Source organism: Pavona decussata, unplaced genomic scaffold (genome assembly GCF_977016875.1).
Source record: "Pavona decussata unplaced genomic scaffold, jaPavDecu1.1 SCAFFOLD_166, whole genome shotgun sequence".
Taxonomy (NCBI): Eukaryota; Metazoa; Cnidaria; class Anthozoa; order Scleractinia; family Agariciidae; genus Pavona; species Pavona decussata.
The window spans coordinates 198,684-487,041 of record NW_028145577.1 but is presented as its reverse complement, the minus strand read 5'-3'; the positions used below and the strand labels follow the sequence as shown (position 1 = coordinate 487,041).

Sequence of the window (288,358 nt, the reverse complement as noted above, 5' to 3'; positions counted from 1 at the left end):
AACTAATTTTCAAATGAAAAGTTTTGCACTTAGCCTCGCTTTCATAGTGAGGTTCACAGCAACTCGGAAATGGCCTATTATATTCCCGTAAGCTGACGCGAACCGCGTGCGGCAAGAAATTTTTCAATTATTCCGTCTTCAAGGAGCGTAGCGGAATTATTCGTAAATATCTTTTGTATTTGCCTGCAGTAAAAGAAAATTCCGGATAATTCAACAATACATGAAAGGTCACAAACTCCCATATGACATGCGTGGAGAGGGCGGGGGGAGGGGAATTCAGGATTTGGGCCCTCCAGGCTAAAAAGCCAGTATTTGTGCTCGTAAAGATCTTGTTTATGATTGCCCGCGATCAAATGTAAAATATATGTTTTAAAAGATTTAGAAATGGTATCAAAACAGCCACTCACAGCTGGTTTAGGCGTTTCATTTATAATTTCAGAAAAGCGTTCCCAAGGTGATTTAATGGCGAAGACCGGTCCATCAGTTTTATTTAATGTCTTTTCGCACGCATGAATCCCATATAGGTAGATAAGCTCCCGGTAAAGTAATAGTAATTCAGTATAAATTTATGGCCTGAAAAATGTCATCGTGCGTCTGAAGTGGAATCGAGGATCGTCACTTCAAGGCACTCAAATTTCAAATGCAATATTTTGGAGATGATAAAACTTATCGCAAATCCCAGTAATCATTTGTTTTTTTTTAACTTCTTTTATTCTAAAATTATTCAGTAGTACGTATGGTACAGAATTAACTGATGGAAGTAAGTCTAATCTGAGATGCGTTCCAGCATTTAGCTACTAAATAGCTAAACGATCTAGTGAAGGCCATAAGTTATTGTCGATACTTTGGGAACGGATACAACTGGATATCAAATAAATGAGTACTAATAAATTTTAAGGTGAAATCCTGGGTTAAATATTGGATTACTAAAAAAATCCGGACTTTTAAGTTTTAGGTCACTGTTACCCGCCATATGCGTCTCCGCAGGGAGCATAAATTTATACACTGTTATTTACACCATTACATATTAGGGGAATCCCCGAATACTTATTTTTTATTGTGATTGGTGGGTTATTTTTGACATATTATAGGTGTTTGGTTATCCGTGACATACTATTGAAAAAGCAGACATTCGAATGTAAACAAACATAGAGGGTATTACACGCAAAGCGAAGATATGAATTTTATTTCCGAGTGGTAAAAACAATATTTTACGAACAAGCAGAGCCAGTAAGTAAAATGTTACTTTTAAAACGAGAAAATAAAATTCATATCTTCATGTCACCGTGTTATTTTCTTTTTATTATAAAGACAAGTCTATCGCTCCCGATTTTTCACTGACTGTTTTCATAAAAAAAAAAAATGAAAAAAGGAAAATAACGTCATCAAAAGAATTTTTCCTTTGGTTCTATTCTCAGAGCCGACTTAGTACTGCCCCGGAGCTGTTACACCCGAAACTTTCTTCTGTAGTGCAGTTTTCTCGATTCGCTAATAACACAAAACGAGTAGCTTACATTATAAAGCACCGTTTGTGCACGCACTACCTGTTGTATTGTATTATATTGTATTGCACTATGTTATTAAAAGTTGCGGCTGCACACTTGTTTCCGGCGTCTGGGTTCAACTGATCTCTTCCAATAAAGGAATGTAAGCTGCATTCCGTTGAAATTTCTTTCCACAATATTAATCCAGTGGTTTTCAGTGCTGTCAGGTTTGGGACAAAGTGAATAAGTGAAGCCCTCGTATTAATCGCTTTTAATATATGTTGACAATGAAGCATAACCATTCGACTTCCGTTTGCGATGGTCGGTTCACATTTTACGTCAGAGTTCCCCAATTCAACTCGACGCTGGAGTATCGAGATGCAACATGACATGGTATTTTCACTATGCGCCATTGACACTTTCACAATACGACATCTATTATTCACAGGTTAAGTGAGTTAAGATAATCGCAAAGTAGCACAAATAAGTGAAGTTATATTTTCAAGTAACGTTTTCGCTGGTGTCGCCGTTGTTATTGCGTATTATTATTCAACACATTGTGACACTGCCCAAATATGGTCATTGCGAGCTCAATATATGTCGTCCGCACACAACAGATATCCTGCGATATACGTAGTTTTCGTTTGCGTCCGGGAGAAAAATGGCAGAGCGCTTTCAAAAAGTAACGACCTCGCAAGAACACTTAACTATAAGTGACGCTGTTTTATTCTGAACGCAACAAAGACAACCAAGCTTGCTGTTAAGAATTGTAATGGTTAGTACAAAATCTTTTACTGCTTACCTTTCTATTTAATTTATGAACTGGCAAATTACAGTTCAGCAAAAACGTTTAAGTATAGTTTTCGCTACACTTTTGGCTTGTTCCGTATTCTAGGGCTCAGAAATTACAAACAGTAGATGTATTTCCTTAGATTGGTTCTCGCAACCGTTAAACAGAGATCTCGACTCGTCTTGAAGAGATTGAGAAAACCACAAGGGAAAATCCCAGCTCGCACTGAAGGGCCTCGAGAAATTTTGGCTTTCCGGCAGACAAAAAGATAGACGGAGTACAATTCAAAGTAATTATTCTCAGAAACATCAGATCTAGAGCCGCTTGAAAAACCGTTTAGTTTCATAAAAGATCCAGAGTTCTTGCAAGCAACAAGGCACTAGATGCGTTTGTCAAAACAAAAAGAAAGATCGTGAAATTGCTTGCGCAGTAAACAAAGAAACACTCACCCGAGAAATCGTTGAAAAGCTTTTCCAGTCTTTCAGCTCGGCCCAGCTGACACAACAAATCCTTCACAGCTTCAAAATACTGTTTGGTTTTAGCTTTTCAGGCTAGAAAATTGTAGAAAACTTTGCCGGAGCGATTGGCGCACAAGACGAGTACTAAATTTTTTAACTTTGTTGCAAAACGCTCTCAATTTCAATCAAACTTAAACGAAGCTGCCGCTTTCATACGTGCCGGTCTGCGCGCGGGAAAATGTTACAAATTTCTTTCTTTCTTTCTTTCTTTTTTTTTTTTAATAAAGACCGCCTTCGCTTTTCTGCTATAAACCTGTGCTTTATTATCAATGTGTTGAATAATAAACAAAATTATCCTGCTCAATCTTGCGGAATATCGCCTGATTTTAGCCAACTCGGCCTACGGCCTTCGTCGGCTAAGTATCGGGCGATATTCCGCGCGATTTCGCAGGATAATTGTTAATTAGTTCCCTATTCAGACCTTGCAACAGGGACAACGTTTTTCCAATCGCGTGTACATCAATACCCTCTGCAGAAGACCAAAGCTGGGTATGATCTTACTTATTGACCAAGGACGAACACTGAACGTAAACATTTTCTGTAGAAAAACATTCACACAAGCCTTTTGTGCCATTTCAAGGTCCAGTCAAAAAAAGCAAGCACTTCAAATTTCCAGAAAGCCTTATTTTATTTGCTATTTATTGGGGCGTTGTTTCAGCGCAAAACACATGGATGCGTAAAACCTTTCATTCGTTGCACTGGAAATCAAAATTAACGAGAACACAGAACTAAAACCAAACGAAATGTCGATCAGCCCTTTTTTCTCTGGTTACTATTAAGGAACCACTGACATATAATTGATAGCTTTCACCAACTGAACGAGGTAAGGCATAAAAAAGGTGTACGAAAGATAATGATGGTCAGAAGGATGCTCAGTTTAGTGGTCTGTACACCTTGATCGCAAGAAACAACCCTTTAATGGCGTAAACCATTTTAGTGGAAGACGGTGAAGGACGGCTACTAAATTCAACAGCATGTGAACACAGATTGGGAGTTTTGATCACCGGAATTGGTTTTGATCAAAAGAGTTTTGTGGAGTATACTAACATAAAGGGCAGAAATGTTAACAGCCTTTTCGACTGAGAATAGCCTCTTAATATTACTTTGAATGAAAGAGCGAGAGACGCTCGTGAGAGTTTGTTAAAATCGCGCAATTGCGCGAAAAGCGAGCGACACACGTCTTTTCTGTAGAGGAGCAATTTTCTCGTCGCATGTTTGTTTCACTCACCTTACGTTTCGGCCCTAAGAGACATGGCGGACTTTTCTCGTAGTCTATTACTAGTATGCTTATATATTTTCTTGCTCACTGAATGACTTTGACTGTCTGAATGAAATTACCGAAAACTGATTGGCAGCCGTAGTCGTTGACTAGCCACGTTTGGTAAAAAAGGTCACGTATTTTGGTTATGATAATATTTGTATTGAGCACAATCACTACTAGATATGTATTTGTGTTTTACTGTTGACTATATTCACAACGTCATCTTAAAACTAAAAGTGGATACAGAAATAGGCTTTAACCAGACAACAGCTATTGAATATGATAGAGCCTTATCAAGTACTGTATGATTTATTTTGCCAGGATTGCGTGACGAGTCTTCTTCGTTAATTATTCAACTGAAGGCTGTTCTGGACTAAGCACGTGGCAGAGATGAAATTGCAACTTGGTTAGGGTTATGCGATGTAGTCGACAAATTCTGGTATGCAGTAATTCTAAATAAATTAACTAAAATAAATAACTAAAAAAAATAACAAAAAATAATAACAATAGTAATGAAACAGGAACGAGCCGCCTGAAGACGCACGTAACAGGCTCACTACAGATATACAGGTGGTGGCTTCTATCCATCATCTTGTTAGAAATGAAAGCAACCTGAAAAGGAGGCAGATATTGTCTTTTCTTCAACCTCCGCTCGCCACCGATGCAATGATTCTTTAGCATATCCGTTTATCGTTCACCTTTATGGTTAACTTATTCATGCGAGGTCAATAAATCTCATTGGTCAAGGCGCGGTTGGCTTGAAACAACTTTCACACAACTTAAAAAAAAAAAAAAAAAACCAAACCAAAAAAAAAAAAAAAAAAAAAAAAAAACAATCTTTAATATTAAACTTAGTGTTAACAAAAGCTTATATCAAGTTCCGGCGATCACGCCCCCACCAATGTCGGACTCAAGAACATCTAAGATTTGTGACAACTCAAAAACATTTTGACGGCGATCAGTTTTACCAACGAATTAAAAAAAAATAAATATTAAAGCCATTGTATAACACGTTTTGAAAAGCCAAAGTCTTAAGATTTAAGGGGTCAAAATCCAAGTTTACAAATCAAGTTTGCGCAATATTTAAAGACGATCAAAGGTCATTTCACGCCAGTGTGAAAACAATGAATCAGTACTCTTCTACGCATGCTCGGATCTCGATTGTACCGACAAATTCGGATAGATCGAAAAATTTCCTTTATTTTGGTATATAATTCGGCTTGTTTTCGACTATTTTGGTTGGGTCAAATCGCTGTTAAAGTTGGAGGACTTCTGCTGTTCCTATTATTTTCGTTCTGCGGATCCGGGAATACTGTGGGAGATGGATCGGACGATCAAAATAATGGATTTGCGAGCCATCCGCCACCTTTCTTTACATGCAGTATCAACAAGTAAGCTATTTATAAGAACTTAAATAACTCAACTGTCTCGATTTTTTTCGGACACGAAATAATGAATTAAATTTTCATTGCTAATTTTTTTTTTTTTTTTTTTTTTTTTTATTGTTTGCAAAATCACATTACTTACATTACTTACAGTACGGGCTAAATATATCACTAGACAATACAGTATTCTACCTACAATACATGCTTACTGGTTACTTACGCTACTGAACAAAACAGGACTCTACTTACAATTTAATACAGATAGCCTTAAACATAACAGTAACTAGATTACTTACAAACTGCGGGTTACACGCTACTAAAAAAAAAAAAAAAAAAAATTGCGCATTTTCGTTAATTTAAATTAATTTTAAATTTCCCATTTTTCAACTTTCCATTGTAAGATTAGCGCTGACTTCAATTCTAGAATATTTGGAGGTTTTTCTAACATTTTACATGAGTAGTAATATTTCTGAGTTTGTACAGTAAGGATCTGGAATTTCCGCATTAATTTTGAGTTAGTACTCGGGGGTGGATCATAGTCTTTAAATAGGTACCGTTGTTTAGATGGAGTAAAATTTACTTTGTGCTTATTATTAAACCATGTTAAGGCTTCTTGAAAGAGTTTTTGGCCTGCAGGGCACTCCAGAAATGCATGTTCCAAGGAATCAGCTGAATTACAGAAAAAACACTCCTCATTATCTACTATTTTAAATCGTTTGAGCTCTTTTTTGGTCACTAAAATACGGTGTAACATTTTAAAGGAGAATTGTCTCAGTTTGTTGTTAGTAGAGAGGCGAGGTATATTTTGGAATAATTTTTGCCATTTACATTCTATATCGGGGTATTGTCTGGCCCAAGTTTTTATGGCTGTTGGTGTAACTTCTGCTTTTTCTTGAAAGAGATGATAATAGTCTTTACATTTCATTTTTGAAAGTTTAATCGATTTGTCCCTAGATAAGTCAAATGTATCACAATCATCGAGAATAAAGTTCATAGGTCTGGGTGTAGAAGCTGCCTTTGATTTGAGGTCCAAACTTTTCAAGGTCCAAACTTTTATAATTCGCTAACTTCTGACATAACTAGTTCTCCCTCCTCCGCTTCTTTTAAAAGAAAGCTTAAAGAATTTCTTCTTTCTAGGTATTAACTTCTGTAAGGCTGTAATTCTTAACTAACTTACTTAACATGTGTGTGTGTACGTGTGCGCGGTCAAAGGTAATTTACCATAAGTCCATATTGTAATTCTAATATAAGATTAGTTAAGTGAGGAAGCCTGACTTGTTATAAGCTTCGTGGTTTCTTTCAGGTTTCCTCGCCATTTATTTTCTTTCTTCAATTTTTTTCTTCATTTTTTCTTCCCATCTGTAAATGTTGTGTATATGGCGAAATAAATATTGTATTGTATTGTATTGTATTGAGGTTTGCTGGAATTGATGCCAGGATTTGAAAATAGTTTAGAAAATTAATTTTTATTTTGTACTTGCGATTAAATTCTTCATAAGTTAGGAATTTTCCATTTTCATTCAGAATGTCTTGAATGTAGTAAATTCCATTTTCGGTCCAACTTTTCCAGAACAGCGATTTACCTTCAATAGTTATGTCTTGATTGTTCCATAAAACAAGGTCACTTTTGTATTTATCTTGGCGATTTAGACGTAATTCCTTAAAGTACTCTAGCATTTCTAAGTAGAAAGACGGTAAATTTTTGTCTAGTTTCTTTATATGATAATTACACTTGAGCAAGAAGTTAAGACCTCCATATTTTTCAAAAAAAGCATTTGGAATAGCTGTCCATGCATCGGTAGTTGGACTGTTAAGCAGTCTACCAATCCAACTCAAGCGGAGTGCTTTAACTGTCGTTGCAAAATTTGGAAAGTTCAGGCCACCTTTACTTGTTTCTTGAAAAAGAACTTCCCTTTTTATTTTATCTTTTTTGTTTTTCCATAAAAAATTAAAGAGCTTGGTTTGGACTCTTTTAATAACTTCTTGAGGAACAGTCAACATCGAGGCTGCATACACCAATTTAGAGACTCCTAGAGTTTTAGCAAGCAGGGTTCTTCCCATAAGTGTAAGGTCGCGAGACAACCAGATATTTAATTTAGTTTCCATCCTTTGAATTTTTAGATAAAAATTCAAATTGTTATTTTTGTCTCTATCGTTTGAAAGATAGGTTCCTAAGGTTTTCATTGCTAATAGTCTCGCATATATCTTATCCCGGTTGTCTTTATCCAACTTTCATCTATCTCCTCTACACAATTGCCAAAATTGAATGAAGAGGGTAGTGGCGAGTCTGCCTTTGCTGCAATCGCGGGAAAAATCTTTCAAGAAACGGGCATTCGCAGTGTTATTGTGAACAACCGAATCATAACTGATGCCTTTCGAAAAAAAGATTGGGTGTCTGTTTGCCGAGCTCAAAAGAGTCAAGAAGAAAAGTGGGGGTTTCGGTGTCAAAAGGATCATAAACAAATGGCGTGACCAAACTTTAATATGAGGTGAAAACATGTTATCAAGAGCTTGACAAATACATTATTGAAAAGGAAAATTAGGATTTACGAGGGAAGAAACGAACACGAAGTTCCATCCGCTGGAAAAGATTGTTGTTTTCAGATTCACACGCCCGCCACTCGTCGTAGCGTTCACTGTAGCCAACGCAACTTCGCTTCCCGACATTGTCCACGTCTGTTACAACCACAGGATAAAGTATTAGTTTACGGTCGGTTGTTTTTACTCGTCTTTTTTCGGTAAAGCTCTGATGAAAAGACTTATTCCGCGTATCGTTTTGGTGCTATGATCTCCCTCTTAACTCTCCCTGCCGTCATCGGTGCCATGTTATTTGTCGTCATCTAACCTCTTGCGCTTGCGCAATACTGAAAAATTTTGGCCGCGCTAGACTGGACGCAAATTTAAGCAAATGTTCACGTTCGTGGGAGATAAGTTTGAATCACACGTCATGATTTGTATTTGGATTCAGTGTAGTTTTGCTAGGAAACACTCGATCAACTTGGCAACGAAGTAGGTGTTTTGACTGAAGTTACCTTTTTATTAATTCATGACTAGCGGGAAGAACAGGTGTTTTCGCCTTTTTTTTGCCCGAAAGCCGAAAGGTTTTGCTAAAAGCGAAAAAAAAAAAAAAAAAAAAAAAAAAAATGCCTAAGCTTTTCATTGGTTCGGCGCTACCAAGAATTCCTCAACTAAATGTATGCACGTTCATGACAAATAATGTTGTCTAGACGAAACGATGGATCTTTATCGTTTCACAGTATAGCTGTTGTTTTACTGATTCTTGTGATACAGCATAACAAGTAATATTATTTCTCTCAAATAAACCGCAGCTTATTAAGACCTTAATCATGCTAATTGCCAAAAAAGCGAAGGGAAGTGTTCAAAATCGGGATTATGCGCAAATCAAAATCTCGGATGATTCTTATCGTCGAGCTAGAGCCCACTGGTGGTGAACGAAACCGGAACTCACTTATTTTTAGCTGCTTTGCTTATGATGAATATGCCTTAAAACGTCGGCTAGATCACTGAATCGAACAGAACCGCTAAGTTGAGTTGAATCAATATCTTCTTGGTGAAAAAAAATGTTGCGACGAGTGAATGAAGGTTTCAAATTAGCCAGACTTTTTTTTTCTTCCTTTCAGTCCTTTATTTAAGCACCACATATGATTTACAACACTAACATTGCTTACCATACTAACATTATTTACAAAAATAATATTTCCTCCGATAGCGTAACACTGCTAACTTTTAACACACTTCTTATGTTAATCAGTCAGACTTGCGAGGGAGTGTTCGCCGCTTCAAACAAGTAAGTGAGCATTTGTTTTGTTTCAAAATTTGCACTGTCGTCAAGACGATAGGTTGTCTTAAAATCTGAAATCTCTCCACGCTCACAAACGTAAACGATTGCAATTGTTGTTTGTTATTGAACGAGTAGGATCAAACGATTTTGACAAGCAATTTGTTATTGAGTTATAACATTTCATGAGACTCACAATGAGTACAGTTTAATCGACCCTAAAGGCATTTATACACCCGTGTTTTACATACTGTACGTGGTTGCTTAATTAAACTGATAATTATAATTTCACCTACTCCTTACTGGTTTTACTATTTATTTATTTATTTATTTTTTTTTTATTATAACATTTTCACAGTATATATTCAGATTAATTGCAGACTAATACGGCTTTATGCAAAATTTGACATGGAGTTATGGTTAACATTTGCATTCCATATTTTCTGCAGCTGTCAATTGTTTAATTTTTCGCCCAACGTCATTTTTATTTATTTATTTATTTATTTATTTATTGTTTTCAAAGGAATTGCTTTATTAGGCATGCTGCAAATGCTCTTTCTTTTTATTATTTTGTTACAGCCATAATCCATGCACAAAAAAAATCACGAAGAGTGTGCCTTGAGCATATGAATAAATTGTCTAACTGTTTATATTCATTTTGAAGCTGTGCGGGAATTCTTATGCTATCCAGAGTAACTTCGATGCATGCCTTACAATTGAGCTGAGTGTTAGTCAGTAATATAACAACTTGTAGGCGTTCTAATAAAATTCACGTTACATTAATCTAGGTGTGTATAAATCGTCAATTACTTTTGGCTATGAAAGAAATTACCGAAAAGAGATTAACAGTCTGCGCGGACTAGCCGCGTTTGGTAAATAGGTCATGTGTTTGGGTTATGACTATTGTATTGAACACCATCACCACTAGATATAGTGGTCTAAAGAAAATTAATCTACATTGCTTCCAACTGTGTAGTTATTCTCTTGGAAGAAAAAAAAAGAAATAATAGGATTATGCAGTAAAGAGTAAACGCAAAGTATAATTCGTTGTCTCAAAACTTTCTAATTGTATTTATTTTTCAGGAGTAATACTTTGTATTTCTTCTGTCCTAAAACTAAAGGTGGGTATAGCAGTATAGCAACTTCACCAGACGACAGCCATTAAATCAGTATGATGGAGCCTTCTCAAGTATGATTTACTTTGCCAGAATTGCGTCACGATTTTCGCAGACTGGCTGATGAGTTCAGTCGAAACAACCTATTTACAGCCGTTAAAGGCTAAAGTTTTTCGATGTCGCATACCTGCGTTTTTGCAGATGTTAGCGGAAAATTATATAAAAAAAAAAAAGCGTAAAACAAAAACTGCGTACCTTTCATCTCCCTCTGGAGTGCCTTTAAAGTTCTCACTGAAGGTTCATTTCAGGCTGCGATATAATATTTTTATCTGTTCGCTTATTCTATGGGAACTCGAGTCTGTTCGAAATTACTAGGGTTCGAAAACCTTAGGTCTTATTTCCTTTCAGAAAATCATAGCTGACCGTTCCTCGGTACCCGAAACCAATTTTTTTAAAACTTTTAGAAAAGTGTAGGGGATTAAGGGCATTCCGAACAGATAATTTACCAAAACGATTCGTTGGGTGCCCCTGATGTTACACGCAACGCGAAGATATGAATTTTATTTTCGAGTGGTAAAAACAATATTTTACGAAGAACTTGAGCAAGTAAGTAAAATATTATTTTTAACACGAGAGAATAAAATTCATATCTTCATGCAACCGTGTAATTTTCTTTCTATAATATAGACAAATCTAAAGCACCCCATTTTTACTGACTGAAAAACCGTGAAAAAGAGGACAATAACGTCACCAAAAGAATTTTTCGTTTGGTTCTATACTCAGAGCCGACTTAGTACTGCCCCGGAGCTGTTACACCCGAGACTTTCTTCTGTGATGCATTTTTCTCGATTGGCCAATAACACAAAACGAGCAGCTTAATTTATAAGGCACCGGTTGTGCACTACCTGTTGTATTGTATTATATTGTATTGTATTTTACTGTGTTATTAAAAATTGTGGTTGCACACTTGTTTCCGGCGTCTGGGCTCAACTGATCTCTTTCAAAGCTACATTCCATTGAAGTTTCTTTCACAATATTGATCCAGTGGTTTTCAGTGCGTTCAGGTTTGAGACAAAGTGAATAAGTGAAGCCCCCGTATCGCTCTGTGCGCGTATTATTTTGCCCGCGTACCTTTCTTGGCCGTCCTCTGCAAAACAACAACAAAATGACCAAAGTCAAGGTTTTGTGGAGCATACGACGGTAAATTTTTCTTTCTCTTTGTTAATTTGAACGCCACTCCCACCAATTTAGTTTTTGGTTTGTTCGCCGTTTTTTCTCAGGTTGCGTGCGTGAAAATAATCGCAAAGTAGCACAAATAAGTGAAGTTATATTTTCAAGTGACGTTTTCGTTGCTGTCGCCGTTGTTATTGCGTAAGTTCCCTATTCAAACCATGCAACGGGAACAACGTTTTTCCAATCGAGTGTACATCAATACCCTCTGTAGAAGACCAAAGGTATGATCTTACTCGTAGACGGAGGAGAACACTGAACTTAGGCATTTTCTGTAGAAAAGCATTCACACAAGCCTTGTATGTAATTTCAAGGCGCAGGCAAAAAAAGCAAGCACTTCAAATTTCCAAAAAGCCTTGAATTATTTGCTATCAGAGCGTTGTATCAGCGCAAAGCATATTGATGTGTAAAACATTTCATTTGTTGCGTTGGAAATCAAATTTAACGAGAACACAGAACTAAAACCAAAGGAAATGTCGATCATGCCTTTGTTTTTCTCTGCTTGCTATTCGGGAACCACTGTTATATGACTGATAGCTTTCACCAACTGAACGAGGTAAAGCTTAGAAAAGGTGTATGAAGAATAGTGAAGGTCAAAAGGTTGCCCAGTTTAGTAGTCTGTACATCTTGATCACAAGAAACAACCCTTTAATAGCCTAAACCAGTTTAGTGGAAGATGGTCAAGGAAGTGTTAAATTCAACAGCGTGTGAACACAGATTGCAAGTTTTGATCACCGAAAATGGTTTTGATTAAAAGAGTTTTGTTGAGGATACTAACATTAAGGGCAGAAATGTTAACAGCCTTTTCGACTGAGAATAGTCTCTTAATATTACTTTGAAGAATAGATCTTGAGCGAGAGACGCTCGTGAGTGCTCGTGAAAATCGCGCAATTGCGCGAAATGCGAGCGACACACGTTGTTTCTGTCGAGAGAAGCAATTTTCTCACACATTTGTTTCACTCACTTTACGTCCCCTCACTGAGTTAGATGGCGAACTTTTTATAATCTATTAATAGTATACTTATATACATTCGCTTGATTCTACACTTATGTCCAGAAATGCACCTAGCCCCGAATCTGTGTACTTCAAATAAGACAGGCCTTGTCGTTATTTTCATATGACTTTATGTTTGAAAGAACTATTTGTTTTAGTAAGAATTAAGAGTATGGGACACCTTGTGATGCCTATCATACAGTTCAGTAATCTTCTTCAGCATGCATTTCTGGACATATCATTCAAACGAGAAAACAAGATGAGGACACAAATGGGTTTCTAGTGACAAGGAACGTTTTTGATATCGTTTATGTATTTTTCGAGCTGTTTGATTGAGGACATACCGATATAGTTTACATAATATAGCAAGCCCACGAACGGAAAAATCAGCAATGGAATAAAATGACTGGTTATTCTCAAAAGAGGCAAGTATATTCATGCAATTTTGTTAACAAAAGTTTGCTAGTTTGCTGTTTTGCAAGACTGATTGTTTTCTTGCAGTTTTGACACGCCGTTTAACTTAAGCTTATTAAAGCTAAACACTGCTAACTTCAGAGCAGTCCTTTGAACTCATTTTTTTTCGGTCCATGTTTATCATTTCTCTTGGAGTTTTATTTTCTAATCTCGTCCCATTTTTTTAATGATTCTTAGCTAAAATAGTCAGTCAAACAAACGTCTCGCAACACTGTAGCTGGTAAAAAAAAAAAAAAAAAAAAAAAAGGAAAAGGAAAAGAATGAAGGTACTAACCATTAGGCCATTAAAGTCATTGTCACCGTGAAACAAACATTTGGGTATAGGTGGATCGCATTGCCGCCATGGTCGTGGACAAAACAAAAGACGATTTGCTCACATGGTTTGCCTGAAAATGGCAGTTAACTCCCAGCGAAGAAAAATCTTATTGTTCCTATCCACGAACACGGCCACATGCAATCCTTCAGTATGTGTATGGACTACAAACAGTATTTGAGTTGATCGTTTTATTATTTTTTTTCTTTGCTTTATACCACTGTAAACAAGCAACAATTATCATTAAAACTATGAAATAAGGTGTAAAAATTACACTTTCTTGTTAATAGATATGTACCATTCTGAATCCCTTAGATAAATTGACAAGCTTTCGGTAAAGGAAAACAAGTAAATAATACAAAGAAGCTTATATATACAGGCACAATTCCGCCTTCACCCACTATGTGGTGATACAATGCGGCAGACTCCGATTACAATCCTAAAGGTTTATGCATTAATGACAAGTTACAACTAAATGTCTCTAACATCATAGTAGCTCTAACTTTTTTACCTAACGAAGGCAAAGCAATGCATCCAGCGTTCTTGGAAAATAACTAATTAATCCTAATGTATACGTACGTACCGACGGCTAATAACAATACAACAAACAAAACAATAACAATATAGACTTATATAGCGCCAAATCAATAATTATTCATGGCGCTTTACAATAAAAAATGCAAAAAAGAAGGAAAGAAAAAAAGTCAAAAACTAAGTTATCAAAAAACAGGTTATTTACTTTTAAAAGAAGAAATACAAAAATCATTATTTAAAAGTTTTCAAACGGGTTTTGAACATATAACCCAAGAGTTATATGATCATTTTTCCTTGTAAACTTGATTATTCTAGCTGCAACATTTTTAAAAGATTGCAATCTGGACAGGAGATACATAGGAATTCCATACAACACAAATGACGGATAGATATTATGGATTGCTATAATACGTTTCTCCTGATATAATGTGCTGCTATACGTCTCAAGGATAATGGTTGTAAACATACTTTAAAATAGAATATGGCGAATCCCTTGACGTATGCTAGAAAGGTATAACGCTTTTTACGTCATCTAGAAAAAATAGGATCCCTTCATTCCATTGCAATCTCTATCACAACGAAATTTGTGCTTTTAGACCTCAATGATCTAAAGTTCAACCCAAGCCGGGGAGAAAACTCACGCAATCCAAGATAAACGCTATTAAAATAGTATGACCAAAATTGCACGAATGAAAATTTCTTCAGCTATTTTAAAACAAATCGCCTTTATTTTAGTCATATCGTGAATGGCCAAAAAATGAAGAACCTTTTTTTTTTATTTAAGGTGTCCAAATCGTTATACATTTTGTATGTTTATAACAAAGTAAAGGAATTAAGTTTACCGCATGAAAAACGAACAAGAAAAACTCTCCCATAAAAAAAATGTTCTAAGAATCATCCTTGTAAATTGTTAGCATTATTCAAAATTTGTTCTATCATACTGTCACACACCTTACCACAACTGAAGAAATGTAATAACTCTGACTGCCAGGGTAGGTCAGTAGGGACCTTGCAGTAAGCGCTCTTAGTTTCATCAAGACCAGGTTTTAAATCTCACACCAATAGAAAGCCGGATTCATTAATGGCTAAACTCCTACATTGCCATTTAAAATGTCTGCTCGTGTAATGTTAATCCTACTTTGAACAGTTATAAATGTTTTCTTAAAGCTCTTCCTTAATCGTTTTTATGCCGCTTTTTTATATCTAGGTGTTAACAAAATTTTATTAAGGGTAATTCAGTGGGATTCGATGATTTAACGCCTGATCTCAATCTTTACCATAACTGTACCATTATCCTTCATGTACTGCGGTGAGCAGACCAACTGAATCGGAGCAAAATTTTGATAGCCATACAAGTTGACGACGTCTGCGGCTCTGGGTTTCTGAAACGATGCCAGGTTTGGTTTTGCCAGAAAAGTGCCACTGATGTGATTACGGAATGCTGCATCCCTTGTGCTTACATCCAGAATCGAGAGGGAGATTCGTCCGGTAAAGGGCCAATCCAGGAGGTCATCATGCTCTCCCGGCATCAAGCGAACACACAACGCCAAGTATCTTCTAGTTCCCTCATTTATGCCGTTCGGGTAGATACGCATGCAGAACTTGTATCCGTCCAGCTGGGTGTGAATGGGAGGACTCTCTAATGATGCTATCTTCCTATCGCATGCATCCTGAAGGAGGCGGGGGAAGTCTAAGATACGCCAAGTGTAGGTCCCATTACACACACGCCCTTCAGTTAAAGGAGGCTCGGGTGGACTTGACCTGAAAGTTAAGTGGGTCATCAATCACCTGAACCAAAAAATGTAGCGAGAAGCTTCAAATCACAGAGCCTCTTTTCTTTCTCGTAAAAATAGCTTTCATTACTCACGTGTGTATTAACTTGTTTAACACTTAAGAGTTAGATTTTCGTATTTTCACGTATTCGGTGGCACAAGTTTAAACAATAAATATGATCGTTTGCATGCCGTCGGGTAAGGTATTTGTTCGTTTCATTTTCCAGACTGTCTGATTAAATGAAAAGTTACCTTAATAAATGATTACACTACTTCTTTATTTTTGCCAAATAATTCGCTTGTGGAACAATTAGAGATATTTTTGCACATGTGGTGTTCATTGCAAAGTGTGTAAGGATGTAAAATTCTGTGTACGTTCTTGGAGAAGGAGCTTGTTTGAAGAGAGCTTCTCATCGGAGAGCATTGCCAGGGAGAATAAAAGCAACAGCTGATGATTGCTTGCACGACCAAGCTAACGGTCTGAAACAGGTTAACTGAGTCGAAAGTCCATTACTTTACACCATTGGAGGGCGGTCGGATGTCTGTGCTTAGATTTTGGAGATTGACCGTCATCATTAATATCTCCTCATCATCATCATCACCATCATATAATGTCGATCATTATTTTGGTGGCTTGAGGCGAAAATAGTAACAAGGGAAAACCTTTACTTATAAAAATACCAATCCCCTGCTATTATGAAAGTAAACAAAAAGCACGCATAGCCCAAATTCCCGTAGTGGTTGAACAGGGCTGTCGCGTTAGCTACGTAGCACCTACCTATTTATAGGGTGCTGTTGGGCTGCACTACACGTGAAGGTATACCCAACTGGCCCAGTAGTGTTTGTTTCCTGGATTGGGTACCTTTCTCCACCTATCTCGAGATTTGACCCACGATACATATCCCGAGCCAATGGTTCATCGTCTCCTGCAGACCCGAAGCCCCCTCTTGGGTGCACACCATTCAGATACTGGGCTCTTCGCTCTGCGTCTTGCCTGCTCTCTCTAGCAAGCTGCCGGTGGTACAAGGGGATCTCCTGCATTGGCCCCAAGCTCATCCCCATCAACATCCTTGGAGCGATAATAACTCCCCCACGTGCTTGCCTCATCCCTGCTGTATAGAGCCTATGTCCCACTGACTGCTGTGGCAGCTCCTGCACTTCACCTTGAGACATTCCAGCTTCCATCAGTTCCATCAACCCATTTGGATACTGTGGAACGCCATTGACATGACCTCCGAAGCCCTGTTCTGTGGTTTGCTCTTCCAACAGTTGTTCGCGTACGTTAATTGGATGAGTCGCATGGTCTCTTACTTCACCTCCTACTGCCTGCTGACCAAAAAAGGTACTAGCTTTAAACAAAAATTTCTAGAAACAAATGGTTTTAATAGGAAACGTACCTCTCGAAGATTTGTAACCGGGAACAATAGCTCATTTAACAGTTGTATTGGAAGTGAGGCGGGGGTGACCTTTGTTTGACACAAACCTTATTGCTTATCATATGAAGATCATGCTGTTCTTATGCTAACTAGTTTGCATTTACATATGAAAAGCAATGAAGTTTGTGTCAAAACAAGGTCACCCCCGGCCTCGCTTCCAATACGTGGCCAACCATAAAATGGCCTATTGGGGGTATAAGAGAGTACACAAGCAATTGAGTAAAAATTCAAGCTGGCACCAACTACTAGCTTGGAAAAGCTCTAATTAGTTAAGCACGGTGCCTACTTTTGTTACTGCGCATACGCTCTGTGCATCTCGAGATGATCGGGTTTCCATTGGGTGCTGCCTACTAATACAGGGTTATTTTTGCGCGGTTTAAAACTATGTAGAGAAAGCAGAACTTGGCAAGTGCTCTTGGTATCCAAAAAGAAAATTGGGGGTGGCCATGCATTTCTCAGTGATAATAAATTTTCAATTTGGGGAAAAAGTGCCATATACTGCTTTGTATTTTGGCACTTTTTAAAAATCATTGCTGCTTAACTATCTCTTTAAAAAAATGCATGGTTACCCCAATTTTCTTTTTGGATTCCACTAGCCCTTGCTTAGCTTGGGTTTTCCCGCCTAGTCATAAACTGCCCCAAAATACTTCTTAATTAGTAGGCACCGTCCTTAACACCTGTTTGATGCGCCATCGGGCTCTACTGGCAGCGAAACAATCAACTGGCTTTAGACCGTTTAGAATCGATCCTGCGCAAAATTCATGCAGGTGACGATGAACGACGTCTCTAGTATGTCACCGGTCTACATCAGACGAAAGAAAGAATTATTAGATTCTATCCGGTCAATTCGCCTGCACAAAATATTATTTCCATTTAACTTGCATTGTCAAAAAGGAGCATTTTTACTCAAATCATGACAGGCTGGGAAGATTCAAATTTCACAGAAATTATTCATCTCTTCAACCTTAGTTTACTGTTAGTACTACAGGCCTAGCTTTCGGCTTCCACGGTCATTGATGTTTGGGGTTTTTATATTAAGGATAGAAAATTCACCGGACGCGTAGGAAGAGAGCAAGGTCACATTGTTCATCTTTTTTTTTTAATCAGCGAGTACTAACTTGTACAGTCAATTTAGCTTAAATTTATGGTACAAAGATGTGCCTTTTGTTCAGGCAAGTTGGTAGAAAATGGTATAAAATGTTTAAATTTTCTTACCCCAACTTCTGACTCTGGATCGTTGTTGATAGGAGATCTTTCAACTGGATCACTTTCCCTGTTTAAAGTAAGTAGAACATACTTCATTTACACTTGTGAATAACAAAACAAGTGTCTTGTTTAACATAAAATTGATACAAAGGGAATTAGTTGTTGGCAATTAGTTACTTCTTAAAGTGCCCCTAACCCTTCAATTTGTTTTCTTTTGGTAGATTTCCATATCTTTCAAGAACTCATTTTCAAAAAAAAAAAAAAAAAAAAAAATGAGAAATATTGAATCCCTTTTTTTTGCGAGCGCTAGAAGTGAAGACAGTCTTGTCGATATTTTCACCTATCGTTCACATTAGTCCCCCACTCGGCCAAATAAGGACATTGTGCAAAAATATCCGAAGATTCGCGGTAATGCTTCAATTGTAAACAGAGAAAACGGTTGAAAAATGTGTGGTTTTTGGATGCAGCAACTCTCGAAATGTAGAGAAAGAAATTAGCATGCATAAGAATCCTTCTGAATCCTTCTGGTGTCCTTTTTCTTACGTCACAGCTAAGAAAGTGTCAAATATCGGACGCTTCTCATTGGCTCGTTCCTAATGAGCCCACGAGACAAAAATTTGTCCAGCGGGGCTTAAAACTATTAGCGCTCGTAAAATAAAAAGGATTCAATATTTCTAAAAAAAAATTTTCGAAAATGAGTTCCTCACAAATATGGAAATCTACCAAAAGAAAACAAATTAAAGGGTTAGGGGCACTTTAACGGAAACGTTTCATAAAAATTGAATACGCTCATGACTCTGCAGGCTGCTATAGGCGCCGACAGTTCGGGGTCCCATTCACCCCTCTTGCCTCTTTAACTAGCTGACGTTATTGTAACATGCCAACCAAGGACAACCAAGTTCAACTCCTAGGTTCCTCGCGCGCTGTAACTGAATAGTCGACCTGGCTCCTGTTGGTTGGGTTTTAAGACATGTTATTTCCAATTTGACGTGTTTGTTTGTTTGTTTGTTTGTTCCTTGAATGCTCGACCTCACATGCAGGCTGTATATATTTAACCCTTTGAGCCCTTGGAGTGATCAGCATCAACTTTCTCCTTGTAATATCAACGCTCATGGTATCTCTGAGGTCATGAGAATTAAGGATATGGTCTCCCAAGTGAATTTTCTTCATATTTTAATATCTTCTCCCCAGTATGGGGACAAGACGGGATAATTTGTTTTTTTGATATAAGGAGTTAAAGGATTAAACTCCTTGTGTAAACAAAAAAAAAATGTTTTGCTTTTAGTCGACAGAAAACAAGAATTATCATTGGTCTTTGACACATAGTGAAGCTTTGTTGGTGTCTGGAAAAACACGACAAAATTTCAATATATGACTGAGATTTTGGACAAATTGAGACTTTTTTCCTGGAGGAACAAAGCACGCGATATGGGACCTGGATGGTTGAAACAGGAAATTGCGAATCTCATCTAAAGGGAAAAAGGGCTGAAACAAATCGCCGGTACTGATTCGAAAAGGAACCCCTTGTCATGGCGTTGCTGCTTAGCTAGCCATCGTCCTATCACAAAATCGGTATGTTTGAAAGCTGCAAGAAAATTTCTCTAAACCAGCTTTTGCTCATTCTCCTTGTTACTTCGTTGCTCGTCGTTCCCCCGGCTTTCACCTTCGGCCCACATCCAGCCAACTACGTGTTGAAAAGGCGACATTTTCTGACTAGATATTTATGCTCAGTTAAATGATGATGATGGTGATGATGATGATGATGATGATGATGATGATGATGATGATGATGATGATGATGATGTTTATTTCCCATGGCTTAAGATACGTAAATTGAGCAATAGTTAATAAAGTTGACATTGGGAAATAGGGAGGGGAGCTAAATAAATAACTCATGCGGGCAGTGTATCAAATGTTAAAAAAAGAAAAACACTCTTAAAATTGCAACAAATTATAAAATGGCAAATGTTCGTGTCAAGATCGGTGAAAGTCGGTTTAGTATGCACGATTTCTGGGGATAGGAGAAATTTTATTATATCTCTGTTAAAGGCAAATACAGAACCCTCAATGGATGAAGAAATGATGTTGCAATTACCGATTTTCTTTTTTTCTTGTGGAACAAATTCCATAATTTATTATGTTAAAATTTTGCGCTGTTTATTTGAATTCCTTGTATTAAGGAAACCAGTGTTGCTATTTTTAATACAGAGGTCATTGAATTAGGGAGCAAGAGTCTTGTCATTTAGGCTATAACTGAGAGTGCCTATTAAAAGATCATTTATTTCTTGCGTGTTTTGCAATCACAAATCCTTTAACAGAGAGAAAGATGGCGCGGTGTGCGCTGAAAACTTATAATTCTTGATATTTTCTTTTGTAGTTTGAATAATTATTCGGGCCTTGTTGTACTAAATTGAATAATAACCGTAATAAAACACTTCCTGTCGCACGCATTGTAAAGTTAATTGCGGGGAATCCCCGAATATTATTTCTCATTCTAATTGGCTGGTTATTTTGAATTGTGTCAGTTAAGATGCTTGGCTTACGCGTCATCTGCTGTTTGTAAAAGCAGCGTTTTCATTGGATAAAATTGAGACAATTTGACAAACCGTGACCATCAATTTCGTGTATCACATGCCAGGTCCGTGCATCGCGGTATTACAGTACAAGCCTTTAATGCATTTTATAGGGAACGAAATTATATCAGACGCTCTCGACAAAAAGGTTGTATTCTTCCACATTCTGCAACATAGCTTTCTATTCAGTCGGTTTGCATCAACAGTTGAGGATCAATGCTTAAAAACGAAAAGAAAGCAACAGTTCAAATGTTGGGTTTATATGCGAAATGTATCGCCTCGGCTAGTTTGGATTCTCCATATAAAATTGCAAGGTAGAGGCATTTCTTGGAAAGGAAATTCAACAGGTTTGAGCGACAAGATGGGACTCACTTAATGGACATATTACGAAATTCACTACGTGGTGTCTCGCTGGATGTCATGCATTGAACTGTGATGTTTCCCTACATCTTAAAGCTTATCGCTGGATCAATGAATCGTGCGTTATGCTTCATCAATAAGCTTCCCTGTTTTAAGGAAATATTATAGTACCGATTCCTTTTAATTCAAGTTGAACATCAGTTGAGTAATATGGACGGTTCAAAGGGACAAATCTTCAAGGGAACAATTTCCTTAAACAAGTATGTGAATATTCATTTATTTACAACTTATTTTTTCTTACTTCAACTGCAACAAATTAGCATTGCTGTTGAGGTTAAGCCTACACTAGTCTGTTATCAATGACTCAGTAGCGTAATCAGTCATTATTTCTAAATGAATTTGCAGGATCAAAAGTTTTGGTTGGCAATTTTTTATTAAATGCAAATGTACGTTCTTTGTTGAAGCCATAAAGCAACGTACTTAATCTGCTACTGCATGCTGCACCTTTAATTTCAATAATTTGACATCCTTACACCTGAACAACCGAACGGTCGAATTGCGCCGCGAGGTTTGAGATCATTTTCCAATTTTTCAAACGATTACCTACAACTACAACTACAAGTTTTTACTCCATACATTTATAAGCATATAAAACCAAGATTATTTGCATTTCACTACCTTGCTGAGTTTTTCTTTCCATGACGATAATCTGCGATAATATGCTTTGAATGTTTGGCTTCAATGCTCAGTTCAAAGGTCGATCTTAGATAAACGTAGTTCACCAAGGCGACTTCGTTCTGGTAATAATGACACGAAGGCTAGGTAAGCGACCAAAAATCGTATACTTCGATTGCTTCAACTGACAACTAAACTTTTCTACTTAATTATCTGTGTCATGAATTTCTACGAATTTCTATTACTAGCTCAATCGGCCAGCGAAAAGCATGTTTAATGTTCCAATGAAGAAGTGTAACAGTTGAGGTAGTTTGTTTTTTATTTATTTTATTTTTATTTTTTTGAATATTTCTGCTTTAAGGGTTGTTATCATATTCAATCTCAAGTTTCAAGTTTATTCAAAAATGTTTTACATCAAATTCAAAGACAGCACTAACCCGCAACTAGCAAGAGCTAATCTAGGCGGGTATATCCAACACTGGTTTGTGTTGTTCAATAGCTAGCTTCCTTGGTAGAAATTTCCCTAATGGTCAGAATGGTTACGGCAAAATTATGTGTCGCAATATGCTTGTGCAGGAAAAGTACAACAAATCATAAGCAAAATTGTTTGTGAGGTCTACAGAAGATCCGTGTCACAACTACTGCAACGTTTAATATTTGAATTCAGTATCTAGTGGCTAATCATCGAAGAAATGATTATTAATACGTTTACAACGAATAACCTTTTACTCAGCTGTGTTAGTTTTTGTATGTCAAAGGTTTGAAAAGTTATTCAATACTCTCTAGTTTGAATAAATAAATAAATAAATAAATAAATAAATAAATAAATAAATAAATAAATAAATAAATAAATAAATAAATAAACCACAATCGTTGCCACTGGTCGCCGATTAAACTAATGCCCTGTGATAAGACCCGTCACGGATCATTCAACGTTAACCTGAGCTGCTTTACATCACACTATCAAATATTTTCTAGAAAATGTGGGACAGATGAACAGTATCCGGTTCAAAGTTATAGGGAAAGGTTTGCCAATCAACATTGAATTTACCTCTGCTTTTTCAATCAGTGCTTTTCAATCAGTGCTGAGGTTTCTGTTCAGGACATATCATAAAGCTCCATATGGCCTTCGCGACATCTCCAATACACTGTATGATTTGGCGTTCTTATCGCTTTTGTTTACATTCCTTTACAATTCTGTGGTTTGTATTTGGTGTAAGACCCTGTTTTTTTTTTTTTTGTTTTTTTTTTTTTAATTTCGAAAAAAAAAAAAATATCACTACGATTTATGAAGTGAAAGGAAAAACCTGGCAGTAGTCTAAGTGTAAGAAGGACCTCAGAAATGATTGACACTTGTCTTTTACGGTTCAGGCTACCGCTAGACGTATTGTGTGACATTTTGTCAAATCAAGGAAATAAAATTGAGGAGGTGTATGTAAATATCGACTAGTCCGGCGTGCTGCTCGGTGTATTCATCCGTAGCGCGGATGATTTCCCTGAAAACTCCTGATTTTATTTGAGTCATATCCTAAAAAGGCAAAAATGAAGAACCTTTATTTTTTAATTTATGTTTCGGCTGGTGCAAAACAACCACAACAAGAAATAAGTATTCCGTACTTTGAGAGGCGAACTGTGTAAGCGTCGAAGATATGGAGCAGCAGCTTCATTATATTCGATGCGACCGAAATCGACGACTATCAAAATTTGACCTTACTGAGTAATACCTAACTGACTCATACCGACCGATACCGGAATATACAATTGAAACGAACTCGACAAAGTATTTAAACAACTTAACATAAATTTTCAATTTTGTGAACAATCGTGTCCCCAGTGCTTTAATCATTTACTTCCTAAATATTGCATCTGATATTTACAGCACTTGTACTTCAACTTCAACTTCAACTTCAACTGGCTTTTTTTAACTATCGGTTTCTTATCTTCCAGTAAGCAAAACTTTCGAATGTGTCAACAGTAACAAAAATATATGGTGTCAGCCGGGTATGTGCATGCCTTTTTTTTGGCGTCTACGTTTTTTGAGTTAACGTCTACTCTGGTAAAATCGTTCCCTTAGTTTAACTCCGTTAATTTTATTAACTATTAACCAATTAATGGCGCTGAAAAGTAAGATGCATCTTATTCACGACGAAAATGTAAAAACTAAAAATTCAATTGGATGACTTGAAAGTGTCCACTAACTGCAGAGCACCAGTTGATTATCACTAAACAAAGGTGAAATAGCGATTTCATACCTGAGCCTATACCACATGGTACATTCTCCACACGTCAAATGCTCAAAACTTGTTCCTGTCGCCTCCCGAATAGGCAGACAACAAATGAGGTATTTCTTGCGGTTGTTTGAGTTAGCTGAATCAACAAAAGACATTTTACTTTTGCTTTTGGAATCGCACACAGTACACCTTAGCGCGTTTCGCCGTGTTCCTCCGTCGTCTGAGTTATTTGTTGTTTTGGGGATTTTTATTGCCACTTATTGGCTAAACCAGTCATGCGTATTACAAATTTGTGACTGCCCCCTCAAGGATGTGCCATTCCGGGTTTCACATACTTAAAATAGCGGCGTACGCCTGACTGAGGGCGGGAAACTGACACGAAAAGAAAATAGTCCATTTTCATGATGGCGTCATTTTACTGCAACTACCAGAATTCATTTCGTTTTCCTTTTCAAATGTAAATTTTGTAATCTCAGTGGACAGCAAAGAACGATTGCTCTAATTAGCATTAGAAAAGAAAAAACAGAAGGATTCTGGTAGCTATAGTAAAATGACGCCATCATGAAAATGTCCTATTGGAAAGCTTTTGATGACACATTTCCATTACTCATGACTGGCTAAGACAATGTCATAAGTCATGCGTACGTATTATGTACTGTCACACTGGAATATTCCTTAATTTCCCTGTCAAGGAATAATTTTCCAATGAGCAGAGGCCTTCGTTGGGCGTGAATGATCCTGGGATTGCCAGGGTGCAAACATTGCAAGTTGCAAGAAACGTATAACGTAGGTTTTTTTTTTTTTTTTTCCGTAAAAAAAAGTGGTGGGGGGGGGGGGGGGGGGGAAGGACAGCAAACGTTCCATCCAAGCATTTTACTGCCTGCAAACGGCCCTGTAAAATCTGTTTAGGAGATTTCGTAGCGACTAACAGTTACTATTTCTTTAATAATACAGATGATATGAACTATTGAACTAATTATCAAGAGTTTATCTCACGTAGAGTGTATCTGTGTCAAATATGTGAATTTTAAAATCATGTAACGTCAAAAAAAAAAAAAAAAAACGAGGGGGGCTGGGGGAGAGAAAAAGAGGGAAAGAAGAGGAGCCTGTAATCATTTTCTGAAACAATATATTTCCAGAGAAATGTTCTACATTCCATTCAAATGCTGAGCTTACCAAGGAATTCGAACGCATGTTTATTTCATTCTCGGAAGTAATAGTCACGCGTGACATGGATTGACTGTAACAAACGAGCACGATCATGGAAGGCGGCGGGGGTGTTCATGATTTCATACACATTCTAGGTCAAGAATTTCTTAGTTCAAGGAAATATGTTGTCTCGTAGAGGAATAAAAGGTAGTCAATTCACGGAACCAATGTCCGCCAGAATACGGAACTGCATCGAGTGTTGTCACCGATGACCTATCCTAAGCTAGTAAGCTTCAGAGACTTTTTAAAACTTTTTTATATTGGCTTTAATCCTTATTTGACCCCCAAATAACCTGTGATGTTGAAAAAAAAAAAAAGAAAAAAAAAAAGAAAAATAAAGGAAAAAATAAAGAAAAAAAAAAAAAGGAAAAAAATAAAAAGAAAAAAAAAATGACCCCGACCCCGCGTTTTACTGACACCCGTGAGTGTTCGGCATTGGTTTGATTCAAAATTTACACAGTCGGGAAGACTAAACTTTCTTTAAACTTGTAGTCTGTAATCTCTGCTTGCAAATGTAAAAGTTGCAATTTTAGGTCGTTCATGAAAGAGCTTGATCGAAAGATTTTGTCTAGCAATTGGATATTGAGTTGTAACATTTTGTGAGGTTGACAATGAAATTAATCTGATAGCACCCTAAGTGCATTACGTTCGGGTTTTATTTACTGTACATGGTTGTTTAATTATTTAATTCCTTACACTACCTGTTGTACGAATTATTATGATTAGACGATAGATTCTCGATATTGATTTTGACATTTTCAGAGTATACGTACACATTCATATTGCAGATCATTGGGCTGATGATTGGCAGATATGATTTTGACGTGAAAATTATGCTTGACATTTCCACTTGACCTTTTTTTTTTCTTTTTAGTTTTCAAATTTGAATACGCTTGCCACAAATTTCAACTTGTTTTTGACAAATTTTGATTGGTTCATGTGTTGTCAGATGCGCGTTTTCATTGGCTAGTAGCAAATATGATTTTCCGGAGCGTGTACTGAGAACATCTACTTCAATCAAGAAATAAATAAACAAAATTTTCCTTCATTTGCCGAAGTATTGTTTTCTAGAAATATTTCATAAAAGCAATAGACGACCTTTTTTCCCCGTGTTTACATAGCTACATCTAAACAGTCGGGGAGTTGGGAGAATTCTGATATGCAGTAAGACTAAAGAAAAATTATTGATATCAATGAAATAGAGCGAGCGTACGCACGCATCAAGGATCCGGTTTCAAGGTTAAAAAATCATTTCCAAGTTAAAGCTTTCATGAATAGAAATTTCCTTACCTGAAGACGCACGTAGCAGACCCACTATAGGTAAAAAGGCGATGGCTTCTATTCGTCATCTTGTGAGGAAAGAAAGCAACCAGAAAGGAGGCAGATATTATTATTATTTTGTTTAGTTCGAGATAAAGTGCTGTGAGACAAGTTCCACTGCCCTTTCCAGTCGCCGCTAATTCGATAGGTTTTTAGTTTTATACGCCTACGGCCGCACTCACTATGATCGCACATACTATAATCCTATTGGTCAAGTGCACGTGTTTATGTCATTAAATATGCGCAACCGAAGCACAAATATTCCAGTCCATATATTTGTATAAATTACCGTGACTGTCACATGGAAAAGGGGTTTCGTGTCTGTTTTTCTTTTTTTAGGGCGAAGACTAGTAGATTCAACCACGAAATTTTAAGTTGTTATTCTGCCCGCTATCTTTATTGTTGCTGTTGGGACCTTTTCCTCGTTCTCGCTGCGGTGCACGAGATGTGTATTTGTTGTATAGGCTGATTATTCCGTTCGAGGAGTCGAAGAACGTGTAAATGAGCCGATGAATTAAAAAAAGTAGAAATAACAACTAGAAATCGCGCTGTTCTTACTTTATTTGGAACGGTTTTGGTTGTTGATTACGCCACAAATGGAGGCGGGTCATGTAAGGTTTTGTTGCAAGTTCCGCCGTTTAATAACGTTCGTAACTGTTACTTGGTTGAATGTAGCCGTAGCACATACTGTAATCCTATCGGTCAAGTGAACGTGTGTATGTCATTAAATATGCGCAACCGAAGCACAAATTCCAGTCCATATATAAGAATAAATTACCGTGACTGTCACATGGAAAAGGGTTTCGTGTCTGTTTTTCTTTTTTTAGGGCGAAGACTAGTAGATTCAGCCACGAAATTTTAAGTTGTTATTCTGCCCGCTATCTTTATTAATGCTGTTGGGACGTTTTCCTCGTTCTCGCTGCGGTGCACGAGATGTGTATTTGTTGTATAGGCTGATTATTCCGTTCGAGGAGTCGAAGAACGTGTAAATGAGCCGATGAATTAAATAGGTAGAAATAACAACTAGAAATCGCGCTGTTCTTAGTTTATTTGGAACGGTTTTGGTTGTTGATTACGCCACAAATGGAGGCGGGTCATGTAAGGTTTTGTTGCAAGTTCCGCCGTTTAATAACGTTCGTAACTGTTACTTGGTTGAACGTAGCCGTAGCACATACTGTAATCCTATCGGTCAAGTGCACGTGTGTATGTCATTGAATATGCGCAACCGAATCACAAATTCCAGTCCATATATAAGAATAAATTACCGTGGCTGTCACATGGAAAAGGTGTTTCGTGTCTGTTTTTCTTTTTTTAGGGCGAAGACTAGTAGATTCAGCCACGAAATTTTAAGTTGTTATTCTGCCCGCTATCTTTATTGTTGTTGTTGGGACGTTTTCCTCGTTCTCGCTGCGGTGCACGAGATGTGTATTTATTGTATAGGCTGATTATTCCGTTCGAGGAGTCGAAGAACGTGTAAATGAGCCGATGAATTAAAAAGGTAGAAATAACAACTAGAAATCGCGCTGTTCTTAGTTTATTTGGAACGGTTTTGGTTGTTGATTACGCCACAAATGGAGGCGGGTCATGTAAGGTTTTGTTGCAAGTTCCGCCGTTTAATAACGTTCGGGAACGCAGTATTAAGCATAATATGCGAAAGAATTCCTTCTAACATAATGTGATTTTTGAAGCTACTCGTGCGTTCCATTATTGTGGTCGTGGAAGCGAAATGTCCCGCTTCCACTGCTTATGGCGATAGAAGCGAAACGTCTCGCATCCACACTCACAATAAATAAACAGTTTTGTCAGGTGAAAGAAGCGAGTTGTTTCGCTTCCTACAACCAATGGGCGACAAGAAGCGAAACGTCTCGCATCCACTCTCACAATAAATAAACTGTTTTGCCAGGTGAAAGAAGCGAGTTGTTTCGCTTCCAACAACCAATGGGCGACAAGAAGCGAAACGTCCCGCATTCAATGACTCTTAAGGGCAAGAGCAATATTTTTCCAAGGTAAAACAAGACGAGGAATAGTTTTCGGCTTGGTTTCGTGAAAGACAGGAACTCGTTTTCGTCTTTAGGAGCTTTAATGGATGTTGACAACTGAACTCTCAAACGCTTTGCTTGTTAAACAATGCGGCGCGCACATCCACACAGAGCGCTGTGATTGGTTCATAATGCGCGTCATCTTCAAGTACATAGCGATGGCGGTTACCCAAAATTAAATCATGTTAAAACTTCACGGAGAAATGCGTATAAATCATTTGAATACCAATCACCGCGCTTGTTGTACGTTCATGTCCTTCATGGAACGTGATCTGTATTGACAGAGCTTTTGTGGGAGCTGACATGAAGAAAGATATTACCTTACTGAATACTCGTAAACACCTTAAGAGAAATAGCTTAGTGTTCTTGTTGGAACCCAAGGGATCCAAAGTTCTTGCTGGCTGTCCGATCAAAATAGGAACAGATGAAAGTTAGACAGACTTAAGTTCTAAATATTTGATTACGTGAATCAGGCTGATAGTTCTTTCACGTGTGGTACATATCACGTTGCGTTATTAAACTCCATAAAATGTTTTCTTTTTTTAAAACGTAATCACTCTTAATGACTCATAATCACTGAATGTAAAATGTTAAAGTACTCTAAAGCATGCAAAATATAAGGATGTTATTATAAAACTCGTAAATATAAATCAATATACTTAATGTGTCTCAACCAAAAGGTAAAAAGAGACGTGCGAGTGAGGAGATAATCTCTCTAAATTTTGTGTTCTCTTGAGTTAACCTCAGTGTATTGCTACTCAAATGTATTTCGAATATAACACCAAACATGCCATTAACTCAATTAAGCATGGTAAATATGTCTGTTAACCTAAATAGTTCCCAATTTACAAAAAAATCATCTAACTTTAAACATATCTATGTAATTAGATAGCAATCATAACAAGAAAAGGCTAATGCTTGTCCACTAAAACTATGTTTGCAAAGTCATATAAGGAAGGCTTATACTTCACGGTTCCGCAACTAGTATTTCGCCTAACTAGAGCCTTCCCAATTTGAACGGCCGCTTACACTTTGACGTTGTGACCTAGAAACAAATTATCCCGCGAAATAGAGTTGCCGATGGGTCGCCCAACCACCTTGTAAACATGCCCTGAACGGTCCAATCTGAACAACGGTGACCTAACGACTTCAATGCAATTGTAATCTAAATCGGAATGATATACTAAGCGAACATCCGCTTGAACCAGTCGATATAGGCTATTAACTCGAGTTAACTGGAGCACTTCATTTCACGATTGTGCAAAGCAAATTAAAAACTGAACTGTTTCAGTTCATATATATAGCCTATCGAATTTTCAACATAGTTTAAAGTTTAGCAGACATGTACGATTCTTAAACCATTCCAATTTAGGTTGTAGGTTTACACTGAAGTTGTTTAAAAATTACTGTTAGTTCCAGGGCTACCTCGTCAATGCGCGAGTTTACCGATATCATAGAGAGGACGACTACATTTCGATGAAAGAAAATACCAGTACAAATGCATACGATTAGAAGTAATCTTGTATTATCAAAAAATCTGGTATCATATTCAAAGACTCCAAACGTAGATCATTTTGAGTTGATGTTACTGGATATTTACCCGCATTGCAAAGCTTCAAGGAGGGGGGGAGACACTACTATCAGAAGCCATATAGGTATGTGCCGCCCCAAAGGGTATGGTTTTTGAGCCGTTTAGGTCTGAAAACGGGTATAGACTTTTACCATTATGGTCTGAAATCGTGTATGGTTTTCAAGGGAACTACGAGAGCGTATTCTCAAGTCAAAGTGAATAAGGGAGAAGGCAAAGTAACTGAAAGTATATCATTCGGGCTGAATTTTGCCCATTCTTTGGTTGCATGGTGTTCACCTCCGTTGATTTCGATGCCAAGCTTTGCACTCAGGTCTGAAAACGGGTGTGGAAAATGACCTGTTTTGATCTGAAATAGGATCAGGATTTGGAGAACAGAGCAGCAAACCCCAATCAAGAATTCCGAAGAGTACCCTCCCACACACACACACACACTTCTACACAGAGACACAACCCCCCGGTGCAAAGCTACGGTTATGTTCGTAGAATTCAGTATGCCTCTGAGTCCTCTGACTTTACAAGCATTTAGTTGTATGTGGTCTGCCGATCGTCGTTTGAAGATATAGCTTGTTTAACAATTTCGGTATCCAAATCGACAAAGTAGACAGCATATGCCCCCGTCAACTTTACGATTCAAAGGGCCTTTTTCAAGTCTATCTTGTCCGGCTTGAAGATATTAAAGAGGGAAAAAATAAGCTACCTTACCTGAATATATAAGAAAGGCTTTGCTCATTACAGTCGTGGTACAAATAGGGCGCATTAAGTCGGCATATATCTCCACGAACGGAACAGGATGAAACCACGTGCAATCTCGACTGGAAGAGTACCTTAGCATCTAGTGCCCAGGCTTCACCCAACCACTGCAAAACTAATGCGCGAATTTTTATCACCTGACAAAACTGTTTATTTATTGTGAGTGTGGATGCGAGACGTTTCGCTTCTTGTCGCCCATTGGTTGTAGGAAGCGAAACAACTCGCTTCTTTCACCTGACAAAACTGTTTATTTATTGTGAGTGTGGATGCGAGACGTTTCGCTTCTTGTCGTCCATTGGTTGTAGGAAGGGAAACAACTCGCTTCTTTCACCGGAAAAATGTTTATTTATTGTGGTCATAGAAGCTAGATGTTTCGCTTCTATCGCCATAAGCAGTGGAAGCGGGACATCTCGCTTCCACGACCACAATAATGGAACGCACGAGTCGCTTCAAAAATCACATTATGTTAGAAGGAATTCTTTCGCATATTATGCCAACCGTTAATTGCCCATAACGTTCGTAACTGTTACTTGGTTGAATGTAGCCGTTACTTTTTATTTATTTATTTATTTATTTTTTAATAGAAACGAAAGTATAATTTGTCGCTACTTGTTCCTTCGAAAATATTACCGTCGAAGGCCAAAAAATTCAACGACGATTACATTTTCTTCTATACACAAAAGATTGTGGTGATATTCTAAAGAAGAAATATTGTTGGTATAGATGAAACGATTTCACCTCTCAGCACCAGCAGTTTTCAGTGTTTATCTCCAAAAAAAAAAAAAAAGAAAAAGCGACCGGAAAGCGCAACCGATTTGAGCGAGGGAGAGAACCAATTAAAGTGAAACCTTCGCTTACCATGTAAATAGTTCGGCCAATTAACTACCAGGACAGGGATTGCAAGCAGTCTTGTCGCGATCTAACCGGAAGAGATATTAGCGGAAAATTTATTTACAGGACAGCGAAAAGCGTTAAGCTACGTACTAAGCGGATTTTGCTCACGATGTCTTTTAATAAATAGGGGTGCTTCACTGTCAATTTGACTCACGGCGTTTCTACGACCGCTCCCTCAGTTTTATTCAATGTCTTTTCACACGCATGAATCCCATTAACTTTATAATCTTCCGGTAAAGTAATAGTAATTCAGTATAAATTTATGGCCTGAAAAATCCCGTCGTGCGTCTGAAGTGGAATTGAGGAACGTCACTTCAAGCGGTCACTCAGATTCCAAATGCAATATTTCGGAAATGATAAAACCTTTCGCAAATCACAGAAACCATTTTTTTTTAAACTCAGTTCTTTTATTCTCAAATTATTCAGTAACACGTACGTATGGCACAGAATTAACTGATAGAAGTAATTCTGAGGTGGTTCTACAATTTTCAGGAAGTGCTTTCCAGCATTTAGCTGCTAAATAACTAAACGATCGAGTGAAGGCCATAAGTTGTTGTCGATACTTTGGGAACGGATACAACTGGATATCAAATAAATAAGTACTAATAAATTTTAAGGTGAAATCTTGGGTTAAATATTGGATTACTAAAAAAAACCCGGACTTTTTGGTTTTTAGTTCGCTGTTGCCCGCCATATGCGTCTCCGCAGGGAGCATAAATTTATACACTGTTATTAATTTTACACCATTACAAATCAGGGGAATCCCCGAATATTTATTTTTTATTGTGATTGGTGGGTTATTTTTGCCGCCTTATAGGTGTTTGGTTATCCGTGACATGCTATTGAAAACGCGAGCATTCCAATATAAACAAACATAGAGGATATTACAGGGACAGTTTTCTCTCAAATTATTGAAGCACAATTTTAGGCTATCTGAAGTGCCTTTAAAGCTCTGTAGGTTAAGGTTCATTTCAGGCCGCGATGTAATATTTTTATCTGTTCGCTCAGTCTAGGGGAACTTGAGTCTTTTCGAAATTACTGGGGCATTTTTGTCCATCCCTTGAAAATCTTAGGTCTTATTTCCTTTCCGAAAATCTTATCTGATCTTTCTTCGGTACCGGAAACCAAATTTTTGTCAATCCGAAAACACTAGGCCTTAAATTTCCTATATCACGAACGTTCGAGGTGAAAATTCAGTTTAGAACAGATAATTTACCGAAATGATCGTTGGGTCCTCCTGATTTAACAAGCAACGCGAAAATATCATTCTTTTTTACAAGAGGTAAAAACAATATTTTACGAACGAGCGGAGCCAGTAAGTAAAATACCCTTTTTAACATGAGAAAATAAAATTCACATCTTCATGCCACCGTGTAATTTACCTTTTATTATATAGACAAATCTATCGTTCCCCATTTTTCAATGACTGTCTGCATAAAAAACCGTGAAAAAGAGAGAAATATCTTCATCATCAGATCTTCCAACGGGACAACGTTTTTCCTGATAGATACATCAATACTCTCTGCAGGAGACCAAACGTATGATCTTGCTTGTTGACGAAGGACGAACACTGAACATAAACATTTTCTGTAGAAAAGCATTCACACAAGTCCTGTATGTAATTTTAAGGTCCAGGTGGAAAAAACAAAACAAAACGAAAACAAAAACAAAAACAAGAAATAATAATAATAATAATAATAATAATAATAATAATAATAATAATAATAATAATAATAATAATAATAAAAACAAGCACTTGAATTTCCAAAAGAGCCTTATTTTATTTGCTGTCAAAAGCTTTATTTCAGCACACAACACATAGATGCGTAAAAACCTTTCCTTCGTTGCACTGGAAATCAAAATTAAAACCAAACGAAATATGTCGATCAAGCTCGCCTTTTTTTATTTCCCTGCTTACTATTCAGGAACCACTGACATATGATTGACAGCTTTCACCAACTGAACAAGATCAAGTTTAGAAAAGGGGTAGAAAGGATAGTGATGGTCACAAGGTTGCTCAGTTTAGTACTCTGTACATCTTGATCGCAAGAAACAACCCTTTAAAGGCCTAAACCAGTTTAGTGGAAGACGGTCAAGGAGGTGCTTAATTCAACAACGTGTGAACACAGATTGCGAGCTTTGATCACCAAAATTGGTTTTGATCAAAAGAGTTTTGTGGGTGATACTAACATGAAGGGCAGTTTGTTAACATCCTTTTTTGACTGAGAATGGTCTCTTAATGTTACTTTGAGGAATGGATCTTAAGCGAAAGACGCTCGTGAGAGCTCGTGAAAATCGCGCAATTGCGCGAAAAGCGAGCGACACACGTCGTTTCTGTCGCGAGGAGCAATTTTCTCGTCGCACGTTTGTTTCACTCACTTTACGTTCCCTAAGAGACTTTGCGGACTTTTCTCGTAGTCTATTATTAGTCAGTGCTTATATATTTGCTTGATCCAACACTTATGTCCAGAAATGCACCTAGTTTCGAATCTGTGTACTTTATATAAGACAGGCCTTGTCGTTATTTTCATATGACTTTATGTTTGACAGAACTATTTGTTTTAGTAAGAATTTAAGGTAAGGGACACCTTGTGATGCCTATCATACAGACATTACATTCTTCATGTTACCGCGCCTTGCAAATTTCTTCAATTATTATCTCTTTTCTTTGTTCTATTATCTCTTTGTCACATGCGTTATGGAATCTAGCTCCTTTTTGTATAAAATAAAAATTACTTCTTTTCGGGGCTCATAGCGGAATGATGACGCAGTCAGTGGGTTACATATCGCAATGTAAGAAGATTGATATGCAGTAAAAAAAAAAAAAAAACGTCTAACTATTTGAAGGTCAGAGCATAACTTTGACATGTCATCGTCTAAAGAAATCTTCCACACGTAAATCTCGGATAATAGTTCAAATCTTATTGCCAAATACTTTACTCGTTTCAATGTTAACAATTTTGGGACGTTTATCACTCTTGAGACATGTCCGCCGAACATGTTGGCTGTTTGGATGCTTTTAAATTAATCAGTGTTTTGTGTTGCAACATTCCGCTTGCGCAGTACTGCTGCTGGGTAAAAGAGGAAAGAAAAAAAAAAAAAATGAAGGTACTTGCCATTAAACCATTAAAGTCATTATCACCACGAAACAAACATTTGGGTATAGGTGGGTTGCATTGCCGCCATGTTGGTGGAAAAAACAAAAGAAAATTTGCTCACATAATTTACATAATAATGGAAGTAAAAACCCAGAGGAGAAAAATCTTATTGTTTCTATCCACCAACATGGCCGCCATGACGTCACATGCAATCCTCCAGTATGTGCATGGACTACAAACGGAACTTGAGTTGATGGATTTATTATTTTTTTCTTTGTTTTATATTACTGTAAACAACGAGAAACAATTATCTGTAAAACTGAGGTGTAAAAATTACACTTTCTGGTTAATAGGTATGTACCATTCTGAATCCCTTAGATAAATTGACAAGCTTTCGGTAAAGGAAAACAAGTAAATAATAAAAACAAGCTTAAATATACAGGCTCATTTCCGCCTTCACCCGCCATGTGGTGATACAATGCGGCAGACTCCGATTACAATCCTAAAGGTTTATGCATTAATGACAAGTTACAATTAAATGTCTCTAACATCATAGTAGCTCTAACTTTTTTACCTAACGAAGGCCAAGCAATGTAAGACTAAGGCATAGCTAGCGTTCTTGGAAAATAACTAATTAATCCTAATGTATACGTACGTACCGACGGTTAATAACAATACAACAAACAAAACAATAACAATATAGACTTATATAGCGCCAAATCAATAATTATTCATGGCGCTTTACAATGAAAAATGCAAAAAAGAAGGAAAGAAAAAAAGGCAAAAACTGAGTTATCTAAAAACAGGTTATTTACTTTTAAAAGAAGAAATACAAAAATCATTATTTAAAAGTTTTCAAACGGGTTTTGAGCATATAACCCAAGAGTTATAAGATCATTTTTCCTTGTAAACTTGATTATTCTAGCTTCAACATTTTTAAAAGATTGCAATCTGACTAGGAGATACATAGGAATTCCATACAACACAAATGACGGATAGATATTATGGATTGCTATAATACGTTTCTCCTGATATAATGTGCTGCTATACATCTCAAGGATAACGGTTGTAAACAGACTTTAAAATAGAATATGGCGAATCCCTTGACGTATGCTTGAAAGGTATAACCCTTTTTACGTCATCTAGATCCCTTTATTCCATTGCAATCTCTATCACAACGAAATTTGTGCTTTTAGACCCAACCCAACCCAACCCGGGGAGAAAACTCCCTCAATCCAAGATCAACGCTATTAAAATGGTATGACTAAAATTGCATAAATGAATATTTCTTCAACTTTTTTTAAAACACATCGCTTTTATTTTAGTCATATCGTGAATGGCCAAGAATGAAGAACCCTTTTTTTTTATAATTCAACGTGTCCAAATCGTTATACACTTTGCATATTTATACCTAAGTAAGGGAATTATGTTTATGTTTTCAACAACGAACAAAAAAACCAAACCTGCCACAAAAATGTTCTAAGAATCGTCCTTGTAAATTGTTAGCATTAGTATTCAAACTTTGTTCTATCTTACTGTCACACACCTCACACAACTGAAGAAATATGATGACTCTGACTACCAGGGTATCACTGATTAACAGTAGGGACCTTAATGAGCAGGCTTAGTATCATGACGATCAGGTTTTAAATCACCCACTAATAGAAAGCCGGATACTTGCATACAGTAAACTCCTACAGTGCCATTTGAAATCCCTGCTTGTGCAATGTTAATCAAACTTTGAGCAGATGCATTTTTCTTTAAGCTTTTTCTTGATCGTTTTCATGATGCGTGTTGTATCTAGGTGTTCACAAAATTCTATTAAGGGTAATTCATTGGTATTTAAGGATTTAACGCCTGATCTCAATCTTTACCATAACTGTACCATTATCCTTCATGTACTGCGGTGAGCAGACCAACTGAATCGGAGCAAAATCTTGATAACCGTACAGGTCGACGACGTCTACGGCTCTGGGTTTCTGAAAAGATACCATGTTTGGTTTTGCCAGAAAAGTGCCACTAATGTGATTACGGAATGCTGCATCCCTGGTGCCTATATCCAGGACAGAGAGGGAGATTCGTCCGGTAAAGGGCCAAACAAGGATGTCATCAAACTCTCCCGGCATCAAGCAAACATACAAAGCCACAGATCTTCCAATTCCCTCGTTCATACCGTTCGGGTAGATGCGTATGCTGAACTTGTATCCATACAGCTGGGTGTAAATGGGAGGACTCTCAAATGAAGTTATCTTCCGATCCGTTGCGTCCTGAAGGAGCTTGGGGAAATCTAGGATACGCAAAATGTACGTCCCATTACAGACACGCCCTTCAGTTAAAGGAGGTTCTGGTGGACTTGACCTAAAATTTAAAGCGGCTCATCAATCACCTGACGGAAAAACTACAACTAGCAAAAAGCTTCAGATCTAAAATAGCTTTCAATACTCACGTGGTTGTTAAATAGTCTGAAATTATTTTCTTAACACTTAAGAGTAGGTTTTCGTAGTTTCACGCATTACGTGGCACAAGTTTAAACGATTGTTTTGCTTACGAAGAACCATTGCTAAAAAATGAAGCTTGTTGTTCAGATCGTTTACAATATACTAAGTCTTTTACTCGGAGAAAACGAGGAAATAGATTTTCGCGTTTGGGAGACCGGAAAGCTATTTCTTCGTTTGATTTTCTAGACTCTCTTAATAAATGAAAAGTTACCTTAATAAATGGCTACACTACTTCTATTTTGTTGCGGAAAAATTCACCTTTGGAACAACTGGAGAGATTTTGCGCATAAGGTGTTTAATATAGGCCGTAAAATTTGAAACACGTCTTTAGAGGAAGAGCTTGTTTGGAGACAGCTTATCATCGGAGAAGTTTCCATTTCATAATAGGCTAGGCAGAGCATTAAAACAACAGCTGACGATTGCTTGAACGACGAAGCTAACAGCCTGAAACGGGTTACCTGAATAGAAAGCCCGATCACTTAATACCAGTGGAGGGCGGTCGGGCCTCGCTGTGAGAATTATGTTTATGCCTAAGATATTGGGGATCAACCGTCATCATCACAATCTCATCATCATCACCATTATATTTACGATCATTATTTTGGGGGCTTGAGGCGAGAATCGTAAATAGGGAAAAACTTTACTTATCAAAATACCAATCCGCCGCTATTATGAAAATGGTAAGACGACAGCTGTGTTCACCCACTACGGTACAAGTACATCAGGATCTACCTTTGGTTGGGCTGTTACAATGTTCGTGTTAATCATAAAACCAACTAGTACAGTTTCGTATAACAACACGATATTTTGGTGGTCAATTCCACGTATTAGCTTTCAATTAAAGTTTACATCGCTCACAGGCCAATCAAGGATAGATCATAATGCACTTGTACCGCAGTCGCTTTACCTAATATCGTAGCACTTACCTATTTATTGGGTACTGTTGGGCTGCACTACACGTACAATTATGCTCAACTGGCCCAGCAATGTGTGTTTCCTGGATTGGGTACCTTTCTCCACTTATCTCCAGATTTGACCTTCGATACATATCCCGAGCCAATGGTTCATCGTCTCCTGCAGACCAGAAGCCCCCTCTTGGGTGCACACCATTCAAATGCTGGCTGTAGAGTGGAAGCTGGGCTCTTCGCTCTGCTTCTTGCCTGCTCTCTCTAGCCAGCTGCCCGTGGTACAAGGGGATCTCCTGCATTGGTCCCAAGCTCAACCCCATCAACATCCTTGGAGTGACAATAACTCCCCCACGTGCTTGTCTCATCTCTGATGTATAGGACCTTTGTCCCGCTGACTGCTGCGGCATCTCCTGCACTTCAGCTTGAGACATTCCACCTGCAGACAGTTCCATCAACCCATTTGGATACTCTGGAACGCCATTACTATGACCTCCCAAGCCCTGTTCTGTGGTTTGCTCTTCTAACAGCAAGTTTAAAATTGGATGAGTCGCGTGGTCTCTTACTTCACCTCCTACTGCCTGCTGATCAAAAATGGAACTAGCTTAAAACAAAAGCTTCAAGAAACAAATGCTTTTAGTAGGGAGCGTGCCTCTCGAAGATTTGGAACCGGGGAGAATTGTGATAAGATTTTTACCCGTGTATATAAAAAGAATAGACAAGAAATTGAGTACAAAACTCCAAGATGGCACCAATTGCAATTGCAAGAGAAGCTCATGTTAGTTAAATCCTGTTTGATGCGCCATCGAGCTCTAATGGAATCAACTAATGGAATCATATAATACAATCAACTGGCTTAAGACCGTTTAGAATCGATCCTGCAGAAAAATTCATAATTTTGCAGGTTACGACGAACTTCTTTCTCCAGTGCGTCACCGGTCCACGTCAAACGAAAGCAAGATTTATTAGATTTTACGGAGTCAATATCTCTCGAACAAAATATTTCCATTTAACTTGCATTGCCAAAAAAGAGCATTTTTACTCAAGTTATGACAAGCTGGGAACATTCAAAATTTCACCGAAATTTCTTAGGTTACTGTTAGTACTACAGGCTCTTGGCTTCCACAGTCATTGATGTTTGGGGTTTTATGTTGAGGATAAAAAATTCACCAGGCCCATAGAAAGAGAGCACGTCACAGTGTTTATATTTCTTTAATCAGCGCGTACCTACTTGTACAGTCAATTTATCTTAAAATTATGGTACAAAAATATGACTTTTGTTCAGGCAAGTTGGTATAAAATGGTGAAAAAATGTCTAAAATATATTTACCCCAACTTCTGACTCTGGCTCGAGCTCATTGTTGATAGGAGATCTTTCAACTGGAGCATTTTCCCTGTTTGAAAAAAAATAAAACATACTTTATTTGAACTGGTGGATAACACAAAAAGTGTCTTCTTTTACGTAAAATGTCTACAAAGGGAATTGGTTATTGCCAATTAGTTATTTCTTAACAGAAAGGGTTTCGTAAAAATTGAATACGCTCATGACTCTGCAGGCTGCTATAGGCGCCAAACTTTCGGGGTCCCATTCACCCCTCTAGCCTCTTTAACTGGCTGGCGTTTTGTAACATGCCAACCAAGTTCAACTCCTCGGTTTCTCGCGCGCTCTAACTAACTAGTCGACCTGGCTCCTGTTGGTTGAGTTTTGAGACATGTTATTTCCAATTTGAATTGTTTGTTTGTTTGTTTGTTTGTTCATTGAATGCTCGGCCTCACTCGCATACTGTATATTGTTAAACCCTTTAAGCCCTTAGAGTGATCAGTATCAACTTTCTCCTTGTGATATCAATGCTTATGGTACCTCTGAGGTCATGAAAATTGAGGATATGGTCTCCCAAGGTGAATTTTCTTGATATTTTAATATCTTCTCCCCAGTATGAGGACAAGACAGGATAATTTGTTCTTTGATACAAGGAGTTAAAGGATTAAACATCTTGGGTATACAAAAAAAGTTTTTTTTTTTGTCGACAGTACACCAGAATTATTATTGATCTTTGACGCATAGTGAAGCTATATTGCTTTCTGGATAAACACGACTCAAATGCCAATAAAGATTTTGGACGACTTTGGACCTTTTTTTCTGGATGAACAGAGCACGCGAGATGAGACCTTGATGGTTAAAAAACAGGAAATTGCCTGTACTGATACGAAAAGGAACCCCTTGTTATAGCGTTGCAGCTTTGCTGGTCATTTTCCTCTCACGAAATCGATATAAGTTTTAATAGCGGCAAGAACTTTTTAGTAAACCAGCTTTTTCGTATTCTGCTCGTAACTTCGCTGCTCGTCGTTCGCCCAGCTTTCACCTTTAACCAACACCCAGCCTACTACATGTAGCAAAAAGCGACTATTGTTACTAGATATTCATGCTCACAAAATGATGATGATGATGATAATGATGATGATGATGATGATGTTTGTTTCCCATGACTTAAGATATGTAAATTGAGCAATAGCTAATTAAGATAACATTGGGGAGGGGGCTAAATAAATAACTCATGCAGGCTTTTACAAAGTAGTCCTCCTTTAGATTAACTAATATTGTATATAATGGAGTAAATGTTAAAAAAAAAGGAAAACACTCCTAAAATTGCAACAAATTATAAAATGGCAAATGTTCGTGTAAACATCAGTGAAAGAAGTCGGTTTATTATGCACAATTTCTCTGGATAGGACAAATTTTATTATATCTCTGATCTATTAAAGGCAAATACGGAACCCTCAATGAGTGAAGAATTGATGTTGCAATCATTGATTTTCGTTTTTCTTGTGGAGCAAATTCTACAATTTATTATGTTAAAATTGTGTGCTGTTAATTTGAATTCCTAGTATTATGGAAATCAGTTTGGTTATTATTAATACAGAGGTTGTTGAATTAGGGAGGAAGAGCTTTGTCATTTAACCTATATATACGGGTGAGTGGCTATTAAAAGATCATGTATTTGATGCTTGTTAGCGATCACAAATACTTAAACAGAGGGCAAATTGCGCAGTGTGCGCTGAAAAGTTATAATTCTCAATATTGTTTTTTTGTATTTTGAATAATTATGCGAGCCTTGAATCATGCATTGTAAATTGTGGGGAATCCCCGAATATTATTTTTCATTCTAATTGGCTAGTTATTTTGAGTTGTGGTTTAAAATGCTTGGCCTTTGCGTCATCTAGTATTTGTAAAAGCAGCGTTTTCATTGGATGAAATTGAGACAATTTGACAAACCGTGACCATCGATTACGTGTATCACATGCCATGTCCGTGCAGCGCGGTATTACGAAAGAAGCCTTCAATCGGCAGTTTATAGAGGACGAAAATATATCAGACGCTAACGACGAAAAGGTTGTACTCCCCCACATTTTGCAACATAGCTTTCTTTTCAATCCGATTGCATCCAGAGTTGAGGATCGATGCATAAAAACGAAAAGAAAGCAACAGTTCAAATGTTGGATCTATATGTGAAATGTATCGTCTCTGCTAGTTCGGATTCTTCAAGTCAAGATTCAAGGTAGAGGCATTTCTTGGAAAGGAAATTCAACAGGTTTGAGCGACAAGATGTGTCTCACTTAATGGACATATTGCGAAATTGGATAATGTGGAGGTTTCAAAGGGACAAAGCTTCAAGGGAACAATTTCCTTAAACAAGTATTTGAATATTCGTTTAGTTACAAGTTATGGTTTCTTACTTCAACTGCAACATATTAGCATTGCCTTTGAGATTAAAACCTAAATTATTCTGTTATGAATTTAAATAGATTTGCAGGATCGAAAGTTTTGGAGAGCGATTTTATATTAAATGTAAATGTACGTTCTTTGTTGAATCCATAGAGCAACGTACTTGATCTGTTGCTGCACCTTTAATTTCAATAATTTCACATCCTAACACTTCAATGACCGGACGGTCGAATTGCGCGATGTTTGAGGCCATTTTCTAAATTTTCACACGACTATCGTGACTCCTACAAGTTTTTACACGTTTTTACTCCATACATTGATAAGCATACCAAGCCTGACCTTTTGCATTTCACTACCAGAGGTTTTCTTCCCATGATCATAATAGAGTTTGAATGTTTGCTTCAATGCTCAATTCAAAGATCGATCTTAGACAAATGTAGTTCCCCGAAGCGACTTCGTGCTCATAATGGTGATTACACGAAGGCTAATGGTAAGCGACCAAAAATCACGCGTATACTTCGATTGCTTCAACTGGCAACTAAACCGGTTTCTACTTTATTATCTCTGTCACGAATTGCTACGACTACCTTAACCGGCCAGCGAAAAGCGTGTTTAAAGGAGTTTGTTTATTTTGTTTATTATTTATTTTATTTTTACTTTTTTGAATATTTCTGCTATAAGTTGTTGTCATGTTCAACGCTGGTTTGTGTTGTTCAATAGCTAGCTTCCTTGGTAGAAGTTTCCCTATTGGTCAGAATGGTTACGGCAAAATTATGTGTCGCAATATGCTTGTGCAGGAAAAGCACAACAAATTATAAGCAAAATCATTCGTGGAGTCTACAGAAGATTTGTGTAACCAGTAATGCAACGTTTAATGTTTGAATTCAGCATCCAGTAGCTAATCATCGAAGAAGTGGTTATTAATACGTTTACAACTAATAACCTCTTGATCTTACTCAGTTGTGTTAGTTTTCGTATGTCAAAGGTTTGAAATTTATTCCATACTCTCTAGCTTGAATACATAGATAAATAAGCCGCAGTCGTAGCCATTGTTCGCCGATTAAACTACGCCTGTGATAAAATCCATCATTGTTCATTCAACGTTAAACTCTGCTTTACATACACACTGTATTTCATATGTTCCATTGAGTAGAATATATTCTACAATAACTGGAATAGATGAATTTAATCTACAGCCTCTTTAGTCTTATAGTCTCTGGTTCAAAAACGGCTGCGGGCTTATGATACTCCAATTCAAAGTTATTGAGAACAGTAAGCTAAATAACATTGAATTTACCTGTGCTTTTTCAGTAGATGCTGATCGACGTTTCTGTTTAGTACATATCATAAAGCTCCATATGGCCTTCGTGGCACTGTATAATTTTGCGTTTCTTATCGATTTTGTTTATGTTCTTTGAACAATTGTGTGGTTTGTGTTTGTTGTAAGATGTTGTTGTTTTAATTTCGGGGAATGAAAAGAAATATCATTGCGATTTATGAAGTGAAACTAGCAGTGGTCTCAGTGTAAGGAGGACCTCGGAAATAATTGACACCTGTCTTTTACGATTCAGGCCTTCGGTAGTCGTATTGTGTGACATTTTGTCCTATTAATCAAGTTAAGGAGGTGTGAATATCAACTAATCCGGCAATTGCATTGGTATGCTTTTATTCATCCGTAGCGCTTGGCATAAGATTGTCTAAGCTCTTGATTTGACACGTTATGTTCCAGCTAGTGCAAAACAACCACAACAAGAAATTAATATTCCGTACTTTAAGAGGTGAAATGTGATTATATATTCGATGCTACCGAAATTCGACGACTATTAAAATAAAGACTAACTGACTCAAGGAAGACCGAAACCGGAATATGCAATTGAAACTAGCTCGACAAAGTATTTCACACAACTTAACGTAAATTTTCAATTTTGTGAGCGGTTGTGTCTCCAGTGCTTTAATCATGCAACTATCCAAATGTAGATGGCAGCTGATATTTACAGCACTTGTACCTCAACTTCAACTACAACTGGCTGTTTATAACTGTCAATTTCTAATCTTCCAGTTAGCAAACTTTTTTTTACGTTTACGGCTGGTCTGTTAAACTGGCCATTGAAATTGTCCCCTTCGTTTAACTCCGATAGTTTTTATTGTTATGGTTCTACCATCAATCAAAATATGGCGCTGAAAAAAAGTAGCAGATGCAACTTGGTGGACGAAAAAAATTGAAAAAACCCTGAATTGGAAGACTTTAAAGTTTGCACTGACTCCAGGGGGGCAGAGCACCTTAACTATCGAATCTCAGTAAATGGCTGCAAAGCCTTCGAAACAGGGAGAGTAAAATAAGACCTCAACCCGCTATTAACTAGCTATGGGCCGTCATTTCCAAATTTGAGACTCAACTCCAGTTAGAACAAAGCTGAAATAGCGATTTCATACCTGAGCCTGTACCACACCGTACACTCTCCACACGTCCAATTTCTTGTTCCAGTCGCCTCTCCAAGAGGTAAACAACAAATTAGGCATTTCTTGCTATTTTCTGTATTAGCTGAATCAACAAAAGACATTTTACTCTTCCTTTTGGAGTCGCACACACTTTACCTTAGCGCCGTCCGCTGTTTTCCTCCTTCGTCTAAGTTATATGATTTCTATGTAATATTTATCAACTTTTGTTTCTAAAATCTATTGAGCCTTATTGGCTAGGCCAGGTAGCGTATTATGAGTGAAAAGGAACCGCGAAAGTACTAATCCTCACTGATATTTAAGGGTTTGCTGGCCATCTTTGGCGTTCTATTTTGATATTTGCCAATGGTGCCTCATCTGCATGATCCAGCAAGCGTATAAATATGTTAGGTCGAGCTCTTGGCCTTAGTAAATGTTTTTTTGAAGCTGAAAATCACTAACATATTGAAATCAGGTTGGAGGGGACTGGAAAAGAGTGAGTTGCCATGGTGACCAAATTTTTTTATAGCCGTCGAATCGCACGTTGACTTTGTTACAGATTTCTATGGACTGATGACATCACGCACCGCTATTGTGTTCGCCAACTAATTATAATCGAAGCCATGGCCACGCGCAGGGCACGCATAAAAGAGCTCAAGACAATCCCGTCCTTTCATATGAAGATTAAAGGCACAAAAACAAGCCATAGACCATTCAATGCCGTTTGTTTGTCTAAGATAACCGCCGGTGTCATTGTGTTAAATGTCTTCAGAGCCCCTCCCACACACCAAGTCTGCCCAACAATCAGGCGTGAAGTCCCTAAGGAACAAAACAAACCGCTTTATAGGCTCCGCCACGTGTCTCATGTAATATAGTATTTGCACGCACTTGTGAGAGTGACTGCGCCGCGCTGCCGTCAGCTTTTTACCGCCCTGCGCTACACTGATGAATTTTAACTTTGATCCTAGGGACATCACTTTCCCTCTGCCAAACTTGGACGATTTGGATTTATCAGAGCTCAGCTATGATTCATCGCCCTCCTCGTCAGACGGTTCGCCGTTTGACTCACCAGCCACCTCATTGTCCCCAGCATCTGGAAGTGACTACAGTTCTCCCAGCTCCAGCCCGAGGAGAAACAAGGAATGACCAAAACGAATTTCATTCCGTCTGAAACAAGTAATTCCCGTGTCCACTTTTATTGTTAAAATACAATTGAGTTAATCGACATCTTGCACAAATAACACCTATAGCACCTATACCGATAGATTAAAATAGAAATGAAAATAGGAATTAAATTCGATGAAAACAACTAAAATGTCTTACAATAGAAACGACAACAAGCCGGAGTTTGAGCTCGGAGTGTAATCACATGAAATAACCCCTACCTCAAAAAAAAATCTAATCTTGCACTCACTGCAGATCAAACTTGTCTCCGTCGCCTCTCGCAGGAGACGACAACAAACAGGGCATTCGTTGTCATTTTCAGTTGAAGTCCAAACAGTTAAAGGCATTTTAGCTCAAGACAATCCCGCCCTTGCATATGAAGATTAAAGGCACAAAAACAAGATATAACCGCCGGTGTCATCGTGCTAATTGCCCCGGGGCTAAATGTCTTCACAGTCCCTCCAACACACCAAGTCTGCCGCATGACAACCAAGCGTGAAGTCCCTAAGGAACAAAACAAACCGCTTTATAGGCTCCGCCACGCGTCTCATGTAATTCTTGGTTTTCACGTAACCTAACCAAATTCTAGAATTCAAAACCGGGAGGCCTACAAAATTTTTACCTTCAATTTAAGTTTGAGGAGAAAAATTTATCTTAACATTCGAAAATTCACAAGGGAAAACAAACCTCTTTTCTGGCAAAAGTAAACTCCAGATGTTTTTTCTTATTTCCGGCCGCCATGCTTGTGTCAACATGGCGTCTCCATACTAAGCTCTATAAATTTGTGTAAGACATTTTATATAATAACTCGAGTACAGAATACCGCACAGACCTTACACTTGGACAGATTTCTTCTTTCCTTATCATCTATAACATGTCAATTTGTTGACTTCATTCATGGAATGGTTTTAATTTGTTTTTCACGCACACGGCAATGACGTGACAGTGAAAACTGGCAATATAGTATTTACACTCAGTTGTGCAGCGTGGAGCGAGCGAGCGTGGGGGGGGAGGGAGGGGGGCGAGAGAGAGAGAGAGAGAGAGAGAGAGAGAGAGAGAGAGAGAGAGAGAGAGAGAGAGAGAGAGAGAGAGAGAGAGAGAGAGAGAGAGAGAGAGAGAGAGAGAGAGAGAGAGAGAGAGAGAGAGAGAGAGAGAGAGAGAGAGAGAGAGAGAGTAGAAAACAGAAAATGAGGTTTCGGCGTCGAGAAAACAATTTTCATCATGCACACTTACTAGAAGTGGCATAGATTCATATCTGTTTTAGTTGGGGTTTATAAGGAATAGATCTTAAGCGAGAGACGCTCGTGAGAGCTCGTGAAAATCGCGCAATTGCGCGAAAAGTGAGCGACACACGTCGTTTCGCTCGCGAGGAGCAATTTTTTCGTCGCACGTTTGTTTCACTCACTTTACGTTCCCTAAGAGATATGACGGACGTTTCTCGTAGTCTATTACTAGTATGCTTATGTATTTGCTTTATCCAACACTTATGTCCAGAAATGCACTTAGTCCCGAATCTGTGTACTTTATATAAGACAGACCTTGTCGTTATTTTCATATGACTTCATGTTTGACAGAACTATTTGTTTTGGTAAGAATTTGGTTCAGTAATCTTCTTCAGCGTGCATTTCTGGACATATCATCCAAACGAGAAAACAAGATGATGAGAGCAATGGGTTTCTGGCGACAAGTAACGCTTTTGGTATCGTTTATGTAGTTTTCGAGCTGTTAGAATAAGGACATACCGATATAGTTTACATAATATAGCAAGCCCACGAACGGAAAAATCTGCAAAGGAATAAAATGACTGGTTATTCTCAAAAGAGGCAAGTATATCCATGCAATTTTGTTGACAAAACTTTGCTAGTTTGCTGTTTTGCAATATATTGTTTTCTTGCAGTTTTGACACGCCGTTTAACTTAAGCTTATTAAAGCTAAACACTGCTAACTTCAGAGCAGTCCTTTGAACTCATTTTTTTTTTTGTCGGTCCATGTTTATTATTTCCCTTGGAGTTTTATTTTCTAATATCGTCCCATTTTTTTTTTAAATGATGCTTTTAATGATTCTTTCAAACGTCTCGCAACACTGTATCTGTAAAAAAAAAAAAAAAAAAGGGAAAAGGAAAAGAATGAAGGTACTAACCATTAATCCATTAAAGTCATTGGCACCGTGAAACAAACATTTGGGTATAGGTGAATCGCATTGCCGCCGTGTTCGTGGACAAAACAAAAGAAGATTTGCTCACATGGCTTGCCTGAAAATGGCAGTTAACTCCCAGCGGTGAAAAATCGTATTGTTCCTATCCACGAACACGGCCGCCATGACGTCACATGCAATCCTTCAGTATGTGTATGGACTACAAACAGTATTTGAGTTGATGGCTTTATTATTTTTTCTTTCCTTTATACCGCTGTAAACAAGCAACAATTATCTGTAAAACTGTGGAATAAGGTGTAAAAATTACACTTTCTGGTAAACAGATGTGTACCATTCTGAATCCCTTTGATAAATTGACAAGCTTTCGGTAAAGGAAAATAAGTAAATAATACAAACAAGCTTAAATATACAGGCGCAATTCCACCTTCACCCACTATGTGGTGATACAATGCGGCAGAAATAAGTGATACAAAAAATATTATTTAAAAGGCCAGTTTAAAAAATATGTTTTCAAATGGGATTCGAACATATCACCGGAGAGTTATATGATCATTTTCCTTGTAAAACTTGTTTATACCAGCTGAAGTATTTTTTTAAAAGATTGCAATCTAGATACATAGGAAGTCCATACAACACAAATGACGGATAAATATTACGGATTGCCATGACACGTTTCTTTTGACACAATGTGCTGCTACGTCTCAAGGACAATGGTTGTAAACAGACTTTAAAATAGAATATGGCGAATCCCTTGACGTATGCTAGAAAGGTATAACCCTTTTACGTCATCTAGATCCCTTTATTCTATTGCAATCTCTATCACAACAAAATTTGTGCTTTTAGACCTCAATGATCTAAAGTTCAACTCAAGCCGGGGAAAAACTCCCGCAATCCAAGATGAACGCTGTTAAAATGCAGCACTAAAATTGAATGAGTGAAAATTTCTTTAGCTATCTTAAAACACATCGCTTTTATTTTAGTCATATCCTGAATGGCCAAAAATGAAGAACCTATTTTTTTAATATCGTGTCGAAATGGTTATACAGTTTGCATGTTTAAACCAAACCAAAGGAATTAAGTTTACCATATCAACAACGAAAAAATAAAAAAACTGCCATGAGTGAAAATTTCTTCAGCTGTCTTAAATTCTAGTCATATCGTGAATAGCCAACAATGAAGAACCTTTAAAAAAAATTACGTTTACTATCAAAAACGAAAAAAAAAACAAAACCTGCCATGAAAATGTTATAAGAATCATCCTTGTAAAATGTTAGCATTATTGAATTTTCTTCTTTCCTGCTCGCATACACTTGGCACACAAGCACTGAAGAAATATGATCACTCTGACTGCCAGGGTATCACTGAGTAACAGTAGCGACCTTCATAAGCAGGCTTAGCTTAATCAAGATCAGGTTTTAAATCACACACAATAGAAAGCCGGATTTATTAATGTACTAAACTCCTGCACGGCCATTTAAAATCTCTGCACGTGTAATGTTAATCCAACTTTGAACGGTTATAATTTTTTTTCTTAAAGCTCTACTGTGATCGTTTTTAGGCCGCTTTTTGCATCTAGGTGTTTACAAAATTGCATTGAGGGTAATTCATTGGGATTTAAAGATTTAACGCCTGATCTCAATCTTTACCATAACTGTACCATTATCCTTCATGTACTGTGGTGAGCAGACCAACTGAATCGGAGCAAAATCTTGATAGCCGTACAGGTTGACGATGTCTGTGGCTCTGGGTTTCTGAAACGATGCCAGGTTTGGTTTTGCCAGAAAAGTGCCACTGAGGTGATTACGGAATGCTGCATCCCTTGTGCCTACATCCAGGATTGAGAGGGTGATTCGTCCGAAAAAGGGCCAATCCAAGACGTCATCACACTCTCCCGGCATCAAGCGAACATACAACGCCAAGTATCTTCCAGCTCCCTCATTTATGCCGTTCGGGTAGATACGCATGCAGAACTTGTATCCATCTAGCTGGGTGTGAATGGGAGGACTCTCTAATGATACTATGCTCCTATTGGATGCATCCTGAAGGAGGTGGGGGAAGTCTAGGATACGCCAAGTGTAGGTCCCATTACACACACGCCCTTCAGTTAAAGGAGGCTCGGGTGGGCTTGACCTGAAATTTAAGTGGGTCATCATTTACCTGACATAGACTAAATAATGTAGCGAGAAGCTTCAAATCACAAAGCCTCTTTTTTTTCTCTCTAACATAGCTTCCAACACTCACGTGTCTATTAAATAGTCCGGAATGAATTTTTTCTATTATTGTTTAACACATAAGAGTTAGATTTTCGTAGTTTCACGCATTCAGTGGCACACGTTTTAATCAATATATATGATCGTTTTGTTTACGAATAACCGATTGCTAAGAACCGAAACTTATTTTTCAGTTCGTTTCCACTACTAACGCTTTTACTCGGGAAAACGAAGAAATATATTTTTGTGTTTGCGAGCAAAACGGTCATAATATAACCTCGAGATATGGTAATGCAAAGAGCTTATGCTTTGCTAGCAATGCAAAGCATAAAACAAATTCAAAACTTTGAGCAACAAAATAAAAGAAATAGATTATAAAATTGCGCTGTGAAGATCAAAATTTTCGTTGTTCAACAAAAAACGGAGTTCTTAACTGAGTGTCAACGCTCACTGTTGCAAAAGGCCAGTCTCTGGATAGCATTTTCCAGACTGTCTGATTAAATGAAAAGTTACCCTAATACTGAATGATTACACTACTTCTTTTTTGTTGCCAAATAATTCGCTCGTGGAACAATTAGAGAGATTTTTGCGCATATGGTGTTTATAAAGGATGTAAATCTTGGAGGAAGAGCTTGTTAGGAGAGAGCTTCTCATCGGAGAGCATTGCCAGGGAGAATAAAAGCAACAGCTAATGATTGTTTGGACGACCAAGCTAACGGTCTGAAGTGGGTTTACTGAGTCGAAAGTCGATTACTTAACACCAGTTGAGGGCGGTCGAATGTTTATGCCCGATATTTTTGAGATAAACCGTCATCATCACCATCACGCCATCATACAATCACGATCACTATTTTGGTGGCTTGAAGCAAGAATCATAACAAAGGAAAACCTTCACTTATCAAAATACCAATCCGCTGCTATAATGAAAATAAACAAAAAGCACGCATAGCCCAAATTTCCGTAGTGGTTGGACAGGGCTGTCGCGTTAAATAATATCGTAGCGCTTACCTATTAATAGCGTACTGTTGGGCTGCACTACACGTGAAGGTATATTCAACTGGCCCAGCAGTATTTGTTTCCTGGATTGGGTACCTTTCTCCATCTATCTCTAGATTTGACCCACGATACATATCCCGAGCCAATGGTTCATCTTCTCCTGCAGACCTGAAACCCCCTCTTGGGTGCACACCATTCAGATGCTGGCTGTAAAGTAGATGCTGGGCCCTTCGCTCTGCATCTTGTCTGTTCTCTCTAGCCAGCTGCCCGTGGTACAAGGGGATCTCCCGCATTGGCCCCAAGCTCAACCCCATCAACATCCTTGGAGCTACAATAACTCCCCCACGTGCTTGCCTCATCTCTGATGTATAGGACCTTTGTCCCACTGACTGCTGTGGCAGTTCCTGCACTTCAATTTGAGATATTCCAGCCTCAGACAGTTCCATCAACCCATTTGGATACTCTGGTGGGCCATTGCTATGATCTCCAAAGCCCTGTTCCGTGGCTTGCTCGTCCAACAGTTGCTCGCGTACGTTGATTGGATGAGTCGAATGGTCTGTTACTTCACCTCCTTCTGCCTGCTGACCAAAAAAGGAACTAATTTTTAACAAAAATTTCTAGAGCCGAATTGTTTTAGTAGGAAACGTACCTCTCGAAGATTTGTGACCGGGAAAAATAGCCCATTTAACAGTTGTATTGGAAACGAGGCGGGGGTGACCTTGTTTTGATACAAACCTCATTGCTTATCATATGAAGATCATGCTGTTCTCATGCTAACTAGTTTGCATTTACATATGAAAAGCAGTGAGGTTTGTGTCAAAACAAGGTCACCCCCGGCCTCGCTTCCAATTCAAAGCCAAGCTGCTGAGGGCACAACCATAAAATGGCCTATTGTAATAAGCTGGCACCAACTACAAGTTTGGAAAAGCTATAATTAGTTAAGCATGGTGCTACTTTTGTTACTGCGCATACGTTCTGCGCATCTCGAGATAATCGGGTTTCCAATGGGTGGCACCTGCTAATACAGGAATATTTTTTTTGCGCGGTTTAAAACTATGTAGAGAAAGCAAAACTGCTCTTGTATCCAAAAAGAAAATTGGGGGTGACCTTGCATTTTTCAGAGATAATAAAGCTTCAATTATAGAAAAAAAAATGCCATATACTACTTTGTATTTTGGCACTCTTTAAAAAATTATTGTTGCTTAATTATCTCTAGAAAAAATGCATTTTTACCCCAATTTTCTTTTTAGATTCCACAAGATCGGGTTTTCCCGCCTAGTCATAAACTGCCCCAAAACACTTCTTAATTAGTAGGCACCGTCCTTAACACCTGTTTGATGCGCCATCGGGCTCTACTGGCAGCGAAGCAACCAACTGGCTTAAGCTCGTTTAGAATCGTTCTGCACAAAATTCATAATCATGCAGGTGACGACGAACTTCCGTCTCTAGTATGTCACCGGTCTACATCAAACGAAAGAAAGATTTATTAGATTTTATCGGGTCAATGTCGCTTGAACATAATATTATTCCCATTTAACTTGCATTGTCAAAAAGGAGCATTTTTACTCAAATTATGACAGGCTGCGAAGATTCAAATTTCACAGAAATTTATTCATCTCTTTAACCTTAGTTTACTGTTAGTATTACAGGCTTTCGGCTTCCACAGTCATTGATGTTTGAGGCTTTTATGTTAGGGATAGAAAATTCATCAGACGCGTAGGAAGAGAGCACGTCACATTGTTTATATATATATTTTTTTTAAACAGCGAGTACTGACTTGTACAGTCAATTTAGCTTAAAATTATGGTACAAAGATGTGCCTTTTGTTGAAGAAAGTTGGTATAAAATGGTATAAAATGTTTAAAATCTACTTACCCCAACTTCTGGCTCTGGTTCGTTGTTGATAGCAGAACTTTCAACTCGACCATTTTCCCTGTTTGAAGTGAGTATAACATACTTCATTTAAACTTGTGAAAAACACAACAAGTGTCTTGTTTTACATAAATTTGATACAAAGGGAATTAGTTATTGGCAATTAGTTATTTATTAACGGAGAGAGTTTCATAGAGATCGAATACGCTCATGACTCTGCAGGCTGCTATAGGCGTCGAAAGTTTGGGGTCGCATTCACCCCTCTAGCTTCTATAACTAGCTGGCGTTTTGTAACATGTCAACCAAGTTCAACTCCTCGGCTTCTAGCGCGCTGTAGCTAACTAGTCGACCTGGCTGCCGTTGGTTGGGTTTTGAGACATGTTATTTCCAATTTGACTTGTTTGTTTGTTTGTTTATTCCTTGAATGCTCGGCCTCACTCGCAGACTGTACATTGTTTAACCCTTTAAGCCCTTAGAGTGATCAGCATCAACTTTCTCCTTGTAATATCAATGTTTATGGTAACTCTGAGGTCATGAGAATTAAGGACATGGTCTCCCAAGGTAAATTTTCTTGATATTTTGATATCTTCTTCCCAGTATGGGGACAAGATAGGAGAATTTGTTCTTTGATATTAGGGGTTAAAGTATTAACTGCCACCTTGGGTAAACAAAAAATGTTTTGTTTTAAGTCACCAGTACTGATTCGAAAAGGAAACCGTTGACATAACGTTGCTGCTTAGCTAGCCATCGTCCTCTCACGAAATCGATATAAGTTTTGAAAGCTGCGAGAAAATTTTACTAAACCACCTTTTCCCCATTCTCTTCGCGAATTCGCTGCTCGTTGTTCGCCCAGCTTTCACCTTCGGCCAACATCCTTCCAACTACACGTTGCAAAAGCGACATGTTTTTGAGTAGATAGTTATGTTGAATTAAATAATGACGATGATGATGATGATGATGATGATGATGATGATGATGATGATGATGATGATAATGACGATGATGATGGTGATGATGATGTTTATTTCCCATGTCTTTAAGATACGTAAATTGAGCAATAGTTAATTAAGATGACATTCGGGAGGGGGACTAAAGAAATAACTCGCTCGTGCTTTTACAAAGTAGTCCCCGTTTAGATTAGCTAATATTATATATAGCGAAGTAATTTGTATGAAATGTTATAAAAGAAAAATGCTCTTAAAATTGCAGCAAATTATAAAATAGCAAATGCTCGTGAAAAGATTAGTGAAAGTCTGTTCAGTATGTACAATTTCTTGGGATAGGAGAAATTTAATTATATTTCTATTAAAGGCAAATACAGAACCCTCAATGGACGACGAAATGATGTTGCAATTATCGATTTTCTTTTTTCTTGTAGAGCAAATTCTATAATTTATTATGTTAAAATTGCGTGCTGTTTATTTGAATTCCTAATATTATGGAAATCAGTTTGGTTATTATTAATACAGAGGTTGTTGAATTAGGGAGGAAGAGCTTTGCCATTTAACCTATAACTGTGAATGACTATTAGAAGATCATTTATTTGATGCTTGTTTAGCAATTACAAATTCTAAGACAGAGGGGCAGATTGCGCAGCGTACGCTGAAACGTTATAATTCTCAATATTTTCTTTTGTAATTTGAATAATTATCAGTGCGAGCCTTGTAATCACTTCCTGTCGCGTGCATTGTAAATTGAATTGTGGGGAATCCCCGAATATTATTTCTCACTGGTTATTTTAGAGCCATGCATCTTAAAAGATGCTTGGCCTTTGTGTCATGTGCTATTTGTAAAAGCAGCCTTTTCATTAGATGAAATTGAGACGATTTGACAAACTTTGACCATCAATTACGTGTATCACATGCCAGATCCGTGCATCGCGGTATTACGAAAGAAGCCTTCAATGTAGTTTATAGAAAACGAAATTATATCAGACGCTTACGACGAAAAGGTTGTACTCTTCTACATTTTGCAACATAGCTTTCTTTTCAGTCGGATTGTATCAAGAAATGAGGATCGATGCTTGTCGGATTTATATGCGAAATTTGTCGGCTCGGCTAGTTCGGATTCTTCAAATAAAATTGGAAGGTTGAGGCAGTTCTTGAAAAGGAAATCATCAACAGCTTTGAACGACAGGATGGGACTCACGTAATGGACATATTACGAAATTCACTACGTGGTGTCTCGCTGGATGTCATGGGTTGAACTGTGACGTTTCACTACATCTTGAAGTTTATCGCTGGATCACTCAGAAATCATACGTTGTGTTTCATCAACAAGCTCCCCTGTTTGGAGCAAATATGATAATATCGATTCGTTGAAATTCTAGTTGATGATCAGTTGAATGATATGGAGGTTTCTAAGGGATAAAGCTTCAAGGGAACAATTCGCTTAAACAAGTACCGGTATGTGAATATTCACTTATTTACAAGTTACTTTTTCTTACTTCAACTGCAACTGACAAATTAGCATTGCCGTTGCATTGAGTTCACAGGCTACACTAGTCTGGTATCAATGCCAAAAACGTGCTCAGTTATTATTTCTAAATGAATTTGCAGCATTGAAAGTTTTGGTTGGCAATTTAATATTAAATGTAAATGTAAGTACTTTGTTGAAGGTACTGAGCAACGTGCTTGATCTGCACCTTTAATTTCAATCATTTGACATCCTTACACCTGAACGACCAGACGGTCGAATTACGCGATGTTTGAGGTCATTTTCCAAATTTTCAAACAATTATCTTGAGTGCTACAAGTTTTTACATGTTTTTCTCGGCTCCATACGTTTATAAGCATACCAGATTGACCTTTTTCATTTCACTACCTGGCTGTGTTTTTTTTTCCATGATGATAATAAAGTTTGAATTTTTGGCTTCAATGTTCAATTCAAAGATAGATCTTAGATAAATGTAGTTCACCAAGGCGACTTCGTGCTGACAATGGCAACGACACGAAGGCTTGGTAAGCGACAAAAAAATCGTATACTTCGATTGCCTCAACTGGCAACTAAACGTTTCTACTTGAGGGACCGGTCATTTATTAGAAGGGGGTGGGCCTCTTCTCGGTGTTTGATATGTGATGAAACACTGTGCCTCGTGTTTGATATATAACTTGAAGCATCACGGGCTTCGCATTACATCAAACAAGCCTGCAAAGCCCATGGAGGTGCAAAGGCACATTATTCAAAAACAGATACAGGGTTTACACAGGAAGGAAAGGGATGTTATTCACATCACAGTGACATCTACTACATCTGCGAGGAGGGCTACTTGCTAATGCTTTAAATAGTTCAGTGAATTTTATTTAATTTGTATTAAAACTGTTTCTGTAGTTGAGGGTGGGTCATCTTATTTCATGTGCAGACTCGAAGGGGCGCCACATTATGTTATGCAGTGGCAAAAACAGGCCTACAAAAAATTACGTGTAAGAAAATTAAATGCACCAGCACCCCCCCCCCCCCCATCTAATAAATGACCGCACCCTAATTATCAATTATCAATTACCATAATTATGCTACGACTAGTTTAATCGGCCAGCGAAAAGCGAGTTTAATGTTCTAATGAAGAAGTGTTGAAGTAATTTGTTTATTATTTATTTTATTTTTATTTTTTGAATGTTTCTGCCATAAGTTTTTATCATGTTCAACACTGGTTTGTGTTGTTCAATAGCTAGCTTCCTTGGTAGAAGCTTCCCTAATGGCAAAATTATGCGTCGCAATATGCTTGTCCAGGAAAAGTACAACAAATTATCAGCAAAGTTATTTGTGAAGTCTAGAGAAGGTCTGTGTCACCAGTAATGCAACCTTTAATATTTAAATTTAGTAACCAGTATTTATAATCATCGAAGAAATGCTGATTAATACGTTTACAACGAACAACTTCTTACTCAGCTGTGTTAATTTTATTCCACACTCTCAAGTTTGAATAAATAAATAAATAAATAAATAAATAAATAAATAAATAAATAAACCACAATCGTTGCCATTGATCGCCGCTTAAACTACCCCTGTGATGCCCAAAAATAAAAAAATCGGTCATATCGGTCATTTAAAACAGCTAAAATTACGACAATTAAGAAAAGAAAAGATAAAAAAAACCCTGAGAAATTCGTTCTCATCCTAAAATCTAGCCAGTTGTTTATCGATTTTAAAGTCGGTATCTGCAATCTTCAGCGGTGCTCTTGGCGTACAACGTGAGTCTCTCAAGCATAGCAGCGCAGATCTCAGGATGGCAAATGAAACTTTGGCGTGAGTCCATGACATGGTAATACCGTAATTCCCTCCCTTCTTGGTCGATAAAACTTCGACCAGTCTACTATGACATCTCATGCATTCACCTGTCATTCATCCGGTGGTAGTAAATACCAGTGGAGAGAAAGATCCTTGTTTGACTTCTAGCACCCTGCTGGCGTACATTCTCTTCTTCTCACTCTTATGCTGGCGGTAGATTTGTTTTGGGGTGAGGCCTTGATAAGACTCTGCGTTCGGGAAACAAACCCTTACATCAAAAAAGGCAGAGCCTTTCCGATCCCAGATGCCACGAGCGTGAATGTGGAGTCGGACATCCGCTGCTTTATTGATAATAATAATAATAATAATAATAATAATAATAATAATAATAATAATAATAATAATAATGATGATGATGATGATGATAATTACATTGCCATTTTCTTACAGGAACATTTTCTCTTCTTTATGGGGAATCTTTAACAAAGACACTACTTTCGACGACTTACCTGTTTGCAGTAATTTATGACTAAAATTGTGTTCATTCAGTACTTTTTGTTAAAATTATGGCCCGTCTCAAATCAACGATTGGTCAGCCTTCATCCAGTTAGATGCCTTTATTTACAATAGGTTTTTTCGTTAATTTTCTGGCAAAAGTAAGAACTAATATCATTATAGGTCCTGGAAATAAATATTGACTAATTGTAAAATACGTTGGATGTAAAATACGTTGGATACAACTAAATAATAATTGCAAAGCTGTGCTTAAATGAAATCAAAAAATTCAAGTTAAAACTACTCCGATCCGGTATACGAACATCATAGTTAAATGGCTTTCTCCGCGCATTCAAATAATTGTTATAAAGGGCAATCTGAGGTGAATACTTACTTGTCCTCCAAAAGAATGAAAGATGAGCCAATAAAACGTAATGCAAGCACGCTACTGGGGGCATTGCATATTGGCACTGTCGCGGTTGGAACCGAACACTCGGGCAGTTGAAAACCTTGCAAGATTGGATACATAAGTTTCTATACCCCAGTTCTCAGGGAAGGGTTTTGTTTTACTGAAACTGATAATAATAAATTTGGTAAAAAGAGAAAGGCAGAGAGGTTGCAAACTGATGTCACTGCGCTCACCAAAGAAAAGAAAGAAAAAGAGCGACAAAGACAGCAATTTTGGTACGGAAACAGAATCTACCGACTGTTCTGAGAATGAGGAATCTGAGTCAAAGAGTTCTGAAGACGACCCTGAATACGACCCTGCTCAGTAAGCGTTTTTCGAAAAGGGTCAAAAAGACGTAGACGACATGTCAACATTCGGCTCATATTCTGAGGGCGTTGAAGAAGTAGTAACCAGCCGAAAAAGCGACGCTAAATGGGAGGACTAGCTATTACCAACAAGCTAAAATGCACCACAGTCTTCGAGAGAAATCCCTTGGCCAGTTCGAATTCTATAGGTTCCAGCGTCATATTGCGGGTGGGGACACACCTGTTGCACAAGCACTTAACAACGCGAGGCACGTCCATATTATACTCCAAGAGTTAGACTCACATGGAACAGGTTTGGATTGTCTAGCGCGGGACAAGTCCTTTGACATTTGGGACAAATGAGCCAGACGAAGACTAAGAAAAAAAAAACCTCAAAGGAACTACCATCAGGCTCTACTTCCGTTCCTTGGAGAGCTTTTCGAAGTGGGTTAAGGAATGTAAGAATCCAATCGAAGACAAAAGACGAGCAAGAAGATAGCAAACTGACGGAGAATGGGCTACTTTTTTGTCGCTGGTCCCTTGGAAGGCCTAAAACATTCTCAGGGGACGTTTTCGAACACACCGATTCCATTGGAAGCTTTTAAAAGAATATTTTTCTTGCGTCCAAAAGGAATATTCCTATTGAGTCCAAAAATTGACTTTTTTCCAAGGGGTAGGTTCAGGGGTTTTTGGTAAAAAATGAGCCAACTTTGAAGTTTGATCATTTCTGTGAAGTTTGAACTTTGTGATATGAAAAAGCTTTTTTCCTGCAAATGTACTCTTACCCGTTAAATAGATGTCAGTTTCATTTAGATTTCATTTCTCCATCTTTAGGTCAAAGGGATTTTTTTATGTTTGTGTTATGTGTACACCATTGTTCTCATTAAAAGGCATTTTTGTTAAAACACATAGGGGCGAGCCTCAGTACTCAAAACTGGCATCCTACTGTGGTTTCTATTCTAGGCACCTGTTAACCCTTTCTAGACCGAGGGGGGGAGGGGGATTCTGCCCGCTTTGACTTTGAACCTCTATAACCTTTTTAACTTTTAATATGCAAGCAAACACCACCAAACTCAGTAACTATTTTTAAAACTTGCCTGGGAACAAATTAGTATGGTCGGTGAATGACCTTGACATTTGACGTTGCCATGGTAACCAAATTTTCACAATTTTTACAAAATTCTAGCTCCGCAATTGCTTGGAAGGATTTTTTTTCAGAGGAGCATGGTAATTACGTTTACATCATTCCAGTAAACATAAAAAAAACAGGACTTTTCAAAAAAAGTAAAATCTTCCTGCCCGTGATATTCTGAAAACTGTCATAGCCTTACCTAAATTGAGACCAATTTCTTTTGTAAAAAGACCAGAAATTAAAAAGAAGCCACGACATTGTGGCAAAGCTTGCGTCTCCTTCTGTGAATACTTATTATGGATGTCAACTCAAAGTTCTCTTTCACAGGGCAAAGATATCAACCCACACAGTAATTGTCATTTCCTTACAATTTTTACAGAAAACACAGTTACCTTTCCCTCGTTGTGAAGCCATTCATTTGTGACAAATGCTCGATTTCTTTGCATGGCCTTTAGTTGTGTATGTCTGGCTTTCAGCACCTACTATGGTGAATTTATATGATTTAAATCCAGCACGGTGGAGGGATTTGTACTTGTGAGTTATTTTTGGTTGAAAATTGAACACCTATAGTGCTTTGCAATGCGAGAGGATTGCACTAATGATAATTAAGTCTTATGTGTCAGCGAATGTAGTATTAATAGGCAAGAACAAGTCTTACATTTATAGGTAGGTCCGAGTAGTTGAGTGCTTAATAAAAAAAAGATACACGAATGTAAAGTTCCTTGAATTTAGAATAAAATTGTCATTTCCTTACCTTTAAAAACAAGAAAAAAAATGTCAAAAATTTGTAAAACGTTCGAAAGTGCTTATTTCTTAGCTGGCACTTTCATTCGTCCCAACCTTTCTAGAAAACAAGCGGGACTTGTTTATCATCCAATCTGCGGTTCATTTTGAAGAAGAAAACGATATTCTAGAAACTGTCATTTCCTTACCTATTGAACATTTTGTTTTAAAACTTTCATTACTTCTATAATACTCGTGCCATTTACATGATAACCTCACGAAATGTAGCATACAATGATAGCTATTATGTCACAAAAGACCAGGCATTATCATCTATTTTTAGCCCTTCTAGAGACATTTAACTCAAAAATGGCAATTCCGTCTTGAGATTGACTTTGAAACCTGTACTAGACATTATACTTGCACTAGATTTTTTTTTCGTCAAAAGGTCGCTTTTCTGAAACATGGATGATAACGTGGGGAATGCAAATGAAGCTGTGGGGAATGACTTTATCATCTGTTAAGCAAATTTGCAAAGTTCTAGCAATTTTTCTTCCTAGATTCCCCAATTTTCGTCATTTCCTTACCTTTTGGAAATTTCAATACGCCATTTCTCGGTGGCAGTTGAGGCAACATTGCTCTTCTTTTAACACAGATAACATTGGCACCAGAAGTTTGCTTTGTGAAAAAAACTAAGGGTTTCTCATGTAAAATGCACATTTTACAAGCGATTTTATGATTATCATGAGAAAGGTAAGGACATGACTTTTCATGATAATGATAATGATAATGATAATGATAATGATAATGATAATGATAATGATAATGATAATGATAATGATAATGATAATGATAATGATAATGATAATGATAATGATAATGATAATGATAATGATAATGATAATGATAATGATAATGATAATGATAATGATAATGATAATGATAATGATAATGATAATGATAATGATAATGATAATGATAATAATAATAATAATAATAATAATAATAATAATAATAATAATAATAATAATAATACACTCAATTGGACTACTGGACAGTTTCCACTGACTCCAGAGCACATTAACTATCACTGGTGATCTCAGTAATTAGCCGCAAAGCCTTCGAAACAGGGAGAGTATAATAAGACCTCAACCCGCTATTACCTAGCTATGGGCCGTCAATTCCAAAGTTGAGACCCAACTTCAGTTAGAACAAAGCTGAAATACCGATTTCATACCTGAGCCTGTACCACATCGTACACTCTTCACACGTCCAATGTCCAAAACCTGTTCCAGTCGCCTCTCGAAGAGGCAAACAACAAAATAGACAATTCTTACTTTTTTCTGCGTTAGCTGAATCAACAAAAGACATTTTACTTTTGCTTTTGGAGTCGCACACAGTACACCTTAGCACTGTTCGCTGTTTTCCTCCTTTGTCTAAATTGTATGATTTCTATGTGATATTTATCAACTTCTGTTTCTAAAATCCATTGAGCTTTATTGGCTAAGCCAGTCATGCGCATTATAAAGAAAACAAAAGGAAGATACTTCTTATCCGCAGGGGTTCACGTGTCGATAGTCATTTTACCGAAAGTCGATAGACGGGTTCTTTTTCGAGTGTCTCTTTCTCAATGGGCCTTATTTGCTAAACCAGTTAAGCGCATTATGAGAAAACAAATGGAAAAACAGTGAAAATGCTTGTAGTTCATTACAATACAAAAGCTTCTTAAATATCCGGAATGTGCTCGCTGTAGCATTGTCAATATTGGAAGATCCGGTCATGCGTATTATTAGCATGGATCCTCGTAATTTTGCTACAACTACTGGAAAACCCACGTTGGAAAACCCACGTGACGCGAACGTGTTCGCTGTTTGTTATGCCAGAGCATCAGCTTTAGTTTGCGTGGCCACTGTTTTTAATAAGTCAAACTGGATTAGTCCTTACTTGTGCACAATATTTTTTACCATGCAGAAGTTTTTGAGAACTCTGTCAGTTAGAACTATCTGTTGACATCGCCGTCACGTTTCACATTCTCTAAACTACCGATAAATGAAATGCAAGTTCGTATTTCATGAAAATTGAATACGCCCATGAATCTGCCTGCTCGTGTATAGGCGCCGAAAATTCGGAGTCCCATTCATCCCGTCTAGCCTCTAGCTAGCTGGTGTTTTTTTTAACATGTCAACCAAGTTCAACTCCTAGGTTTCTCGCGCGCTTTAACTAACTTGTCGACCTGGCTCCTGTTGATTGCATGGGTTTTAAGACATGTTATTTCCAATTTGACCTGTTTGTTTGTTTCCTCCTTAAATAGTCAGCCTCACTTGAAGGCTGCTGTGATACGATTAAACACCTTGGATAAACAAGAAACATGTTTCGCTACTATTTCTTGTAAGTCAACAATTCACTAATTCATCATTTCGGTTTGATGAAGTGAAAGAAAAAAAAAACTGCAAGTGGTCTAGGAGTATGAAGGACCTCGGAAATGATTAACACCTATCTTTTACGGTTTAGGCCTTCGGTAGTCGTATTGTGTGACATTTTGTCCTTTAATCAAATTAAGGAGGCGTGAATATCATGCAACTAGTCTTGCAATCAAATGATATTGGTATTGGAATTCATACTTAAGCCTGCATGTACCATATCGATGTCAAATTTGGGATTTTTTGCTATTTTATGTATTTGCTTAATAAACAAAAGACATTTTACTTTTCCTTTGGAGTCGCACACAGTGCCCTTCGCTGTTTTCCTCTGTTGTGTACTTTGTTATATGATTTCTATTTTTTCCATTGAAAAGTTTTTGAAAACTCGGTCATTCTCTAAACTACCGATAAATCAAATGCAAGTTCGTATTCCATTTAACATTACACTAAAATTTATTTCTTAGTTTTCATTAATAACTTTAACTTCTCAGTGCGACATAACATTCATTATCTTAATCCTCCAAGCAATATAATTGGTATGGGCTATATGATTTTGTGAAGAAAGGAAAGCGCTAAACATCGCTGCACAAGGGCCCTCTGTCCACGCACTCGCCACAAGATAATGTCGCCAAAAAAAAAAAAAAGCAATAACAGCAATAACAATAATTGGTCTATTCTAGATTTTTTACCTCCAAACGGCCCCGTAAAATCTGTCCGCCATTGCCGCTGAGAACGTCTGCTAATGAAATTGCCTAGCGACTACCAGGTAGAATTCCTTCAATGGCACAGATTTTGAGGTCGCGGAAAAACTGCTGAAGTAGCTATCAAGAGTTTATCTCACGTAGTGGGTATTCCCGCCTTCACGTGAATTAGTCATGTGAGATTTTTGCGTCAATTTTTTTACGCCGCTTTTACGTCAATCCTTTTACCCCGTCCGATCCTTTTACGTCGCAATACCTTTAGTCCGCGGACAAAGGTAACAAAATTCAATTTCCGGAACCAGCAACCGAGGCACCAAAGTTCAGATTAAAGTCGTAACGAGTTGGAATTTGGCATAGTAAACGAGAAACACGTATTGTATTACGAAATGTAAAAATATGGGATAAAAACAATTTGATCCCAGGGACTCTTTTTGCCCATCTATTAGCGGTTTGTGCTCAAAGACAAAACACAAATATACCAAACTGACGAATTGTACGATATATTACAATGGCTTCAAATATATATAGCTTTACTATGATAGCCTGCTTGGGTAAGCGGAGCAACAAACCTCGATGAAAAAAGAAAAAAATAAACAAATAATAAATAAATAAAAAAATAAATAAATAAATAAATAGATAAATAGACACTGCACTTGACATGAAAAATTCGGAGTAGTGTGGAATACCCTCTCAACTAGAAGAAAGAGATGACGAACCGTAGATATGGACTCAAGCTTTAAAGCGTACTCTTTTTACCAAAAACTACATTTTCTAAAAGGAGCTAGTTGTCAAGGCGACATGTGTGTTTACTTACACAGTCCTTGGATTGGCTAAAAAATCAATAGCTCAGAAATAAAAGCAATGGACCTTGGGCTCTAGCATTTTAGGCATATTGGCCATCCTATTTATGGATAAACTTGAATCTAACGCCCTCTCCTCGCACCTAATGAAAAAACCTTACAAGAGATACGTAGACGACATCTATCTCCAAACGACTAATGAAGAAACAGCTAACCACTTCCTCAACATAATAAACAATGTGCACCCTAACTTGAAATTTGAAATCGAAAAATACAAACAACACTGAATGGCCTGTCGCTGTCATTGCTGGACTTAAAAGTCACCATATCACAGGATGGCAACAGCTCTTTTGAATTCTACAAAAAAGCCAGCCAAGAAACCACTATTTGTTCACTATCAGTCAACCATGCCAACCAAATCCAAACTCAACTTCATTAGAAACGAAAGAACACCCGGGCGCATTCATTTTCATCCTTCGCCTAAACGGTTACCCAGAGAACAGTATAGAGCAGACAAAATGCCCACAAAATCTTCAACGAAACTCTCAGCCTGCTGGCACGGAGTAGTCGTACCTTAAAGGACCCTAGTCAGCCTCCGCCATTTTCAATGCCATCGAAATTATTAATATTGCATGGTGAAGCGAAATCTTATTGCTTTACTGTAAGTTGTGTTCCTGAAAGTTTGTTTCATTATCTTTAGTAGTTTAACAGTGATTTGGGTCATTTTGACATGCCCCGAATTAAATATAACAGCCAAATTCTCGCATATAAACAAAAACAAAGGTGTGGCTGACTAGGGCCCTTTAAGATCCTTTACATTCCTGAACGACTCAATCACAGGATCACTAACAAATACCCTATCGCTAACATCGGATTGTGTTTACGAAGACCGACATTACCTAGTTAAACGTGTCATCTGTTTTCACTGTGAAATTTTGCCCGAAATTTAAGCCGCTTACACATTAGATTCAAATTACAAAAGCGCGGAACTTATAAAAATGGCGGGAGAAGAAGCGCTTGTGAGGACTTCTCTTGTCTTGATTATGGCAATATTTCTGCGAAGGAGAAGCCGGAGGATGCGGCTAATGACCTTCCAGACGAGGAGGATGCAACGTAATGCTTTAATGTTGTCAATCTAACAGCAAAACAACATCAATCACCGCAAACGCAAGACGATGTATGCAGGAGGGATTGTAAATCCATCGAAACGAGGAGCAGGATTAAAGTCGTCAGCCATTTTAAACAACGATGAGGCAAACTGAACTACAAAACACGCGTCTGGTAAACATTATCTGCAGATTAATTGGCATGCGTCTGTCACTACGCGCAATGCGGCTGGCTACGGCACTTACCAAGACAAGTTATACCATCTTGCGAGGCAGTATGACTTGGCGTGAATTTCCGGTTATAAAGGAGAGATAATCCCTTGGTTTTCCTAGTGAAAACAGCTTGCATTTTTAACTCGCTAAACTAAACACAAAGTGTTTTCATTGTATTTCCGCACTTATCCAACTTTATTTAGTCAAAATTGTCCTAGTGAAAACACAAGCATTGTTATTCGATTTTATACCTGAACCTGCATGTACCATATCGTAAACGTTCCAAAAGTCCAATGTCCAATAATTGTCAGTTCTTGTCGCCTCTCGTAGAGGCAAACACCAAATCAGGCATTTCTTGCTATTTTCTGTATAAGCTGATTTTACTTTTCCTTTGCAGTCGCACAAAACGCCGTTCGCTGTTCTCCTCCGTAGTCTACTTTGTTATATGATTTCTGTTTTTTCCATGCAGATGTTTTTGAGAACTCTGTCAATTAAAACTATCTGTTGACATCGCCCTTACGTTCCAAATTCTCTAAACTACCGATAAATAAAATGCGCGTTCGTATTTCATGAAAATTGAATAAGCCCTTAAATCTGCCTGCTTTTGTATTAGAGCCAAAAGTTCGGAGTCCCATTCATCCCGTGTAGCCTCTAGCTAGCTGGTGTGTTTTTCAGCATGTCAACCAAGTTCAACTCCTCGTTCAAGATTACACTAAAATTTATTTCTTAGTTTTTATTAATAACTTTTACTTCTCAGTGTAACATAACATTCATTATGTTAATCCTCCATACAACATAATTGGTATGGGCTGTATGATTTTGTGAAGAAAGGAAAGCGCTAAACATCGCTGCACAAGGGCCCTCTGTCCACGCATCCGTTACAAGATAACATCCCCCAAAAAAAGCAATAACAGCAATAACAACAAATGTCCTATTCTAGATTTTTTACCTCCAAACGGCCCCGTAAAATCTGTCCGCCATTGCCGCTGAGAACGTCTGCTAATGAAATTGCCTAGCGACTACCAGGTAGAATTCCTTTAATAGCACAGATTTTGAGGCCGAGCAAAAACTGCTGAAATAGCTATCAAGAGTTTATCTCACGTAGGGTGTATTCCCGCCATCACGTGAATTAGTCATGTGAGATTTTTGCGTCAATTTTTTTTACGCCGCTGTTACGTCAATCCTTTTACCCCGTCCGATCATTTTACGTCGCAATACCTTTAGTCCGCGAACAAAGGTAACAAAATTCAATTTCCGGAACCAGCAACCGAGGCCCCAAAGTTCAGATTAAAGTCGTAACGAGTTGGAATTTGGCATAGTAAACGAGAAACACGTATTGTATTACGAAATGTAAAAATATAGGATAACAACAATTTGATCCCAGGGACTCTTTTTGCCCACCTATTAGCGGTTTGTGCTCAAAGACAAAACACAAATATACCAAAATGACGAATTGTACGATATATTACAATGGCTTGAAATATATATAGCTTTACTATTATAGCCTGCTTGGGTAAGCGGAGCAACAAACCACGATGAAAAAAGAAAAAATAAACAAATAAATTAATTAATTAATTAATAAATAAATAAATGAATAAATAAATAAATACATAAATAGACACTGCAGCTGACATTAACAATTCAGAGTACTGTGGAATGCCCTCTAAACTAAAAAAAAGAGATGACGAACCGTAGATATGGATTCAAGCTTTAAAGCGTACTCTTTTTACCAAAAACTACATTTTCTAAAAGGAGCTAGTTGTCAAGGCGACATGTGTGTTTACTTACACAGTCCTTGGATTGGCTAAAAAATCAATAGCTCAGAAATAAAAGCAATGGACCTTGGGCTCTAGCATTTTAGGCATATTGGCCATCCTATTTATGGATAAACTTGAATCTAACGCCCTCTCCTCGCACCTAATGATAAAACCTTACAAGAGATACGTAGACAACATCTATCTCCAAACGACTAATGAAGAAACAGCTGACCACTTCCACAACATAATAAACAACGTGCACCCTAACTTGAAATTTGAAATCGAAAAACCACAAACAACACCGAATGGCCTGTCCCTGTCATTACTGGACTTGAAAGTCACCATATCACAGGATGGCAACAGCTCTTTTGAATTCTACAAAAAAGCCAGCCAAGAAACCACTATTTGTTCACTATCAGTCAACCATGCCAACCAAATCCAAACTCAACTTCATTAGCAACGAGAGAAAACGCATTAAAGACAGATGGGCCTCAAATATATCTACAAAACAACACCCGGGCGCATTCATTGACATCCTTTGCCTTAACGGTTACCCAGAGAACAGTATAGAGCAGACAAAATGCCCACAAAATCTTTAACGAAACTCTCAGCCTGCCGGCACGGAGTGGTCGTACCTTAAAGGACCCTAGTCAGCCTCCGCCATTTTCAATACCATCGAAATTATTAATATTGCATGGTGAAGCGAAATCTTATTGCTTTACTGTAAGTTGTGTTCCTGAAAATTTGTTTCATTATCTTTAGTAGTTTCACAGTGATTTGGTTCATTTTGACATGCTCCGAATTAAATATAATAGCTAAATTCTCGCATATAAACGAAAACAAAGGTATGGCTGACTAGGGCCCTATAAGATCCTTTACATTCCTGAACGACTCAATCACAGGATCACTAACAAATACCCTATAGCTAACACCGGATTGTGTTTACGAAGACCGACATTAGCTAGTTAAACGTGACATCTGTTTTCACTGTAAAAAATTTACCCGAAATTTAAGCCGCTTACACATTAGATTCAAATTACAAAAGCGCGGAACTTTTAAAAATGGAGGGAGACGAAGCGCTTGTTATAACTTCCCTTGTCTTGATTATGGCAATATTTCTGCGAAGGAGAAGCCGGAGGATGCGGCTAATGGCCTTACAGACGAGGAGGATGCAACGTAATGCTGTAATGTTGTCAATCCAACAACAAAACAACATTAATCACCGCAAACGCAAGACGACGTGTGCAGGAGGGATTGTAAATCCATCGAAACGAGGAGCAGGATTAAAGTCGTCAGCCATTTTGAACCACGAGGCAAACTGAACTACGAAAGACGCGTCTGGTAAATACTATCGTCAGATTAATTGTCATGCGTCTGTCACTACGCGCAATGCGATTGGCTGCGGCACTTACCAAGACAAGTTATACCATCTCGCGAGGTAGTATGACTTGGCGTGAATTTCCGGTCATAAAGGAGAGATAATCCCTTGGTTTTCCTAGTGAAAACATCTTGCATTTTTAACTCGCTTAACTAAACACAAAGTGTTCTCACTGCATTTCCGCACTTATCCAACTTTATTTAGTCAAAATTGTTCTAGTGAAAACACAAGCATTTTTATTCGATTTTATACCTGAGCCTACATGTATCATATCGTGCATGTTCCACAAGTCCAATGTCCAATAATTGTCAGTTCTCGTCGCCTCTCGTAGAGGCAAACAACAAATCAGGCATTTCTTGCTATTTCCTAAATTACCGATAAATAAAATTGCCGTTAGTCTGAAATGTCCGCCGTCTCCTTCCCCTAACCCACAGGGGGCGCGGGAGAGAGAGACGTCTGAATTTCGAGCGTTATAATGCCGTCCGTTGACGTCACACAATAATTATTGCAATTTTGCATAAATGAAACCCTTTTAAACAAAATGGCGGCCACGAGTCATTGAAGCGCGCGGCGTGTATTGCAGCAGGCATAATGTAGGAGGTTGTGTGCGTTTTGTAAGCCGTAAAATTTGAAGACAAAGCATCAAGAATGTATATACGGGATCGCACTTCATTTTCCACTGAAGATAAATTGAAAAATGTTCCGATAAATGTTGTTAGTAAATAACGTGTTGACATGCCAGACACGACTCATGTTAAAGCTAGTGGTATGGTGGTATGAAAAGTGACTTCTCGCTATGGTTTTTCTTTTATTGACTGTTTTTTTTTGTATGAAATAAGAGTAGGTCCTTCAGAATATTTATCGAAGCAATGGTTGGTTTTTAATTTAAAGTCATTTGCTCCTCAAGATGTTTTCGAGGTTAGGCAACGCCGGGTGGTAAGTTTTGACAAAAGAAAGGATTTTGTTTCGCTCCCGGGAGGGCACTTCCTTATATGAGGCTAATGGGAATGTGCTGCTGGATGGGGTCGCATTTTCACGACTGGACTGACTATAATGGGGTTGCATTTTCAATAGTGTTACTAGAATGGGGTCGCACATTTTCGGATTTTTGGGGTAAGAAAATTCTATTACGTAGGGAGTCAAAATGGTCCCGGCTAAAAAAGTCAGAAAGTTTTTGTTTATTAAATGTAACAATCGCCTCGCATTACATTTCGTTCTTGAAACCACAACTTCAATAAACCAGCTACACAATAGCACAAAACCACCGGTCCAGACCAAAGTAGATGCATAAATAGAAAGTGACTTAGTTGGGATCGCGAAAATTACATTTTCCCAAAAGTGACTAAGATGGGGTCTATAACTGGCCACAAAATAGACTATAATGGGGCAGGGGCTATGAGAGGCCAGCGGCACATACCCAGCAAAACTGAACCCAAGTACCCACCCCCCCCCCCCCCTTCCCCCCCCGGGGGTTTCGCACTTTATTGTTTTGTTGTAAAGCCGACTTCCGTTCAGTGAAAATCAGAGGTTATTTTTCCAATGAGATTGTGGGGGTAGTCTCTAGCCCAAAAGTGCGTTTTGAAGTGGATGATGTTGTAATAGAATGATTTTGCAGAGGAGTTGTTTCTAAGAAGTAACAGGGCTTCATTTTTTACGAGTCCTTTTCTGACCCCATTTGGTGGCAGGAAGAAAATTTGTACTGGAAAGTCTCTGTATGTTTAAAGTGCGTGCGAATGTCAATGATTCCCGCTTGATTGTGGAATCGCTGAGACTTCTGAGAACAAACTACTCAGTGAAATCATTCTGTTGTAATACCACCAACTTCAAAACGCGCCTTTAGGCAAGAGGCTATCAACACAATCTCATTGATAAAATAACCTCTGAGATTAAATTCACTGAACGGAAGTCGCCTTTACAACAAAACGAGAAAGTGCAAAATAAAATTCTTCCCTTCTTCACACCTTACCACCCGGCGTTGTCTAATTAACCTCAAAAACACCTTGAAACCAACCATTCGGTGGCATTGGCTCGAGAAATATTGAAAGAGCCTTCCACTTATCTACTCGTGAGAGCAAAACTACGTTAAACGAGAAGTCACTTTTCACACCATGAACTTACGAGTTGTGTCTGACCTGTCAACACTTTATATTCGCCGCCGAAATGAAATATCTGATTTCCCAAGTTCGACCAATAAGAAATGATTATCTATTTCAATTAGGTAAGAACCAATCAAAAACTACCTACCATATTCGCAAAAGTACGTGACGTCACCGGACGGCATTATAACGCTCGGAATTCAGACGTCTCTCTCTCCCGCGCCCCTTGTGGGTTAGGGGGAGGAGACGGCTGACATTTCAGACTAAATGCACGTTTGTATTTCATGAAAATTGAATACGCCCTTGAATCTGCCTGCTTTTGTATAGGAGCCGAAAGTTCGGAGTCCCATTCATCCCGTCTAACCTCTAGCCAGCTGGCGTTTTTTTTTTAACATGTCAACCAAGTTCAACTCCTAGGTTTCTCGCGCGCTGTAACTAACTTGTCGACCTGGCTCCTGTTGATTGGGTTTTGAGACATGTTATTTCCAATTTGACTTGTTTGTTTGTTTCCTCCTTAAATAGTCGGCCTCACTTGAAGGCTGCCGTGATACGATTAAACACCTTGGATAAACAAAAAAACATGTTTGGCGACTATTTCTTTTAAGTCGACAATTCATCAATTCATCATTTCGATTTATGAAGTGAAATTAAAAAACTGAAAGAAAGGAAAAAGAAAATTGGCAGTGGTCTAAGAGTAAGAAGGTCCTCGGAAATTATCGATACCTGTCTTTTACGGTTCAGACCTTTGGTAGTCGTACTGTGTGGTCATTTGTCGTAATGAAATTAAGGAGGTGTAAATATCACCTAGTCCGGGAATTACATGATATTGTTATTCAATTTTATCCCTGAGCTTGCATGTACCATATCGTGCACGTTCAAACTCTCGCATATAAACAAAAACAAAGGCGTGGCTGACTAGGGCCCTTTAAGATCCTTTACATTTCTGAACGACTTAATCACAGAATCACTAACATTTTTAGAAAGGAAAACATCCCAGTACGCGTTGCCCACAAGTCCTACACGCTCAAACAAGCCCTATCCCACACGTCCTCGGAGCGCAAATGCACCAGAGACAAATGCCCTATCACTAACACCGGATTGTGTTTACGAAGAAATGCAGTGTACCAGCTCACGTGCAACAGCTGCGGTCAACACTGTTGGTAGAACAACACGCTTCATTCATGACCGCGTAAGAGAACATATCATAACGACAACTCCTTCGTTAAAAAAAAAACAGATATATCTTCCTGCCAGAACAACGACCATAAAGGCATTAACATCACAATTATTATAGGCGAAAATTATCCCGCTAATCTACGCCTCTACGGAGCATTTTACATCAGGAAATACAAGCCTGCACTCAATTTCCAAGAGGAATGTACTTAATTCGCGGAACTGCTATTTTAATATTTTATTTTAGAGACTACAATCCATCATTAGAACCTTGTATAACACTCACGGTTTATTTCTATAGCTTTCACACATACGCCACATTTTTTACACATTTTACTCGTTCACCCTACACTCTCTTTGCATATGATGAAGGCTGTTCAATGCAGCCGAAATATAGGCTTTAAAGAAAACACTGGTTGTCTTTAATTGTGATTAGTATATTTTTTACCCGAAGACTACCATCTACGGTTGATTACAATAGATTACAATGGTCATTAGCAAATATTTATAAAATCAAAATATTTCTCTCTCATCCCCCACGCCCCCCCCCCCCCCCCCCTTCCCTGGTTTGTTAACCTAGCCCCACTCTCTCTCAAACGTCTTTTAACCGCTCAACGATTTGGCTTTGAATTCGGCGCGCGCTCTGAGCTCAGAACTATGTCATTAGACCTAGCGTTTCGTTTGGCTTCCTGAAGCAAAGTTTTCCTGAGGACATCATTAAGTCTAGTGAGGGAAAAGTCTTACGAGTGCAGTCCCTGCCTCGTCTAATATGCTTGCTACCAGTAGTCCTCGTTTAAGCTAAACGGGTAATTTCCAGTTACTCGGGCTTGGACTATTAAAGGCTTGTATATTGTGGGCTTTGCTTGAAGAGGTGACAGTCTTTGGCTTTAAAAAGTAGGTCGTAGGGATGAGTTCTTTTCGGGCAATGTGAAATTTTCGCAAATTGTTTACCCAGCCAAAGACTTAGTATATTTTAGTGGTGGAAAAGGGCGCTAACCCTTCCCTTTTCAAATGTTGATTTCAACATCCGGGACCTAAGCTGATATGGAAAACACTAGCAAGAATGGGCAAGGATTTTCTCTTCAAGAAGCGTGAGTTTGAAGAGCTATTCTATTATTTTTCGCCGTTATAACTGTAGCGTTGTTAGGCTAGTGATCGATTAGACAAGAAGTGCGATTTTGGGTCGGATTTCCGGTCTCAATGTCATAAATAATTTCCAGATGTTTGCTTGGCGTGATTCGGATTGTGTCATGGATCTAGACTGAAGACGAAAAATCAATTTAAAACGCTGTCTTGCTCCGATTAAGCCGGTTCTGTTGTAGAAAGCTAGACTTGAGCGCTAAAAGACCGGGTTTTGGGTGAGATTAACGATGCGTTGCCGTCGTTAATAATTGCCATGTCACACTTGTTTAGTCGGATCACAGGTCATGTTTCATTTCACTCGGATGTCAATGTTACGTAAAATTCCAAAGAAAAGCCCCTCTTTTTTCTTGCATAGTATTTCCTGACCTTACTTTCTTGTAATGAACCGTAACTGGAGTATTGTTAATGACTAGCATATTCCTTCAGCTTAGAAAGTCTCAAAATGTGCTCAATTTCTGTAGCCACCTTTTTGAAAATCAACTCAGAAAGCTCAAGGGTATAAGTCAAATGAGTTCAATGAGATTGAACAAATGAAAATATGGTGCATATGTTATAGCCCTGCTTGTCTAAATCACATTTTTTTGGTCAAGCAATGTAACTGATGTTAACGGACGGCCTTGAAGCCCGAATGTAGCCTGTCATTTTAGGATATGTTGTATCTAAGAAAACATGTTAGCCTTTGTATTATGTCATTCATTAAGGACGCGATTTCTAGCCCAAAAATACAACTTAGAAAAGCACCGTTTCTTGTTCATTTGATTGCTAGAGATCATTCTGAAGTGATTTATGATGCCAAGCAGAATATCAATCCTTTCTGGTAAATTCGAGCCTATACCCTTGTGCTAATATTAAGCTCAATGGTATAAGTCAAATGAGTCCAATGAGCTTGAACAAATGAAAATATGGTGCATATGTTATAGCCCTGCAAGCAGTGCTTTTCTACATCACATTTTTTTTTTGTCAAGTAATGTAGCTGATGTTAACAGAGGGCCTTGAAGCCCGAACTTAACCTGTCATTTCAGGATATGTTGTATCTAAGAGACCTGTTAGCCTTTGTTCTATGGCACTCATTAAGGACATGATTTCTAGCCCAAAAATACAACTCTTGAAAGCACCGTTTCTTGTTCTTTTGATTGCTACAGATCATTCTGAAGTGATTTATGATGCAAAGCAGAATATCAATCCTTTCTGGGAAATTCGAGCCTATGCCCTTGTGCTATCTGAGCTGATTTTCCAGAAGGTGGCTACAGAAATTGACGTTTTTGTTAACTTTTCTTAAGATGTTTAATATATTATTTTTAGTGTATTCTATTGAATTTCACATCAGTAAGTAAATAGATTACAATGGTCATTAGCAAATATTTATAAAATCAAAATATTTCTCTCTCCCCCCCCCCCCCCCTCCATGGTTTGTTAACCTAGCCCCACTCTCTCTCAAACGTCTTTCAACCGCTCAACGATTTGGCTTTGAATTCGGCGTGCGCTCTGAGCTCAGAACTATGTCATTAGACCTAGCGTTTCGTTTGGCTTCCTGAAGCAAAGTTTTCCTGAGGACATCATTAAGTCTAGTGAGGGAAAAGTCTTACGAGTGTAGTTCCTGCCTCGTCTAATATGCTTGCTACCAGTAGTCCTCGTTTAAGCTAAACGGGTAATTTCCAGTTACTCGGGCTTGGACTATTAAAGGCTTGTATATTGTGGGCTTTGCTTGAAGAGGGGACAGTCTTTGGCTTTAAAAAGTAGGTCTTGAGGATGAGTTCTTTTCGGGCAATGTGAAATTTTCGCGAATTGTTTACTCAGCCAAAGACTTAGTATATTTTAGTGGTGGAAAAGGGCGCTAACCCTTCCCTTTTCAAATGTTGATTTCAACATCCGGGACCTAAGCTGATATGGAAAACACTAGCAAGAATGGGCAAGGATTTTCTCTTCAAGAAGCGTGAGTTTGAAAAGCTATTCTATTATTTTTCGCCGTTATAACTGTAGCGTTGTTAGGCTAGTCATCGATTAGTCGAGAAGTGCGATTTTGGTCGGATTTCCGGACTCAATGTCATAAATAATTTCCAGATGTTCGTTCGGCGTAATTCTCATTACGTCTTGAATTTATAATTAACACGGAAAATCAATTTAAAACGCTGTCTTGCCCCGATTAAGCCGATTCTTTTGTGGAAGGCTAGTCTTGTGCGCTTAAAGACCGGGTTTTGGTTGAGATTTAAGATGCGTTGGCGCCGTTAATAATTACCAAGTGTCACACTTGCTAAGTCGGATCACAGGTCATGTCTCATTTCACTCAGGTGTCAATGTCACGTCTAATTCCAAAGAAAAGCCCCTCTTTTCTCTTTCATAGTATTTCCTGACCTTACTTTCTTGTGATGAACCGTAACTGGAGTATTGTGAATGACTAGCATATTCCTTCAGCTTAGAAAGTCTCAAAATGTGCTCAATTTCTGTAGCCACCTTTTTGAAAATCAGCTCAGATATAAGCTCCCGGTAAAGTAATAGTAATTCAGTATTAATTTATGGCCTGAAAAATCCCATCGTGCGTCTGAAGTGGAATCGAGGCAGGGGCACCCAACGACAGTTTTCTCTCAGATCCTTTGAACACTTTTTTAGGCTTTCTGGAGTGTCTTTAAAGCTCTGTAGGTTTATTTTAGGCTGCACTATAATATTTTTATCTGTTCGGTCATTTAAGGGGAACTATAGTCTTTTCAAAATTACTAGGGCATTTTTGTCCATTTCCCAAAAACCTTAGGTCTTATTTCCTTTCCGAAAATCTTAGCTGACCTTTTTTTGGTACCCGAAACGACATTTTTGTCAATCCGAAAACATTAGGCCTTAAATTTCCAATATAACGAAAGTTCGAAGTGAAAATTCCCTTTAGAAAATTGTAGGGGATTAAGGGCCTTCCGAAGAGATAATTTACCGAAATGATCCGTTGGGTGCCCTGTCGAGGATCATCACTTCAAGACACTCAAATTTCAAATGCAATATTTCAGAGATGATAAAACTTCTTTTATTCTAAAACTATTTAGTAGCATGTATGGTACAGAATTAACTGATGGAAGTAAGTCTAATCTGAAGTGCGTTCAAGCATTTAGCTGCTAAACGATCGGATATCAAATAAATAAGTACTAAAAAATTTTAAGGTGAAATCTTGGCTTAAATATTGGATTATCAAAACAACCCTAACTTTTTGGTTTTTAGGGTCGCTGTTGCCCGCCATATGCGTCTCCGCAGGGAGCATGAATTTATACACTGTTATTTACACCATTACAAATCAGGGGAATCCCCGAATACTTATTTTTTTTTTCGTGACTGGTTGGTTATTTTTGCCATGTTATAGGTGTTTGGTTATCCGTGACATGCTACTGAAATCGTTGCCATTGAAACACGTCGCTCGTAAAATGTAGTGAGCTTTATTTTGGACATCAATCACAGCAGTCTTTTGTGTTTGGTATTGTTAAAGTGACAATTCGTGTAAGGCATCTGCTCCATGAGAGTTTCCATGCAGAAAAGAAATCTAGATAAACTTGAAGTTGTATATTCATTGAAACACAATATAAAAACAAGATGCCCCTCTAATGGCATTACACAGAATGCTTACTGTAGCCCCAATTATTCCCCATTGTATGTTTCGCAGATATTTAAAAACTATTCTCCCTTGGCAATTGAAATAATTGTCTGAATGGTTTTATTCAGATATATTGCGTGATACTTATCGTTGTGTCACTAGGAATCATACCAGAAATAACTATGACCCCGCTGAACTGGTCTGGCCTCCTCTAGCTCTAATCCTTCGCGTTGATTATTCGATCTGTTTTTAAAAGCGGAGTTTCTTCGCGGTAAACTCTCCCAATTTCCACCGTTTTAACTGTAGAGTACTACTTAGAAGTCATTGTTTTGATTTACCGCTCGAAAAACGTTTGTTTTCTCCCTTAAAACGGCATATCAGAGTCTTAAATTCATACATGTGGCCGCCATTGAACGAAAACAATCTTCTGAAGTGATGACTTGCTTTGACGTCACACAGGTAGAGATAAGTGGGTCCCCCCCCTCCTGATATACGCCCCGATTATAGATCTCGATTTGGCTATTTTTGTTCAAGACAATCAGAACAATAATTCCCTTCTGGGAGAGGGTAGAATTTAATGTAGGTTTAATGAATAAATCAAATAATGATTTGACGTCACACAGGAAGGGATGAGTGGGTCCCCTCTCTCGTGATATGTGCCCGAATAACAGATTTTGATTGGGCCTCTTTTGTTGAAGACAATCAGAACAATACATCCCTACCAGGGGAGTACATATTTTAATGCTTAAATTAATGTGGCGATTTGTGACTACGACGAAGAACAAGATTCCTGCTATACTGGCATTACGCGTGATGCTGTAACTGATTCATTTATTCTAACTGTATGTTTCGCAGATTTATAAAACAATCCTTGCTAATGGAATAGTTTGAGTCACGAAGATCGCGTTACGTTGTTTCCCTTGTGTTACGCTACTCAGGATTTCAAGGGAAAATGCGGGAATTCCATTGCGATAACGTAAGCTTCTCAATGACCTCTTTTCTGTCTGCAATCGTGGTCTAAGACTGTCAAACAAAGCACGATTCCTTCGCCAGGAACTCTCCAATTTCCACTGTTTTAGATGTCGAGTGCTTCTTAGAAGTTATTCTTTCGATTTACCGCTTCAAAATGGTGAAATTTCCGTTTGGATACGGCACACTTGAGTCCAGAACATGTTAACAATATGGCGACACAAGTTTAATCCAGTGTTAATTAAATGATGCTTTGACGTCACACAGGTAGGGGTGAGTGGGTCCCCTCCCTTGCGATATAAGCCACAAGAATGGATTTTGATTGGCCTGCTGTTGTTGAAGACAATCAGAACAATATATCCCGAGTAGGAGAGGGGAGAGTTTAATGAATAAATTAATGTACACATTTGTGGCTACGACGAAGAAAAAAAAAAAAAAACCAAGATGCCCTTAATCGGCATTACACGGAATGCTTAATGGAGTTCCATTTATTCCCTATGATATGTTTCGCAGATATTTAAAAACTATCCTCCCTTCTAATAAGAATAAATTTAGAGATACAGTTTTTTTGCTTATTTTTATAGTCAACTGTATCCTCCCTTCGCAATTGAAATAATTGAATGGTTTTATTCAGAGAGACTGCGTGATTTTTATCATTGTGTTACTGGGAATCATACCGGGAATAAATTTGCAATAACGTCATGACCCCGCTGAACTGGTCTAGCTTCCTTGGCTTTGAATTTTTCGATCTGTTGGTAAAAGCGTAGTTTCTTCGCTGTGAACTCTCCCAATTTCCACCGTTTCAACTTTCGAGTACTACCTAGAACTGTTATTATTTCGATTTACCGCTCGAAAAACGTTTGATTTCTTTCTGAAAACGGCAGATCCGGAGTCGTAAATTCAGACATGTGGCCGCCATTGAACGAAAACAACTTTTCCAAATGATGATTTGCTTTGACGTCACACAAGTAGAGATGAGTGGGTTCCCCCCCCCCCCCCCCCTCCCTTGTGATATACGCGCGGATAATGGAGTTTGATTGGGCCGCTTTTGTTCAAGACAATCAAAACAGTAGATCCCTTCTGGGAGAGGGAAGAATTTAATCTAGTTTTAATAAATAAATCAAATGATGATTGGAAGTCACACAGAAAGTGATGAGTGGGTCCCCTCCCTCGTGATATGTGCCTGAATAATAGATTTCGATTGGGCAGCTTCAGTTGAAGACAATCCGAACAATATATCCTTACTAGGTGAGGACAGAGTTTAATGCATAAATTAATGTGCACATTTGTGACTACGATGAAGAAAAAAAAGATACCCGACCGAAACCTAGACACGTCATGCCCTGCGGGCATTCCGTGTAAAAAAAAAAAAAAAAATCGACCCGTTTTTAGACACAGTATGCCCCCTCAGAGCATCCCGCGTAAAAAGATACCCGACCGAAACCTAGACACGTTATGCCCTGTGGGCATTCCGTGTAATAACGCACAACAAAAGAACGAAAGGCAAAGTTTATCAGCAGAAGTTGCGTGACTAAACTAAAATAAATAAAAAATTGCCCTGTGCTTTCAAGGAAGTGATTATTTTTAGGTTATTCGATTTCAAACGACAACTCCCAATAAGACTGGGCATTATGTATGCTATCATTGGATAAAAAAGGAGGAAAATAGATAGTCACAGTTTCCAGTTGTTGAAAGTAATTTGCATATCGAGCGGCACGTCAGAACCACAAGCAAATGCAATTTTCAATCAACAAAACGTGTTTTTACGGCAATTTACTGCGATTCCAAGCGAAATTTTTGAATGAAATGATTCTAAAACAAACACATTCAATGTTAATACGTTGCTTTTAAAGGGCGATGTTACCGTTTCCTTACGTAAACTCCTTCTTTTTGAGCAAACAAATAAACGATACACTCTTGAGGATTCATGCTGCGAGACAAAAGATACCCCCAGCAGCGGCACGCTTTGTAATGCTCGCAAAGCATCATGGTACCCGAGGCGACGTGTTTCAATGGGCGCGATTTTGTAAAAACAAACATTGAGGATATTACACGCAACGCAAAGATATGAATTTTTTTTCGAGTGGTGAAAACAATATTTTACGAACAAGCATTGAGAGTATTATCTTTAACACGAGAAAATAAAATACATATCTTCATGCCACCGTGTAATTTTCTTTCTATTATATAGAAAAATCTATCGCTCCCCATTTTTTCACTGACTGTTTGCATAAAAAAAAAAAAACTGTGAAAAAGAGGAAAATAACGTCATCAAAAATAATTTTTCCTTTGGTTCTATTCTTAAAGCCGACTTAGTACTGCCCCGGGGCTGTTACATCCGAAAATTTCTTCTGTGGTGCAGTTTTCTTAATTCTGATTCGCCAATAACACAAAACGAGCAGCTTAATTTATAAAGCACCGGTTGTGCTGTTGTATTGTATTATATTGTATAGCACTGTGTTACACTGTTTTTTTTGTTGTTGTTGTTGGTTTTTTTTTTTTTGTTTTGTTTTGTTTTTTTATTGTCTTTTTTTTTTAAGAATTTTTTCATAAGAACGTCGAGGCAAAGATTAACCAAAATATTAAGAACGTATTAAGAACATTCCTCAGGTTGAGAGTCGATTAAGAACGTTTTCATTTTGCAAATCTGTATATAAATCAAGGTAACAAATGGGAATTGACCAAAATACTTAAGAGAATGTTTTGTATAACATTAATAATGGTGACACACATCTCGGTTTGTCATAATCAGCAGTTCTTGATACCATATCCCAGCAGGCAATGCACTTTGATAGGTTCTTGATCACTTCCGCAATGATTTGCTAAAATGTAATTTAAGAACATCTTAAGAACGTTTTCAGCCTCAAACTGTCGCAAAAAAAATATAAGAACGTTCAACCTCAGCTCCAAAATTAGACGTTCTTATAAAAAAGGAAAAAAAAAAAACAGAGTGTATTAAAAGTTGCGGTTGCACACTTGTTTCCGGCGTCTGGGCTCAACTGATCTCTTCCAATAAGAGAAAGTAAGCTACATTCCGTTGAAGTTTCTTTCACAGGATTAATCCAGTTGATTTCATTGCGGTCAGGTTTGAGACAAAGTGAATAAGTCAAACCCCAGTATCGCTCTGCACGCGCGTTTTATTTTGGTGCATTTCTTGGCCGTCCTCTGCAAAACAACAACGCAAAATGACCAAATTCAAGGTTTTGTGCAGCACACAACGGTGATTTTTTATTTTTCTTTGTTAACTGGAACGCCACTCCCACCAATTTAGTTTTTGGTTAGTTCGCCTTTTTTTCACAAGTTGAGTGAGTTAAAATAATCTCAAAGTAGCAAAGACAAGTGAAGTTAGATTTCCAAGTGACGTTTTCTTTGCTGTCGCCGTTGTTATTGCGTAAGTTCCCTATTTAGACCATGCAACGGGAAAAACGTTTTTCCAATCGAGTGTATATCAATACCCTCTATAGAAGACCAAAGGTATGATCTTACTCGTTGACGAAGGACGAACACTGAACTTAGGCATTTTCTGTAGAAAAGCATTCACACAACCCTTGTATGTAACTTCAAGGTCCAGGCAAAAAAAGGAAGCACTTCAAATTTCCAAGAAGTCTTATTTTATTTCTATTTATCAGAGCGGTGTTTCAACGCAAAACACATAGATGCGTTAAACCTTTCATCCGCTGGGCTGGAAATCAAAATTAACGAGAACACAGAACTAAAACCAAACGAAATGTCGATCAGGCCCTTTTTTCTCTGGTTACTATTAAGGAACCACTGACATATAATTGATAGCTTTCACCAACTGAACGAGGTAAGGCATAAAAAAGGTGTATGAAGGATAATGATGGTCAGAAGGATGCTCAGTTTAGTGGTCTGTACACCTTGATCGTAAGAAACAACCCTTAAATGGCCTAAACCAGTTTAGTGGAAGACGGTCAAGGAGATGCTAAATTCAACAGCGGGTGAACACAGATTGCGAGTTTTGATCACCGTAAATGTTTTTAATCAAAAGAGTTTTGTGGAGTATCCTAACATAAAGGGCAGAAATGTTAACATCCTTTTTTGACTTTTTGACTGAGAATAGTCTCCTAATATTACTTTGAGGAATAGATCTTAAGCGAGAGACGCTCGTAAGAGCTTATAAAAATTGCGCGAAAAGCGAGCGACACACGTCGTTTCTGTCGCGAGAAGCAATTTTCTCGTCGCGCGTTTGCTTCACTCACTTTACGTTCCCTAAGAGACATGGCGGACTTTTCTCGTAGTCTATTACTAGTATGCTTATATATTTGCTTGGTCCAACACTTATGTTCAGAAATGCACCTAGTCCCGAATCTGTGTACCTTATATAAGACAGACCTTGTCGTTATTTTCATAAGACCTAATGTTGGATAGAAGTATTTGTTTCAGTAAGAATTTAGGGTAGGGGACACTTTGTGATGCTTATCATACAGTTCATTAATCTTCTTCAGCATGCATTTCTGGACATATCATCCAAACGAGAAAACAAGATAACGACACCAATGGGTTCCTAGTGACAAGTAACGCTTTTGGTATCGTTTATGTCGTTTTCGAGCTGTTTGATTAAAGCCATACCGATATAGTTTACATAATAGAGCAAGCCAACCCTCTGAAAAATTTATAAGTTCAGTTTTCTATATGATCGCAGTCGACAATGGATCTACGAACTGCGTGACAAGTATTTCTTCAAGTTTAAGATTATGAATTACATACACGGACATCTCATATTTTACGGTACACAATTCAATGTTAGTCTTAACCCCCTTCCCCCCCCCCCCTCCCAAAAAAAAAAATGCCATGGCGACATGGAAACTCTGAAATAATTTCATTTTTTTTTTCTTTACCATCTTGATTCTCACGCACACTGTGACGAAATACTAGGGAATGGAGCAAAAGATTCCAAACACTGGTCACGCGAACGTAGATTGATTGTCAAATCAAGTACCTGGATATTTTTTTCTATAAAAGCATTTTCGAAGCTGTTGTTACCCCTGGATATCAGGTATGACTACAGAAAATGTCCCCAACGATCTCCTTAAGCACTTATACATTAAGGTAATTTATCATTTATGATCAGATTTTCTAATTATCATTACCCTCATGGCGAGATCTTTTAAATACAGCATACACGTTAACACTGATTATGCAGCTGTGGAGCTCGAACTCTTCAATGATCACGCATTGGGTTCATCAGTCATCATCCGTAATTATATCTTTACAAATATTGTAACTTATATAGTACATAATAAAATGTTCAACCGTTTGTACTAAACGGGATTAAACAACAACGCAATTTAGTCCTTAGTTATACAATTGTAAACCAACTGGGCTCCTGCAGTTCTACATTTTCCCAACGTTGGACGCAATATTTTATTTTCTTCAGCAACAGAGTATAACGTCTTTCATGTCCTTTTTTGCTCAGAGACAAACGATTAATCGCCATTGATCGGCGCATAACGTTTATTGATTCCGAAATATTGTCAAACATTGTCATATTCCAGGTTGTATGACATTTGAGTTCAGTTGAGTGAACCAACAGTTAGTAAAGTTGCAAATTATGCGGTTCTTCTGCCAGCGTTGTTCGAATTCTCTCGCACAACACCAGTTTGGATTTCTGAACGGTTCTCTTTGCATGTGTTTTGTATCTCTGCAGAGATATACGAGGCGAATGAATGAGCTGTGCTTTCCCGGATGTTATCTGACCTGTAACCACCGCAGGCTCATGAAGTAAAGTAGTATGGAGCCAAGTAGCAACATACTCGAGCTTTTATTGGCAACTCCGACTGACTGTATGCTCCTGGCTTTAACTTTAACTGTTCGAGAAATGAAGAAAAAATAAACAGTTTATACGTTGAAAAAAAAGAGCAATGGAAATTAAATCATGCATTAAAGCAGACGCCTTTGGACAAGACAAGTGGAAATGATATTGGACTGACCCATCTCAAGTCGCCCATAGATAAGAGGGGTTTGTTTCTATGGAAACCGTGGTGCTGCGTGGGTGTCTGATGTTTTCTCTTAAAACCGTCGCCTACCTGTCAAATCTTTGCCTTTTTCACGAAAACAATCACTTAAACATGTCACGTGACCTATAGCACTTCTTGCAATGCTTAGAAATTTTAAGAATGATAAGACATTTTAATCTGCCAAATTTCAGTTCAGTGTCATTCAATTTGTTAAAGTTATCTCGAATAAACCATTGCCGCTCTTAAAAGCCCTTAATCCAGGCCTTAAACTGCTTGAGATGGGAACGAATATCAGTTTTCCTGAACGAAGTTGATAAATTAATTTGGCCACCGTAAGAAATACCAGATGTGACGTTTCAAGCGCAAGCCCCTCGTCAATCGCTCTAATGAAAAGCTAGGCCCGAAATGTCAGCTCTACAATCTCTTGATGATTGCCAAATTACCCTATCAGCTTGGTTGACAAAACTCATACGATTCGGTCAGTTTATTCAACAACTATTGCCAGATCTGAACACTTCATCTGTCTTCATACTCTCAGTTTAGCATTACCCAGACAACATTAGATTTGGAAATTGTCATTATAAGGACTTTTAAGCTAGGACTCTGTTTCCAAGTCTTCAAAAAATCCAAACGTTGCTGCCTCTTCCTTTGACTCAGATGTGTGTAAACATTTCCAACTTGATTTAGTGAAACATGAAACTGATGTATTTTGGTTGTTCTTGTATTAATTAATTCAGTTAAAAAATATTCATGAATCCTACTCCTACTCTTCACCAGTTGATTTATAGCTTCTTTCTGTCTGGCTAAATTGTGTTTGTTTATCCAATTTAATCCACCTTTATTATCTCGTTTGGACATTGTCTATATAGAAGAAGGCCCCTGCGTTTTAAATAGGTGTTTAATTATTAGTGAAATCACAAAATACCTTTCCCCGCAGTGACTCGCTTTGATCTGGGTCCAAGAATATAATGGCCGCCATGCAGTATCTTGAAGGCTGCTATCTCGAAATGATATTTATATTCATTATCGAGACCCAGAAAGACTTGTTCCTGTCTCTTCGTTTTATCGACATCAACGGTTCGTATCTTTCCGTCTTTTCGCCAGTAAAAAATCTAAAAAAAAAACAAAAAACAACAAAATTGAAATTAAAAGCTGAAAAGGAAAACAAGCAACTACTCTTGGGTTTGCAAGATAGTATTAAAACGTATTAAGTCTAATAGTTTAGCAAAGGATCGCATGGCGTGGCATGGCATGGTACAGTACAGTACAGCACTGCACAGCACTACGTATACGCAGTATAGTATAGTATAGTATAGTATAGTATAGTATAGCATAGCATAGCATAGCATAGCATAGCATAGCATAGTATAGTGTAGTGTAGTGTAGTATAGTATAGTATAGAATAGTATAGTATAGTATAGCATAGCATAGCATAGCATAGCATAGCATAGCATAGCATAGCATAGCATAGTATAGTATAGTATAGTATAGTATAGTATAGTATAGTATAGTATAGTATAGTATAGTATAGTATAGTATAGTATAGTATACCACTAATAAAGTTCTGATGGCTTTGAAGTGGATGATTCAACTTCCTTTTTTTATTGTTTTGTTTACACCGATTCTATTAGTTCGCTTGCATAGCCTAAGTCGAAATCATCATCTGATCTGAGCAACACAAGAACACCTTAAACACGGAGCGATCCTATAAGACCAGGCTGAACAGTTCAGCCTGTCAATCAAAAATCCCAAACGCGCGTATGGGATTGGTTGATTACCAAAGGTCTTATTTTAGCACGTTCAAGCTCCCGCAACTTCGATTCGAAAGGACGTGACGAGTCGGCGGAAAAGCTGTTTTAGTTCGAATTATTTTGTTCAAAATCGATCCAACGAATATGGCTACAGAAGAAACAAACAAACAAACAACGCTTTATTAAAAATAGACAGTTACAAGGTCCTTATATACCTACCCGCAAATAGCTGAAGCTAGTCGAGGCGAAGAAGAATTTAGAAAGTTAAGTTATCCGTCTATTTTGAGATCGGAAATTCATTTATCGGCTGGTAAAATCTTATCCTTTCGAGATATTTCCGAAATGATTAGGATAAAGTTAATTTCGTAAATAAACTCTGTCTCGAAATAGGTTGTTCTTCTAAAACCGGCTTCCGAGATGGAATTGCTTCGATCCTTTGTGTCGTTTAGAGGGGGAGAGCTAAGTAAAGACACAAAGTCGCGGAAGCGAAGCCTAGAAGAAACAACGGAGCGGGCAACGGAGGAGAAAAGTGAAGTGTCTCAAGCGGCGAGCGATCGCACGCAAGACGACGGAGCTGGTAATCTTTTTGAAGTCGGCCTCTTTATTGCTTACTGTATAAACTTAGAATATATTTAGTACTGGCTAATTTTAATACTGATGTGAGAGCCATTGCCATTATCATTTCATCCATAAGATACATGAGAGCAACATCAGGTCTTGTTTTGTTTATATCTTTGGTGATTTTTCGAATTGATTTTGCAAATTATGCAAATATGCATGATCACGTACTGAATGTGTTTAGATGTTTTTATTTTGTGCATAGAAGTTTAGAATTTATTACTGCCACCTCCAGCGGATAAGTAGAGTTAGTTTTCACGTACGTGATCAATAGATTCACAAGCGGTAAGCTGAACCCAACATGACGACTCGAGCGGCCGTTTAGCGGAAAACATCTGCCAAAGTTTGAAAATCCCGCCAGTTTTGGCGAACAACACAGACTCGTTTTGGTTATCGGCATGTTCAGATGGAGGGATACAGATGTCCAGTTCGTCGCAGGCTTCAGTTTATAATGGCTTCGATCTTTGTAATGTGTATTTGGTAGAAGGATTTCGAATTTCGAGGTAAGTTTCGTATCATTCGATTGCGGCAACGACCGAAACTTGATTATTTCCGTTATTATCGTTAATCTCGCTAATTTCTGGTGCTTTACAAGATATATAGTCAGCGTTTAGCTTATTTTTATTGATAAATCGATTCCCTCTTCGATTTTACAAACGATAGTTCTTCTCTCTTTTTTCCTCGACCGTTACCGACGCCATCCACCATTATAATGATCCGTTTGGAAGCCAACAAAGCGCTTCAAAGGGGGCGTGTCCTTCCCTTTTAATGGATCGCTCCGTGTTTAATACTGCACTTTTATTATTCTCTCTTCACATTGGACCTTCAAAAGAAAATCAAAGTGCCGCAAATAGTCCGTAATGCATTGAGTCTCCTCTACCTACCCGAAAACCTTCATTGTCTTCCAATGAACTTTTCCACGACAGTCTCGCTTCCTTGTTGATCTCATCAAATACTACCGCCACATTGTATGGAGAATCGTGTGGTGCTGAAAGAAAGACAACTAGTTACTACTTGAGAATCATGTATTATTCTAGAAAGTGACACAGGCAAACTCGGATAAAAGAAATCCGAGTGCCCCTATCAGAAGCCGAACCTAAGACCTTCCGATTACAAGTTCGGATGCTCTACCAAAAGTACAGGAGACTCGTGGGAGCTAAGGCCATTAAACTAGGTTCATGGGACAATTATCCTGCATACTGCTAGGATTTGAATGTCGAACGTGTGGTATATGAAATAAATGTGATGGTAAACTTCAAGCCTGGTGAATGAATGAGAATGATGTATTATTCTAGACAGTGACACAGTGGTAAAGCATCCGAACTAGAAATCGGAAGGTCTTAGGTTCGACTTCTGATGGAAGCACTCGGATTTCTTTTTGACGAGTATGCCTGTGTCACTTTCTAAAATAATACATCATTCTTATTCATTCACCAGGCTTAAAATGTACAAATAACATTTATTTCATAGTTACTACTTCTAACAAAAAATACAACTCTCAGCCAGAATCCGCTTTAAGTACAAGTGACGGCTGAGACGTCAACGAATTCAAATCTATTAAGCTCGTTAGAAGGTCGGCAAAAATTCGGCTGTTGTCTCAAAAGTCGAATTTATGTGTATTTCTCGCGCAGTTGCCTTTCGCCAAGACGCCATATTGAATATTGTGGAATGAAAATGAATATTCACACATAAGTATGATGGGTGCGTTTTATTCGACACGGCAGAAATTCGATGTTTGAAGTGTTGTTGGGTAATACTGCACAGCTAGTCGACCTTACGGGAAAAGTTTGACAGCCGATTCAGACGTCGAACGTTAGTCGTGTCGACGGAACTCGGCAAAGATGCGATGTTGGAACTAAACCAAGGAGTGTTATTGGTATGAGGTGGTTTAGCGGGCAGAGCGAGCAGAGCGCGGTCTGGAGACGAGAAAGGAAGACCCCAGACTGAGCTTCATTGTTTCGTCTCCCTATACCCCAATTCGGAGCCTTTTCACAGGCTCGGTACATTCACTCAAAGGGTGCGTTTTGGGGGACATATTCAGTGTACTCTGCAAAAAGGAATACATTAAAAAATCTATACTGTTTCCCGGTAACGAAAAAATGGCTAACATAAAGGCATCAGATTCTCATTAATGTTTTAGAAGAAGAATGTATTAAGCATTTCGAATATTGTGATCTTCGAATATCCGGAATGTCCAAAAAAAAAAATAAAATAGATAAAGGAACGCGTCCTAAGCTCATCTGGAGTGTCGTTCACATTGCCACATTCTTTTGACATTCTTTTCTTCTAAAATTCTCCTCAATTTTCTTGCTACGTGGAAACATTGATATTTGGTTTTAAGCCCCCCTCCAGGTTACTGTACCAACACACACCGTTGAACATTTTCCAAGCTTCTTCTAGTCGTAAAAAGACTTGACCAAAACTGGAAACCGTGTAAGGGTAAGTCATATCATCACAATTTAACAATTTTCGGACACTTGATCATCTCCTTTTATAACTATCTAATGACAGTGTTGACACAAGTATACTAACCTGCTGTTAGGTCAAAGGTACTAACCACAGGCGGACCTTTTCCCATTTTGTTTACAGCCAGAATTGAGATCCTGTACTTGGCTGTCGGGTCAAACTTGTAGTGGAAACTTATCTCAGTCGAACTGTCAGTGGTGTATCCAGTTATGGCCGTTGTTAAATCCGACAGTTTCTGTGCAGTGACTTGATAGCCTGTGATAATGCCATTTATATGCTCTGGTGGATTCCATTGCAGTAAAATGAAGGATTGATTTTGAACATGTAGCGAAAGGCCACGAGGGGAGCCCGGTACTGCGAAGAATAAGAAAAAATACAAACGAATTAGTTGGTAAATCACACTAGCAACGGCGATGCAACAGTAAAAAAAAATACAGGTTTATTATTACAGATTTTTTGATATAATAAGCTCTAAGAACTGTTGAACTGTTTCTACAACTTTGAATTTTTATTCTTCGCCGCATTAACTTTATCATGAAACCTACACCCACCTCTACACCCTTTTCAGCAAAACATCCAATTTGTTTCGAGGAGTTGGCATATGCCCTGCCTCCCTTCCCTTAAAAGATAATATTTGCGGCCACAATTTTTGTTTGCCTGTTGTGCTGAGCTAGCCAAGCTTTGTGAGGAATTCACTCGTCTTCAAACATTCAGACAAGAAAACAGTTATACGTAAAATAGCCGATAATTAGCACCAAGTTGATTGAGCAAGCTATTTAGCTCAAACTTCATTAGTATAGCGTAAAACGTTTACGACTGAAAAGCGTATATAAACATTGTGTATGGAGGGAACAACATATTAAGAGGTTTCGTTGAAGGCCTTTATAAGCAGAACAGTAATTAGCTGTGTACTAACAATCTCCTGGACAAACACGACTCTGGTCTTGTTCATCAGAACATAATCCTGTACCATTACTGCCAACCAACTCTGTGCAGGTGTGAATATAATTGAATTTATTTAATTTCTTATACATCTCGCTATAGGGTCCTTTTTGACTACTGTGTACGTGCAGATTTTAAAACGCACGACGCGTTAGCCTGTTCGAGGCCCTGGGTTTAAGGCCTTCAGATAATGTGGAGTAGCGCGGCGAAAACTGCAATGAGAGCGAATGATAATTAGGTGGGGGAGAAGGTCTCTTCTCGTTTCTTCGCGCGCGCAATTTATTTAGGCTGTTTTCTGTTATCTGAACGCAAGGAACAGGGTAACAAATATATTTCGATGGCATTAGACCAGATTATCAGTTAAAATAATCAAGCAAGAAACCAGAGCACTCAAGATACAACAAAAAACACTCTCACAAGATTTTGTGTCTTAATTACTGGGTACTACCAAGGGCTTCTCGGCGGGCCCTAGTCACCTCTATAACCAAAGAAGGTTAAGCCCTGTAAAATTATTTTCTGGAACCAAACGAAAACAGTTTTCTTTCTAACCATAATTCTCATATTTTCTGCTTTGCATCTTGGTCAGAGATTCAATTTCGTACCGTGCTATTGAGACAAACGTTATGGGTTGTAAAAGAATCTCAAAACTAAACAAACAAGTACATTTTTTACGGCTCGATGGAAGAGCAGTGACTGTTAAAAATAATGTAACACCGTGTTTGAATAAAGTTATTAAACTGACTGAACAACTGTTTAGGCAGACTAGCGACTTAATTTATTGAGCAAACTCTAGAACATCATAGAGGTATTATCGGTCATCCTTGTATCCTCTAGCATTGAGACAACTGGAGTTATAATCAGAATACGGAGTACCCTACGCTCTACTCTAGAAGCGAACAGGAAAACTAATGAATGGTTCTCTACCGTTAGATGACCCATGGTAGACAGCCTTTGAGTCTATCTAGAAGGTACTCTTTGAGTAGAGCTAGTTCCCTTCATGGGATAAGTAATGCATGAGCGCTCATGATTACTTACTGGATTCAGGTGTAGTCAACGGGCCCACAAGGTTGCTGAATGGTCCGTCTCCTTTGCTGTTGTAAGCGACAACTTGAAATCTGTATGAGGTGTAAGCTTGTAGGTGAAGAGTGGTAGAAGTGTCGATTGTTGCTACGAATTGAGCTTTATGAGGAGTTTGGCCACTTGGAGTACTCCAGAAATACACCTGCGACAAGGAGAAGAAAACATTGAAGTGTAACAATTCTAAGACGTGACTAAAAATGACAGAATATCTAGTACAACTTGGTTAAGTCAAGTTTGGCTTTGACTCTTGTTTCAAAAACTAACTGACGAATTAAAGGCTTTATTTTTAATCAATGGTTATTTAAGTGTGAGTTTTAACCACTGGCTGAGGAGACTATACCTACTATGTGTAATATATAATGACGCAATCCTTGTCCAAAATGAAATATACATGCACAACAGACGTGTGTTCGTCAAATTGCAAATTACCTTGTACCCTAGAAGCTCTCCGCGGACTTCTTCTCTCGTATCATGTACTTTGGTCCAAGTTGCATATGCTGTCGTGGGAGATGTAATACGCACGTCAAGATTTCGCGGAGATCCGATAGGTTCTGTCGGATAAAAAATAAAAGGCAAAATTACAGAAGTGCGGAATAACAATTTGCTGGTGCAATCTGACCCCAAAAAGGTATGGGTTAAACTAAAAAAAAAAACTTACAGTAATGGCGATGCATGTAAATAACCCCCAACGAAGAAAACTAGGCTTTCAGGAAACATCCTGTACTAAAGAATTAGCCGATAGGTGCATTTGTTTTGTTTTTGTTTGTTTGTTGGTTGGTTTGTTTCCTGCGAACTAAGCGTGAATAAATAAGCAATAACTGTGACTATGACTAAATAGTAATACTGATACCTCTTGATATTTAGTTGTAAAAATGTCAGAAGAAATTAACGTACCCGTGTGTGTATAAACAGTTCTTTGCAGAAGGTGCCCTTCCCTTTATTCATTTTTTTGTTTTGTTTTTGTTTTTGTTTATTTATTTATTTTTTTTTGTTGCTAAATTGGTTAACATTTTGGAGAGTCAAGGCCACATGAATCTATCAACCCCCCATAATTATTCATATGCAGCTGCTGGCCCCTAACTGTGCCTGGAAGGGGGGCGAGAAGGGATGGGGGATGGGGGAGGCAGATCCGTCCTACATAACTAACTCTCGAGAGAATTAGACCTGCGGCAATTAAATCTAGAGGGTGAATACCGATAGATTCCGATAAATTTTCAAAAAAAAGGCGTGAAGCTTACAGAGACGAAAATTAAGGCGAATTAAAGTAAGACATATTTCTCTATTTTAACAATACTTACTTTTCTCTCCTGAATAAGCAGACACATTTTTACACTTGGGCCCAAAACCGAAATCGTTAGCAGCCTGTAGCTGTATTATGTACTCCACATAGTACTCTGTCCCCGAAACGATAAAAGATGACTGGTTCTTGACTTCACTTCGAAATAATTTCTCACTACCGTCAGCCCTTTGGTAGTACACCACATAGTAAAGTCCCGGACCATTGTGGTTGATAGGTGGTATGGGTTTCCATGTGATCGTAAGGGTAGAAGAAGATGTCCCTTCCCCACGTATCTCCTGGGGACACTTGGTTGGAGCTAAAGGGAGACAGCAATATAATATGACACTTAAGGAATGGGCAAAGTAAAAGTTATTAAATTCTCGCCAGCTGCGCTTAATTACTCTTGAAGTTCTAAAACTAAGCATTAAACGGGGGGAAAGTAGCTCGAGGGTGACAAGGAGCGAGCGCAAGACGTTAATGTGAGCAGAGCTAAAGGCAGGTCAAATAATTCCCCAATATAAATATAAGGTGAGATCTAGAATTTGCGCAAAAGAAGGTACATGAAGAATAGTCACAGGAACGGAGCTTTTGAAGTTCAATACCGATTGCACGAATCAGAATCTCGTGTTCCCAGTACCCCGTTATCTGCAGAAAGTACACGAAAGACCTACCTGTAGGCGGTGCTTGAAAGCTGGAAGACGGAGAACTAGGGGTGCTGTTACCAATGCCATTCACAGCAACCACACGAAAAGTGTACTGTCGCCATGGTGACAGCGAAATTTGTGTCCAGCCTTTGTCAGGATCAGTCTCCTCAGCGATGGTCTCCCAAGTGTGAGGAGAAAACTGCGTGGTACACTGGATTACAACTTTCCGAATCGGACTGCTGTTTGATTTTCCTAATGTCCAAGTAACATTGACGTAATCTCGTCTGTTGATTGTATTCTGGATGTCTACATTCGTCGGTGGATCTGGAGGACCTGTTGAGGATGATAGAAAACATAAGAGTTTGGTCCTGTAAAGTAGAAAAGCATTATAATGCCAATCATGGCTCATTTATATCGATGGATAACAGCATAGCTTAGTTCCATTTCCTGCACTGCTTTGTCAACGTAAACTTTTGGTCGACCACCTCTGTCCTTTTAACAACACCACTTGGCAAAATCAAAATCGAATAGCTTTGTCACCCAATCTCCTACATATTCATCATTAGGATCGCCGCGTTAACGCTTCTCGGAGAAACGCTGTGTGACAACCAAACTAGCGACTGCGTAGAGGAACATGTCCTACCCACGAGAATACGTTTGTTCATGTTTTCCTTTATTTGTCGACAAGAAGAAATTGTGCATTATTAATGGAAATAAGTAACGTTTGTATTTTAATTTGAGGATTGAAAAACAAATTGATAATAAACAGAAATTTCTGCGGCACATCGACAGAGAGACTCCTCGTTACTCTTTCCTGGTCAAAATGGAATTTGGAAATGTAGGTTTTTGTGGAGAAAGGAAAACCGGAAAACTCCAGTTTAAACCCTCGGAGGGATAAGAAACAACAGCAATTTCAACCGCCATTGACCTTTACTCCGGCAATCTAACCAGCGCCGCACTTCGGTGCGGAGGCGAGTACTCTCAGTACGTATACTCTCCCATCCCTACTTGCGTCTTATTCAAGTTTTACTTCTTTAGGATCTATGTACATCAAGACGGGATGTACAAGATAGGGGAGTTGAGATTACAGTCAGTTGTGTGATTTCAAATCTGAAAGATGCAAGGCTCTTTTAAAAGGCGTTTTAATAAATCTGAGTACGAGTACTCTCAATACGTATACTCTTCCATCCCTACTTGCGTCTCATTTTTAGTTTTACTTCTTTAGGACATCAAGACGGGATGTATAAGATAGGGGTGTTGACATTACAGTCAGTTGTGTGATTTTAAATCTGAAAGATGCAAGGCTCTTTTAAAAGGCATTTTAATAAATCTTAGAACGAGTACTCTCAGTACGTATACTCTTCCATCCCTACTTGCGTCTCATTTTAGTTTTAGATTTGAAAAGTCGTTCGCGTACACAATCCCGTATTCGAAGCCAAGTCTGAAGGTCCCTAGTACGACTCCAGCGGATGCGATATTTTTATTTGTTTATTTATTTGTTTATTTATTTATTTATTTATTTATTTATTTATTTATTTCAATTTATTTATTTATTCTTTATTTAGTTTTTCCGCCATTTCTCCATTATATAATTATTGTAACGATTATATTTCTCCGTTGTACAATAATTACAACAATTACAAGACTACAAGACTTAGAACTACAGGGGGGTGAAGGGGGGGGGGGGGGGGGTGTTGGAGAAGGGCAAAATATAGGTAAACTAATTATGTGCCCTTTGGGTTAATTACATTTTTTAAGATTAAGGAGCAAAACTTACATACGAGATTTTGATGTTAACTTATTACCATTTTGAAAGTCCGGGCCCAAAACAGACTTTGACAAAAGTGATACTTGACTCTAGTCTTTGAAACATTGCTGATTACTCTACTGAGAAAGCCCTCTCTTTCACTGCATGACTAAAGGGCATCAAACGATGGCAATATTTAAATTGCAGTAAATAAAGAAAACAAACCATTTTACCTTGAACTTTCAGGACGACATCTTTAGTTATTTCTTTTTTATTTCCAGATGCCTGACATTGATACCACCCGGCGTCGGAGTACCTAGCCCCGTTAATTTTCAAATATCCTCTCTGCTCACTGGTTAAAGACCGTTTGTTTCTGTGGTCTGTCCTCCAGACTGTCACGTGACGGTTGGAAACAATCCGTTTAGAAAATCTAAACCACTGAAACGAGATTTCTATTCCGTTCGATGTTAACACGCCACACATAAATTGGATATCATGCCCCAGAACCACCAGTGATGTTTGTCCTGCAGCTGGAATGTTCTCAGTAACAACTATGTACTCTGAAAACAACAACAACGATACGAAATGACATCAGATGAGTGCGTGGAGCCTTAATTAAACCTCAAACTTGATCTATCATTACTTGGACTCCGTTTACTTTCTTGAGGCCATGTAAGGGGGATAGGGAAAGGAAGATAGGCAGTTGGCCCTCTGGTGTCGCTCTTCTCAATTTCAACGCGGTTTGTGTCGTTGCATTAAGGTTCATCGTGGCATCCAGTACTAGGACGTTTGACCTAGAAGGGTCTAATTAAAGCAATCGTTGTCGTTCATTTTAATGTTAGTGCTGTCACCACGTTAATGCTCGGGTCGCTAACGACCACAGATTTACTTGTTTCTGGCTTCTTCGTGCACGACCTCCAGAATCTTTTGAAGCAAAAATGAAGGAGTCAGGAGACCTTGACAAAGATTTAAGTCAGTGGTTAAAAGGGAGGGTCATCAAGTATAAGGTGTTGTTGTTCACAATGTAGCACAATTCTTATTTTCCAGCCAATTGAGAGATATCTAAATTGTGACCAGTATTCTAAAAGTACCCCTAATTTGATCCCTAAATTTGTCATAGAAAGTGCCTCTTCATATTCGGGGTCGTTTCTGATTTAAAACTTGCGGTAGTGCAAAAATAAAGTTTAGTTTGCTATACCTTACCTAATACATTAAGAAATCCCTTTCTGCGGGCCTTTCCGAACTTGTTAGACGCCTTACATGTGTACTCCCCAGAGTCTTCTTTGGTGACGTTGCGAATGATTAAATTCCCATTGGGACGAATGCGGTACTTGATATTACCCTGCAAGTGCATTGCTCCAAACAGCCAACTTACAGTTGGCTTGGGTTCACCTGTTGGGTTACAGGTGATCTCTACTCGAGTGTTAATGAGTGCGTTTTGGTTGGTTTCTGGAGTTCTGCTGCCAGGACCAAAACCTGCAGGGATATCTACAAAAGGGAAACAAAAATACCATTTCGTTCATTACTTATCTTATCTCTTTCCTGTCCGGCGTAGATTCCCTTTCGCTACGTCAAAAGGGGGCGATTGTCAATTGATCGAAGTAAAAGCTACGGAGAAATACACTGTAAGGAACCTTCTCAACTATACGCGATTAATGCAAACCATGCGTCCGTGAAAGAGATCATACGTTGTGACTATCAAAATGCAGGCCATTGATATTTTTTTCACGCATGTTGCAATATTACTAAGAGAAGCAAGACGTGAGAAATAACCTCTGTTGTCAGAATATTTGAAGTAAACTGGTTGCCAAATAGAAGCAGAGGGTCGTTCTGTCGTCTTGGTTTTGCAAGATTTTCTTATTTAACAATCTTGCGACTCTCAGTAACGCGTCCTTCAATTCAGTTCAATTTTATTCACACCTATTCAAATGAAATATAATATATTTTTATAGTAAGAAAAATTGAACACGCAGAGCAATTTATTTAAGTGATTTTACCTTCTAGGGAAGAAGTGCGTAGTGGCCAAAGGAGCAACGCTTTCGTGTTGGCCACTACATCTGTGCAGTTACAAATTAAATGGGGGAAGTAGAATTTATAACACTAGATGTAGAACTCTGCTAGCCTTGGGAGAAGAAAATACATCAAAACAAAGGTTTAACCTGAAACATTGAGTTTTATATCAGCGTGCATCTCCCCATGTTTATTCTTCACAAAACACTGGTAAATTCCGTCATCGGCAGTTGTCAGCCCTTTGATTGTTAAATTCCCCTCCTTAGACATGTGCCTTTCCGTCCATATCATTGGTCTGCCATTAAAGTACCATGTATACTTTACAGTAGGTATACCGAAAGCAACACAAGGTATAACTACTGTGGTGTTGGATCCTGCAATTGTTTCCCGTGGTTTTGTGACCCACTCTGGTTTTGCTGGAGAAAAGAAATTCGATGAAAAGACTATCAATACTGAATAAGATTCCCGGTTCCCACTTCTGAGCTAATAAACGCACAAGAATCAGCGCAATGACGCCCTTGCTGTGCGATAAGCACAAGCATATGATAGCATATCTTTATTATTCGAACAAGCCTAAGGAGGATAACATTTGTCATAAACCACTGATCAATTTCCGCGCACTTTCGTTGGACGAAACACGTCACGTGGTACAAAATCAGACCGTGGTCATCAGACGATAGCAATCATCCGATTCAATATCCAAAGCGCTTTTTTCCGACGAGAAAAAAACAAGAACGAGCGTCCCATTTTTAGGTCTTAACTGTTTTAATGTAATCACAGTTATCACAATATATATCGACTGATCTTGTCATCTTGTCTCGGTAATCACGCTATGGAAATGCACGGCTGTTTTTGTCTTTTTCTCGGGCAAGACCGCGTGAATTTCAGAAATTAATCGAACGGTTATAAAATAAACGAATCCCTTCCAAATGGCTCGTTTATTGGATAATAATGCACTCGGATGAAAGATCGTCCTCAGAATTTCATACTGTTCCCATCGAAGCTTTGCTTCTCGTTTAGTTCTAAGATACACCAGCCGCCTGAAAGGCGTTTATTTACTAGTTATAATAAAACATGATGTTGCCGTGTTCATGTGATCAGGCATAGCGCGTGCCAGAAAATAATGGTAAAAAGTTCATTTTTTTGTGATTGGTACAGTTGGCAGCTGACTATCTGCATTTCAAATTTACTGACCGTAGCTATGTTTCCAATTACTTCCTAAGAGACCCTGGTCAGTGGCAAACTCGCTATTCCTCTACCCCGCAAGAAATTCCTGAAGAATATTTCAAGTTACTCTAGGTTAATCCTTTGAAATAGCCTTCCCGCTTAGCTGCGGCATGCAAACTTTAATTTCTTGGAGCCTTCTGGACTGGCGAAAGCATTTATTTTACTGATATAGTACACGGCAGTTATGTTAAGTAGGCTCGAATTTTAAGTACCATTGTTTTTTCAGTAGCGCCAGTTAATTATAATTTTAATCTTAATGTACAGAAATAGCAATTTTAAGTTTAAGTCTTTGTAAAGACCTGATGAGTTGACCGTTTATAGATTAAGTAACTCATTTCAAGCGTGCAATTATGTATGATAGACGGACCGTCGTGAATGCCTCAGTTTTTTATATCAACCGTTCTTACCTTCCATGGTAATGACTGTCGTTTTGGAATCGGATTGCCCTGATTGATCACTAGCTTTGCACCTATATTTTCCAGCGTCATCTTGACTAAAACTCTTGATGACTAGTCTTCTTACGTTCCCTGTTGTCCTTCCTAACGTCATGTGCAGTCCCCTCTTCTTCAGCATTATCCTTGGAACTGGTCTGATGTTAAGAGTAAAACAATTACCTGTTTTTCGATCGATTTCAGTTGATTTTGGTTCGAGTGAACTACTACACTATTTTGTAAGCTACTTTACACAAGATGGTGATCATGCAAATGAATCCCGTTATCATTGACTTGACTATCTTATCTTGTAGCGGAGCTAGTTGCCAATTAATCAACTGACGATAAATGAATGTTGTAACGTTGGGAAAACCAAAAGAAATGACATTTGAGTAGTGCACTCCACTCCAGTCCCGAAATTAAAAGCTGAAACCAGTCATTAACTATTTAGTCACCGATTCAAGAGCATTTAAATAATTCTTAAATATATAAACTGTCTTGCAGGATATAAAATACGTCTTTAATTGCGAAAAACTAGGAATGTGACATCACATGAATTTAGGAATTACACCATTGTTTTAGAAAAGGCGCCGCCATCTTGAATTCTTGATTTCCCTAAAACCCTCACAAAAATCATCGGCGATGAAAACCAGCAAAATGTACAAAAATGAATTTTATGGAAGGACTCTTTATGTACCCCATACCCCACTCCTTCAAGAAAAGCTAAATGTAATTAGCATAGGATTGTACATTGTTTCTTTAATTTATACTTTCTGATACCCGCGGCAGGGTTACTAAGAATTCTCCAAAAATGGCCTTGGCCCCTAAAACGCTGTCCATGAATTCCTAGTTTTTACTCTACAAGTACTTACTTTCCATAAACAATACATTCTAAGACAAACTTCTCTCCCTTTAGGACTGTTTTTGATACTGTAAACTCATCAGCTACTTTTGGTGGCTTATGAAGTGACGTCTCAACTGCGAAGACAATAGAGAAGAAAACTGGTGTTGATATTGAGGCAACTTCTGCTAAAATACGTTGTTATATAGCTGAAGTTTTTCCCGCCAAAGCGTACGCTTTCGTTGGCCAGTTCATAGTCACATGCTATATCTAAAAATAGAACTGTTTGCGTCTAAAGTCCATGAGCGTGTAATACTGCAAATACTATGGCGTCAGAGGGTAACGGGAAACTGTTACCCGCTAAGGTTGACCGTTTGTTGTCTTCACAGTGTTTTCATTTTGCAATGCAACTGAAGATAAATAGGCACTGCCATTGTGATTTCTTTGTGGTATTTCTAAAAACATGTAAAATGTTTGACGTGGTACGTATCAGAGCACCGAGAGGTGCTAGAAATAACAATCACTTTTTTAGCGATTACTCCAAAATACACGGTAAGAGCATAGAATTTTTCTAGTCGCAATCCAGTTTTATCCTGGCTACCTGCAGCCAAAGATAATCAATACTAGTTTCTACGCACTATTGGTTACGTTTCCATGGAAACAAGTATGGCATTGCCCCTTTATTTTCCTGTTATAGATATAGCACTGTTAAAATAAGCAAACATTTGACGGATCCAGGGATCTATGTATTGACATCGATAGTTACCTGGTAAGACATTTAGAGAGATTGTTCTTACAATGTTCCTCTTAAGAAACATGTTTGAAACTGTGCACATGTACTGTCCCGAGTCCGCTTTGTCGACAAAGGCAAAATGTAAGTCTCCTTCTTGACTGACCACATAGTGAGTTGACTGTGTTAGCGGCTGTTTACCGTCTTCGGTTATCTTCGCCCAATAAATATCGCGGTCTGGGAAGGATGGTGGAGGCATGCATTTCAATACAGTGAGCTCGTCCTGGTCTTTCGAGACTACCCAGTCTCCTACGCTGAATGACTCAAGGTCTGGAAATTTCAGTGAGAGACATGTTAGCTTTCGATGGAACAGATCGAAATTTGTTTTTTTCTGTGGCCGGGCGAAAGGATAAAACTCCCCACCTCCCATCCACCCACCCCACATACCTCAGAGAGTGTTAAAGCCACGACAATAGAACTTGGGGAATACATAGTACGTCCAAAGTTGTTAATTTTTTGGCCAAAAATGGGAAGTGTTGTATATCTTGTGGAAATTACATCATATTTTCCAAATGGCAAGTATTTAGCAGACACCATCTTGGATTTGTGGACTTAACCTAAACTTCAGTTAAAAACCTAAACTGACCAACCAGTAATCAAAACCAACAGAAGGACGTTAAAATGGTCTAAAACCATGGATGTTGTAGTAAGAAAGTTAACTTTTCGCCCTTTTACCAACTTCAGAGAGCTCAAAAAGGCGAAAAAAAAAAAAACTTAAGCTTGCTACCTAGGCTACGTCGACTAAATTAACAACAGTGTAGGTCTTAAGTTGTATGCCAGAATACAAACAGTGCAATTCGGAGTAAATTTGTGAATGCGTGGTAAACTGTGCAATTAGATCCTTTGTAATGTTTATTTGTTTGTTTGTTTGTTTGTTTGTTTGCTTGTTTCTGGCTGTTTGGCATCTTCAAGTTTGAATTAAGCACGAACGTGACGATCAGACTTCCTTCATCGGCCAAGTGTATATCTTTAGCTTTTCTAGTGTTAGCTCATTGCACTTACATCCAAATCTGACCGCGGCGGTGCTGCTTATTACGGACTGTTTTCCGTTCGACACTATACAGTAGTAGTTTCCCTCGTCCCTTTGTTTTTGTGCATTTTTTACGTGAAGAGATCCATCACTCGACACTTGCAAATCCGGGTCACGTGCGATATCCAGGCGCGTTCCATTGCGGTACCACTCCACTGTGGATCCCTGTGACTTGATACAGTAGACGCTAAAGCTTGACGGCGTACCGGCTATCTTTTTAACTACGTAGTCATGTGGTCCCTGGAGAATTAATGGTTTAACGGCGCAGCCTGTTGGAAAACAATTTATAGTTAAACAACTCCCAATGAGTGTCCCTCGCCTTTTCTGGAAGAGCCACGATTTTTATTCTTCGTTTTGTAGCTTAGGTTTTTATTAAGTTTATTGGTTGCACTTGCGATTTGCCGTTTTGACATATATATGTTATTTATAGATTCCAAGAATTAAAAAATTCCAAAGATTTCCAGTCACCCATACCACAGGTGGACCACCCTCTGTTTGTGTGGTGTAATGACTGTTGCAACTTGAGACTTTATATTCACGCGACACGATCGGTTGATATTTTTACTGAGTAGAGATATTTAAAGGCGACTTTAAATAATAATATCTCTTCTCAGTAAAAACGTCAACCGATCGTGTCGCGTAAATGTAGTCTCAAGTTGCAAACAGTCATTACACCACACAAACAGAGGGCGGTCTTTTTTGATTCTCGATTTGGTCTATATCACATCGCTGTCGTGTTAGGTTTTCTACGCAGTCAGATCAGCCTTGTAGTTATTTGAGCTACTATTTTATGAACTTTTATTTAGCAAACGCGGTAAATAGAGGCTAGAACAAGAACTTACCAACTCTCAGTAGAAGAAGTATAGAAGACCAGAAGGTGAGCCGTAATTTAGCTTCCAAAATGAGGTTCATTGTTACGTATTCGATTCATACTACCTGGATAAACAAAGGAACCTAAGTTAGAGCAGCTTACGCGAATACAATATTTTTACTGACAATAATCATCACTTCAATACTGATTTACATATGAAATCGCTTGAGTTCGTGTAGCCGATTAATGATTAATTTTCACTTGTCTTTTCAAATTTCCCCAGTTTGCGAAAACTTTGAAAATACAGGTGAAAATTAAAATGCGACTTCTAGTGCGATTAAGTGTTTTTAGGGCAAAGTTTTCTTAAAACGATCGAGGTACTTTGTAAAACAGTCAATTCCGGAGAACTTAAAAATACTTACCCATAAGCAAAACAAACAAAGAATTTACCTGTTTCTTAGCTTACTAAAAGAGAAACGTTGATTGTTATATACATATAACAGAGAGAAAATGCAAGTTTAATTCATGAGCAAACTAACAACGATTAAACCAAATGTTAAGAACGAATTCATGGATTTACCCGCCCTGTGAAGCTTTCTCCCGCTGCAAAACACACGATGCCCATAGATGTATAAATAGAAAACGCTACGTCCAAAGGAGGAACTTGCAAGGTAATTTCTTCCACTGAATTTGACCTGCTCCTTCCTCCCATCAAAAGCACACTGTTATGTTGCGTTATCTTTCGTTTCAAGAGAAGCCGTAGCGATGTGAAAACGCTTGGTCGCTATGAATGATTAGTTTTCAACCAAACAGAACCGGTAGGCTTCCAGTTGTTCTAAGTTTTTATTTTCTGACAAAAAAAATTATTTTGCTGTTTCTTGTAAGACACGAAAATTCACCTTTGCATTTTCTTTCAAGCAGCAGCACCTGCTTTCCATGCATTTTTCGTTTCAGTTTGTGTTGTTGTTGTTGTTGTTTTTTAGCACAAACAACCCGGTTTATATGTGGCTTAAAAAAATTAAGAAACCGACTAAATGTAGAAATGGCTCTCAGCTAATTACGAGCGAACGCTCTTGCCGCTCGACCAATCAGGACTGAGTAATTTTGCCCTCGTCAACAAAAGAAAATTAAAAAAAAAAAGATAAATAATGTCCGCTGTCTCGACCAATCAGCATTCAGTAATTTTACCCTCTCCGTTATTAGACTACAAATATTTCCAGCCTTTTCAAAGCTGTTTAAACAATTAAGCCCATTTACTGTAAACAACTCCCATGATAGAAAATGCTCTGAAATTCAAATCATAGACAGTTTTTCATTAAGGCTTTGAGCATTATTTTATTTTATTATATATTTTTTTTATTTTCATGGGTTGATGAACAGTAGATGAATAACGGAAGACAATCATACTAGGCAGAGTTTGGAAAATATGTAGCAATTTAAATGACATTTGTTGGGCTGTTCTTTGTTATGATGTAATGATGAAATTATTGAGAGTGATCATTCATACGTAAAAGAAGCTATTTCAAAGGTCTTTCCTGAGGCGCTATTAATTATGATCTTCTGAGAAGTTCTGATTTAGCTGGATTTGTGGACATTTCGAAAGATGATTTTTTTTCTTCCCAAGTACCTTTAATTTTCCCCGTTTATAAGTGCAAATTCAAAAACAAAAATTAGCATGATTGAAGAATACTTGTGGGAATTGTGCTTTGTTCGTCGCTACTCTCCGTCAACAGGTGCGAGCAGTTTTGTTTCAAGGCTCGTGTGGTTAAACCTGCCACAGGTGCCTCCGTTCGCCTCGCGTGAAGAATATAAATTGAAACGTAGTTTAGTTAAGATAATTTAGTTGGCTTATAAAAGCGATTTTTTGTGTTGCGCGAAAATTGCTCACAGTAAAGCAGTACAATTTATTGCGAAATTAATGCATAGTTTATAAATTCTGCTTAGCGACAATGGCACTGCTGGGCCGTAGATTATTCTAAAAGTGATTCACCTTTTTTGTGGAGTTTATCCATCAAAGTTAAAGGTCTTCGCGATGTAAGAAAGCAAATTATCCAGGAAAGTTGAAACTAGCTCGTATATTTTTTGTTTCATAGAGCGCAGTATACTGCTGACAATTTTGCATTCAGACTTAACCTCACCACTTCATCAAATTTCAATTTGTTTTAAACCACTGAACACACGCTTTTTCTGCGAATGAAAATTAGGCCCCAGGTTTTTATCCTTTTCGTTGTATAGCAATACATAGATAGCAGCTCAAATCCGCGGTTTCAAGCCGGGAATTCTTTGTTTAATAAAACCACTGGGTAGTTAAGTTAGTTACCATGCTCGATATGTTATGTTTGCTTAATGTAAAGGATATCCGTATTTATTTACTATTTTGGAAGCTCGTGTGCCGTACCTGCTGTAATTATCAGAAACGGGCAAACTTGATTAGGTCCACCCGCCAACACTCGTGCACTTTATTAAATATTTTGACTTGATCGCATGAGACGAAGAGTACCGCTGTTTCACTGAATAAAGGGATTTCTTTTAAAGGGCAAACAACCATTCATGAGCGAAAAACAATTGTCCCGTTGCCTAGAAAGCCACATTTGCCATTCAATTTGGAGCCTTGGAAAATTTCTGCGTCGATGTGTGTGTATGTTTTACCTAAAGAACTTATTTAACGACTTAAACTTATATTGCATGGGAGAATAGTTTAATCTTACTTCACCAATGAACTGATAGGAATAAATTTTACCTGAAGAGTTAATTTGTTTAATGTTTTGTCGTAAAAATGCCAAGAGTTTATACAAGTTTTCGCAGATAACACTGAGAGCAATTAGAGAAGAATATTTTTCCCAAGAAAGCACTGACGAAACTAAAACATAAGTTCCGCAAATCAGTTAGTTTCTACTTGCTAAACATTTTAAACTTTAACACGTTTTTAATTTCAAGCTCGTGCCTTCCAAATGTTTTCATAAAACAAAAAAAGTATTCACGCGTGGCAGAAGCAAACAAATTCAGAAAAGTGGCCTTATTTTCCCAAAGTGCGAATATTATTATCCCTAGGCATTCGCTTTTGTTACAAAGAAAAGCCCACTTATTTTGCGTTTTTGTCAGCGAAGGATCTTTCAGTCACACACTTAATTGATATGCAAATATTCATTTCTAACACATTCATTATTGAAAAGTGTCAAATGAATAGAAATTTCAATAGAAAGGCATGAAAGACTTTTAGAAACTTCTCTTGTATCTTTTCACCTGCGCGTGAAATCAATTGATCTCGCTTGCACGCTACGGGAAAACATATCGAATTTTCAACATTATTCGTCAACAATGTTGACAGTATATCTCTCTGGTTGAAGTTTTCTTAAAATTTTTATCGTTGTTTCCCACACAAGCGACAGGAAACAATTAAAACAATTAAGCTCTGGCTCCAAAAAGCAACGATTTTATCAGAGCTAAGAGAATATTTACGGAGGAATATATCAAAGTATTGATTCCTAATTCATCTATAGGTTCTAAGGTGCTTAATTTGTTACATAAATTTTAAACGGCAAGTCATGGCCGTGTGGTTTTCTCCCACAAGAATAAAGAAAGAGAAAAAAAAAAAATCAAAGTTACTTTAATTTGAGTTCTTGCCGAAATTGTTACTTTAATCGCTTAATTTTATCTGGAGGTTCGTAGCCTTGGCTCAATTCAAAACACGAGATACAGAAATACAAAACAGTGCGGAAGGCAAGCAAGAAGGCCTTTGGCGAAAAAAATATTGTAAAGCTAACCACAATAAAGAAAGTCAAATTAGTCTAGTTAAATTTTGCGAGCGCAATGCACAACGAAGTAAGAAATTAAGAAGCATATTCGTGAGAGTTATAAATGTTTACATACCATGGTGTTCGCCGGCAAGATAAATTAAGATTTCTTCCTTCCTCGATGACGGACGGGCTTTGACAAATTTTGTTTTCGTTCTGTAGGAGCAGTGAGAACAATGCTGCGTTGGCAGAATAAAACAAGACGGAGTTAGGCTACTGCACGCGTTTTTAGCAAACGGGTTTGATCGTGTAAAGCTGAACGCCTCCAGAATCAAAATATTATTGTCGTGGAGGGGGTTAAGATATCTTACGTAAATTGTTCTCAGCGCCAGATGTCCCGCCAGAGCTTCGAAGATACATTTACATAGATCAATTAACACTCTTATAAAGATTGATTTTATTTGATTGTTTACACGAACTATGGATCGTTATTACAACTGGAGCTTTCCAGCAAATAGCCTTTCATTTGTGATTTTCTAACAATAGTGTTTATCTACACGTTTTCCCAAATTTTTAAAATCAGTCTTAAAATCACCTAAAAAGCCTCAGATTTATATCGAGGTTTATAAATTATATCTTGTTAATTCTTATTGTACGTTTAATTTCTTGTGATATTTTGGTCTTCCGAAGTTTTTCTTGTGGCCGCTGTTTTCAATAAGTTGTAGCTCTCAATTAGATAATTATTTCGCTCCATGAAATTGAAAGAATCTATTTTTACCTTTTATCAAGGGCTATAGTCATTATTCGAGAGCTAACATGATTGGTCGAAGTCTGTCATTACGAAAGCTAATTTTTAAAGAAAAGTGAGATTTCCTGTTTTGTGGTTTGCAGTAAAAAACAAAAATATAAAAACATTTAAATTACTTTAGCAAGTCGAACTCGCTGTTGTTTATCATTCAACAGGAAAAATTAAAATGCTGCTACATTTATACTGAAAACAAAGACACAATATCGGCTGTTGATAAGAATAATTTCCGTCTTACAGCTTTAAGTGTCAGGTGCTCTTTAGAATTAAATTCAAATATCGCTGATGTTGAAGCTCAAGTTTCGGTTAAATTAGTCGGCGCGTCTGCTTTTTACTTAGTTTACTTTTCAAATAAGATTAATATCAGATTTTGGCTTCATGAGAACAAAGCAGCCGAAGACGAGAGACTAAAAAATAAAATATAGCACTAGCGGTCATCTTTGTCACTGTAGGCCGCAATTATCGTCGACAGCTGCAATTTAACAAGCTTTGAAACATTGGAAGATTGTGTCAGTCCAGCGTGCATGTGCAAGAGAAGCCTTGACCATTCAATTAATTACATGAAATGCGTTTCAATTTGCTGAGCATAGTGAAATGAAGCTGTTGCTGATCTTTCAAGTCTTTGGAAAATCTTCGCTCGACTGAGTCAACAAGCGAGTACAATGATCTATTCAGTGTTCATACGCTAACTTCTATGCGTGGCTTAATACGAAAAACAGAGTAAAAACAAAATAGAATAAATAACAGATCGATACAAAACTTGTCAGTTTTCTCTGCTTGTCCAGAGGTGTAATACGACAAATTATTTCACGCCTTCATGCCTCCGCCCCTGCGCTGTTCCACGACAAATGATGTAACAGGTTCAATGAACGACTCCCTACTCGCGCAACTTGTCCCTACAATCTTATTTACAAACCTACAGCATCAATCCCGCGGGGAAGCTAAGAATATTTCTTGCAAACAGCTTTAATAAAGCTTAAAATTTAAGTAGCGTAACGAGCGCTTTGTTGACGCAGGGAAGCCCAGCATGGTTTTCAATAGATGCATTCGAGGTCGTATTTGAATATATTGTCGCGTGATCAGCATCGCTTTCAGGAATACAAAAAATGATTTGTGCGATTAAGGTATGGGACACGTTTTGTTGAAATTTCGCCTTAATTGTGCGATAAGTAAGGAATTGTTCGCTAAATAGGGGTGAGTTTTTTCAATAACAAGTACCAGAACAGGCCCGTAGCATTACTTACCATTGTTCTTATGTAAAATGTCATTTCTTAGTAGATGATTGACAAAAGATGTCGACGGTGCGAAACAAGTTCAAAAGAATGTTTACATAACTTTTAGCACAGCTGTGCAATAAGACCACGACGTGCAGGTAAGCAGCTGGCAACAGATTCATTTCTAAGTACACTATTTTTCTTTCCTTTCATAATGGAAAACCTGCTCTTCGAAAAGAAAGAATCATCCCATTAACACCATTGTAAGTGTCGATAAGCGCTATTTGACTATTCTGTAATCTAAACGCAAATAAAACATATGAGTGGCTGCAGCATAATCGCTTTCGCCTTCTTAAAAATACGGTTCTGATAGCGAAAGAAAATGCGTTTTGAATTTCACAATGTGCTCAATATTGTGTGTAAAATACGGCGACATATTTCCCGAACGGACCGATATGAAATCGGTATCTACCGTCTATTAAATCCCCTGGTATTGTAATGACCTATTGTAGTTATTGTTAGCATTCCACGCGGTTTTCATGAGCAAATGACTCACCGTGGTACATTACAAGTCTAAATATAACAACCAAAAACATTGCGTATAAAAATACAGGCACGAAGCCAACACAAACGATAAGGTCTTTAAACATCACGTTTTGACGATAATACCAATCGCGTGTTGGGCTTCTCGTGAATCCGATAAACTGCATCTCTGGCCTGCTGTGACATGACATCTCACTGCTGCGCCGCTAATCCCGTAACAATCTATCTCGGCGAATACATCATGATAGCTAACATTTAGCAAGCGAGGGAATTTCACTATCCAGCAACTCACGCCTTTAACTTTTTTGACGCCAATTTTGGCCAAAGAAGCGACCCTTTTTGTTCCCTCCACAGTTGATCGTTTCACATTTAGTTGTTGTTTACTTTCTTACGAGTGCCCTTCATGGGGCTAAACGAATGATAAACACAGTTTCTTGCAAACGGAAATTATTCCGAACTCATGGCGGCACGCGAGTTGTGAACAGAACACCCGCAAATTACACGCTTTTGGCAAGCGACGACAATGCGGTGCAATGCGGTGTGTAAATTGCACCGGGTACCAGACGCGTCAGAATACTTAAGAAATGCGTATACATCACAATATTCGTTGCGTTCTAGCCACTAACCACAAAGCAGTGTTCCTTTTAAATTATTCTAAACGCGATTGTGTTGGGCGAAAAATGTTTAAAGCGAATAAATACTTCGCGGTTAAAGAAGCAACGCAAAGAGTGATACTTTTACGCTTGTTACACACCTGTGTATTAAGTTATATTAGCCCAAGTAGTCACAATCGAAAGAACAGCTAAGTCCCTAGTTATTGCACTCTTAAAAGAATGTGTAAAATTGATTTCACTTTTTACACTGACACAATACAAAGAATACCAAGCAGTGTTGATAGCCGGCAGCGGCTAATAAGATTTAAGAGAAAGCTATACCACAAAACAAGGACCTCTTAACATTTAGGGACAAGAACAGTGAAAAAGAAAACAAGTTTAAAGCTCACAAAGGTGACTTCTGTCCGCCATATAAACAGCAAAGCAAAACAAATACTCGAGCGATGTACAGTACGCGGTAATGTGTAAATGTGTATTAATCCACTTTGCATGTGAGAGATGGTTGAAAGCGCGCCGGTGTTCAATATGAGATGCTTCGCAATGTAACCAAGAGTAAGATCCCTGTTTGATAAAACGAGTTGGCGATATGAGAGTGAACAGTAACGACATTAAATAATCGGCATCTAGACTGTTTAAAAACAATGCTATTATCCTAAGCTGTTATTAAGTCTTCTTACTTGCTTGAAAGCGACTTACCTTACAATTTCTTTTTAAGTACCAAGCTGTAGGTAATGGGGAGCTTGACAATGAAGTGATCGTATCTTTGAATGAATGGCTTGCCGCTTAACATTCGTTGTAGGACCTAGTTCGTTGTGGTGAAGTGAGGTTTCTGTTCGCCCGGCAGGGATGGCACTTTGAACAAAGGATGATTGACAAGTGGGCTATTACCCAACAGTGTTGATGAATTAAAAAAGAATGCAACGAAATCAAATTCACGATCATTTATTTTTAATGAGATTGAATCTCTGTAAAGCAGACGTAAGTATGTTAACAGGTACATTGCGTGTGAGAGCAATTCGTCCATTCCTCATCTTATAACAAATAGGTTATCGTGGCTTTACATTAGTTTCAAACTACAGACCATGTACGAAGCCATTGTTATCTACTCTGGCTTAGCAGCCACTAATTACAAGCCTGCATCTGATAATCGAGGCATTAGCTGTGATTTTTACGGTCTGTTGTTGACCTTAGATTAGAAATAACATGCAATGACTTCCACCCCACGCGTTATTTGAAAAGAATGAGACAAGCTAAAAGAATAACATTTTTTTTTAATTGATATGTCCTCTTATCAGTAAAATATTTTTTTGTGAAGTCTCCTAGTGGACGTCCGCTCATTGTGTGGAATAAAGTTGTACACACATTAATGAGTTTTTCTATCATCAAGTATTTTTAATTCCTCAGTACCTTAAAACTGGCTTTCAGCAAGACAATTCAATTCAGCAAGCCTTGGCACAGCCGCGTCAAACACAGGGAACAAAATGGAAACAAAGTTTGAACTCAGCGTTATTCTAGAAGTAGTGTAAGTTTAGGTTGCTGTATTTTGTTTCTCAAAACTTTGAATATCTGTAATGCGCCCAGATATACAATTTCAGTTAAACTAGAATTCGAACAAGTTGATTTTTAGTTCGTAAACGAAAACATCTAAGGGTATGCGACCATCCAAACGATATCTATCGACTATTCACCCGTCGCGAAGTTTGTTTTCCAGAATCTCTTCAGAAGTAATATAAAAAAAAAAAAATTAGTACCATTACCATTTGTTTTGTCATTCCTTGGCTTGGAATTTTGTCAAGAGGAAGTCCTAAAATGACAGGATTTTCACCAGTTTATTTACTTAGTGAGTCACTAACCCCATCCCAGATAAAATGTCTATGCTAATGAAATGCAGCAATAAAAATGACTAATGGCGTCAGCTGGGCGATGATGTCTGTAAAATGGATTAAATAGGCTATATAGGTAATAATACAATCGATTTAGGATTCCAATATAACTTGATATTGATATATCAAGTATATAGAAAGACATTGACAGTTGGAAAACATCCACTGAATAAATAAGAAAATCCTCAGCAGTGTTATTCTTAAAGTTAAAATGTAAAATGACTTGAGCTCCCATTTTGTAACATATGGATGATTGTCTGGAATCCATCAAACCAAGGGCTTTTTTTTCTTTATTCGTATATTTTTTCTTTACTGATTCGTATCGTACCCACTATGTGAAATGTTAAAGTGGTTTTCTAACTGTTAAAAAACCCTAAACGATAGTTATAATTAATAGTACATAGAACGTGACTCACCTTCAGTGCATGGTAAGCTTTAGATAAATTATGCAAGCATACGTTTGTGCATTATTCGCTTCTTGGCAGTACAAAGTAACCTTCTGCATAATATGTTTTCCAGCAGAATTTGGCCAGAATGCAAGAAAAAATATGTAATATAATTTAAGTTGGTAGAAAAATTAAGAAAACTCATGAAAAATTGAAAACAAATCTGCGTCATCTCTAAGATGGCTTTAGCTGAATGGCACCCGCTTCACATACCTCAGCGGTATCACCATAAATTCAGCGGTTATGAATAAATATCACAAAAATATTTCAAATTTTACCACAAAATGAATGTCAAATACTGTCGTAGCGAGCTTACTGAATTCGAGCATAATTTTGTCACTGGAACAAAATGTGGAACATAAATAAATGATTTTTACGAGTACTACCAGCGCTGCAGGCAGATGCGTAATCGTATCTAAGCATAGTGCACAGTTGTGGCGAAATTGTCTTGGTAATTTTATACAAGGCTTCCAATGTTTCTGATTACTCGAGTTGTCTGTCTGTAGTATTGACGGCCTTCAAAAAGGTCTTTCGTTCACACATCATTGCACGGTTTTCGGAGGACTGTCATAGAGCTCAAAAGCTTAGTTTCACATGTTTCCTCCGACTGTCGGATACTGTTAATTAAAAGCCCCCCTTGGTTCAGGCGGTGTGCACCCCCAAAGGGTGCTGGAAAAAATGTGGAATCGCTCATATTTGCCTCTAGCCAACTGAAGGTACAGCCTAAATATTGTCGATTAATTATTTACGGATACAAGACCCCTTTAGATATCAGGCAATCCCAGTGAATCAGTGGACTGCCCTGTCCAAATAAAGCTTACTCATGTCTTGCCAGTAAGCCAAGTATTTAGCGACGGAATTTCAGCATAAACTTCAGGTCGCGCTCTCGTCATAAAATGGCTTATATGGTCAGATGCCAAAAAAATCAACAAATTTGTCGTTGAAGGTGCGAAATAAGTTAAGGAGTGCTGTCATTTTTAGAAAGCGTTGAATAAGTCCCCTAAACTGTTCTGCAACTAAAATTGGGAGCTAAAAGTGCTCGGGATTGTTTACTTCAAAGGTTTCACCTTATAAACATTTTATTCTTAGACTCAAGCCGTAGAACAAGGTAGTAGAGAGATAGAGCACGTGGTCACGACGGAGTGAAGACGTGTTTTACTGAGCTCCGACAAAAATTGGAAATTTTTCTTATTTAAAATGAAATTGCTTCGAATAATGCTTCATGTCAGGTAAACGTTTAAGATCCGGAAAGCAACTGACTATTTTAGGCAGCCATAAACAACGTGAACACGAACCGCCGAAGGAAAATAGAAAGGTGACGCCGACACACGAAGACGCCATGACTGCTAAAGTGTGCAAGAGTTAAAGTCCATGCGGAACGAACTCACCGGTCAAATAAGGAAACTAAGTGCAGATCTAATTGACTTCCAGCAAGACACGAACGCCAGGTTAGTCAAGATAGAAAGTGCAATGTCGAAAATTGACGAGATAGAAATCCTGAATAACAAAGCTCAAGTACTTGACGAAGAGGTCGACCGAATTAAGGTTTCTTTAACCTCTACGAAGTCTACGGTTGAAGCGATGGACAGCAAAATGGAAGACTCCTTTAAAAAACTTCAGGAAAGTAACAGAGAACTTAAGAATAAACTGGAACACTTGGAAAGATACTCCCGCGACTTCAATATTCGCCTGATAGGGGTCGAAGAAGAAGAAGGTGAAGATTGCATGACCATTGTTTTAGACCACTTCACACTTCTTGGCTTCGAAGAAGCTCACGGAGAATTAGAAAATGCTCATCGCACAGGAAGAAGACAGGACGGCAAACCCAGGCATATTATTGCAAAATTGTACGCTAGACCATTTAAGAGGAACCTACTTCGAGCCGCGAAGAACCCACAGAATAAAAACTTGCTTAATGGAGTAAGATTAGTCGAGGACTTTACACCCGGTGATTTCGAACTCCGTAAGAAAGCTCTACCGATGATGAAAAAAGTTTTTGAAGAAGGCAAGAAAGTACGTTTTACAAAAGGCAAACTGTTAATCGACGGTAAGGCTGTTCCGGTACAATAATTAGATTAAAATAGACTAAACTAGTATGAAGCAGCTATTATAAAATATTATACTATTTGTTTTGGATACACTCACTTCGGAGCGAAGCTAAGATCAGCGTGTAAACAACGCGCAATGATAGTGGCCAAAACGCTAGCGACGCTTGTGCATTGCTGCACATCCGCGAATTTTCAAAATGTGTGCCTGCTGTTTTTCATGTTCTTTTTCTTCCCTTTATTTTTTAATGCACTATACGAACCAAATTATTTATTTAATTACCTCAAACACCTCAAATCGCAGTATAAACATTAGATCTACAATATTCATTTTAGCGACTTGCTATTTGTTGATATCCATTCTCTCTTCAGAGTATATATTTTTTATTGTATTATCCTTGTTTGCTTTTATTTGGTCAAATGATTACGGGTAAACTTTTTTCACTAAACATCAGAGGCATCAGCAACTTTCGAAAACGAAAAACAATTTTCACCTGGTACAGAAAACAAAAAGCAGATATTATATTTCTACAGGAAACTCATTCGACCGAGAGCAATGAAGCCCAATGGAAAAGGGAATGGGGCGCCCCATTCTTCTGCTCCCACGGGGCTAACAACGCCCGTGGGGTTGCGATTTTGATTCGAAATAATTTTGATTGTATCGTTGAACAAAAGGTAGCTGACGCATATGGCAGATTTCTCATACTGAAAGTGATACTCAATGGTGAACAAACCCTTCTAGTAAACATTTATGGTCCAAACAGAGACAATGAGTTAGTTGCCTTCTATCTCTCGCTATTGCAGACTATTGTGAAAAATGATTTTGATACTATTGAAAATATTAATATAGGTGGAGATTTTAATTGTCCATTAAACCCCACAGTGGACAAAAGAGGTGGTAACCTTTTCCCAAGGCAATCTGTAATTAACACAATAGAAGAGCTACAATCAGAACTAGATTTACATGACATTTGGCGCATTAAAAACCCTACGACACGTAGTTATACATGGAGTCAATCGGAACCCCCATTTTTTTTTCTAGATTAGATTACTGGCTAATTTCAAACTCTCTAGCGGATAATGTTTGTTCGGTCGATATAATACCCTCTATCAAAACAGACCATTCCGCAATCCTAATAGAATTTCAAGGTGTTGATGCAAAAGCTAAGGGTCCTGGGATTTGGAAACTTAATTGTTCCTTGCTGAGCGACGAGACTTACGTTGAAAAAATAAATTCTTCAATACCTAAATGGGTACAGGAAGGTGAGATCGATCTTGAAGACCCGCGATCAGTGTGGGACTGGGTGAAATATAACATTAAAAAATATTCCAGACAATATTCAATGAATAAAATTAAGGAAAAGAAATTGGAAGAGCAGAAGTTAAACAAGGAATTTAAGGAAGCTTCTTTAATTTTTGAAAATAATCCTTCTCAGGAAAATCAAGCGATTTTAAATGTGCTTCGAGAGCGGATTGAAAAATTGTATGAAGAAAAGGTTGAAGGTATAATCGTAAGATCACGGGCACGCTGGCATGAGCACGGTGAAAAGAACTCCAAATATTTTTTCAACTTGTGTTAAATTACATCCTCTACACAAATGACCGTCTTTTTAAAATAGGGTATGTATCAAATCCAAACTGCACCTTTTGTAAAGAGCATCGAGAAACTATTCATCATATCCTATTTGAATGCTCTTTTTCCAAGCATTTTTGGAATTTGGTGTCCTCTTGTATATTAAATAGGCTTGGAAGTTGCGAGTGCCTCTCGATACGTGACATTATGATAGGCATTCTGAGGGAGGGAATGGATCTGCTTAACTATATAGTAATTTTAGGAAAAACGTATCTGTGGACCTGTAGGTGTAAAGGAATTAACCCCATCTTTAATCATTTCAAGAAAATTTTGGAAATCAAATATAAAACAGAAAAATACATAGCCTTTAAGACAAATAAAATCCGCCAATTTAAAAAGAAATGGGAGATGTTTGAGGTATTTAATTTAATCTAATTTAGTTTAATTCTGATTTCAATTGTAATTTTAATTAAAATATGTTATTGTCAGTTAATTTAGAAGCAGTAATTTTAGATGTTTGAGGTATTTAATTTAATTTAATTTAGTTTAATTCTAATTTCAATTGTAATCTTAATTAAAAGTATGTAATTGTCAGTTAAAAAAAAAGAAAAAAAAAGAGGCTAAATACTCCCTCTTTCCCTTTTATAAGTTGGGTATTTTTTTTTTTCTGGAAACCTAAGTTAAGGTCCAATCTCTTATTAGTTTTGTAATTTCGTCCCTTTCTTTACTTACTTCTTTTTAGTTAATTGTAATTGTAACCACTTGTAATTGCCATTGCACTAATAAAAGTCAATTTAAAATCAAAAAAAAAATAAAAAAAAGGTAGATACCTGAAAAAATTTAGAAGACTTAATTGTTTCTACCAAGATTATTTTTACGAAGGTCATGGCGTTTATTTTCAAATGTATATGTTGTGATTTACCACAGCTTATATTAATGAGTGGACGCATGATGTAAGCGGTATATATATGTTTTGAAACTAACGATATGATCTTTTGAAACGTTTTTTTAGTCCATTCCATTAGAAGAAAGTTAATCGAAAGCTGCTTATCATTAACTAATCATAAGGTCATTCCGGACAAAAATGTCAACAAAATTTTGCTGCAACAAACACAGTTTGTAAAGCCCAGTTTCTGTAGTTTTCCTTGCCACGTGCCAAAAATAAGAGACATCATTGCGTTCGACAGTATACCGTGATATAAGTAAAAAAATCAGTATGTCAGTTGTAAATATACATGTTTATTCTTCACAGCCACAATCAAACCTCTTTGGCTTTGAGCGACAGCTCAAACATTTCAACTATGAAATTCCCACCCCCTCCACTAAAGGGGCAAAGGGATGCCCAGTTTCATGGAGATACCCAAAAGGAGAGTTTTGATCGTAAATCATAATACATGTCCTTATAATTGAAAAGCTTAGAACTGAACTGCCCTCGAGTGCTCTTTACAGACGCTAACTGTTGATAGCTTTGGCCTCAAAGGAGTGTTTGTTTACCAAATAAAGTCTATATCACCCACATGAACGTGATAAACTTGAATTGAATGGGGAATCGACACACAGCTTGTAATTCGAGTGGCAAGGTAAACATGTTGGGGTGAACTGCCGATATAGCAATCTGTTCACCAAAGTAAACTACTCTCACGCTTTAAACGTCGATCGCTGATATACATAGGTTTTACTTTAGATTTGCTTAAATCGAAAAAACCTCGCAACTGGAGGCATTAAATCAAAGTTTCTAACACTTTACTTCAATAGTGCTGTGACGATGCAAATGAGATGAAACTGCGTGTTGCGCAGTTACTGAACTGAACTCTGTGGAAGATCACTGATATACATAGGTTCTGCTTTCGATTTGCTTAAATCGAGAAAAACTTCCAAGGCATAAAATCAAGGTTTCTAACACTCTTCCCCCTATTAAACTTCCCTATCTTATGTTCTTCGCCAAATAGACTTGTATTGTCCCTGCATGTGTTTCGTCAACCTTAAGATCGACTTACGCCTACTCTCAATCGTCACTTAATTCTCTTACTCTTACCTTTTACGATGCTCACTTTTTCGTCGGCTGTTATCTACTTCAATAATGCTGAGACGATGCAAATGAGATGAAGTTGCGTCTTAAGCAGTTACTGAACTAAACTCTGTTTGTGGAAGGAAATCCAATTAAAACAACTGGAATGTTCTTTTAATTGCGGGCCAGGCCTATCAGGTGTAATCTTAAACGGAAAAAAGATAATCCCTTTTGCATGCAAAAACCATTATCGTTGAAGCCGAATATAGTATTATCGTTAACAACCTCACGTTTGCTGTCTGCAAGTCTAAAGCCGCCGTTACACGTTGAAACTTTTAGCTGAAACTTGTGTGCAACGGCGAACGAGACCAGTTTCACGAAGCGGTGTTACACGGTGAAACTCTTGTTTTTTCACCACTGCGACCGTTGCGAGCCGTTGCAGAAGTAGAAAGCGGCTCTACTTTTCGTGAAACTTGTCTCGCAACGGAAGTTCGAAAAAGTTTTACGAAACCGACCATGTTACACGGTGCAACGCCTGCTGAAACTTGTTTCGCAGCGCCGTTGCACACAAGTTTCAGCTAAAAGTTTCAACGTGTAACGGCGGCTTTAGACTTGCAGACAGCAAACGTGAGGTTGTTAACGATAATACTATATTCGGCTTGTCGTAGAAAGACAAAGGGAAGAGGGGGCGCCGACCTTGAGCATTTATACCATTTTCGGTTGTTGTTGTTGTTTTGTTTTACATATCATGATATCAAAGCAAAGAGCGTCAAGCTTGGTGATATTTATTCTAAACTTCGTCGATAGCAATTGTATATAACATTTTTTTTTTTTTTTTTTTTTTTCATGTGACGTGATGCTTCCGTGCCGAACTAAGATTTTGATAGCCATGCTTCTTTTTAATTTTCTTAAAAAAAAAATTTCCGTCATTATTTTTACATTGTTATACCATTTTAGCAAAATTTATTTATTGCTTTTGTTTACTTTGGAGTCAATTTGACTGGTTTTCTGAGGCCTTACAGTCGAACCAGGTCAAGCGTACCCCCCTAGACTCTATTAATGGATCGATTATTTGAAAATTGAACCCATTAGTCGTTTCAAAGAATGCATTCATTTATTCATTGTTAACGCGGAGCAATGATCAAATTAAAATTCGCAGAACATAGATCCGCGCTAACAGTAAAAGCAATAGCCTGTAAAATTCAAACTACAGTACATTTGAAACAGCTCGTTCGTTCAAACTGTTCCTGCATGTTGTTGACACATTCATATAATTCGTTATGCAAATTTGGTCATGGCAAGAGCACAAAGTCAAGCGCTTGCAAATGAGTCGGGCTGAAAAATTCCAATTTATCTTTCATGTATAGCATTACCTACCTTGTAGCATGAAAAAGTTTGGTATATATTATTATTTCACCAGACTGTCCATTATACGTCAACGAATAGCGCAACACATGTGTTGCCATTGTCGAAGGTCAACTGAAATGAACATCTTTCACTGTGAGTTCGCATATTTTTCGCTAAATTAATTTGCATATACCTCAAAAAGAGAACCGTTTGTTATAACAAAACGCTTCCAGTCCTTTTTCATTTTTGTTTTTGAATAACTAACGGAAAAAAACGCAAGTGTACAAACGTAAAACCCACCGTGCCCGGTTTAAAATGGCGAATTTTCTTTCTGACAGTACGCGTTGACTGCTGTAAATCACGAGAAATCTATTTTTTGAAAAATCCACTGCTATATAAATCAAGAATTGCCGCTCTGAATATATTGAGAGGGGTTTTTCCAGCGGGCTTTCTGGTTATCTAGTTTCATGCATTATTTGTACCCTGGTTCGTATAATCCAATCAGAAATCTAATTTTGATTTGAATACTTGAAACGACTAACGGGTTCAATTTTCAAATAATAGATTCATTAATAGAATCTAGGGGGGTACGCTTGACCTGGTTCGACTGTAAAGAAATGAAGAATAAAGAATAAATGACGAATAAATCCCAAAATCAATTGCGTTGACGCCGAATGAAAAAAGGTTTTAGGCAGGCAATTTGATCCTTCAGATTTCTTTTCATTTAAATCGTCATAGCTTTAATGCTCTTGAGAATACGAGGCCCATTCGTACCCACAGGGTCGAGAGTAGTTCTGTTCGATCGTACAAGACACATCTCACCCTCTTAATTCCAAAACACGTTTACTTTGTACAATAAAGATCGCCTAAATAAAATCCTTCTTTATCCCTCGATCTTGTCTCACTCGCACGGCTCCTGGTATGGTTTTCGCCCTGGTTACTTTACAATAATCTTCGGAAAACGTCTGATCTGGGAACGAGGCACGAAGTGGCGATATAGCCCAACCTCACGAGCCCACAGTTTTTTGGAACGCGGTATATGCAGGTAAACGTGGCGGAAACCGTACCAGGAATATAGCAACGTGAGATGTGTATTGAAAGATCGAAACAGAACTCCTCCGGACGCTGTGGCCTATATCCTTCTCCAAGCTGAATACTTGGACCCTAAACGTGAAGTCTATTCCATTGAACAGACTAATTGACCAATGCTGTGAGGGTAGGCGTTAGTGAAACTGCGGTGTTCCGTCGGCGCGGTCGCGTAGTGTGGATGTCTATTTTTTTAATATCTCCCGGGTTGGTAAAGTTGGCCACTGTATTAAAAAGGGACAAAAAGTAAAGGTTTCGAACGTTACCTTGTCGTCAAAGCTGACCGGTATTAAAACCTGTATACTTAACAGATGACAAAGAACAATTGGCAAGAACAACATTGATGAATCCTTTTTTCGTAACCTGTAAATAGGCACAGAAACGGGCAATAGGGGGTGCGCGAAAACGGGGCAAGTGGATCTTGACATAAAACAGAGAGCAGGAAATATCCCATCCTCGGAGACCCAGGGGCAGTTAGTCCGGGCCAGGCGAAATGGCGCGAAGAAAGTTCACTGTTATCATCGTCAATTTGCCGCTTGTCTTCGATTTAAGCGCGATCGGCACACAATTGAAGAGTCCCAAAATGAGAAACAAAAGCCCTATTGTCTTCTAAAAAGTCAACCATAACAATAGGCAATTAAAGTTTGATGCGACTACCTAAAATACCTTAAGGAGTTACTTTAAAAATGGCGTTAAGGAAGAAAACTTTTTGTATTTTCGCAAAATAAAATATTTTTCCATTTTTGGCAGATCGTTAAATGGAGAAAATATGTATACACAAGCCAATATTGCTTCACACATTGCCGTTGTCGATTAACCTGTTATGCACACATTCTATGGCTCGTCAAATAGTCTTTAATTTTTAGCATATCGCAACGGTGGCGTAAATAATAAATATTTTAACAAAGTTTTCGGCCAGCAATTAATATTTTTTAAATGGAACAATGTTAATGTCGGACACAAGCCAGGCTCCCGAGAAGCGCCAAATAACGTTTCCGTAGGAGAAGTGCGTGACGTGACGCACGTTTGAGTAGGAGTTGACAAGGAGGCCAATCGATAATCGACAACGGGACAATCGTTGAACAATCGTTGGAGGGAAGCTGTTGATGTTTAGAAGCAAGCAATACTGGCTTGTCCCATTTAGCAATTTGTCCCACTCGACGATCTGCCAAAAATGGTCACTTTGCCAGCGTGATGTCTTTTTGTAGTTCAGCTAGACAATAAAGCCATATAATGAACCATTTGTTAACCATGGTTGGTCGGTCAAGAATGCTTGATATTGGCCTTGTTTTTTTTTTTTTTTTTTTTTTTTCAAAACACGTGGCTGGTATTCAGCCATCTAGACCGAACAAGCTTCGTCAATACCAGGGGCATCGAATGGTCCCATTTAATTTTAAGGTGCTCGCCAAACCTTTGGCCTTTGCTTGAATTGCTCGCAAAAATTACATGGGTGCTCGCTTGCTCGTGTTCGCAAATTTTTTGCAACTGCTCGCATGCTCGCATTCTCGTTAACATGTGCTAGATTGCTCGAAATTTCGTTAATCCTCCTTTGTAGTTATTCTTTATACATACAGCAGTTATGATAGGGTTAAAACATCCTTTCCTCTGGCTTCAGTCTTTCTTCAACAGTTCAGCCTGTAACTATTGTTCTGTTTTGGAGCTGTCAGCCAGGGCCCAGTTGCTCGAAGCATGGTTAGCTTTAACCTGGGTTAAATACCATGACAACCTATAGGTTTTAGTACCTCTTAACCAATCAGGTTAGCGCTAGCCATGCTTCGAGCAACTCAGCCCTGATTATTAGCTATTACTTGGCGCAAAACATTTATCCTATTAATAAAAGAGAGATTTTGGCTAGCGGAAAATTTACGAAGTACTCGAAGTGCTCGCTGCTTGCCATCTGTATTTTTCTAAAGTGCTCGCTGCTCGCAAGAAAAATTTGACAACTGCTTGTGCTTGCAAAAATAAATACACTGCTCGCATGCTCGCAAATGCTCGCAAATGCTCGCAAAGACCATTCGATACCCCTTATACCCCATATACAACAACTTCAACCCAGATGTAATTATAACTGAGAACTTTTTTTTTTTTGAATGCTTTATTTGCAGTTGTATACATTTGTATCCACCGTGACTGAGTATAGCAAACATACGGTTTTATCTCACTTTATTGAAACCACTTGAGAAATATGGAATCACTGAATAGCTCAAGTTACTGGAGGCAGGACACATCTGGTTTGACTGCTTTGTCGCCGTAGTTCAAAATTACTGTTATTTTTAACCATGGATTCGCTTATTATCGATAGAGCAAACTACTCCTCGTGATTACTCGTAGAAAAGGACAATTCGAGTTCAGCATCACTAGAGTATAATAATAACCTTTATTTACCCTCGGCAGTGTTTATAGCACGAGTGCTAGTGAGGCCGAGCATTAAACTTCATAAAGAAACAATACAAATTGAAAATAACATGGTTAAAAATCCCAACTGGCTATTTACAAGCGCGTCCGAGGAGTTGAACTTGGGGCTACCGAGAAACAACTCCAGCTAGTAGTCAGAGCGGGACTTGAACCCGGGGCCACCGGATTTCAAGTCCGGCGCCCTGACCACTCGACCACGCTGCCTCCTACACACGCTGCCTCCTACACATGCTGCCTCCTACACATACATTGTCTATTGGAAAATTCGGAAGCAAAATATTGCAAAATATTGGCATCCGTCCGGATGGTGATTAATATTTACAGGACTAGATGTCCGATGATGTCCAATGTTCGATCAACAGTAATCAATCAGTCATCAAAGCCATCAATATGCACCTTCTCCATTCTGCCCTGGATCTGAAATGCCATTGGTTGACAAGAGATTCACGTATAGCGGCTATTTATAACCTAGAAATATTCAGTGCAGACACTTTGTATTCCCCTCACTCCAACATGTGTGAGCAGCTCTACTGAAGTCAAAAAATTGAACTGTGTATTCATTCGCGAAATTTTTCGTGCTATGGTCCTGTCGTAACTACAAACTGGAAAGTATATATAATTGCCGGTGGCAGCAGCATTAGAGCGCTTCACCCAGACGAGCTCACTGAGCAGATCTAAGTGGATCCTTCAGGTAGGGCCAGCAAAAAGCTACTTTTGCTAAAAAACAAAATCATCAAAATGTTAGCAATACGATAAAGGTTTGTTTTGCAAGACATTTTCTAAAGTTTGATGATCAATGTATTTTTAGATACAAACAGGACCTGAGGAAAGCCGACTCCACTGAGGTGTCATGGCGGAGGAAATTTAAATGACGGATTTTGAGTGGTAAGTTAGAAAGCTGTCATGTCATATAAAAATAAAAATAAAATTAAAAAAAACTAAAAAATATGTCATATAAAAATATAGTTTTTACTATTCAGTCAGCCGTAGAAAGAAAACTCATCCATCCGGTAGTCTATCTTCTTATCCAGACACATACGAATCTAGTCTCATGAACTACGCATCTAGTTTCTCTTTCCTGTCAAATTAAGAATGCCTCATTATATTGTTCCTATGTTTGATAGAGGTAAGATCACCTATTTAGTGTACCTTGAAGTAATACCTCTAACAGGCGCGGATCCAAGAAAAAAAAATGTGACCGTTTTCCGACTGAATGCGAGCACCGAAGGCACAAGGTTCTAGAGGATCCGTGAACATACTTCGCCTCGAGTTTGTCATCCCTTGGTTTTCACGTTGTCCTGACAGGCATTTTCCGTGCTTAAGCATGGGATTTTTTTTCTAACTATCTATTTATTGTTAAAAATCTGACTATTTGCCGTAAAACGGTGGGGACCGATCTGCGCGCACGTCGACAAAGAAATTAATATATCAAAATTAAGACTTGGCAGAATTTAGCTCCATACAGATTAACTCGCCATTTCCATTTACTTTTCTTTTGTAGGTGGTCAGTTTGAAACTAACTTGACTTACTTGACTTAATCCTCTTCGCTTCGACCGGATCATAGGGCTTCCACTGCAGCCTTCCATCGGACCCGATTTTTTGCTGTCCGATCCCAAAGTTTCAAATTTTACTTTTCTCAATGTACAAACATCGCTAATTAATATAAACAAACACTGTCCACTGTGGGTCTCACACAATTGATGATTTTACCCCTAAACTCAACAGTTGGCCTCTGGGAGCTCGTTTAGCCGTGACATTGCACCAATCATTGCACTCGGCATTCAGCGTCGTCTCTGCGACGAAGCATGACGCGGGCCAATTATCACTTCAAACATCCTAAAATTAAAAGCTCGTTAATTTTTTGTTTTGGCCTTGCTCCCAAGCAGTTTTCCAACTACTTTCTGCTTGTAGCAGGATGTAAGAGTTGCAACCTGTCTGTCGGCAGGATTTTCGATCAACAGACTTTTAAACATTTTCAAAGTCGCGACCAGCCCGACACTTACCTAAGATGAATACAACGATGCTAGTTTCGACAGGGACACTCAGAACGAAGCAGAGGATTCCAGTACCAGAAGGGGGTTTTCCCATGAAGTAAGCGGGCCAGAACATATTTGGTTGAATGCCTTCCGGCAAAGAAAGGTTTTTATAAATAACCTTTAATTAATTGTTATGCTAATCAAACTTAAGGGAGCTTATCAGCGGCGTTCCGGAGGTGGAGACTGCCTTGGTGAGCTTTCGATCCGAGAGCTCAATTTCTGCATGCTTTATATTGCTTCCCATTTGTCGCTCGTGGAGAACACTCCCGTTTCGAAGATTTGTGAGTGACATAAGGAAACTGGCCTTTATTAAGTAAGTAACTTATGGGTAATTTTTTATTTGATTTGTTTTCTTTTCGTCTACTTCCACTTTGCACCGCTAAAACCTCTTCAAAGGCAGCACAACATGTGCAATAGCTCGATTTTCCGTTCAAAAGGGTTTTGTTTTTACGCCTGAAGGCATGTGGTACCTTTTGTATTTTAAACGCCGTGGCTTTAAATTTTTCGAGCAGGCATAAATTTTGCGATCAATCTCACTTGGTAAATACGGTGTCTTCCAAAGGCTCTTCAAAATACGACGCCCACTCGTACCCACAGGGTCCAGAGTAGTTCTGTTCGATCGTACAAGACATATCTCACCCTCTTAATTCCAAAACACGTTTACTTTGTACTATAAAGATCTTCTCAATGAAATCCTTCTATATTATGTATATCCCTCGATCTTGTCTCGCTCGTACGGCCCCTGGTACGGTTTCCGCCACGTTAAGTTTACAATAGTCTTCGGAAAATTCGTAAGGTGACTGCAATGACAAATTCCCCCAGCAAAATATTGGCATCCGTCCGGATGGTGATTAATATTTACAGGACTAGATGTCCGATGTCCGATGAGCATTAATCAATCAGCTAGCCATCAAAATGCACCTGCTCAATTCCGCCCCGGATCTGAAATGCCATTGGTCGACGAGAGATTCACTTATAGCGGCTATTTATAACCTAGAAATATTCAGTGCAGACACTTTGTATTCCCCTCACTCCAACATATGTTAGCAGCTTTACTGAAGTCAAACAAGTGAACTGTCTATTCATTCGCGGAATTTTTTGTGCTATATGGCGATGTCATAACTTCAAACTGGAGCACTTCACCCAGACGTGATCACTGAGCAGATCTAAGTGGATCCTTTAGGTAGGGCCGGCATAAAGCTATTTTTGCTAAAAAACAAAAAAAAAAAGAAAAAGAAAAATCAGAATTTCAGCAATATGATGAAGGTCTGTTTTGCAGGACATTTTCTCCGCAAATATTAAGTCTGATGATCAATCAGTATTTTCAGATACAAACACTGACCTGGGAAAAGGGCTGCAAGGTGTCATGGCAGAGGAAGTTCAAATGGCGGATTTTGAGCGGTAAGTTAAAAGGCTGTCATGTGATAAAAAAAATATATAGTTTTTATCATATCTCTTCAGTCAGACGTAGAAAGAAAACTCATCTATCCATCTTATCCAGACACAAACGAATCCAGTCTCAGGAACTACGAGTCTAGTTTGTCTTTCCTGTCACATAAAGAATGCCTCATTATATTGTTCTTATGGCTGATAGAGGTAAGATCATCTATCTAGTGTACCTTGCAGTGATAGCTCAAACAGGCGCGGATCCAAGAAAAAAATGTGATCGCTTTCCCATGCTAGTACTGAAGGCGCAAGGTTCTAGAGGATCCGTGGACATGGATCGGGTCGAGTTTGTCATCCCTGGCTTTTCATACTGTCCTGACAGGCATTGTCCGTGCATAAATATGGGATTTTTTTTTTTTTTCTAAAACTATCCATTTATTGTCAAAAATCTGACTATTTGCCGTAAAACGGTGGTGACCGATCTGGATACGCTCATGTCGACAAAGAACTTTAGTCGCAAAAATTAATTTATCGAAATTACGAGTTTGCAGAATTTGGCTCCATACAGATTAACTCGCCATTTCCTTTTACTTTTCTTTTGTTGATGGTTAGTTTGAAACTAAAGTTAATTGATATAATAATCTTCCCAAGAAATAACAAATAACTCTCAAGCAATGAAGCACAGAGTATGCAAATAAATAAAACCGTAGCATTAGGAACTTTATGTTGTGCGCAGATTAACATCCTAGAGAAACGGCTTCCGCTTTCAGTTCAGAGCCATTTTAATCACTCAACTTCATGGCGATGATTCAAATGTAATCAGTATCTAAAATCAACACATGCTTAATTAAAATTTATTCTTATAGACCCAGTCAAAGTCACAATCTATCAAACTGTAATTTCTTCGCTTAGTATATTTGTTTTGTTATTATATATAAGGATGCGATTTCCGTTTGTAGTGACGAAATGATTTTATTGGCTTTCATTTTTACGTCATAATTATCGCAATGAGCTCTAAATAAGTCCCTTATTTTAAGACTAGACTTCAGCACCATTAAGGATGCATTAAAAAGACTAATGTTTTGCTTTATTTAATATTCAACTTAGTTTTTAATAAATGCAAAACGTTGATTGCACAAATTTCAAATGATTCATTTCATCTGGTCCGAACGCGCTAAATGCTGTTTCAGTTTATCCGTACCATAGTATAAAATGCTTATGTCCTTATGCTTTTATCGACTAAAATGAAATAAGCCCCTCAGGGGACGATAGGTTTGCCAAGTCATAAAAATTATAGAAGCAAACGCGGAAAATCTAATTTCACGCTTAAACAGAGTTAACATTCAACAGATGTTATCAATGTGGGCAACTTCAATGGTTTGTCTACAAAGGTTTGTTAATCATGGTTTAATGGCGACATTTGCGTGGTCATGAATTATGTACATGGCGTACGTACTTGATAAGTTTTACATTTTTGGCACATTTATTCAAGCGCAATGCCTTAGTATTATTATTATTATTATTATTATTATTATTATTATTATTATTATTATTATTATTATTATTATTTCTTTATTTCTTTATTTTTTATTTTTTTCTTTCTGGGGGACTATAAATGTCAAAGCTTTATTAATCAGGCTGACACAGTATCAAGACGAACAGTTAGCAAGCTCTATTAAACTATTATTCTAGCGCTTTGCACTATTGCTAAAAATAGATTCTGTCACTGAGTCCCCCCGCATAGACTCAGACAAACATTTCGATCCGGGCATAACTAAGATGTATGTGCTAGGGCAGTAATAGAGAAACGGAAGCGCTTGCATTTTTCGAAACGTTACTATTGACATCGGTTAGGAATTATCAAATCTACAATAAATGAAGTTTTCAAAATGTCCAAAACTACCGTCTTAGGATTTATAGAAAGCCAACTACGAATTTTCAAAGTTGAAGATGAATGAAATCGAATTTATGCGCGTGACGGCGCGAAGTCTAATCTCAACCGGATGAACGAAGTTAGAAATTATTTCGTCAACAGAAATATTTCTTGCACATCTCAATTCTTAATTCGCAGAATAACACAATCTTAAACTTTATTTTCGTGCGAAAATCATGATTTTAGGACAAGCCTAGCAAGAGATATGATTTTTTAAAGATGTCGCCTGCGAGATTTCATGTTGCGCGAATTACGCAACAAATGAATAGTGCTTAACGCCGATTCACGCGCACTCGACAACGGATCGTTTAGGTAAATTATCTGTTCGGAAGGCCCTTAATCCCCTACAATTTTCTAAAGGGAATTTTCACCTCGAACGTTCGCGATATTGGAAATATTTAAGGCCTGGTGTTTTCGGGTTGATGAAAATTTGGTTTCGGGTACCGAAGAAAGGTCAGCTAAGATTTTCTGATAGGTAATAAGACCTAAGGTTTTTGGAGAAATGGACAAAAATGCCCTAGTAATTTCGAAAAGACTCAGGTTCTCCGAGAATAACCGAACAGATAAAAATATTACAGCGCCGCCTGAAATGAATCTACAGAGCTTTAAAGGCACTCCAGATAGCCTAAGACAGCGTTTCAAAGGATTTGAGAGAAAACTGTCGTTGGGTGCCCCTGTCGAATTGACGACGAGAAAACAATCTAATGAGTTTTCGGCCATGAATATTCGATTAGTGGGATAAATAAACTTTATAAAAATTATTTTATTATTTTCACATGATCAGGATGTCGAGAGATATGATTTTTCAAAGGTTCGGTTACAAGTTGAGGGCACTTGCATATTTTCACAACAGCTTGACTCGCAGAAAACTCGATTGCATTTTTCGAAGAAAAGAAACGTTTCAATTTACATCGCTTAGCAATTATAAAAAAAAAAAATTCAATAAATAAAGTTTTCAAAAAGTATCAAGCTACCGCTCAAGCATTCTTGGAAATCGAATTATAAATTTTCAAAGTTCAAGATGCATACATGTAATCAAATTATGGGAGTGACGGCGAAAAGTGAAAACACGAGTTGGAACCAATTTCGTGAATAGGAATGTTTCTTGTGTATCGCCATTCTTAATTTCTATGAATACACGTACACTTCCTTACCCTTATTTTCAAGCAAGATTTATGATTTTTCGACAATCCTAGCCAGGGATATGATTTCTTTAAAGATTCGGTTGCAATGCGAGGTCTCGTGTAGCGCGAATTAAGAAACAAACACATAGTGCTTCACGCGCGACTATATAATCTAGTGAGTCTTCGCCAATGGATGTTCCATTAGTGCGTTAAAGCTTTATAAACATATTTTTCTTATTAGAGAAATATGATTTATCAAAGATTCGGTTACAAGTTGACGACATAAGCATATTTTCGCAAGAGCGCTAGCGGACCTCGCATCAAACTCGCTTGCCTTTTTCAAAGAACAGAAATCTTTCAACTCAGGTAACTCAGAAATTTCTCTAAGAACTTTTGCGCAAACTATTTTTCAATTATCAAATGCTCGGATGATGATGGTGATTCTCACTACAAATTTATGCAGTCTTGTACACGTTCCACGAGCTCGTCGCTTTCACCACTTAATTTCAATCCTCTGCACTTTAATCACCGTTTCAGCTGTTCCACAGTATATTCCTGCGGTTCTCTTTCAAATACAGAACCAGGAACGCCTAAAATTTTCTGTGAGAACCGTCAAAGGTCGAAGCGGACTGACTCGTAAGACTTTACACCTTTTGCCCTTCATTATCAGGAAATACATTTTCATTAGTGTTAAAAATTAAATCATTAAAGCGAATGTGTAATCATTGTATGAAAATAGACAAACGTTTTAATTTTCGGTGTCGTCAATAAGGTGTTTTACATAGCGAAAAATCTCATTAATGCAAATATCAGTTCAATTTAATGGAAATAACAAATTTTTAAGAGAATGAACAAACATTAGACGCTTCCTAATGTTCTTTAACGAGGAAAAAAATTCATTACAACAGAGATACAGTCAGCGTTACAATCAAGCAAGTCTTAGCTCTATGCTTCAATCAACTCCCCATTGAAACATCGTGGTATATGTTAGTCTGCATAAACCTAAACCACGCTGCACATTTTCTGGCAATTATCTTGTTCACGTTTCTCCTCTTCTCGCGGGGATCTTCAAACGCCCTAACTCTCCTTTCACGATGCTCAATTGGGATACGGTTTCGACGAACTCTGTGTTCCATAACTGCGACACCAGTGTGCACATGTACAGCATCGTTTTTAAATTTAAGCATCCCTATAAATCCATTGGGAAATTAGTCAGAAACCACGTAACTAAATATCTTTTGTAGTTGAAATTTTATTCGCGCAATGGAACGTTAACCCTAAGTTAATGAATCTTCATTCGCACTAAAGAATGTTGTTTTCGATAAAACGCTATTCTAATTGGCCTTAATGAATCTTCTTTTCGATGCAAAACTCCTTAATGACTGCCACAAATTGAAATGTTTCATTTCCTAGTTAAACTGATTATACACTAATTTTATTGACCAATGTTTTCGCGCTAATGAAAATTTATTTCCTGATAATGAAGGGCAAAAGGTGTACTTGTTAGTCATTGTTTCGGTCTGTCAGTCACGTCATGACGTGAAAGCGCTGCTACGCAACGCGTTTGACAACCGGATCGCATCGAGGCTCACTTTTGATTGTTAGTGATTGCAGAATACTTTCTGTGCTATTATTAGACTCCACAGCCCCTTCAGCGACGCAACTTATTTGGACACAAAACTCCGTAAATGGTATAAAGTAAGTAAGTAAGGGGCCTTTGACTTTCAGACCCAGAGCATACCTCCCGATAAAACATGAATTTCAATAGAAGTCAATTATCGTTTTCCAACGCACGCCATTCACCGTGGAGAGAGGACTTGGATCCTCAGGTGGAAATAAGGTAAGACTTGTCCACCAGTATCAGGGATTGATCGAAGGTTTTTGAAAAGTTTGGTTGGGAGAAGTGTAAATATTATCGTCGTTTCCAGTAACTCAAGGATAGATTTAGATTTAAAAATGCTAGAGCACGGAATCATATATTCCCCGAGTTTTACGAGCTACTGTGCGCTTTCCGAGTTTTCAAATGCAAATAATTCGACGACTTCTTAGCCTCTCCTAAAAGAAGGAAGGGATTAGGTTTTCACTGCGCGTGGCGAGAGTTCGAGGTAACCTGTAAGCGAAGAAATCGTCTTAGTCTTCATCATAAATGAATCCAAATTTCTTAGGCGGACAAATATTCCACCGAAACGTGCCTCGCTCAAACTGACTTGGCGCAGAAATTTAAAGAAAACGTATCTTTTACCGAACTTTAAGACGGTAGCATGCTTGAGCTAGAGTTAACTAAAGTTAGAATTATCGAGGTGATGGTTATATTTTGTAGGAAACGTTTGATCCACTTTGAAATATAAACCCTACAATCAAATGAATTCTTCTGGCATTTTAGCTCTTCATTTTGTGGAAGGAATTGAACATTTGAGAGCGCATCGAAAAATTAGTTATTCTGATATTCATGTATAACTAATGAGCCCGAGTTCAGGCTGCATTTCAGTCACATCAGTGAACATGCTATTTGTCTCGAGTGCCTCAACTCTTAAATAATTTGCATACATGCTTGGCAAGTTAGAATTTTTCGATTTTTAGGTAGTCTGCAAATCGACATTCAGTTCAAAAAAATATTTTCGAGGAAATGGAAAATGGAGCATCTAATTTTGTGGCGAGCTGTAACTGTTGTTTTTAATTTGTCCCTCCGACAATTTATCCAGTGTTTTAGCCGTATCAGTACCGTAGGCTTCTAATTTTATATTTACAGAATGAAAACGTTTAACTTAAGCCAGCAACGTTAACTAGAAATCTCATGGTGACCTGATAGATAAGTAACTACAAAAAAGTATTATCAATGCCGACAAGTGTTGTGGCCGTCGCTTAAATGGAAAACAGTCTGAAAATGATATGCATACAGCCTGACCTTTGCTTGAAATCAATACGAAGAAGGAAAAGCGGGCTTTACCAGCTAAAATTAAAAATAGCCGTTATTATACATAGCCATTAATGCTACTTAATGATAATAAATCGATTTCAATTTACCTCTGAAAAGAGTGAGTACGTGCCATGATATGAGAGAAGGAGTACTTCAGTGTGAGCAAGATTATTTTACATTTTGTGTATTTTCTTTCAATCAGTAGTGGTAGGAATTTGACAGTGAAGTTAGGGCTGAATTCCGTTGAAAAAAAAAATCGCCAAAATCTGTCTTCTTCTTTAAAGTTATCAAATCTTGGACAGCATTTCGTGCTAGTATTTTTATCTAACATTCCAAATACAAACGTCTTAACTTCGGACAGGAATGAGAGCTTTAACAAAAATAAACATTCTTAAATTTGAACAACATTTATTCGTTTTAAATCAGATCCTGTTGACAATTCTTCAGTGATTTTGCCTTGAATTTAAAGATCTTTTAAGTCACGCAAACACGTCGAAATATACTGTAAACTTTAGAAAAATCTTTATTCAATATTCATTTAAGATTGCATGTTTCCACACCAAGAAAATTGACCGAAATACAAACAATGTCCCTTATGATAGAGTTTTTCTAGTTTAGTGTATTACACATACTTATTCAGTCTGGATTAAAAAACAAACAAACAAACAAACAAACAAACAAGTTTCCGAGTATCGGGAAATAATTTTTGAAGCTTTATAGTGGGGTCTATAGTGGAAGGATCTGACGTTTAAAATAGTGCAATAAATGAATATAATTCAAACGCACTCCAGTGTCCTCGTCACACTCACAAAGTAAGCACTTTTAGCTAAGGTGAAATAGCTGACGGACTTCACTGGGCTGATTGAGGCTAGTTGGTAAGAGAACATTGAGAAGTCTAAACTGTTTAAGTGTCGGTGATGTTGGTATCACCAAGGGAGCGAACTAACGAAAGTTGACCTAAAAGACATTTTATGATACGTCGAACTCATAATACAAATATGTATATACAATGTACATACTTTCAGCACATGATTGCTTCAAAGTTCCTCCTCTTCATAATCCTTACGTACAGATGCATCGAGTTCTTAAATAAATGCTGCGAAACATCCTGGTCAGGGAAAGAGACGACGGCAAAACCACAAGGAAAGAGCAACTCTACCATCCCATAATATGAAAATTGCAAGCTCTGAAATGGTAACTTCGCAGACTAGCTGGTGTCGATAAGAAACTTGAGCATTCCTATTCAGTAGATTTTCACATTTTCTTTAAAATCCCACTGCTGCAACAAACCGCGAAATCATTCATTCTGATATGGTTTTCCACTTGTGTACATGTGATTCCGACATGTTACAACAAATTCCTACGAACCAAACGCAAATACACGAATTTGTCCTTCACTCAGTGAAGTTTGATAGCTCAGCCATGGTTCACAAACATCCGAATGGACGCATCTATTGTCGTTTGAACGATTTCGATCGAGATTTTTTAGAAGAAACCGAACATATCCGTTGCCAAATGGTATTTCTATCTTTCCAAAGGAACAAACATCGCAACATTAATATTGCTTGATGCTTCAACGTCACGTTGTGTTCCATATTTGGTATTCTAAACAATACCTCTCGTTATGTGTCAATCAGGGATTTCAATCTAAACGTTCTACTTCAATGGTTGGAATGTCCTTGGCCAGCGAAGCGATTGTTCCATCTCTGAATATGACACAGGTATAACTTTTGTAGCGTGTAGAGGATCAGTCTTGCCCTATGGACTAAAAAACGACGTATATACGTCAGTAGCGATCTAGATTGACTTTTGTATTGTGCTCGTTTCACTTCATGGCTTATTGAGGAAATCGTTGTTTTCTGGTTAGAATCCAACCCCATGTCTTACAGAACTAAACCGCACTTTGAACTGACTACGCGGAAAGGAAAATGTAAACAAAACAATGGCTCAAATTAAAAGTCTCTTTTGATTGGTGGAAAAACAAAGACTGTCGTTGTGTTGGCACCCACCTCCTTGAGAACGAATATATGATTGCTTAAATCCTTTCTGTGCCGCCTTAGCGTGTAGGCACAAATTTAAAAAAGATGATCAGGAGCATCAGTGCCCCGAGCAGCAGAACTTGAGAACTGGATCCCTCTGCAGCGGTACGTTCCTAAGTGAAGAACTTTTCATTTTCAGAGACAGAACATTGTTCAACATGAATTTCGATAGAAATCGATTATCGTCTACCATCGAAACTCATTCAGAATGGAGAGAAGAATTAAATCCACCGCGGGAAATCAGGTACAACTTTTCATCATGTTTGTAAAAACGTGACGATCGAAGCTTTTGAAACGTTTGGCTGGGAGAAATGTAAATATTGTCATCGTTTCCAGTTCAACAAGGCTAGATATGGTTTTAGTTAGTTAGTTAATTTAAACTGTGTGACACAATTTTTTATACGGACCGAGATTTCGTGGTTAGATATGATACAGTCTAAGCTACAAAGGATAGCACTGACTGCTAAAACTTAACTTAACGCGTAACACTTAAAACTTTTAAAAACGTTGTTTCCTATATTAACAGGTCATCAGTATAATTGTTAAACTTAAGCAGAGTTTGTAAGTAAGTTGAAAATTTAAATTGCTTTAAATTAAATTATCTTTGTCGATAACTAAATTAGCAGTTCCAAGTCAACCCCAAGTCACATAAAAAATAAAACATTCTTCATTGCTTGCTCAGTGTTAACTTGAAAGACATTTGAGTCTGATCAGAGAACGATGAATTTTTTGTCGTTTCAACGATTTCGATCGAGATTTTTATGAAGAAGGCGAACATATTCACTTCCCAAATGATATTTCTATCACATAAAGGACCATACACGCAAAATTAATCACGTGATGTCCCATATTTTGTATTCTAGACAAAGCCTCTGGTGATTTGTCAATCAGGGATTACAATCTAAACTCCACTTGAATGGTTGAAATGTTCGCAGGTTCTATCTCTACTGATTATGACACATCTAAAACTTTTGTAGCGCGCTTGTTTTGCCTCCTGGATTAAAAGAACGAGGTATATTGCATGCTTAGCCCGCTTGCTTTGCATTGCGGATTAAAGAACGAAGTAAATAACTTATGTAGTGCGCTTATTTCACTCCATGGATTATTTAGCAAATCGTTGTTTGTTGATTAGAATCTCGGAAAGTCCATCGGACAATTAGACGATGCAAACTCCAGTGGACTCCATTGGACGACATTTCTATCCTCTCCAACGTTAAATTATAATTACGTAGTCTTCCGGTAAGTCGATGCCAAGAGAAATACGACTCCAAACCTTATGAAATTAACCTAACTTCCGGCTAGTTTTGGGGAGTTTAACTATCCAAGTTTTCGGTGCAAGATTTCACATGTAGTGTCACGTGACTTCTGATGTAAACAAATCGCTGAAGTTCGGAGTCCGTACGAGTATCATGAGAATTACAACCGGCACCGAAAAGGTGACGTCATGCAAAGGCAAGCAAATCAACCACTTCACCGAATTCGTTGCAATTACTTTTTTTACATAGAGAATTAAAATATGATTGGTAGAAGAACAAAAACTATCTGCGCGTGGCACCCACCTCCTTGTAAACAAACACGTGGTTACCACATACATTATATAGAGTGTAAAAGGATGATTAGGAGCATCACGGTCACGAACAACAGAACTTGAGAACTTGATTGCTCTCCAACAGTTCGTAAAGTGAGGAACCTTTGACTTTCAAAGACAGAACTTTGTTGAACATGGATTTTGATAGAAGTCAATTATCGTTCACCAACAAACGTCATTCATCATGGGGAGAGGACTTAAATCAACCGCGGGAAACAAGGTACACCTTTCCGATCGTGTTTTAAAAACGATTGAAGTGTTTGAAACGTTTGGCTGGGAGACGGTGTAAATGTTACAATCGTTTTCAATTCATTAAGGCTATATTTGGTTTGGTTAGTTAGTTTAAACTGTGTGACATTACCAGCGAGAACATTAAAGCATAGCACTTTAAACGTTTTTCTGGATAACATTTTGTCATATCATGTTGATAATTATTAAACTTAAACCGGACCGGCTGTTCGGATTGTTAATCTGAAAATTAAAATTGCTGAAAGTTCTAGGGAACGGAATCTTATATTTCCCGGTTTTGCGAGCTAGTGTCAGCATCTCAGAGATGATATACAAATGTATGTTTGGAATACATTGATGCATGGCAAAACGCCAGCATTCTTGGGGTTGAATTAATTATAGTTCGAATTATCGATGTGACGGTTATATTTCGTAGGCCTGTGTTAAGACTTAAAACGTTCTTTTCTGGATAACATTTTGTCATATCATGTTTATAATTATTAAACTTAAACCGGACCGGCTGTTCTGATTGTTAATCTGAAAATTTAAATTGCTGAAAGTTCTAGGGAACGGAATCTTATATTTCCCGGTTTTACGAGCTTGTGTCAGCCTCTCAGAGATGATATACAAGTGTATGTTTGGAATGCATTGATGCATTGCAAAACGATAGCATTCTTAGGGTAGAATTGTGGTTGTTATAGTTCGAATTATCGATGTGATGGTTATATTTTGTAGGCCTGTGTTTGATCGACTTAAAAATATTAAACCGAGCAATACATTTAATTCTTCTAGCATTTAAGCTCTGTCATTTTTTGGTTGTAATTGAGTTTGTAGACAATCAGTTATAGACAACAAAATTTGCATAAACATTCTGAACATGTTCCATGTGACTCAAGTTCAAACATTAAAAAAAATAATTGTTTTCTTTAGCCTGTACCTTATTTTATTTCTGAGCTCAGGCTGCATACATTATTTTAAGTCACACTAGTGTCGTCTAATGGCAAGAAGGAAAATTATCCATGTTTGGATAATGCTGCATGGCAACAAGACATTTACTTAAAAAATGTGTTAGAGGAAATATCATGGCAAACAATAATTGTAGTTCCTCGCACAATTTATCCAGTGTTTTAACCATTTTACAGCGTTCCTGTAATTTTATACTTGCAGAACGAAAGCGTTTAGCTTAAACTGAGCCATTCATAATAGCCTGATCATAAGTGACTACCAAAAAGATTGGCGATGCACAAGTGTTGGCTCCTATAATTGAATGGAAAACACTTGAGAATGATTTGTATACAATGATCGGTTATACGAGAGAACCTTTGCTCGAAATCAACACAACTTAATTAGGTTTCAAGATTTATCGGCTAAAATTACTACAGCCGTTAATATTTTATCCATTAAATGCTATTGTGTTAAAAATATAAATATATGTGGATTTATGAAAGGAAAAAAAAACGTTAAATGTTACTTTATAACGAAAATAAATGGATATTTAATTAACATATCAAAAGGCCACGTTCGTGCCATCATACGAGAGAAAGAGTACTTCAATTTGGACATAATTATTACACATTTTATTTTATTTTCTGTCAATAGTTGTAGAAATTTGACAGTAAATTTTGTGAGTAAATTTCCTTTAAAAAAGTAATAAACAAACAAACAAAAAAATAGCCAAATCCGTCTTCTTCTATGTGGTTGTCAACAATGTTCAGTGATAAATTCTCCTTTTTAACCTTTTTCTTTTTAGAAAGAATCTCGCATTAACATTTTTATCTAACATTCTCAGTACAGACAACTAAACTTGTCAGACAGGTATCAGAGCATGAAAAGATACTACTAAAATCTGAAAAACATTTATTGGTTTCAAATTAGTGCCTGTTGACTATTCTTCAGTAATTTTGCCTTTAATTTGAAGATTTTTTTTTTAAGTCACGCAAAAATATACTGTAAATATACTGAAAGCTCTAGAAAAATCTTTAGCCAAAATTCATATAAAATTGCATATTTTCAGCACCAAGGGGTTTATCTATACTAAAGTATAGAATTCTTCTAGTCCTTGTGCTTTTATCGACTAAAATAAAATTAACAACTCAGAAGACGATAGGTTTACCGATTCATAAAAATCCATTTTTTTTTGGAGACTATAAATGTCAAAGCTTTATTAATCAGGCTGACACAGTATTAAGACGAACAATAAACAAACTCCCAAAATTGTGCTCTCTTGCAAAACCTTTATTTAACCATTCTAACGCCTTGCACTATTGACAAACATTTCGATCCGGCCATTGGCAAAATATATGTGCTAGGGCAGTAATAGAGAAACGAAAGCGCTTGCATCTTTCGAATTGTTACTATTGACATTGGTTAGGAATTATCAAAAACTACAATAAATGAAGTTTTCAAAATGTATAAAACTACCGTCTTAGGATTTATAGAAAGCCAACTATGAATTTTCAAAGTTGAATTCTTGAAGATGTATGAAATCGTATTTATGCGCGTGATGGCGCCAAGTCTAAACGGGAAACCGGATGACCGAAGCTCGAATCAATTTTTTGAACAGAAATATTTCTTACGAATCTCAATAGTACAATCCTTTACCTTTATTTTTGTGCGGGAATCATAATTCAAGGACAAGCCTAGCAAGAGATATGATTTTATAAAGATGTCGCCTGCGAGATCTCATGTTGCGCGGATTACGCAACAAATGAATAGTGCTTCACGTCGATTCACGCGCATTCGACTTGACGACGAGAAAACAATCCAATGAGTTTTCGGCTATAAATATTCTATTAGTGGGATAAATAAACTTTATAAAGATGATTTTATTATTTTCATATGATTAGTTTATCGAGAGATATTTTTAAAGGTTTGGTTACAAGTTGAGGGCACTTGCATATTTTCATAAGAGCTGAACTCGCAGGAAACTCGCTTGCATTTTTTGAAGAAGAGAAACGTTTCAATTTACATCGCTTAGCAATTATCGAAAATTTCAATAAATAAAGTTTGCAAAAATTATCAAACTACCGTTCTAGAATTCACGTAAATCGAATAAAACATTTTCAAAGTTCAAGATGCATATATGTAACAAATTATGCGAGTGACAGGGAAAAGTGAAAACACCGTCGAGTTGGAACCAATTTCGTGAATAGAAATGTTTCTTGTGTATCGCCATTCTTAATTTCTATGAATACACGTACGCTTCCTTACCTTTATTTTCGTGCAATAATCATGATTTTTTGACAAGCCTAGCCAGAGATATGATTTCTTTAAAGATTCAGTTGCAATGAGAGATCTCATGTAGCGTGAATTAAGAAACAAACACATAGCGCTTCACGTGCGAATACATAATCTAGTGAGTCTTCGGTAGTGGATATTCCATTAGTGCGTTAAAGCCTTATAAACATAGTTTTCTTATTTTTATACGATTAATATGTAGAGAGATATGATTTTGCAAAGATTCGGTTACAAGTTGACGACATATGCATATTTTCGCAAGAGCGCTAGCGGACCTCGCATCAAACTCACTTCCCTTTTTCGAAGAACAGAACCCTTTCAATTCGCGTAACTCATAAATTTCTCTAAAAACTTTTGCGCAAACTATTTCCCATCATCAAATGCTCGGATGAAGAGAATTGTGCTTCCCACTATTTATGCAGGCTTTAACACGTTCCGCAAGCTCGTCGCGTTCACAGCTTAATTTCAATCTTCTGCACTTCAACCACCGTTTCAGATGCTCCACGGTATATTCCTGCGGTTCTCTTTCAAATACAGAACCGGGAACGCCATCATCGCCTGTAAGAGCCGTCAAAGATCGAAGCGAACTGACTAATTAAACTGCATTTGTTAGTCATTGTTTGTCTGAGTCACGAGAAATTTCATTACGTCATGACGTGAAAAGCGTGCCAGACGTCTGCACACAGGCAGTTGACCACCAGTGCTCACTTTTGATTGGTAGTAGAGCAGTTTCTGCGCTATTATTAGATTCCACATGAATACGCACAGACCCTTAAGCGGGGCAACTTACTTGTAAAGACCCCGTAAACAGTAAGTAAGTAAAGAGTCTTTGACTTTCAGACCCAGAGCATACCGCCCAATAAAACATGAATTTCGAGAGAAGTCAATTATATTTTTCCAACGCACGCCATTCACCGTGGAGAGAGGACTTGGATCCACCGCAGGAAATAAGGTACAGCTTGTCCACCAGTACAATCGACCGAAGTGTTTGAAAAGTTTAATTTGGTTGCGAGAAGTGTAAATATTATCGTCGTTTCAAGTTACTCAACCATAGAATTAAATTTCTAAAAATGATAGAGCACGGAATCCTATAATCCCTGAGTTTTACGAGCTACTGTGCGCTTTCCAAGTTTTCAAATGCCAATAATTCGACGACTTCTTAGCCTCTCCTAAAAGAAGGACGGGATTGGCTTTTCACTGCGCGTTGCGAGAGTTCGAGGTGACCTTTAAGAGAAGAAATCATCTTGGTTTTTGTCACAAACTGTGAATCCAAATTTGTTTGGCGGGCAAATATTCCACCGAAACGTGCCTTGCTCAAACTGACTTGGCGCAGAACTTTAAAGAAACCGTATCTTTCAAAACGATAGCATGCTTGAGCTAGAGTTCCTTATAGTTAGAATAATGGAGGTGATGGTTATATTTTGTAGGAAACGTTTGATCCACTTCGAAATATAACCCCCCACAATCAAATGAATTGTTCTGGCATTTTAGCTCTGTTATTTTTGGAAGTAATTGAACATTTCATTGAGTTCTTGAAAAAATTTGCATTCAGTCCGCATCTAAGAAAAACTAGTGAATTTTTTAATACCTAATTAACAGTACCAGATTCAACCTCTGGTCATTTAAATTCAAACACTTACAAATAAAGCACTATACTTTACTTGATTAGTGTTAACTTATTTGACGTTTCTCGAAGCTAAAAGATTTTCTTCAGCCGTTTCATTGTTTCGTCTTGAGTTCAGGCTGCATTTCAGTCATATCAGTATGAACACGCTATTTGTGTTGAGTGCCGCTGAGCTTTAACAATGTGCGTTGATGCTTGACAAGGAGGAAAATTTTCGATGTTTAGGTTATCGGATAAGAAGAAAAATATGTTCGAGGAAATGGGAAATGGAGCATCTAAATTTGTGGCAAGCTAAAATTGTTGTTTTTAATTTGTCCCTCCTACAATTTATCCAGTGATTTTTCGTATCAGTTGCGTCGGCTCCTAATTCTACATTTACAGAATGAAAACGTTTAACTGAAGTCAGCAGCTAGAGATCTCATGGTGACCTGATAGATATTAAGTAGCTACACAAAAAAAACAATCAATGCCGACAAGTGTTGTGGCCATCGCTTAAACGGGAAACTCTGAAAATACAGGGTAATCTTCGCTTGAAATCAATACGACTAAGAGGAAGCGAGCTTTACCAGCTAAAATTAAAAATAGCCGTTATTATATATAACCATTAATGCTACTTAATGATAATAAATCGATTTCAATTTACCTCTGAAAATACTGAGTACGTGCCATGATATTAGAGAAGGAGTACTTCAATTCGAGCATGATTATTTCACATTCGTGTATTTTCTTTCGAAAAGTGGTAGGAATTTGACAGTGAAGTTAGGCTTGAATTCCTTTGAAAAACAAATATCTCCAAAATCCTTCTTCTTCTATGTGGTTATCAAAAATTTTCGGTTCACTATCAGCATCAGGGCCAAGTCCCCGTTGAAAAAATACTAAAATAAAATAACCAAAAGTACCCTATGTAACTCAGGCTAACAAAATTATTTTTACTACAAACAGACTACAAATCAATTCTCTTTTTCATTTCTATAAAACTGCGCCTTTTTTAAACTACTAAATTAACTCTGTTATTGCCACTATTAAGCGACCTTATTTCTCTCGTTTACCTTTTTTTGGACAAGATTTCGTGTCAATATTATCCAACATTCCAAATACATACATCTTAACCGTGACAGGCATGAAAGCTTAAACAAAAATAAACCTTCTTAAATTTAACACTATTCATTCCTTTTTAAATAAGCTCCTGTTGACTATTCTTCAGTGATTTTGCCTTGAATTTGAAGATTTTTTAAGTCAAGCAAACTCGTCTAAATATACTAAAAGCCCTAGAAAAATCTTTATCAAGATTCATTTAAGATTGCATATTTAATTATTCGCACCAAGGAAAATTGAACGAAATACAATGTCTCTTATGATAAAGTTTTCCTAGTTTAGTGTATTACACATGCTTATCCAGTCTGGATTCAAAAACAAACGAACAGATAAACAACAGCAAGTTTCCGAGTATCGGGAAATAATTTTTGAAATTTTACAGTGGAAGGTCTGACGTTCAAAATAGTGTACTAAATAAATATACTTCAAACGCACCCGTGTCCTAGCTCGTCACACTCACGAAGTAAACATTTTTCAGTAGCCAAGGTGAAAGAGCTCACGGCCTTCGTACTGCCTGATTAAGCCGCTAGTTGGCAAAAGAATATTGCTATGTCTGAACTATTTAAGTGTCGGTGGCGTTGGTGTCACCGAGGGAGCGAACTAACAAATGCTGAAAGGCATTTTATGTTAAATCGAACTCATAATACAAATATGAAAATACAATGTACATACTTGCTGCAGATGATTGCTTTAAATTTCCTCCTCTTCATAATCCTTAAGTACAGAAGCATCGAGTTCTTAAATAAATGCTACGAAAACATCCTGGTTCGGGAAAGAGACGGAGGCAAAACCCTAAAACCACAAGGAAAGAGCAACTCTACCATCCCATAATATGAAACTTCCAAGCTCTGAAATGGAACTTCGCAGACTTAACTGTCGATAAGAAATTTGAGCATCTCCATTTAGTAGATTTTCACAGTGTTTAAAAATCCAACTGCTGTAACAAACCGCTAAATCATTCATCAATGTGGTTGTCGACTTGTATAAGGCGTGTGATTCCGACATGTTGAAGCAAAATTCCTAAGAACCAAAGCAAAATGCACGAATTTTCTTTCACTTCAGTAGAGTTTATAATTCGAGCATGAGTCACAAACATGTGAACGATGAACAGTTTTTGTCGTTTCAACGATTTTGATCGAGATTTTGAAGAAGAAACCGAACATATCCGTTAACAAATAATATTTCCATCTCTTACAAAGGAACAAACATCGCAACATTACATTGTTTGAAGCTAAAAAGACACGCCACGTTCCATATTTGGTATTCTAAACAATGCCTCTCGTTATGTGTCAATCAGGGATTTCAATTTATGAAACGTTCCAATTCAATGGTTGAAATGTCCTTGGTCAGCGATACGCAGGATCCATCTCTGTTTATGATACACATAAACTGTAGTATTGTGCTTGTTTCGCGACTTAGCTTAAAGAACGAGGTATATAACTTGTAAATAGGCTTAGTTTTGCCTCATGGATTTAAAAACGAGGTATATACATTAGTAGCGCTCTTGTCTCGCATTGCGACTTAAAGAACGACGAAAATGAATCGTTGTTGATTATTATCACGAAATGTTGATCGAACTGTTTACGACTCCTAACCATGCGAACTTAACTTAATGACGACTCACTTCTAACTTTGCTTTTGTGAGGGGCAGACCGTAAATAATGAAACTTGACTAATGGAACTTGAAACTTGAAACTAAAAACTGACCAATATATGATTGTTGCGCGGTTACGGAATTTGACGACTCACGTGTGGGGCAAACGGCAAATAATAATTAAACAAGATGCCTATACTGGCATTTACGTGTGATGCCCCTTGATTCTTATAATTGTATGCTTCGCAGACTATCCTAGCTAATGGAATATTTTGAGTCACAAAGATAGCGTTATGTTGTTTCCCTTGTGTTACGCGTCTTATCGCTGTACCGGAATTTCTATTACAATAACGTTGCCTGACTCACGTTTCTGGTTATGTAAATAAAAGTGTAAGATTACAAATTGTTTTCGTTTCGCCAAAAAAAAAAAAAAGAAAGAAAGAAAACAGGCAAAAAGCTTTCCTAAATGAAAACGTTTAGTAAAAATGGACAATCAAACCTTTAATCTTTTTGTAAAGTGGATTTCCAGTTGCGTTTAAGCATCAATTCGACAAAGTGATGCGATCTGCGTTTTAGCTTAATATCAATGACCTTTCCCCCACATATTCTGGATGGTTCTACAACTGTCAAATAGAAGCATGATTCCTTCGCCTTGAACTCTCCAATTTTCACCGTTTTTACTGTCGAGTGCTTCTTAGAAGTTATTCTTTCGATTCACCGTTTCAAAAGGGTTGATTTTCTTTTTGAAAACGGCACATTGGAATCTAAAACATTAAAACAATATGGCCACGCCACTAAAGTCAAGCCTTTTCAGTTCCACCGAGAGATCACTAGGACCTGAATAATCACTGACAATAGTAATTAACTCCCCTCCGATCCCTCCTGACATACACTAAGATATTGCATTCTGATTGGACCGTTTTCGTTAAAGACAATAAGGACAATAGGAGACCAAAAGATCCCCTCTAGGAGAATACTGAATTTGATACATCTAAAATGAGTTAATAATTGAAAGATGCGCATTTGTGGATACAAAGAAGAACGGCCCCCATTTTACAACGTGGGCTGCACAGGCATCACGCTTAAAAATAATAATAGCTAAAGAGGTCTCTTTTGATTGGTGGAAGAACAAAAACTGTCTACGTAGGTGGAAACCAGCCAGGTTAAAAAACTTGAAACTAAACGAGGATCACCGTACCGAACAGCAGAGCTTTAGTACTAGATCACTATCCAGCTGCTCGTAAAGTAAAGAACCTTTAACTTTTAGAGACAAACATTGTTAAACATGAATTTTGATAGTATTCAATTATCGTCTACCATCAAAAGTCATTCAGAATGGAGAGAAGAATTAGATCCACCGCGGGAAACAAGGTACAAATTTCCATCATGTTTGTAAAATCATGACGATCGAATTTTTTTGAAACGTTAGGCAGGGAGAAATGTGAATATTGTTATCGTTTCCAGTTTATCAAGGCTAGATTTCGTTTTAGTTAGTTAGTTTAAACTGCGTGACATAATTTTTAATACGGACCGAGATTTCGCGGTTAGACTTAACTTAACGCGTTGCACTTAAAACTTAAAACGTTGTTTCCTATATTTACAGATCATCAGTACAATTGCTAAACTAAGGCACAGTTTGACCTGTTCGGATTGTAAAGCTGAAAATTTAAATTGCCAAAAATCCTAGGGAACGGAATATTGTATTTCCTCGTGTTTTACGTGCTGCCTTCAAAAAATGGTAATTAGGACATGGATAAACAAAAACAAAATGCAACGATATGAAATGGGAAGAGATTATGCTTTGTCAATAACTAAATGAGCAGTTCCAAGTCAACCTCAAGTCTCACAAAAACTAAAACACTCTACGTTGCCCGATCAGTGTTAAAATTAACTGGTTAAATGGTCTCCTTCAGTCTGAGCTGCATTTAAGTTAGATGAGAGAAAACGCTATTTTTACGACTTTCGGCAATAAGAAAAATTATCCATATTTAGCTAATGCTGCACATCGACATTCACTTAAAAAAATATGTTCGAGGACCGACATATCATAGAAAATGAAGCATTTAAAAATGTGGCAGATAATATAATAGTTTTTAATTTGTCCCTCCTCCATTTTATTGAGTGTTTCATCCTTATTATAGCGTACTTCTAATTCTGTATTTGCAGACCTCATGTAGCCTGATTGATAAGTCAACATATTATCAGTGCACAAGTGTTGGCTCCGTTATCTGAATAGAAAACTCTAGAAATGATTTGTATACAAAGACAGACTTCGCTTAAAATCAACACGGCTAAGATGCAAAGAGGAAGCGAGTTTTACCGGCCAATATTAACAAACCCCTTTTCAATACTTCACTATTCAAGGCCACGCTTGAAATGATAATAAAATCGATTTTTAATTAATATTTGAAATCTGAAAAGGTTTAGTATGTGCGATGATACGAGAGAAGGAGTGCTTCAATTTGAGTATAATTATTTTCATTTTTTTAAATGTTATTTTATATATTATTTATTTTTCCACTAGTAGTAGAAATTTGACTGTCTATTTAGGGGGTGAATTCGGTTCAAAAGAAAATTCGTAAATCCGTTCTCATCGAATCCTGGTCTTGTGAATAATTTTCAGTGTCAATTTTTCTTTTTTACCTTTTTTTTGGACAAGATCTCGTGGCATTTTTATCCGACATTCCAGCATCTCATAACTTGTGAGAAAAATATGAGACATTAAATAAAAACAACACTTTTTAATCTGAAAACCATTCATCCGTTTCAAACCAGTTCGTGTTAACTGTTCCTCAGTGATTTTGCCTCGAATGTAAAGATCTTTCAATCATGGAGACACGAGTAAATATAAGGTAAACGGTAGAACATTTTCACTTCCAAAAGTCATTTCAAATTAAACGTTTACTACAGGAAGGAAAATTGGCCGAAATACAAACACTGTCCCTTATGAAATGTTATCCTAGTTTATTGTATTATTTGCACGTGCTTATCCAGTTTGGATGAGAAAACGACGAGTTTCTGAGTATCGGGAAATGATTTGTGAAAGTTTATAGTTGAAGGATCTGACGTTAAAAATAATGTATTAATTAACATATTTCAAACGCACTCAAGTGACCTCATTACACTCACGTCACAAAGTAAACACTTCAGTTTAAATAAAGGTGAAATAGCTCACGACTTTGGTTCTGCCTGATTAAGGCTCAAGAATATTGCGATGTCTGAACTATTTAAGTGTCGGTGATGTTAGCATCACCAAGGGATGGAACGAAGAAAACTGACCTAAAGGACATTTTCTGTTGCGTCGAACTCATAATGCAAATATGCCTATATACAATGTACGTACTTGCTGCAGATGATTGCTTCAAAGCTCTTCCTCTTCGTAATCCTTATGTACAGAAGCATCGAGTTCTTAAATAAATGCTACGGAACATCCTGGTCCGGGAAAGAGACGAAGGCAATACCATAAGCAAAGAGCAACTCTGCCATCCCATAATACGAAGCTTGCAAGCTGTGCTTGTGCAACAAATTTTCTGTCACTTAGTTTAACCCTGGCTCACAAACATCCGAACGAAAGGTTCTCTTGTAGTTTCAACAATTTCGATCGAGATTATTCAGAAGAAACGGAACATATCCCTTGCCAAATGATATTTCTATCTGCTGCATAGGAACATACACGCAACATAAATATTGCTTTATACTTCAGCGTCACGTTATGTTCTATATTTGGTATTCTAGACAATGCCTCTTGATTTTGCGTCAATCAGGGATTTCAATCTAAACGTTCCACTCCAAAGGTTACATCTCTGATTATAATACACATCATGTCGCATCTAAAATGTTTATATGACCTTGAATTGTAATGACGTTGTTTTGAGCGTCACGGCACTTCTTCTCCAGTAACGTAACTGTAACGATACCGGATTGTGACATTGTATTGTGACACTAACTTGCGTGATCTTAATATGTTAATTATAGTAGTGTAATCGACACCTCTGATTACCCCACGCATGTCGCGCGTTTATATAAAGTACTTTATTGATTCATTGTAACTCTCAGAACACAGGAGCCTGCATTAAACTAGGAGTTGACTAGCACTCGCGTCTCTCTCTATCTATCGTCCATAAAACGTTACAGTAACACAGTCGAGACAAGTACTTGAGATTCTTTATTTGCTTCAAGCACGGGCGAAACGAAGTAGGCATTTTTTTTCTTCAAGTTTAGGAGTGAAAATTCCAAGTTATTCAGCATAATAGTGTTCATTTGGGCACGTAATGTGAAGGATTATGACACTGTTGGCATACCAACAAAACGCCGGGTTAAACGCGTTCCTATATGTGTGGCTTTGTAAGGCAAAGAAAATGAAAACTGTCTCCTTAAATGGCAGGAGCATAACACCTTATTGTAAAGGAAGTTGCCTGAATGAGGTTGCATATGACCTAATTATTATAAGCTTACGGTATTTTTTTCTTTTGAAGGCACAACGACTCAAGTTGTCCAGTTGATGGCGAGCTCGAGGTAAGCACAAATATTAAGCAAGGGTACATTCCCTATTGACCTGACACTACTATTCTATTACTACTCGTTTGGTACGTATCTTCAATTCGTTATAAAACGTGTGTGACTTCAGAAGCCAATTGATAATTAAACCATATGCTGCATGTAATTGGCCTGAGTCAATATCGTGACCTCTCATAACATGGTTAATAGATTCCCAATATCGTGACCGCTCATAACATAGAATCTGTAACGCACGTGTTATTTTACAAGCAGGGAAACGGAAGACAAGCCATCAGACCAAGCCATCTTACTGAGAGTGGTATCAGTGGGGCCTTTAGATTGAGCTACCCTACGGTGGAAGGGACCGGGCAGGTGAATCGATTGAGCTACGCTACGATGGAAGGGGCCGCACAGGTCAATGGATTGAGCAACTCTACGGCGGAAAGGATCGGGCAGGTCAATGGATTGAGCTACGATACTGACGGAACAGCCAAGCAGGTTAATGGTTTGAGTCACCCCAATGAGGAAAGTACAAGATATACCAATCGATTTGGCTTTCCTACTGAGGGACCTACTGTTGGACAGACTAACGGAGTTGCCCGTGTTACTAATGAACTAGCCAACCGATTGACCTTCCGCGAGCAAGGTACTGCACAGACCAACGCGTTGACCCCCATTGCCGATGTAGGCGCTGGACAGTCCAACAAGTTGAGCCGTCCAGCTGAGGAAGGTGCTGCACACGCCAATGGATTGAGTGACCCAGGCCAGACTACTGAGGAAGATGCTGATAAAACCAGCGGGCAAGCTAATGGGGTTAGCGACCCTACGTTGGGAGGTGATCAACTGTTCAATGGGCCAAGGCAACTAACTCAGGCAGGTGACAGGCGAAACAACGGGCAGAACCATCCTCGTTGCGGAATTGATACAGAGACCATCAGATTGGGTCATCCTTCTGAGGAAAGTGCTGAACAGCCCGACGGATTCATCCCTCCTCTTGACGGTCAAAATGGACAGGAAAATAGAGATGGAACAAACAGTAGAATTCAGGAGACGAGTGTTGACCATTCATCACAGAGGCCAGCCATATCTGGAAACCAGGCTGGTAGATTAAATGTCTCTGTTCAGGAGACAGGGCGGTCAAACAGCCACGGGCTACTTTCATGTTACCACCAGATCAGAAATAACCAATCCATGAATGCTACGAGTTCCAACAGTGAGCTCGAGCAAGCTACAGTGCATCAGTGCAGTGTGGAAGAGTTTAGACAGTGGAGTCAACTCTTGAGCAGGTATGTATCGTTAACAGCCACCATGATATCAATTGTATGTCTCGACTTGTTGTCTCCGAAGTTTTTTTTTTTTTATTATTTTTTTTTTTTTTGTCTTTTCATATTTGAAAACAGGTACGGATTTCTAAAAACTTTTGTAATCGGTAAAGCTATGATTCATAACAAGTCGATGGAAGTGCAATTGAGCAAAGAGCTCTGAGGTCTCTTTCGTTAGTTAGTTAGTTAGTTAGTTAGTTAGTTAGTTAGTTAATTAGTTAGTTAGTTAGTCAGTCAGTCAGTCAGTCAGTCAGTCAGTCAGTCAGTCAGTCAGTCAGTCAGTCAGTCAGTTAGTTAGTTAGTTAGTTAGTTAGTTAGTTAGTTAGTTAGTTAGTTAGTTAGTTAGTTAGTTAGTTAGTTAATTTCTAGGTATTCAATATCCAAGAAAATTGGAGAGCTGTGCCAAAAGGAGATCATGACAGTAACGCTTTTTCAGTTCCAATGGCGAAATAGGGAGACAAATAGGCTATGTAGACATCTTGTAAATTTATTTTCAAGCCTCAATCGAAATCTCTTTCTCACTACGAAACCAGCAAAGAGACTCATGACCTTGTCTCATTGTGTTTTATGGCTTCCCTGTCAGCAATAGCCCAAGAAATCAGATATTTGATAAGCCGTCCAGACGCAAAGCTGCTCTTAATTTTTGTACACTGAGAGATTTGGTTAACACCTCACTATTATCATTCTCAGGTCCAATCCACAGAAGGCAACCAGGTGCAAAGGAAATGTAAACAGTACCTACTTCATTTTTGAAATAAGTGAAATCCATCAGCATCGACAGTTTGCAACACCAATTTTAAGTCAGGCCGTTCTTACAGATACCTACGAATGGAAAATGGGCATTAGATTGTACCCCAACGGTGTAGACAACGGGCGGGGCTCTTATGTGGCGGTCTTTGTTCACCTGATGAAAGGTGAATATGACGATCTTTTGGATTGGCCTTTTCCTGGAATAATCACGCTTTCAGTCCTAGATCAGAGCAGTGACAGGAACCACATCAGTCAACTCGTGCAAGCCAAGCCGAACCTTTTGGCATTCCAGAAGCCTGATGACGCCATTCGCCGTACTGGATGTGGCTTTGTGAAGTTTGCACCTATCGAGGTCTTCTTTCGCCCTCAGTATGTAAAGCATGATAAATTGTTCTTGAAAATCGAGTTTTTAGCATAATTAATGTGACTATGGGTGCTTATATTCGCAATTGCAAATGACAAGTTCGAGATGACATTTGTAAATCGCGTTGTTAGCTGCTGGTAACTACTTTAATACTACAGAAGTATCCAATACAAACCAATTTCTCCACGATAACTATTTAAACAATGCTAAGTTCACGAACGTGTAATGTACCCTTAAGGTACGAACAGCATCGGGTTATACGTGCATGTTTTTGGTATCGTGTGATAGGATAAGACATTTAGTAGCCTAAAGATTAACTTTCCAAGCAGTTCGGAGTTTAAAAAAAAAAAAAAAAAATGATTCATCTAGTTTTTCTTTGTTGTTGCATTAAAAACAGTAGACAGTAGACAGGTTCTAGAAAGTTCCTAACCCTTTTCACGTCCTTGATGATTAGCCTTTAAAACTATAACTTTGACTTTGAAGGCGGAGAAGAAAGATTGAATTTGGAGGCCAGGGGCTCAACTACGGCCAACGCCCCATCTTAACTACTTCCACTACAGTAGGGACGATAATCTGTAAGAGAAGATTAATTATTCCATACTAATATACGAAATTTTATTGCATGCCATCTTAGTAACCATTTAGGTCTTTTCAATTTTACTGTGTAGTAAGAATATGTTTAGCCACAAATATGCATAGTTTAAACGCTTTTATAATGCCGCTATACCAGGCGAAAACGAACTTTTGTGGGGCATTTATGTGTTACGTAGATATGCTAACTTTGTGTTTTAGAAAGAAGATATATTTTCTTCACTATTGCCATTGTTTTTTTCTTAATAAAACTGATATTTTTGCTACTATACTTTTTTGAACCATCATTGTAATATATAACTCAAGGACAAAACATGCCTTTGTAAGACGCCTTGAACCTTTCTCGGTCTTACTAACGTTCAATTTCTGTTTAAATACGTATTTACGGTTAAGGATCCCCGAAAGTTGATTTGAACGGTACTCCGTTTTTAGTCATCACTTGGTAATAAAAAGGAATACATTTTTTCCGTTGCAGAGCAAGGATTATCAAGTAACCAGTTTTGTTAAAACTGGGTCTTTGCAATATACAATGCAATTCCAGGGATTTGATTGTCTTAACGGCCATGATATATATCAGTACATATAACTATTATACCATGCTCGAGGAATAGTGACCATTAAATTGGCTTCTAGTGGTTGTTCATTCTTGCAAAGCGATATCAGCAAGAGCTAGCAATATTTCTTGATTTCTTTCACATTAAACAATTATTCTACTCACGGTTGTTGGATATGAGATGATTATAGCCGACTCGGTGCTACGCAATTCGTTGACTGTCTATCATCTCATATCCACCTGGGAATAGAAGATGCAAAAAACATCGAATTTCAACGAGTACACCAAAAGGGCAAGCCAAGAAAGGAAAATGGAAGAGAAAGGATCATTATGGCGCGTTTCTTAAGATTTTCAGACCGAGAACGGGTGCTCAAATGCGGACGTAAACTCAAGGAAACAGGATACAAGATGTATGAAGACCTCCCGAAAGAAATCCACGGGATGCGAAAGCTCCAAATGGAGAAGTTAAAGAATGCCAGGAAGGACGGTAAACGTGCTTATTCTAGTAGATCGGAGCCCGACAAACTTTACATTAACGGTAAATACGTCAAAATGTAAAATGTAATAAGTTTATTTGGGTTAACGTTGCTTTCATGATTATTCTTTTTCTCTAGAAAATGATAATATAAAAGCAGTAGAAAATTCCTGCCATTTTTGTCACTTTCTACTTTATCCGTTATGCATATTCTTTTTCACACCTCATAGGCACTACCAGTTTGAATTTTTTTTTTTTTCACATTCCGGTGAAAGGGTTTCGGGTGGAATGATGTACCAGGCGTTTGTTCGTGCTCGTAAACAGTTCTTCTGGAGCAAAAAGTATGTGGGATTTGTTAACTTATTTTCGCCCTCAGTCTTTGTTTTCATTTTTATTTTATGTCCCTGTAGTTTTATCGCAGTCTGTTAGATACCAATTTATTTCATTCAAACCGCACTCGATTTTTATACCCGGCTCATTTTCATATTTTAAGAATGTAATATCGATCAACCTACTCTTATGAATAACGTTTGCTTTAATGTTCTATCCTTGAATGTTAGAGGAATTCGTGATCCCAACAAACGCAAATCGATCTTTACATGGGCTAGGAACCAGAAAGTGGATATTAATTTTTTGCAAGAGACATATAGTACGCCAGATGTTTTTGATAGTTGGAAATTTCAGTGACCGGGAGATATGTATTATTCGCACGGATCCAATCATAGCAAAGGCGTTCTGGTGTTAATAATACGTGAGACCCTTCAATTTGAGTTGAAGTCGGTCAAGAAAGATAGCCAGGGCAGATTTGTCATCGTTGAAGCGTTAGTTCAAGATTCTCCTGTTTTGTTGATCAATATTTATGCTCCTAACAATACCCATGACGCTGCTGACTTCTATGAAGACCTTAGGACTACTTTACTTGAGAGTGACTATGACCAGGTCTACAGGTTTATTATGGGAGGTGATTTTAATGTGCCATTAAGTCTTCAACTTGATAGCTATGGAAGTAAAACAGAAAGAAAAAGACGTGGTAACCAAAATCTGCGAGTTAATGTTAGACTTTAACCTAGTGGATATATGGAGACTAAGGAACCCGGATAAAAAGCGTTACACGTGGCAACAAAATAAGCCTTTAGTCCGACGTCGGTTAGACTACTGGCTAATAAGCGATGACTTTCAAGATGACGTGGACAACACAGGTATAATTTCTGCCATCAAAACAGACCACGCTGCTATTGTGCTCCAGGTTAACAGTGTTGAAAAGCAACCAACTAGGCCGTCATATTGGAAATTTAATTCTAGCCTGTTAGAAGATCCAGAATATATCAATCTTATAAAAGACAACGTTCCCTGGCTCGTGGCTAGTAGAATTTAATGATGTGTCAGACAAAGGTCTTCTGTGGGATTTAATTAAATACAAAATAAGACAAGTAACAATGAAATATAGCAAAACAAAGGCAAAAGAAAGAAGAAGTTGTCTTTGCGAAATCGAGAAAAAATTGAGAGAATGTCAAGAGATTTTTTACTCTAATCCGACAGAAAATAACGCTGTACAGCTGGAAACGATCAAATCTGAGTACAACTCACTGTATAATTATATTATTCAAGGTAATGTTATTCGTTCTATAACCAATTGGTATGAACATGGTGAGAAAAATAACAAATATTTCTTAAATTTAGAAAGTAGAAAGATGAGCAACTCCTGCGCCCGTAAACTTTTTGATAAAGGCGGTAAATTAATAGCTAATCCTAAATCAATTTTATCAGAATTGTATGACTTCTATACTGAATTGTACGCTAACCGTGATCCACCCAATCATAACAATGTTAGCGATGCGTTTCTTGACCAATGTCGTTTGCCAACTTTAAACGAAGATGTCAAACAAATTTGTGAAGGGCCTCTTACAAAGGCAGAGTGTTTTAAAGCTCTACAAACGTTTAAATTAAAAACGGAAAATCCCCAGGTAACGATGGCATGACATCAGAATTTTATCATGTATTTTGGCCCATCTTAGGACACTTGTTAGTTGACTCCTTAAACAGTTCCTATGGAAAAGGAGAATTGGCAAACTCCCGAAAACAAGGAATTATAAAACTTATTGAGAAGAAAAACAAGGATAAAAGATATGTTGCGAATTGGAGACCCATTTCTCTGTTAAACGTGGATGTTAAGATTGCGTACAAAGCTATAACATTAAGGCCCGGTTCATACGTCGAACTTTTCATGTGCCGAACCAAATATATACGTTACGTATAAATTATATAAATTATATCTATCCCAGAGGTCTGTGCATTCCATCGACTTGGCATGTGCGCAAAGGACTTCATTCTGAACAAGATGGCGGGAAAAAAGGAATGTGCTTGTTCTTCTTGTTTCGAAACAACTGAATATATTTGTCTGAGATGCGAAAGATTAAAAAAAAAAAAAAAGAATCTATTCTTGAAGTGCACACGCACTTCAAACCGACAGAAACTTTCCAATACAGGCTAAATCAAAGGCGAAGCGTCAAGACTTCTCGGAAAATCTTCAAAAACAACATTTGAAGAAAACATCACTCTATTCAAACAGAGATTACGCAACAGAGGTTACCTCGATAACCTTATAATAAAACTCTTTCAGAAGTCAACCTCCGCGAAAGAATGTCGGCACTACAAAACAAACTAAAAACCCGCAAAAAACATTTTGAGGTTTGTCATGGAATATCGCCCTTTTGTGCTTAACCTAAAACAATTCGGATGAGTAAATACAGGAGCCATAATCAGGGATGGAGACCGTAAGCGTGGGGTCCACGCGTCCCCATGAGTTGTACCAAAAAAATCTATTTTTAGAAAAAATCCCCCCCCCTCCCTCCCCCCCTTCACATCATAAACTCGCGTGAATACACGCAAATTTGCGTTGGGCTACTACCCTATATGTGACACGGAAAGCAGCTGAGAAAAAATTCACTAAAGATAAAAAAGTCCTTACTTGTCTGAGTACATGTCCTTAGAGTGTAAGCTTTTTTTATTCCTTCAACAGTAGCAACGCACGCAGCGCCACCGTTTTGGCGCCTTTTTGACTATACTGTGAGAGTCATGTGATCAATAGGCCGCTTATTCCAACGTTTCCCGTCTTCTTTCAATTGTTACCTTTTCTTTGTGAGAGTCTAATTCCTTAAATGTGGGCACTGAGGAGATATTCCCTGGCAGAAATTTTAAAATTTGGACGCCATTTTGAACGGGTAGAAAAAATTTCATTTTCTCCACGCGCGACCCTGGCCGTTAACACGCGTGCACGCACGCGCGTATACCGTAATTCTTTTCTAAAAACAGATTTTTTTGGTACAACACATGGGGACAGGGTGTCCCCATGGGAGACCTCACTAGAAATGCAATATTCGAGGCTGAGAATTTAATAAAAGCCATTATACCATGCCCAAGAAATAGCGACCAGGGAGGTCTTTGAAAGACGTACTCGTAAGAGCAAATTAGCTTTGAAGGTCATATTCTTCCTATCTCGACCAGTAGGAGCCGTCTTTGGCCTGTCTTTATTATTTTACCAAACAAGCCCTTCCATGTCAGAATTCATCTTTCCTGCCATTTTGAATCTTGTTGAGTAAAAACAACAGCCGCTGACCACGAAAATCTGCTTTCTCACTTTAGCTTTAATTAAGTTCGACTTCAGTTAGGTTCGACGTCTGAATCAACTGCCGAACTTAATTATTTGGGTCGACCTTAATAGGTATTAGGTTCGGCTCATGTAAAGTTCGACGTATGAACCGGGCCTAAGACTCAAGAAAGTTCTTTCCGATTTAATTAGTGCTGAACAGTGCGCATATGTGAAAGGAAGGAACATATTTGATGCAGTACGACCTATAGGTGATATTATGGACTATACAAAGTTATACAATCTCCCCGGTCTCATGGTGACCATTGACTTCGAGAAAGCGTTTGACTCCTTAAGTTGAAACTTTCTTTTCAAGACCCTGGAAAAGTTCAATTTTGGAGAATCCTTTATTAGATGGATACGTCTTTTCTATACTAATATGTCCAGCTGCATTATGAATAATGGTGTAGCAACTCCTCTTTTTTCAATCGGAAGAGGGGTTAGACAGGGACACCCTCCTTTGCCCTATTTATTTATTTTAGCCTTGGAAACCCTCCTTACCGCTATCAAACAGACTCGAGATATAAATGGTATAGAAGTAAAAAACAAAGAAATCAAATGTATCGCTTTCGCCGATGACTTAACAATCTTTTTACGCGATAAGGAATCTTATGACTCCCTTAGTTCCTTATTGAACACATATGGTGAATGTTCAGGGCTTAAACTAAATAAGGACAAAAAAGAGGCCTACTGGTTAGGAAGTTCCTATCGCAATCACGAAGCTCTCGATGTTAATAAGGTGAATGAGGCAATTAAAATACTAGGTATATTTTTCACTTATGATCAGCGTAAAAGTAGAGAGCTTAATTTCGACCTTACTTTAAAAGTCAATAAGAAAGTCCTTAAGTTGCTGGCAATGGAGAAACTTAACATTAATTGGTAAAATTCAATTAGTCAAAACATTTGCTATACCTAAGTTTATGTATCGAGCCTCCTTTATCTCTTTTGATAAGGATATAATTAAAAGCATAAATTCTGTGATATTCAATTTTGTGTGGAGAGGCAAAGACAAAGTCAAAAGACTAGCCTTAATTAGTGAATACGAAGACGGTGGCCTCAAAATGCCTCACCCTGAATCCTTAATTAAAACTCAAAGAATTGTGTGCCTTGCAAGGTATTTAGATGATTATAGTAACCCGTGGAAAGTTTTCTTGTCTCACTATCTTAAGAATGTAGGAACCAGTTTTCTGCTTCAGTGCAATTTCAATCCATCGCGCCTACCCCGTAAACTACCTTCTTTTTATAAAGAATGTCTTGAAGTTTGGTCTGACTTTAATGGCAATCACGATATAAAAGCTACAAAACAGGACGTTTTAAATGTGACTATCTGGAATAACCAGAACCTCTTGATTAACAAGAAATCAATATACAACAAGAGAATAAAAGAAGCAGGTTTTGTGAAACTTGGAGATTCTCTCAAACGACTCAAAATTAAAAAGGTGGGACGCTTTTAGAGAGAAAAATCTCTCCTTGTCAGATTACTTACTCCTACAAGGCATTTTTTTCCGCCATTCCGCCTAACTGGAAACAGCTCCTTAACGTTGAAGAGAATAACAACAACCGAATTGACAAAAACTGTTTCAGACGATGTTCAAGATATAACTAGAATGACTTCAAAATCAATCTATTCCACCGTGATCGAACGAATCCAGGTTTCTCCGACTGCCCAATCTAAGTTTAATTCCGTATATAATATTTCATGTATTATAGACTGGAAAAATATTTATCTATTGCCGGGGCGATTCACTCTTGACACCAGAACGAGAGCCTTTCAATACAAAATCTTAAATCGTATTCTCTACACCAATAAAATCCTATATAAAGTGAATTTGGTTTCTTCTCCGGTGTGCACCTTTTGTGGAGATCACGAAGAAACTCTTGAGCATCTTCTAATCAACTTTACCTACACTAAAAACTTTTGGCTTTCGGTTATTTCTTGGTTAAATAATTACAATATGAAAATTGATAAGCTTGATGAGGTAACAATCCTCTTTGGTATTTCCGGTAATAACCCTGGGAATTGTTTGTTAAATCACATAATCATTCTTGGGAAATATATCATTTATTCATGTCGTTGTCAAAATATCAAGCAGTCTGTATCGTTACTGAAGGCTAAAACATCTGAAACTCGGAAACTTGAACTTAAATTAATTGCAAAAAAGAATAAAAAAAGAATCTATTCATTATAAAAAATGGGAAAACATGTTATTGTAATAACATCTTAATAGATGAGTATCGGGTATAAACAGTTATAGACGCAGTTGTTTATACAGACGTTCTACCAAAGAAAGGAATTTGATGTAGACGTATTTGTACAAATTAGTATATAGGTTTATATTATTATATAACCACAACATAAATTAAATCTAGCCGACTGTGAATGTAATGTAATGTCATTTTGTAATAAGTGTTAATGAGTAGCGTAAGCGTTCGTGTAATTAACTTTGTATTTGTTTGTATTACTCTAGTATTTGTGCTTTAAGTAAAAATAAAAAAACACCTGTGGCTCAGCCGTATTTTTGATGACTTTATGCACATTTGCCTTTTGTAATATCATATCTTGTTTGAAAATTGTTATTGTTTGGTTGCACTTTACAAATCAAAAACCTTTTAATCAAAGCATACACCACATTATTTTGAACGCTTTATTTATCTAACCAAACAAAAAAAAAATTTTAATTACAAAACAATTACAAAATATCATCTGCGCGAAGAAAGTTTACTTTCTTCGCGCCATTTTGCCTGGCTCCGACTGACTGCCCCTTGGTCTCCGAGGATGGAATATTCGTACTAGGTGAATCAGTCATATTTTCACTTGCATAGGATCACCATAATAACCTGTTATATGAATAAAAGCAACAAAGTAAGTATATGTAAACGTGGTTCGCTTGCAAGGACTCGAACCTCTGTCTGGTGCGGTAAAGGCAGACTTTATATCCGCTATACCACAGGCGTAGAAACCTCAGTAGAAGCAGTCAAAATAGCACCACTTATTCTTGTTCTATTACTAAGAGTACAAGGCCTCACACTCAACACGGAGAGTCTGATTTCGCTATCAGATGTAAAAAGCTAAGAATAAGCTCTGTTATTTCAGTAAAAACCAGTGATAAACTGTGTTTGCAAGGACCACCGTGACAAAATAAAAGTACCGGATCCTGTAGTGAAGGATCTAATCAGCAAAAAAATTGTAAAGCAAATAATCTAAAAAAAGAGAGCAAGGCTGATTGACAGTGTACGCAAAGCTAGAGAGGCATACCTCATCGACAGAGGTCAAACTATTGAACCCTTAGGTCTTAATAGGAGAGATGAGACATGAACATTTTTCCCGTCTTTCATCTTCCTAAGTTATGTAATTAACTCATTGTTACGTATTTTGTTTTCGTCTACCACGTTGTAACGTTAGCTTATACCTATTTACCAGTTGTATTTTCAAATTTCAAATTGTAACGTTTTTGTTTATGTAACTTTAGCCTTTTTTCAGGTATCTATTGTAACTGTTTAAATTGTAACGTATGGGTCAGTCTCAAACATACCCTGAAGAAGAAAGGCCGTGCCTTTCGAAATATTGGAAAATATACTTCCCTGACCGTGAAATCAGCCTTTCTCTCTTTTTTTAGATTATCTGTTATTTCACCCGCGTCTACCGTCATGATGTTCAGTAAACTTTTGATTTTAAGCTCCATGCACACCTTAATTATTTTCAATCACCCATAAATTACACCAGGCTGCACTGTAATCGATATTTAACTTTAGCGGCATTAATGCATAAAAATTTGACGTAACAAATAAATTGAAAATGGATAATTGGAAAATTTGTGTTACGAAATGCGTTACTAGTCTTATTGGAAGATTATGAAGTCAAGCCGTGCTCTGGAATTAAAGTCAAGGCGATTCACCGCACGTCATTGGGGAACCTAAAATATAGCGGACTCTTGGAGAATATTAAACGTTGATTGCAAGCCGATGACAAAACAATGGCCGTGTTACCAAACAATGACAAGATCACCATGACCATGCCGTCTTTTGAAAATTTCAATTTTGTTATAGTTTAATTTGTTAATCTAAAATTAGAAGTTCGTTACGCGAATATTAATTTCATATGTCTATAATAATGACAAAAAATGTTGTGCAGCGTTTCAGTGCTTATTAAAAGGATCCAGCCTTTCTTTGGCTGTTTGAGTTTTCTTTCACTGAAATCGAAACTGAAACCTTTCGGATTATAACACAGCTTTGTTTTCACCCTACCCTTACTTCAACTACGGTTTATGACATGACTTATATTATAGTTGCGGTGGTCTACTTCAGTGTATTGATCACAAACTGCACTTTAGAAATCCGGTCCACTATATACATCGGTAATGAGTCGTGAGAGGTATTTCTTTTCAAATTGATCTAAGCTTGTTAAGCTTTATTCGTTGCATTTTTTACAATTTTTGACAGGAAAATTTATCAAAGTGGAAATTATGGCTTTTACTAGCAGTGTTACGAGCAGAGTGCTTTAAAGTGCATGCCGTATCAAACAGGGCGTTAAGAATTTACAGATGTTATTAAATTAGCTCGAACAATTCATTTTATTGTTGAATTTATATTTCTAAGTCGATTAAACGTTTCCTACAACACAACGAGAATTCTAACTATAATTAATTCAAGCTCAAGCATGCTATCGTTTTACTATCCATCCATGCATTTCCAATATACGCCATATACGCCATCAGATTCACACAGTAGCTCGTAAAATAGGGGAATATAGGATCCGTTCCCAAGTCTCTTCTTCTGTGCCCATCTGATCAAACATACTAAATAGTAAGAACTTAAATATAAATTGTAATCGACACTTCAGTTGTCGACCTCAGCTACAGTGTGTGACTGAGATGTTTGCATATTACAGCTCACTTCTTTTAGTGTAAAGGTATTGGTAAGAAACGATATTTGATAAGGGTCCTTTCTTCTAAGACTGTCTCCCGACATGTGGGACAGGTCGCCAGTCTCCGAAAAGAAGGAAAAAGCTGTCACGGCACGGTTGTGGCTAATTGAAGAAAACGGAACACAAATTGTTTTTCTTTGAACAATTCGAGCATGTCAACATTCCGCGGTGGTTCAGAGATGATCAGTGACTAATGTTCTGCTTTAATTACTAGAATTGAAAACTGTGCAAAGGATTCCCCGTTGAAAGTAAGGATTATGCCTTATCAGCAACGCAATAAGAGAGAATGCCATCGAAAGGTCTTCTCTATGTAACGCCTCAATTGCTATTTTCGTCTATAAAGCTTTAAATTTAAAGTAGAGGTGAAAAACATACATCTGCCATAAGCATCTTGAACTTGAATTTGGTGGGAGAGGGGGAGGGGTGGGGTGGACTATTAGCTGAAATCGAAAGAAACCTCGGCTTTTGACCGGTATCACACAGCTTTGTTCCGGCTGACCGAAAATCATGCAGGCCGGAAATTCATAAACGAAACATAATCTCTCCGCTTCGGCTCTTCCGCTCTCTGTGGCTTTCCTTTGATTGGTAGAAGAACAAAGACTACCCACGCAGACAAGCATAAACACGTGCCTCCTTGTAAACAAAAATATGATTGGCGGAAAAAGTGGAGTGTATGGCCAAACGGCACCACCACTACAAAGGTGCTGTGAGCCAGTTTGTAAAGTGTAGAATCTTCGACTGTGAGAGACAGAACATTTTTAAGTATGAATTTTGATGGATTTCGTCCTGATTTCAGTCATATCAGCATAAAAACGCTATTTGTGTCGAGTGGCGCTGAGCGTTAATACTTGCATAGATGCTTGAGAAGTAGGAAAATTTTCGATGCTTAGGTAGTCTGTAAATCGACATTCAGTTCGAAAAAATATGTTTAATTTATTATCAATATCCAGTCATCTCGACAAAACAAGGTGGTTTATAAAGCATGTATTATATGGCTTTACCATTAAGTTAAAACTACAACAACAAAACAAAACAGGACATGAAACTGCTCTGCTCGAAAAGAAATTCTTTATAGCCGGCCGGTGCAAGTAAGCTGAACCCAACGAAAGAAGCGCGGCTTTCATATACCACTTTCTATTTTCTCAAGTCATCTGATTGGTAGTTTAAAACAACCGGAAGACATCAAACACATCAAACTAATAAAAAACTCGCCAAAAAGGTGTCAAAAACTAAGCCGGAGGGCTACGGTTCGACGCAATTGGTAATGATCAATTAAGTTACGGGGATTCCCGCAGTCCTTTACCTCTCTTTTGATCGGTAAAACAACATATTAATTATGTACATATATCTACAAACGCAAACTTACAATGGCATTGTATTTATATACCGCACACATCACATAGTCTTATAGCAGTTTACAACTGTTCTGTGAGATCGGTCATCAGCTCCATACCGGGGACTACGTCTCCTACTCCAACAGATTCGCTGAAAAGACGACTGGACCAGTAGCAGGTAGCACCAGGCTGTGCTGAATTTTAATTCAAATCCCGTGCAGCAGTTCGAAAAGTGAAGAATCTTTAACTGTCGGAGAAAGAACATTGTTAAACATGAATTTTGATGAAAGCCAATTGTCGTTTATTGAGAGAGGACTTGAATTTATCGCAGGAAATAAGGTACAACTTGTCTACCTACAATCGATCGATGTGTTTAGAACGTTTTGCTCGGAGAAGTGTAAATATCATCATCGTTTCCAGTTAATCAAAGCTTAAGATTTGCTTTTGGTTAGTCTTATGTGTATTAAACCGTGTGGCATAATTTCAGTAAGGACCGAGATTTCGCGGTTATATTCAATAACAATTACAAACGAGAGCTTTTTTCAATTCAATTCAATTCAATTCAATTCAATTCGTTTATTTGCCATTAACCAAAAAAAAAAAAAAAAACACCCACATAAATGCATTATAGACGACGAACAATATTCAAAATTTCAATACGGACCGAGATTTCGCGGTTATATTCAAACGAGAGCTTTAAAGCAGAAAACAAAAAGCGTCGTTTCCTGGATTCACAGATAATTTTATAATAATAATATTAAACTTACGTAGAGTTTGATCTGTTTGGACTGTTACGCTGAAAATTTAAGGAACGGAATCTTATTATATTTCCAAAACTTACGAGCCCCAAGAATGCAAACTTTTTTGGTTTGATTTTAAACGACGTCGTTGCGTCTCCTAGCTAGGACAAACGGAAAGTTGACGTTCGCCAAACTTTACTGCGGACGTTCAAGGTGACATTTAACTAAAGAAAACCCCTGGTTTTTCTCTATCACTATTGAATTCTAATCTCTTGAGAGAATAATGGACAGTGTTTATATCCTGAACTGATATTCCACCGAAACATGCTCCGCTTCAATTCGCTCAGAATTTCAAAGCAACTATATAGCAGAACGATAGCATGCTTGAGCTAGAATTAATAAAGAAATAAAAAACGCGCCGAGTGCATTGTTGAGTTATATAAGCACGCGGGAATTTTTAAGAACACGAGAGAAGTGCAGAGAGGCATGAGCCGTAGGCGAGTGCCTCTCTGCACTTCTCGAGTGTTCTTAAAAATTCCCAAGTGCTTATATAACTCAACAATGCACGAGGAACAAGTTTTTTTATTTCTTTTATAAAATATAAACAATCGCAACTCCTCAGACAAGTGCGAATTTTAATGAATCAACATCAAGTTTCTCCTTACGCGAGATAACGCGTAATTTAGTAGCGCGCGCTCTTGCCGATCACGACAGGGCACGCGACAGCGCGCGCAATCAAGTAAAAAGTCAAACTGTTTTAGTTTTTCGTCTCGTCGTAGGCAAGTTCAAGAAGTTAACTACAAGTCAAGGTTAAGTTTTATGGTGTTGAGAGACACGTTCAAGTTAATTAAAAGTCTGGAAACATCAGTACAAGAGACTGTTCTTTGCGAATCGCTGGAGTGACAGCGCATTCTGTCTCTGAATTTCTCAGATTTTTCACAGGCAAAAAGTCTGACGTGTGCTCCGTGCATATGTACAATTATAATGCACGCACCATACGTATGCTTCGTGCTTTGTGGAGTTATACAGAACTCAGTTTGACCAACCACAGTGCTTGCTTGACCCTGGCTATTTTATAACTATGAGTTAAAATTATCGATGTGATGGTGATATTTTGTAGGAAACGTTTGATCCGCTTAGAAATATAAACCCCCACGAACAAATTAATTTTTTGGTATTTTAGCTCTGTCATTTTGTGCAAGTAATTGAACATTTCATGAGTTTGCAGTCCAAAAAAAAAAAAAAAAGGCATTTTTTTAAATAACTAAAGATGAGTTCCAAGTTCAACTTCCGCTCACTTTCAAACACTTACAAATAAATTCAGGCTGCATTCCGGTCACATCAGCATAAACACGCTATTTGTGTTTAGTGCTGCTTAGCTTTAATAATTTGCATAGATGTTTGACAAGTAGGAAAATTTTCGATGTTTAGGTGGTCTGCAAATCGACATTCATTTGAAAAAAAAAAATGTTTAATTCCTTATCAATATCTACCTATCTTGACCGAACAAGCTTGGTTAATAAAGGTTTTATTATATGGCGCTTGGTAACTATCGATTCTGTTACGGGATTCCCCGTAGCTCTTTGCCTCTCTTTTGATTGGTAGAACAACATATTACTAATTATGTACATGTATCTACGAACGCAAACTTACAATGGCATTGTATTTATATACCGCACACATCACATAGTCTTATAGCAGTTTACAACTGTTCTGTGAGATCGGTCATCAGCTCCATACCGGGGACTACGTCTCCTACTCCAACAGATTCGCTGAAAAGACGACTGGACCAGTAGCAGGTAGCACCAGGCTGTGCTGAATTTTAATTCAAATCCCGTGCAGCAGTTCGAAAAGTGAAGAATCTTTAACTGTCGGAGAAAGAACATTGTTAAACATGAATTTTGATGGAAGCCAATTGTCGTTTTCCAACGCAAGTCATTCGCCACGGAGAGAGGACCTGGCTCTATCGCAGGAAATAAGGTACAACTTGTCTACCTACAATCGATTGAAGTGTTTAAAACATTTTGCTGGGAGAAGTGTAAATATCATCATCGTTTCCACTTAATCAAAGCTTAAGATTGGCTTTTAGTTAGTTTATGAGATTTTTTGAGGTTATATTCAATCACAATTACAAACGAGAGCTTTAAAGCAGAAAACTTTTAAGTTTTAAAAAACGTCGTTTCCTGGATTCACAGATAATTTTATAATAATATTATTAACCTTACGTAGAGTTTGATCTGTTTGGACTGTTACGCTGAAAATTTAAGGAACGGAATCTTATTATATTTCCTAAAATTACGAACCCCGAAAATGCCAGCTTCTTTGGTTCGATTTTAAACGACGTCGTTGCGTCTCCTAGCTAGGACAAACGGAAAGTTGACGTTCGCCAAACTTCACAGCGGACGTTCAAGGTTACCTTCAACTAAAAAAAAACATTTTTTTCTATCACTATTGAATCCTAATCTCTTGAGAGAATGGACAGTGTTTACATCCTGAACTGATATTCCACCGAAACATGCTCCGCTTCAATTCGCCCAGAACTTCAAAGCAACTATACAGCAGAACGATAGCATGCTTGAGCTAGAATTAACTATGAGTTAGAATTATCGATGTGATGGTGATATTTTGTAGGAAACGGTGGATCCACTTAGAAATATAAGCCCCCACGAACAAATTAATTCTTCTGGTATTTTAGCTCTGTCGTTTTGTGGACGTAATTGTCATGAACATTTCATGACTTCGCAGACCGAAAAAAAATACATTTTTTGAATAACTCAGTGATGAGTTCCAAGTTCAACTTCCGGTCACTTTCAAACAATTACAAATAAATTTCGATCACATCAGCATAAACACGCTATTTGAGTTAACTGCCGCTGAGCTTTAATAATTTGGATAGATGTTTGACAAGTAGGAAAATTTTCGATGTTTAGGTAGTCTACTAATCGACATTCAGTTAAAAAAAAAAAGTTTAATTGTTATCAATATCTAGCTATCGTGACCGAACAAGCTTGGTTAATAAAGGTTTTATTATGTGACGCTTGGTAACTATCGATTACGTTACGGGATTTCCCGCAGCTCTTTGCCTCTCTTTTGATTGGTAGAACAACATATTACTAATTATGTACATATATCTACGAACGCAAACTTACAATGGCATTGTATTTATATACCGCACACATCACATAGTCTTATAGCAGTTTACAACTGTTCTGTGAGATCGGTCATCAGCTCCATACCGGGGACTACGTCTCCTACTCCAACAGATTCGCTGAAAAGACGACTGGACCAGTAGCAGGTAGCACCAGGCTGTGCTGAATTTTAATTCGAATCCCGTGCAGCAGTTCGAAAAGTGAAGAATCTTTAACTGTCGGAGAAAGAACATTGTTAAACATGAATTTTGATGGAAGTCAATTGTCGTTTTCCAACGCGCGTCATTCACCATGGAGAGAGGACTTGAATCTATCGCAGGAAATAAGGTACAACTTGTCTACCTACAATCGATCAAAGTGTTTAGAACGTTTTGCTGGGAGAAGTGTAAAGATCACCATCGTTTCCAGTTAATCAAAGCTTAAGATTTGCTTTTGGTTAGTCTTAAGTGTATTAAACCATATGGCATAATTTCAATAAGGACCGAGATTTCGCGGTTATATTCAAACGAGAGCTTTAAAGCAGAAAACAAAAAACGTTGTTTCCTGGATTCACAGATAATTTTATAATAATATTATTAACCTTACGTAGAGTTTGATCTGTTTGGACTGTTACGCTGAAAATTTAAGGAACGGAATCCTATTATATTTCCTGAAATGACGAACCCCGAAAATGCCAGCTTCTTTGGTTCGATTTTTAACGACGTCGTTGCGTCTCCTAGCTAGGACAAACGGAAAGTTGACGTTCGCCAAACTTTACTGCGGACGTTCAAGGTGACATTTAACTAAAGAAAACCCTTGTTTTTTTTCTATCACTATTGAGTTCTAATCTCTTGAGAGCATGGACAGTGTTTTTTTCCTGAACTGATATTCCACCGAAACATGCTCCGCTTCAATTCGCTCAGAACTTTAAAGCAACTTTATAGCAGAACGATAGCATGCTTGAGCTAGAATTAACTATGAGTTAGAATTATCGATGTGATGGTGATATTTTGTAGGAAACGTTGGATCCACTTAGAAATATAAACCCTCACGAACAAATTAGGGAGCTTAAGATCCGACAACGGCGGGGGTCCGCGACGGCAGCTATGACCGTGGAAAACTGGGGAGAGGCCGTCGTCGTAAGGCGTAAAAAGTAAACCTTAAGAAACCGACCGGAGGACGGCTGCGAGTCAGAAGAAGGTTCAATAATTTTTATTGTAGTTGAAGCTTCGTTTAGATCGGCTCGTGGCCCTCTCCTTGAAAGCTTCGACGACGGAGAAATTTCAGAGGGTGGATTTCTTCACTTGTACGATTAAAATAAGTCGAAAAATCCAGATTTTTCGTTTTTCTTCTACCCATTCCATAAAGATTCTGCCATTTAAAATTACATATTTTCAATGCAGGTAACAAGACAACGTGTAAATATGCGTACAGACAATTCCAAACCAGATTTAAAACAAACTTGTAAATATAACAATTCGTTTAAAGAGGCGAGTTCGAGAATAGAAATCATCGCACCACTGTTCCAGAGCCATAATCACGTCGTGCCACGACATGATTATGACTTTGGAATATAGTTGAAATATTGTATCTTCTTCATTAAATGTTGCATAGATCAAAACTTGGTTCTGCGATGATTCCTATTCTCGGACTCGCCTTTTTCCTTGTTAATACAAAACTGTCGGATGGATCTGGATCAAAACAAGCTCGATTTTGTGTCGTCAACAAACTGAGCCGAGATTAATGTTGAATGTTGACTCGTTATTTCGATGAAGGACGACTCGTCTAATTTAGCTACAACATACATAATTCAAACAGAATATTTAATGATTGACTTTAATACATATTCCTAACAGTAAATCAAGAAAAAAAGAGAGCTTACTGGTTTGCAATTGGCGGCTTCGTGACAGAGCCACAGCGGCTTTCCATGTGGTCATCGATCGACAAAATAAAAGGGAGATTATTAAAATCTTTTTCTCTTCATGAAATACTCAAATAAAACGATCCACTAAGATTGAAAAATCTTTAACTATCGAAAGTATCAAAGAATTTCGCCTAATAAGACCTAAAATGGGATTATTTTACTCACGTTTTAGACGCGACGGCAAACTCGGTATTTTGACGCCGTGAACAACCCCGCTACGGCGGGAAACTTTTCACGACGGCTGTCCGGAAGTTATTTGGCAACTTTTTTTACTTCCGCCCGCCGTCATAGACACCCGCCGTCGTCGGATCTTAAGCTCGGTATTAATTCTTCTGGTATTTTAGCTCTGTCATTTTGTGGACGTAATTGTCATGAACATTTCATGACTTCGCAGTCCAAAAAAAAAAAAAAAACATTTTTTGAATAACTCATGATGAGTTCCAAGTTCAACTTCCGGTCACTTTCAAACAATAGCCCTTTTCACGGTTAACTTCCATTTGAATTACAATGAAATCTAGCATGTATGTGCGGCAATTTCGGGCTATTTTGTAGTTTTAGCCCGAAATTGTCTCGCATCCACGTTGGATAACATTGTAATGCAAATGAGAAACATTAACCGTAAAAAGGGCTATTACAAATAAATTCAGGCTGCATTTCGGGTCACATCAGCATAAACACGCTATTTGAGTTAACTGCCGCTGAGCTTTAATAATTTGCATATATGCTTGATAAGTAGGAAAATTTGCGATGTTTAGGTAATCGGATAAGAAGAAAATATATTCGAGGAAAAGGAATATGGAGCATCTAAATTTGTGGCAAGCTTAAATTGTTGTTTTTAATTTGTCCCTCCTACAATAAGTGTTTTTCTGTATCAGTAGCGTCGGATCCTAATTCTACATTTACAGAATTTGTGTTAGTCAAAAAGACCATGACATGTCTACCGGAAGTGATAAAGCTCTCTTTTGATTGGTGGATAGACATAAAATTACGTCATTCCGTCCCGATCTAGGTGAATCCGGAAAGTTTGTGTGCTTATAATCCACTTGAATTAAAGCCCCTTCAGCGGCGCAACTCGGAACAGAACCACGGTGTAGCACTTTGTAAGGTAGAGAGTCTTTCACTTTCAGACACAGAACAGTTCCGCCCGATAAAACATGAATTTCGATAGAAGTCAATTATCGTTTCCCAACGCAGGTCATTCACCGAAGAGAGAAGACTTGGATCCACCGCAGGAAATAAGGTACAACTTGTCCACCAGTACAATCGAGCGAGGTGTTTGAAAAGTTTGGTTGGGAGAAGTGTAAATATTATCGTCGTTTGCAGTTACTCAAGGATAGATTTAAGTTTTTGAAAATGATGGAGCACGGAATCCTATATTTCCCGAGTTTTACGAGCTACTGTGCGCTTTCCGATTTTCAAATGCCAATAATTCGACGACTTCTAGCCTCTCCTAAAAGAAGAAAGGGACTAGGTTTTCACTGCGCGTGGCGAAAGTTCGAGGTAACCTTTAAGTGAAGAAATCGTCTTAGTCTTCATCTCAAATGAATCCAAATTTCTTAGGCGGACAAATATTCCACCGAAACGTGCCTCGCTCAAACTGACTTGGCGCAGAAATTTAAAGAAACCGTATCTTTCAAGACGGTAGCATGATTGAGCTAGAGTTAACTAAAGTTAGAATTATCGAGGTGATGGTTATATTTTGTAGGAAACGCCGGTTTGATCCACTTTGAAATATAAGCCCCACAATCAAATGAATTCTTCTGGCATTTTAACTCTGTCATTTTGTGGAAGTAATTGAACATTTGAGGGCGCATCGAAAAATTAGTTATTCATGTATAACTAATGATCGAGCCCGAGTTCAGTCACATCAGTGAACATGCTATTTGTATCGAGTGCCTCAACTCTTAAATAATTTGAATAAATGCTTGGCAAGTTAGAATATTTTCGATGTTTAGGTAGTTTGCAAATCGACATTCAGTTCAAAAAAATATTTTCGAGGAAATGGGAAATGGAGCATCTAAATTTGTGGCGAGCTGTAATTGTTGTTTTTAATTTGTCCCTCCGACAATTTATTTATTTTAATTTATCCAGTGTTTTAGCCGTATCAGTAGCGTAGGCTTCTAATTTTATATTTACAAACTGAAAACGTTTAACTTAAGCCAGCAGCTAGAGATTTCATGGTAGCCTGATGGATAAGTACCTATAAAAATTATCATCATTGCCGACAAGTGTTGTGGCCGTCGCTTAAATGGAAAACAGTCTGAAAATGATATGCATACAGCGTGACCTTCGCTTGAAATTGTATAATCAATACGAAGAAGGAAAAGCGAGCTTTACCAGCTAAAATTAAAAATAGCCGTTACTATATATAGCCATTAATGCTACTTAATGATAATGAATCGATTTCAATTTACCTCTAAAAAGAGTGAGTACGTGCCATGATATGAGAGAAGGAGTACTTCAGTTTGAGCAAGATTATTTTTACATTTTGCGTGCTTTCTCTCAATCAGTAGTGGTAGGAATTTGACAGTGAAGTTAGGGCTGAATTCCGTTGAAAAACAAAAATCGCCCAAATCCGCCTTCTTTTTTTTTTTGTGGTTATCAAATTTTGGACAGCATTTTGTGCTAGAATTTTTATCTAACATTCCAAATACAAACGTCTTAACTTCGGACAGGCATGAGAGCTTTAACAAAAATAAACATTCTTAAATTTGAACAACATTCGTTCGTTTTAAATCAGATCCTGTTGACTATTCTTCAGTGATTTTGCCTTGAATATGAAGATCTTTTAAGTCACGCAAACACGTCGAAATATACTGTAAACTATAGAAAAATCTTTATTCAATATTTATTTAAGATTGCATGTTTCCGCACCAAGGAAAATTGTCCGAAATACAAACAATGTCCCTTATGATAAAGTTTTCCTAGTTTAGTGTATTACACATACTTATTCAGTCTGGATTAAAAAACAAACAAACAAACAAACAAACAAGTTACCGAGTATCGGGAAATAATTTTTGAAGCTTTATAGCGGGGTCTATAGTGGAAGGATCTGATGTTTAAAATAGTGTACTAAATGAATACAATTAAAACGCACTCCAGTGTCCTGATCGTCACACTCACAAAGTAAGCACTTTTAGCTAAGATAAAAAAGCTGACCGACTTCACTGGGCTGATTGAGGCTAGTTGGCAAGAGAACATTGTGATGTCTAAACTATTTAAGTCTCGGTGATGCTAGTATCACCAAGGGAGCGAACTAACGAAAGTTGACCTAAAAGACATTTTATGATACGTCGAACTCATAATACAAATATGTATATACAATGTACATACTTTCAGCAGATGATTGCTTCAAAGTTCCTCCTCTTCACGATCCTTATCTACTAAAGCATCGAGTTCTTAAATAAATGCTACGAAAAATCCAGGTCCGGGAAAGAGACGAAGGCAAAACCACAACTGAGGAAGAGAAACTCTACCATCCCCTGATATGAAACTTGCAAGCTCTGAAATGGTAACTTCGCAGACTATTAAACTGAAGTGTCGATAAGAGACTTGAGCATTCCTATTCAGCAGATTTTCACATTTTTTTCAAAAATCCCACTGCTGCAACTAAAACCGCGAAGTCATTCATTCTTATATGGTTATCCACTTGTGTACGTGTGATTCCGACATGTTACAACAAATTCCCACGAACCAAACACAAATACACGAATTTGTCCTTCACTCAGTGAAGTTTGATAGCTCGGCCATGGTTCACAAACATCCGAATGGACGGATCTATTGTCGTTTGAACGATTTAGATCGAGATTTTTTTAGAAGAAACCGAACATATCCATTGCCAAATGGTATTTCTATCTTTCGAAAGGAACAAACATCGCAACATTAATATTGCTCGATGCTTCAACGTCACGTTATGTTCCGTATTTGGTATTCTAAACAATACCTCTCGTTATGTGTCAATCAGGGATTTCAATCTAAACGTTCTACTTCATTGGTTGGAATATCCTTGGCCAGTGAAGCGCTTGTTCCATCTCTGAATATGACACACGTATAACTGTTGTAGCATGTAGAGTATCAGTCTTGCCCTATGGATTAAAAAAAACGACGTATAAACGTTAATAGCGCTCTAGATTGACTTGTATATTGTGCTCCTTTCACTTCATGGCTTATTGAGGAAATCGTTGTTTTCTGGTTAGAATCCAACCCCATGTCTTACAGAACTAAACCGCACTTTGAACTGACTCACGGAAAGGAAAATGTATGCAAACAAAACAATAGCTCAAATTAAACTGATATCTCTTTTGATTGGTGGAAAAACAAATAATATTTTTTTTTATTAGGAAATTTTCGGCCACTTAACGTGGTTTTCAGAAAGGTCCTATAGTTATCGTTTTGTTGGCACCCACTCACGGCTTGAAAACGAATATATGATTGGTTAAATCCTTTCTGTGCCGCCTTAGAGTGTTAGCACAAATTTAAAAAAAGATGATCAGGAGCATCAGTGCCCCGAGCAGCAGAACTTGAGAACTGGATCCCTCTGCAGCGGTTCGTAAAATGAAGAACTTTTGACTTTCAGAGACAGAACATTGTTAAACATGAATTTCGATAGAAATCAATTATCGTCTACCATTGAAAGTCATTCAGAATGGAGAGAAGAATTAGATCCACCGCGGGAAATAAGGTACAACTTTTCAACATATTTGTAAAACCATGTCGACCGAAGCCCGGAGTTTTGAAACGTTTGGCCGGGAGAAATGTAAATATTGTCATCGTTTCCAGTTCATCAAGGCTAGATTTGGTTTTAGTTCGTTAGTTAGTTAGTTTAAACTGTGTGACACAATTTTTTTTTATACGGACCGAGATTTCGTGGTTAGATATCAGTACAATCTAAGTTACAAAGGATAGCACCAACAAGTAAAATTCAACTTAACGCGTAACACTTAAAACTTAAAACGTTGTTTCCTATGCAGGTCATCAGTATAATTGTTAAACTTAAGCAGAGTTTGACCTGTTCGGATTGTTAAGCTAAAAATCTAAATTACTTTAAATTAAATTGTTATCTTTGTCTATAACTAAATGAACAGTTCCAAGTCAACCTCAAGTCACACAAAAAATAATAAATTGCTTGATCAGTGTTAACTTGAAAGACATTTGAGTCTGATCAGAGAACCATGTTTCCTCGCCAAATGATATTTCTATCAATACAAAAGAACATACACGCAACATTAATGTTGCTTGATACTTTATAGTCACGTTATGTTCCATATTTGGTATTCTAGACAAGGCCTCCGGTTATGTGTCAATCTGGGATTACAATCTAAACTCTCCACTTGAATGGTTGAAATGTTCACAGTTTCCATCTCTACTTATTATGACACACATCTAAAACTTTTGTAGTGCGCTTGTTTAGCCTCCTGGATTAAAAGAACGAGGTATATTGCATGGTTAGCCCGCTTGCTTCGCATTGCGGATTAAAGAACGAAGTCAATAACTGCGCTTATTTCACTCCATGGATTATTTAGCAAATCGTTGTTTGTTGATTAGAATCTCGGAAAGTCCATCAAACAATTAGACGATGCAACTCCAGTGGACTCCATTGGACAACATTTCTACCCTCTCCAACGTTAAATTATAATTATGTAGTCCTCCGGTAAGTCGATGCCAAGAGAAATACGACTCCAAACCTTGTCAACTTAACCTGACTTCCGGCTAGTTCTGGCGAGTTTAACTCACCAGCTTTTCGGCGCAAAGTTCTCACATGTAGTGTCACGTGACTTCTGATGATGTAAACAAATCGCTGAAAAGTTCGGAATCCGTACGGGTACATAAGTATAAAATATGATTGGTAGACGAACAAAGACTATCTACGCGTGGACACACGTGCACACACGTGCACACCTCTTTGAAAACATGTAATTTATGGTTGTTTAAAAGTTTCGATGTGGTTACCACAAACATTATAAAGATTGTAAAAGGATGATTACGAGCATCACGGTCTCGAACAACAGAACTTGAGAACTTGATTGCTCTCCAGCAATTCGTAAAGTGAAGAACCTTTGACTTTCAAAGACAGAAATTTGTTGAGCATGGATTTTGATAGAAGTCAATTATCGTTTACCAACGAACGTCATTCATCATGGAGAGATGACTTGAATCAACCGCGAGAAACAAGGTACACCTCTCCGATCATGTTTTAAAAACGATTGACGTGTTTGAAACGTTTCGCTGGTAGACGGTGTAAATGTTACAATCGTTTCCAGTTCATTAAGGCTAGATTTGGTTTGGTTAGTTAGTTTAAACGTTTTTCTGGATAACATTTTGTCATATCATGTTTATAATTATTAAATTTAATCCGGACCGGCTGTTCGGATTGTTAATCTGAAAATTTAAATTTCTGAAAGTTCTAGGGAACAGAATCTTATATTTCCCGGTTTTACGAGCTTGTGTCAGCATCTCAGAGATGATATACAAGTGTATGTTTGGAATGCATTGATGCATTGCAAAACGATAGCATTCTTGGGGTAGAATTGTGGTTGTTATAGATCGAATTATCGATGTGATGGTTATATTTTGTAGGCCTGTGTTTGATCGACTTAGAAATATTAAACCGCGCAATAAATTTAATTCTTTTAGCATTTAAGCTCTGTCATTTTCTGGTTGTAATTGAGTTTGTATACAATCAGTTATAGGACAAAAAATTTGCATAAACATTTTGAACAACTTATAAGCAATTCCATGTGACTTAAGTTCAAACATTAAAAAATAATAGTTTTCTTTAGCCTGTACCTTATTTTAGTCCTGAGCTCAGGCTGCATGCGTTATTTTGAGCCACACTAGTGTCGACTATAATGACAATAAGGAAAATTATCCATGTTTAGATAATGCTGGCAACAACACATTTACTTCAAAAAGTGTTAGAGGAAACATCATGGCAAACGATAATTGTAGTTTCTCGCACAATTTATCCAGTGTTTTAACCGTTTTACAGCGTTACTGTCATTTTATACCTGCAGAACGGGAGCGTTTAGCTAAAACTGAGCCTTCCATGATGGCCTGATCATAAGTGACGACCAAAAAGGTTGTCGATGCACAAGTGTTGGCTCCTTTAACTGAATGGAAAACTCTTGAGAATGATTTGTATACAATGATCGGTTATACGAGTGAACCTTTGCTTGAAATCAACACAGCTTAGGTTTCGAGATTTACCGGCTAACTGAAAATTACTACAGCCGTTAATATTTTATGCATGAAATGCTATTGCGTTAAGAATATACATAAATGTGGATTTATGAAAGAAAATAAAAACATTAATTGCTACTTTATAACGACAATAAATCGATTTTTAATTAACATCTCAAACGGCTAAGTTCGTGACATACGCGAGAAAGAGTACTTCAATTTTAGCATAATTATTCCACATTTTATTTTATTTTCTGTCAATAGCTGTAGAAATTTGACAGTAAATTTATGAGTAAATTACGTTCAAAAAAGCAACAAACAAATAAAGTACCCAAATCTGTCTTCTTCCATGTGGTTTTCAACAATGTTCAGTGATAAATTCTCCTTTTTAATTACCTTTTCCTTTTTAGAAAGAATCTCGCATTAACATTTTTATCTAACATTCTCAATACAGACAACTTTACTTGTCAGACAGGTATCAGAGCATAAAAAGACACTCTTAAAATCTGAAAACCATTCATTGGTTTCAAATCAGTACCTGTTAACTAATCTTCAGTGATTTTGACTTGAATTTGAAGATTTTTTTAAGTCACGCAAAAATATACTGTTGTCGGAAATTATGCGATGCATCGTTATCGTTATTCTTTGTTGTATATAACGTGATTTTGTCTTTGTTTTAATTATAAGCAATGTGATTTGAAAAAGTGTTAGACAACGCGTGGGAATCGAATAGCCTTGAACTTTGGAACATTTTAATTGAAACCCAAGACCAGATGATTGACAGTAATAGAAAAGACAATGAAAGAAGATAGAATAGGAAACCTTTGTAAGAACTTGAGCTCGAGAGAAATCTTCGTGGTGAACAATACAGAAGAAACAAATCGGCATTTCGTGTGAGTGTGTTGGGCTTTAAATCTTGGAGGCAATTCCCAACACTGTAAATATACTGTAAGCTCTAGAAAAATCTCTATTTCAAAATTCATTTAAAATTGCATATTTTCAGCAAAAAGAAAAATTGACCAAAATACAAAAAATACTCTCTATGATAAAGTTATCCTAGTTTATTGTATTACACGTGCTTATGCAGTTTCGATTTTACAAAACAACGACAAGTTTCCGAGTATCGGGAAATAATCTTTGAAACTTTATAGTTGAAGCATCTGACGTAAAAAAATAGTGTACTAATATGCTTCAAATTTTTCACACTTACAATGTAAACACTTTTAGCTAAGGTAAAAACAACTAACGGACTTCGTTCTTCCTGATTGAGGCCAGTTAGTAAAAGAATATTGCGATGTCTGAACTATTTACGTGTCGGCGATGTTAGCATCATTAAGGGAGCGAAATAAAGAAAGCTGACGACCTTAATGACATTCAATGTTACGTCGAACCCATAAAACATATACTATGTATACGCAATGTACATACTTGTTGCAGATGATTACTTCAAAGTTTCTCCTCTTCAAAATCCTCACGTCCAGAAACATCGAGCTCTGAAATAAATGCTACGAAAAAGTCCCGGTCCGCGGGGAAGCGACGAAGGCAAAACCACAAGGAAAGAGCAACTCTGCCATCCCATAATTCGAAGCTTGCAAGCTCTGAAATGCTAACTTCGTAGACTAACCATGTCGATAAGAAACTTGAGCATCTCCCAGTTCTGTAGACATTTCGCGGTTTTTTGGAAAAATCCAACTGCTATAACAAACCGTTAAGTCACTCATCAATATGGTTGTCCATTTGTATGTACATGTGACTCCGACATGTTGCAACAAATTCCTACTAACGAAAGCCAAATGCGCGAATTTTCTTTCCCTTCAGTAAAGTTTATAATCAGAGCATTAGTCATAAACAGCCGAAAGATAATTTTTTTGTCGTTTCAAGGATTTGAATCAAGATTTTAAGAAGAAACCGAACAAATCCGTTAACAAATGCTATTTCCATCTCCTACAAAGGAACAAACATCGCAACATTACATTGCTTGATGTTTTAACGTCACGTTATATTCCATATTTGGTATTCTAAACAATAGCTCTCGTTATGTGTCAATCAGGGATTTCAATCTAAACGTTCCACTCCAACGGTTCAAATGTCCTTGGCCAGCGAAGCGCAGATTATGACACACATACAACTTTTGTAGTGTGCTCGGTTTCGCGACGCAGCTCAAAACGACGAGGTATATAACTTTTTAACAGGCTTAGTTTTGCTGTTAGTTAGGGCTGTGGCTAATTTATGAAAACGGAACACCAGTTGTTCTTCTTTGAGCCATTTGAGGATGTCAACATTCTGCGGTGGTTCAGAGACGATCAATGACTTGTGTTCTGCCGTTACTAGAACTGAAAACTGTGTGAAGGATTCCCTGTTAAAAATAAAGATTGTGGCTTATCAGCAACGCAACAAAATAGAATGCTTTCCTAAGGTCTTCTGTGTATAACGATTCAATTGACATTTTCGTTTATAAAGCTTTTAGGTAAAGTAGAGGTAAAAGACATACACCTCCCATAAGCCTCTTAACCTTGAGTATGAAGGTAGATCCTGGACAAAATGTTCGACTCGTCGTTTCGTTATGGCGTTTCATCGTTTCCGCACGTCGATACTTCTAGTCGAGTCGTTGTTTTCCGAGTTCGACTCGTCAAATTGCCAGTTCTAGGAAGTCGACTCATCACTTCGTGAGTTCGTCTCGTCATCTTGTCAGTTCGACTCGTCGTTTTACGAGTTCGACTCATCACTGACCACATCAGTTCGTCGTCCTTTGTCTTTTTGCCGTTTCGTCGTTTCGTTATGGCGTTTCATCGTTTCGTTATGTCGTTTCGTCGTTTCGACTCGTCCACTCAGAGAGGCTATAATTCGACGTACATTACACGAAGTGTTACTTGATTCCATGCACTTATACATGACGTATTTATCCAAAATTTGCTCTCTGCCGATTGAAAATGGATTCTTCGAAGAGATACCTACGCCACAGCATAGAATTCGTCTTGAATCGAGTGAATGATCGTTTTCATGAAAGTGAGAATGGAATTGGGTATCTTATAACACACCTTGACAGAGTTTTGTATATTCTAGCACGTGCATCTTCGTTATTTAACATTCCCCCTCAGCTGGAATGTTTGTTGCAAAGAGCTCATCAAATGTTTGTTGTTCTTGGTGGTGATGACAACTCATTACAAAGGCGGTTGTTTAAGTTTACAGGATGCAGGGGTCGTCCCAGCATAGACATTCCTAGAGAACTTCTGGAACAATACCTTGAGAACAATTTTACTCCTGAACAAATTGCTCGACTTTTTTGCGTGTCTTCCAAGACGATCCGACGACGTATCATTGACTATCACTGACTATCAACTCCGCTTTGAAAAACACAGTTCTCTAACCGACGCAGAATTGGATGATCTTATGTAAGTATCAATTCTTTCATTATCATATTTGGGATTCCAATGCCTGCATTATATTCATGTGCGTACATGAGGCTGAATGCTATTTCCAGGAGCTTACAAAGTGTCAACATTATCAATTTCGCCAATGGGAGAGTAACTATCAAACGTTCAAAAAAACTCATAGCTCTACAAATTAGCAACAATGACATCTTGATCAAGTGTTATTTGTTATCCAAGGTTTTATTATGTATGTTTTAGCACAGGGGGCCCACACAAACTATGTGACCGTTTGTATTTTGAATTTATAGAGGCAATGTATGGGAATATCGAAAATCCTCGTATTATCGTACTAGATTGCGATAGATATTCTCATTTAACATCGAAATAAACGTAGTTTTACCTTAAATGTTGTGTGTTGTCGTTCCTGAGGTTGAAGACGGCGATTTTAGCCATTTGAAGGGTTCGGCGTTGAACGTTCACTCGAGCGTAATAGAAGAGTGACAAGGGAGGAAAACTTGTTTTGAAAGGGTTCCAGCGCCGGAACGATTTTTCCCCCAAAAAACGCATCGCTCCGATTTCAAACTTCACAGCATAAAGGTCAAAAGATTTTCGATTCTTCTCGTACCTTCCAGTCGAAAATCCATCCAAACGGCCCGGAGCTAGTCCTCGAAGAAAATCAAAATCCCACAGTATTCGAGCGAGTGGAATGCGCAGCAAAATTCTTACGTGCCAGTCACAAACCGTCCCGCTGATTGCCCCTTTCTGATTGGACGAAGTTAGACAATGGCACGTAAGAATTTTGCTGCGCATTCCACTCGCTCGAATACTGTGGGATTTTGATTTTCTTCGAGGACTAGCTCCGGGCCGTTTGGATGGATTTTCGATTGGAAGGTACGAGAAGAATCGAAAATCTTTTGACCTTTATGCTGTGAAGTTTGAAATCGGAGCGATGCGTTTTTTGGGGGAAAAATCGCTCCGGCGCTGGAACCCTTTCAAAACAAGTTTTCCTCCCTTCTCACTCTTCTATTTAATACGCTCGAGTGAACGTTCAACGCCGAACCCTTCAAATGGCTAAAATCGCCGTCTTCAACCTCAGGAACGACAACACACAACATTTAAGGTAAAACTACGTTTATTTTGATGTTAAATGAGAATATCTATTGCAATCTAGTACGATAATACGAGGATTTTCGATATTCCCATACATTGCCTCTATAACTTCAAAATACAAACTGTCACATAGTTTGTGTGGGCCCCCTGTGGTTTTAGTTGAAATATTTGCAGATTTATATTTTTATACAGGTAATTACATGTATTAATAATGTATTTTCAGCCAATGCCACAGGCGTATAACTTAAAGAAATGAAATATTGGAGTACCAGTACTCAGAACAAAAAAGTCTTAGTTTCTCCCGTACTGTAGCTTTTGGGAGTCAAACCGATATTAGCACAAGTTGTGGACCAAAAATATCACTGAATAACAAAACAGCAGCTGTAGCTCACAGATTTAAGTCTCGTTCATAGCTGTTGCCAAAATGCTACATTCTTGAAAAAATTTCTGGCCACTTAATTAATACTGGTTAGAACACATCATCCCCTTTGTATCATTGCAAATACATGTACATGTGTATGCAAGGCTGTTGAATATTATAATATAGCCTGATGCTCCACGATAAGTACGTAAATAAAGGACAATACACTTGCTAAGGATTTTCCATGTAAGTGAATAAGGAATGATTCAGCTTCATTGTAATACAGTGTGCTCTATAACAAATTATGTTGTCAACACAATGGTAGATTGATGATCGATTTTTGAAAGGGGAAGGGGTGAGGCTCTTAGTTGATGTCAGTTCCTAACGCCTTGCTTATCAATTTGTTCAAAAGCTCAGAAGTTCTGACGACCTTTCCCAGATGTGGGTATAGGAACATGCGTGGACACCTTCGTGGAAGAGGTCATAATGTTCAATGGGATCGTATTCGAGACAGCATGAGACGGTTGTGTCCTGAAGAAATTTTAATGCGGGCATTACAGCTTACAGCAGTGAGACGAAGAACATACTTTGTCCAGGCCCCCCTCTCACTGTGGCATATCGATGGAAACCACAAACTTATAAGGTAGCTACTGTATGTTGCAGGTGATCACAAATCTCTATCTGTTTGGCAAACATATGAATGATCATGGTGAAGAGCAAACTAAACTGAACATGCAGTTTGGCACAATTTTTGCAAAATTGATAATTTATTAAATATTTGCACGCCTTTAAATGTTCTCTAGAAATTGACTGACTACCTTCATAGTCTAACATCCCTAAAGTGTTTGGCTTTTTGGGCTTGTGGTGATGACTGATAACAAGCAAGCTTGTCTGTTTTGTTTTTAGATGGGGGTTTGTAATACACGGTGGCATAGATGGATACTCAAGGCGCATCATGTACTTGCACTGCAGTTGTAACAACAAAGCGGCAACTGTCCTTCAACTTTTTAAAACTGCTGTTGAAGAAAATGGCTTGCCTTCAAGAGTGCGAGCTGACCAAGGAGTGGAAAACGTGGATGTCGCCTGGTACCTACTAACACATCCAGACAGAGGGCCAGATCGTGGAAGTTTTATAGCTGGTAGAAGTTGCCATAATCAGCGAATTGAGCGTTTATGGAGGTTGCACATTCATTTACTTCAACCTCTTTGACCACATGGAATCTGAGGGACTTTTGGATATTGACAATGATCTCCACATGTTCGTTTTAAGATACGTGTTTGAAGCGCGAATAAATGCCCATCTTCAAGAGTTTACAGAAGGTTGGAACCACCACCCTCTATCCACAGAGGAAAACATGTCTCCAATTCAGTTATGGTTATTGGGTCTCCATGGATTTTCACTCTCTGCAGAGCAAGCACAACCATTGGTATGTTGAAAGTACCCATACATATTATGTTGCACTGTTTATAATCTACAATTTATGTCGACACAGGACTAATAATTATTATTTCAAGTCATTCTAGTTGGTCCAGGTCTGTTTGTTCTAAAATAGCTCTTTTTTTGGTTCTGGGATTTCTACTGAGTTTGAAATATTTGTATTTGTCGTTACTTTGCAGCAATATCAACAGTACTTGTTATGCTGTGTTCAAGCCCTTTCTCAACAAATTCATTTTTTTCCATTCGGATAAACTTTGCTTGAATTACTTCTTATGATAGAAATCCAACTACAAGAAAAAACTGTTTATTGTGACTATAACTACATAAATACAGTCCAACCTGCTATACGGAGACACCCTTAGGACCAATCATCGCTTTCTGCTTAAAGGAGGTTGAAAAATAATAATAAAAACGAGTTAGGGTGTGGCAGTTAAGCCACACACAAGGGAAAGTAATTTTCTGTGGTAGATATCATTTTCATTTGCTTATCACCTAATTGACCAATTGTTTCTGACCATCTACTTGTACTTTTTATTCCACATGTGGATGATGTTCCCCATTATGGCATTGATTGGAGTGGCCCCCTGCCTGATTGTCAGTGGGGTGGAGACAGTGTGCTCCTGGATGACACATCACCCGTGGAAGTTCCTGATATAGAATTACCTAGTATTGCAGAAAATGATCTACGTGCATGCCTGGAACAGAATGACCCCCTAGCTGAGAGTCAATGTCTGTGATTTGATATCTATCTTAATCTTGTGTTGCGTTTGCAGGCATTAGTTAATGTCTAGAACCATTTGAGTTCTATGTCATAATGTTTTTTTTTTTTTTTTTTCGTTTTTTACTAAAAAGGTACTAATATCATGTTTACGTACTTTTGGTTATTGTAATGCTAATTAAAAATGGCCTCAGGAAACTGGAAAATTTATTGTTGCATGAAACTGAGAACAAATGAAGGGGTGTCTGGAAGAAAGCCCTGAGTGACTTCTGATAAATTGCTAGATTCTCCTACCAAATTGCATTGTATTCCCTTGTGAAACAAAAGGAGAATTTGACCTTACATCAAAAGTCACTTAGGGTCTTATTCCGCACATCCCTTCAAATGATCATCCTTTTTACATACCGGTATGTTATTCCACAACACAAAGGAATACTGTGAAAAAAAGTGTACACTGTTTTCTTCAATGTAGTTGAAAATCAAAACTAAAACATCCCATTTATTGATTCTGTTCTTAAGGTACATCTATACATACACTGTATATAATATTGATGACTGCACAAGCAAAATCAAACATCATGGTTTTAACTGTAACATTTTAAGTAGTCTTAAAGAAAGGAACTGCCAATCACTTGTATGATAATGAAATCCTTACAGAATGTTCAATGTGTTAAGATTACTAAGAAGACTTAAATGTTGTCAAAAACATCAACTTTGAAATTAATAATCATCTTCTTTTACACCATTGATAACCACAACTATGCAAAATTGTTTAAGGCTGGTTTTGACCAGAGGCGGAGTCAGAGTTGTAGTCTGAGTCGAAAAAGCGATCGAAAGTCAGAGTCATAAGCGGAGTCATAAGCTCAATTTAAGATTCCATTGGTTTGATTTTCACGAAAGCATGTTGCTGTGGAGGACAAAGCCTCTGATTACAACTTTGACCATAACTCCATCACTATTGAAAACCAGCCTTTAGCCTCTCAGTCTGGGAGTAGCAATTCTTTTAAATTATACCTTGATAAGTTCTATGTTATGCAACAAAACAAAACAAACAAGAGAACAACTACAAATCCATACAGCCAACATGAAACATTTTCAGAAAACTGCAGTTCACTGGTATTTTCTTAGCTTTGGGGTACAAAGTTGCTAAATAGTAGCAAATCCCTGGCTTTCAAACTGTAAAGCGATATCCAAGCTTTGATTAAACTTATTCTCAGTGGAATGAATTGTTGGGAGCTGTAATATTGCCAGGCATGCTGTTGCTGATGGCAAGGAAGCTTTCTCATCATCATCAGGAAGATATCTAAGCACAATGTTGTGAGGGAGACCACGAGGTGGAATTGATTTGAAGCCAGTAATGAACTGCAGCAGACATTTGAGTTTCTCCTCACCAGCATTACTTACATACTCGATGAACCAGTCATAGGAACGTTGCTGAGCGAAGTCGGAAGGCCTTTCTACACTGGCATCAAAGAGATTCTGAAATCCAGTGGGAGTGAGGGTTTGCTCAATAGAATTACAAAGCAGCTTAAAGCAGACTTCCTTGTTGTTTTTGATCACATCTAGGAACTCAAACATCTTAAGACCTTTGGCAAATGAATCAATCTCAAACTTGCGGGACAGGATGATCTCACTTTCCAGTAGATTTTGTACTAGATGTGCCGCATTCTGGTTAGTTATCTTCTTGGTTATTGGCCAGTGGGAGGCGTTTATCACTGACCAGAAGGACTCTGAGGAGGGATGGCTGTCAAGGACTTCATCAACATCTCCTTCCTGCAACTTATCTAACAATTCATGTAGCACAGCAGTTCCTTGAATTTAAAAGAAAAAAAATAACCTGTCAGAATTGTTCCATTGTGACATTAGAATTATGCCATATGGATTAGGACAGGAAACAACATGCGCAAGAAACAATTCACTTGCCCTTTGATTCTATTACTGTCAAAGCTCTATTGAAGGACAGACCATTATTTTTGAGAAAGAGAGGGGGAGAGGGCAATTTTTCTGAGCAAAAAATTATTTTTTTCGGTTAAGTTGTGCTGGAATTTTTTCTATGGTAATTGCCAAAAAACATAGAATAAGTGAGCTACTACACATGCTCTCATTAGTCGATAGCTGTGTTTAGATGAGAGTATGTAAACACGGTTGTGAGGTTTTAGATTAGTGCGTACTTTCGAAAGTTATGCAAACTGTCTCAAATTCTCCCAACCCTCCTTGTGTTTAGATGAGGCTATGTAAACATGGAAAAAGTGCTCTATTGCTTAAATGGTCCATCCCTAAGCCCTCTCTCTAACAAGCCCCTTGTTTGGAAGTATAATTTTTTAATAGTGCCCCCCCCCCCCCCTCTCTCTATAGACCTGCCTCCCCCCTATATGAAGTATTCAGAATTATGTACATCTCAATTTTCTTGTGACCATAAATTTAACAAAAACCATAGTACTAGTACGATAAAGTACCTGCATTGAGCGGGATATCTTGTCTTCTAAGTTGAGAGAGTACATACAGCGGGTTTGCATCTGCTAAGTAGAAGTAGATTGCTGGACATAAAGCACTAAAACTGGGACCACCTTGAGCAATGGAGTGGCTCACAATAATTCCAGCAAGCTGAAACAGTAGGCCTTTGGAGCTGTCTTTCACAGGAAGCAAAGACCACTCTGAACCCTCAAACAGCCGTTGTTGAATTTCTTTCAACAACATTTCAAAAACCTCAGCTCTAATGGCACCTGCATCTAAACCATTCTCTCCTTTGAAGGAAATGGTTAGATTGTTCCTTAATTTGTCACTGTTAGTTAACGCTTTCTTGTAAAATATCAGCGCTCCTCTCCAAACTTCATCTCTGTCGACAGTAAGGCTGTAATCATCTGTCTTGACATTGGCCATAAGGCTTTCAACCGCACTTTCAGTAGATGCAAAGTACAATGTCTCATTAGTGCATGTTTCAGGTGCACTTGTGACCATGCCCATTTCTTCCAGGAACTCACACACATGATCTGCAGCTTCTTCAAGGGTCGCTGACCTCTGAACAGCAAGTTCGATCTTGCCTTTGGGGGAATCTGGAAACATTTCAGACAGTTGATCTACCCACAACCTTGCCTCTCCGTCTGTGTTACATATCTGAGAAGAGAAACCTGTCACTCCTGTGCTGCTTTCCCCCTGGCTGCTCGCTCCTTGGCGGCTTGCTCCTTGGCTGCTCGCTCCTTGGCCGCTTGCTCCTTGGCTGCTTGCTCCTTGGCCGCTTGCTCCTTGGCCGCTTGCTCCTTGGCTGCTTGGTCCTTGGCTGCTCCCTCCTTGGCTGCTTGGTCCTTGGCTGCTCGCTCCTTGGCTGCTTGCTCCTTGGCTGCTTGCTCCTTGGCTGCTTGCTCCTTGGCTGCTCATTCCTTGGCGTCTCATTCCTCGGCTACTGGTCCAGAGATTGCCACCCCCTTGAATGCTGTGACTGCTGCTCCCTCCACTACTCCCCCCAGGACATGTATTAAAGTGTTCTTTAATACTCTGAATGGGAATGTCTCTTTCGCAGTTGACACATTGTGTCTTGACTTGCTCATCACACATAGAGGGTTGGACCAATCTCTCCAGATCAAGTTTACTTTGCATAGGCCTGATGTAAATTGCTGCTGTGCTTGAGACCACATCTTTTACATATGGAATGCTGTATCCACCATGTTGTTCCATTGGAATTGGTACAAGGGGCCTTAATGGTCCACCTCTATCTGCACGTAGGAGCTCATTAATGCTCCTCGCTGGGATGTCAGTTTAGGATACTCTTTTTCCAATGTAGCTCTTAATTTCAGAAAGTCCCCTCGCTTGTCTGGAAATACAATTTTCTTCTTACCCAGACCAGCAAGAGTTAAAGTATGAGACTCAGCCAGTGATGGTGTTTTGTTTGTGTTTGGGGAGTGCAGGAGAATAAAGTCGTGGGTCCAGGTGTCCTTTATCACAATGGGGACAAATGTTGGGCCTTTTTTCCTTTTTTTGGGTTGTGGGCCATGAGAGGCTGACCTGTACTGTGGGAAAGCTGCCCTGAAGAAAGCACAGTTTGAGATATTACTACTGGTGTAACTGAGATTTTAACAATATAGTCACTCTTTCAGAATACTCCATGCTTAGAATTAACACACTAGTAACAATAATGCATCAGTCAATGCAAACCCCAGCCCACCCCTCTCCTGGCTGTGTCAAACCAAGACATTCCAGCTGGTGCTCATTGCCGAGTTTTTTAATTGCTTGCACCTTTAGCCATTTTTCTTTGCCTTAATATAACAATATTGAAGTTTGTGGCTTTGCTCAAATACCCTGTTCCAGAAGATATCCAAACACCCCAAAAAGGGGTTTTTGGTTTCAGCTTCTCTTCCCCTCTGGAAATTCCAGTTTGGGTTCATACATTATCAAGAGTTTAGTCCCACTTCCTGCACCACCACCCAACTCTGGGAAATCATTTCCAATGATCCTACACAGGGAGGGTATTGATAATTTCTGGTAATTCACATTAGACTACTACCATTTTAGAACAAAAAGAGACTGTCAAAGTTTCCATCGACTGATGCATAAGAACAATACAACAGCCAAAGGAGGCTTAGTGCCCTACTAGGTAAAAATGCTTTGCTTTTGAAGCTGGGTCTTCCAAGCTTAATTCACTGTCCTTACCAGTCCTATCATATTTGACCTGCAGAAAGGGTCTCTTTCTCAAAAATCTGGCTGTCATTAATTAACGTGTTACACAGAAAAACAAAACTTTCGTTCAAGCACAAAATATGCTTAGTGCATTCATCAAGACTAACAACAAACCACTGTTTAGTGCTATTTCAAAGTCATGGCGACCTATACCCCTTCAGCTTTGAACAAAGTAGATAGGACAACTCAATAAGCCTGTGTGAATGTAAGCTTGACATTACATTACAGCTTTCAGAATACTAACTCTGTCTAGAATGAAAAGCGTAAAATATTTTGGGCTCTTAGGTACTAAACATCATTCTTTCAGTCTGTGTCTTCCAAAAATAGCGACTCAAATGATTTTGCCATCAACAACAAATATAAAGATTATTTGCAAATAGGCGAGCTACATTATTCATTCATTCATTCATTCATTCATTCATTCATTCATTCATTCATTCATTCATTCATTCATTCATTCATTCATTCATTCATTCATTCATTCATTCATTCATTCATTCATTCATTCATTCATTCATTCATTTATTACAATCTATGGTTAAAACGCCAAAGGATAGTCTGTAAAGGAGTACAGAACCCCATATAAAAACCGATCACCTAGGAACTAATATAAATACATGCACACAAACGTTTCCTTGAAGAACGCTTTTATAGCGTGTTGAATATTATTATCATCGGCTCACCTCCAATACGCTTCTGCTCTTGAAATCGAGCTTGTTGGCTGTTGATTGACCTGATTGTTGTCTCTTTCATTTGGTGGAGACGATATATCTTCGATTTTACTTATGGCGTTTTGCAAAATTCCCCGCAACTCCTCCATCTCTCAACGAGTCGGTTTCGGATCTCACATGGCGAGGACCAAAACCGCGGGAAAATGGAAAACACATTATGTAATGTACGTCGAATTATAGCCTCTCTGAGTGGACGAGTCGAAACGACGAAACGACATAACGAAACGATGAAACGCCATAACGAAACGACGAAACGGCAAAAAGACAAAGGACGACGAACCGATGTGGTCAGTGATGGGTCGAACTCGTAAAACGACGAGTCGAACTGACAAGATGACGAGAAGAACTCACGAAGCGATGAGTCGACTTCCTAGAACGCCGAGTCGAACTGGCAATTTGACGAGTCGAACTCGGAAAACAACGACTCGACTAGAAGTATCGGCGTGCTGAAACGATGAAACGCCATAACGAAACGACGAGTCGAACATTTTGTCCAGGATCTACCTTCATACTTGAGAGGGGTATCGAATGGTCTTTGCGAGCATGCGAGCAGTGTGTTTATTTTTGCGAGCACGAGTAGTTGTAAACATTTTTCTTGCGAGCAGCGAGCACTTTCGAAAATACAGATGGCGGGCAGCGAGCACTTCGAGTACCTCGATCAGTCGTAAATTTTCCGCTAGCCGGAATCTCTCTTTTATTAATAGGAGACGTTGTTTCCCGCCAACTAATAGCTAATAATCTGGCTGACACCTCCAAAACAGAACAATAGGTGCAAGTTCAACCAGTCCCAGTATTTCACTGCTTGATGTCAAATTACGTCACGTAGCTTCAAGTGAGTCAGTCAGGATACGGTGGACGCTCAAGAACGCCAAGAGTTCTCCAGATCTATTAGATCCACAGCCTGCGAACTAAATTTTTCCATCTCTTTCTAATCATAACTGATTTATCGTTTATATATGTATAAAAAAACTACAAAGCAAAATTAACAACGAAATTTCGAGCAATCGAGCACATGTTAACGAGAATGCAAGCATGCGAACAGTTGCAAAAATTTTGCGAGCACGAGCAAGCGAGCACCCGTGTAATTTTTGCGAGCAATTCGAGCAAAGACCAAATTTTGCGAGCATTTTAAATTGAATAGGGCCATTTGATACCCTTCTTGAGGTTGGTGGGAGAGGGGGAGGGGTAGGGTGGACCTGACACCGAAAGCATGAAACCTTTCGAACTGATTATCACGCAGGTTTGTTCTTAGATCATGCATGCCGGAAATTTGTCGCGCATGAAACAGAATACCTCCCCTTCATTCCGTTCGCTTTTTTGATTGGTAGAAGAACAAAGGCTACACACGCAGACGAGCGTAAAACCCAACTTCCTCAAAACAAACATATCATGATTGGCATAAAAAATCCGCTGCAACACGTATGCAGCAGGTCAACCATAAAGGTGTTGTCGTATCTGCAGCTCGTAACATATCGAATCTTTGACTGTAAGAGACAAAACATCCTTAAACATGAACTTTGATGGAAGTCAATTGTCTTTTTTCAACGCACGTCATTCACCATGGAGAGAGGACTTGAATCTATCGCAGGAAATAAGGTACAACTTGCAACTGTAGAATCGATCAAAGTGTTTAAAACCTTTTGCTGGGAGAAGTGTAAATATCATCATCGTTTCCAGTTAATCAAAGCTAGATTTGGTTTTGGTTAGTCTTATGTGTATTAAAGCGTGTGGCATAATTTTAATATGGACCGAGATTTCGCTCTAAATTTCAAACGAGAGATTTAAATTGTATATGACAAAACAAAATTCTCTTTTTCAAGGTTTTATATATACAAAAGCGATCAAAACTTAAAACTTGAAGTTTTCCAATCGCCGTCATATTCCGTTGCGCTATATTGACTCCAAAAAGTGCCGCAGCCGCGCGTGGCCAAAACATATCAAGCGTAAGTCAAGTTATTTACTAATTGTAATGCGGTTGTTTAGTTTTGTGACTAAAATTTGCAAACTTCCGACTAAATTTCCGTATTCTCGCCGCAAAAGAACAGGAAAGGAGAACTGGGTATGAGTAATTGTTTGTGTCTCGCGTGTTTGTCTCGCAGATTGTGCATCCCCACAAATGGCGGGGGAGCAAAATGCTGACAAAGCCACTTCGCATAGTATGCAGTCGTTCCGTTTGTAGGTAGAGCGCGTAATAAGTAAGGATTTCTTACTTTAATACGGAGGAAAAATGACCAAGCTTCTCCAGAACCAGCAGTTTGGGATAAAGGCGTCAAAGTAATAGTAGTTAACGCAAAGTCTCCTAGTCTGCTATTCAAACATTCGGTTTTTTTCGGCTTAAAGCTTCTGCTGTAGCTTAAAACGGCACTCGTAGTTTTTAGGGATCCGTCTCAGTGTGAGATATTAATCAAGTGGAAGGCCAATATATTATATTATTCAAAAAATAGGACAAGTAATTCATGATGATGCAACGCACGATAAGCCTCATAAGCGCGTGGTCTTCTGGCAGTGTAAATAAATATGCGTTATTGACCAAGCCGGTTCGGTCAAGATGGCTGGATATTGGCCTCGTTTTTTTTTTTTTTTGCGTTTTAATGGACCAACGAAGTCGAGGTCCATAAAAACGCGAAAAAAGAACGAGGCCAATATCCAGCCATCTTGACCGAACAAGCTTGGTCAATAAAGGATTTATTATATGGCTTTACCTTCAAGTTAAAACTACAACAACAAAACAGAACAGGACATGAAACTGCTCTGCTCGGAAAGAAATACTTCATAGCCGGCCGGTGCAAGATTTATTTTCAGTGCATTTTTGGATTAGCATGTAATCGTGGAAAACAAGGAATCCTAAATTATCTTAGGGCTCTAACTTTAAAATGGCTTAAAGGCCGATGTTCACGGTCAAGCGCAAATAAATAAATTGTACGGGTCGACACTAAATTCGATGCGAGCTTGTGGTGGAACAATCTGTTGAAATCGTACCCGAATTTGGATCATTCTCTCTTCGTTCTTCACTTTTTATAATGTTTGTTTCCTGTTGTAAATATAAGTTCGATTTTTGTAAGGTTAAAAGTGTTTTAGCATCCGAAAACGACATTTTTGTCGATGGATCGTCAAAGGAGACGTCGCGGCCGACCGGCGACGAGACGTTCTGTGCACTCTCCGGAAGCACAGAAGTTAAAGCGGACAGAGTGGAGTGGATTTTGAAATCCTGTGTGGTTAACAAGATATTTCCACCAAACGTGGAAAATTGGTAAAGGGATAAGTCTGTTTAAAATAGACAACGATTTCGCGGCACATCTGCTTTTGCTGGAAATGGCAAAGGTCACCAACTGGCTTTCGATGAACTCGCAAGGATTTCAAGATTTCAATCGTACTGTTTCTTCGTATGGAAGTCAACTGTCAAAAACGGAGAATTCGACGGACAAACCGCATCAAACATCGGTGTTTTGCTTTGGATGGAAAAAAATGTACAACGCTAAGACGCGAGTCGAATAAATATGTGATCAATAGTTGTAGTCGTCTATTAGCGGGCTCGAATAGCGGGCAGGAGAAAAAAACCCAAAAGATTTGCGACAAACTACGAAATCTATTGTAGGGTATTCATTTATCTATCAAATTATGGTCATTGCGAATGGCAAACGCAGTTTTGATTGCCACCATGGCAGAGGTTTCTCAAATGCATTCCAGCATCTCGGAAGGACACTCAGTGTTGTTGTTACTAAACGGTCGCTTCGCTTCTTGAATTCGAAGCTTGCGGATTTCTCGTTCTTCGCCTTCTCGCTGGTCTAATAAAATCAGGCTATCGAACGAACACACTATAGTAAGGTTATCACTGAATGCTGATGAAATACTGGATTTAAGTACGTAAGTTTGAGGGAGCTTCTCGGCTTTTCGAACCGCGCGTAAAAAAAAAAGGTCGATGCCGCGAGATATCGACATTGTACTAAAATAAAACCGCATACGTTCGCATAAATTCATAAGTTCTGGCATTTCTTGAATGTCATGGGACATGCAAAACGCGGCGCTGCAAAAATCCCCATGTGTTTTACATGGACAGCCTTTTGTTTCTTTCTGCAATGTGACCGAAACACTGGCCGGTCAGTTTTATTTTTATGCCAGCAAGTTGTAAGACTTGCCCGCCGCCGTATCCCGCCGGTGTTGTGTACTCGCTTCTAATTGGTCCAAGAACAATTGGCTTTACAGCGCTTACGTTATCGCTCGCACATGCGCCGAACCGTGAAACTCTCCCTATACAATTATTGAGGACGAAAAATTTAGATTTTCGCAAGAGCGGGAAGATTTGAATAGAATCCGGCAAACTCGCCATTTTCAGCCGATCGCGCGGTGGCGTAAATAATAAACATATATACACAGTTTTCGGCTTCCAATCATTAATTCTTGAATGAAACAATAGATTTTGAGATTATATGCAAACATAAGCCAAAAAAAAGAGCGGGTAAATCAGAAAACTGGGCGAAACTTTGTTGTTTACAACAAGCAAGACGCGGCTAAATTAAAAATGTGAGCTTCTTCGGCGAACTTGAGAAAAATACTTTTCTGAACTGCTCTAAACACTTAACGCAACTTTCATTACGCAAATACGGTCATTGCAAACCTAGAGAACTTATCAATTTGGCACTCGACTTGAGACAATAAGGCCCAGTTCAGACGCCGAGCCATGAGCCGAACTCATTCGAACTCAGTAATTCAAATTAAGGTCGGCCCAAATCACGAAAATCTCGCCTTTTGATTCAGACGCCGAACTTAATTAGCCGAACTTAATTTACTTGAAGCAAAACCAATCGAAATGTTAGCGTTTTTTTTTTTTTTGGTTTAATTTTAATTTTTTTTTATTTGAAATACGTTATAATAATTTATGCATAATAGGTTCGGCTCATGAACAGTTCGGCGCCGTTCCAAATCCGAAATTCCCGGCTGAGCCAGGCGGGAAGAACGGCTGAGCCGTTCCAAATTGAAACAGCCGTTCTCAACTGATTCAGACGCCCAACTTTTCATGTAGTTAATTCGAGGTATTAGGTTCAACTCATAAAAAGTTCGGCGTCTGAACTGGGCCTAAGTTTTACAAAATCAACTTTATCTAAAATACTGCAGGCAGAGCAACTCACCGATTCAACTCACATTCATTCATTGTAGCTGAAACAAAATTTTCACCACACCAGAACGATTCCATTCTCTTAATTTCCTTTCCTCTAGGTAAATGTTGAGAGTTTACCGAACTTTTTAGTGAGCTTTTTCCCCCAAAACAATGAGAAAATCGAAGAAAAGATTGCATTGTTGTTGGGATTAAACTTTCGACGCCAAGCGGACGGGCAACGGGTAATCCCCAGCGGGCAAGATAGCTCAATCTTGCCCGGTCGGGTAGCCAATCACAGCGCAGGATTTGACTCATCTTGCCCGCTCGCGGAGCCAGCCATATAATAATACACGATATTATACAACAACAACAACAACAACACTTTTTTAAAAATAGACAGTTACAAGGTGTTTATATACCTACCCGCAAATAGCTGAAGCTAGTCGAGGCGGGTAGATATGTTTATACTTTACTAAATGCAAATACATTTGGTGTTTACAACAGAATTGACTAAAATAAAAGTTAAATAAGTACTTAAACAAACAAGTGACGCAAAAAAAGGGATTCGCTAGCTGATTCGCTAGCTTATAAATTTCGCCGCGTGAGTATTTCTAAACTCGACTAGTTGATTAATTATTTTGATAGTACCTTTCGATATCGGACCGCAGTTGTTGTCGGTGTCGAGTGTTGTGATCTGTTTAAAATTTTGTTGCAGCTAATCTAGTAGAAGTTAACGTTTAGAAAACAGATCCTGATCAGTTGCCGAGAAGAGACAATCAATTTCAAATCAATGTGGCTTCTTGAATGGAAATTATTGCCGTTATTACCTACAAATGGCAAGAACCAAAGATATCTGAGAACGTGTGTTTACTTTAATTAAAATTAAAAGCTCTTCTCGCAAGTTCAAAGATAATGTGACGCCGTCCCTCTTCGTTTAACCGCCGGGTTTAAACCGAGTTATGTCTCTGCTCGTCTCTTCTCAAACTCATTAATAATTTATCCTTATCACTACCGTGACCGTGGTTTGGAGCACCACGGAACCGCGGAACCTGCGGAACCTTTTTTTTTTTTTTGTAACCTGCATACCAGATATAAGGGTACAGCTGATTTCATTGCTCTGTATAGACCTGGTGTTGCCGATACAATCTACAGATTTTTGAAACAAATGCGGTACTCGTAAAAAGAAAATTGGCTGTTTCCTTTATCGAGCTCCCGTACAAATATTGGTGATAAATCACCCGTCACGTCAAGTCTTCGTGCAGAACCTTCATGATTTTGCGAGTTCATCGATGAGCTTGGTAACCTCTCGGTCGAATCATGATCGTCGAATCATCCTGTCGAATCATGTAAAAAAATTCCAGGTCTATACAGAGCAATGAAATCAGCTATAACCTTATACCTGGTATGCAAGTTGCAAAAAATAAAAAAAAAATAGTCATGTCTCTAGGTTCCGCAGGTTCCGCGGTTCCACGGTCTGCAGTTCCGCAGTAAGTGCTACCCAACAACTCCCGGAACAATGTCAAGTAGAGGGACGTCATTATGTGGAAAATTGGGTCCCAGTCCGACGACACTTTTAAAGGAAAACGCGGGTATTTTTGCCTCGAAAAAAAATGGTTTTCAAAAATTCTAGTTAAGTTTCATTTTTAAACTCGGTTTGTACACGCATCAAACTCCTAAAAAAACGAGAAAAGTTTTTTGTGTCATATTCACTTTAAAGCAGAAAACTTAAAACGCTGTTTCCTGGATTCACAGATAATTTGACAATTATATAGCAGAACCATAGCATGCTTGAGCTAGAATTAACCATGAGTTAGAATTACCGATGTGATGGTTATATTAAAAGAAATGATTTAGAAATACATGAAACAAGAAATATGAGTGATAGGAACCGACGTTTCGGTGCATCTTGCGCCATTATCAAGGTTACATAATTAATGATAAAAAGCGGTTTGTAAAAAGGCTAAGTTGAAGCGAATTTGCATAACATAGTGGCAAGCTAAATTACTTAAATACTTTAGCACGAAGAGAATCGGACTGCACATTCAATGTTGGTTTAAGCTCTTGAATATACATCATTTCATTAACAAGGCAGTCAAATTTGTTCATGATGTATATTCAAGAGCTTAAACCAACATTGAATGTGCAGTCCGATTCTCTTCGTGCTAAAGTATTTAAGTAATTTAGCTTGCCACTATGTTATGCAAATTCGCTTCAACTTAGCCTTTTTACAAACCGCTTTTTATCATTAATTATGTAACCTTGATAATGGCGCAAGATGCACCGAAACGTCGGTTCCTATCACTCATATTTCTTGTTTAATGGTTATATTTTAAAGGAAAAGTTTGATCTGGATTTAAAATATAAACCCCACACAAAAAAAAACTGAATTGTTCTAGCATTTTAGCTCTGACATTTTGTGGTAGTAATTGAACATTCAAAAGCATTCAGTTGCACAAAAATCCTACGGAAATGACATTTTTTTGAATAGCTAATGAGCAGTTCTAAGTATCAAGTTACATGAAAAATGAAACATTCTACCTTTCTTGATCAGTGTAAAGTTACATGACTTTTCTCGGAGTCACTCCGAGAAAAGAAAGTTTCTTTAGCTTTTACTCGTTTTCAAGTCCTGAGTCCAGGCGCATTTCAGTCACATCAGTAAACACCGCTTTTTGCTAATGTCGAGTCATTACTGAGTTTTAATAATTTGCATAAGTTGAAGGAAAATTTTCAATATTCAAATAATTTTGCATATCAACATTCAGTTTAAAAACTAAATATGTTCGAGAACATAGCATGATATAGAAAATGGAGCATTTAAATTTGTCGCAAACCATAATTGTAGTTTTTAATTCCAGTGTCGAGTCAATGCTAGTTTAATAATTTGCATAAGTTGGAGGAAAGTTTTCAAATATCCAATTAAAGCTGCATATCGACAATCAGTTAAAAAACCGATATGGGAAATGGAGCATTTAAAATTGTGGCAAACCATAATTGAAGTTTAAATTCATGTCCCTCGTTCAGTTTATCCAGTGTTTTAATCGTATTATAGGGTGCTTCAAATTCTATATTTGCAGAATAAAAACGAATAACTGAAGCCAGCAGCTAGAGATCTCATGGTGGCCTAATAAATAAGTAGCTCGGAAAAAAATATTATCAATGCCGACAAGTGTTGTGGCCGTCGCTTAAATGGAAAGCTCTGAAAATGATTTGTATACAGTGTGATCAGTACGAGATAATCTTCGCTTGAAATCAACACGACTAAGAGGAAGCGAGCTTTACCAGCTAAAATTAGAATAGCCGTTATTATATATAACCATCAATGCTACTTAATGATAATAAATTGATTTCAATTTACCCATGAAAAGACTGAGTACGTGCCATGATATGAGAGAAGGAGTACTTCAGTTCGAGCATGATTATTTCACATTTTGTGTATTTTCTTTCAATAGTGGTAGGAATTTGACAGTGACGTTATGGGTGAATTCAATTGAAAAACAAAAATCTACCAAATCCGTCTTCTTCTATGTGGATATCAAAAATTTTCGTAGCTCATTTCTCCTTTTTACCTTTTTTTTTTTACACAGTATTTCGTGTCAGTCAGTTTTTATCTGAGATTCCAAATACATACGTCTTAACTTCGGACAGGCCTGAGAGCTTAAACAAAATAAACATTCTTAAATTCGAACAACATTCGTTCGTTTTAAATTAGAGCCTGTTGACTATTCTTCAGTGGTTCTGCTTTGGATTTAAAGAAAGTAAGCACTTTTAGTTCAGGTGAAATATAAAGCTGACGGACTATTCTGTGCCTTATTGAGGCTAGTTGGTAACACAACATTGTATTGTCTGAACTATTTAAGTGTCGGTGATGTTGGTATCACTAAGGGAGCGAACTAACGAAAGCTGACCTAAAAGACATGTTATGTTACGTCGAACTCATAATACAAATATGAATATACAATGTACATACTTGCTGCAGATGATTGGTTCAAAGTTCCTCCTCTTTATAATCCTTACGTACAGAAGCATCGAGTTCTTAAATAAATGCTACGAAAACATCTTGGGCCGGAAAAGAGACGAAGGCAAAACCCCAAAACAACAAGGAAAGAAAATTTGCAAGCTCTGAAATAGAACTTCGCAGACTTAACTGTCGATAGGAAATTTGCGCATCTCCATTCATTAGATTTTCACAGTGTTTCGAAAATCCAGCTGCTATAACAAGCCGCGACGTCATTCATCAGTATGGTTGACCACTTGTGTACTTATGATTCCGACATGCTGAAGCAAACTTCCTAAGAACCAAACGCAAATGCACGAATTTTCTTTCACTTCAGTAAAGTTTATAATTCGAGCATGAGTAACAAACATCCAAACGATGAATTTTTGTCGTTTCAACGATTTTGATCGAGATTTTGAAGAAGAAACCGAACACCATATCCGTTAACGAATGATATTTCCATCTCCTATAAAGGAACAAACATCGCAACATTACATTGCTTGAAGCTGGAAAGTCACGTTAGGTTCCATATTTGGTATTCTAAACAATGAATCTCGTTATGTGTCAATCAGGGATTTCAATCTATAAAAATCAAATCAAATCCAAAGAGAAAATGACGACTCCGCAAAGTTTTCTTTTGGTTGGTGGTAGCCAAAGAGAAAACTCAACAAGGACGACTACCGGAAGTGATAAAGCTCTCTTTTGATTGGTGAGTAGTCAAAGAGAAAAGCACAACATGGACGATTACCGGAAGTGATAACTTGAAGCTCTCTCTCTCCACAAAGATCTCTTTTGGTTGGTGCTAGCCAAAGAGAAAAGCTCAAAAAAGAACGACTACCGGAAAAGATAAAGCTCTCTTTTGATTGCTAGTAGTCAAGGAGAAAAGCACAATAAGGATGATTACCGGAAGTGACGAAACTCTCTCCGTCCACAAAGTTTTGTGCGCTAATGATCCACTTGCATATAGCTAAGGTGAAATAGCTGACGGACTTCGCTGTGGCTGATTAAGGCTAGTTCAGAGGTAAAAGAATATTGCTTTATCTGAACTATTTAAGTGTCGGTAATGTTGGTATAGACAAAGAAGCGAACTATCGAAAGCAAAAAGACATTTCATGTTACGTCGGACTCATGATACAAATATGAATATATAATGTAAATACTTGCTGCAGATGATTGCTTCAAAAAATCCTCCTCTTTATAACCCTTACGTGCAGAAGCATCGAGTTCATAAATGAATGCTGCTAAAATATCCTGGTCCGGGAAAGAGATGAAAGCAAAACCCCAAAACCACAAGGAAAGAGCAACTCGACCATCCCATAATAAGAAACTTGCAAGCTCTGAAATGGCAACTACGCAGACTTACTTAACTGTCCATTCAGTAGATTTTCACAGTGTTTCAAAAGTCCAACTGCTATAACAAGCCGCGACGTCGTTCATCAGTATGGTTGTCGACTTGTGTACGTGTGATTCCAACATGTTGAAGCAAATTCCTAAGCCAAATACACGAATTTTCTTTCACTTCAGTAAAGTTTATAATTCGAGCATGAGTGACAGCATCCGAACGATGAATGTTTTGTCGTTTGAACGATTTCGATCGAGATTTTGAAGAAGAAACCGAACATATCCGTTAACAAATGATATTTGCATCTTCTACAAAGGAACAAACGTCGCAACATTACATTGCTCGATGCTTGAAAGTCACGTTACGTTCCATTTTTGGTATTCTGAACAATACCTCTCGTTATGTGTCAATCAGGGATTTCAATCTATAATACGTTCCACTTCAATGGTTGAAATGTCCTTGGCCAGCGAAGAGCAGGATCCATCTATGATTATGACACATATACAACTTTTGTAGTGTGCTTGTTTCGCGACGTAGCTTAAAGAACGAGGTATATAAACGAGGTGTATACTGGCTTAGTTTTGCCCCATGGATTAAAAAAAAAAAAAGAGGTATTTACATTGGTAACGCTCTTGTTTCGCATCGTAGCAAGAACTAGGTAGATGATTTGTCTAGTGTGCTTGTTTCACTTCATGGCTTATTGAACAAATCGTTGTTTTCTGATTAGCATCTTGGAAAGTCCATCGGGCTATTAGACGATGCGACTCCTGCGGACTCCATTGGACGACATTTCTATCATTTCTAATGTTTAATTATGCAGACGATAACTAACCATGTCGACTTAACCTAAACTTCCGGCCACTCAGGAGTTTCGTTTCCCAAGTGCGCTGGAACATGAAATCGGAAAGGAAAATAAGAACAAAACAAAAGCTGAAAAGGTCTCTTTCGATTGGTGGAAGAACAAAGACTATCTTCGCACCCACCTATATTTAATCCGTCATTATTTGAAATAATGACGGATTAAATATTTCCTGTATGGTCTGTTGGCTTGTACGCGCGTTCGCACAAAGTTTCACGACAACCAGAGCACCGAGCAGCAGTTTGTAAAGTGAAGAACCTTTGACTTTCAGAGACAGAACATTGTTAAACATGAATTTCGATAGAAGTCAATTATCGTCTGCCATCGAAAGTCATTCAGAATGGAGAGAGGACTTGCATCAACCGCGGGAAACAAGGTACAACTTTCCATCCTGTCTGTAAAAACGATCGAAGTGCTTGAAACGTTTGGCTGGAAAATATTTAAATATCATCATCGTTTCCAGTTCATCAAGGCTAGATTTGGTTTTGGTTAATTAGTTTGTTTAAACTGTGTGACATAATTTTGTTACAGACCGATATTTCGCGGTTAGATTCAATCTAACTTACCAACGAAAACAATAACTCTAACTTAACGCGGATATACACCTGAAAGCCGTTTTCACGGCGCTTAAAATTGGTCAAATGGAAATATCTTGTTCGCATTTCAAGCAATACAAAAACCCTCCATTCATTACACAAATCAATGTTTTGGGGTGTTTTATGAATTTTTGGGTGATTTTTAGGTATATTTGGAAGGGAGTAATTTTTCTTGAAGGATTGGTAACATTAAAAGAATTTAGAAATGTTGAAGATTTAGCGATGTTTTAAAATTAGAATTTGTAGCTAATAATTAATATACGGACACCAAGTTAGTCCACTAGAAACCTGGGGTGCTCTTGCATGGTTATCAACTGTCTGCTAGTGTTCCAAAAATCATTTTCTTTCTTCTATCCATTCTTCAAACCTCTTCAAATGTCACTCAAATTCAGGTAGAGCCCCGCCTTTAAAACGCATAACGCTTAAGGGTACTTCCTGGGTTCGATAGGGTGATAAAGTGAAAAAACATTTTTTTTCGACCAAATAGAATTTGGGGATTTTATCTAACATTTACTGAAAAAAAAATTGAAAAATATTAAAAAAAGCGCGAGATATTTAGGAAAACGTATTTCCATATAAAAGTAAATAAATAAAAAAGGTGTCATAATCTTCTTAGTGCGAGACGCCCCAGAGGAATTTTCGCGGCAAAACGCTTCATCCGGGAGCTCTTATTTCAGAAATAAGCATATTTTGTTTACATCTCGCCTGCAGAAAATTTCTCACTTCGAATTTTATATTCTTCGCGTTTCCCACATGGAACAGTCATCAAAAAACGAAAAGAGCCTGTGGATAAAATCCTGGAAGAAGCCAGGGCCTAAGAAAAAGGGAAAGATAGGTTTCAGCGAAGATTGAAAACGTGATCAACAAAGGCTCTTGGTTCGACCAAGAAACTCTAGTCGACGTTGAAGGTTCTGTCGAAGGTGATCACGAAGAACTGGAGCAGCGGCCTTCAAATTTACCCACTGTTATTGGATCAAGTACACAGAGGTCGATTGTCCTGCAGGGTAACTTTGCAAGCGTCATGTAAAAATATTAAAAATTAATGTTATATTCTTCATCCTCTGGGCCGATTTCTTTCTTCTGCAGCGAGATAAAACCAAATAACGCTTTACTGCGCGTTTGTAATGAAACATTGGCATAAAATCAGCAGAATTAGATCGATGAAATAGAACTCACCAGAAGCGCATGAGCCCACGTGTAAATACTGGAGATAGCGCGTTCTGCGTGGCCCTTTCTCTCGCTTTTTGCTCCGCTCCACGCTATCTTGAAGATTTCTTACGAAGAAATCACCATCATACCTAAATAACAGTAAAAATGTGATTTCCTTTCATTATAAATTTCCTTTGATGCGAAATGAATAATCGCTTTAGCTTGAAGCGTAAATTACATTACACGCAATCAAAACGAACAACCTACCCAATAGATTTCAACTCTGATATCAGTGCACTCCTCAAACTCTCCGCTGACGCGCTTGAATCGGTTTCGTTAGCCTTGGTTTTCCCCCGTTTTTCTGGTTGATTTTTACGTTTTCCTTTCGCCACTTTCCCCATCTCGCTCGATCACAACAGCGGAGTCTAAGACGTGTCTGCAACGCAATACTTTTTCCGCGAAATTCTGTGTCATAATCTCCTGTGGAGGCTTGTTTTTCTTGCAAACCTTTATCGAGCGAAAACTCGTACTTGAATTTTGGCAGAGTATGTCGACTTCGAACGAATTAATAGGGTATGTAGTTTTGACGGATTGTCGTGAAATTTAACCAGACGATTTGATTTTCAAAATATTTTTCCCGTGGCGACTGTTTACGCAACACGCCTCAAATATTTTTTGCTACTCAAACTTTAGACGTGGATATCTAAATAACCAATAAGAATTTCATAAAAGCCTGACACCATTTTGTTGATTGATGCCTTGTGAATAACACTGTGCAGCGATTTCGTTCTTCGCGCGGCGTTCGATAACCGATCAATTCAATGGAACGATCATCGGTCGATTCGAGGTTCTACTGGCTCCCGGCACTTAAAAAAGGAAAAAATCGCTAAATTATATTTTTTTATAGGAAACTACATTTATTAAACTTTATAATGATATATAGTTTGTTAGAGGTTTATTAAAACTTGCGCGCGTACGAATTTTTTTCCAAAGGACACCCGCGAACCCAGGAAGTATCCATGAGAGGACCAGGCAGCGGTGATACATGCCTTCTCACCGATTTTAATGAAATTTGGCCAGATCGAAGAGCCCACCTAATAACTTCAAAACCAAAGTGGTTTGATATTTGGAATTTTACCAGCGAACCAGCGAGAACATTAACACGTAACACTTACTTGACGCATAACACTTAAAGCTTAAAACGTTTCAAAATTGGATCTATAACCAAGCGGATTCATCGTAGTTAAAAAAAAAAAAAAAAAAAAAAAAACCTTTCTCTTCTTAAAAATATGTAAAAACGTATACAAAATCAAATGCTCTAAAAACCCGACGTTTCGGCTAAAAATTCATCCTTCATCAGGGGAAAGTGATAAAAAAATTACAAATAGCGCGAATGTATCTTCTAAAAGACTTTTTACGATGAGCTACCCCGTCACCAGTTTTAAGCTATTAATTACTTAAATCAATTATCATTTTTAATATTTATTTATGTACAGTTTTTTTTTTAACTTTCATTTCTTGATTATTATTGCAAATTGTCACTGAAAAACCCCTATGGGTAGTGTCAATAAAGTATTGTATTGTATACAAGAAAAAATGCATTTTTAAATAATTAGTTTTGTCCTTAAAACGCTACTTTGCTTGACCAGTGTTAAGTTGAAAGACGTTCTTAAAGTTAAATGGTTTCCTTTATCTGAGCTGTATTTGAGTCAGATCAGAGCGGAAAACGCTATTTGTACGACTGAGAGTAGTTAGGAAAATTATCCATGTTTAACTAATGCTGCAAATCGATATTCACTTAAAAAATTATGTTCGAAGACCAACATATCATCATATGGAAAATGAAGCATTTGAAAATGTGGCAAATCATAATTGTAGTTTTTAATTTGTCCCTCGTCCATTTTATTCAGTGTTTCAGCCTTATTAAAGCGTAGTTCTAATTCTGTATTTGCCGACCTCATGTAGCCTGATAGATAAGTGGCTAACACATATATTATCAGTGCACAGTGTTGGCTCCGTTATCTGAATGGAAAACTCTAGAAATTATTTGTAAACAAAGATCTTATACAAGTCAATCTTCGCTTGAACGCAAAAAGAGGAAGCGAGTTTTACCGGTCAATATTTACCCAACAGTTTCAATATTTAACCATTTAATTCTACGCTTGAAATGGAAATAAAAACGATATTTAATTAACGTCTGAAAAAGTTTAGTAGGTGCCATGATACGAGAGAAGGAGTACTTCAATTTGAGCATAATTATTTCACATTTTTTTTTAATTGAATTTTATTTATTATTTATTTTTTCACTAGAAGTAGAAATTTGACAGTGTATTTAGGGGTGAATTCCGTTCAAAAGAAATTTCCTACATCCGTCTTGTGAAAAATTTTCAGTACCATTTTTTTTTTGTTTTGTTTTTACCTTTTTTTTGGACAGGATCTCGTGTCAGCATTTTTATCCAACATTCCAACACATCATAACTTGTGAGAAAGATAAGAGAGATTAAATAAAAACAACACTATTTTATCTGAAAACCATTCATCCGTTTCAAATCAGTTCCTGTCAACTGTTCCTCGGTGCTTTTGCCTCGAATGTGAAGATCTTTTAAGCTATGGAAACACGTGTAGATATACTGTAAACGGTAGGACAGCTTCACTTCAAAATCATTTCAAATTAAACGTTTTCCACAGGAAGGAAAATTGGCCGAAAAACAAACACTCACAAGTGACGCTTATGAAATGTTATTCTAGTTTATTGTATTATTCTCACGTGCTTATTCATTTTGGATGAGAAAACGACGAGTTTCTGAGTATTCAGTGGTAAATGTTTTATGAAAGTTTATAGTTGAAGGATCTGACGTTAAAATAGTGAACTAATATACTTCAAACGCACTCAAGTGACCTCATTACACAAACGTCACGAAGTAAACACTTTTAGCTAAGGTGAAAATAACTGAAGGACTTCGTTCTGCCTGATTAAGGCTAGTTGGTAAAAGAGCATTGCGATGTCTGAACTATTTAAGTGACGGTGATGTTAGCATCACCAAGGGAGCGAACTAAAGAAAACTGACCTAAAAGACATTTTATGATACGTCGAACTCATAATACAAACATGTATATACAATGTACATACCTTTAGCAGATGATTGCTTTAAAGTCCCTCCTCTTCGTAATCCTTATGTACTGAAGCATCGAGTTCTTAAATTTTGCTACGAAACATCCTGGTCTGGGAAAGTGGCGAAGGCAAAAACACAAGGAAAGAGCAACTCTTCCATCCCATAATACGAAACTTGCAAGCTTTGCTTTCTACATTGTATAACAAATTTTCTGTCACATAGTTTGACCATGGCTCACAAACATCCGAACGGACGGATCTCTTGTAGTTTCAACGATTTCCATCGAGATTATTCAGAAGTAACGGAACAACCCTCTGCCAAATGATATTTCTATCTGATACAAAGGAACATACACGCAACATTAACATTGCTTTATACTTCAACGTCACGTTATGTTCCATATTTGGTATTCCAGACAATGCCTCTGATTATGTGTCAATCAGGGATTTCAATCTAAACGTTCCACTCCAAAGGTTCCATCTCTGATTATAATACACATCATGTACATGTCACATCTAAAATGTTTATATGACCTTGAATTGTAATGACGCCGTTTTGAGCGTCACGGCACTTCTTCCCCAGTAACGTAACACTACTTGAGATTCTTTATTTGCTTAAAGCACAGGCGAAAAAAAGTAGGCATTTTTTTCTTCAAGTTTGGGAGTGAAAATTCCAAGTTATTCAGCATAATAGTGTTCATTTGGGCACGTAATATGAAGGATTATGACACTGTTGGCATACCAACAAAACGGCTAAACGCGCTCCTATATGTGTGGCCTTGTAAGGCAAAGAAAGTGAAAACTGTCTCCTTGAATGGCACAAGTAACACCTAATGGAAAAGTTGCTTGAATGAGGTTGCATATGACCTAATTAAGCTTACGGTATTTTTTTCTCCTGAAGGCACAACGAGTCAAGTTGTTCAGTTGATGGCGAGCTCGAGGTAAGCACAAATATTAGGCAAGGGTACATTCCCTATTGGCCTAGCATACATTACTATTCTATTACTACTCGTTTGGTACGTATCTTCAATTCGTGATAAAAAGTCTGTAACTTCAGAAGCCAATTGATAATTAAACCATATGCTGCATGTAATCGGCCTGATTCAATATCGTGACCTCTCGTAACATGGTCAATAGATGCCCAATATCGTGACCGCTCAAAACATAGTCACTTAACATATGCACGTGTTATTTTATAAACAGGGAAACGGAGAACAAGCCATCAGACCAAGCCATCTTACGGAGAGTGGTATCAGTGAGGCCAGTGGATTGAGTTACCCTACGGTGGAAGGGGCCGGACAGGTCAATGGATTGAGCTACGCTGCTGACCGAGCAGCCGAGCAGGACAATGGTTTGAGTCACCCCAATGAGGAAAGTACAATACAGATCAACGAATTTGGCTTTCCTACTGAGGGAGCTACTGGTGGACAGACTAACGGAGTCGCCCTCGTTACTAGTGAACAGGCCAACCGACTGACCTTCCCCGAGCGAGGTACTGCACAGACCAACAAGTTGACCCCCATTGCCGAGGTAGGAGCTGGACAGTCCAACGAGTTGAGCCGTCCAGCTGGGGAAGGTGCTGCACACGCCAATGGGTTGAGTTACCCAGGCCAGTCTAGTGAGGAAGGCGCTAATAAAACCAGCGGGCGAGCCAACGGGGCTAGCGACTCTACGTTGGGAGGTGATCAACTGTTCAATGGGCCAAGGCAACTTAATCAGGCAGGTGCCGGGCAAAACAACGGGCGGAACCATCCTAGTGACGGAATTGATGCAGAGACCATCAGATTGGGTCACCCTTCTGAGGAAAGTACTGAACTGCCCGACGGATTAATCCCTCCTCTTGACGGTCAAAATGGACAGGAAAATAGAGATGGAACAAACAGCAGAATTCAGGAGACTGGTGTTGGGCATTCATCACAGAGGCCACCCATATTTGGAAACCAGGCTGGTAGATTGAATGTCTCTGTTCAGGAGACAAGGCAGCCAAACATCCAATCCATGAATGCTACGAGTTCCACCAGTGAGCGCGAACAAGCTACAGTGCATCAGTGCAGTGTGGAAGAGTTTAGACAGTGGAGTCAAGTCTTGAGCATGTATGTATCGTTTACAGCTACCTTGATATCAATTGTATGTCTCGACTTGTTGTGTCCGGAGTTTTTTGTTTTTGTTTTTCTTTTCATATTTGAAAACAGGTACGGATTTCTAAAAACTTTATATTCAGTAAAGCTATGATTCATAACAAGTCAATCGAAATGCAATTGAGCAAAGAGCTCTGAGGTTTCGATTGTAATTAGTTAGTTAGTGAGTGAGTGAGTGAGTGAGTGAGTGAGTGAGTGAGTGAGTGAGTGAGTGAGTTAGTTAGTTAGTTAATGGTAGCTAGAATCAATGAAAGGTTAAAATGGAAGACTTCAATACAGTAATTACCTCCTATCCTGAAGCTTTATTTAAAAAAAATACCGTTCCAGGTAGTTTAACTATAGCGACAAACCTTTTGACAATTGAATCGACATAAATTAAGACAGGAAGTGAGCCATCGCATGATCAGTTTACTGACGTCATCTGCGTTTTTGTATTGATAGTATTCCCTTTGTTTCCTGTCATAAATTTTGTTGAGAACAATTCCATAGTCCATAGTTATATACCATCATTTGTGGGATTTCCAGGTATTCAATCTCCAAGAAAATTGGATAGCTGTGCCAAAATGAGATCATGACAGTAACGATTTTTCAGTTACAATGGCGATATAGGGACACAAATAGACTAATCAATCAACTGTGACAGTCCATCTTGTAAATTTATTTTTAAGCCACAATCGAAATCTATCGGCTCACTAAGAAACGAGCAAAGGGATTCATGACCTTGTATCATTGTGTTTCCTGACTTCCCTGTCTTGCAACAATAGCGAAAGAAAATGGAAATTTGATAAGCCGTTCAGACGCAAAGCTGCTCTTAGTGTTTGTACACTGAAGGGGCGTTTGGCAGAGATATATGGTTAACACCTAACTATTAATTATTTCATTCTCAGGTCCAATCCACAGAAGGCAACCAGGTGCAAAGGAAATGTAAACAGTACCTACTTCATTTTTGAAATCAGTGAAATCCATCAGCATCGACAGTTTGCAACACCAATCTTAAGTCAGGCCGTTTTTACAGATACCTACGAATGGAAAGTCGGCATTAGATTGTACCCCAACGGTGTGGACAACGGATGGGGCTCACATGTGGCGGTTTTTGTTCACCTGATGAAAGGTGAATACGACGATCTTTTGGATTGGCCTTTTCCTGGAATAATCACGCTTTCAGTCCTAGATCAGAGCAGTGACAGGAACCACATCAGTCAATTAGTGCAAGCCAAGCCGAACCTGTTGGCATTCCAGAAGCCTGATGACACCATTCGCCGTACTGGATGTGGCTTTGTGAAGTTTGCACCTATCGAGGTCTTCTTTCGCCCTCAGTATGTAAAGAATGATAAATTGTTCTTGAAAATCGAGTTTTCAGCATAATTAATGTGACTATGTGTGCTTATATTCGCAATTGCAAATGACAAGTTCGAGATGAAATTTGTAAATCGCGCTGTTAGCTGCTGGTAACTACTTTGATACTACAGAAGTATCCAATACAATCCGATTTCTCCACGTTAACTATTAAAACAATGCTTAGTCCACAAACGTGTAATGTACTCTTAAGGTACGAACAGCATCGGGTTATACGTGCATGTTTTTGGTATCGAGTGATAGGATAAGACGTTAAGTAGCCTAAAGATTACTTCTCATGCAGTTCGGAGTTTTACAAAAAAAAACAAAAAAAAAATTGATTCATCTATTTTTTCTTTTTTGTTACTTTAGAAACAGTAGACAGTGGACAGGTTCATTAAAGTTCCTAACCTTTTCTACGCCCTTAATGATTAGCCTTTAACACTATAACTTTGACTTTGAAGGCGGAGAAGAGGGATTGAGTTTGGAGGCTAGAGGCTCAACTACGGCCAACGCCCTCTCTTAACTACTTCCACTGCAGTAGGGGCGATAACAGTATTAACATTGAATGACCTGTAAAAGACGATTAATTATTCCATACGAATATACGAAATTTCAATGCATGCCACCTTAGTAACCATTAAAGTCTTTTCAATTTTACAGTGTAGTAAAAATATGTTTAGCCACAAATATGCATAGGTTAAACGCTTTTACAATGCCGGTATACCAGGCGAAAAGGAACTTTTGTGGAGCATTTATGTGTAAAGTAGATATGCTAACTTTGTGTTGGAGAAAGAAAATCTATTGTCTTTACTATTGCCATTCATTTTTTAGTAAAGCTTGTATTTTTTGCTACTATACTTTTTTGAACTATCATTTTGACTCAAGAACAAAATCTGCCTTTGTAAGACGCCTTGAACCTTTCTCCTTCCTACTAACGGTCAATTTCTGGGGCTCACCCATCTACTTAAACAATGGCACTTCGTTTTCAGTCATCATTTGGTCATAAAAAGGAATAGATTTTTTCCATCGCAGAGCAATATTTATCAAATAACCATTATTATTAAAAAAAAATGGGTCATTGCAATATATAATGCAATTCCAGGGATTTGATTGTTTTAGCGGCCATGGTATGTATTACTATTAGTATATACCACACAAGTTTTTTTGCGGATTTGCTTCCTAAAGGATCCCATAGAACTCCCTCATTTGAAGATCGATGATCAACAATTAGAGCTTGTAACCTCGCATAAAGTACTTGGTCTGGTCATTCAGAATAATTTAAAATGGAATAATCACATTGAATCTATTGTCACCAAGGCTTCTAAACGCCTTCATATACTCCGAGTACTCCGTCGAGGGGGCGTTGAGATTAATGATCTAATTTCTATCTATTCCGCCCTGATACGATCCTTACTAGAATATTGCTGTGTAGTATGGCACCACACTCTTCCCTCCTACCTCTCACAAGAGTTAGAATGCATACAGAAACGTGCGTTCAAAATCATAGTTCCCGCGCTTTCCTACTCAGAAGCTCTTCATTTCCTAAATTTAAGAACATTAGACGAACGACGTAGTGAACTTTGTGTTAAAACTCTTGAAAAGATCTCAAGAGGAGGACCTCTTGTTAAACATCTTCCAGTAACGAGAGAGCACATGCATCACTATCAAACGAGAAGCGCTAATAAACATACATTAATTAAATGCTGGACAGAAAGATTGCGCCATAGTTTTTTCCCAAGCACTATTTTAGCTTTCAACGATCTTTAGATTTTTAGATTTTATACCCAATTTTTAACTTGCATAAGTATGAATTTATTTGTAATTTTGATATGAAACTTATTGTAACCCAGTCCCTCATTGATTGATTAACAGTATGTAATTCTTATAGTTGTACAATTGTAACCACATTGTAATTCAGATTAACTGCGATGATGATGGAATTAAACTTCTTTATTATTAATATTATTATTATTATTATTATTATTATTATTATTATTATTATTATTATTATTATTAAATGAATAGTCCTTAACGTGCGTGCTGATTGGCTAGCTTAGAAGTGATTAGCCAAGTACTCTTCACCTCCGAGCAGCCGAAGAGAAACAAGATGGCTTCCCGTTGCGCCACGGTCACTTAAGAGGGCAATATTTTGATAAAAGAGATGGCCATTACAAAAAAATACAAAAATTGCAAGGAATTTTGGTTTGACGGCATTACATGGTAAGTTATTTAATCTTTTAAACCTCATATTCTAAGGCGAAATATAAAAAGAAAAGACTATTGTTTACGAAAACTGCCAAGCACTATAATTGAAACATCTAATGTTTTGCAGTATGGTTTCAACAACAGGACAAATTTCACACAACAATCGAAGAAAAGACACGTAGGAACTCCAGAAGTTTTATTTGTCCGCAAGAAAGCGAGACGGAACTTTCTACAATAAGATATCGCTTACCGCGCGGCGCGCGAGATTTTAAAATTTCCCACCATTTTTGGTATTTTGTCAAAAATACAGTGATTTTTTATCCATTTCTTATTCAGCTATACCAAGAGAGGATCAATTAAGGGGTATCCCTTGATCCTCTCTTGGCTATACTAAAACAATTATTCACCTCAAACAATTATTCAGCTCAGTGTTGGTGAATGTGATGTATATTTACCTCGCCGCTTCGCAGCTCAGTAAATATTCATCATTATTAAATTCTAAGCCTCGGATATTGCATTTCTAGCGTCCTGATTGGTTCACTAAATCAACTCATATACCGTAGTTTGACCTTATATGGAAACGAATGCCCCAGGTGTCGCTAAGCTAAATTTTTTCTCGGCGGGAAGCGAAAGTTTCTTCGCAAAAATGTAGAAAAAAAGAAAAGGAAGAAATACCAAACAATGCCATCTCAATATAGCAACAATAAAAGCCGCAACGTTCGGTATGACACTATTTAATGGTACGTATCCCTGAAGTTTCCTTTAAAATTAGAAAAATTGCTCGATTTTACGATTTAGATCACATAAACTTAATAACAACAACAACAATAACAACCAGTTACCTTCAAAAATTTCAGGATGGCTTGCAAATCCTGGCGGTAAGAGGTTAAAACCGATCAAAGAAATTTCTCAAGAAGAGCTTAGTGCCTGCCTTTATGTTTTTTCTACGAATTTACGAGGACTCCAGTTACAAAAGTTCATCTATATATGAAATCCGTACCAGCGGCGGCAACAATGTTCGTTTCCGTCGCTCGGCACTACTCAGCAAAACATTTGCACAAACGTGCACAGCTCTAACGCTTCTCGATAAGCTTGAAGTTTAAAAACTTGCACTGAATGCTTGTCTCAGTGAGGTTGTACCTCGTACACTTGGACTCGCCTTAAGTGTTTTAAATCGTCCGCCAGGAATTCAGTTCAGCGTAAAAAAAGCCTTCCTTGATCACTTCCTTCTCTCGGCACCACACAGCAAAACATTTGCTCAAATGTGCACAACTATTACGCTTCTCGATGAGCTGGAACTTCAAAAGCAATTGAATGCTCTTCTCAGAAAGATGGTAACTCGTACATTTAAACGTTTCTTGAATTTGAGATGTCCGACTGTGTCCGATTTTCTTCGCTTTCAATTTTTCATTCAACTCCGTTTGCAAAGCGCTGCGCGTGTCATGTGATCATTAAGTTTCGCGCACTTTGGTCGGAGGTCGCCTCAACATCCGGTCGTTTTAATTTGAAAGAAATTTTTACTTAAAATAAAATTCACTAAACTTCAACAGCAATACCCAAACGCGGAGAATTTAATAAACAACTATTCCATTCGCGCTTGTTGGATATGAGATTGGTTATAGCCAACTCGGCGCTTTGCGCCTTGTTGGCTATTTACCATCTCATATCCAGCGCGCGCTCATGGAATAATTGTTAACTATTCACCTTCACTTTGGTGAATGATTGTTAATTATACCATGCCCGAGGAATAGTGACCATTAATTGGCTGCTGGTTGTTCATTCTTGCAAAGAGATAGCAGCGACAGCTTGATTTATTTTAGATTAAACAATTATTCCACTCACGGTTGTTGGATATGAGATGATTATAGCCAACTCGGTGCTACGAAAATCGTTGACTGTCTATCATCTCATATCCAACGGCGCGCCATCGTGGAATAATGATACGTGTATAGGACTGTTTCCATTACATTCCTCAGAGCCCTCACGGTTTGTTAAAGACCTTTACCATGCGGCAGCCATGTTGAGCCTCGGAATAATAAAAAGTTTTGTTTATGCACAGCAATTCTCGCACTGAATTCGCGTCTGACCGAGGATTGTCGTACGAAATGAAAGCTTTTATTCTACCGAGACTCAACATGGCCACCGAGTGGTAAGGGTTGCCTGAGCCACCCCCACACCCCTACTCCCTTCTTTAGACATTCACTGACCACAACGTTGTGCGCTATTTAAGGAGAAAATACATCGCTTGTACGCATTGGGCTCTGCTTCCGTTGAGACGCACTTGAAATCGTGCTATTTAAATAACAGTTCTCTCAAGTGAATATTATTGAGTCATGTGATCAAGAGTCTATTTGAAGCCAAAGGTAAAAATTAAGAGCATAGCGCCCTCGTCTTGCCTTCAAAGAGGGCACACAAAATAAAGGCGTGTGAAGGAGAGTTTATTTTACAAGCGTCTATAACGCAAGGCATGCCGAGTAAAGCCGGAGAGAACAGACTCATAACTAGTTCACCGTAAGTGCTACATAATTTCATTTGACTGAAAAAATGGTCTCTATCATTTTTTTATTGAATACGTGTCAACCTGCGGTTTTGAAAAGGCTGTCGACGAAACTTTAAGCAGTTTTCGTGGACCCGAGATTCAGAAAGACGTAGATGCGATTGAGAGAGGAAAGAAAAATCGAGACTACGCAACCTGTTGTTTTTTTTGTTGGCAACTTTGAACGAAAACCCCGTACACCGCAAGATTCGAGCAGACTCATTGTCAGTACTCAGGGTAGATGTATTTTCAGTCTTATAGCAGATGGTGTCCGAAGGAACCTAAATATATATATATATCTACTCATGAGGTTACCATTCAGCCCAAGTAATGTGATACTCGCAATTTCTTTTCTTCAAAGAAAATGGTAAACCACTGCTTAGCAATATGGGAAGTAATGCATTGTTCTGGACTAGTAAAACTTTATCCTGGGATAGTAATAGTTACAAATTTTCCTGCGAAATCGCGCGGAATATCGCCTGATACTTAGCCGACGAGGCCGTAGGCCGAGTTGCCTAAAATCAGGGGATATTCCGCAAGATTGAGCAGGATAATTGTTTTATTATTCAGCACATTAATAACAAGGCACACATTTATAGCAGAAAAGCTGAACTTTATTTGTCAAAAAAAAAAAAAGAAAGAAACTTGTAACATTTTCCCGCGTGCGGACAGGCATGAATGAAAGGTGGCAGCTTTGCTCAAGTTTGAATGAAATCGAGAGCGTTTTGCATCAAGCTGGACATTAAAAAATTGAGTACTCGTCTTGTGCGCCAATCGCTCCGGCAAGATTTTCTACAAATTTCTAGCACCAAAAGCTAAAGCCAAGCAGTATTTTGAAGCTGCGAAGGATTTGTTGTGTCAGCTGGGGCGGAATGAAAGACTGGAAATGCTTTTCAACGATTTCTCGGGTGAGCGTTTCTTTGTTTACTACGCAAGCAATTTCACGATCTTTCCTCATTGTTTTGACAAACGCATCTAGTGCCTTGTCAATGCTTGCAAGAACTCTGGATCTTTTATGAATTTGAACGGTTTTTCAAGCGGCTCTAGATCTGATGTTTCTGAGAACAATTACTTTGCACGAGTTCCGTTGATCTTTTTGTCCGACAGAAAGCCAAACTTTCTCCAGGCACTTCAGTGTGAGCTCGGATTTTCTCAGGTGGTTTTCTCCATCTCTTCAAGACGAGTCAAAATCTCTGTTTAACGGTTGCGAGAACCAATCTAAGGAAATACATGTACTGTTTGTAATTTCTGAGCCCTAGAATACGGGGCAACCCAAAAGTGTAGCGAAAACAATACTTTAACGTTTTTGCTGAACCAGCAGCTTAACTGTAAGCTTAATTTGCCAGTTCATAAATAGAAAGGTAACCAGTAAAAGATTTTGTACTGACCATTACAATTCTTAACAGCAAACTTGGTTGTCTTTGTTGTGTTCAGTATAAAACAGCGTTATTTATAGTTTGGTGTTCTTGCGAGATCGTTACTTTTTGAAAGCGCTCTGCCTGCCATTTTTCTCCCGGACGTACGAAAACTACGTATTTCGCAGGATATCTGTTGAGTGCGGACGACATATATTGAGCTTGCAATGACCATATTTGGGCAGTGTCACAATGTGTTGAATAATAACATCACATATTTGTTTGATCAGACGGCCCTACAAGCTTCTAGCTTTAAATCTAACCGTGTATAAATGAGTTTGCTTTACCTTTTGACATGCCCAAATGATGGCCTGTAGATCTGTTTTCTTTGCGGTATTAAGAGGTTTTCTACTTCCTCTTGGGAACTTTTTCTTCTAGAAATAATGATCAAGTGTCAAGTGTGAAGTACTTGCAAACGTGTCTCTATTTTTGTTGGTTTCATTCCACTATTCCATTCCTGCATTTGCAAAAAAGGGAGAAAGTCGTCTTCAGGACGAGGTTACTCGCACCAGTGCATTTAAGATGGTGAACAAAAATGTATTTCAATGGAGATCACTGCTTTCTGCTTTTGGAAGTGACAGAAAACAGAGGCAAATGCGTTGGCAGGCCGCGAAAAGGCTGGCCGGCTCTGCAACAGTAGAAAGCCGCCATAAGGCGTGCTACCTTTCGAACATTTTCCCTAAGATCCCCAGATAGAGCGAAATGGAGCTGGATGGGTTACTGATAAGGAAACCGAAGGATTTACCAAAACTACATACAAACTGATCGATCAGTAAACGCGGAACATAGCCTAATTTTAAAGGAAGACGTGAGAAATGGCGTCACGACTGTAGATTGTTATTGATCCACTGAGTATATAATTCTGGAGGGAAAGTGCCCTTGGCAGCCTTGGGACCTAATGGAGACAGCCTCATTTTGGGTCGAAAATGGTAAACAAAGCAACCGTTTCCCAGCCGTATATTCATGTTGTGAGTATTAATATTCTATATTTTAGTAATATTAGTCTCTAACCATTCTTAATGGAGCAGGAGCTCTCAGGAGACTTTTGTGGGCTGTGCCCCTGTTGCAATACTGGCCCGGGTTTTTCAATGAGTGGATTACCTGTACTCTATAGCCATCCAGTGGATAAACCGCTATCAAAAAGATAAAATGCGCTCCAACCAATACATTTTATCCGCTGGAAAAAAGTTATCCGCTCCTTGAACAACCTAGTCTCCCTCGCAGCCGTTCTGTGTCTCTTCACACAACGCTCCTCCCCGTAAACAGCTGCTCACATTCGAACCACATTCCTTTCCCGATTTTAGCCAATCGCAGCTACAGTTCCATTTTCTGGAAGTGCCTCACGCCAAATTATCTCTTGATGACTCGCCCAATCATAGCCCAAGTTTTATCGTCAGATAATTTGATAAGAATCACGTTAAAATGGGGCTGACATACCTGTGCGACTCCCACTGTGTGTCCATTGTGTTGATAAAAGCCTTTTCAGTTTTGCTTTTACAAGCTAGTCTTAATGTGATTTTCTTTCTGTATAAGAGATTCTCCCCTTTTGATCAAAATGTGATGCGACCACTCTGCTTAATGGTGTTTGTCGTGATCATCAGGGGGAATTTTCAAATATACTGAAATATTATGGAGGTTTTTTTTTTTTTTTACTGATCATATGCATTCTGAGCCATTAGGATTAGTTTTTGATATGCTAGCCAGGACATTTGATTAGGTTTATCCGCTAGGATTAACTGCAAGATTTCAGGTAGTGCTAAATAAATGTTATCTGTGGAGACACAGGATCCGTGTATCTCTTATTACTTGTGATTTGCTCAGGTATCTTGCTGCAGGAAGATTGCAGGATGTTTGTTTATCGTGGTTCATTGTTATCTCTCGTTTGTCATTGTTGTCCCGTTGTCTTTTTTTCGGATGAAAACTAACGTTATTCTCGCTTCGCTGATACATGATTGGCTCCTTCAATAGACCCCAAAAAACAAACAATGGAAAAGGAATGTGGTTTGAATGTGAGCAGCCGTTTGTGGGGAGGACCGTTGCATGACAAGACACACAATGGCTGCGAGGGATACTATGAACAACTGGACCCTGGTGGTTTAGGCCTTTTACAGACACCAGTCCACTCAGTTGCCGAACTTAATTGACGAATTACATCTGGCAAAAGAGTGGCATGATTGGCTCCTTCAATAGACCCCAAAAAACAAATAATGGAAAAGGAATGTGGTTTGAATGTGAGCAGCCGTTTGTAGGGAGGACCGTTGCATGGCAAGACACACAATGGCTGCGAGGGATACTATGAACAACTGGACCCTGGTGGTTTAGGCCTTTTACAGACACCAGTCCACTCAGTTGCCGAACCTAATTGACGAATTACATCTGGCAAAAGAGTGGCATCTGAATTAGTTCAGTATGGCAGCTGATTCAGACATCGCTCCTCTTATGTGCTGAACTTTAAAAATATTCATACATGATACATGTAAATTACCCATTTTTTAATGGTGCTTGTGATTCATTCAAAGCCCCATACTGTGACTAGTCACAGATGAAGTTTTAACCATCAAATCAGGACAAACGTGACTGCCACTTAGTAAGACTCGCGAGTCTCGTGTTTTTTTTTTTTTTTTTGTTTTTTCACTTCTTTCAGTTTGCTAGGTTTTGTGCTCAATTTAGGGAGAATTATGTTGGCACAAGTCTGTTTTACCTGATCTTCTGACGAAATATGTAGAACGTAAGGTTAAAATAATAAAAACAGGTCAAAGAAGATTAGTTTAGTTTCTCCTTTTGTATGACATTTTAGCAATGACTGAACCAGATCAGCCATATCTTTGTACATAATTCCTGATTTTGTGTATCAGTGAAAATTGTTTATTCTTTTTTGCAAGGTTTGGCAAATTAGGTGCTGCAGAAAGTACCGTATGCCGTCTGCATCAGTCGTCACTCCCAAGCTACTCCAGAGTAAAACTTCTTTGATCAGGTTTGGCACATGAGTGGAGTAGCATCTGGAACAGGCCTAAAGTTAACATGCATATAACGTTGTAGGTAAGTTATTTTTAATAATACGTTTTAGGCTTAATAATATGCTACAGATGGAGACGAATAGAGCAGAATATATGACACCATTGAACCAAAAATCTTGCATCCAAAGATAGTGGAGGAAAACATTGATAACTTTAATGGCATAACTTTTGATGCTACAGGAGGATCTTCATTTACATGTTCTGTATTTCCCAGCAATTGTGCTTGGTACAACGAATCTTAGCTTGTGGAAAAGTATTATTCTTGAAAGTGACACAGGCATACTCGGAAAAAAAGAAATTCCGAGTGCTCCTATCAGGAGTTGAACCTATATGTAAGACCTACCGACTACTAGTTTGGATGCTCTACCACTGAGCTACACAAGACTCATGGGAGTTAAGACGATTAAACTAGGTTTATGGGACAAATATCCTGCATACTGCTGAAGGTTGGTCGGTCAAGAATTCTTGAGATTGGCCTCATTTTTTTTTTTTTTTTTTTTTTTCTTTTTTAACAAAAAACGTGGTTGGCATCCAGCCATCTAGACCGAACAAGCCTGGTCAAAACCCTATATATAACAAAAAACAACTCAGATAAAAATACAACTAAGAACAATTTTTTTGAAACGCTTTATTTGCAGTTGTATACATTTCTATTGACAGGGACTAAGTATAGTAAACACACGGTTTTATTGCACTTTATTGAAACCACTTGAGAAATCAAGAATCACTGAATAGCTCTTCTCGAGTTACAAAAGGCAGGACAAAACATGGTTTGACTGCCCCGTCGCTCTAGTTCAAAATAACTGTTGTCTCCAACCTGGGATTCTTTTATTATCGATAGAGCAAACTACCCCTCGTGGTTACCCGTAGAAAGGAAAAATTCGAGTTGAGCATCACCAGAGTCTACTGAAAGATTCGTAACAGGAGTTCGATTACAAATTTCCCGAGCAAAATATTGGCATCCGTCCAAATAGTTGGTATATATTTACAGGACTAGATGTCTGATGTCCGATGTCCGATGAACAGTGATCAATCAGTCATCAAAGTCATCAAAATGCACCTGCTCAATTCCGCCCCGGATCTGAAATGCCATTAAAAAAAATAGTAATTATCAACAAGAGAGTCACTTATATCGGCTATTTATAACAGAATTTTTTGTGTTATGGTTGTGTCATGGTCGAGGAAATTCAAATGGCGGATTTTGAGCGGTATAGGATAGAAAGCTGTCATGTCATATAAAAATACAGCTTTTACTATGTCTCTTCAATCAATTGTCGAAAGAAAACTCATCCATCCGTATTGTAGTCTATCTTCTTATTCAGACACACACGAGTCCACTCTCATGAACTACGAGTCTAGTTTGTCTTTCCTGTCACATAACGAATGCCTCATTATATTGTTCCTATGGCTGATAGAGGTGCAGATCTGCTAATTTTCTTTTCGTTTATTTAGATCACCTATTCAGAGTACATTACAGTAATACCTCAAACAGGCGCGAATCCAAGAAAAAAAATGTGACCGTTTTCCGATAATGCGAGTACCGAAGGCGCAAAGTTCTAGAGGATCCGTGGACATGCTTCGCCTCGAGTTTGTCATCCCTGAGTTTCAATTCAACTTGTCTTGACAGGCATTTTCCATACTTAAACATGGGATTTTTTTTCTAAAACTATCCATTAATAGTCATAAATCTGACTATTTGCCGTAAAACGGTGGGGACCGATCTGGATACGCGCATGTCGACAAAGAACTTTTGTTACAAAAATTAATATATCGAAATTATGAGTTTCCAGAATTTAGCTCCATACAGATTAACTCGCCATTTCCTTTTAAGTTGTCTTTTGCTGATGGTCAGTTTGAAAGTAAAGTTAATTGAAATAATTACCTTCCCAAGACATAACAAATAACTCACAAGCAATGAAGCACAGAGCATGCAAATAAATAAAACCATAACATTAGGAACTTAATGTTGTGCGCAGATTAATATCCTAGAGAAACGGCTCTCGCTTTCAGTACATAGCTATTTAAAGCACCCAACTTCACGGCGATGATTCAAATGTAATCAGTATCTAAAATCAACATATGTTTAATGAAAATGCATTCTTATAGACCATTAAAGTTGCAATCTATCAAGCTGTAATTTCTTCGCTTAGTATTTTTATTTTGAGATCATATATAATGATGCGATTTCCCTTTGCAGTGACGAAATAGTTTTATTGGCTTTCGTTTTTACGTCATAATTATCGCAATGAGCTCTTAACAAGTCTTTAATTGAAAGACTAGACTTCTGCATCATTAAGGATGCATTAAAAAGACTAATATTTTGCTGTCTTCAATATTCAACTTAGTTTTTAATAGATGCAAAACGTTGATTGCACAAACTTCAAATAAATCATTTCATCTAGTCCGTACGCGTTAAATGTTGTTTCAGTTTATCTATACCATAGTATAAAATACTTATAGTCCTTATGCTTTTATCGGCTAAAATAAAATTAATGACTCAGAGGACGATGGGTTTACCGATTCATAAAAATTCTTTTTTTTTTTTTTTTTTTTGGGACTATAAATGTCAAAGCTTTATTAATCAGGCTGACACAGTATTAAGACAAACAGTAAACAAACTTTCAAAATTGTGCTCTCTTGCGAACTGTAAAAAGTATCTTCATTTAACCATTCTAACACTGAGTCCCCCCCGAATAGACTCAGACAAACATTTCGATCCGGTCATCGGCAAAATGTATGTGCTAGGGCAGTAATAGAGAAACGAAAGTGCTTGCATTTTTCGAAACGTTACTATTGACATCGGTTAGGAATTTTCGAAAACTACAATAAATGAATTATAAAAATGAAGTATAGAAATGTATAAAACTACCGTCTTAGGATTTATAGAAAGCCAACTATGAATTTTCAAAGTTGAAGTCTTGAAGATTTATGAAATCGAATTTACGCGCGTGACGGCGCGAACTCTAAACCGGCAACCGGATGACCGAAGCTCAAATCAATTTCTTGAACAGAAACACTTCTTGCGCATATCAATAGTACAATTCTTTACCTTAATTGTCTTGCGAGAATCATGCTTTAAGGACAAGCCCAGCAAGATATATGATTTTTTAAAGATGTCGCCTGCAAGATCTCATGTTGCGCGGATTACTCAACAAATTCCTAGTGCTTCACATCGATTCACGCGCATTCGAATTGACGACGAGAAAACAATCTTATGATTTTTCGGCCATAGGTATTCGATTAGTGAGATAAATAAACTTTATAAAGATGATTTTCTTATTTTCATATGATTAGTTTCTCAAGAGATATGAATTTTCAAAGGTTGGTTACATGTTGAGGGCACTTGCATATTTTCACAAGAGCTGAACTCGCAGAAAACTCGCTTGCATTTTTCGAAGAAAAAATTTACATCGCTTAGCAATTATCAAAAATTCCAATAAATAAACTTTTCAAAAAGTATCTAACTACCGTTCTAGAATTAATGTAAATCGAATTATGAATTTTCAAAGTTCAAGATGCATGTATATGTAATCAAATTATGCGAGTGACGGCGAAAAGTGAAAACACGAGTTGGAACCAATTTCGTGAATAGAAATGTTTCTTGTGCATCGCCATTCTTAATTTCTATGAATAAACTTACACTTCCTTACTTTTATTTTCGTGCAAGAATCATGATTTTTCGACAATCCTAGCCAGAGAGATGATATTTTTAAAGATTCAATTGCAATGCGAGGTCTCATGTAGCGCGAATTAAGAAACAAACACATAGGGCTTCACGCGCGAATATATAATCAAGTGAGTCTTCGGCAATGGAGGCTATTCCATTAGTGCGTTAAAGCTTTATAACCATAGTTTTTTTTATTTTTATACGATTAATATGTTGAGAGATATGATTTTTCAAAGATTGGGTTACTGACAAGTTGACGACATGACAAGTTGACGCTTGCCTTTTTCGAAGAACAGAAACTTTTCAATTCAGGTAACTCGCAAATTTCTCTAAGTACTTTTGCGTCATCAAATGCTCGGATGAAGAGTATGGTAATTCCCACTATTTATGCAGTCTTTAACACGTTCCACAAGCTCTTCGCATTTACCACTTAATTTCAATCCAGTACTTTAACCACCGTTTCAGCTCCTCCACAGTATATTCCTGCGGTTCTTTTTCAAATACAGAGCCAGGAACGCCATAATCGTCTGTAAGAACCGTCAAAGATCGAAGCAAAACTGAACTCGTTAGTCATTGTTTGTCTGAGTCACGAGAAATTTACTGACGTATGACGTTAGTGCAATGCACTGAACCGTACAAAATCACGACCCAAGAAACCACAACGCGTTTGTCTACCGGAAGTGGTAAAGCTCTTTTTTGATTGGCAGTAGAGACGTTCCTGCGCTATCATCTTAAAATAGCCGCAGTATGTGAATAACCACAGCCCATTCAGCGGCGCGACTTACTAAGACACAAAACCCCATGAGTAAAGAGTAAGAAAGTAAAGAGCCTTTGACTTTCAGACCCAGAACATACCGCCCGATAAAACATGAATTTCGATAGAAGTCAATTATCATTTTCCGACGCACGACTTTCACCGTCGAGAGAGGACTTGGATCCACCGCAGGAAATAAGGTACAACTTGTCCACCAGTATAATCGACTGAAGGTTTTTGAAAAGTTTGGTTGGGATAAGTGTAAATATTATCGTCGTTTCCAGTAACTCAAGGATAGATTTAGATTTAAAAATGATAGAGCACAGAATCATATATTCTCCGAGTTTAACGATCTACTGTGCGCTTTCCCAGTTTTCAAATGTCAACAAATCGACGAATTAACTTAATAGTAAGAATTATCGAGGTAATGGTTATATTTTGTAAGAAACGTTTGATCCACCTAGAAATATAAACCCCCACAATCAAATGAATTGTTCTGGTACTTTAGCTCTTTTATTTTGAAGAAATGAAACTTGTGATTTAGTAACCGAAACAATGTGCAATTCATTTGGTCAGTGGATTCAGTCCAATTATTGGAATTGCAAATCAATTGCAAAGTTATTTGACGTTTCTCGAAGTTAAATGATTTTCTTTAGCCTTTACCTTGTTTCGTCCAGACTTCAGGCTTCATTTCAGTCACATCAGCATAAGCACGCTATTTGTATCGAGTGCCGCTGAGCTTTAATACTTGCATAGATGCTTGACAAGTTAAGGACTGAAATTTTCGATGTTTAGGTAGTCTGCAAATCGACATTCAGTTCAAAGAAAATATGTTCGAGGAAATGGGAAATGGAGCATCTAAATTTGTGGAGAGCTGTAATTGTTGTTTTTAATTTGTCCCTCCGACAATTTATCCAGTGTTTTTTGCCGTATTAGTAGCGTCGGTTTCTAATTCTATATTTACAGAATGAAAACGTTTAACTGAAGCCAGTAGCTAGAGATCTCATGGTGACCTGATAGATAAGTAGCTACCAAAAAAATTATCAATGCCAAAAAGTGTTGCAGCTGTCGCTTAAATGGAAAAAAGAAAATGATTTGTATACAGTGTGATCAGTACGAGATAATCTTCACTTGAAATCAACACGACTATGAAGAAGCGAGCTTTACCAGCTAAAATTAGAATAGCTGTTATTATATACAACCATTAATGCTACTTTATGATAATAAATCTATTTCAATTTACCTCTGAAAAGACTGAGTACGTGCCTTGGTATGAGAGAAGGAGTACTTCAGTTTGAGAATGATTATTTCACAATTTGTGTATTTTCTTTCAATAGTGGTAGGAATTTGACAGTGAAGTTAGGGGTGAATTCCTTTGTAAAACATCTCCCAAATCCGTCTTCTTCCTTGTGGTTATCAAACATTTTCATAGGTAATTTCTTTTTTTACATTTTTTCGGGCAGCATGTCGTGTCAGTATTTTTATCTAAAATTCTCAATACTGTGATGATACGTCTTAACTTCGGACAGGCATGAGAGCTTAACTGACAAAAATAAACATTCTTAAATTTGAACAACATTCGTTCGTTTTAAATTGGATACTGTTGACTATTATTCAGTGATTTTGTCTTGAATTTAAAGATATTTTAATTCAACAAAACACGTCTAAATATAGTGCAAGCTTTAGAAAAATCTTTATCCAAAATTAATTTAAGATTGCATATTTTCCGCACCAAGGAAAATGGAACGAAATACAATCAATGTCCCTAATGATAAAGTTTTGCTAGTTTAGTGTATTGCACATGCTTATTCAGTCTGGATTAAAAAAAACAAACAAACAAACAAACAAGTTTCCGATTATCGGGAGATAATTTTTGAAACTTTATAGTGGAAGGATCTGACGTTTAAAATAGTGTTGTAATATTTTTCAAACGCACTCCAGTGACCTCGTCACACTCACAAAGTAAACACTATTAGCCAAGGTGAAATAGCTAACGGACTTCGCTGTGCCTGATTAAGGCTAGTTGGTAAAAGAATATTGCTATGTCTGAACTATTTAAATGTCGGTGATGTTGGTATCACCAAGGGAGCGAACTAAAAAAAGCAAAAGGGCATTTCATGTTACGTCGGACTCATAAAACAATATGAATATAAAATGTACATACTTGCTGCAGATGATTGCTTCAAAGTTCCTCCTCTATATTATGTACAGAAGCATTGAGTTCTTCAATAAATGTTGCGAAAACACCCTGGTCCGGGAAAGAGACGAAGGCAAAACCCCAAAACCACAAGGAAAAGGCAATTCTGCCATCACATAATACGAAGCTTGCAAGCTCTGAAATGGCAATTTCGCAGACTAACTTAACTGTCGATAAGAAATGCGAGCATATATGCATCTCCATTCAGTAGATTCACACAGTTTTTCAAAAATCCAACCCCTATAACAAACCACGGCGTCATTCATCAATATGATTGTCCACTTGTGTACATGTGATTCCGACATGTTGAAGCAAATTCCTAAGAACCAAAGCCAAATGCGCGAATCAGTTCTTTCACTTCAGTGAAGTTTATAATTCGAGCATGAGTCACAAACATCCGAACGATGAATCTTTTGTCGTTTCAACGATTTCGATCGAGGTTTTTAAGAAGAAACCGAACATATCCGTTAACAAATAATATTTCCATCTCCTACAAAAGAACAAACATCGCAACATTACATTGCTTGATGGTGCAAGTCACGTTACGTTCCATATTTGGTATTCTAAACAATACCTCTCGTCATGTGTCAATCAGGGATTTCAATCTGAACGTTCTACGTCAATGGTTGAAATGTCCTTGGTCAGCGAAGCGCAGGATCCATTTCTGATTATGACACACATTCAACTTTTGTAGTAGTGTGCTCGTTTGGCGACGTAGCATAAAAATTGTGTATAGACTTAGTTCAGCCCCATGGATTAAAAAAAAACAGGTATATACATTGGTAATGCTCTTGTTTCGCATTGCAGCTCAATAGATGACTTGTGTGGTGCACTTATTGAGGAAATCGTTGTTTTCTGATTAACATCTTGCAAAGTCAATCGAACTATTAGTCGATGCGACTCCTGCGGACTCCAATGGACTGCATTGGACGACATTTCGATCATTTCTAACAAGTTATGTAGACGATAACTAACCATGTCGATTTAACCTAACTTCCGGCCACTCAGGATTTTCGTTTCTTACATCCGCTTGACTATGAAATTCCACGCAAAGGCCGAAAATAAAAACAAAATAATAGCTCAAAAATTTAGGTCTCTTTTGATTGGTGGAGTAACAAAGACTATCTACGTGTTGGTGTGACCTTACTGATTATTGGTGTCACTGGATAATCACCGACTTTCACAACCACAAGAACTTGAGAACTAGATCACTCTGCAGCGGTTCGTAAAGTGAAGAACCTTTGACTTTCAGAGACAGAACATTGTCAAACATGAATTTCGATGAAAGTCAGTTATCGTCTACCATCGAAACACATTCAGAATGGAGAGAGGACTTGCATCAACCGCGGGAAACAAGGTACAGCTTTCCATTCTGTATGCAAGAACGAACGAAGTGTTTGAAATGTTTGGCTGAAAGAAATGAATATTGTCATCGTTTCCAATTTATCAAGGCTAAATTTGGTTTTGGTTAGTTAGTTAGTTTAAACTGTGTGACATAATTTTTAATGCGGACCCAAAAATTGTAGGGAACGGAAACTTATATTTCCTCAAGTTTTACGCGCTACCTTCGGAAAATGGTAATTGGAACATGGATAAACGAAATGAGGGAATGCTTGAGCGCATGAGCTACAATTAAACGATGTGAAGGTTATATTTTGTAGGAAACGTTTGATCGACTTAGAGATATAAAAGAAACCGGATATTAAATGAAGTGTTGTAGTATTTTAGCGCTGTCAGTTTGGATGTTTTTGTAGTAGTAAATGAATTATATTCAAATACATTCAGCTGCACAAAAAAAAAAAACTGCAACTAGTTGAAATGGAAAGATATGATACTTTGTCAACAACTAAATGAACAGTTCCAAGTCAACCTCGCACACACACACAAAAAAAAACACTCTACTTTGCTAGATCAGTGTTAAATTCAAAGACGTTTCTCAAAGTCAAATGGTTTCTTTTATCTGAGCTGCATTTGAGTCAGATCAGAGAAAACGCTATTTGTACGACTGATGGCAGTTAGGTAAGTTCTCCATATTGAGCTAACACTGCAAATCGACATTCACTTAAAAATATGTTCGAGTACCGAAATATCATCATATGAAAAAGGAAGCAATTTAAAATGTGGGAAATCATAATTGTAGTCTTTAATTTGTCCCTCGTCTATTTTTTTTCCCAGTATTTCATCCCCATTATAGCGTACTTCTAATTCTGTATTTGTAGATCTCATGTAGCCTGATAGATAAGTGGCTAAAGTACATATTATCAGTCCACAAGTGTTGGCTCGGTCCGTTATCTGAATGGAAATGATTTGTATACAAAGATGTTGTATAAGTCAATCTTCGATTGAAATCAACACGACTTAGATGCAATGAGGAAGCGAGTTTTACCGGCCAATATTAACACAGCAGCTGCAATATTTAACTATTCACGGCTACGCTTGAAATGACAATAAAATCGATATTATATTTAATTCATATCTGAAATCTGAAAAGGCTTAGCATATGCCATGAAACGAAAAAAGGAGTGCTTCAATTTGAGCGCAATAATTTCACTTATTTGCTTCTCCACTATAAGAAGAAATTTGACAGAGTATGAGGGGTAAATTCCGTTCCAAAGAAAATTCCTAAATCCGTCTCCTGAACAATTTTCAGTACCAATCTTTTTTAACCTTTTTAGGCAGCATCTCGCGTCAGCATTGTTATCAAACATTCCAATACATCATACGGTTGTAAGAAAGATACGAAATATTAAATAAAAACAACCGACTTTTTAATCTGGAAACCATTCATGCGTTTCAAATCAATTCTTGTTAACTGTTCCTTAGTGATTTTGCCTCGAATGTGAAGATCTTTTAAGTCATGCAAACACGTGTGGATGTACTGTAAACGGTAGAACATCTTCATTTCAAAGTCATTTCAAATTAAACGTTTTCCACAGGAAGGAAAATTGACCTAAATACAAACACTGTCTTTTATGAAATGTTATCCTAGTTTATTGTATTATTTGCACGTGCTTATTTAGTTTGGATGAGAAAGCGACGAGTTTCTGAGTATCGGGAAACGATTTGTGAAAGTTTATAGTTGAAGGATCTGACGTTAAAATAGTGTACTAATATACGTCAAACGCACTCAAGTGACCTCATTACACTCACGTCACAAAGTAAACACTGTTAGCTAAAGCGAAAGGTGAAATTGCTGACGGCCTTCGTTCTTCCTGATTAAGGCTAGTTGGTAAAAGAATATTGCGATGTCTGAACTATTTAAGTGTCGGTGATGCTAGCATCACCAAGGGAGAGAGCTAAGAAGACTGACCTAAAGGACATTTTATGTTACGTCGAACTCATAACACAAATATGCCTATATACAATGTACATACTTGCTGCAGATGATTGCTTCAAAGTTCCTCCTCTTCGTAATTCTTATGTACTGAAGGATTGAGTTCTGAAATGAATGCTGCGAAATATCCTGGTCTGCGAAGAAAACGAAGGCAAAACCACAACTAAAAAGCAAGAGCAACTCCATCCCATAATACGAGACTTGCAAGCTCTGCTTCCTACATTGTGCAATAAAGTTCGACCATGGCTCACAAACATCCGAACGGACGGATCTCTTGTAGTTTCAACGACTTCGATCGAGATTATTCAGAAGAAACGGAACATTTCCCTTACCAAATGATATTTCTATCTGCTACAAAGGAACATACACGCAACATTAACATTGCTTTAGACTTTAGCGTCACGTTATGTTCCATATTTGGTATTCTAGACAATGCCTCTGATTATGTGTCAATCAGGGATTTCAATCTAAACGCTCCACTCCAAAGGTTCCATCTCTGATTAATACACATCATGTCACATCTAAAATGTCTATATGACCTTGAATTGTAATGACGCTGTTTTGAGCGTCACGGCACTTCTTCCCAAGTAACGTAACACAGTCGAGACAAGTACTTGAGATTCTTTATTTGCATAAAAGGACAGGCGAAACAAAGTAGGCATTTTTTTTCTTCAAGTTTGGGAGTGAAAATTCCAAGTTATTCAGCATAATAGTGTTTATTTGGGCACGTAATATGAAGGATTATGACACTGTTGGCATACCAACAAGACGGCTAAACGCGCTCCTATATGTGTGGCCTTGTAAGGCAAAGAAAATAAAAACTGTCTCCTTGAATGGCACAAGTAACACCTAATGGAAAAGTTGCTTGAATGAGGTTGCATATGACCTAATTAAGTTTACGGTATTTTTTTTCTCCTGAAGGCACAACGACTCAAGTTGTCCAGTTGATGGCGAGCTCGAGGTGAGCACAAATATTAGGCAAGGGTACATTCCCTATTGACCTTGCATACACTACTATTCTATTACTACTCGTTTGGTACGTATCTTCAATTCGTTATAAAAAGTGTGTAACTTCAGAAGCCAATTGATAATTAAACCATATGCTGCATGTAATCGGCCTTAGTCAATATCGTGACCTCTCGTAACATGGTCAATAGATGCCCAATATCATGACCGCTCAAAACATAGTCACTTAACAGATGCACGTGTTATTTTATAAACAGGGAAACGGAGGACAAGCCATCAGACCAAGCCATCTTACGGAGAGTGGTATCAATGGGGCCAGTGGATTGAGTTACCCTACGGTGGAAGGGGCCGGACAGGTCAATGGATTGAGCTACGCTACTGACCGAACAGCCGAGCAGGTCAACGGTTTGAGTCACCCCAATGAGGAAAGTACAGTACAAATCAACGAATTTGGCTGTCCTACTGAGGGAGCTACTGGTGGACAGACTAACGCAGTCGCCCTCGTTACCAGTGAACAGGCCAACCGATTGACCTTCCCCGAGCGAGGTACTACACAGACCAACGAGTTGACCCCCATTGCCGAGGTAGGAGCTGGACAGTCCAACGAGTTGAGCCGTCCAGCTGAGGAAGGTGCTGCACACGCCAATGGGTTGATTGACCCGGGCCAGACTAGTGAGGAAGATGCTGATAAAACCAGCGGGCAAGCCAACGGGGTTAGCGACTCTACGTTGGGAGGTGATCAACTGTTCAATGGGTCAAGGCAACTTAATCAGGCAGATGCGGGGCAAAACAACGGGCGGAACCATCCTAGAAACGGAATTGATGCAGAGACCATCAAATTGGGTGACCCTTCTGAGGAAAGTACTGAACTGCCCGACGGATTAATCCCTCCTCTTGACGGTCAAAATGGACAGGAAGATATAGATGGAACAAACAGCAGAATTCAGGAGACGAGTGTTGAGCATTCATCACAGAGGCCACCCATATTTGGAAACCAGGCTGGTAGATTGAATGTCTCTGTTCAAGAGACAGGGCAACCAAACAGCCACGGGCTACTTTCATGTTACCACCAGATCAGAAATAACCAATCCATGAATGCTACGAGTTCCACCAGTGAGCGCGAACAAGCTACAGTGCATCAGTGCAGTGTGGAAGAGTTTAGACAGTGGAGTCAAGTCTTGAGCATGTATGTATCGTTTACAGCTACCTTGATATCAATTGTATGTCTCGACTTGTTGTGTCCGGAGTTTTTTGTTTTTGTTTTGTTTTGTTTTGTTTTTTTCATATTTGAAAACAGGTACGGATTTCTAAAAACTTTTATATTCAGTAGAGCTATGATTCATAACAAGTCAATCGAAATGCAATTGAGCAAAGAGCTCTGAGGTTTCGATTGTAATTAGTTAGTTAGTTAGTTAGTTAGTTAGTTAGTTAGTTAGTTAGTTAGTTAGTTAGTTAGTTAGTTAGTTAGTTAGTTAGTTAGTTAGTTAGTTAGTTAGTTAGTTGGTTGGTTGGTTGTTGGTTGGTTGGTTGGTTGGTTGGTTGGTTGGTTGGTTGGTTGGTTGGTTAGTTAGTTAGTTAATGGTAGCTAAAATCATTGTAAGGTTAAAATGGAAGATCTCAATACAGTAACTACATCCTATCCTGAAGCTTTATTTAAAAAACCGTTCCAGGTAGTCTAACTATAGCGACAAACCTTTTGACAATTGAATCTCCATAAATTAAGACAGGAAGTGAACCGTCGCATGATCAGTTTACTGACGTCCTCCGCTTTTTTGTATTGATAGTATTCCCTTTGTTTCCCGTCATAAGTTTTGTTGGGAACAATTCCATAGTTCTATACCATCATTCGGGGGATTTCCAGGTATTCAATCTCCGAGAAAATTTGATAACTGTGCCAAAATGAGATCATGACAGTAACGCTCTTTTTTTGTTGGAATGGCGAAGTAGGGACAGAAATAGGCTAATCAATCAACTGCCCATCTTGTAAATTTATTTTCAAGCCACAATCCAAATCTCTCGCTCACTAAAAAAACGAGGGATTCATGACTTCGTATCATTGTGTTTCCTGGCTTCACTATCAACAAGAAATCGGATAATTGATAAGCCGTCCAGACGCAAAGCAGCTCTTAATTTTCGTACACTGAAGGGGTGTTTGGCAGAGATATATGGTTAACACCTGACCATTATTTCATTCTCAGGTCCAATCCACAGAAGGCAACCAGGTGCAAAGGAAATGTAAGCAGCACCTATTTCATTTTTGAAATCAGTGAAATCCATCAGCATCGACAGTTTGCAACACCAATCTTAAGTCAGGCCGTTTTTACAGATACCTACGAATGGAAAGTGGGTATTAGATTGTACCCCAACGGTGTGGACAACGGGTGGGGCTCACATGTGGCGGTCTTTGTTCACTTGATGAGAGGTGAATACGACGATCTTTTGGATTGGCCTTTTCCTGGAATAATCATGCTTTCAGTCCTAGATCAGAGCAGTGACAGGAACCACATCAGTCAACTAGTACAACCAAAGCCGAACCTGTTGGCATTCCAGAAGCCTGATGACACCATTCGCCGTACTGGATGTGGCTTTGTGAAGTTTGCACCTATCGAGGTCTTCTTTCGCCCTCAGTATGTAAAGAATGATAAATTGTTCTTGAAAATCGAGTTTTCAGCATAATTAATGTGACTATGTGTGCTTATATTCGCAATTGCAAATGACAAGTTCAAGATGAAATTTGTAAGTTGTGCTGTTAGCTGCTGGTAACTACTTTGATACTACAGAAGTATCCAATACAAACTGATTTCTCCACGTTAACTATTAAGACAATGCTTAGTCCACGAGCGTGTAATGTACTCTTAAGGTACGAACAGCATCGGGTTATACGTGCATTTTTTTTTTTGTATTGAGTGATAGGATAAGACGTTTAGTAACTTAAAGAGTACTTTCATGCAGTTCGGAGTTTTACAAAAAAAAAAAATGGTTCATCTAGTTTTTCTGTGTTGTTGAATTAGAAACAGTAGACAGTAGACAGGTTCTAGAAAGTTCCTAACTCTTTTCACGCCCTTGGTGATTAGCCTTTTACACTATAACTTTGACTTTGAAGGCGGTGAAGACGGATTGAGTTTGGAGGCAAAGGGCTCAACTACGGCCAACGCCCTCTCTTAGCTATTAAAGTCTTTTCAATTTTACTTTGTAGTAAAAAATATGTTTGTAGCCACAAAAATGCATAGGTTAAACACTTTTACAATGCCGGTATACCAGGCGAAAATGAACTTTTGTGGAGCATTTATGTGTAAAGTAGATATACTAACTTTGTGTTTTAGAAAGAAAATATATTTTCTTCACTATTGCCATTGATATTTTAATAAAGCTTGTATTTTTGCTACTATACTTTTTTGAACCATCAATGTAATATACCTCAAGGACTAAACCTGCCTTTGTAAGACGCCTTGAACCTTTTTCCGTCTTTTTCGTCTTACTAACGTATAATTTCTGTTTAAAACACAGGTGTTTACGGTTAAAGATCCCCGAAAGTTGATTTGAATGGTACTCCGTTTTTAGCCATCACTTGGTCATAAAAAGGAATACATATTTTTTCCACTGCAGAGCAAGGAGTACCAAGTAATCATTATTATTAAAAAGAAACTGGGTCATTACATTATATAATGTAATTCCAGGGATTCCATTGTCTTAGTGGCCATGGTATATGGACTATTATACCATGCCCAAGGAATAGCGACCATTACATTTGCTTCTGATTGTTCAATTTTGTGAAAGGGATATCAGCGAGAGCTGATTAAACAATTATTCTACTCACGGTTGTTGGATATGAGATGATTATAGCCAACTCGGTGCTCAAGTTCGCAACACGTTGACTGTCTATCATCTTATATCCAATGGCACGCCATCGTGGAATAATGATACATGCATAGGACTGTTTCCATTATCTTCCTCAAAGCCCTCACGGTTTTTCAATACACCTTTCTCACTCGGTGGGCATGTTGAGTTACGGGAAAATAAAAAGTTTTGTTTTTGCACGGCAAGCTTCGCACTAAATTCGCGTCTGACAGAGGCTTGTTGTACGAAATCAAAAGCTTTTAATCTCCCGAGACTCAACATGGCTGCCGAGAGGTAAGGGTATATTCTTAACCCCCCCCCCCCCCCCCCCCCACATCCCTACCCCCTTCTTTTGGCATCCACTATCCAAAATCTTATGCGCTTTTTAAGGCGAAAATACTTCGCTTCCACGCATTTGGCGCTGCTTCCGTTGGGACGGGCTTGATATCGTGCTAAATAACAGTTCTGTCAAGTGAATATTATTGAGTCATGTATTTGAATCCGGAGGTAAAACTTAGAGTATAGCGCCCTCGTCTTGCCTTCAAAGAGAGCACAAAAAATGAAGGCGTGTGACGGAGAGTTTCTATTTTACAAGCGTCTATTACGCAAGGCGTGCCGGGTAAAGACGGAGAAAACAGAAGCATAACTAGTTCCCCGTAAGTGCTACTTGATTTCATTTGACTAAAAAAATGGTCTCTATCATTTTTATTGAATACGTGTCAACCCGTGGTTTTAAAAAGGCTGTCGATGAAAACTTAAGCACTTTTCGTGGACCCGAGATTCAGAAAGACGCAGATGAGAGAGGAAAGAAAAATCAAGGCTACGCAACCTGTTGTTGTTGTTGTTGTTTTTTTTTTGTTAGCAACTTTGAACGAAAACCCCGTACACCGCAAGATTCGAGCAGACTCAATGTCAATACTCAGGGTAGACAAATTTTCAGTCTTACAGCATATGGTGTCCGAAAGAGCCTAGATATATCTACTCATGAGATTACTATTCAGCCTTAGTAATGTGATACTCGCAATTTCTTTTCTACAAAGAAAATGGTAAACCACTGCTCAGCAATATGGGCAGTAATGTATTGTTCTGGACTAGTAAAACTTTATCCTGGGAAAGTAATAGCATCACATATTTGTTTGATCACACGGCCCCACAAGCTTCTAGCTTTAAATCTAACCGTGTATAAATTAATTTACTTTACCTTTTTACATGCCCAAATGATGGCCTGTAGACAGGAGCTCATGGGTAATGGGCTCCTGCTGTAGATCTGTTGTCTTTGCGGTATAAAGAGGTTTTCTACTTACTCTTGGGAACTTTTTCTTCTAGAAATAATGATCAAGTGTCAAGTGTGAAGTACTTGCAAACGTGTCTCTATTTTTGTTGGTTTCATTCCACCATTCCATTCCAGCATTTGCAGCAACCTTGAAGGGAGCAAGTCGTCTTCAAGACGAGGTTACTTGCACCAGTGCCTTATCTGCCTTCAAGATGGTGAACCAAAAGTCACGACAACTTCAACTTTTTAATTTCTTTTTGGAAGTGACAGAAAACGGAGGCAAAAACGTTGGAAGGCCGCGAAAACGCTGGCCGACTCTGCAATAGTAGAAAGCCGCCATACTACCCTTCGAACATATTTCCAGAGATCCCCACATAGAGCGAAGTGGAGCTGGATGGATTACTGATAAGGAAACTGAGGGATTTACCAAACTACATACAAACTGTTCTGTCGGTGAAAGTGGAACATAGCCTTATTTTACAGGAAGACGTAACAAATGGCGCCACGACTGTAGATTGTTATTGATCCATTGAGTATATAATTCTGGAGGAAAAGTACCCTTGGGGCCTTGGAGACAGCCTGTTGATATCATTTTGGGTCGAGAATGATAAACAAAGCAAAATTTTCCCAGCCGTATTCATGTTGTGAGTATTAATATTCTATATTTTTAATAATATTAATCTCTTGCCATTCTTGAGGAGTTCTCAGCATACTTTTGTGGGCTTTGAGAGTGCCCCTGTTACAATACGCCTTATCACGGTTTTCGACGCCATTTTGACGAGTAGGCAAACACGTCTGAAATAACAGTGTTTGTATGGAAATCCGATGTCAAATAATTTTCAAAAAACAGCGCTATTGAAAAATTCATGAATTGGAAACTTTTGGCATTAGGAAAACGATTTTAAGAAAAAAAAATTGGAGGGATGTAGCTGTGCCAGAAAGCGTCCAGTCGAGTTTTGGACTTTCCATACATTTGTCTGTATAGCGAACCAGCCGTGAACTGCTACTAAAAATAGTTCGCGGGAAAAAAATACAAGGAAATGTATGGAAAGTTCAAAACACGACTGGGCGCTTTCTGGCACAGCTACATCCCTCCAATTTTTTTCTTAAAATCCTTTCACCAGTTCCAAAAGTTTCCAATTCATGTTTTTTTTCAGAAGCGATGTTTTATGAAAATTATTTGACATCAGATTCCCATACAAACACTGTTATTTCAGACGTGTTTGCCTACTCGTCAAAATGGCGTCGAAAACCGTGATAAGGCCTATACTGGCCCAGGTTGTTCAAAGAGTGGATTACTCTATATATATCCAGTGGATAAATCGCTATCCAACGGACCAAATGTACTCAGTCCAACCAATACATTTTAACCGCTAGAAAAAGTTATCAGCTCCTTGAACAATCGGGCGCCAGTGGTTCAGGCCTGGTCCAGAGACCGCTTCACTCAGTTATCGAACCTAATTGATTTGAAGAATTAGGTCCAGCAAAAGAGTGACATCTGTATCAGTTCAGTATGGCAGCTGATTCAGACATCCCCCCTCTCATTTTCCGAATTTTAAAATTCATACATGTAAATTACCCATTTTTTGTCGGCGCTTGTGATTCATTCAAAGCCTTATACCGTGACAAGTCACGGATGAACTTTTACCCATCAAATCAGGACAAACGTGACTGCATTTCTCTCATGTTTTATCTTTTCACTTCTCTCAGTTCACTGGGGTTTTTTGCTCAATTTAGAAAAAAATTGCATTGGTACAAGTCTGTTTTACCTGCTCTAATGTGACAAAATATTTTGAACTTAAGGTTAATTAAAATAATAAAAAGAAGTAAAAATTACCATTGGAGTTTAGTTTCTCTTATTGCATGACATTTTAGCAATGAGTAAACCAGATCAGCCACATTTTTGTACATAATTCCTAATTAAATTAGGTTCATGGGACAAATATCCTGCATATACTGCTAGGATTTGAATTTCGAATGTGTTGTATATGAAATTAATGTGATGGTATATTTCAACCCTGATGAATGAATGAGAATGACGTATCATTCTAGAAAGTGACACAGGCATAATCAGAAAAAGAAATCTGAGTGCTCCTATCAGGAGTTTAATGGCCTTAGCTCCCACGAGTCTCCTGTAGCTCAACATTCAAATCCTAGCAGTAAGCAGGATATTTGTCCCATGAACCTAGTTTAATGGCCTAATACTTGAAGCTCCCACGAGTCGAGTCTCCTGTAGCTCAGTGATAGAGCATCCGAACTAGTAATCAGAAGGTCTTAGGTTCGACCCCTGATAGGAGCACTGGGATGTCGCTTTTTTTTCTCTGAGTATGCCTGTGTCACTTTCTAGAATAATACCAGTAAATCATTCTCATTCATTCACCAGGCTTGAAATATACCATCGCATTTATTTCATATACCACACGTTCGACATTCAAATCCTAGCAGTATGCAGGGTATTTGTTCCAGGAACCTAGTTTAATGGCCTTAGCTCTCACGAGTATCTTGTAGCTCAGTGGTAGACATCCGAACTGGTAATCGGAAGGTCTTAAGTTGGACTCCTGATAGGGGCACTCAGATTTCTTTTTTCTGAGTATGCCTGTGTCACTTTCTAGAATAATACATCATTCTCAACTACTGAGCTGTCAGATAAATGCACTTTATAATTTAAAAGAGCTTAATTAGTAGCCTTTATATACCTCAGTGTATAATTACTGATTGGAATTAATATACCTGTATAATTACTGAATTGGCAAAGCCGAACACTTGTTGCACAAACTATGTAAGCATGCAAGTGTGTTGTTAGGTCGAGGTGGCCTCAACTATAAGCTTGGTGGTTTCAATGCGTTAATTATAAATACATTAGGAAAAAGGCAAATTTATAAACATCAATAATGACAATAATGATAATGAGCTTGCCAGTCACTTTGCATTTGGGCTCTCCTACAAATACTAAACACAAATAGTACAGTGTCCCATTTTTATGACCATGCAGATGTTGCAAATTATTATTTTAATTCACTAGAGGTAGTGTCTTGCATGATTAGCCAGGTTGGTCTCTTCTCTGCTCTGTTGTTTCCTTAGACAAGAAACTTTGCTCCATATTGTCTCTCTTCACCCAGGTGTATAAATGGGTAACGATGACACACTGCTGGGGGTAACCCTGCAATGGACTAGCGTCTCATCCAGGGGGGAGTAACAATACTCTTAGTTGCTTCATGCTACAGACACCGGGCTAAGTTCCGGCTGTATGGGCCACTTAGGTGCGACTTTATCTTTACCTTTCATGATTAATAGTGCATATCACATTATGACAGCTGAACCTTATAAAAGTTAAAGCATTGTTTTATTTATTTACTTATATTTTCAGATATTGAGCCTTTAGCATTTGATGCTTGACTTGGGTTGTATGAAGATGCCCTGAAACAGGAAGCCTAGAGATTCATTAAGCAGATGGATTACTTTTTTTAAACTTCACCATGGGCTTAGATTCGTTCTACCAAGCACAATTGCTGGGAAAATTATACATAGACAAACCAACATTCAAGAAGCTCCTCAAGTGTGGTGATGCTGCTTTTAAAAGCAGCCAGAGCTTTTTTGGCAAGAAAATGAAGGAACTCTTGAAAGGTGTGTGTATGAGAGAGTAGCATGTGGGTAAAGGTTACAGTAACCCATTATCAGCCCCCTCCCCTCCACCCTAGTTTCCTTTTCTTGATAGGGGGACCTGGGAAATGTTTTGTGTCTTTGGGATCGGTTGTTTTGAATTTTGGATTTTTCTGTTATTTTGTGTAGTTCCAGGAAATATTCATAGAAATATACAGTCTACCTCTCCCACAGAAGGTGGGGGAGGGTACCTCAAAAGGCCTTTGAGGTTTAAAAGGAAAATATGAGGCTAAACAGCAGTGTTGAGAGAGGTGGGATTGTGGGAGGGGGTGTTTGTGTGTGTGTGAATGGGGGGGGGGGGGGGGGAGGGAGGGGCTGGTGCAAACCAAAAACCTTCCATGTGAGGGATATGAGTATATTTTTTCTGGAACAATCCACTTGTTGAGAGAAAAGACTTTATTCATAAAAAAATGACAGACTTCTATTGCATCTTGCGTACATCTCTGCCACTCACAAATAGAAAATGTTAGGTTGCTTAAGGTTAATTCTCATTGGCTTATAACCCAACATAGCATTCTTGATGAGAGATGTTCAATTGGAGCAGTTGGCAATTCTGGACCAGGGTGGGGGAAGGGTGTCCCGCAGTAACTTTGAACCTAAATAACTTTTTTGATATTTGAACCAACGCCCTGAAATTTTGCAGGACTTTTTCAAAAAATTTAAATGAGAAAATTCTCATGTTTTCGGTCGGCGTTGATTGACTTTCATGTTACCATGGCAACAATTGGTTGAAGGAGGTTTTTTTTTTTTTTTTTTTTTTTTTCCTTCAGAAAATAGAATAATAAGAAAAAAACTATCGGGGACTCTATAATTTTCTCTCCCTCTCTCCTTTTGTCTCCTACACAGTTATCCAAGCCAGCACCTAGTTATACACATCGGTGAGAGAGTATTCTGCGTAGCAAGCGTTCCCGTATGAACCAATTTTTACGCATTCTGGCCACGCAAAAATTGGGGCGAGAGGAAAAAATTCGGCGGACGGGAGTGGGAGTGGGGAGGCGAGGGAACGCTTGCCCGCATACCCCACGATTTTGAAAAACGCCCACCGCTTGTCAACAAATTATCCAATTACAGATTCATTCATTCATCCATCCATCCATTCGTCCGTCCGTCCGTCCATTCATTCAGCCTATATAAAAGCCGGGGGCTTATAAACTATAGGCTTCCTGCAACTATAGGATCAACCATACAAGTTAAGGGTACTGAATGAAAACTCCAATTAATTTTTTTTAAAGAAAAAAAAAAAAAAAGAAAGAAGAAGAAAAGGTGTGTAGCTCAACAAAGAGTCAATTTAACTAAGAAAGAAGGATTTTTTAAGTCTTTTGCCAAACAAAATGATACTTTCACTGTCTTGAATTTCAGATTACTGGATATAGTCAAACCCGGAGTCGCGGAACCTCCAAGCGGTCGCTGCAGAGTTTGTCAGTGCAATTTCAAGGTAAAATTTGGAATAGTATCTAAACCTGGTTATATTTCTTCAGAAAATCTTTCCAAACCATCGAAAAGAAAATATCCATACGGTAAAATCCTTGCCGATACTTGCAGAGCGGATGGACTTGAAGTGGAAAACACCAAGTTATTTTCTGAGCGTGTGTACAATCTTTGCAAAATTAGAAATCTGGGGACACTATGCGAACTTGTGCAGAATTCGATAGGTGGTCAGGCCTCTTGCAAAACTCCACCAAAGCAAAACATTAACGTATCCAAGCGGTTGCTCGAAACGCCACCGGGCAGCAGTCCTTTTCGCAAGACTGTTCGTATCTACTTTCCTAGTCCTGTCTCACAGAAAGCTTCTCGGAAGTCTTTACAATTTGCAACCACAGCTGATCAGGATGCTAAGAATTGTGTCGAATCGAAGTTGAACATCGACGATTTACCAATTGATGGGACACTTCAAGTTAAAGTAGTCATCGTTAATTCTACCGGCCAAGTTACAACAAAAATTCCTCACGAGGAGCAAACTAAACAAATAGTGCGGCAATTGTGTAACAAGAATTGGCCAGCGACCACTGCAGCCCTTTGATGCTCTCATTGAAATTCCAACATACTCACCTCTTAAAAAAAGCTCCTGTTACTACATCATCATGTAGCACAAACCCCTTAAAAAACACTTTTTTAAATAATGTATTACAAGGCAACTAACTGACTTAAATATCTTTTTAAACCAGTCTCGATTTCTTTTTCTTTTCTTTTTTAATCTTTAATGATTTTTTTTTTGTTTTATTACTTTTATCTTTGTACTCAAGACATGCACTACATTGCGTTAAGTTCTATGGTTTGGACAGCCCTTGGTGCTGCAGTCCTCTTACAAAGCTCCTTAACCGCTTTCCTAAACTCTTGCATTCTTATAGCATATATCAATGGATTGACTATGGAATTGGCATAATGTAACAACATTAACGTTTCGACTATGTGAAAATTTGTTGCAAGAGACATTTGATTGAGTATGGGATCCTCAATTGCCATCCAAATAGATATGGGCAGAATGGTCAGGATAGAGGCGACGGTAACTATGCTTAAGGTTACTGACAATTTCCTTTCTGACACAACTACACTGAAATGCTGCGGAGGAGGGTTACTTTTTATTTTTACGGTAATAATGGCGTAAGAAACAGTTATGGTAAGAAGGATAAGAGAAGTGTAACATGCAAATGTGTGGGGAAATATAGCTAATTCGAGCCCTTCAAGCAACATCATCGTGGATGCCAGAAGCAAAGTTATCATCCAGCTGCCAATAATAACCTTAAAGTAAAGCCATTTCTCAATCAAGCAGTGCCTGAAGGGGAAAAGTGTAGCGTGTAACCGCTCTAAAGAAATTATGGAAAGATTGGCCTGAGAAGTGAGGGGAAATATGATGCTCGAGGTTGAAATGATGAATTCTTTCCAGTTGAAACCATGTCCACGATCCAAAGCTGGGAGGAATTTTTCCACTGGTCCTGTCACTGCTCCCACCAGTAAATCAGCCACAGTCAGGTTTATTATCAGATACGTTGTGCGCTTGCGTAAGTGGCGATTTCTTGCAAAGGCGACGAGAGTGAAAGCGTTGATTATAACTATCAAAATGAATTCACTGATAAAAACTTTTGCCCATGCACTGTTCAGCTTTAAAAAAGAATCTTCAGTAGTGTCGTTAACCATGCTTCAGTAAAACTTGAACTTTCCTCCTGCTCGTGTTTGTTCCTCGCAATCTAAGGATGAGAAAAAATTAAAAGGAGATGATAAAAACGTTCAGCTGTTTCATACCGCAGAACTCTAAGAGTAATATTTTATTTCCTATAGATTGTTTTCTTTGCATAATTCATGTCTTTTTCCGGCGATCAAAATGTTTCAATGGCAATATTCATTTGTAAATCTTCGCTGTATTTTCTATTCTACCTGATCGTTTTTCTTCAGGGAGCGTGACGCCGTCTTCTAATTCGCAATGATGAAATCCTTTTGAAAACAAAGTGAAATTCATCATCTTATTGACATCCATTGTTGGTTTACTTTAGACATCGATGTCTAAAGTAAACCAACAATGAATGTCAACAAGATGATGAATTTCACTTTGTTTTCAAAAGGATTTTAATTTTTCAACTTCACAGTACCACAATAATAATAATAAAAATAATAATAATAATAATAATAATAATAATAATAATAATAATAATAATAACAATAATAATAATAATAATAATAATATTAATAACATTAACACAAAAACAACAATAACAATAATAATAGTAATAATTAGTAATAATATTAATAACAACAACACAAAAACAACAATAACAATAATAATAGTAATAATAATAATAGTAATCTCAAGGAAGCGATGCTTGCTACAAATTTAATTGAAATTCATGAAAGGATCACAAACAATGCCTCTAAAACATTTGGACTTTTCTATGGCGAAGTGTACACTTTCTTGTTTCGTCTACGATAGCTATGATCACATTGAGCATATATTACCCGATCGACGCCAGCTGTTTTCGGCGAAGCTTTATCTTTCTATCGATAAGATCGAAGGATGCAGACGCTTGCATCAAATATATAATAGACTTTTCTGTTCAATAAAATAGTCGACGCGTGAAAGTTTTATTAAGCATATAAATAGTTTTGTCTGCATATAGTTAATTCTTGTAGCGTTTAAGTGTACGAAGATCAAATTTGACAATTTTTTTATCCAAGGTATTTAAAAGCTGTTCTTTTTTTTGTTTTGTTTTTTTACATGTTGGTGACTACTTTTACTGTTTATGATATTAAGCTTATCCATATAATCTCCTAAAACGTCAGCTGTGTCCATATGGCATGAATCTGATTGGTGGTCTAATTTCTTCACTGAGATGTATTACCCTGAGTCAATTTGTAGGTTTTGTTTACGAGGAGATCGAAGTTCAAACAAATGATGGCTCACTCGATCGTGGAAGAATTATTTTTTTCTCTAAACTAGACGAGAAACAAGCAGTTAAAAAATGTACTGAACTAAACATGAAGTATGTCGGGTATAGTGTGGAACCTCTCCTCAGCAGGCTCAAAAACAACTGTTTGATCTAATATGACAGCTGTCAATCGAGTTACACCAAACTTCCCCAAAATGTGTCTTAAGTAAAAACAAGAAACTATTAAAGATGACACGTGCTTAAAAAGCCTCCTTTAAAAATGGAGCAATAAAATATAGGGTTTCCTTTAGTCAACGCTTTTGTCATTTTCGCATCTGCCTTGATAGAGAAACATCGCCTCATATTTTTTCTTTTATTCTCTAAATTATTTTGCAAAAGGTAAACGAACTGTCTTGACTGATGAGCTAAACGATTACTTCTGTGAAATTATACCTCCCTTCCTTAATTTAAAATTTTATACTTAATGATCTAGCTCTCCGTGTCACCCCGCAGCTCAGAGGTTAGCGACTGACCATGCATTACAGGGAACGCTATCATGACAGGTTTTACTCGCGTTGGGAGGGAACACTTTTTCTTTACTTTGTTTCATATAATCGCGGCATGTGAAATACTACTTCTTTCTTTATATTCCATTGTTGGCCAAAAACGTCACTTTTCAACAAGTGTTGGAATATTTTATTATTCACGATCTTAATGTGTAACTCGCCGCTCAACTGAAAGGTCGTCTTAGATCATCTTTCTTACTAACAGTGAACTCCGTAGACTAACACTTCACTGGAATGCTAATAGAAGCACAAAACAATAATTTCATCCCTGGTTTGCCTGAATGTTTCAACCTTTCAACAGCCCCACAGCATATTCACCAGGAAACGACGCTTGCAACAAACTGAATTGGAGTTTATAAAATGATTCGCAAACCCTACCCCTAAAACGCCTGATATATTTCTTAGAGAAACGATTTTACCTCGTGCCCGGGTTGTAATTAAATATTGTTACCCACCTCGTTTTTTGATAACGTGAATAATGCCAACTTAACTCCAAAACTGCCTTTAACTGGTGAAACTGGATCTTGCTATAAACATGTCGCTCATTTGCATCAAAATAGCTCTTCTTTCGATTACGTTTACTAGATATGGAAAATTTTCATTTAGAGCAAATTTATATGTCAACTCAAGTTATTTATTAACTGCCTGAGTTTCAATCGCGTTTGTCGTTTTAGCCAGTCCAAGCTGTCACAGCCTCCGTGGAGACATCCGATCTGATATTTCCTTTCCTTAAACAGGAAAAGAGACGTCTAATGCAACGCCGTTGTTAAACGTGTTTCAGTATCCTTCTATTTCTCTAGAATGCGGGATTAAACTCTAATTGGTTTCTTTCCAGATATGCATTGTTAGATTAAACTTCTAAAAGAACGAGGGAACCAGTGAACGAACGAACAGACAAACGGATGGATGGATATACAGACGGACGGACGGAGGAACAAACGAAAGGTCGGACAAAACGTCTATCTAATTCACTAAGCCTAATCACACAAAAACTGACGTCTAAAATGCAATTAAATTACAGTGCAAAATTGAACTCAAGTCTAGAAAATACAACGTTACAAGTTATGTTGAAACTTGTAAGAACGAAAATAAAAATATATTCGCTTCCTAAAGTAAAGGTAAAGCCAGAAGAGTCAACTCCGATTGGCTATTGCCACGAAATATTCGAGAATATCACCACGAACCACTGTAGTTGCACCAGAAGCTGGCTGTTATCCAGTATAAACCAGTTAGGATTAAGTTTGTTTACCACCCTTCAATCTTAGCGTGGCGTCACGAGGTCATCATTTTTATTATACACTGGATGGGAAATAGACCAACAAATGTCTAAAAACATAACCAACTTCCAATTTTGCTGATATCGACTCAAGTTACGAATTCGGCGCCACATAAGATGTTTCATAATATAGAGGCTGGTTAGAGCATCTGAACGGCTTACCGAAGGACCTAGGAACGACTTTCCTCAGGGAACCAGTTTTATTTGTTAGAGATGAACGTTCCTAATAACTGAACATTACAGTCTCCTTTCAAATGCCATAGCATAGAAAGCATTCTTTGACATTTAATTACTGTAACAGAGCTGCTTGAAGAAATTAGAGATGATTGTGATAGTGTATAGATAGGGTTTATATAAACGTTAAGTGTCAAAGTTTGCCCGATAAATTTCTGAAAAAGTCCTGAAGTTTCAGGGCGTGTACTAAATATTAAAAAAAAGTTATTCAGCTTCAAAGCAGTGGTATAAAGGGCAATTAAGAATCGCCTCAGCTCTACTCGCAGGAAGTGACTTCCTCCTCTTCTTTCTCTTGATTCTACATGGACATCACGCAGGTCAATGATCTAAAATTGGACCTTGCGTTATTTTATGCGCCTCATGGTCTGGGTACTAGGCACTTCCCAACCCCCTCCCCTTTCTCCCAACCCATCTTCCTTGGCTGGAAAGACCGTGAATCCTCCTCTCCTCCCGCTGTCCAACCCCCTCGCCTTCCCTCATCCCCTTCTCCTTCTCCACACATTTCTACTGAAACATCGACAATCTGTCTCATTTCTGAAAAGCACTACAGGTTCACTTCCTAATAGGACATCTTTTATTATTTGCGAAAGGTTAAATATCGAAATCCAGCTCAAACTGTCAAAACGAATATTTATTTATTTGAACACACAAGAAATCGGGTGTACTTTTTACTTCAGTCCGTTAAAATAGGAGGCAAATTGTTCACTTTGTCAGTTTGATGTAGCAAAAATATACAGTATTCTATTTACAAAATTGCACGTTATTTACACTATGATATAAAACAAGGTCCATCTTTTAACAGCGGCAGCAGAACAGACTGCATTAAGCAGTCTGATAACACTTCTGTATTTCCTGGATTTCTTTCTTGCTGGAAACTGGTGAGGAGATAACATGTCATTAATTTATACGTCTTAGTGCAAGAAAACTACTCTAGTTACAATTTGCTCCATTTACAGACGCCTTTGTGCAGACTACCGCACATTATGGGCAAGCAATATTTTATTTTGCAAGTTCAGTTCCTCTAACCATTGACTTTGTTGGTTCCGTTTCGCCTCTATCTGAAAGTGGGACAGTGACAATTCAGAACCTATACAGGGTAGTGCGGGGGCAGTTCAGGCTCACTGTGGGAGGGTGGTTTCGAAGCCAGTTGTTGCTTAAAAGCTAAGAAGACTGGTATTAATCTAAAGTCCCGTCCTTATGAATGAATTAATTGGTCGCTTAGTCTCGCCGTTTCTCTATTCCTCAGTTATTTCATTCTGAGTATTCAACAATCTCATTCATATTTTCGTCCACATAGTTTTTTCCTTTGCACACGAAAAATTATAATTACCCATTAACAAATATAGAGTGGCGGTCACTGGTTGACATGATTTGTAAAAGATTATGAGCTTTTGGCAGCCTGTCTACTACCTTTGACGGATAAGAATGATATGTCATAAATGAAACAAAGATAAATTTAAATATAGCGAATGCTTACCTGAAAGCTAAAAATACACCAGGTGTGAAATAACCCCATGGAATTCCATGAAAAAATTTTCCATAGAAATCCGTGGAATCCTATGGAATTTCATGGGGTATTAGGATATGGAATTCCATGGAGCTCCAGGGAAATAACAACAGGCTAGGGAGCTCCATGGAAATAGCTCCATGGAAATAGCTCCATGGAATTTTCCATGGAATTCTGTTGGCTAATTTTAAAGTTCCATGGAGTTCCATGGAACACAACTTCATACTTAATGAATTTCCATGGAATTTAATGGAGAGACAAAATCCATGGAATTCATTGATGAAAATATTTCACTGATCATGCTTTGCCATAAAATGCTATGGAAACAGGCTTTGACGACAAGTAGTGACTGAGGGACACACTGGAATTTATTACTTTTCTGTGATCAGGCTTTACATTCATGGTAATTTGCTATTATTAAAATATTATTACTTTGGATGTACAGTTTTTGAATTGGGTGCTTTTCCAGAGACCACTTGTGAAAATTTATTATTTTTTTAATTTCTTTTTCTTTTAATTCTTTTAACGCCGTTAAAAGAATGTTGACAAAAATGCTACAAGTGTCAAAATCAAAGTGTCAGAATTAATATTTGACTAAAAGAATGCTATATTTGTTTGGAAGCGGGCATGAGTTCTTATCAGCCACAATTTTTAACTGCTATGGCCAAGATTCAAGCATCCGGAATTCTGGATTATGGATTGTAGATGGCCACTGGCTACCAAAAGCTAATAATCAAAAATAGTGGAGGAAACCATTGCCAAATTTAATGGCATAACCCTTAATGTTACAAGAGGGTCTTCGTTTACATGTTCACCCTCATTAGCGTAAACAACATAACTACCAAGCTACAAATAAATGTACTTTATAAAATTAAAGAGCTTGTCAAACTTAGTATCCAGTAAAAAATTGAGAAATGAACTTTGTAACTGGCAAGATTTTACAATGAATTTATGGCTGATGGTAGCTCTTGTTACCCAGTCATGCATTCTTTATAAATTTCACAGTTTTTCAAAATGAATTTCTTGTAGAATATTTCTAACTATATTCACCAAGTCTCCCTCGTAGCCGTTTTAAGTCTCGTCACGCAACACTCCTCCCCACAAAGGGGAGGAGTGTTCAGTCCACAAAACACAAGTTGCAGGCTCATTTTCACCCCTTTGGGGTATGTAGCTTGGAAATAAAAGGCATTATTATTCCACTATTATGTTATTTCACTAAATAAGGTAAAGAGAACGTGCAAAACACAGGAACGTAATACACTGTAGTGCCCCTGTTTGACCGGTTCACAACAGAGCGAATACGGGCAACGACATTTCACTGGCTTTCTGTGTCGTTTACGTCATTCGCACACGCCATATACTGATAGAGAGCTGGATGAACAGATGATGCCGGCTATACTCCCACACCAGAAAAGAGAAATCAAAATAACAAATTCTTTTCGTAATGGAACGATAAATCCCTTATTCGATGGTTTTACATATTAATACACTCAAACATTTTGCTCATTGCTCGTATTTTTCCTCGCCCCTTCAGGGCTCATAAAAATACTCTGCAACTCGCAAAATAGCCCCACGCATTATACGTACAATTTGTAAAATCATCGAATAATATGTATTTATTGAGCCTCACTTGCCCTTTTCCCCTGGCCATAAGAGGCACAAAACACAAGTGCGAGGTATGCAACATGACCGAGGAGTACTTGACGAGTTCCCCTCTTGTGTAATGTATGGCTAAAACAAAAGAGCTTGTGAGGCACAATGCCTTATTTTTCCGGGATTCTTACACAATCAGTTCAGACATTAGGTAGTTACATTTATTTTAAAAGTTGTGCTTTAAGTTATAACAGTTATTATTATAAACATAATCATTGGATAATGTAATTGTAGAGTTTTGATTGGCTTAGCGGTTATGTTACATTTAACAATTATTCCACGAGCCCGCGTTGGATATGAGATGATAGATAGCCAACGAGGCGCGTAGCGCCGAGTTGGCTATAATCAGCTCATATCCAACAAGCGCAAGTGGAATAATTGTTTTATTAAAAACAATCGAGAGACATTGCTAGATCTTACTGATTTTCGCTGCGCAAGGATAACCTGCAGAAAATTTAATGGTCGCCATTTCTCGCCTATGATATGATGGCTTTTATTAAATTCTCAGCCTCGGATATTGCATTTCTAGCGTTGTGATTGGTTCACTAAATCTCGGTTATCAGCTCATATACGTAGTTTGACCTTATATGGAAAACGATTGCCCCAGGTGTCGCTAAGCTAAAAAATTTTTCGGCGGGAAGCGAAAGTTTCTTCAGAAAAATGGAGAAAAAAAAAAAAAAGAAAAGAAATACCAGACAATGACAACAATAAAAGCCTCAAAGTCTGGAATGACACTATTTAATGGTACGTATCTCCGAAGTTTCCTTTAAAATCAGAAAAATTGCCCGATTTCACGATTTATATCACACATGTAACAACAACAACAATAACAACCGTTTACCTTCAAAAATTTCAGGATGGCTTGCAAATCCTGGCGGTAAGAGGTTAAAACCGATCGAAGAAATTTTTTAAGAAGAGCTTAATGCCTGCCTATCTGTTTCTACGCATTTACGAGGACTCCAGTTACAAAAGTTCATTCATGAAATCCGTACGAGCGGCGGCCAACATGATGTTCGTTTCCGCCGCTCGGCACCACTCAGCAAAACATTTGCACAAATGTGCACAACTCTTACGCTTCTCGAGAAGCTCGAAGTTTAAAAACTTGCACTGAATGCTTGTCTCAGTGAGGTTGTACCTCGTACACTTGGACTCGGCTTGCCTTAAGAGTTTTAAAACGTCTGCAAGGAATTCAGTTCAGCATAAAAAAAGCCGTCCTTGATCCCTTCCTTCGCTCGGCACCACACTAGCAAAACATTTGCTCAAATGTGCACACCTATTACGCTTCTCGATCACCTGGAACTTCAAAAGCACTTGAATGCTTGTCTCAGAAAGGTTGTTACTCGTACACTTGAACGTTTCTTGAATTTGAGATGTCCGGCTGTGTCCAATCTACTTCGTTTTCGATTTTTCATTCAACTCCGTTCGCAATGAGCTGCGCGTGTCATGTGATCAGTAAGTTTCGCGCGCTTTGGTCGGAAGTTGCCTCAACATCCGGTCGTTTTAATTTCAAAGAAATTTTTACTTAAAACAAAATTCTCAATATCCAAACGGGGAGAATTTAAAAAAACAATTATTCCATTCGCGCTAGTTGGATATGGGAGTGGTTATAGCAAAATCGGCGCCTCGCGCCTCGTTGGCTATTTACCATCTCATATCCAACGCGCGCTCATGGAATAATTGTTAAATTTACCATAGCTGCTAAGCCAATCAAATCCCTCGAATTGCATTATACAATGATTCAGCTTTTAATAATATCCATTATACCATACCTGAGAAATTAAGCAACCATTAAATTGTGTTCTGGTAATTTTTGCAAAGCAAAATCGACAAGATCTAGGAATATTTCTTGTGATATATTTGTAATATTAAAACAATTATTCCACTTGTATTGGTCGGGTTCCATTTATTATATAATTATACTTTTATAGCCAACTCGGTGCTACAAGCCTCGTTGGCTATCTATCATCTCATATCTGATGCATGCTTGTGGAATTATTGCTGTATACCTCTAATGTCCTCGCCAGTCATTTTGCATTTGAGCACTCCTGTTTGTTCTAAACACAAATTGTACTCTTTAATGGTTTGTGTGATAAGCTCCCCCCACCCCCCTCCCCTCCCTCTTGTCCTCCAAGGGTCCAAAACCAGAATGGATAAGTGGTTCGAAAATTTCGAGATAGCAGAGTTTCCCTATTTTATGACCATACAGAACTCCGTATTTAGTACACCACATAAGAGGTAGTGCCTTAATTGATTAGCAATGCATATATCACATTATGACAGCTGAGCATTATAAATAAAAGTCAAGGCACTGCTTTATTTTTTTAATTTTTCGGATATTGGGACTTAAGCATTTGATGTTTGACTGGGGTTATATGGAATGGTCCAAAACAGGAAGCCCATGCATAGATTCATTTAGCAGGTGAAAAACTCTTTTACGCTTCCAACAAGCTTACATTCCATCCTCCAAGCACAATTGCTGGGAGGTATATAGACAAACCAGCATTCAAGAAGTCCCTCAAGTGTAGTGATGCTGTTTTTGAAAGCAGCCATAGCTTTGTTTACAAGAAGATGAGGGAGGTAACTTAAACAAGAAGTTCCGCTATGAAAGGGCAAGCCTTTGCGCGAGATGCAAATTTGGACGCTGTTCAGTCGTGGCAAGTTGTTGACTCAAAAGTCCGCTGAAAAATATGCCTCAAAATATTATAATATCACTACAGCAATATAAGATATCAAGTTCTAATATGTTTAACAAAGGTTATTTTGAACACTTAGCCGATTTTATGCTTAAAAGCCGAAGAAAAAGACACATATTGTTTGTCAGCTGTTTTCGCTTTCATGCTTGATTGACAACTGACGGTGAGAATGGCCAGGCCAGTCCCCTTTTACACAGGAACTTCCTGTTTAAAGAGATGGAAGGAGGGGAATCAATTTATGTAATAATTTGCAAAGTTTGTATATGAGGGAGTGGTATGTGGGTAAAAGGAAATGTAATCCGTGATCATTCCCCTCCCCGAGGGTTGTCCAATACCCACCACTTGTTCAAGTCATGAAAGCACAGACTCAACTGGTACGACAGGTACGGGTCGTAAAACAATTGTTTCCATTGGTTAGATTGGTATAAGTGGTGAATTAGGTGCTTTTCAGAGGAATAACATGTAGTTGGTTTTAATTTTCACTGGGTTGACAAAATCATTGTCGAGTGGACAAAAGACAATTGTCCATTGAAAAAAGGCATCTCATTAGGGAGACCTAGAAAATATCCATCACGGCAGAAGGGCCCCAGGAATCAGTTGCCAAGTCGCACGAGTCATACGAGTGGACACAAGCATTGTTTAGTCCACAGAGAGAGGCGGGGAAGGGGGGGGGGGGGGGGGGGGAGGTTCAGAACCTCGGTTTAGAAAATCGGTGGAAGACCACTTAAACCATCTCCCTTTGATTTGTTTATTATACATGTAAGCTGCTGTACAGTAAACTAAAATCAAAAGCAACACCTTTTTAGTTATTTATTCAATGAAACCAATCCAGAAGCTGTTCCTATTAAGGTGGCCGAATACAGTTTTTTAGTGTACAGATGTTAGAAGACGTTATTTGGAATCTATGTATTTCTGGACGCCCAAAATTGGTATGGTGTAAGACCAACTAAGAAAAAATGTATTTTCGTACGTCTTGTTGAGCTAAGTACCGTTTCCATGGCAACGCAGCGAGCTATTAAACGTCCATAAATAGTAGGTTTCCTTTATTTTTAGAAAATGTACTCATTGGATTTTTTCCATTTTTTTGTATCCAGAACAACTCACAAAACACTGATACAGTTGCGCTATTTTCATGTAATTTTGACAGAGAGATCTCCTGCAAATATTGATTTTGCATTTTAATGTTTTGTGAAGATACCCTCTGTTAGGTTTAGGTTTGTCTTTGTAGGCGAGTTACGCTTTTAGGGAACTATTTTCATGCCAAATTTCAGGGAATTCTAATGAGCGGTTCCTTAGAAAACAGTTCATTTCCACGAAAACAACCAGTCGCAATTTTTTGGTCAAATGCGCATGCGTGGGTTTATTTGGGTTTCATGGCAAAGGTGAAAAGCATGCGAAAGGTCTTGGTGAATGTTTTTTTTTTTTTTTTTTTTTTTGCTTGGAAAGAAAAGAAAAGGAGTCCAGAAACGAGAAACTTAGTTATTTATTGTCCATTTCATGTGAAATTGAGGGATCACTTTATCGACCGCCGTATTGGCGTACCACAACCCTAGCGCGCGCTTAATTGCATCACTTATAAAAGCTGTAAAGCGCGCGCAAACAGTGTTCGGCCACCTTAAATGCCTAAAATTTTTGAAGAAATTTTGTGAGCCAGAAGGTTAGGATCAAACGACTCGTCAGATTTAAAGATTCAAGTTTTACTTTTATTAAGAAAAAAAAGTCACTGGTTCCTACAAAGTATGAAAGGAATGTCCTTTACAATACTTGTCAAAAACTTGTATGTGATTGTTAAAGGATGAAAAACTAACTTCAATATCAGGTTGAACCAAATCTCGATTATCTTTACTGAATCGTTATTTTTATTTTGTTATTGCTCTTAGCTTTGTGCTCATGCCCTACATTGCATGAAGTTCAGTGGGCTGGACACCCCTTGTCGCTGCAGTCCTTTTGCAAAGCTGTTTAACAGCTTTCCTAAACTCTTGCATTCTTAGAGCATATACCAATGGATTGACGATAGAGTTGGCATAATATGACAGCATTAACGTTTCTTCTATTTGAATAAATGCTGCAGGAGACATTTGACTGATTATGTGATCCTCAGTTGCCATCAAAATAGATGCGGGCAGAATGGTCAGGATAGAGACCACGGTAACTATGCTTAAGGTTACTGACAATTTCCTTTCTGACGCAACTGCACTAAAATGCTGCGGAGGAGGGTTGCTTTTGACTTTTATGATAATAATAACATTGCAAAAAGTTGTGATAAGAATGGTAAGAAAATTGTAACTTGCAAATGGATACGAACCTAAACCGAGCTCATAAAGAACAGCCATCATGCATGCCAGAAGCAAAGTTATCATCCAGCTGCCAATAATAACTTTGAAGTAAAGCCATTTCTCTATTAAACAGTGCCTAAAGGGGAAAAGTGTGGCGTGCAACCGCTCTAAAGAAATTAACGAAAGGTTGGCATGAGAACTTATCGGAAATATGTATATCCAGGTTAAAATGATGACTTTTCGCCAGCTGAAACCGTATCTGTCATATGGGGGGAACATTCCCAATGGTCCCGACACTGCTCCCACCAGTAAATCAGCCACAACCAGGTTTATTATCAGATACGTAGTGCGCTTGCGTTACTGGCGATTTCTTACAAAGGCAATGACAGTGAAAACGTTGATTGTAGCTATCACAATAAATTCAATGAGTAAAACTTTTTTCCACGTATTTTCCAGCTTTTCTAAAGAAGGATCTTCAGTAGCGTTACCAACCATACTTCAATAAAACTTAAACGTTTCTTCTCCTCGTTTTAATTCGTTGTGAGCTGTGGATTAGAACAAAGTGAAGAAAAATATGTTCAGCCGTTTCTTACAGTAGAAATCTTAGAGTAATATTTCATTTCCTAGACTAGACCTTTCTTTTTAATTTATTTCAATGATTCATTCGTGTTCGGTGTGGTTGTCTCGCAGTTGTTTTAAGAGACATGAGCTATGCCATTGTCCATATATGGTCATAGCAATGCCTTTAACATGTAAGTTAAAAACCATGAATGTTTAATTTGTCAAATTGGCCGGTCATAAAACTTCAACCTGAAATATGAAAGGTAACGTTCCGGAGGGAGGTTTTTCCTCTGGTATTTTGCTAATGATGGTCTGTCTGTAAGGAAAAGAAATGACATAATATTCTAATTTATTGAACAGTAGCTCCTCTAAAATATCCACAGTAAATTTACTTTCTGCGTCTAATTTCCAAATTTTTTCCCATAAGTGTTTGCTGGCGTGGTTATCAATCATAAATTGCTCTCCATTTTCTATTTCACCGATCTTCATTTACAGAAATCTTGATAGCGACATAAAATTTCGCAATGAATTTCAATAAAATAATGATTTTATGCCTTGTTTTCATAAAGATTTCAATCCTTCAGCCGAACATTCTGACAAATATTCTCCAGGAAAAGACGGTTTCTTTAAAGTCTCAAACTCTACCCAAACGTGTCAATTTTGCCACGGCGAAGTGTACAATTTATTGTTTCGTGTACGATGTTCCCGACGCATTTTGCTTTATTAGTCGATCAAAGCCAAACTATGTCCAAGGCTGCTTTAGTTGAAACTTATTTTTGTGATCGTAAAGATCTGCGAATGCGGTGAATTCTCGTTTTGATAAAATGATAATTGTCCACATGAAGTTCATAGGTGTATGTAGATTAATTTTGATCAAACACGACAACGTGTTAAAACGATACTTATTTTGTGCTAAAACATCAGCTCTATCCATATTGCATAAGGTGAAAGCAAGAATCTTATTGGTTGTCTAATTTCTTTTGTTGTTTTTAAACTTTGTTAATTTGTAGGTTTTGATCTCGAGGATATCGAAGTTCGTGCAAATCATCGCTCCTAGATATTTGGTGTGGGAAATTGGCTCTTTTCTCTGAAGTAGGCGAGAAGGAGTTGTTAATTATCAGTAAACAGATAGACATACGAACAACTAAAGATGAAGTGTGCCAGATATACAAACTTCTTTGAAACAAAATTTTTCTGAGCTGTATTTTTGTTCAAAACATCAATTGCTAACTTAACTGGAAAACTATCAATCGAGGCACACCAAGCTTTCCCAAAATGTATCTTAGTATAAACAAGGAATTACTAAAAATGGCAGGTGCATAACTAAGGTTCTTTGAAAATTGAGCTAAAATTAAACCATACGGTTTCCTTTTGTAAACTCTTTTGTCATTTAGCCATCTGCATTAATAAAGAGGAGCATCTCCTCATAATTTGTTTTAGTCTCGTAGTTGTCTTACCTGCGGAAGAACAACTGACTTAACTGATGAGCTAAACGATTGCTTTTCTAAAAATATATTCTCCGCTTCCTTAAAATTTGTACTAAATGATACAGCTCTTCACGTCACCCTGTAGTTAGCGACCGACCATTATAGGGAACGTCATGTTGTTCAGAAGGAAGATAGTTCTTTCTTTCAAAATCGTGACCTGTGGAATACTACATTTTTCTTTATATTTCATTATTTGAGTAAAACCGTCACTTTTTATTCGGCAAGTTTTTGAATTCATCATTATTTATTCACGATATTTATATATAACTCGCCAGCTGATCAACACTGACGCTGCCTTCAGTAGATCGTCTTTCTTACTAACAGTGATCTTTGTGGACTAAAACTTTAATGGAATGTTAACAGAGACGCACAAAATAATATTGTTGTGCCAAGTTTGTTTGAATGTTTCAGCCTTGCAACAACCCCACTGCATATTCACCAGGAAACGGCACTCACAACAAATTTAATTGGAGTCTATGATACCATCCGCAAATCCTACTCTTAAAAAGCGTGGTATATTTCTGAGAGAAAACATTTTTCCACTTGATTGGGCTATAATAAAGTATTGCTACTTACCTCGTTTCTTGATAACGCGAATAATGAAAACTTGGCTCCAAAACTGCCTTTAACTGGCGAGACTGAATCTCGCTACTAATATGCGGCTCATTTGCATCAAATTGGCCATTCTTTCGATCAATTTTAGTAGACATGCAAATTTTCATTGGGACTGGTGATGTTCTTTTTTTGTTGTTGTTTTTTTGTTTGAATGGTTTCGGAGAAATTCTCTTCTAAACACTCAAAATTTTACAGAGAATGTATGGCTCATTAATTTTTTTTTGCCACCCAGCAATTTCGCAGTTTTTGATGGCTGATATTTCCTTCAATGTTGCTTGCAAGGAGCTGAAAATTGAGCAAATTGGTCAACTTAATCAGCTCTTGCAACTTCTGCATTTACTTCATAGATACGGCCGCGGCTTCTTTGAGTTAAGTCGTATGCTAATGAGGAAAAATGTAAGCAATGACGTCAGCAAGGATTCGCCTACAGAAGAAAACTTTATGAACTGAAAATTTTTTTTTTATTTTATTATTTTTTTTATTATCTTTCTTTTACAGAGAATCAGTTTTCAGTGTTGGATAGATGTACGTTATATAGCCCCAGCTGTACAGTCAGCTTTTCTTCATTAGTTATACATTTTCTAAATTTTTCTGACTACAACCGTCAGGATCCGGCACCTTTCCTTTGTTTGGTTGGTCCTTATAAATTGTTTAAAGTTTTCAGAATTTATAACGGAACCTCATTTTTCGTGCCTCGAAGGAGACAGTGTTAAACGCACTATATTCTCCCTCGTACATTTGCATAGTTTTAATACTCTACGACAAGTGGAGAGGCGGATCGAGGGGGGAGGGGTAAGTTGTGGGTTTCAGAACCTTCTTCCCTTTTCAAGGCTCTTATGAACTTAAAGAAATGTTAAGCTAAAAACGAAACAAACCAGCATAGGAATACAACAACAAATTGGTAGATGACCACCTACCATCATTCTTCGATTTCTTAATTACACATGCAAGCCAAAGTGAAAAGACCAAAAGCAACACAGTCAATGGTTATTTATTCAATGACACCTTCCAGAAGCTGTTCCTATTGATTGTCTAATAACGCCTTGAACAAATAAGTAGTAGTAGCTTAGGATCGTCCTGCTTATTAGATTCAGCAACTTTCAGGTTCAAGTTTTAATTGTACCAAGAAAAAGAGAGTCTGCACAGTTGATTCCAACAAAATATGAAATTAAAAGGAACATTCTTTACAACACTTGTAAAAAAAACTTGCATATCAAGGCAAGAAAAACTAACTTACGTTTCAGGTTAAACCAAATCTCGATTGTTTTAATCTTTAAAGTTTGTTCTTTGTTTTATTATTATTATTATTATTATTATTATTATTATTATTATTATTATTATTATTATTATTATTATTATTATTATTATTATCATTACTATTATTATTTTATGTTTGTACTCATGAACTACGTTGCATGCAGTTCAATGGGCTGGACAAGTCTCGTCGCTGCAGTCCTCTTACAACTAAGCTCCTTAACCGCTTTCCTGAACTCTTGCATTCTCATGGCATATATCAATGGATTAACGATAGAATTGGCATAATAAAACAACATTAACGTTTCGTTTATTTGTATATGTGTTGCTCCAGGAGTAGTTTGACTGAATATGTCATTTCGCATAACTGCCATCCAAATAGATATGGGCAGAATAGTCAGGATAGAGACGACAGTAACTATGCTTAAGGTTACTGACAATTTCCTTTCTGAGGCAACTGCACCAAAATGCTGCGGAGGAGGGTTACTTTTGACTTTTATGGCAATGATAACATTAGAAACAGTTATGATAAGAAGGGTAAGACAAGTGTAACATGCAAATGCATACGTAATTGAAAATAAATAGAACGCTTGAAGAATAGACGTCATGGATGCCAGAAGCAAAGTTATAATCCAGCTGCCAATAATAATTTTAAGGTAAAGCCATTTCTCAATTAAACAGTGCCTGAACGGGAAAAGTGTGGCGTGCAACCGCTCTAAAGAAATTAACGAAAGATTAGCTTGAGAAGCTAGGGGAAATATGAAGCTTAAGGTTAAAATGATGAATTCTTGCCGGCTGAAACCATTCCCACGATCGAAATCTAGGACGAATACTTGCACTGGTCCCGTCACAGCTCCCACCAGTGAATCAGCCACAGCCAGGTTTATTATCAGATACGTAGTGCACTTGCGTAACTGGCGATTCCTTGCAAAGGCAGCCACAGTGAAAACGTTGATTATAGCTATCACAATAAATTCAATGAGTAAAACTTTTTTCCACGCATTTCCCAGCTTTTCTAGCGAAGGATCTTCAGTACCGTCACCAGCCATACTTCAATAAAACTTAAACGTTCCTTCTCCTCGTGTTAATTGGTTGTAAGCTGTGAATAAGAAAAAGTAAAGAAAAAGATGTTCATTCGTTTTTTACAGTAGAACTCTTAGAGTAATATTTCAATTCCTAGACTAGACCTTTCTTTTCAATTTATTTCAATGATTCATTCGTGTTCGGTGTGGTTGTATCGCCATTGTTTTGAGAGACATGAGCTTTGCTAGTGTCCATATATGGTCATAGCAATGCCTTTAACACCGTAAGTTAAAAACCATGAATGTTTGCCAAATGGGCCGGGCATAAAACTTCAACCTGAAATATGAAAGGCAAAGTTTCCGAAGGAACGTTTTTCCTTTGGTATTTTGCCAATGATGGTCTGTCTGTAAGAAAAAAGATGACATAATATCCTAACTTATTGAACAGAAGCTCTTTTAAAATATCAACAATAATTTTACTTTCATCGTCTAACTTCCAAATTTTTTCCTGTAAGTGTTTGATGGCGTGATTATCAATCGTAAATCGTCGCTCCATTTGCTATTTTGCCGGATCTTCATTTACAGAAATCTTGATAGCGACGTTAAAATTCGCAATGAATGTCAATAAAATAATGATTTTATGCCTTGTTTTCATGAAGATTTCAGTCCTTCAGCCGAACAGTGCGACAAATATTCTCTAGGAAAAGAGGGTTGCTTTAAAGTCTCACACTTTACCCAAACGTGTGAATTTTGCCATGGCGAAGTGTTCAATTTATTGTTTCGTCTACGATGTTTGCGACGCATTTTGCCCTATTAGTCGATCAACGCCAAACTATGTCCAAGGCTACTTTAGTTGAAGCTAGTTCTTGTCATCGTAAAGATCTGTGGATGCAGTGAATTCTCGTTTTGATAAAATGATAATTGTCCTCATGAAGTTCTTAGGTGCATGTAGATTAATTTCGATCAAACATGACAACGTGTTAAAACGATATTAATTTTGTGCTAAAACACCGGCTGTACCCATATGGCATAAGGTGGAAGCAAGAACCTGATTGGTTGTCTAATCTCTTTGATTATTTGTTTTTATCCTTCTTTAACTCATAAGTTTTAATCGCGAGGACATCGAAGTTCAAGCCAACCATCCCTCATATTTGTTGTGGGAAATTGGTTCTTTTCTCTGAACCAGACGAGGATGAGTTTGTAATTAACGGTAAACAAATAAAAATACGGATGGGCTGTATTTTCATTCAAAAGATAAATTGCTTGAATTAACTGAACAACTATCAATCGAGGCACACCAAACTTTCCCAAAATGTACCTTAACAAAAAATGTACCTAAGCAAGGAACTACTAAAAATGGCAGGTGCATAACCAAGGTTCTTTCAAAATTGAGCTAAAATTAAACCATACGGTCACCTTTTGTCAACTCTTTTAATTAATAAATGTCATTAATAAAGAGAAGCATCGCCTCATAATTTGTTTTAGGCTTGTATTTGCTTTATCTGCGGTAGAACAATTGACTTAAGTTAAATAAATATTAAATATAATTATTCCCTTTCTTAAAATTTGAACTAAATGATCCAGCTCTTCACCTCACCTTGTAGCTCAGTCGTTAGCGACCGACAATTATAGAGAACGTCATGATGTTCAGAAGGAAGATAGTTCTCTCTTTCAAAATCGTGATGTGTGGAATACTACATCTTTCTTTATATTTCATTATTTGAGCAAAACCGTCACTTTTTATTCGACAAGTGTTTGAGTTTATCGCTATTTATTCACGATATTCATATATAACTCGCTGCTCAAAACTAACGATGCTTTCGGTAGATCGTCTTTCTAACTAACACTGATCATCGTGGACTGAAACTTTACTGGAATGTTAACAGAGAAGCACAAAATAATAATGTTATGCCAGGTTTGTTTTAATGTTTCAGCCTTGCAACAGCCCCACTGCATATTTACCTGGAAACGGCGCTCACAACAAACTTAATTGGAGTTTATGAAACCCTCTTCAAACCGTACGCTAAAAAGGCGTGATATATTTCTGGGAGAAACATTTTTAAACTTGATTGGGCTATAATAAAGTATTGCGACTCACCTCGTTTCTTGATAACGTGAATAATGCCAACTTGGCTCCAAAACTGCCTTTAACTGGCGAGACTTAACCTTGCGACAAACATGCGGCTTATTTGCATCTAATTAGCTCTTCTTTCGATCAATTGTCCAATCTCTTACAGCATGCGTGCAGAAGTCCCACATTTCCTTTCCTTGAAGCGGAAAAGAAACGTGTAACTCAACGCGGTTGTTAATAGTGTCTCAGCATCCTATTTCTGTAGGATGAGGGATTAGGCTCCAATCGCATGGTTGCTTTGCACCTGCGCATTGTCAGTGAACGAACAAACGGAAAGACAAATGTCCATCTAATTTACTAAGAAATCACGCAAAAATTATGTCTAAAATACAATAAAATTACAATGCAAAATCCAACTAGAGGATAAATAATACATTACAAGTTATACTTAAACTTGTAGGAAGGAAAACTAAAATAATTATTCGTTTTAACGTAAAGGCAAAGCCAGAAGAATCAACTCTGATTGGCTATTGCCACGAAATACTTGAGATAATTTATGCGACATAATTTCTTAAGGTTTTTCATTGACAGACATTATTTTTCTTATTTTTCTCTTTCTGTTTTACTTACTTCAGCGGTTCCGCTTTGAGTATCACCACGAATCATTGAAGTTGCTCCAAAAGCAGACTACTGTCCAGTATAAACCAGTTAAGATCAAGTTTATTGACCACTTTTGAATCTCAATGGCAAAATAAATCAACAAATGTCTAAAACAGGAAGTTCTGGTATAGTGGCCTGGCCAGGCCATTCTCACCTTCAGTTGCCAATCAACTATCATAGCATAAACAACATATGTCTTTCTACGGCCCTTATCGATAAAATTGGCTCAGGTTTTAGAGTAAACCAGCTTAAAAAAAATTAGAACTTGATATCTTATATTGTTGTGGTTATATTATGGACTTTTTAGGTATGTTTTGTTTTTTTGTTTTTTTCAGAGGAAACTTGAGTCAACAACTGGCCACGACTGAACAGCGTCTAAATTTAGATCTCACGCCGACAAAGGTGTGAAATGAAGGAGGGGCTTGCCCTTTGATTGCGGAATTGCTTGTTAAAACGTAATTACCTTTCAATCTTACTGTGATCGACGCAGCTTCGATGGGTTAGACAAGAAACTCTATCAACTGATACATATATAAATTTTTTTAAACTAATCTCATTTTGTCGGAGGTTTCTTCAAAGAATCAGTTTTCATTATTTGCTCACGTAAATCGATAGCGCTTTTTGATGTTAAGAATTCGGCGCCATATAAGATGTTTCTTACTAGCTGTAGGGGCTGGACCTAGGAACGACTTTCTTAAGGGAATCATAGTTTAATTTCTTAGAAATAGACTTTCGTAATAATTGAACCTGGCAGTCCGCTTTTAAATACCATAGCATTAATAAATACACAATAATAGAATTTTCCTGACACACTAGTCGATAACCGTCATTATGCCTGGGCATGTGGAGGGAAACATTTGGTTACCATACTGGTTTTGCAGATATTTTGCTCAACGGTACTAAATCGAGCTTCAGAGAGTTGGGTTTCAAACAGGGACTGAATAACATTTAGAAGTTACATACAGTAGCTGATAGAAACTTTGACTTTGCCTTGATGCGGAGTAAAGTTGCGCACTTCAAAACAGAGGAAAAACTTTAAATGTTTAATAACGTTTGCATGGAAACCCAAAGGCATTTTTTGATGCAATGACACGAAGCACACAAACGTCATAGCCGCTAGAGAGCCGGACATTATCCTGCTTGTATAGAAACCTAAACGCTGGTAATTAAGACTCGCCTCAGCTCTGCTCGCAGGAAGTGACTTCCTCCACTTTGTTCCTTTTGCTTCTACATGGAAATCAGGTAGGTCGATGATCTTCCTTGCGCAATTTATGTGCGTGATACTGGAAACTGAGCCTCAAGCACTTCCCGACCCCCTCTCCCCCCTCCCAACACGTCTTTCTGGACTGGATAAACCGTGAACCCTCCCTCTCCCCAGCTGTCCAAACCCTTCCCCCTCCTTCTCCCTCGCTCTTTTCTGAATTGCAGTTTTATTTGTTGTTCTGGACACTTCTTACCACCCTCCCTCACATTATTCCTGAAACGCCGACAATCTGTCTCATTTATAAAAAGCACCGCAGGTTCAGTTCAGAAAAAGACCATCTTTCAGTATTTGCGAAAGGTTAAACATTGAAATCCAGCTCAAACTGTCAAAACGAATATTTATTTAAACACATAATAAAACGACTGCACTTTTTCCTTCTGTTCGAACGAGAAGGCAAATTGTTCACGTCAGTTTGATGCAGAAAAAATGTACAGTATTTAATTTACAAAACAACAAATTATTCGTACTTTGATATAAAACAAGGTGATTCTTTTAACTTCGAAAGCAGAACAGAATGCATAGCAGTCTGATAACCCCTCTGGATTTCTTTCTTGTTGGAAACTGGTGAGGAGATAACATGTCGTTAATTCATAGATCTTATCAGAAGAAAACTACTTTAATTACAATTTACTCCGTTTGTAGACGCCTATGTTCAAACTACCGCGCATTATGGGCAAGCAATATTTTATTTTACAAGTTCCTCTGCCCATTGACTTTCTCGTTATCACTTGGCCTCTATCGCAAGGGTGGGATAGTGGCAATTCAGATTCCTTTTACAGGATAGCGTGAGGGCAGTTAGGGCTCGTTGTGGGAGGGTGGTATCGAAAACAGTTGCTGCTTAAAAGCGAAATGACATGAGTAAATCTCAAGTCCAGTCAACACGGATGAATTGATTAATTATTTTAAATAGTCTCGCCGTTTCTTTATTCTTCAGTTGTTTCATTCTGAGTATTCAACAACCTTATTCTTCCTTTCATTAACACAGTTTTCCTCCTATGCACACGAAAAGCAACTGAGGAATAGAGAAATCGCGAGGCCAGCGTTCCTGTATCATTTTCGCAGATGTACCATTCCCAGTCTCCTGGAATTTGACACTTTTATGCGCCACAAACGTGGGAACGAAAATTGATAAGGATTTCTTTTTCGATGTTCATACAGGAACAACATGACAATTTTATGACGGACATAAATAAAAAAAAAAAAGATTTTCTGTCGTGTACACTTCCAAATATTTCTGATGTATGAATGTATTCTCTATACTCACTTCCTGAAGTGGCTCAAGCACTTTCTTAACTTCTGTAAGTTCACTGTAAGAGAGAAAACAGAAAAACGATCTTACTCACAGATTGTCCACGGAAGTATTTCAAACTAATATTAAAAATGTTTCAGTTTTATATTGCGTTTGATAATCCTTAATTACAATATTTATTATGCATTGAGAATTGTAGTGTAATCCAACCCAAACTAATCACAAACTGAAATCTAATCAAGTATGACTGGCCCTTATCATTCCTTCCAGTGAACTGGTGGAACTTCACAAAGCGCAACAAGTTTTGCTTAGTTACGCCAGCTCTTTCACTTCGCTAAAGTCACTCTAATTTCTAATAAATAGTCTTCGTTCCATTGATACAATAGTTTAGCTAGCTAGATTTTCTACTTTGCTGAACTTACTTTTCTTTGTTGTCCAGTTGATCCTTGGCCTGAAATAGAAACCAGCAAGTTAGACTAACTACCTTGGCAAGCCAAGATTACTGATCATAAATTTATTAATGTTCATTTCATAATGACAAGTGCAAGGTAATCGCAATGGACCTTTTTCAGGCTAAAAAAGAACTTGCAAATAAAGATAAGTATCTTTGTTTTCAAGTTCATCCCAATCCTGACAAAGAAACAGCAAGCTAGACTAATTACCTTTGGAAAGCAGGATTACTGATTCTAAATTAAAAATGTGCGTTCGTTACAAAAGTTGTATTTATTTTCCGAAAGTTTCCAAAACATTCTATTGAGCATTCTGTAGAACTTTCCAGCACATTTTAAAATTCTGAGTCATGGTATACATAATTGGTTTTATATAGCATACGCTACTGTAAATGTTACTGAAAAAAGATCCTAGGTGGTTCTAAGACCTTACTAAACGACTACTGCTTAAGCAAGCAAGCTTAGTAGTTTAAGAGAGAAATGTTAGAGAAATATAAACGGTGTGTCAAGAAGTCTATAAAAAGAGCTTCACGACGGAGCTGTGCGCTGATTCAAGTGTAAAAGCTGTATGCCAGAGCTGTGTGCTAAAGTCTGTGTGACAAGAACCTGTGAGCTGTGAAGATTTCTAGTGTTGGGGAATAAATCTGCTTGTTGCTGTTACCGATACTCTTGAGTTCAGTCTACAAAGAACCCGCTCCTTCAAGAAGCGTTTCATAGTAACAAGTGCAAGGTAATTGCCAGGGAACTTTTGATGTCTAGGTTAATACGGCTTTGGGTCTGTCTCCCAAAGCCATTATGTAAGCACTTATAAAATGTGCTCTTGTCTTGTTTGTTTTAGGGTTTCCATTGTATACGCTTTGCAAGAAATAACTTCAAAATAGGAAAAAGGCGATTTGGCCCTGCACCATGCCTTCCCCACTACTCACTAAGTTTCTTATTTAGAGTCGAAGTAAAGTTTCAAACAGCAGCGAGATTTTATTAAGGACACTGATTCCTTTAGTCCTTTCTCACCTGCTGTCGCCAGGCGGAGAACTCTTTAGCCTTTCTTGCACCCTCTCTAAATTAAAATTAAAACAAATAAAAATGGTAAAAATGTATGAATTATATCCTTCAGTTAGAGTTTGAGTTTCCGTAAATTTCTTTTCATTTTGCGCAGGAATGTTTAATGCAACCGCGAAGTTGTCATCAAAATAGAAAATAGCCTAATGAGTTGGAAGCATGAAAAGATTGTTTTTACCTGTTAAGCTTCTCAATTTCATCTGTGAACGACTGCGGAAACAAAAAAATAGAGAAGAAAAGAAATTATTAGAATAGCGGTCACGGACGGACTGGTGATTTTAAATTGGACAGCAAGAGAATGCGTAAATTGTAAGACAATGATTGATCTACCGGTTGCCATTGTGGCAAGGCAACGTATGTACCTCTTCCGCCTTTTTTAACATTGTCACAGGCGGTCACTTTCACAAGAAACAGAGGAATTCTTTTCTTCTGACAGTGACGAGAAGAATACTTTTAACTCATCATGGCCACTTTCTAGGACTCAAAAGTTTTCAACATCCTCCGTCTACAGTGGTATTCAGTAATTTAATCCATTATCTCGGTCATCACATTCGTCAATCCCGTATCTCACCCATTTTGTTTAGCTCAATTCAGCCAAAGCTATGACATATCTAAGCCTTGTTTTCAGTATTCACCGACGGGTTTAATCTCAGATACTATTAAAGTTGGCGTCACTGCTCGAACCAATGCCTACAACACAGCTCGCTTCATCTGTTGAAGGACGGCGCGAAGGCTTGAAAACTAGGGTGGACCTTTGCAAGAATTAACCTTAAGTAAGAAAATTCCGCATTGTTCCCGACTCCTGTCGACGTGACAAAAATCAAAAGCTTTCATAGAACTTTATAATACCTGATTTATGTTCACCATTCTTCTCGACAAGCCCTCCATTTTCCTGTAAAGCCAAACAAAGTATTTGAGCTCATCTCACAACATCTTAACTGGAAACGAAAAAAAGGGCGAGGATTTCAAAGTTTCACCAATCTTTTATTTACCTCTCCAGCTCTGTCCTTACTTCCTACAGGATGTAGCAAAAATAACACAGTTTAGAATAATTGTTAAGCAACCGTCATTACAAAGATATGATTTCATGCGGGCTTCTCTTTGACAGTTGGAAGTAACAGAAAAATCATTCACATTTTCAGTGTTCATAGTCTGATTCGTAGGCAAGTTGTTCGGAATTTGTAGTAGTTCATGGTTTGACTAACGAGAAATAACATGAAAGGAAAATATGTGTTCCGGTTAAATTGAAAATGAGTCTAAACATTTTTTTTTTCACAAATATCAGTTTTGAGAACATAAGTTGGTCTTAGAGTGAGTGTAATTAGAAAGAAACCAATTTAATCACTCCAACCAATCATAACAAGTTTCAGCAACACAATGAACCAATCAGAACTCGAAACAACCACAAGAAACTGGCAGAAAGCGCGGGAAAACTGGGTCTGCGTTGAGTTCCTGATTGGCTAGCTTTTGCTTCACGTAGAATATGTTCATTAGTGGAGCGTGGTAAAGCAATATCATAGCATATGTGACAAAACGTTTTCCCAAAATGACCGCTTACGGCTTTATTTTGGAAATTATTCCTTTTTATGTGTTGTTGTTTTCATTTACTTCTTTGCTTATTTGTTGTTGTTGTTGTTGTATGTTTTTTTTCGCTGTTCTTTCTATCTACCGAATTCAAAACTTATATTTATCGCAGAAATAAAGAAATGGTGTTTCTTTAGTTTGAGGTTTTTGAGACGTTGTCTCATTTTTTATGCATTTACGTAGTATAGCGATTTATTCAACATCTAGCGTAACCATAGCAAGGTACCTCCACTCTCCTGTTTTCTTCATCCAAGGCCGAAGTCTAAATCAAATTAGACACGAGAGCACTTGAAACAGTGAAGGCGAAACTTCTTCTCCCAAGAACTTTAACCAGAACATTTACTGTCTGCTACCCAAGTGTGAAACCATTTTTTCTTCTACAATGTTTGCACTTTGTTTAAATCGTCGCACTTGGTGTTCTCAACATCGCTGATCTTAACACATTTATACTTTTCTTTCTACGCAATATCTCATTCCTAAGATTTGGAACGATTGTGGTATCCCGTGTAGTAAAATAATTACGATTAAAGGTCATATAAGTTGAAAGGAGACTTACAAACTGGTCATTCTCTTTTTGAAGCTCGCTGCTCACATCCAATTGTTCCCTAAACAGAAAACAATTCAAGCTTATTCGTCTATAAACTTTAGCATCACTGGCAGTCAAGGAGCATAAGACCAGTGCAATCGTTTGGTCAGATGAAAGCACATATTTTTTTAAAAAATCTACTCACTTTTTCATCTCTTCGTCATGATCAAGTGCTTCTTGCACTTTGGAGACCTAAATAAAAAGGGATAAAATGAGATCAAACCAGTCAATCAATCAATCAATCAATCAATCAATCAATCAATCAATCAATCAATCAATCAATCAATCAATCAATCAATCAACCTATCAGTTAATTAGCCATCCAACCATTTAATCATCCAAGCAAACAACCTATCAATTAATCAATCAGTCAATCAATCAATCAATCAATCAATCAATCAATCAATCAATCAATCAATCAATCAATCTATCTATCTATCAATAAGCCAGTTAAATAATATATCCATAGATAAGTATGGCAGTGAGTGGATAACTTCAATAAAAACCATTTCCCATTTTACTGTTTTATGTTACACGGAAATATGAACTTTAGATAAGAGTTCAAGCATCAAAGCTCCACATTCTCCAGCAAAACGAGATCACTTATTAACAGGCCTCTTGCATTTGAACGTAACTTTGCAATATTGGAGATGTGGGTCACGTGACTTCTAAGTGCAAGGAACTTATTTCCGTTTTATTTCGTATAAACCCACCAGCTCTTTGCAGCTCTTTTCTTCACGTTTCATTTGTTTCAGTTCACTATACGGAAAAGAGGAAGAAAGTATTGGCATAACGTCTTAGGTAATGGCTTTCGATAAACTATTACTTGTGCAATTTGAACAAACAGATATGAAAGGAGAGAAGAAAAAAAGAGAATCAATAGAAGCGATTGCTGCAAGTGATAGAAGCCTTTAACAGTATTTATACTGTCCACACGAATCCGTGTTCAAGTGTTCAACCTGACGTCATTCCCCGTGCTCCTAACAAGGTTATCATTTCGTCTTTTCCATTTCAATTTATTAACAAGCCACACCATGCCACGTTACGTTTTGTATTCACCTATAAGTAGTGCAAATCGAGATATAAAATTAACCAGAGAATATGATTTGCTGTTCAATATATTTACCTCTCCATCTGCTGCCTCGTATCCAGGACGAACTGTTGATCGAGTAAAATAGAAAATAAGAAAAAAAAGGTAGAAAAGCGTTTAGGGTGGGGAGTAATGGGTGAACGATTATAATAATGTAGTGAAGGGTCTATGTAGAGGGGGAACGATAACTTTGAAACTAACCTGCAAGAGAAGACGCCTTTTCTGGCACAGACAAACACAAGGAACAACTTTGATTTGAAGCAGAGGAAAGCGAAAGCAACGGGGTGATATAATTAAACATACCTGGAAACTTTCGTTCACTTCATCTAAAGAGGCCTTTCGCTTTTCCCTCTATATTAAAATAACAACAACAACAACAACAACAAAAATACGATAAATAAGCAATGTACCAATCTGCTCTAGAATTATTTTGAAATGACTATCCTAAGACCCTTCAAAGAAGACGTCACTTTGTATATAAGTTTTGGATCATATTTTTTGCAATACGTTTATATACTCTGTGCAAATGCTATTAGTCTTCTGATTGGCCAGCACTTCGAGATATGGGGTGTATGGGAACACATTTCCAATGTTTAATATTTTGGGTCAACATTATAACTAATCTGATCAACAACCATTTGATTTATTTTCGGAAGAACTTCATGAACTAAATTTGTTTCAAGAAAAGTTGAATATGAAGCTTAAACTAAGAAAATATAACAGTACGGTTTAGCGTAAATGACATCATCAGGCACCTCTTGCTTCTTTTCTTTTATTTTTCGGACCAAATTCTCAATATCCCTGCAGATAAACAGAAGTGCATACTTTAAGAAGGTGCTTTTTTTATTATTAAACTGACTATTGATATGCTAATATTAAACCCCGGCCGGACCAACACCCAGGGTCTTTAAATAACTGAGGAGAAAGTGCTGCCTTTGTAATGACATCTGCAAATAGTAAGACTTTCTAGTCTTCTCGTATAAGGAAGATAAACCGTAGGCCCTGTCTCACAACACTTCAATGTTCATAACCCTGTGGGACGCTAAAGAACCCAGACACTAATCGCAAAGAGTAGGGCATGGAGTTCCCGGTGTGCCAGTGTGGTCTTTGTGCTATTTCATGATTTCATGGGTTTTGGGTGGGTAGGATGAGGTCACTAATGGACATATGCTGATGTAAACTGCATTTGAATATATATATATGAATAGAAAATGCGGTATATAAATGCATTACCATTACCACATGTTATTAAAATAAGCATTTCGCGAGGTTTGGAAAATTCGTTCTAGCTTTGCTGCAATCATCCAAAAAAGTACGCAGAGTTAACTTGTAACACAAACGAGATATCCTGTAGCTTTGAGTATTAATGGCATGTATAACTAAAGTAAATAACATGGAGTTGAATGTAATTAAAAAATAATTTGTCAGTGTTGCTGAACTTTTTAATATAATCTAAGCCACACAATATTTTCAATTTGTGATTCTAAACAGCTAGAGCTAACAAAAATAATAATAATAATAATAATAATAATAATAATAATAATTAATAATAATAATAATAATAATAATAATAATAATAAAAAACGTACATACCTTTTGACTTCATTCTTTTTCTGCCATAAAGAACGGGGTTATTAGTGATGTAATAAGCTCTGTCACTGATTGGTGTCAGTAACAATATAATAATAATAATAATAATAATAATAATAATAATAATAATAATAGTAATAATAATAATAATAATAATAATAATAATAATAATAATAGACTATGACTTTTATATATGTATATACAGCTGTTTCGACAAAAGTTGTCCAAAAAAGCGTAAAAGCGTATCCGACAATGCCGAAAGGTAGTCTGCGAAATACCAATAAATTTCAATAATAGCCCAGAATCTCAATAATAGCCCAGAATCTCAAGTCTTCGCTGTGAGGTCGAGGTCGAGGCATTATACATTCGTAGCTTTTGTTGAAATTTATTGGGTATCTTTCGGCATTGTCTCGTAAGCTTTTACACTTTTTTTTGGACAACGTTTGTCGAAACAGCTGTATATTTTATTGATTTATTCACGTGCTATTTTAAGTTTCGCTTGGCTCATAGGTTACGCTACGCGCCCTGTGTGGCTTTCTGATACTGTGCATACTAATAGTTTTACTGCGCATAATAATAATAATAATAATAATAATAATAATAATAATAATAATAATAATAATAATAATAATAATAATATGCTGCTGCTGATGATGACGATGATGATGATGATGATGATGATGATGATAATGATGATGATGATAGCGATGATTTTGTGATCAGCCCATGACCTTTCCTCGAAAGAACCACAACGCCATGCAATAGCACTTTTGCATTTTTTATTGAAAAATAACCAACCAAGACTGGTCTCCTCCCGTTATCTCTCCCCAACTCCTTCTTTATTGGAAAAAGACAATGCAATTGAAAGACATATGCTTTACAAGGTTATTACCGTTCTGCAATCAAGCAGGACGTATTAGTGATGTAGAAGTTCGGACAACTCCAAAACCTTTATGGTATAACTTTGGAAAAAACACTTCCACTAGTGATGATGATGAAGATGATGATGATGATGATGATGATGATGATGATGATGATGATAATTATGATGATTCGGTTTGGTCACGTGGTGATGGTGGGTGACAAAGACGATTATTAGGATGGCAATGGAATGATTTCAGGATAATCAGGATTGTAATGACGATGACGCCGATTAAATCAATGACTTATCTGTAATGGTGATGGACGAAATAAAAAGATGAATACTTGCACCTTTAAGATTAATCGAGAGTTTAATTGTTGGAAAGGCAAAGAGAGCCTTCAGTTCTGTTGTTAAAATTTAGGGAAATTACCTTTTCTTGATCAACATTGTTGTCTTCAACTTTCAGCTCCTGAAGTGTCCTAAAAAGAAACACAAAGTGGTACAAACACACTTTTATATTTTTGTAAAGAAAAATAACACACCATAACTGTTCCCGTCCTGTTATCTCTCTCTAAGTTATCAGCAGACATTATTTTAAGTTTTGTTCTATTATTGCAGTGAACACGTACCCGTGGAAGTCGGTGTTTCTTTCTCGTAACAATTTTAGATCAGCCTGTTGACAGATGAAAGATACGGTTATATACATTAGTGACCTGAAGTAATAATGTCTTGAGTTCATTCCCAACACTTGCACTGAAACACCTAAAATTCCCAACACTAAAATTGGACAGTTCCTAATTCCATCTTTCATCAACCAACATATACAGTGTTTACCCTCAACCCCCCCCCCCCCCCCCGCCCCCTCCATCCTCTATGCCAACTTTGGCCCTGTTCTCATTCCTAATCTCCTGAGTCCTTTTATAGTTCACTTTCCCTCAACCCTTGTCTTACTGTCTCTTTTCCTTTTTGCTCTCAACCCATGGTAATCTCCATTTCTTGTTTTCATACGATTTCTAATCTCCTGATTCTTTTTTTGTTTCTCAGCCCTTATCTCCCATAACTTCGTCCTCCTTCCCACGTGACTCCCCCTCCCTCTAATACCCCTATCCTCTATTCGTATCCCTGATTCCCAGTCCCCTTTTCCTTGCATTCCCCCTGAAAACTCGTATTCCTCCTATTTAATGGGTCCCAATTTATGCATCTTTTCCCCTGTAGCCACAATACTCCACTATTCCCCTTGTTCTTCGTTTAAATGTTTTAGCCCACTGTTCCCTCCTTTATCGCTGTTCCGGCATCTATTCCCCAGTTCCATTGTTTTATCTCTCTTATTCTCACTTCTTTCGGTTTCCCCATAGATCATCGGCCCCCCTTCCCCTGTTCCTTACTTTATCCCTCTGTTCTTCCTCTTCTCCCTGTTCCCACTCTTCTCTCTTAGTTTCCCCTGCTTTCCTTGTTTTCAAAGTTCTCTCTATAGTTTGTTTTTTCGCTCATTTTACATGTCCTAATTTCATCATTCCTCCATTTTACCCAGTTCACACCATTCTACCAGCCCCCATCGCTTGTTTATTTTTTGAGAGAAAAAAAAAACAAGATTCTCATCAGTCTAAATTACAAACCAAAGCCTTCTCTTTTGCGGCCTGAATTTTTTCCTTGGCTGCAGTCAACTGCTTATATTTCACGCTGCAACAAATTTAAAAGAAATAAGGATAATGAATGTAATCTGCCCTTAGACTTAGCAAAAACTCTATAAGAAAATAATTACCTAATTATATTTACTTAATACGCTTGACTAGAGAAAGATCCGAGCCTTCGAAGAAAAGCCTTTGAAGATACTTGCATTCGAGCATTGCCAGAGATTTTCATAAATCGGCCGATTTTCGTCCACTCCATTTTTTCGAATTCTTTTCTCATATTTTGTCCAAATCGGCTCGATCAATCAGTAGGTATAAAACACTCTATACTAATAGGAAAGCTGAGATTTGTCTTTTGTGCCTCCAAAACACCTCATCACCTGCTCTTAGTTTTCTGCAATGCAAACGGTTGGAGAAGGCAATGAGGCGAGTTTCAATTGGCACCTGCTACACTATTCTAATTTAGAAACCTTTAGCTTAACCTTATGTGGCTCTGAACGACCCTATCGCCTCTTTTAGGAGATCTTAACACTACACACGCTTAGCGAAGGAAAAGAGGTGGTTTGCTGTCGGCTCTATGGGGTCTGTCCGACGGATATATAACCATCGTGTTGTATTTTAATTAAAATAAATGATTAAAACAACAATCGCTTACTCTGTTTCTCTGGTCACCATTTTCAAGTACTCTTCTTTTGAATTTAGTTTCTCTTTTAACTTCTAAAAGAAAAAGGGAAAACAGAAGAGAAATGAACGAACGAATCAATGAACGAATGAATAACAAGGCTATCGGCGATTTCATGAATAACAAAGTAAGCTTTCGCTTTGCAATAATTATCAATTTCAAATTATTTATTATTAAATCCCATGAAAATACGGAAATCTGCACTTGCAACTCAGTAGTTAGTTTCCTAAGTTTTATAAAAAAATCAAGAACATATACTGTATTGTCTGATTAAGTACTAGATATTAAGTTTTTATTATTCCAGTATCGTTAGAATCTCTTTTAGCAGATCGCTCTCAAATCTTGTCATGAAATATCCGCCTCTCTTAGAGCGGTTCAGTCTTATATTTTCTTATGAAATTCAATTCTCCTTCAAACATTTCAAATAGAATTTCCCTCAGGATCACAGGCATTGCTTTTACTAGTTATATCTCTCTTTAATATCAAAATGTACTTATTTCATTTTGTGGCTGATGACAATTTAAAAATCGTCAAAAGCAAGAAAATAAAGTAAGTGCATTTCTTTTTCATTTTGAAGAATTTTTCTTCGAAATGATGAAGAACTTTTGTCCGCATCTCTCATTTTTCCTTTTAATATATCACAGTGTATTACTTTATTTCAGTTGCTGATGACAATTTAAATTCTTCTTCGTTTCGAAGAAATTTTCATGGAAGTGGAGAAGAATTTTTGTCTGCATTTCTTATTTTTCTATTTAATATATCGTAATGTACTTACCTCATTTTCACGCTCCTGGTGATTCAACTTTTTCTCCATCTCGAAGAAATTATTTCTTCGATCTAAAATAAAAGCAGATTTTATTGCTTTTAGAGTCACCTTATGGACTCTTCCAATTTCCCGATACTTAGCAAACGAAAGCTATTTAAGCCAATTAATATCGGTCGGCCAGATATTACATTTTTTCTGGAATTTCCCCCAAAACGCAATACTGGCATGCTTATCTCACTCTTCCCCCCCCCCCCCCCCACCTCCTCAAGTTTTGTGCACAATTTGTGTTACTAAAATGAAACTAAAATGTTGACAACTTATCAAGATTAAGTAAAACGACGTACTTATTTGCGCGACAAGCTGCCATCAGTTGTTATGAGAGACATTTAAAAAACATTCTTCTCAGAAACAAGGAATCAAGAACACACAGACCAACTCAGTGTCGATGAAGAGCTGAATTGTCAACGGGAATTGGAAAACTAAGCCGGTCTGTAAAAATGAAAAGCATTAAGAAGCTATTTTGTGGCTTTTCATTGATTGATAATTTTTTTTTTTTCACTCAAGTAAGATTTGGCGCTTTTAACTTTGTTGAGTTCGAAAACTCCGAGTAGATCTTCTTATATCACCGACTTAGGGAGATTTACTTAAAGTTTTCGAAATAACCAATGAAATGACTTTATATTTATTATTTAACTTAAAAGTTTGGGTGTTACCAGAAAGCACCGCTAACTTTTTGTTGACAATGGTACACAATGTTCGGGCATCAAACCACGCGTACAACTTAGTTGCACGCGTCAGATTACCAAACATAAATTTCACAATAATTAAGAAAACAACGTAAAAAATATGTTAGTTTATAAGAACCTGTTGCAGTTTAATGAAACACATAAGTTAAATCGATACAAAAACCACTTCCACAGAAGGACTGAAGTGTCAAGATAGATTCATTGTAAGGCTTGCATCTCCGCGCGTGCAAAGGTGAAAGATTTGGAAAGTGGCGAGAAAATTTCTTACGCGACAAGACGCGACTCACATGGGGCGATTTTCATTGACCTGTCAGATTGGAGAACATGATCGATTTTACCAAATGTTTTCTCCAAATACAAACATCTGGGTACGAGGTTAGGGTTTTTATTCACTGTGTTGCTTTCATCAACATTTTCTGAAAACTCCGAGTAAATCTCCGTTATGACGTCAATCTGAATGACATTTGGAATTCGATGCGCGCGACTCTTCTAAAGTTCTAAGCATTCTTGGAATGACGTAATAAAAGGATTTCTTAACCTCTACCGTAACCATAGCAGGTGTAAAAAATAAACATTTGAAAACAAGTAAAAACTGTTTGCACCTTTCTATAAATGTGTATTACTCCATAAAAAAATATCAATTGAAGTTCTTATACCCGTCTTTCTTTAAAAACGTGTGAAAGTTATGTGATGTATTGAATTGGAGTAAAAAACAAATTTTGTAGTGGTGTAGTTTTTTTGCGCTTATCACAAAATAACTCCTGAACACATTGCGTCCCTACTATATTTTAAAATTCTGAGTTAACGCCCTAGGTTCGATAGCTTCGGAAATGTTATGTTCGGCAACTGTAAGTTGGCGAACAGTGCTGCAAAACGTGCATGGCGGAGTTTTTATTCCAGCAGGATTTGAATGAAATATTGTAAGCAAGCGATCAAGGAAAATCCACAATTAAAAGCCCAAAATGAGAAGCCTTTAAGATATGACTACTTAAGGTTTGCTTACTAACCTGATGGACGGCCAGAAGCCATTTTCTTAGCTTTTTGCTTGTCACTTTCTTTATATATCACGCTGTTAAGATTTCCAACGTTTCCTGAAAACTCCGAGTAAATTGACCTTTACGACGTAGCGTAATTTTAAATGCGCGCGCCAAGTCTGATTGCTAGTGCGCTACAGCGTTCTTTTTGGTCAGCAGCTTGTGATTGAAGAAACAACTGATTTAATATTCTTGTCATCGTAAGCTCTAGAAAAATTGCATTTCAACTGAGTAAGGTTTGCTTAAACCTGCGATTAGGCGCTCTTTCGTTCGGGGGAGCGCGAAAGTGTGGCAGCGCGAGAGTCGGCGTTCGAGACCTTCGCGCTGCCAAAGTTTCGCGCTCCCGCGAAAAAAAGAACGCCTAATGGCAAGTTAAGTTTGTTTAAGCTCTCTTATATCAACTCAAACTACACCCAGAGTGCAGCAGCCAGTCTCGTGGTTTTTTCCATTAGTTTTCTTCTATTTATTTCGTAAATAATATCTCTCAATCCCAAATGAAAAACCAAAAGCATATCGTCCTCGACTTACCTTTAAAGAGAGCACAAAAAGTGAAGCCGTACCGTGTTACGGAGAGTTTCTTTTTTATTATTTTTATTTTTAGTTACTTATTTTTTTACAAGGGTTTATTACTTAAGGCATGCTGGGTGAAGACGGCGAGAACAGACACATGACTAGTTCCCTGTGAGTGCAATGTGATTTTACTCGGCAGGGAATTTGGACTCTATCAGTTTTGTTGAAATACATGTCAACCAGACTTTTTTGAAAAGGCGGTCGATGAAAACTTGAGCCATTTTTATTGCACGAGAAGGTTCAGAAATACGGGGAGGAGAGAAGAAAGGAGGAAAAAGAGAGGAAAGGAAAAAATAAGACTACGCAACTTGATGTTTTTATATTGGCAGCTTTGGACAAAAACCGTTCGCTGCGCACTTTGAGCGGACCAATTGTCAGTAATCGTGGTAGATGTATTTTCGTTCTCAACGCCAGTGGTGTTCCAAGGAGCCCAAAGATGTCTACCCATGAGGCTACCGTTCAGCCTGAGAAATGTGATACTTGCACTTGACTTTCTAAAAATAAAACGGTTTACACCAATGATTAGCAATATAGATAGTCAGGGGTCATCCCACAGACTAGTGAAACTTGGCCTGTAGCTCAGTTGGTTAGGGGGTACAGCGAGGATTGCTTATTCCTCCTGGGAACTTTTTCTTTTAGAAATAATGTTGAAATGTCAAGTGTCAGGTACTTTTAAACGAGCCTTTAGTTTTTGCTGGTTTCATTCCATCATTCTCCATTACATTACATTCCATTCCAGCATTTGCAGCAAAGGGAGAAAGTCGTCTTCAGGACGAGGTTACTCGCACCAGTGCCTTTTCTGCATTAAAGATGGTGCCTTTCAAAGTGTATTTCTTTTCTCTGGAGGTCACGACATCTTCAACTTTTAGCTGCTTTCTGGAGGTTACAGAAAACAGAGGTAAATGCGTTGGAAGGTCGCGTAACGCTGGCCGGCTCTGCGTAGAAAGCCACCATGCTACCTTTCGAACATATCCCCAGAGATCCCCAGAGCGAAATGGGGCTGGATGGATGATAAAGAAAACCGAAGGATTCACTAAACTACATACAAACTGACCGATCGGTGATTCGAGGAACGTGGTATAATTTCTAAGAAAGACAAGAAAAATAGCTGTTACTGATACATGTATATGATTTCGAGAAAATCTTCCGTGGAAAAGGAAAGTACCCGTTTTGCCTTGGAGACAGCTTATTGACATACTTTTGGGTTGATCACTGTAAAAACGAAGAAACCTTTTTCGGAGGTGTTCATGTCGTGAGTATTAATATTCTCTCTCTTAATAATTTTAATGTCTAGGCATTCTTGGTGGATCAGTAGCTCCGACAGTCAGTGGGGACTTTGGGAAAGCCCCTGTTATAATACTTTTGGTTTAGGCCTGTTCCAGATGCTGCTCCACTCATGTGCTGAACCTGATTGATAAATTAAGTACGACAAAAGAGTGGCGTCTGAATCAGTTTGGCACTGCAAACATTGTTAATCTTGACAGGGTCTATCGCATTACGTGACACTGGAGCAGCAGCTGATTCAGAAGCTGCTCCTGTCATGTGCCAAACTTAATTTTGACAGGGTCTGCTAAATTTAATGCGACACTGTAGCAGCAGCTGATTCAGACGCTGCTCCTCTTATATGCCGAACTTAATGCATAAATTACCCATTAACAAATATAGAGTGGTGGTCACTGGCTAAAATGATTTGTAAAAGATTATTAACTTTCGGTAACCTGTCTGATAGCCTCAGGGGGATACTCGGGTATAAATGTGATGGGGGGGGGGGGGGGGTCTGACAGAGCCTAATATTTTGTGCACCCAAAAAAATTGGACTGGAGATTATTCGAATCATGCTTTCGGATCTTGCAGGAACTTTGGCTTGAATTGCATAAGAACTATTAGCCTGGCGGAAATTCGAACCCCAAAAAATATGCGCAGATTTTTTAGACCCAAAAAAGTACATGGTTAAATCTTCAACCCAAAAAAATACAGGAGTTGAAAATTTTATACCTAAAAAAATACATTGGACCCCCTGTCACGTTTATACCCAAGTATCCCTTCTGGGCTGATACCTTCAACAGAACTGATATAAACGATGTGTGAAAAACTAAAAAAAAAATAAATAAACATTAAATACAGCAAATTAGTACACATAAATTAAGAACTAAAATACAATTTTTAAAAGGTTGTTGACAAGAATGCTAAAAGCGTCAAAATCAAAGTTTATTTGGATGTGTCAGTATAACTATTTGTTTAAAGGAGTGCTTTTAATTGTTTTGGAAGCAGGCATGAGTTGTTATCAGCCGCAATTGTTTTACTGTATCTATGGCCAAGATTCAAGCGTCTGATATTCTTGTATTGATTGTAGCAGACAGGCCACTGAAAGCTAATAATTAAAAATATTGAAGGAAAACATTGACAACTTTAATGGCATAACCGTTGATGCTACAGGAGGATCTTTATTTACATGTTCACCCTCAATAATTAGCATACATATTTAGCATAAACAGGAAAACTACTAAGTTAGAAATAAATGCACTCTGTAAATTGAAAGAGCTTGACAAACAAATGAACTTTAAAAGTGTCAAGATTTTACAAAGGATGTATGGCTGGTGGTAGCTCTTGTCACCCAGTCATACATTCTTTGTAATTTTAACAGTTTTTCAAAGTAAATTTCTTGTACAATATTTCTCACAGGTATTCACCCTGATTACTAGATGTGACAGGTTCTTTTAGCTTATTATGTGTCATTTGTCTATAGCGTACCGCTTCATGTATGTTAATGAGGGAAAAAATGTAAACAATTACATCAGCAAAGATAATTTGCCAATTTTGAGGTTTGTTGAACTACTTTAAGGCTTGTGGACCAGATAATGCCTGCCTTAGAAGGAGAACCCATTTCATTTACAAATTTTAAAAATGATATTTAAAATTTTATTAAAATAATGTACTGCTTCAGACAGTATAACATTTTCTTTTTCTGGAGTATGCCCATGTCATTGACCAAAAAAAAAAAATACTTGCTATGTGTCATTATTTATTCACTTAAGCTTTAAACATTGTATCACATTTCTTTCACATGTACTTATGTTACAGTAAAATGCAATATATAAAATACAAAAATATATTTAAAAACATTTACATTAATGTACAATTATTATCACCATAAATTGGATTATCATGATGTAAACTGAATATTAGTAACTGGAAGGTCATATAGGTTTTACTCCTGTTAGGAGGACTTGTATTTTCCTTTTCTGAAATATATGCCTGTGTCACTGAATGAGGAAAAACATGCATTTATCATTTATTCACTTGGCTTAAAACAAAGCTTAAGCCCATTTTCACCCTGAGAGAGCTGTAGAATGGAAATTACACTGTCTTGTTGAGCCTTGCTGGCCCTTTTTGCTGAGCCACACAGGGCTTAAGACACCAACGTGAAGCATGAAACATGACTGTGAAGCACATAACAAGCTTACATCTTGTGCTTTGCTGCTCAGAAAAAAAGGCTTTATGAGGCATAATGCATCTTATTTTGCAGAATCATAATCATTTCAGACATTTAAGAGTAGTTACATTTCTTATATTATTTTTTCTATAAGGCATTACTGTCAAAATACCCCCACCCCCCCCTCCCCCCATGGGTTTGTCAGGCATTTTACATTTGAGCAGTACTACTAGTTCTAAATACAAATTTTACTCTTCAAAGTTTTGTGTATTACTTGTAAGCTTCCCCATCATTTTTTCATGGGAGCACTCCAACCCAGGGTCCAAAATCTCCATGCATACATACATGTGGTATGAAAATTTCCAGATGGCAGAGTTTCCCCTTTTTATGACCATGCAGTTGGTAATTAGTGCGAAACATGAGAGGTACAGGTGTAGTTTTTTTTTATGTGATTAATAGTGCAATTATCACAGTACAACAGCTGAGCCTTAAGTTTAAGCACTGTTATATAATTATATATATTTTTTCATTTTTCAGATATTTGGACTTTCACATTTGATGCTTGACTGGGGTTGTATGAAGATGCTCCAAACAGCTGGAAGCCCAGAGATTCATTTAGCACGTGAAAAACTTTTTAAAGCTTCCCCACAAGCTCAAATTCAATCTACTATACACAGTTGCTGGGAAATAGTATAGATAGACACACCAACATTCAAGAAGTTCCTCAAGTGTGGTAATGCTGCTTTTGAAATCAGCCAGGGCTTTGTTGACAAGGAAATGAAAGAACTTAAAGAGATGGAAGACAACAGAATTAATTCATCGAATGCTTTTCAAGGTGTGTATTACGAGGGAGCAGCACGTACATGTCCCTGGTGAAAATCTTTCAAGGATCTTTAAGGATCCTTAAAGATCTGCATGAGGATCTTTATGAGGATCTTAATAAAGATCTTCAAGGATCTTTGAAAAGATCCTCAAGGATCCTTCATTTTCTTGCCAAGATCCTCAAGGATCTTTAAGGATCCTCTAAGGATCTTCAAAGATCCTCAAGGATCTTTAAGGATCCTCTAAGGATCGTCAAAGATCCATAAAGATCTTTCAAAGATCCTCAAGAATCTTTAAGGATCCTCCCAAGATCTTTCAAAGATCCTCAAGAACCTTTAATGATCCTCCCACGATCTTGCAAAGATCCTCAAGGATCTTTAAGGATCCTCCCAAGATCTTGCAAAGATCCTCAAGGATCTTCGAGGATCCTCTCAAGATCTTTCAAAGATCTTCAAGAATCTTTGAAGATCCTTAGAGGATCCTTAAAGATCCTTGAGGATCTTTGAAGATCCTTAAAGATCCTTGAGGATCTTGGCAAGAAAATGAAGGATCCCTGAGGATCTTTTCAAAGATCCTTGAAGATCTTTATTAAGATCCTCATGCAGATCCTCCCAAGATCTTGCAAAGATCCTCCTAAGATCTTACAAAGATCCTCATTAAGTATCCTTCAATAATCTTATCAAGATTCTTAATAAGAAATAAGAATTTTACAAGAACCTTACAAGATCTTGTCAAAAGATTCGTATATCTTGTACGATTAAAAGATTCTTATTCTTATTCAGCTCTTACAAGATCTCACAAGATTCTTACAAAGATCTTACAAGATCTTATAAGATTCCTACCAAAATCTTAAAAGATTTTAATATAAGATTCTTACCAAGATCTTGCAAGGTCTTATAAGTTTCTTACCAAGATCTTGAAATTGTCACGATCTTACCAAAAAGGGCCGATATTTGATTTTGTTTTCCAAGCAAGCTGCAAAATAGGGAAAAACCAGGAGTGTATACTTCTTTTTTTTTTTTTTGGATTGCCCTGACATTTCTGGCAATGACCTACAATGGTTCATTCAAATAACCTAGAATCATGTGTTCCTGAGAGTTTGATCACAGCTTGCTTGAAATACACTGTACCAAGAAGCTGACTTGAGGTGGATATGCTCCTAGCACTTCAATTCAAAGGCTGAGGCATTGTCAAACCATAACCAACAAGAAAAATTAGAAGTGTGATAACCTTTTATTGCTAAATCTTGGCTATTCATGTGAAATAAATTGATCACAACAATCTTCAAAAGTTAGCATGGAAACTTTCATCTACAATGCCATACATGGCTTTTTTACAAGGCATAAAATTGTATTCAAGTTCTTGTGATGCATTCTCACAAGATCAACGGCACTATAATTATAATATTGTAATCCGCAAAAGAGTGACAGAAACAAACCTTTACCAACAAATGTTCTCTAGACTAGGATAAAGATCTACACGTAACTTTTTCTTCCATTTGCATCAATTAATGAAGCACTAATAATAATCTATTTGACTTAATTAACCTGGCAGCTTTAAAGCCTTTCTAAACAATCCTGACACTTATTATTTGCCAGTATTATTTTTCCAAGAAAGAAGCAACCTAACAGAGTGTACATATGAATAAGAGCTTGGTTTCCAGTGGTACAATAATGTTCTTTAGTGTTAGTGTAAAATAAACAAATAAATAAAAATAAAAAAATAAACATAAAAAAACATAACAACCAAAAAAACCCCCAACAATTTCTGTTGCATGTTAAAGGCAAGAAAACATGAAAGCTTGAAATTATCCTGTATGGCCCCTGTGGAGAAAAAAAGAAAAATAATTAAATAATTAAAACCAAAAAAACAAAACAAAAACAAAAAACAAGATATAATTTTTTTTAAGCTATTTTCCTTGCTAAAAAAAGCTACCAATTAGAACAATAATTATTTATTAACTAAGGTTAAGTGTATGCCCCCATTGGTCAAGTCACCATCTACTATTTCCCTCTGAGAAAATGCTGACAAGAGCTTACTATTGGCATCAAAATGTTGAAACACTGTTTGTTAGAAGTGTCTCCCTCCCTCCTCCTCCTAAGTAAAGTACAATGAAAGCAACGACGACGTGCACGCCAATTTGCTCAAAAAACATTGACTCAGAGGAAAGGGGAGCAGCGATTCAACAGCTATTGAGAGTTGTTGTAGACTTTCCACTCAGGCCAGTGGGCCAGTAATTTATACTGTTTGGGAGCAGAGTCTTTCAACTTTTCAGCGAAAAGAATGGCACCAATATACAAGAGATACTCAGTGAAGCAACTAAAAACAATGTACATGTAGCTGGGTTAAGCCACAACCCATTGAAGAGCAGGATTACATCATCATTGTGTTAACTGAAAATTAAGATCACTGTCTCTTAAACAGCTTTAAAGTGACACATGAATGCCACTTTTCAGTTTATTTTGTGAGAGTTTCTCTAAGCCAATTGCCCATTTACATTTCTTTTATGCTTACAAACTCCAGAGTGTAGGCTGAACCATTTACAATGTGTTAAATATTACCATTCTTAATGCAGCTTTGACAAGTTCATAAAAGCCTATTATAAGAAAAAATGATTGCATTGATCAAAAGGATTGTTACTTAGTGTTCTCTTCATATTGTTTGCTGTTATTATGAAATCAAGTACTGATCAAATAGTGCCATTATGCAAGTTACAAACTTTTATTTAGTATTATTGTTGCCGTGTAGAAGTAGCAGAAGTCACGATTCACAACAAAATTAACTCATTTAAAATAGACTCCAACGGTCATAATTATAAGTGACTATTGAGCAGGATTTGGTGACTTGACTCTGAAGCTGCAGTCTTGAGTCTCAACCTTGACAACAAAATGGAGACAGGGGTTGAAAATCTACCGTAAAACAGAAAAATTGAGCACTTTAAATCAGTTCGTCTGAGTGATCACAGTGACCACTAGGTTGCCATTAACTTCTTAGACAACGTTGCAGTGAGCTTCTCACCCATAGCAATCTTGTTAGTTCCTGATCTAAGTAAATGAGTCATACACGTACACTTCATACACGAAGATCATAAACTGATCTTCACGCCAAATCAAGATCGATCACTTAAATCTTCAGCTTATACCAACTCTGTCATGATATTAACCTGGCTACAAATTACTCCGTAAAAACGTTTGCAAACGCTTCATACAAAAACTAAATAGGGAATGACCACCTCAACAATCTTCAAGAAGCACATATGCATGCACGTTGTGTGTAATTCGAATGGACACATTTTCATGCAGTCTTTCTCAAAATAATTGGTGTCGAAACTTACCTCTTTCTAAAAAGTGGTTGTCCAAAGTTTGCTACTTGAAGCCATCATTTTTTTAGCTTAACAGAGGCAAAATCCAGAGGAAATGTGTGCTGTATACTTGAATCCCGCCTAAAATCTAACTTGAAAGAACTTGAAACGGTCTTTCTCCGAGCCTGCAGTGGCATAACTGCTGACCAAAATGGTGCCCAGTCTTCCCAGACTGAATGAAATCCAAGATGGCTGCCGGTGTTGCTGTGATTCCACGTTTTTCCACGTTTTCTTGCTCATTTTAAAAGCGAGCATTGTGCATGAAAGTCGAAGGAATTATGATTCAAAGCATTTTTGTTCTCTTTGGCATTAAATGGAGTTGAGATTCATCAAAGAAGGTTTGTAAGTAATAGTGTTTTAAATTCGCAAGTGAGTTGTTTCAGTGTAGGACCGTGCATTTAGTTTTTTTATGCAAATACAGTCTGTAAACTGCAAACTGTAAGTCTTAACAGTCATATCTTTTAAGCCTTTGTTTAGAAACACACATGTGTACATAGCATGTATCAACTTAGAACACTAAAGAAAACAGTATTGAGATGTACAAGATGTCACACAAACAACTAAATTTTATTGTTAATAACAATACAAGTAAAGAGATAATCACAGTCAGTGTGAGAGTATTGCTGGCATGTTTATTTATTCTTAGATCCTGTCAAGATTCTTGTAAGATATTATGAGATCTTAATAAAGAATTGAACCAAAGAAGATATTTTTGTTTTTGTTTTTCAAGATCTTCATAAGAACTGTTTTATAGAACTGTTATTTCTTAATTTATGCTAAGATCTTACCAAGATAATTGTAAGGTGATAAGATCTTAATCAGAATGGTTGTAAGATCATGGTACAAATTTTGATTAAGATCTTATTAAGAAAACATTAAGAAATAGGCAAGACCTTATCAAAATCTGTTTAAGATCTTATTTTTAATTTACTTGAAAAAAATTTCTTTTTTTTATAGAAAAGTAATTATTTTCCTATGGATGCCATGCATCTTTGTCATGTTAGTCCTGTGTTAAAGCACTACCAACATCATTAAATTAACATGTGTTCCATGGGAAGGGTAACTGTAATAATTGATGAAATTGGTACTTAATCAGTCAGGGCTGTCATTAAGGGCCCTATCCCATAACACCTATTAGGCCTGGATTCCCTTGAAAGAACCTTGATGTTACAGCTGATCTTGATGGTTGAAGGGTCATTTTACTCAGAAATTAACAAGATTGTTACGGGTGAGAAGCTTAATGCCACATGCTAACAACTTAATGACAGCGCTGATCAGTGGCTTTATAGTATTTTCAACCAAAAATTGAATGATTTAGATTCAATATACATGTACCATGTGTTGGTAACAGATTAATCTTTCCAGACTGTGTGGAACTCAAGGTTAACTTTAAAACTCTTCACAGGTTACCTTTGGGTTAACATCTGAAATCTTAATTTGGTAGCTTTCATGTCAGTACCAAGTGTGCTCAATGCAATTAAAAAAAAAAAAACACAATGAGACAATTTCATTGGTTAGGAAATTGATGGGCTTAATTAAGAGTGATTGTGCAATTTACATGTATGTCAGACCACCAGTGAAACAGTCATGTAACTCTGAAATGCACTATGAGATTCTTATGTAGGATTTGTATCAATATTCATACCAGCTCTTTATGAAATTGAATATGACTTCTTTTATCAGTTTTCAATTCATCTTTGTCTCCTTCATTAACTACACTCAGTTCTGTAGTTAATCTTCAGCTTATTAATATAATTTGATCAATCAGCTGACTAAAAGCTCGACTTGTAAAGTGCAATCATCTTAATGTATACCATCTCATTGACTTTTGTGTTCGGTTTTTGCAAGTTTTGTCTTTAGCACGGTAACATGGTGTTAAATAAATATTATTATTATTGAGCCCTTAACAATGTGTTACTATTTTTTTTGGCTGAGACTTGCTGCTGTTTCAAATACTTACAGGGATCTATTTATAATAAGATCTTTAACCAACATCCAATTTAAAAATTATTGAGGATCCTGGTAGCAAGTCTCAGCCAAAAAAAAAAAAAAACATCCAGTTTAAAAATTATTGAGGATCCTGGTGGATCATGGGAAAGATCTTTGAAAGATGCTTTAAAGATTCTTCAAAGATCCTCATTAAATTCTTGAGGATCCTGAAAAAAAAATGGCAACAATCCTTTAAGATTTTTTAAAGATCCTCGTTAAATCTTTGAGGATCCTAGCAAAGATCTTTCTAAGATTCTTCAAAGATCCTCATTAAATCCTTGAGGATCCTCGCAAAGATCTTTGCAAGATCTTCACAAGGATCTTTTCAAGATTCTTCAAAGATCCTCATTAAATCCTCAATTATCCTGGCAAAGATCTTTGCAAGATCTTCACAAGGATCTTTTTAAGATTCTTCAAAGATCCTTATTAAATCCTCAAGGATCCTGGCAAAGATCCTTGCAAGATCTTTACAAGGATCTTTTTAAGATTCTTCAAAGATCCTCATTAAATCCTCAAGGATCCTGGCAAAGATCCTTGCAAGATCTTTACAAGGATCTTTTAAGGATTCTTTAAAGATCTTCATTTAATCCTTGAGGATCTTCAAGGATCCTTGCAAAGATCTTTGCAGGAATCTTTACAAGGATCTTTGTAAGATCCTTGCAAGATCCTTGTCAGTTCCCTGAGGATCTTTGTAGACATTGTTCAAGATCTTGCAGATACAGGATCTTTAAAGATCTTTGGAGGATCCTCAAAGATCCTGTAAGGATCCTTTGAGGATCTTTATCGTTGAGGATCTTTAGCAGGTCTTTGAAGATCTTCAAAGATCCTTGAGGATCCTGTGAGGTTTTTCACCAGGGGTAGGTAAAAGGAAAAGTAACCCTTTGTCAGTCCCCTCCCCTCCACCTTTGTTTCCTTTTCTTGAGAGGGGGGACCTAATAAAGTTTTGTGTCTTCTGGATCAGTTGGGTATTAAATAAGTCAGAATCTGGAGTTTTCCTTTAGTTTGTGGTTCTAGGATGTATCCCGAGTATACAGTTTACCACCCCCACGGAAGGTCATTGAAAAGTCTGACAGGGTGGGGGAGTGTTCGTCAAAAGGCATTCGAGGTCTAAAAAGGAAAATATGAGGCCAAGCTGCAATTTTAAAACCTTCCATGAGAGGGGCATGGGAATAATTTTTCTGGAACAATCCATTGGTTGAGAAAGAAGACTTTATTCATGAAATGGCAGATATCTATTGCATCACAAATAATGACATCAGCTTGCTCATGGTTAATTCTGATTGCCTTATAACACAACATAGCATTCTTGTTGATAGATGTTTTATTAGAGCAGCTGGTAGCTCCTTAAAGAGATCTATCAGGGAGTCTTCCCTCCCCCCCCCCCCCCCCCCCTTTTTCTCCTGCACTGTTACCCAAGCCAACACCTATTTATATACCTTGGTGAGAGAGAGAAAATGACACAACTTAATGTAATTCAGTTTCAATTTCATTCAATTTAGTCTTTATTTACACAGGGTTAAACAGATAATGAGGTCCATACGATATAAACTACAAGATAAACTATCAATTGAATACCAAAATGCATAAATATATTAACATCCTAATCCTAACCAATAATACTAAAACCTAAAAAAACTTGACCTGTTTTCCATGAATGCCGTGTCTCAACTTACCTAAATTGGAGATTAAGTTGTTGCTTAATTGATTCAGTGATTCAGCCTGCTTAAGATTACAGGGTAGCTGTTTCAGAGAGATGGACCGCTATAGCTACAGTGCAGTGATGAGCCCTGAACCACTGCAGCCCACTGATGCTCTGATTGAAATTCCAACATACTCAACACTGTGAGCACCTAATAGCATCTTCATGTAGCACACACCATAATAGCTCAGTTGCACACAGGTGGTTTATTGAATTTCAAACCCTGTGAAATTACGCAGAAGTTTAGTGAAACAAAACAAACAAAAAACTAAATCGGTGAAAGACCACTTATGATCAAATGATCAAATTACAAATGCAAGGTATACAGTGAAGAGACCAAAAGCAACACAGTCAATAGTTCTTTATTCAATGAAACCTTCTAGAAACTCTTCCTATTGATTGTCTAATAACACACTGAACAAATATTTTGAGCCAGTAGTTTAGGATCGTACTGTTAATGAGATTCAGTAACTTTAAAGTTCAAAGTTTACTTGTACCAAGAAAAGACAGTCACTGTACAGTTGATTCCAACAAAAGGAACATCGTTTACAACACTTGTTAAAAACTTACATCACTAAGTAAAAAACACTACATTAAATATCACATTCTGAACCAAATCTCGATTGTTTTTAACCGTTTTTGTTTTTTGGGTTATTGCTTTTATCTTTGTGTTCATGCACTACATTGCATGGAGTTCAGTGGGTTGAACACGCCTTGTCACTGCGGTCCTCTTACAACTAAGCTCCTTAACCGCTTTCCTAAACTCTTGCATTCTTATGGCATATATCAATGGATTAACGATAGAATTGGCATAATATAACAACACTAACGTTTCGTGTATGTGAACGGCTGCTGCACGAGACATTTGACTAAATATGTGATTCCCAATTGCCATCTTAATAGATAAGGGCAGAATGGTCAGGATAGAGACCACGGTAACTATGCTTAAGGTTACTGACAATTTCCTTTCTGAGGCAACTGCACTAGAATGCTGCGGAGGAGGGTTACTTTTGACTTTTATGGTAATAATAACATTGCAAACACTTACGATAAGAAGGTTAAGAGAAGTGTAACATAGAAATAGATACCAAATTAAAACTAAATCGAGGCCTTTAAGAACGGACATCATGGAGGCCAGAATCAAAGTTATCACCCAGCTGCCAATAATAACTTTGAAGTAAAGCCATTTCTCAATTAAACAGTGCCTAAAGGGGAAAAGTGTTGCGTGCAACCGATCTAAAGAAATTAACGAAAGATTGGCTTGAGAAGCAAGGGGAAATATGAAGCTCGAGGTTGAAATGATGAATTCTTGCCAACTGAAACCATTTCCACTTTCCAAATCCCGGACGAGTATTCTCAATGGTCCCGACGCTGCTCCCACCAGTAAATCAGTCACTGTCAGGTTTATTATCAGATACGTAGTGCGCTTGCGTAAGTGGCGATTTCTTGCAAAGGCAATGAGAGTGAAAACGTTTATTATAGCTATCACTATAGATACAGAGATTAAAACTTGTAACCACTTTGACCGCGCATTTTTCTCCTTTTCTAAAGAAGAATCTTCAGCAGTGTCATCACCCATGCTTCAATTAAACTAAACGGTCCTTCTCCTTGTATAGTTTGCTGTAAGCTAAGGATAGGGAAAAAAAAAGGTGTTCAGTTGTTCAGTCTTACAGTAGAACTCCAAGTTAGAGCAATATTTCTCTTCAAAAACTAGACGTTTTTATTAATTTATTTCAATAATTTATGCTTTTGTTTTGGTTTGTTATTTACTGTACTTGGGGTCTCTCATTGAGGTCAGGGGAGCAGCGATGGTGCAGTGGTGAGAACACTCGCCTCCCACTAAAGATAAGATAAGATAACTTTATTTATGCACGGTAAAGTTCTTTAGGAAATTACAAGGAGAAAAAGAGAAAACTAATGTGGCCAGATTCCCAGAGGTGGGGGGGGGGGGGGAGGGGGGGGGGGAAGGGGGACTCCCATATGGAACAGACGGGGATGCTCGTCGTCTCGCTTAGTGGTGTAAATTTTGGATTTTGGTCTCGCTTAGGGTGTTCCGGGCAAAGCGCCAATATTTTAAGCCGCCAAGGTCTCGTTTAGGGTTCCGTGAAGAAACACAGAAGTACGCGAAGAGAAACAGAAGTCAAATTTTCTTTTTAACTTGTTTTGTTTACCGCATTAGGGGTCAAAATTTGCTTAAGCCACGCCCACGCCCAGATGGTCTCCTTTAGGAGTTAAATTCAAAATTTCCGACGAGTATCCCCGTCTGTTCAATATGGGAGTCCTCCCCCCCCCCCCCCCCCGCCCCCCCAGGGCCAGATTCCCGGACTCGGCGTCATACGTGGGTTGATTTTGTTTTTGGTTCTTGTCGTTTCTCCGATCTACGTTTTTCTCTTGGTTCTCCGGTTTTCTGCTCTCCTCAAAAACCAACATTTACATATCCCAATTCGATCTGGAGAGTGTCCCCAATTAATGTTCTGGAGATTGCCTACACTGATAACATCAATAAGATCATCTCCCAAAAGATCATATGACATAAAGTGAAAGTAAGAATCTGATTGGTTGTCCAATTTCTTTAGCTGTTTTCATCCTTCGTCTATTTTGTAGGTTTTGATGGCGACTACATCGTAGTTCGCGCAAATCATCCTACACACGATATTTGGCGTGGAAGATTTGTTTTTTCTCTAAACTAAACGAGAATGAGATATTATTACTTACCAGTAAACAGATAAAAATACAAATGACTAAATAGGAAGTGTGCCAGGTATACCGACTCTTTTGTAACCAAATCTTTCTGAGCATTGTCGGGTATTATTATTAATAAATTGCCTGAATTACATGCGGTAAAACAACTGAGTTAGCTGATGAGCTAAACAATTGCTTGTGTAAAAATTATTCTTTCCTTCCTTAAAATTTGTTCTAAATGAGCCAGCTTTCCACGTCACCCTGTAGCTCAGTTGTTAGCAACCGACCATTATAGGGAATGTCATGGGTTTGACTCGCGCTGAGAAGGCCAAGACAATTTTTGTTTCAAAGTCGTGGCATGTAGAATACTACATATTTCTTTATATTTCATTATTTGAGCAAAATCGTCACTCTTTAGTTCGACAAGTGTTAGAAGTCATCGCAATTTTTTCTCAGAAGACTTATTTGGAACCAAATTTTCTTGACCGTTGCTGAGCTTTGCTGGGTAGTTTAATTAAAAAAAAATTGCTTCACCTAATCGAACAGCTATCAATCGAGTTACAACGAACTTTCCCAAAATTTACCTAAAGTATAAACAAGGAACTACTGAAGATGGCAGATGCTTAAAAACGTTCTTTAAAAATCGAACCAAGCCAAATCATAGGTTTGCCTTTAGTCATTTAGCCATCTGCCCTAAAGGGACACAGTCAGCTGGTGCACATGCGCATTAGATACCATTTCTTAGCTGATTTGCATATCACACTTCATCACAAGTCTCGCGCTGAGAAGCGCATCCTTTGAGAAATCTAAACAAACCTTGTCGAGTCGAAGTATTTCCCAGTCAAAATAGTGATTATAGATCAAATGTCATATTAGAACACTCATTTTCTTGATACCATGGAGAATTTACTGATGGACTTGTCCAGGGAAAGCCAAAGGTCAACGAATACCTCTGAAGTCGGGGAATAATTTAATCGTTCATTTCTGCTTTCAATCAGATATTGTGCTTTTATAATTTCGTTTTGACAACTTCTCCACTATCTAAATTTAGGAACCAAACCCATGTCATTCATTACAAGAGTGTTTGCTCGACCCGTAGAAAACAAGGTTCTACGAGAGGTTGTCCTTGTGGAGGAGATAATCGACTGTGTACCGAAGCTTGTCTTCGTCTGAGCTCCAAACCAAGCAGCCATGACGCGAAGGTGAAGTTCGAATCGTTTACGAAGGTACCCTCCACACGAACCTTTCGCCGGGTTGAGAAAATTCGATTTTCTAAATATATATAATGGAGATTTGCTCTTCAATGTTTTTGATTGATTTCTCTCGTTATTTTAGTGAACGAAGGCGATTTCTTCCGCCCTTCGCCTTCACGTTTCCCACCTCTTCTTTTCATATTCCTTTGGAATATGCGATCCGTACTGCTTTTAACCAAATATGATAAAATAATATCATAAGATGAGCAAAAGCAAACTCAGAAACAGGTTATCAGTAAAAAATTGAAAATTTAATGAGACACTAAGAAGATTGAAGCGGATTTCTAGATATATTCGAAACATATCTTTGATTTCAGGTTGAGGTAGACGAGGTAGACGCTTTTCAATCTGACAAACTAGCGTCCAGGTCAGCGCGGTCACAAAGCTGACCAACTTTGACTCATAATTTGTTTTATTCTCTCCGTTATTTTGCTAGGGGTAAAAGAACTGAGTTAACTGATGAGCTGAGCGATTCTTTTTGTAAAATTATTCTTCCCTTGCTTGATTTAAAATTTTACTTAATGATCCAGCCTTCCACGTCACCCTGTAGCCCAGTGGTTAGCGACCGACCATACATTGTAGGGAACGCCATGGGTTTGACTCGCGTTGGGAAGAAAGATAATTTTTTGTTCATAATCGTGGGATGTGGAATACAACATCTTTCTTTATATTCCATTATTTGAGCAAAATTCGACAAGTGTTTGAAATCGGTATTTATTCACGATATTTATATTTAAGTCGCCGCTCAAGTCAGAGGTCGTCTTAGATCATCTTCCGGTCTAACTAACATTGATCTTCGTAGACTTTAATTTTACTGCAGTGTCAATAGAGAAGCACAAAATAATAATCTCATGCCAGGTTTGTCTGAATGTTTCAGCCTTTCAACAGCCACGAGGCGAATTTACCAGGAAACGACGCTTGCTACAAACTTAATTGGAGTTTATGAAACCATCTGCAAACCGTACCCCCTAAAACGCCTGATATATTTATAAAAGAAACCTTTTTACCTCGTGTTCGGATTATAGTAAAATACTGTTACCCACCTTGTTTCTTGATAACGTGAATAGTTCTAACTTTAGTGGTTAAAACTGCCTTTAACTGGCGAGAATGGATCTTGCTATAAACATGCCGCCAATTTGCATCAAATTAGCACCTTTTTCCATGAATTTTAGTAGACATATCAAATTTTTATGACGCGCCAATTTAGGTGTCATATCAGGTTAACTATTAATTTATCAATCGCATTTGTGTTTTTAGGCACTCCAAGCTGTCACAGCCTGCGTGCAGACGTGCCATATTTCCTTTTTTTAAAGGGGAATCGAGATGCCTGATGCAACGCCGTTGTTTATCGTGTTTCAGTATCCTTCTATTTTCAAGCATGCTGGATAAAGCTTCAATTGGTTGCTTTACAGCGGGGCATTGTTAGAATAAATTAGTGAACGAACAAAGGAAGCTTAGATCGAACGGACAAACGAACGTATGGTAGGACGGAAGGACGAACAAGGGGTCAGACAAAATGTCTCTCTGATTTACCAATAAATTACGCAAAAACTTACATCTAAAATACAACACAATAATAATTCAAAATTCG

General features: G+C 37.8%; 7 protein-coding genes, 7 long non-coding RNA genes and 1 pseudogene across 34 annotated transcripts in view; 6 read left to right on the top strand and 9 right to left on the bottom strand.

The window, feature by feature from the left end:
• Positions 1–14,139: 14,139 nt before the first annotated feature.
• LOC146464266 (uncharacterized) lies at positions 14,140–18,407 on the bottom strand. The gene is made up of 3 exons (XM_085130018.1): positions 18,321–18,407; positions 16,448–16,995; positions 14,140–15,658 (listed from the first exon to the last, which is right to left on the bottom strand). Exons 1-3 carry the CDS (start codon positions 18,405–18,407, stop codon positions 15,151–15,153), a joined length of 1,143 nt encoding a protein of 380 aa, XP_084986144.1. The 3' UTR covers positions 14,140–15,150.
• Positions 18,408–22,090: 3,683 nt separating this feature from the next.
• LOC146464265 (uncharacterized) lies at positions 22,091–43,600 on the top strand. The gene is made up of 2 exons (XR_014868556.1): positions 22,091–22,211; positions 42,797–43,600. It is a non-coding gene; the product is annotated as an uncharacterized LOC146464265 (long non-coding RNA).
• Positions 43,601–49,234: 5,634 nt separating this feature from the next.
• LOC146464264 (uncharacterized) lies at positions 49,235–53,642 on the bottom strand. Of its 2 annotated transcripts, XM_085130033.1 has the most exons (4): positions 53,015–53,642; positions 51,458–51,717; positions 51,152–51,385; positions 49,235–50,063 (listed from the first exon to the last, which is right to left on the bottom strand). In XM_085130033.1, the coding sequence occupies exons 1-4, from the start codon at positions 53,099–53,101 to the stop codon at positions 49,556–49,558; spliced, it is 1,089 nt and encodes a 362-aa protein (XP_084986159.1). In that variant the 5' UTR covers positions 53,102–53,642; the 3' UTR covers positions 49,235–49,555. The 2 variants fall into 2 exon arrangements, with proteins under 2 accessions (XP_084986159.1, XP_084986158.1); XM_085130032.1 differs by having other exon boundaries at positions 51,152–51,717.
• Positions 53,643–81,250: 27,608 nt separating this feature from the next.
• On the bottom strand, positions 81,251–116,309 carry LOC146464263 (contactin-3-like). Of its 4 annotated transcripts, XM_085129987.1 has the most exons (19): positions 108,914–109,443; positions 105,178–105,280; positions 101,339–101,432; positions 100,469–100,765; positions 99,443–99,736; positions 98,708–98,813; positions 97,812–97,993; positions 96,327–96,593; positions 95,371–95,655; positions 94,401–94,727; positions 92,448–92,753; positions 91,796–92,092; positions 90,927–91,048; positions 90,453–90,639; positions 89,392–89,463; positions 88,542–88,829; positions 86,894–86,997; positions 84,566–84,752; positions 81,251–83,490 (listed from the first exon to the last, which is right to left on the bottom strand). In XM_085129987.1, exons 3-19 carry the CDS (start codon positions 101,406–101,408, stop codon positions 83,372–83,374), a joined length of 3,510 nt encoding a protein of 1,169 aa, XP_084986113.1. In that variant the 5' UTR covers positions 101,409–101,432; positions 105,178–105,280; positions 108,914–109,443; the 3' UTR covers positions 81,251–83,371. The 4 variants fall into 4 exon arrangements, with proteins under 4 accessions (XP_084986113.1, XP_084986115.1, XP_084986114.1 ...); XM_085129989.1 differs by lacking the exons at positions 105,178–105,280; positions 108,914–109,443 and adding an exon at positions 116,200–116,309; XM_085129988.1 differs by lacking the exon at positions 105,178–105,280.
• Positions 116,310–120,614: 4,305 nt separating this feature from the next.
• LOC146464262 (uncharacterized) lies at positions 120,615–141,604 on the bottom strand. The gene is made up of 3 exons (XR_014868552.1): positions 140,901–141,604; positions 121,994–124,266; positions 120,615–121,737 (listed from the first exon to the last, which is right to left on the bottom strand). It is a non-coding gene; the product is annotated as an uncharacterized LOC146464262 (long non-coding RNA).
• On the top strand, positions 124,279–206,139 carry LOC146464260 (uncharacterized). 2 transcript variants are annotated; one of them, XM_085130031.1, is made up of 4 exons: positions 124,279–124,458; positions 146,298–146,337; positions 203,000–203,889; positions 204,822–206,139. In XM_085130031.1, the coding sequence occupies exons 1-4, from the start codon at positions 124,424–124,426 to the stop codon at positions 205,297–205,299; spliced, it is 1,443 nt and encodes a 480-aa protein (XP_084986157.1). In that variant the 5' UTR covers positions 124,279–124,423; the 3' UTR covers positions 205,300–206,139. The 2 variants fall into 2 exon arrangements, with proteins under 2 accessions (XP_084986157.1, XP_084986156.1); XM_085130030.1 differs by lacking the exon at positions 124,279–124,458 and adding an exon at positions 143,101–143,193.
• LOC146464261 (uncharacterized) lies at positions 178,485–179,656 on the top strand (annotated as a pseudogene).
• On the top strand, positions 187,140–228,751 carry LOC146464258 (uncharacterized). 5 transcript variants are annotated; one of them, XM_085130025.1, is made up of 5 exons: positions 224,640–224,884; positions 225,319–225,358; positions 225,621–225,797; positions 225,849–226,549; positions 227,562–228,751. In XM_085130025.1, exons 1-5 carry the CDS (start codon positions 224,640–224,642, stop codon positions 228,037–228,039), a joined length of 1,641 nt encoding a protein of 546 aa, XP_084986151.1. In that variant the 3' UTR covers positions 228,040–228,751. The 5 variants fall into 5 exon arrangements, with proteins under 5 accessions (XP_084986154.1, XP_084986155.1, XP_084986152.1 ...); XM_085130028.1 differs by lacking the exon at positions 224,640–224,884 and adding an exon at positions 187,140–187,245 and having other exon boundaries at positions 225,621–226,549; XM_085130029.1 differs by lacking the exon at positions 224,640–224,884 and adding an exon at positions 215,620–215,653 and having other exon boundaries at positions 225,621–226,549.
• LOC146464259 (uncharacterized) lies at positions 220,547–224,701 on the bottom strand. 2 transcript variants are annotated; one of them, XR_014868554.1, is made up of 3 exons: positions 224,649–224,701; positions 224,438–224,531; positions 220,547–221,553 (listed from the first exon to the last, which is right to left on the bottom strand). It is a non-coding gene; the product is annotated as an uncharacterized LOC146464259 (long non-coding RNA). The 2 variants fall into 2 exon arrangements; XR_014868553.1 differs by lacking the exon at positions 224,649–224,701 and having other exon boundaries at positions 224,438–224,575.
• A 1,801-nt stretch (positions 228,752–230,552) lies between the features above and the next one.
• LOC146464257 (uncharacterized) lies at positions 230,553–235,511 on the top strand. Its single transcript, XR_014868555.1, has 3 exons — positions 230,553–231,117; positions 233,841–234,097; positions 235,493–235,511. It is a non-coding gene; the product is annotated as an uncharacterized LOC146464257 (long non-coding RNA).
• A 716-nt stretch (positions 235,512–236,227) lies between these two features.
• LOC146464256 (uncharacterized) lies at positions 236,228–244,067 on the bottom strand. The gene is made up of 2 exons (XM_085130012.1): positions 239,513–244,067; positions 236,228–237,318 (listed from the first exon to the last, which is right to left on the bottom strand). Exon 2 carries the CDS (start codon positions 237,266–237,268, stop codon positions 236,384–236,386), a length of 885 nt encoding a protein of 294 aa, XP_084986138.1. The 5' UTR covers positions 237,269–237,318; positions 239,513–244,067; the 3' UTR covers positions 236,228–236,383.
• A 13,636-nt stretch (positions 244,068–257,703) lies between these two features.
• On the bottom strand, positions 257,704–261,401 carry LOC146464255 (uncharacterized). 3 transcript variants are annotated; one of them, XR_014868533.1, is made up of 6 exons: positions 261,237–261,288; positions 260,566–260,597; positions 260,340–260,385; positions 259,302–259,330; positions 258,895–258,937; positions 257,704–258,191 (listed from the first exon to the last, which is right to left on the bottom strand). It is a non-coding gene; the product is annotated as an uncharacterized LOC146464255 (long non-coding RNA). The 3 variants fall into 3 exon arrangements; XR_014868532.1 differs by lacking the exon at positions 261,237–261,288 and having other exon boundaries at positions 260,566–261,217; XR_014868531.1 differs by having other exon boundaries at positions 258,057–258,937; positions 261,237–261,401.
• LOC146464249 (uncharacterized) overlaps positions 261,295–288,358 on the bottom strand; it is a 102,164-nt gene continuing 75,100 nt past the window's right edge. For 2 of the 9 annotated variants that reach the window (XM_085129961.1, XM_085129964.1), the window contains exons 5-14: positions 266,729–266,772; positions 266,530–266,578; positions 265,241–265,260; positions 264,403–264,448; positions 263,951–263,998; positions 263,684–263,715; positions 263,271–263,316; positions 262,703–262,749; positions 262,528–262,576; positions 261,419–262,233 (exon numbers count right to left, since the gene is read on the bottom strand). In XM_085129961.1, coding sequence (XP_084986087.1) covers positions 262,168–262,233; positions 262,528–262,576; positions 262,703–262,749; positions 263,271–263,316; positions 263,684–263,715; positions 263,951–263,998; positions 264,403–264,448; positions 265,241–265,260; positions 266,530–266,578; positions 266,729–266,772 — 447 coding nt within the window. In that variant the 3' untranslated portion in view covers positions 261,419–262,167. The other 7 variants (XM_085129962.1, XM_085129965.1, XM_085129966.1 and 4 more) reach the window with 5 other exon arrangements.
• The window catches only part of LOC146464253 (uncharacterized), an 18,199-nt gene continuing 2,188 nt past the window's right edge, over positions 272,348–288,358 (top strand). Inside the window, exons 1-3 of the long non-coding RNA XR_014868551.1 lie at positions 272,348–272,780; positions 275,499–275,796; positions 288,025–288,358. The exon at positions 288,025–288,358 is cut by the window's right edge and continues 2,188 nt beyond it. This is a non-coding gene — a long non-coding RNA (uncharacterized LOC146464253). The remainder of the gene's footprint in view (positions 272,781–275,498; positions 275,797–288,024) is intronic.
• On the bottom strand, positions 276,998–279,255 carry LOC146464254 (uncharacterized). The gene is made up of 2 exons (XR_014868550.1): positions 279,118–279,255; positions 276,998–277,606 (listed from the first exon to the last, which is right to left on the bottom strand). It is a non-coding gene; the product is annotated as an uncharacterized LOC146464254 (long non-coding RNA).

Bases quoted from the DNA above. Each gene is read 5' to 3' on its own strand.
- LOC146464266 (XM_085130018.1), bottom strand. From the start codon at position 18,407: ATGAAGTATGTTCTACTTACTTTAAACAGGGAAAGTGATCCAGTTGAA. The intron at 16,996-18,320 runs GTAAGAAAATTT...TTTGGTCAGCAG, and splicing joins ATCCAGAGTCAGAAGTTGGG to GCAGTAGGAGGTGAAGTAAG. The intron at 15,659-16,447 runs GTAGGTGCTACG...CTTAACTTTCAG, and splicing joins CAACAGCACCCTATAAATAG to GTCAAGTCCACCCGAGCCTC.
- LOC146464264 (XM_085130032.1), bottom strand. From the start codon at position 53,101: ATGAAGTATGTTATACTCACTTCAAACAGGGAAAATGGTCGAGTTGAA. The intron at 51,718-53,014 runs GTAAGTAGATTT...TTTGGTCAGCAG, and splicing joins AACCAGAGCCAGAAGTTGGG to GCAGAAGGAGGTGAAGTAAC. The intron at 50,064-51,151 runs GTAAGCGCTACG...CTTAAATTTCAG, and splicing joins CAACAGTACGCTATTAATAG to GTCAAGCCCACCCGAGCCTC.
- LOC146464263 (XM_085129989.1), bottom strand. From the start codon at position 101,408: ATGAACCTCATTTTGGAAGCTAAATTACGGCTCACCTTCTGGTCTTCT. The intron at 99,737-100,468 runs GTAAGTGCAATG...TGAAATTTCCAG, and splicing joins CGCCGCGGTCAGATTTGGAT to ACCTTGAGTCATTCAGCGTA. The intron at 83,491-84,565 runs GTATTTTGTGAT...TTTCTCGAACAG, and splicing joins GCGAGTCACTGCGGGGAAAG to TTAAAGTTAAAGCCAGGAGC.
- LOC146464260 (XM_085130030.1), top strand. From the start codon at position 143,108: ATGAATTTTGATAGTATTCAATTATCGTCTACCATCAAAAGTCATTCA. The intron at 143,194-146,297 runs GTACAAATTTCC...TTTCTTTTGAAG, and splicing joins GATCCACCGCGGGAAACAAG to GCACAACGACTCAAGTTGTC. The intron at 203,890-204,821 runs GTATGTATCGTT...TTTCATTCTCAG, and splicing joins TGGAGTCAAGTCTTGAGCAT to GTCCAATCCACAGAAGGCAA.
- LOC146464258 (XM_085130024.1), top strand. From the start codon at position 224,640: ATGGCTCACAAACATCCGAACGGACGGATCTCTTGTAGTTTCAACGAC. The intron at 225,359-225,620 runs GTGAGCACAAAT...TTTTATAAACAG, and splicing joins CAGTTGATGGCGAGCTCGAG to GGAAACGGAGGACAAGCCAT. The intron at 226,550-227,561 runs GTATGTATCGTT...TTTCATTCTCAG, and splicing joins TGGAGTCAAGTCTTGAGCAT to GTCCAATCCACAGAAGGCAA.
- LOC146464256 (XM_085130012.1), bottom strand. From the start codon at position 237,268: ATGGTTAACGACACTACTGAAGATTCTTTTTTAAAGCTGAACAGTGCA.